The following is a 288,358-nucleotide window of genomic DNA, read 5'->3' as shown; positions in this document are numbered from 1 at the left end:
TGGTTTCCAGCTGTGTTGCAGCATTGCTTTCATAAAATAAAATGCATTTGCTAATGTGAGCACTTTCTGTCAACAGATCTATTAAATAATTATTTTATGATCCACATTCTTTAAAAAAGGAGCACTTGGAAAGGAAAGAACAATAAGAAGGAACTAGTAACAGTAACACATAATTTTCTTTTCAAGTACATGGTAATATTTTTTTACAATCAGTTGTTATGGTGCACCACTTTAATTACATAGACATTAAGATTTGAATAGACATTTCCCTTGTCTGCATTGTTGTTTTTACTGTAATATTTTTTTCTGCTTGAGCTATGTCATGTCTAGGTATAAGTTGCTGCTGTTTGCCAGGCATAGTGTTATTGAATTTGACTTTTGCTAATTTCTTAATGCTGCTTGCTTCGCAAATCTGCGTTTTTTTTCATTGCTGTTTATATTAACTGTGTTATGTGATGCTGCATTGCCTCATCCCTTGGTATATATATCTGAGCTCAGTAGATTTAAGTTAGCTTAAGAGGGGGTAGACTATATAAAAAAACTGACTATGGAGAATAGGTAAAGAATGCATTACGAAGTTATATGAAAAAGATTTGGGCCCCAATGAGTATTGTACAATCAGAAATAATTAGTTTGAAAGAAATATGAATAGAATACAGGAAGGAGGTATAAATAGGACTTTTGGGAATAATGATGAACGAAGGGAGATCTCCATGCAAAATACTGCAGTAAAACAAACCCTGTCCTTTCCTTTTGTGTTATCCCACTATATGTTTGTGTACCCTTGTGTATTTGTGGTTTTCCTGTCTTTATGTGTTGATGTGTTTATGTGCTGATGAGAGCTATGTTGTAGAATTTTTCTAATACTCTGTTATTTTCTTTGTAAAGATGCTTAGACATTATTTATTCTGTGTTGTTTTAATGCTCATGTGTGAAGTTGAATTTTTAAAAGTGATTCTGATCTTTTATTTTTGTACTCATGTCATAATTTCTGTAACACTGATGTATATGTTTATTTCTATTCTTTTGTAAAGCCTGTACTACAAATGTTATCTGTATTGTTATGTTTTTAATTATGTATTTTGTACCTTTGTCATTGTATTCTTATGTTATAAAATTGTAATTGACAGCAGTTCATCAAATTAAGTAACTTGTAAGTTCCATCTCACTGCACACATTTCTGTTGGTCATAGTATATGGACAATATGTGAGAAGTCGGGACTGATAGTGTTTGCACGTGTGTTGATAATTCAGCAAGGGACTGGATAACAGCATTGCTGGTTCTAAAGACAATTCCTAAAACTTTGTGCGTGCACAAGTGATGGTTTATGGACTTGCTATCTTCTCTGCAAGATTCTTCGATGGTGATTGTGCACCTGCACAGTCGCAGCAGATGGCTGCTGGCCATCTCTACAAGGACTACAGTGGGTCTACACCTTTGCTGCCTCACCAATACTCTCTACCAGGACTGCAGTGGGTCTGCTCTGTGATGACCTACCTACCAATCTTCTTCAAAACGTCGACTGACTCTGCTGTGGGTTTGCTCTGTTGTGGCACATTACCTGTCAGCATGTCAAGAGTCAGCACTGTCTTTCTGTTGGAAGGACAACACTACTTCTTCAAGACTGCATGGAAATCCACTACTTCCGTGTGCATTGCCTTTTACTGCTCAGACTTTGATAAAAGAAACGGCAGTTTTACTATGATGAACAATCTGGACTGTTTTTATGGACTGTGAGAAAATTTTAGCTTTTGACCAACATTGTATCAATAAGTGTGTGCATTTGATATCTTTCTTACTGTAACTATGAAAATTTTTTGTCAAATCTGTATTGGCCAGTGCCCAACACCATTTGTAAAAATTTTTGTGGGGAGCATGGGGGCTATGTAAGTAGGCTGTTTATGTTTTCTTTATGTAAGTTTGCTGTTTATGGTTTTCTTATTGGCAACGTTACGTAGCGCTCTCTGTATGAAAATCACTGGCTGTGCTGTGTGCAGTATGTGGCTAGTTTGCATTGTTGCCTGCCATTGTTGTCATGAACTGCTATAGCTGGATGTGAACAGCGCGTAGCGTTGCGCAGTTGGAGGTGAGCCGCCAGCAGTGGTGGATGTGGCGAGAGAGATGGCGGAGTTTTGAAAAATGTCATGAACTGCTGTATATATTATGAATCTTGAGGTAAATACATTGTTTGTTCTCTATTAGAATCTTTCATTTGCTAAGACTATCAGTAGTTAGTGCCTTCCGTAGTTTGTATCTTTTATTTAGCTGGCAGTAGTGGCACTCGCTGTATTGCAGTAGTTCGAGCAACGAAGATTTTTGTGAGGTAAGTGATTTGTGAAAGGTATAGTTTAATGTTTGTCAGGACCATTCTTTTGCAGGGATTTTTGATAGTCAGATTGCGTTGCGCTAAAATTATTGTGTGCCAGGTTAAGCACAGTCTTGTACAATTGTTCTAAGTGGACGTTTCATATGTATAATGTTTGTAAGGGGACGTTTCAGGACTTAATCGTATAAGGTGGATGTGTATGGACACGGAAAATGCGAACATACCTTGGAAGGATAAAACAAGTACTAATTAATAAGAATTGTAATATGGCCTCCAGCTCAATTTCAGAACACCGTCTTACAAGGTGAAATCAGTCTGTTCGTTCGAGGTATGTGCCGAATAAGAAAGATGAAGATAAACAGAGCATAGAGTGGAGAGACATCAAACCAACCTTCGTACTAAAGACTACGGCAAAAACCGTGTTAATGGCGTTACGGCGTCCTGGCCGTGAGCAGAGCCAGCAAGCAGCGGGGCCAGCTAGCTGTAGCACCTCTCCGCCGGATAGCGGCCGCCTTCCTCACCCTCAGCGGACCCTCCACCCCGCGTTCTGCGCCGTTTATCGCGGACCGGTATGGCATTAACGCCGACGCCGTAGTGCGCGCCTGCCCTGAAATGAAATAACGCGATAAAGAACCGCCGACGGCTCCCCCGAGAACCCCTGCCGTAAAAACTGACGCCGTGTACGACGCCGGGGCCTGCAAAGGCAGCGGGATTGGGAGAGGGAGGGAGGGGGAGGTGCTGACGCCACTGTGTGGCGCATCCCGCGGGAGCAGTCACCTCTCCACGCGAGGACTGCGGCTGCTGGTACCACATGTACTTCCCTTCGTTAATTCCAGCTTGTTCCGCCTGTTCCCAGCCCCACAATCAAGCCCCGGTGCTCCATCCCTAACGCCGAGGAAAACAAGATTACAGAAGTGGAATGCAAAGGACGCATCGCCGATTTAAAGTCTCATTCACCGGGTTCTACAGTTCTCCCTCTCCCTTGTGACGTTATTGTTTCCGTCTATGTTGAACGGCATCTGTACGTTGCAAACAGTCGTTATGAGCAATCGGACACAGAGGACTAGAATAAAATGCGTGTCATCAATTTTCTAACTAGTTTGATGAAGTCTGCACAAATTTTTCTCCTGGGCTAACTTCATCATCTTAGAGTAACGTTTGCGTCCTACATCCTATTTTTTTTGTTGGTCGTATTTCGACTTTTGTCTTACCCTTACAATTCTTATCCTCTGCAGTTCCCTCAAATACAGTGGAAGATATTCCTTTGTGTCTTAACAAATGTCTCATCATCCTGCTTCTCTACTTCTTGTCAATGTTTTCCTAATATTCCTCTCTTCGCTGATTCTGTGGTGAGCCTCCTCATTTGTTACAATCCCACCTAATTTTTAATATCCTTCAGTACGACCGCATCGCAAACACTTCTAATCTCTTCTGCTCTGGTTTTCACAAAGTCCAAGATCCACTTCCGTATAGTGCTGTGGCCCAAGCTACATTCTCAGAAATTTCATTCTCAAATTAAGTCTTATGTCCGATACAGGTAGTCTTCTTCTGAGCAGGAATGCCCGCTTCGGGTGTGCTAGTCTGCTTTTTATGTATAGTTTTGCTTCCAAGTTTGTAGAATTTCTTAAATTCGCTCTACATTTATGGTCAACAGTTCTGAAGTTAAGTTTATGAGCAATTTCATTTCTGCTACTCCTCGTCAGTGAATCTCATCTTTGATAGTGTCCGCCCAGATAGCTGAGTGCTTAGCACGACGGATTGTCGTCCTACGGGCGGCTGAGTCGGGGATTTTCTCCGCACAGGAATCGGGTGTTATGCTGGCTTCATCATCATTTCATCCGCATCCGGTGCGCAGGTCGCCCAATGTTGCGTCGAATGTGATAAGACCTGCACTAAGGCGGCCGGACCTGCCCCGCAAGGGGCCTCCCGGTCAATGACGCCAAGCGCTCATTTCCATTTCCATCTTTGGTAGTCTCTCACCCTGAATTTTAATCCCACTCCTGAAACTTTCTTTTATTTCAGTCCCTTTCCCTTCGATGTATACACTGTACAGCAGGTGCGAAAGGAGGAATATTCGTCTTACACTCTTAGTCTTCCATTATTATTTTTCCACTTTGGTTATTGTATGTATTTTTCTCTATCCATCTGTCCCTATAAATTATATATGGCACAGTGGTAAGACAATGCACTCTCATGCAAGAAGACGGTGTTTTAAAACTCCTGCCGGACTTCAGATATAGCTTTTCTGTGGCTTCCGTAAGTCACTTAAAGCAAATACCTAAATGATTCCTTTAATACGAAATGAACGAATTTCTCTTTTCTCATGCCCCAATGTGTTCTCTTACTTCGTCTCCAATATTTTATGTGAAACTGGATTGACGTGCGAAATACATTTTTCGAGTAATAAAAATTTTCCGCGTTGGATGCTGTAACGTTGATGAGAGCATCATTTTATTCTTTTTTGCTTCTCCCTATCACGTAGGTATAGTAACAGACGTTGAAAACAGGGACGCACTGCTAAGAACGTAATACGCAGCTTGAGCCAACATTGAAAAGTAACAGAAGTGCTCAGGAAATGATGCTCCAAACTGAAATCACTTTTTCGTATCGTAGTTTGGTATTTTCTGCTAAAAGTCACCGCGTCTGATAAAGTGACGTCAGGTGTTACTGTAAATGTCTTATTAACAAACATAGCATAGACTTTCAGTACGGTCACCCTTCTGTCGCTTCCAAAGCTACTTGGAAGACCTGTTTTCATCAGTCGCTTACCACTTTTAAGGGATTACAAACATATATCAACATTTATTGTACTGATATGTGGGCTTAGGCGGAGAGAGGTATGTTTGCATATCCAATAAACCTCACTGTCGTAATGCCAATGGCTGCAGATTTTCTGCTTTTCCCTTCACTAAGTGCGTCACTCCTTCCATTCTTTCTCATTTCCATATTGTTCGATTACGCCATCCCTGTCTTATGGTGGTTTGCATGAAAAGCTCTTCTGGTGTCGTAGCAGTGTCTCTTCGCAAATTACGTTCATTTTTTTTTCTAGTTACGTTGTATCATTAATTTAGAACCTAGTTCTTTTCATTTTCTCATGCGATTCGCAAATTGGCTACCTAAATTACAGTAGTTATTCTAGTGTCACGTATAGGCTGTTTGGCTTGTCGATCGCATTACTTTTTGTCCATTTATCCTCGATTCCCATAATGTTTTTCATTGCCCCCTACTGCCTCTTCAAGTTTTTCATTCCACACCCTTACATGATACCATTTACTGAGCGCCTTCTTGTTCTGCTTCTTCTTTTGCTTCCATAATAGCAGTATTCAAATGACATAACAAGCTTTAATTTCTGCTGATGTGCTTGTATATAATGTGGTACCGAGAGCTACGATGCCACAACATAGATGCGCTCTACTACGTTGGCACTACGACACCGACACAGCGCCCTCTGTGCAGCTCTACGAGCGCCGCTCCGGTTTGAGCCCATTTGATTCCGAGGATACGACCAATCAATACTGTTCTATTTTCATAGAGGGCATGCCACTACAGATTTTACCTTTGTACCTTCTAGCCGATTTTTGATTGATGTGCAGCTTCGTACCTACGTGCTTATCTTCAGTGCAAAGTTACGTATGTCATTGTTTAATATTCTCTATTAAATGGTCTGTTAAGTAAACGCAGTACCGAAGCATTTCACGTTTTCCTGCTCCTACTCGCTTCCTACATTCGGCATACCCTTCAGTTTACAGGAGCAGACCCACGCGCCGCCTACCAGATGGGATACAGAATATAAAATGGTGTGAACAAAGACTTTTGAGGCGTTATTTCAAGGTACTGGCTGAACATGGCCAGGTCAAACGTGGAAGTATCAGGGCTGTAGGCCGTGTTCACTGTAGGCAGCTCCCAGTCGTAAGAGAGGGTCACATCTGAAGAGCGCAGGCAGTATGGTGACGAAAAGAATCCCTGCAAGCCCGGTGTAGTGGTTGAGCAGCCGAGGCGGCAGGACACTCGGTCGTGTGAAACTTGCCAAAACTTTGTCGACAGATGGCTGTTATGTATTTGAAGTATTCATATCCTTTTAATTGAAGGCTTAATCTAGTCCAAGTCATCATGGGAAAGATAATTACAGATACCATCGCCGTTCTAAAAGAACTATATAAAAACTAGGACTAACTTTTCACATGGTGTAGGAATGGCAAGCCTCTTTAATATGTACGAACATAAGGTAATGGCTTCAACAAAGAGAAAGAGTCCGATTACAGGTTTAGTGAGCATGTTGAATTTGATGGATATTTTGAGGTAACTAAGAAGCGGTATTAAATTGGTTGAGCACGTAAAACCGCTATTAAGAAAGGCACACCGAACTCTTATAACTGGAGGAAACGTTCTGTGAAAATGGAGTGCAAATGAAATTACATAAAAGAGCCTAGTGAAACTAACTATAGAGAGTTCTTCAAATGGAGTCTTCATCAAATAAGAATGACAACAGATATCTAAGAAATTCGGAGACACTCTGGTAGGATCGTAACTGGGTCGTATGGTCCGTACCAAAGGGTGCAAGCCTATCTCCCTGTGCTCACTACAGTTTGCATCTGTACAGTTAGAGCGCGGAGGCGCTGTAATGTATGAGAAAGCCGCGCTCAGAGTCGTAGTTTTGGGGGGAGTGTTGTAGGAGGAGGGGGGGGGGGGTTGGTACTCAGTTTCTATTTGAGCTAAAACATGAGGCAAGAAGCTTTCGGTTTAGCCCAGACCAGTGGACATTTGTGTAGCCATTCTAAGATATGTCTTATTGTAGCTATGTTACAATATATTAGTGAAGGTGTGAACACGAACCGGAGCTGGCGACTAGGCAAATGGTTTGAATCAATTAATTTATTTTACAAAAGATGTTGGGTTGAAATTAATGCTAAGTTAATGATATCATTTCTAGGTGCACCGTTCGGATTTTACGTGCAAATACAGGCAAAAAACACGTTTTCCTGAGAGGTTTTCGAAGCGCCCCATTGAGATGCTTGTATGAGGCCGTTCAAACTTTGCACAAAGGTTGATGAAGGGATAAAGTCAAAACGAATTTGTTTTACTCCAACGATTTTAACCGTTGTCGAGGTGCGATGGCTTAAAATAGAACTAAATGTAGTACGTAAAATTCATTCTTAAGTGAAATGAATACGAAGAAAACGATTAAGTTGATTCCAGTGATTAAAAAATGCATTACTACTACAAAATTAAAAATGCTCTTTCACAAATCTAGCTTCATTGGAATTTTACGAGCACGATTTTCTTACAAGCACCGTTTTTGTTTCAGTCTTGTGCGACTCAGTTCGAATTCGGTAATGAGGTAGACAAATACATATAATTAATTGTCGTCCTGTTGTTTTGTGAACGCTTTATCCGTTGCAACGATCGGGTGTTGCCCGAGTCAGCAAAAATCTTTATCGGTTCCCAAGCTATGGCAGTCTAGTTTCAAACTTATGGTAGAGTAGAAGTTGGGAACCAGGGTGAAAAATGCTCCTGTTGTAGCACAAAAACCACTTAACCAGCGCAGAGAGCTCTCTTAGGTGCGAGGTGCTGACACACCTGCATCTCGCAGGTTATAGACAGAAGTCTCTGATCCTGTACGCAAAATCCAAAAGATTCGCCAGCCATAGTAAACAATATCTAATGTCATTTGGCTGAAGAGGACACATGTAATAGCTAAAAAAGTTTTTTCTGGGGGATGAAATTTCTGGGGGTTGATTTGTTCTTGATGGTATGACATCAAGAACCATGTTACGTTACTTAATACCATGGATTACATTAAATGACACGGGTACTAATGTCTTGATTTAAATTATTTTGAAAATGCAAGATAAGTCGGAAAACTAGATCCCTTCTCTTACTTCCCTAACTCTGCTCAGGCCATACCCGATTTTTTATTGTGCTCCGATATGGACATTTTCCATTCTGTTGATACTATAGTTGTGTCCACGTAAGAAGAACCCTCACGGCTACGAGCGCTTTTGCCACCTTTCAACTAAGAAGAGCTAGCGGCAACAGGTGAAAAAAATAGCTGTCTATGAAGCCGTGACGACAATTAGGTGTCACCATAGAGGCGTTTACAAAAAACCTTTACGTAGCTGGCTGAGGCAGACGCGCGGTGCGGCCGCTCCCAGTCAACTGTTACTGTTAGGTAGAGCCACTGAACAGTCACACGATTGAATCGTCCACCACAATGCTTCTGCTTTAATAACTGCCTTAGCTGCCTGTAATACGTTTCGTCATGCAAGCTCTGATCAAACATATGAATTCTAGCATGTACCGTAGTAATTAATAAAAAATAAATTCAATTAGATGAGAAACGTAATAGTATGTAATATAATTAGTAAAGTGACGAAGTTAAGACCGGATATTACACTGTCAGTTTTTACGCAAAAGAAGAAAAATCACACTTTGCATAACATTATTAAATTTCGTGCGGCAATGTTGAACAAAATGCTGCAGTGGTCGAACGGTCAGCAATTCTGCTTGTTAAACAAAAATCCCCGGCTTCGATTCCCAGTCATAGCACAAATTTTAATTTATTTCATCACCTTCCATCATTATCGTATTAAATATGTGTCAATTTCCTTGTTCAATTAACGAACTAAAATCAGAGCTTAATGTATTGAAGATTTTATCAAATAACTAGTGACATCTGGCAGTTAAATAACCTACTTTGAAACTAAACTGAAGTTCTAGGCCCGACTATATGTCATTGTAAAAGTTCATCAGTGACACTGCTTCACTGTCAGCTGTAGTTCATCATGAAATAAGCTCACACTCGCCCCAATATTTACACAGTCCATTTTTTTTCACAGTCCAATCTAGTCACTATCACAAATGATGTTGAAATGATGCGGACAACAGAAACACCCAGTCCCCGGGCGGAGAAAAATCCCCAACCTGGCCAGAAATTGAACCCGGGATCCCGTGATCAAGAGGTAGCAATGCTAGCCCCTAGACCACGAAGTGCGGACTTTGAAAGTGTTGAAATCGTGCTCAGCTGCTGCCTAAAACTACCCAGACTCGCCATCCACTGTCCAGGTGAACATAAGCGCTGCCTGAAATACACTGACGACGAAAAAGACAACGAGGTGCAGCAGTACCCCCTATTTAACATTTCAGACAGCAGAATACACTTGTCACAACTTTTTACACAATTACATTAAAAATGACTGTCATTGATACTACGCGGTTTTTGGTACAACTAAAGTTTTTTAATGAATACCTTCTCACCCTGGTCACTCTCCCACCTTTCAACGTACATATTACAGTAAATATAACTAAGAATACGACATGGTGCCATTCCGCACTGATTTTACAACAAGAAAATACAAGTGAATATATGTATACAGGGTGTTACAAAAAGGTACGGCTAAACTTTCAGGAAACATTCCCCACACACAAAGAAAGAAAATATGTTATGTGGACATGTGTTCGGAAACGCTTACTTTCCATGTTAGAGCTCATTTTATTACTTCTCTTCAAATAACATTAATCATGGAATGGAAACACACAGCAACAGAACGTACCAGCGTGACTTCAAACACCTTGTTACAGGAAATGTTCAAAATGTCCTCCGTTAGCGAGGATACATGCATCCTCCCTCCGTCGCATGGAATCCCTGATGCGTTGATGCAACCCTGGAGAATGGCGTATTGTATCACAGCCGTCCACAAGACGAGCACGAAGATTCTCTACATTTGGTACCGGGGTTGCGTAGACAAGAGCTTTCAAATGCCGCCATAAATGAAAGTCAAGTGGGTTGAGGTCAGGAGAGCGTGGAGGCCATGGAATTGGTCCGCCTCTACCAATCCATCGGTCACCGAGTCTGTTGTTGAGAAGCGTACGAACACTTCGACTGAAATGTGCATGAGCTCCAACGTGCATGGACAATATGTTGTGTCGTACTTGTAAAGGTACATGTTCTAGCAGCACAGGTAGAGTATCCCGTATGAAATCATGATAACGTGCTCCATTGACCGTAGGTGGAAGAACATGGGACCGCATCAAGATATCACCAACAATGTCTGCCCAAACGTTCACAGAAAATCTGTGTTGTTGACGTGATTGCACAATTGCGCGCGGATTCTCGTCAGCCCACACATGTTGATTGTGAAAATTTACACTTTGATCACGTTGGAATGAAGCCTCATCCGTAAAGAGAACATTTGCACTGAAATGAGGATTGACACATTGTTGGATGAACCATTCGCAGAAGTGTACCCGTGGAGGCCAATCAGCTGCTGATAGTGCCTGCACACGCTGTACATGGTACGGAAACAACTGGTTCTCCCGTATCACTCTCCATACACTGACGTGGTCAACGTTACCTTGTACAGCAGCAACTTCTCTGTCGCTGACATTAGGGTTATCGTTAACTGCACGAAGAATTGCCTCGTCCATTGCAGGTGTCCTCGTCGTTCTAGATCTTCCCCAGTCGCGACTCATAGGCTGGAATGTTCCGTACTTCCTAAGACGCCGATCAATTGCTTCGAACGTCTTCCTGTCGGGACACCTTCGTTCTGGAAATTTGTCTCGATACAAACGTAACACGCCACGGCTATTGCCCCTTACTAATCCATACATCAAATGGGCATCTCCCAACTCCGCATTGCATTGACTGCAAAACCACGTTCGTGACGAACACTAACCTGTTGATGCTACGTACTGATGTGCTTGATGCTAGTACTGTAGAGCAATGAGTCGCATGTCAACCCAAGCACCGAAGTCAACATTACCTTCCTTCAATTGGGCCAACTGGCGGCGAATCGAGGAAGTACAGTACATACTGACGAAACTAAAATGAGCTCTAACATGGAAATTAAGCGTTTCCGGACACATGTCCACATAACATTTTTTCTTTATTTTTGTATGAGGAATGTTTTTAGAGTCCAACTTCCGGCTTGTTTACATGATACTTGTGGTTTTTATCTCCACGCGCGTAATTTGAATTAAGAACGATTTATTTGGTGGCCTGTTCCAATTAAATGGTCTACTACTTAATTTGGGACAAAAATATCCATAATACCTAAACTCAAACACGTTTAGGACAATGGTAAAAGCATAGACTAACACTTGCTGAGTTAATGATACATGTAATTATGAAGTACATTTAGTTCTGGGAAGTTTGAGTGTTACTAACCTTAATCAAAATCAGTAGAGTTCCAGATAAACTATGTTAGTATGTTTTATCAGCACAGTTTATCTTCAGATTGATTTGGTGTTCATGAATGTGACTGTGTTGGTTTACCAGTGGTATTATTTAAATATTACAAATAATTAATCATAAAATCAATGTAACTTAGAGAGTAGAGTTCATACAACGTCGTGGAATGCTACTTTGAAGTCAAGACGTTGGGATGCACAGTATGATTTCGTCATTTACTACGCTTAGGCTTCAGTTTTAGAGCCATTCCACGTAACATGTGGAGTAAGCGACATCTTCGACTGTTGGCTATGCATGTGGAACCACCGCGAGCACCAGAACTGCCATCCTTTACCTGCGACCGCCCGCCTTTGTGCTCAGAGCTGGTTGCAATTACGAAGATCCACTTCTCCACTGTGCTATGCGCTCTGCTCCGCTCTCAGGTCAAGAGCCAGCGTAGCTTGTTAACTCACGAGTGTAACAGAAAATCTCGAGAAACTTAAATGGAAGTCCTCGTAAGATGACGGAATCCTTGAGGATAAATGTTGACTGAATTTAGAGAACCCGTATTTGAAGAAGACTACATGGCCATCAACACACATAGGCATGATGAGAAACACATATGGAAGATCAGGGCGTCTACGGAGGTATGTTTACACTCATTTTTCCCTAGTTCAATACGTGAATGTTACAGGAAAGAAAATAGATGAGACTGGTACAATAGAGGCCTGGATCCCAACATGTGCTGTAGTGTGGCTTGTGGAGTATACAGGACGTTAGATATATGGGTACAGACCTAATGATCACTGATGCCTTAATATGTACCAAGTTCAGTGTGTAGTTGTTTTTCCTCTGTGTCTAACAGTCTTCCCACAAACACAGCACTTAATTTACTAACTGATTTTTTCTGCATGGTCGTAACAGCACCGTGGACTACACCTGTCAGTATAGGCTGTCATTTTGCCTCCATGCATCCACATTTTCAATACCAGTCCTGCTACCCACGGGAAAATTAACCTTAATGGCTAGCTTTTGCTTCACACATTAACCAACCTAAAAACATACCATTCCTAACAAGTTTAATTGTTAGTTTGCAAGTGAAGTGAATACTGATGTAATGTCAGCATCACTGTAAATAGCCACATTTATACCCTTAACACCCTGTATATGTGGATATCTGCTGCACATATAAAACTTTAGAACAGCATGTGCCAGCACATGACTGGTATCATAAAATTTGTTGCATGAAACGGTAGAGAGACTACATTGTCTGCATAAGAAGAAAAAACTTTTTCTCAAGGTCTCACAGCTATAACATGCTTCAGTGGTTTGCCCCTGATTAATTCATACTCTTGGTGATATGTTATGTATTTAGAAGACCAAGGTCATAGTAAAAGTTTGTCTGTGATGTTGCTTAACTTTCCACTGAAGTTCATCATGAAATAAACTAACACTCATACCATGGTATTAGCCACCTCCTAAAGCGTACATCCTTCGAGAGTAGCTGCTCAAACGTTATCACTTGCAAAATTTCAAAGTGTGTAAATAACTCCCGGTCTGAGATTTCGATATTTTGTTAAATCGAAAGGCGGTGGTTTATTATCAAGCGCTTTTCATGCATTGTAAAATTTTACCATGTTCTGTCACTCATTGATTCACAGACAGGCAGTTATGAGTCACCTCTGACAGCCAAAAGCAATTAAGTGCTTGCTTATCTTATCACGAGGCCAGAACTTTGACTGGAAACGGCAGCTCAGATTGCCAGGTGGCAGGGTTCATTTGGGTTTAGTCATGCTTAGAAACACAAACTCACTCTCGTCTCGTTCTCTGCCGTGAGCATTACACTGCAGTAAGCGGCACTTAAGCCGTGTCTCCTGTGTTTTATATGGACGGATTGAAGTAGCAACCTTCGGAGTAATGCAGACACTGCTGTAAGCCGCGAGTATTTGTTGCATTTATACGATTGGCATCTACGATGATATTCAAATTGGGCATAAATTTGTATTTTTTGAGCTGATTTTTACATATGGAATTCACGTGGGTCTTTGGTATCATTTTCAATTACTTCAGAGCACCTCTTTCGTAGGCGTATATAATTTCGAGTGACTTCTCTGACTTGTACCTATCTTTTCAATCGATTTGCAACGTAATTTTTTTCGTATTACGGACATACGTTTTTCGTAAGGGATGTTAAATACACCTAATCGATGTCTGTTCAACTCCCAATCTAACCTGCTCGCAAATTACACCGATTTTTTAGTTTAACTTTGCGAATTCAACATCTTACGCATTTTTCCTGCAACTAACTATTCCACCATGGGTATTGGCCTCCGTATTTAAATCTTTAAACTTGTTTTCATGGGGAAATGTGTTTCACACACATGGGTTGTATTTACTCAGGGCTTACATTCGACCTGCATATCCCACTAGCATTTTTCATTCTGCAAGAAAGTTTCAGTAATCATAGTAAGTCGACGGCGACGCAGTTCTCCGAGATATCCTCCTGCTGTGACGACATAACTGCGTATTATCGCAGTTACCGCACCTTACTGTTTTCAGGTTTTTAGGAAATGTTGACAATAGATCATAAAATCATCCCCCCTCCTCCCGCTCCCCAACATAAACATACGTTGATCCAATAAGGAGCAATTTTCTGTACTTTGCAGATGTCTAGTATGTGGTTTGCCTAGTGTGTATTCAAAGGTGTTAGTTCAGAGAAACTTCCCTCCTTCTTGTGGCGCTTTCCGTAAGCTTCGCCATATTCAGTTGCTTTTTAAGACAGGTAACGTCATCAATGCAACTTATCTACCATCTGGGGTATATTTTGGGGTAAAAACTGTGATGCATCAACATTTGTACGTAGTTTCAAAACCGGTGGCAGCTTACAAATTCTTGATTGTCAGAAACACAGAACCTGTTGCCACGGTCGAAAGAAGGAACATAATGGTTTAATAACCCATGGATGACACAGCTACTGAAGGTTGAGCGTAAGCGTGGTTTGAGGGCAGATAGGGAAGAAAATCGGTAGTCAGCTTCAAGGGAAGCAACCCTGTAGCTAAATTTGGATAGCTGGATGGGGATTTGAACTGTGAGTGCAGTGTCGTTAACCAATGAGCCTCCTCGCTCGATTGTGCTGGATGGAACATAGAGAGCATGAGCGTATCTGTTAGTTGTGTTCCATCGGTCTATTGGAACTAAAATATTAAGAAAAAACATTCAGCTTGAAAGTTAACGCAGGTGGGGACTATTTAAATGATTGATTGTGTTGACATAATTTTAGTGTTCTAACAACATTTATTTTTCAAATGAACAAACAGACACAAATTACACTAAACAATTTATTGTTTAAATATCGTAAACAACTAACAGGTGGTTTAAGACTACACTGGAAAGGGGTCCTGGGTCGCAGAAGTGAGTCAAGCACTCTGGCCCTAAAAATGAGGATAACTCAATCTGAATTGATCTGACGCTGAGCAGACTCTGACTGATCAAATCTACTGTAGTTTCTCTACATAGTTGCAGCTGAGAGCAAATGGCGATTGAGATCTGTATGCCCTGACAATGCCGGAGTGGAAGTACGTTTGCTTCGTGTGGCGATGTAACTTGCATTAGGCGAGATGTGTGCAGCGGAGGTGAGACGTTGAGGCGGCATCTGTGAATCGATCGCGGCCATGAAAGAAATGCGAAAACCTCATGATCAAGTGACCAGGCAGACGGTTCAGAATTTACTCTCTACCAGAGCCCTGAAATCACAGTAGACTTCAGTGTGTGACACATCCGTTAGCTGGTCATACCTAGGACCAATTTGGCTCACTTATACGACAGAGCACACAAGGATTCCAAACGTCACTACTGGTAAACCAAAAACGAGAAAGTGTGCCCTCTGCAAATGAGCGGTCTCAGAGGTTTGAAGACACACTGTCGGTACAGTAAGAACTTCACCACAGGCTCCCTAGCCCAAGCTACTCGCAAGTGAAGTCAGTCTCAGAACAAGTCCCAAGTAATAACCACAATGCCAGAGCGTCGACCAAAAGATGCTTCCAGACCAAAGTCTCGCACCTGAGAGCTACACACCTCTCCAGAAAAACTTCCGTTTACCCACAAAATGCACAAACGACGCCGCCTTCACGCCATCTTGAGCCAATCACAGGGCTCTAGGGGCACTAAATCTCCCCTCCCACGCAACAGCCCCAACTAATGTCGAACCAGGGCAAGAGTTACGAAACCTGTGCCTCAGAAAAAAAAGAAACCGCCAGTTATTGGCTTTTTAATTTTTCGCAGGTGGATGATGATTTTTTTTCAAAGTTGTGTCACTTCTCATGGCCGGCCGGAGTGGCCGAGCGGTTAAAGGTTCTGCAGTCTGGAGCCGCACGACCGCTACTGTCGCAGGTTCGAATCCTGCCTCGGGCATGGATGTGTGTGCAGTCCTTAGGTTAGTTAGGTTTAAGTAGTTCTAAGTTCTAGGGGACTTATGACCACAGCAGTTGAGTCCCATAGTGCTCAGAGCCATTTGAACCATTTTTCACTTCTCATGGGAACAAGCGGACAGATACAATCTTAAAGATCTTCATCAAAATCGCCTATTCCTTGGAGCGTTTTAGTCCTAGCTGTGAGGTATAAGAAAGATTCCATCTCCAAACGTTTCTCTGATGCTGGATTTTCTTATAGAACCGACACGGCTATGGAAGTGGTTCACAGGTCTATTTGCAGTGTCGGCAAACATTTTCAATTTTTGTTACACATGGCTCTGCACAGAATGCCCGATTTATGACTCCACTGTGTACATGCATTCCTTCAGATGGTCGCCCCCTGGGCCAAGCTTTGGCTGGCGCCACGGCAGGTATCACAGCATTGTTCAACTGAAGACCTGTCTCGATGAGGGGCTGCCCTGTCTGCCCTATTCAGCTTTGGGCCTGTCTGGGCGTGTCTGGCAACTCCCAACATGCCGTTTCTATGACGTAAGAACGATAAAAATACCTAATGCTTTTAGCGCCCTTCCAGGCTCCATCAACATCTACTTAGGCTTTTAACTTACCAGAGTCATACTCAAGATGCATCAGGTTGTAATAAAATCTTTAATAATTGTCCGTATGTGGAAAATAGAGTAACATGTCCTCTCTCAAGCTTTTTTTAACAGGTATTGTTTATTCTGGTTTGGGTGCTGAATGGCAAGCTGCTCTTTTTTTTCAATTATTACTTGCTAATCTTGTCTCTCGTATTTTATGTTTGGATGTACCCTCTAAGGCAAAAAACGGTCTTGAGTCACACTGAAGGTAGTAGCTTTGTCTTCAGTGATGAGTCCCACTTCGAACCTAGCCCCGATCAGCAGCGAACACACGTCTGGAGACGCCATACACAGCGCGGGTTACCAACCAGATTATCGTCCCTAATACTGCACGACAACAAGGAACGACAGTGTGGGGTGCCATTTCTTTTCATAGCAGTATACCTATGGTTGTCGTCCGCAGCACCCTTACAGTATTGCAATACGTCGAAGATATTGTGTGCCCCGTCTTGTTACCCTTCGTGGCAAGCCATCCTGGGGTTACATTTCAGCCAGATAATGCCCCCCGCACAAAGGAAGAGTTCCTATTTCCTGTTTTCGTGCTTGCCAAACCCAATCATGTCCAACAAGCTCACCGGATCTCTACCAAATTGAGAAAGTTTGGAGCATTCCAGCAATCTTGGGACTTTTATGATCTAGGCACGGTACCCTTTGGAGGACATACAACAACTCTATCAATCAGTGCCAAACCGAATAACTACATGAAAAAGGGCCAGAGGAGGACCAATGCGTTACTAACATGCTCAGTTTGTGAAGATCTTTCTCTTGAATAAATCAGCCAAGTTTTCAGAAACTGTAATCACTTGTTTGTCCGTACAAGTAAGAGTACATCACATCTACCGATATGCAGTTCTATTCGGATAATTGCTTTGTGGTGTGCCGCATTTCTTGCCTTAGAGGGTGTCTATTTGTTGGCCTTTGATTTATCCTGGATTACATGTACATGACATCATGTAGTGTTCCAGATGACCTTTTTTTGTGTTCTGCCTTACGGCAGGTCTTGTCATGGGGGAAGCCTCGACAGAGAGGTCCACTACATGAGCGTCTAGGGAAGCTATTCCTGGGGTGGTTTCTGTGGTGTCACCGCCAGACACCACACTTGCTAGGTGGTAGTCTTTAAATCGGCCGCAGTCCATTAGTATACGTCGGACCCGCGTGTCGCCACTATCAGTGATTGCAGACCGAGCGCCGCCACACGGCAGGTCTAGAGAGACTTCCTAGCACTCGCCCCAGTTGTACAGCCGACTTTGCTAGCGATGGTTCACTGACAAAAGACGCTCTCATTTGCCGAGACGATAGTTAGCATAGCCTTCAGCTACGTCAATTGCTACGACCTAGCAAGGCGCCATTGCCAGTTACTATTGAGATTATGAATAATGTACAATCAAGAGCGATGTTCACCACTTATGGATTAAACTTAAGTATTCCAGCAGCTATGTACGTTTTTTGCTGAAGTCTAATTTCCTTGTCCTGTTTCAGACTTCACGCCAGCCTGCGTGAGCTAAAATGCGTGCCTTTCGGCTTCCTCTCTTCCCAACCCACAACATATGGCGATGAGGCCACACCACATTCGGAACTATACTGCCCTGATTTACTTGTGTAATGGCTTCGCCACCATCTCCAGATGTACTGTCCGAATTTTATCGCTTACAGAATCAGCAGACGCAGGCCTTACTGGATGCCCTTGGACAGCTCGTCCAGGGTCAACGTGCAATGCAAAACAATGCGGCAGCCGGCGCTCCACCGCTAACGCAGCCACAGCACGCAGTTGCACCTACTTTTCGTCCTTTTGATGCTGCACTGGAAAGCTGGACAGAGTGGTCATGCCAATTTGGATTCCATCTCGCCGCCTACAAAATTCAAGGTAACAAGCGGCAGCTTTTTTATTATCTTCTGTCGGGGTGACCACGTACCGTGTGATAGTCAAATTATTTTCCCAACGCGACGTAGCAACTCTGTCCTACGACGAAATTTTGTCTGCATTAGATGCATATTTCAAAGAATCAGTCAATGTAGTTGCGAAAAGGTATACCTTCTTTCGTACAAAACCTATGGCAGGTCAGACTAATAGGGAGTGGGTTGCAACCTTGCAAGGCCTTACTAGGAATTGTGCTTTTGAGTGTCAATGTGGACTCCCTTATTCAGATACTATGGTACGTGATGCAACTGCAAAGAATGTTTCTGATGTTCGTATAAGGGAACAGATTTTGAAACTCGTCAATCCCTCCCTTCCACAAGTGATGGACATATTGGATCGGCAGGACACACTTGACTTTGCTCAGGAATCATTTGAAACTTCGCCACTCGTGTGTCAAGTTAACCGGCCTGCTGGGTGAGCTGCACGGAACAGTAAACAGTCCTTGCACCCGGCCGCGCCAAAGCCGCCTGGCTCTCAGCCACGTGTACCGCGCCGGAAAGCAAATGCAGTGCCAAAATCATGACCGCAGTGTGCTACTAGACATTCGCGTGAGAATTGCCCATCACGCCAAGCTATTTGCTTTTTCTGTAATAAAAAAGGACATGTTCAAGGTGTTTGCCAGAAAAAGCTCAGATCGGAAGCTCAAAACCATTCCAGGCCCTTTGCTTCACGCCGGAATCGGAATCGAACCAAGGATACTCAGGCCCACGACACTTCGCCCATGGAAATTCATATAGTTCATGCCACTCCGCCCAGTGCCACTCTCTCTAACAGTGACTGTGTTCGGCCCACACATCGTGTGCATCGACATCGCCGGAACTCTAGCCAAGTCGCAAGTGATTTTGTACCAGTGTCACTTCACGATGCATGAGAAAGTCGCTCTTGTCATCAGCAGAGCAATAAACTTTTTGTGGACTTGGACATTAATGGCGAAGTGATACCATTCCAGCTCGATACCAGGGCTGCAGTTTCACTGCTCAATCAAGACACTTACAAACTTCTGGGCACACCTCCGTTGCGTGCCGTAAATGTTAAGCTAACTAGCTATTCCGGCCAGCATATCCCTGTGATAGGACAGTGCAGCCTTTCAGCTTCCTCTAGTATACCGGATTGGCTCTCTTGCCAACCCACAACAGTTTTCCGTTGCCTTCCACTGGTGATGATGAAATGATAATGAGGACAACACAACACCCAGCCCCTGACCGGAGAAAATCTCCGACCCAGCCGGGAATCGAACCCGGGTACTTGGCATGACAGACCGCAGCGCTGACCACGCAGCTATCGGGATGGAGTCAGATGAGATTGGCAGTTGAAACACAAATGAGAATCTGCTATAATGTTTCTCTGTTATCATTCAGCGCAAAATAACACTCTCCATACGACCAAAGTCAGTGTTAGCATCATACTCTTTATGAGAATAGCACACTGTCACCTGAAACCTGTGCTTGGGTGTTTACCGGCCTAACTCTCTGAAAACTCACCAGAACTGCACACTACTGCACAGTTTCAGCTCCTTTTACTACGGTGGCTTGCGACATTAAGATGATTATGTCAACTAAGCTGCACGTCAGATTCACGAAGCATTTTACAATTGAAACATAGTATGTGACTGTGAATAAGAAGTGTTTCTAATTTCCAATAACTGTTATTAATGCTGGTGGTAACTGATGAAAGGGAAATCAAACGAGAAAACTTGAAGTAAAAAACACGAAGAAATCTGATGAAGACAACACAAGCAACAAGACTGACATTAAAAGAGACGGCATTGTCAAACAGTTTATGTTGCAGCCAAAAGTGTCTGTTACGTTACATTAGAACGAATTTTTACCAAGCGAAATTTTACGTGTAGGATATGGCCTAAAACGGTCTTACCTCTGAATCAATCAGTTAGGTACCGTTCGAGTGAATGCAAGTATCTCTGATTTAAAAAAAGATCGTAAAGTTCAATAGATAGCAGTCAGTATTGCTGGTGTTTCTATGGTGTGAGGCGTATCTCGGAGCGTTGGTTTCTATTGACCGTGAAACACGAGTGAGTCGTGGTAAAAATTGCTGTTTTGAAGAGCGCGCCGCAGCGCGTTGTGTGAAGCAGTCGCCCTCCGTTTCTGGCGGTGGCGCCGCTGTGGCAGTCGCAGCTTTGGTGTCTCCCTGTGCTGGGAAAGGGGAAAGGTTGCCTGTTCACGTACATTTAAGGGGCTCTATGAGCTCGCCAGTTGGTCAGTCTGGGTGAGTCTGGAGTCAGTGTGGGGTCAGTCTCTCGCCCCAGCTTGCTAGTCTTTCTCTCGTCCGAATTTGTGGGGCAGTTAGTGTCTCTCTGTCGTCCGGAGTGTTAGTAGGTCATTCGTTCGGATCAACTTTTAACGCCGGATAAATGAGAGTCTTTCCCCTCCGCCAGTAAGAGAACTCAGCGAGTGGTCTCCCGGTAGGGGCTTAGTTCCTGCATCTGAGTCTGCGCGTTAGGCCGCCAGTCTGCTCGAGTTGCTCAGGCAATGGTCGTTGGCGGTTGGATCGATCGGTTGGTCGGTCGCACACTGAGACACAAGATAACTTGTCCGCCTTGAGCGTCGGCGCATGTGAGGTCGCCACGTGAGTCCAGCGGGCCGCGCCGCATAGCGAGGGGTAGTGGCTTCGCGGCCGACACGAGAGCAACAGGAGTCAACCCACAACATCGGTCTGGCCGATGCGAGCTGCGACGCCGTGAGACGGGAGATCGGCGCGCCTTCCTGCGTCCGTTGAAGCAGCTGGCAGCGGACGGTTCGGGAGAGCGATTTCGGGGTGCTGCGCCAGGTCTTCTCCAGAAATCGCAGCTTATTAGAAGCTAAGTGATTGGTGATATGTTGTTTCATTTACTTGTTAAATTCTAGTTGTTTTCTTGGTGCGGTCACCAGCAGCTTTGTTTTGGAGTTGTCCCACCATTCTTCTCCGTTTGCCCACCCGCGGGAAGGTGGTTATTTATGAATTGGGTGGTCCGTTTTTCCCTTGTGGAATAGGGGCGGGTCAGAGCAACCTGCGGTTCCGATTGTTCGGTAATCTCCCTATCAATCTGCCGTACGTTAGTAGCTGACTCTGTCATGTTTGTCGGATACGAATTTATTGCTTGGAGTGTAACGGCCTAATTCCTGAAATATGTTTTTTTCTTGCCTATCATCTTGAGAGGCGGTATATGTGTACTGTAGAGCATGTTAACTCGTTTGGCCAACGTTGTATAATTTCATTTCATGGGCTTTTATTTAAATGATCATTTTAGTACATAAAGTTGCCATCCTTCCACCGTAAGACTTTTCTTAGAAGTTAAAATCGAGTTGCACCTTCGGTGGCAAGTTATCTTTTAATTTTAGTGTTTTGTACCATTTCCATCCCTCCTACGGGGTGTATAGTTTGTGTGCTTGTGTGAATTGTTAAAAATTTTAGTTTAAAGTAATCTGGTGTGTTGCAGATTTGCACCAGTGTAGTCTTTCAGAGGTTGTTGTGAGCGGTCGTCACTACGGCCGTATCAAAAGGGAGCGGCAAGGTTCTCAGCGCGAAAGCTCATACACTCAAAAATTTGTTTCTTTCTGGCTCCGAATAAATTGTAACTTGATATATAGAGGGTGATTTCTGCTTGTAATTTTAAATGTTTCTTTAAAGAAAAAACGATTTTAGGAATAAAATTCCCATTTGTTAAAAGCAATTTATTATGATTTCATCAGTTACTCCATGGCAGCTACCACCACGCTCAAATAGTGTGATTAAATGTGTTAACGTTCTTGATGAATTGCAAGTAAATAAAATAAATTTTTAAAAATATTCTTTGAAAATAAATCCACGTTCGACGAGCGCCCAAACAGAGTAGGTGTTGACACATATATTCATGTGCATCTTCATATTTTCGCGGCGCAAAGACTGATCTATTAAATTTCGGGTGTGCGGCTGCATAAATTCGACTTCTTCTTCTAATATTTCGACTGAATACCGTCCAGTCATTTTATGAGTCAGCCGAGGTGACTGACGCTCCAGCACTTGCTCCGTCTTTTTAAACCCGTGGGCCGCCACCACTGCGCGTGCGCCCACAGATACACAAGGCGCCAGAGACGTTAATCGGCGGCGTAGAGGTATGGCATAGGCATGGATCTATGGCTACTCAGCCGATCCACACGGTGTTATCGATATAATACTGCGAGCTGCACCGTCGCGACGTCTTTGTGATTTTATTAGCGGAACTGCCGGAGTCAATGATTAGTCCAAGCTGAATCCGCTATCTCTATTAATTAAATTCGTCGACAGCCGAATTTCAATTGCTTTCTTCACTACTGAGTCCAGAAAGATGAAGTCGAGGCTAAAATTTCGGTATTATCGTACACCGTAGAGTGCCCAGTGTCAGTACAGTGCTCTGCCTCTGCTGATTTATTAGGTTGTAAGAGCCGGATGTATCTGTGGTGCTCTGTGCATCTCTCCTGTACAGTATGTGTCGCCTGAAGCACCTCTGAAGCACCAAATCATCTTTGACGGAACCCATGAGTGCTGATGTCTTTGGTGGGGGGCGAAAAATCACTTTCACATTATTCTTACTGAGGATTCGTCCTATTTTTGACTATAGGCTTCACACGTATGGCAGAAAATCCATTTATTTAAAACTTTCCTTGTCTTCTTCTGCAGTTGGTTTCATTTGTACCCTAGGTACCGTTAAAGATGATTTGGTGCTTCGGAAGCCTGGGGTTTACGAGATCCCCTGTGACTGCGGTCGTCCATATGTCAGACAGACGACATGTACAATCCAGGAGAGATGCACAGAGCACCGCAGGTTCATCCGGCTCTTACAACCCAATAAATTTGCAGTCGCAGAGCACTGTATTGACACTGGGCACTCTACGGTGTACGATAACATAGAAATTTTAGCCTCGACATCATCTTTCTGGACTCAGTAGTGAAGGAAGCAATTGAAATTCGGCTGCCGACGAATTTAATTAATAGAGATAGCGGCTTTAGCTTGGACTAATCATGGAATCCAGCTATTTCTGTAATAAAATCACAAAGACGTCGCGAAGTTGCAGCTCGCAGTGATGTATATGGGTAACACCGTGTGGATCGACTGCGCAGCCACAGATCTACTTCCATGCATACGTTATACCTTTATGCCGCCGATGAACGTCTCTGGCACCTTGTGTATCTGTGGCCGCATGCGCAGTGGTGCAGTCCACGGGTTTAAAAAGACGAAGCAAGTGCTGGAGCGTCAGTCACTTGGGCTCACACTGAAGATCTATATTCATGTTAATCATTTTCCCTTTTTTTGGGAGGTTGGGAGTAACTTTGGTATCTTTGTTTCGTGTACGTTATTTCAAACTAATGTGCCGTTGTACACACATAAAAAAAAGTTTTTCATCACCTCGGTTCCGAGAGTTCTGGAAGATGTACAGAAAATGGGAAGAGATCAACATAAACATCATTTCGGCCCTTTTTGTTGCTGATGAAAACCACATACTGCATTTTGTACCACTATACAGCGAGACCTTCAGGGGTGGTGGTTCAGATTGCTGTACACATCGGTACCTCTAATACCCAGTAGCCCGTCCTCTTGCGTTGATGCATGCCTATACTCGTCGTGGCATACTATCCACATCTTCATCAACGCAATGGTGATCCAGATTGTCCCACTCCTCAACGGCTATTCGGCGTTGATACCTCAGAGAAGTTAGTGGGTCACGTCGCCCATAAACCCTTTTCAATCTAACCCGGACATGTTCGATAGGGCTCCTGTCTGGAGAACATGCTGGTCACTCTAGTCGAGCGATGTCGTTATCCTGAAGGAAGACATTTATAAGATGTACTCGATGTGGGGACGAATTGTCGTCCACGAAGACGAATTCCTCGCTAATATGCTGCCGATTGGTTGCACTATCGGTCGGAGGACGGCATTCATGTGTATTATAGTCGTTACGGCGCCTTCCATGACCGCCAGCGGCGTACGTCGGCCCCACATAATGCCATCCCAAAACAGCAGGTAACCTCCACCTCGCTGCAGTCACTGGACAGTGCGTCTAAGGCGTTCAGCCTGACTGGGTTGCCTACGAACACGTCTCCGACGACTGTCTGGTGGAAGACATAAGCGACACTCATGGGCGAAGAGAACGTGATGGCAATCCTGAGCGATCCATTCGGTATATTGTTGGGCCCATCTGTACCGCGCTGTAAAGTGTCGTGGTTGCAAATGTGGACCTGCGATGGACGTCTGGAGTGAATTTGCGCATCATGCAGTCTATTGCGCACAGTTTGAGTCGTAACACGACGTCCTGTGGCTGCACGAAAAGCGTTATTCAACATGGTGGCATTGCTGTCAGGGTTCCTCCGAGCCTTAATCCGTAGATAGCGGTCATCCACTGCAGTAGTAGCCCTTGGGGGACCTGAGCGAGGCGTGTCATCGACAGTTAATGTCTCTCTGTATCTCCTACATGTCCGAACGACATCGCTTTGGTTCACTCCGAGACGTCTGGCACTTCCCTTGACGAGAGCCCTTCCTCGCATCAAGTAACAATGCGGACGCAATCGAACCGCGGAATTGACCGTCCAGGTATGGGTGAACAACAGACAACACGAGCCGTGCACCTCGTTCCTGTTGGAATGATTGGAAATGATCGGCTGTCGGATCTCCTCCATCTAATGGGAGCTGCTGATGCATAGTTGTTTACATCTTTGGTTGGATTTATTGACATCCTTGAACAGTCAAAGGGACTGTGTCTGTGATACAATACTCACAGTCAACATCTGTCTTCAGGAGTTCTGGGAACCGGGGTAATGCATAACTTTTTTTGATGTGCGTTTTATTACTTCCAGAGTATAATTAACTCCATCCCACCAATGTCAAGAGAATTGTCACAACTAGGTATTGGCATGAGTATCTCTATTTGCGTGTGCAAACACGCTCGTATTTTAGTGGAATAGTTTATAATTAATCATATAATACTCTACAAGTGATTTGAAGTCCAAGGCGCTCAAAGTGTACTCATGTCCAAAAACGATTAAATTACCTCTATTTTATTATAAGCAGCAAACTGTTACAACACAGTAATTTTTTGGTTTATTTTCAGGTTGTCGAAGGTGATTAGAATCTTTAAACAACTACAGGTAAAGAAACAGTATAATAAACATAATCGAAGTGAGTCAAGTCATTCACTGCATCTCTTTTCAGTATAGTTTTTCTGTGCGGTTTGAAATATAATTAGAATTATTTGTTTATTTTAGTATTTCATTAACTTAAACATACTTATTTTATATACAGTGTACATTTGATTTATTTCTTCGTACTTGTACAATAAAGTTACCTGGGTTGTTTGAAATACAATAGTTCAGCATAGTTACTCTGCTATAAAATGAAAGAATAGAACATTAAATACGTACTACTGTAAAGTTTCATGTAGTATAATTACTCACTTCCTTAGAAGAAGGAAAAATTATATTTACAAATATGAAACAACCCAACTAAGCTCTTCATGACAAAATATCCTCCAATGAAATTAAGCAGTTGCCTGACTGTAACTAACGGACGTAGCATTGAACGTGAAAGTGTGAAGTGTTTATCAAGCGACCGAAGTATGCGGACCACGTGTTCTGACGGAACTGGTGCAGGAAAACCTTAACCAGTTTAGGAACCCAGCCACGTTATAAGAGACGACGTTTTCCAACGCCTGACACGTTGCCTATCGTTTACACGCCTCCTGTTGGCAGGTTGCCGCATTAGCAGGCGCTGACTGTAGACGACTAATGTACGCTTTCAGGACGCTTCAAGCTACCGTCCTAAACTCTTTGAGTGGAGAAAACAAGCGTGATAGACAATACTAAATTGATACTTTAGATAATAGGGACTAATGGTCGGAAATGAATATATCAGATCTTCAGTGACGGTAATAGCTTCTATAAGAACGAAGTAACTGACTTTCAAAATATTACAAGGAACAGAGTATTACTAGGAACAAAACGTAACATTTAGAAAATATATGAGACAAAGATGTGAGGTCTCTCCTTGTACGCAGTGCTTATGTTCAAGAACCTATAAACCAAATCCGAGAAACAACAGAGGTGAGGATACAAATTAATAGACGCTGCGGTGTGTATCTGATGTCGTGGAGGGGTGGAGACAAAAGATGTTATGAGAATAGGCGAGAGAATTACTAAAATGGTGGTATATACTACTGGAGAAGAATATGAACCTCTAAGGACGAGCATCGGAAAAGAGGTGTTAGAAGCGATAGATGATTTTCTCTATTTGGAAGCAGGATCAGAAGGGACGGTACATGCAGGAAAGTAATCGTGAGGAGAATGGAGCAGTACAATACTGCATTTAATTACAGAAAGAACGTTAGTTTCGAAATAAGGAAACGAATCATTGAAGCATTAGTTTCGTGCGTGGCCCAATACGGGTGCGAAACTTGAACAGGAAAACCAGAGAGAACTTGATTAGAAGGTCGGGAGATTTGCTCCTACAGAAAAATGTTGAAGATCAGTGGCAGACATGGTTACTACTAGAGAGGCGTTGAGAGGAATACAGGAAACTAAATGACTCTGAATACACATCCAAAAACAAAGAGACAAACTCGAAGGACACACTTTAAGATACCGTAACGTCATTGGGAAAAGAGAAAAAGGACCTGTTGGGGGAAAGATTCTCCAGAGATGACCAAGCATGTCGTACATACGTCAGATTGTGAGTGATGCAGGGGAAGGAGTAGAAGAAAGACTTACGGGAGAATATGGGCTTGGTGCTAAGGATGACATAGGAGAAAGACTAATTCAGTTCTGCAATAAATTTAAATCGCGAATTATCTGATGGAGAATCATAAGAAGATGAGGTATACTTCGAAAAGACCGTGGGATAACGGAAAATTTCAGTTAGATTACGTCATGGGCAGGCAGACTGCGAAATCAAATACTGGATTATAAGGCGTACCGTGAAGTAGATCTCAGTTTAGTAATGATGAAGTTTAAGAGACTAGTCAGGAAGAATCAATGCGCAAACAAATGGGATATGGGAAAAATAAGGACTGAAGGGAGGAGCTTTGAGGTCTCTGAGGAAATAGATATTGAGATAAGGAATAGCTCAGTAGGCTGTTTGGTTGAAGAGGAAAGGCCATCTCTAGGAATAGCAATCACAGGAATTCGAAAGAAAAACATGGGTACAAAGAAAGTAGCTGCGAAGGAACATGGATAACAGAAAAAATACTTGAGTTTATAGACGAAAGCAAGAAGTACAAAAATATTCCGGGAAATTCAGGAATACAGAAACACAACTGAAGATGCTGCTATCTACCTTGGAGTGGATCACAGTTTAGTAATGATGAAGAGTAGACTCAAGTTTAAGGGATTAGTCAGGAACTATTAATGCCCAAAGAAGTGCGATATGGAAATACTAAGGACTGAAGGGAAAAGCTTGAAGGAAGTAGATACTGAAATAAGGAATAGGTCAGTAGGCAGTTTGGTTGAAGAGAAGTGGCCATCTCTAAGAAGGGCAGTCGCAGAAATTGGAAAGAAAAACATGGATCAAAGAAGGTAGCTGCGAAGTAACATGGATAACAGAAGAAATACTTCAGTTGGTGGACGAAAGAAAGAAGTACAAAAATGTTCCGGGAAATTCAGGAATACAGAAACACAAATCAAGCTGTGCTGGTGAGGCTCTTCCGTTAAAGAAAGCCAGCTGTCGACGTTATGGGAAAGTGGCGTAGACTGCTCGGAAATGCGTCACAGGCAAGAGTCTCTTAGTGGAGACAGAGTACAGGCGCCGTAAGGAGCAGAATCATAGGTGTCTAATCCCCTTGCTTCGTGGATCCGTACCATATCATATACCCCGCAGACGTCCACTTCCGGCAGTTTTCTTCATACACTGTGACCGCCAGCATCGCACTGGTCCTCCACTCGACGCAAGATCGTTTCCCATCGAAGTAACAATTCGATAATATCGTTGCCGAGAGCAATTAAAATTTATTTATATATTACGGACAGCCTGATTAGGGGGGGGGGGCGATCTGCAGACTGTGATATTTTAAGAAATACATCAGAGCTGAGATCGCGTTTAAATGTTTATTTTGAATTGATGACTTGTTTCTACAGCACTTTGCTGTCATCTTCGAGTCTGCATTGTGATATAGACACACATAGCATTTGAAAATGAAATACATAGGTGTAATAATTTATACATAGGTAACAAACCTCATCCTTTTCAGAATTATGTCATGTATTCTGACAGAATTGAAAATATAAGTAGTCTGGAAATGCAAGCTCTACCAGCAGATAGATCAAAACCAATCGGCATGTCATTAACGAAAAAATGTTTATAAACATGTTGCCATGCGACTTTCGCGTATTACGTGCGACCACACAATGCTATTCAGGAGCTGCACGGCGGCAGGCGTTGTGCAGGCCTACCTCTTATGTCCACTAGGTGGCAGCGTGGTAACAGATTGTAAATTCGTGGTAAGTTCTTATGGGACGAAACTGCTGAGGTCATCGGTCCTAGCCTTACACATTACTTAAATTAACTTAAACTAAATTACGCTAAGGACAACACACACACACACACACACACACACACATATGCCCGACGGAGGACTCCATCCTCCGACGAGGGGAGCCGCGCGAACCGTGGCAGACCGAGCGGCTACCCCATTACTGTTCGCATTTACATTAGATAAATTATGCAGTCTCTTATCAGAAATTTATACAGTAATTAAAGTAGTCCAAATCCTAACTGAAAGGAAATTACACATATTTTATAAAATTATACAGTAAGAATAGCTGTCAATATACAAGCTTTCATAAAGAAGCGTTATCGTCATTTAAGCAACACAATGCTCAACATTTTTGTTTATGATGTACATCTAACATTTATAGGACTTAAAAGCAGTGTAATAAAATTTTTATCAAGGTTTTTATTTTTATATATTTTAAAAATTTTTTAAGTTTATTTTCACTACACATCACAAATTCTGTATTAAAAGATTTAAAAAAATAAATGACTACTGTAGTATAAGGCAAGCAACATTCATTCTCATTACATCTTAGTTTTATTTCTAAAGCAACATTTTCTGCAATGTTTAGCCATTTATTTGTAAGGTATTTTAGTGCGACATGACCATCTTTTATTACGTTACCAGCCGGCCGTTGTGGCCGAGCAGTTCTAGGCGCTTTAGTCTGGAACCGCGCGACCGCTACGGTCGCAGGTTCGAATCCTGCCTCGGGCATGGATGTGTGTGATGTCCTTAGGTTAGTTAGGTTTAAGTAGTTCTAAGTTCTAGGGGACTGATGACCTCGGATCTTAAGTCCCATAGTGCTCAGAGCCATTTATTACGTTACATAGCGTAACATAAATTACAAACCACTTACGTAGTAACAAAATTTCAACACATGCAGTATACAATTATCCAATGAACAACCTCCAAGACTAAATGTCTACATCTCACGTAATATAAAGATGACATCATACAATCTGTAAAAAATTTTTTCCTAATATAACCTTATCCTAGGACTTTAAATGGCCCATATGATTGCTCATTTATTTGTATATTTTCTTTTAAAAATCCTTGGACTTCATAGATAAAAATCACTTTTAAGCACGAGACAGCTCAAATACGATACGATAATTTTCGTTGTCGCCTTTTAGTGGCGAAGATTTCAGGACCAATACAGACAGCAACTAGCTTACACTAGCTAATATAATAATAAAACAAATTTTTGTGTAGTGGATGAATTCCTTTGGATTATATTAATCTAAAACATCATGTCAACTAATGTCTTTGTGAAATTTACTAAATTTATTGTCAAATATCTGTAGGTGATAGTGTCACTGAAGGCAGTAACAATAATTCTAAGGCTAATTGTGTAGCATGAGTCCGCTGAGGTACAGGCGGAACTATAATTTTTAAGCTACACCTCTTCGAATAATCGTAACCCTCGTTACCTTAGGCCTAGGTGGGGTAGGAAGAGTTTTATGAATTATACATTTTGCTTATGACAGCCACATAAGGTTTCCTATAGTGATGTACAACTATGTAGTAAAAAGTACGATAAGTTAAAGGGACTAAGAACACCATACAAAATAAATTCCATGATCTCGAAAATTGTCGGCTGACGTCTACGTGAGAGACAGAGACTATTCATGAACCTAGGCGTCGAAAGAAGATTTTTGATATCATGAAAATGTCGTGTACCCATGTATTGGGTTGGCCCATAATTTTGTAGAATTTTTTTCGTAAGTTTAAAAAACACGACAGATACACATAACACACACTTTATCCATAAATAATATATCCTCCTTCACTATTTACAACAGTCTGCCAATGCAATGGAAACTTTCCGATTCCGCGACTTTAGAAAGCGAGTCGCGTTCGGAGGGCATTTTCATCAAGAAAGGAAGTTCCTTAAAGCCTATTCAATAGAACGCGGAAAAGGTGAAAATCTGAGGGCCCAAGGTCAGGTGGATATTGTGGGTGCGAAATGACTTCCCAACCCAACTCATGTATTATGTTTTTGGTCAGTCCAGCAGAAAGCGCGCGGGTTTTATCGTGGAGTAGCATTACTTCAAGCAGTTTTTCTGGTCGTGGTTCTCGGATTACGTCTGCAAGATGTCTCAGTTGTTGACAATAAAAGTCAGCAGTGATGGTCGCGTCTCTGGGAAGCAATTAGTAGTACTCCACGCCGTCGCTGTTCCGTCAGATGCATAACATTATCTTTCGTGGCGCGCGCAGATCTTCCGGGAGTTGCTGCTTTTTTTCGCCTTATGTTAGCATAAAACACCATTTCACGTCACCAGTGACTACAGAGGGTAGGAATGGACGGTGTTGTTCACGAGCCAATTGATGACGAGCAGCAGATGTTTTTGGTTTTAGCTTAGAGCATGCGGTACTCAACGCCCGATTTTTGAATTTTCCCCATTCCATGCCAATGTCGCACGACGGCGGAATGATCACTGATCTCCACATTTGTCAGCTCTTGAGTGCACTGACGTGGATCATTGTGGTTTAATGTGTTTAAACGACCTTCATTAAATCGCCCAAGATCTTCCTAAATGTGGGATCAGTAGTATAAAAACGATCCTGCTGAAAACGAGAAAACCATTTTCTTGCCGCGATCTGTCCAGTGATATTACCCCCATAAACGGTGCAAATGTTTCTGGCTGCCTCTGCTGATGTCACACCTCTACTAGACTCTAACAGATGAGTGTGTCGGAAATGTTCCGATTTCTCTACTTGACCCTCAACTTCCTAGCTTCCACACCTCCATTCACTATCTCCACATGAGCATATGCCGTTATGTAAAATAAAATAGCAACAGTGAACAGTACATAAAAAATGACAACCGATAAATAAAGCCATACTAACGGGAATACCAATGCTACGAACTTTCCATATTGTATGAGTTGAAATGTGTCTGTACGCTGATGTTACTACGCCAGTGGTTTGTAATTCTGTAACGGTAGGCAACGTAATAAAAAAAACTGTGATTTCACACTAAACTATCTTACAAATAAATGGGTGAACTGTCCCGAAAAGTTTGCTTTAGAAAGCAAAGTAAGATATCATGAGAATAAGTGTTGACTGCCTTATACTATAGTGGTCTTTTTTTTTAAAAAAAAATTAGTACAGATCTTGCGATGTGTAGTGATACAAGATTTTACAAATTTAAAAAACAAAAAGTTAATAAAAATATTGTAGGACTGCTTTTAAGTTCTATACATATTACATGTGCATTACAAATAAAATTTTTGAACAGTGGATTACTTAAATGACGATACTGCTCCTTTACAGAAGGCTGTGAAGTGACAGCAATTACTAGAGTATAATCTTATAAAGTATCTGTAATTTGTTATAATTTCAGATTTGGATTACTTTAATTACTGTACGAATTTCTGATAAGCGATTTGTATAATTTATCTAATGCAAATGCAAACAGTTACCAAACTGCCACGTAGCGGACACAAGAGGTAGCTTCCGTGTCACAGCGGCCAACTTTATACAGCTTCAAACGAGCATTTGTGGTCAGCGAAAGTTGCATGACAGCGTGATTGTAAATATTACTTCTGTTAATGACGTTCTGATTGGTTGTGATCTGTTGCGATCTATCGGCTTTCCGAGCTTTCATTACCCTATCTAAATTTTCAACGTTGTCAAAATATGTTTCAAACTTTTGTTACCTACACGAAGAATATTATACATACGTATTTCATTACTGTTGGTATATAAAAATGTTTACAAACGCAATGTGTGTCTATGTCATATTGCAGATCCGAAGATGACAGTAACAGCAAATGTTGAAAAGGTTATCAATTCAAAATGAACATTTACATGTGCCCGTGTCTCTGAAGTATTTCTTCAAAAATCACATAAAATTAGTTCGTTATGCTTCATAAACACACCTGACGAAACATGCGTAACCCCCAGCCCCCAACTGGTTTCAAGCTGATACCGTATAGTCCTATCTAGCGTTGACGGTGGCCTCAATTCCATGTGGAAGACATTCAGCTCTGCTCTATCAAGCTGGGGGCCCTCGTTGGTGATCAGGTTCCGTGGAGCTACCGAATTGCAGGGATGTTGATTGCTATCTTTTTACTGTCTGTGTCACATAGTACCACACATTCAGTGAAATCAACATCGTGTGGTTTAGAAGGGCCAGTCGAGATGCAATAGGATGCCTGAGCGTTCGTGTTCACGTTCACGGAGCCTCGGTGAGTGTGACACTATTGGTTATTTCTACAAAAGTAGGTAGTCAGTAATGTTATTCCTACCACAGGAATTAAAAGCTGACCATGACCGAGGTCTAATGGAACTTAACAGAACAAAGTTTCGTCGTCAGAAAGAACACTCATAGAAGTGAACAGTACTTGCACCTGCAGGAATCTGATCAATGTTATTGTGGCTGCAAAGTTAAACTGCGCTCTCTTAAATGAAAGATGGTCAGCGGCGTAATTAGACAAAATGATTCCAAGTGAATATACTGTTAATGAAGGAAACAACTGCTGTGTGTGACTGTACCTGGGCTGAAATCTATTTTTTAGGTTCTACCCGGAGCAACAGTAGAATCTAGCAAGTATGTGCAAAGTAGCTATTTACGGGCAACACAAAAGCTTAAAATATATGGCAACAATCTATCACCTACTAACGTGTATTGTCTGTACTACAGCAAGAACGATAATTTTCATTTCGCAGTACTACTCAATAAAGGAGGAGCAGAGCTAATTTGGACATGATGTGGATTTAATACTTTACTGATGAAATACAGTTATAGAGAAATGATTACCCAGTTGCTGTCATCACTAATGTGATAACTATTTCTTCTGAAGTGGAACTTATAAGTATTTGCATTTCGCAGAAGTGAAAAATTGGGGCCCTGAATCTGGGTCTCGATACGTTGTTACCAGTTATATTAACAACAATTTGAATGTCTGTAAGATGATTACTACCGTTCGTAAATATTTCCACTATAAGTATTATTGAATTACTATCTCAAAATTTGTTAGTGGGACCAGAAACTATTTTTTTTGTACTGATTTGATTGGTTTTAGTACAGACACTGCTGGCCAGAAGCAATAAAGATACACACTTCAATTACAATAAAAGCACTATTAGAAACTTGCAAATTTAAGAGTTATTGTGTTGGCCTTTAAACTATAATGCCCTGTAAATTCTTCTTATAATCACTACTCTACTCTGTTACTTTTAGTACCCAGGAAAGCTTCGGATAAGAATGGAAATTAAATACCGAAATTAGATCTTACTCGTTGCCCTCATTCTGTTGAATTATTTTAACTGTTCACTTTACTAAATACGAGAGCATATCACACAAAATACTAAAGAAACCTTTGAGAAAATTGTTGCTCCACTAAAGTTAATAAACACTTTTAAAAGAATAATGATTCTGTAGTTCATTAGCAATCGGCCACTCGGAATTATTGTATCAGTAGGGAGAGGAACCTGTCGAGATACATGGCTGGGAAATAAATCAGAGTTCTGAAAATAAAGACGTAATTATGCCACTTCTTTTTTGCACATCAAGCAAATACAATAGTAAACTTTACTTCAACTGAAAGTCGTGACTGTTGATCTTGTGCGACACAAGTAGGAAGTCATCGCACATGACCATATATCTTGATGTAAAACTGCTCTGTAAATTATCTTCTAAGCACTGGCATTATATTATTCAGAGAAAACCAATAGTAGTCATTAACTAATATCAAAATACATTCGTATCCGAGGCGTATTTAATCCAGTCTTGGTGTTACCCTTGCTTCCTTTAGCAGTCAACATACTAACTGCTTGAATGCTGGAGCCACGCGGTCTCAGCCGCTTGTGACGGTTCTCGCGGCTCCCACCGTCGGAGGTTCGAGCCCTCCCTCGGGTATGGGTGTGTGTGTGTGTTGTCCTTAGCATAAGTTAGTTTAAGTTACATTAAGTAGTGTGTAAGTCTACGAACCGATTATCTCGGCAGTTTGGTCCCATAAGAACTTACAACAAATTTCCAAAATTTTGAATGCTGGGCACTGACTACCTGCACCACAAAGACTTCTTTCGGCCTTTCACTGCAAACCACTTCTTACATTCTTGCCTCCGGTCTTTTGTTACCGAGGGACCTCCCACAGGGTATTACATCTCTATAAACCTACGTTCCCTAGTTTTACACACGCAACTTTAACGCATTACCGTTATAAGAGAACATACACAGACTGAAAAAATAGCAACGCCAAAAGAATAATGTAGCGTAAAGAAATTTCGGGATACATTTGTCTAGGTAACATATTTAAGTGATTAACATTGTAACATCACAGGTTAAATTATGCGTGAGATAAGCCATTGTAAATGTGAAATTTTGGCACATAAGTAACTCGTGTTACCGCCAGAATGATGAATTCAGGCAAGCAAACATCTGTGCATTGTGTTGCACAGGCGCCGGGTATCAGCTTGTGGGTTCGGGTTTCATGCCCGTTGCACATGGTCGATCAATACAGGGACGATTAATGCTGGTTGTGGAAGATGCTGGAATTATCGTTCGATGATGTCCCATATGTCTTCGATTGGAGACAGCTCTGGTAATAGAACCGGTCAAGGGACTTATCGACACTCTGTAGAGCATGTTGGGCTACAACAGCGGTATGTGCGCGAGATTTATCCACCCGAAATCCGTTCGTGAATGGCTGCACAACAGGCGAATCACCAGACTGACATCAGGGTGGGTGGGATAACGACGAGTGTGCTCCAACTGTCATACGAAATCACACTCCAGGCCATAACTCCAAGTGTTGTAGACCCAGTGCGTGTAGCACGCAGACAGGTTGGCTGGAGGCCCTCAACTGGCCTCCTTCCAACCAATACACAGGCATCACTGGTACCGAGGCAGCATTCAGCAGAAAACACAACCACCTCCACCCTGCCCTTCAGAGAGCTCTCGCTTGACACCACTGAAGTCGCAAATGGCAGTGGTTTATGGTCAGTGGAATGCAGAGGTACTGGGCGTCTGGCTCGGAGTTGTCCTTGAAGTAACCGATCTGTAACAGTTCGTTGTGTCAGTGTGGTGCCAACTGCTGCAGACGCGTTGCGAAGCGCCAGAACCGTACGCCGAACACGATGATCCTTCCTCTCGGTAGTGCTTTGTGGCCTTCCGGAACGCGGTCTTCTTGCGATCGTACACCACCGCTTGTAGCAATCATGTAAAGTGGCTATACTCCTGCCTTCTGCAATATGGAAGAAGGAACATCCAGCTTCTCGTAGCCGTGTTACACGACCTCTTTCATACTCAGTGGGGTGTTGATAATGGCGTCTTGGTCACCCTAAAGGCATTGTAGACTAAACTCAACTTACCACGTCCAGTCTCAAAATATAACTAACGATCGTTACAGTGTATTTAAAGTAAACCTGATTTGCATCCTTATACCTTCGCTACTAGCACCAGTCTTACGCGACTGGTGTGAAATTTGAACAGACATCCTCTTTCAGATGCAGAAACACGCGTACAAACTTGCGCCTACGTCGAACAACACCTCCAGGCCTCGTGAATTTTTTCAGTCAATGTAGATTCAACAGATACACACAACTATTATTTCTTGTTTTTAACAAGACATTAAGAACAATAATTTCCATACATGATGTGTTAGTAACACAGATATTACATTAAGGATAAGAAAATATATCTTACATGCAACGTGTTTCAAGCGGGCCCAAGTCATAGTACGAAAAACACCCCAAGACTACTTTAACTACTCCCTCATTAGATAGTGCGCTAAACACATCGTCTTTCTAAAATATCCGAAATTGTGGCTGTCGAGCGACAGTAATATTTTCTTTTTTCTCTTTTTGACAATTACATACTTGCAGCTTTATGTGCCCCTAAGATCAGTGGCGTTTCGCGAGGAATCCAACTCTAAATAAACTCTGCATACAGATCCATTTGCAGTGTTAGCTCGTAAATAGACTGGGATGGACCTACGTTCAATGACAGCAACAAATTGCTTCGGCGTAGCAACCTACTGTCTCGTCTCCGGGACCTGGTGTTTGGATACTTTTACAAGCACTGTTCTTACGCCGTGTCACATGGGAGCAAACAGGACGCAACTCTGTGTAGACACATTGGACAGTCTGCACTGATGCACAAACAAATTTTCCAACTGCATTCACGGTGTAGTAATTGACTCATTTTCTGCAATTTTATCATATCTGCAAATAAACCCAGCTTACACCACTGAGTCCGTACAAAAGGCTGGTACGTTCACATCAGTGTCATGACATAACGCACCTGATACCACTTATACACCACCTTCGGAGGTCCCAAGCGAACAGTGTTCTCTTTTAACGGGTGTTCAGTGAACTTACTACTGGATTACAAAAAATATCGAAAATAAATTTAGTTTGCTAAATCAGAACAGATATATAAAATAGAAAGCAAACCCTGCCACACAGAGACTACATTACCGGTTCCCCTCTTACCTATTAATTTTCGTGAGAAACTAAATAGCATATACGTTCACAGTTGAATCAAAATGGGACGTTCTGTTTCGTGGTGAGTGTGATCGCCGGATCTCACTGGCGTGAATTTTTTATTCCTTTAGATAATATTCAGTTAGTTGGTAGATGTCTAGCTGTCTGTCTTACTGTACATAAGACAAGATGGATTTTTGAGAGAGTGCTGTAAAATTTTATGTGGTGTTGCAATGCATATGTTGAAACTGGCGCAGGATATTTGAAAAAAAACTGCTGTATTTTGTAAGCTACACAAATTGTAGAACATGAAACAGAAACTAAACATTTGGCAAAAATTCTTAGGTAATGGAAGACGAACAATAATCGTTTTTTGAGGACGAAGCAGGCACACACATAAGTAAAACACGTTTAACAGTGTATTTATACTTTAACTGTCATGCCCTGCATAATAAACTTGTACAAATCAGCATTGCATTCCATAGGAACCAGTGGCTTTCATAGTATTCGAGTGATCCGTAAATCTCCTAGTAATGTAGTACATTTATGTTACGTGATCCTTTTATTTCATTCTTTGCCAGTGATGTTACAGCTGTGCTTGCTAGTAAGTATAACTTTTAAGTCCTTCTTACCTGAGGGAAATAATGGTGCTTTACTAGTGGCATTTGACAGGTATCGTATCAAAAGTAAGAACTAAAAAGGTAATTAATATAAAATGCAAAATTACAGCAGAAGAAGTGAGAGTCTTCTGGGATATTTCTCATAGCGTCACTGGCTGGTTTACTTGACACTGGGAAGGAATAGTAGGAAAGGAGAAGGGAAAAATAAATTTGTGTGTGATAACATCGTTATAAATGTGAAAGGATTTGTGTACTGCACTTAAGCAGGAAGGCAGGGCGCCGAAAGAAATGTCGACAAGGCAGTATCAGAGATTTCAAGAGACTAACTAGATTAAAAGGAAAGAAGCAATATAATTGGATTCCTCCACTGAATTCTTGAAGAAGACTGGCGTACGACGCTCTTAGGTTATCGAATTTTCATGTAGATAGGAATACTTAAAATGAAAGTTGTAAATGAAGGTCAGAAGTCGAAAGAACACTAGGTAAATCATCGACTGTGGGCTGTAAAAAACGACGTTAATGCTTATGGCTGGTAGCCTAGCTACCAGGCGCAGCTCGTAGTGGAGATTAGGGGCTTGTACACACAAGCTAACTCCGCTAATGACCATAGCAGTTTTGCGCCCTAAAACCACAACAAGCTAACTCACTTCTCGGTTTCCGGAATACGTATAATTTGCCGCGCTGAGAAAAGTTTTAAGAGTACTGAGGTCCCGCTTCCTTAGGGTCGGTTACTGGTGTTTTCTACGGGATAGTGTCTATACTGCACACACGTTCTTGAACAGTAAGATTTTCAACAGAAAAGAGTAATAGGCCACGTCAGGAACTAAAAACAACCGCAAAGTGTTTAAAGCAGATTTCGTTAGTGCCTAATGCGTCGATAGATGTGGTTTGCACAAAACTGTTACCAGCAGATCACGTTAACAGCACAAATTACCAGAAGGTGTTTGGAAAGTTCTGAGTTACCACCAGGAGTTTCTGGAAAAACTGACATCTGTTTATTCTGGAGGGCATTTAACCTGTCTTTTGAGATTCTTGATAACTATTCGCTCAATACGTTAGTCACCCTGTTAAAAGAGTATATTTGTGTGTTTGAGCACTGTAGATGGCAGAGAACTAGTACCGTACCAGGCGGAAATGTGAGCCTCCACTGTAGACGTAACTCATTGCAGACTAGTGACATACATGTGATAGACTGTTGTATGGAACAGTACAGTAATATGGGTGGACCTGGAGACGTGAGAAACTGTCATATAGGGATAATCGCGTTTGGAAATACCTGTGACGACATCAAAAAATGAAACTTCCCACTTTGTTGGTGTATCAACACGAATGTCCAGCAAGTCTACAAGGCATGCTATGCCATTCAACAAGGCGTATAATGAACGTAATAAGGTCGTAACTGATAGGAGATGGGAGACGAGTGGCATGCATTGTCATTGTCATTTGGTTTAACATTCATGTCTTCAGTGGGCTGAACAACACGGTATCGGACGGTTTTGCTACTGGACTGTTTTGCCACCCAGTGACTCTACATACATCGAAACGAAAGATAACAGAGAGGAGGCCGAAATGCTGGATTGGCTCTTCCGAAATTGTTTCACGCAGAAGATAATAATACGGTTCATCCTTTCGCACTAATGTAGAAATGGCTGACATTGACATAACCGATCGTGGAATAGAAAAGAGACTTCAATCGCATAGTATTGAAAAGGTATTAGGACCAGACGAGATACCTGTAAGATTCTAAAGTGACTATGCGAAAGAACTTGCTTCCATTCAAGCAGAATTTAATCGCAGCTCTTTCGAGTCACGAAAGGTATCTAGCGACTAGAAAAAAGCGAAGGTCATTGCTGTTTTCAACAAGGATCGTAGGAGAGAGGCACATTACTATACACCTACATCGTTGACGTGAAACTATCGTAGAAATATCGAACATGTTTTATGCTCAAGAATTATGACGCTCGTGGAGAACGAAAATATCCTTCACAAAAATGAACATCGTTTCCGCAAACAGAGATCTTGCGTAACTCAACTCGCTCTGTTCCTCCATGAGAGCCAAAGGTTGATGCCGTGTTCCTTGACTTCACGAGGGCGTTTGACACCATCCTACCCTGCGGTTTAGTGAAAAAGTATAATCTTACCAAGTACCGCACCACATTTGTGACTGGGTTCAAACCTCCTTGCACCTAGAATTAAACACATCGCTCTTAACATAACGAAATCGACAGATGTATATGCAATTTCCGGGGTACCCCAAGGTAGTGTGAAAGGACTGGTACTGTTTAGAATGTATATAAATGATCTATCAGTAGCATCGAGAGCACTTTAAGATGTTCGTAGATAATACGGTTGTCTATAATCAGGTGGTAACGCAAGTAGACATAATCAATTTGTAAAACGCCCAACAGAAGATTAATAAATGGTGGAGGTTCTGACAGTTGACTCTGAACGTAAATAAATTTGACATGCTGCGTATACATAGGAAAAGAAATCCAATGCTGTACAACTACTCTATTGATGATAAATTGCTTGAAACATCATCCACCGTAAAATATATAGAGCGACCCTCACTGCAATGATCACATAAAACAGTCGGAAAAGCAGATGGCAGACTGAGATAGTAGTGGAACAAAGAGTGCGTCACTCCATTCTCCCATTTTTCCAAATTTATTCAAGATGGCGGATCCAAGATGGCAGCGATAGATACTGCATCAACGCAATAATGTCATGGCGGGAAGTTCAAATTCTGGCGGGAAATAAGGTCAATTGGGCTACCGCCACTAACCTAACCTGCTTCTCTCCCCCTCCCCAACCCCCCAGAAAATGGCGGGAGGTTCAAATTCCAGCAGGACAATGCAACACACCATGGCTACCTCCACTAATCTAAGAAAATGGCGGAAAATTTGATCGTTACTTGCTACCTACACTAACCTAAGTCATCCGCCTGTGCTGGATAGAATCGATGTAAGTCTTTATTTTGCCTGCAGTCTTTATTTAAACAATTTGCGGCAGTACCTCCATCCAGTGTGTTTACCACAAGGTCTGAAATCCCACTAACCTAGTACACTCCCGCGACGTAATCCAAGATGGTGGTCTGGGGGGAAGGGGAGATGGTGGGAATCAATAGGAACCCTTAGTCCAGTCATTGGAGGGGATATAGAGCAAGCTCAGCAGCTCTGGGCCCTCAGCCAGCAGCATCAGCAGCAGAAGAAGAAGAAGAAGAAGAAGAACCATGAAGCGTCAACAGCAGTCGCAATCGAACACAGCCCAGCAGAACAGGAAAAAATGGAAAAGTAAGTATCCCATATTACATCATTCTCTGTGATTATTATTATTAATACTGTTATTATTATTGGTTGTTTTCGTGTCTTGGTCCATATGTAATGCTTCCTCGACTTTGTTCAGCAGTAGCCTTCGACGCATCCAAGCCCGCAGGGTCGAGCGCCAACATGCCGATCCCTGCCACTTACAGACCTGTAGCAACCTTGGCTGACATCTTGTCAAGACCTGTACCAACCTATGAACCTGTGGCAGGAACAACCTCCAGCATGTCTGCACCTGTAGCAACCATGTGGTATCCTGTGGCGCATATAGCCCACTAGCTGTAGCAGGATAAGTAGCTGTCATTATCGGCACTACTCATCAGTTTGTGTGACGAGGACACGTGATCTGCTCCCAGCACATCGAACGCTGCTGGTGGTCCCAAACAACAGCAAGATGGAGGACAGTACATACGACCCATCCCAGCAGAACATTCCTGTGCTAGTGCAGGCACAGAGTGCATATGCAGTGGATAAGAAGGCATCGAGCGGACCTGTGCTTTTCAGTTCTACAAACAATTTAACTCCCATTGGAACGAAACGTGTGAACATTGGTGTAGAAGCACATCATGTCTGGGGCTTGCATACGAGAAAAGAAATTGAAAATGTATCGAAGGGTGTTAAAGTGCCAATTTCCGAGTTCGACTGGGACAAAATATGTCGTACAGAGCGCTACATCAATCAGCAGATGACTACAGAGTATTATCCAACTCGTTCTCCCCCAGACATTCGCTTTACTGGTGTGACACTATCTATTACAACAGTGAATGATGACTGTGCACTGTGTGTGAAATCGGGTAACAACTATGTTTATATAAGGCACGCCTCAGTTATGAACTTATACGATCTGGATACTGCGCTACGTCTTGCTTCGGAGAGATTGAACCGTTGCTTGCTGAGCATAGACTCTGCATACAATGTTGTTGTAAAATTCCTACGTGTGCATAGTGTACACGTTGATGATTTGAAGCAGTATCTTTGTTTGTAGATGATCACTGAACGGAAACAGAAACCTGAGTAGTGTGAGGCATCCATTGGCTCGAGGGAGGTACGCGCGGAATTTATTGCATGTCAAAAACCTTTTTTGTGGAAATACTGTACAGGTTCGAAGAAGAAGATAAAGAAAGAGCCAGATGGTTTTCTTGAAATACTGCATCCTGTGTATGATACTTAAATAAATAAATAATGCATGTATATATAATCTCCAACAGTGTTGTGTTTCATACTTCTCTCATTATACACTCCTGGAAATGGAAAAAAGAACACATTGACACCGGTGTGTCAGACCCACCATACTTGCTCCGGACACTGCGAGAGGGCTGTACAAGCAATGATCACACGCACGGCACAGCGGACACACCAGGAACCGCGGTGTTGGCCGTCGAATGGCGCTAGCTGCGCAGCATTTGTGCACCGCCGCCGTCAGTGTCAGCCAGTTTGCCGTGGCATACGGAGCTCCATCGCAGTCTTTAACACTGGTAGCATGCCGCGACAGCGTGGACGTGAACCGTATGTGCAGTTGACGGACTTTGAGCGAGGGCGTATAGTGGGCATGCGGGAGGCCGGGTGGACGTACCGCCGAATTGCTCAACACGTGGGGCGTGAGGTCTCCACAGTACATCGATGTTGTCGCCAGTGGTCGGCGGAAGGTGCACGTGCCAGACGACCTGGGACCGGACCGCAGCGACGCACGGATGCACGCCAAGACCGTAGGATCCTACGCAGTGCCGTAGAGGACCGCACCGCCACTTCCCAGCAAATTAGGGACACTGTTGCTCCTGGGGTATCGGCGAGGACAATTCGCAACCGTCTCCATGAAGCTGGGCTACGGTCCCGCACACCGTTAGGCCGTCTTCCGCTCACGCCCCGACATCGTGCAGCCCGCCTCCAGTGGTGTCGCGACAGGCGTGAATGGAGGGACGAATGGAGACGTGTCGTCTTCAGCGATGAGAGTCGCTTCTGCCTTGGTGCCAATGATGGTCGTATGCGTGTTTGGCGCCGTGCAGGTGAGCGCCACAATCAGGACTGCATACGACCGAGGCACACAGGGCCAACACCCGGCATCATGGTGTGGGGAGCGATCTCCTACACTGGCCGTACACCACTGGTGATCGTCGAGGGGACACTGAATAGTGCACGGTACATCCAAACCGTCATCGAACCCATCGTTCTACCATTCCTAGACCGGCAAGGGAACTTGCTGTTCCAACAGGACAATGCACTTCCGTATGTATCCCGTGCCACCCAACGTGCTCTAGAAGGTGTAAGTCAACTACCCTGGCCAGCAAGATCTCCGGATCTGTCCCCTATTGAGCATGTTTGGGACTGGATGAAGCGTCGTCTCACGCGGTCTGCATGTCCAGCACGAACGCTGGTCCAACTGAGGCGCCAGGTGGAAATGGCATGGCAAGCCGTTCCACAGGACTACATCCAGCATCTCTACGATCGTCTCCATGGGAGAATAGCAGCCTGCATTGCTGCGAAAGGTGGATATACACTGTACTAGTGCCGACATTGTGCATGATCTGTTGCCTGTGTCTATGTGCCTGTGGTTCTGTCAGTGTGATCATGTGATGTATCTGACCCCAGGATTGTGTGAATAAAGTTTCCCCTTCCTGGGACAATGAATTCACGGTGTTCTTATTTCAATTTCCAGGAGTGTAGTTAAAATATTAAGCTTATTAATGTCCTAATTTTTTTCAGTGCTGCACTTATAATGATGCAGCAGCAGAGAATTACCCCAAACATCGCCTCGCCAGTTATTGACATAATGAATGATCTTGGTACTCTTCATAAGTAAAATATATATGTAGCTCATACCTCTTTGTAGCCAATATAGCTTGGTCGGTTAAGTGATGGAGTTATAGTGGCTACACATTCTATCACCAACCCTTCAAGTGTATCTTTCTATATATGTCAACTACTTGTCAGTACCTTACGTAGTTAGTATCATGGCAGGGTGGGTGAAACATCCGTATCGCAAGGACTTTGGCTCTGAGCACTATGCGACTTAACTTCTGAGGTCATCAGTTCCCCAGAACTTAGAACTACTTAAACCTGACTAACCTAAGGACATCACACACATCCATGCCCGAAGCAGGATTCGAACCTGCGCAAGGACTTCGTTGTCGGTGACTGGTCCTGTGAAGATGCAAAAGAAGGCCTGAAGAAGAAGAAGAAGAAGAAGAAGAAGGGAATTCTCCTTCCTGGTAATATACGAGCAATTTATGTAAGTCCATCTAATTGTGGCAAGACTAATGTCCTCATGACGCTGCTAACATATGTAGATGGAGTCCGATTTGAACATGTTTGTGTATTCTCAAAAACACTGTTTCAACTGAAGTATCAGCTATTACGGGAGATATTGCGCGGTGCAGATGGTGTTACATACACGACATTCAGTGAAAGCAATGATATCCCTCGTCCTGAAGAAGCAAAGCCAAACACTGTCTTCATATTTGATGATGTTGCTGTGGAAAAACAAGACCAAATTTGAAAATATTTCTGTTTCAGTCGTCATATGGGTGCTGGTGTATTTTATCTAACCCAAACATATTCCAGAATCCGGAAACATTTGGTTAGGGATGATGAAAACCTCGTTTTAGCCTTCAAACAAGACAATCTCATTTACCAGGCACATGTCAGAACTGACATGTCGTTCAGTGATTTTGTAAAGATATGTGCTGATTGCTGGAATCATTCACAGTACGGATTTCTCGTTATCGATAAAACAAGAAAACTGAGTGATGGTAGGTACAGGTGAAACTTTCAAGAGTTTGTGCATATATAGCACGGAAAGAGTTTCTCTCAACCCGGGAGTATAGGTGTACACAGACAGAACATTCGCCTGTATATCGATGCGAAAATTCAGGCTATTGTGCATAAAGTTGGAGGTATGCGCAGGGAACTAGAGCTGTATTACCAGACTCTTCTGAGAATGGTGAATGTGTTAAATGAGTTAGTTAATGAAGTCGGTAAGAAAGTAACTGACTTAATTGAAAATGTCGAGACTATTGAGGAGAAAATAAATGTAGAGTTCCTTATTGTTGAGAAGGGGGAGCAGCCAAATAGTGAGAGAAAGAAGAAGAGATGATATATGAAGCCTCACGCTGCGGAGATGTCTGATTAGTATACACCGAGATGTCAACGAAGCAGAAAGCGATTCAAGCGCGGAAAGCAGATCGTGAGAAATTTAGGTTGCTGAGGTTAGGGCATATGGATCGACAGAAAAACTAAGAAAGCCCTTTAAGTCGGTTACTGAATCTCTAAACTAAAACAAAAACACGCGATAGCAGTGGTGTTGCCATTGACGAATTCATTATCCATCACGCCCTTGGTCAGATAGTTAGAACATTCGGCGTTAGCAGGAAAAGACTGTACATGTTACGCATGCATCCCATAACTGTAACTGATGACAAAATACAGATTGGTGATATGCGGTTTGAGAGAAAACCTGGCTTAATGAATCCTATTTTCCTAAGACCTACCAAAAAACCTACAAATTATTCAGTTAATCATAGGGAAACATACCGTGAAATACAGCAAATGACTGATGTACATAAGATCGCGAAAAGCCTGAGCAACAAGAAATATAAAACCTTTATTAAACGAATACTTGATGTGGAAAACAACAACAACAACAGAAGCAACGGTGATGGTACTGACATTGAGAATAAAACAGTGAACAATCAAATCCCGCAGTGTATATATTATGACGACCCCAACGAGCTAATAGACTACGGATGCTCATGGCATCAGCTGCTGCATGTAAACAGCTCATTGGAATGAGGTTGTTTCTATAACCTTTGAGCTTAGAGAGAGAGGTATCGTCGAATAAGTATGGAGACAGAATTCGAGAAGCAAGCAAAACATACCCTCGTAGGCATGTTATGATGAAAGGTTTGGAACACTTACGGCAAGCTGATCTAGCAGATATGAGGGAATATTCAGATGAAAATAAAGGATTCAAATATATTTTAATGGTTACTGATATATACTTCAAATCTTCCTGGGCATTATCTGTCAAATCAAAAACAGGTAGAAATGTCGCAGATGTTTTTGAGCCTTTGCTACAGACAGGTACGAATCGATTCCCAGACAACCTCCAAACCGATCACGGCGGGAAGTTTTAAAATAGGTATTCAAGACTGTGGTGCAGTGGTACAAATCAACATACACTCATCTGAAGGCAAGTATCGTGGAGCGTCTAAACAAAACAATAACAGGTCGAATGTGGATGCGTTTTAGCCTTCGCGGCTAGTGCAAATGGACAGATGTCCTCCCAGAAATAATTCCTCAGTATAATCGAACAAACATACCACAATAAAAATGAGACCAATCGACGTCCGCGATAATGGACTCATGGATACGATATACTATCGCATTAAAATGCTGGATCCACGCAGACAGAAATTTAATGTAGGTGGTTCGGTACGTATCTCAAAACATAAGACGGCATTTGAGGAATCATACCTACCAAAGAAGAAATACTAAATTTAATTCATGAAAGGAGAAAATATAAAAATGCAGTAAATGAAGCAGGCAAAAAGGAATACAAACGTCTCAAAAATGATATCGACAGGAAGTGCAAAATGGCTAAGCAGGCATGGCTAGAGGACAAATGTAAAGATGTAAAGGCTTATCTCACTAGCGGTAAGATAGATACTGCCTACAGGAAAATTAAAGAGACCTTTGGAGAAAAGAGAACCAATTGTATGGATATCAAGAGCTCAGATGGAAACCCAGTTCTAAGCAAAGAAGGGAAAGCAGAAAGGTGGAAGGAGTATATAGAGGGACTATACAAGGGCGATGTACTTGAGGGCAAAGTTATAGAAAGGGAAGAGAATGTAAATGAAGATGAAATGGGAGATACGATACTGCGTGAAGAGTTTGATAGAGCACTGAAAGACCTGAGTCGAAACAAGGCCCTCGGAGTAGACAACATTCCATTAGAACTACTGACGGCCTTGGGAGAGCCAGTCCTAACAAAACTCTACCATCTGGTGTGCAAAATGTATGAGACAGGCGAAATACCCTCAGACCTCAAGAAGAATATAATAATTCCAATCCAAAAGAAAGCAGGCGTTGACAGATGTGAAAATTACGGAACTATCAGTTTAATAAGTCACGGCTTCAAAATACTAACACGTATTCTTTACAGAGGAATGGAAAAACTGGTAGAAGCCGACCTCGGGGAAGATCAGTTTGGATTCCGTAGAAATATGGGAACAAGTGAGGCAATACTGACCTTACGACTTATCTTAGAAGAAAGATTAAGGAAAGGCAAACCTACATTTCTAGCATTTGTAGACTTAGAGAAAGCTTTTGACAATGATGACTGGAACACACTCTTTCAAATTCTGAAGTTGGCAGGGGTAAAATACAGGGAGCGAATGGCTATTTACAGTTTGTACAGAAACCAGATGGCCGTTATAAGAGTCCAGGGGCATGAAAGGGAAGCAGTGGTTGGGAAGGGAGTGAGACAGGGTTGTAGCCTCTCCCCGATGTTATTCAATCTGTATATTGAGGAAGCAGTAAAGGAAACAAAAGAAAAATTCGGAGCAGGTATTAAAATCCATGGAGAAGAAATAAAAACTTTGAGGTTCGCCGATGACATTGTAATTCTGTCAGAGACAGCAAAGGACTTGGAAGAGCAGTTGAACGGAATGGACAGTGTCTTGAAAGGAGGATATAAGATGAACATCAACAAAAGCAAAGCGAGGATAATGGAATGTAGTCGAATTAAGTCGGGTGATGCTGAGGGAATTAGATTAGGAAATGAGACACTTAAAGTAGTGAAGGAGTTTTGCTATTTGGGGAGCAAAATAACTCATGATGGTCGATGTAGAGAGGATATAAAATGTAGACTGGCAATGGCAAGGAAAGCGTTTCTGAAGAAGAGAGAGATTTGTTAACATCGAGTATAGATTTAAGTGTCAGGAAGACGTTTCTGAAAGTATTCGTATGGACTGTAGCCATGTATGGAAGTGAAACATGGACGATAAACAGTTTGGACAAGAAAAGAATAGAAGCTTTCGAAATGTGGTGCTACAGAAGAATGTTGAAGATTAGATGGGTAGATCACATAACTAATGAGGAGGTATTGTATAGGATTGGGGAGAAGAGGAGTTTGTGGCACAACTTGACAAGAAGAAGGGATCTGTTGGTTGGACACGTTCTGAGGCATCGAGGGATCACCAATTTAGTATTGGAGGGCAGCGTGGAGGGTAAAAATCGTAGAGGGGGACCAAGAGATGAATACACTAAGCAGATTCAGAAAGATGTAGGCTGCAGCACGTACTGGGAGATGAAGAAGCTTGCACCGAATATAGTAGTATGGAGAGCTGCATCAAACCAGTTTCAGGACTGAAGACCACAACAACAACAACCTACCAGACTGGTCAACAGAGATATTTACGGTTTCAAAGGTGCAAAGAACGAATCCTAGAAATTATATATTGAAGGGTGGTATAGGTGAAGAAATTGCAGGCTGCTTCTACACCGAAGAGTTTCAGAAAACCTCAGAACCAGATGTGTTTCTCATGGAAAGAGTCATCAGACGTCAGGGAAATAAAGTACCAGTCAAATGGTTTGGTTTTCCTGCTGCTCAAGTCAGTTGGATTGATGCTAACATTTTGCTATGTAATGTGGGTGCACAGTCCACAACTACCACAGTAGTAAAACATGCATGCTAGGAGACGCATTAGAGGAGGCGGTGGTATTCTAGACAAATTGCCAGTGGAATTACACATCCCTTGGTTTAACTACTGTCGACATGGATAAAGCTTCATAAACGCTTGGCACGTGGTGATAAGGCGGTTAATCTGCTCGACGAAGCTTGTATGGAACATGAAATTGGATTCGCTGCAAATGAGGATCTATCAAGTCGTCACATTACAGATAGGATTTTAGCTGTTAAGGCTAAGGCGTTACGGATCAGAAAGGATGTTGGTATAGGTCAATGCATCACAGCATTTGCAGTTGATAAAACCATGCGAGGAAAAATTAAGTAGGGTGTAGGAGTGCTGAATTTCAAGTGAGTTATGAATGCTGCACGTTGTGATCTAAACAAGAAGAAGAAGGACAAGGGCGGGAAGCAGAGCTGTTTGAAGAACTATATCCCGACAGCGATTTATGCAGCTAAAACGCACTGAAGGAGGAAGGTGCAGGAAGAAGAAGAAGAGGATCGGTTAAAGCTCCTCGAATTCTGCCAATACCCAAGACATCTGGCGGTTTTCTTCCATTTCTCATCCCGGCCCTCTCCACGCTTTCGGCGGTAGGGTCCCCCGCTGATGGTACTGCAGCTATTGGTCGAACGGTCAAGAACGTGAAAAAATTCCCAAGTGCAGTTAGAAGAGCCAAGAACACAAGCGCATGATGGAAGACGCAGCCATCGGAAAAGGACTATACTTAAAACCATACAGGAAAGGGCTTGGTCCATTCATAAATAAAATAAAAGCAAATTAGCGATCCTACCAGATCTACCACTCACAAATTCTACATTCCAAGGTTCCATGGTGTGTTTATGCGGGATACATTACCGAAGACTATGTGGAAAACTGGTAAATGTGGCATTGTGAATATGGATGTTGCTGGAGGCCCCGACACCCACTGGGTATCACATGTTATGAAAAATGCGGATACCGTCTACTATTTCGACTTATTTAATGACCTGCAACCGCCAGAAGAATTACTTCGATACTTCACCCACAGAAGTCGTGTTCTACAATTATCGGCGCTATCACGACCTAAATACATACCTCTGTGGATATCTATGCATCATCTTTATCTTGACGTTTACAAAGAAGAGGCATGCTATATGAGGAAAAGCTTTAAACATCCATTTATCGGTTGAGGTTCAGATGCAATGTCATAAACTTTGATGTTAAAAGAATGAGCATCTGTACTGAATACAAATTGCTTCCCGCCAATTGATTTGACCATTGGTGAATGGAGTATTGTTTTGGTTGGCCTGGAGACATAAAACAGCATCCCAAATATCGCTAAGACTAACAACAAACTGCATTTGGATATTAATGGTGAAAAATGCATTGTGGAAATAGAACCAGGTGCATACGACATCAGTGATTTAAACGAAGTCTTAAAACAGTCTGGAAAATCTATAGAGCTACATGCAAAACATCAATCACTTAAATCTGAAATAAGGACGCGGTGGTCTAGCGGTTCTAGGCGCTCAGTCCGGAACCGCACGACTGCTACGTTCGCAGGTTCGAATCCTGCCTCGGGCATCGATGTGTGTGATGTCCTTAGGTTAGTTAGGTTTAAGTAGTTCTAAGTTCTAGGGGACTGATGACCACAGATGTTAAGTCCCATAGTGCTCAGGGCCATTTGAACCATTTATTTGAAATAAGGACAGTAAATGCAACGACTGACTTTAACCAGAAAGGTTCAATAGGGCGCCTCCTGGGTTTCACAAAAGTTCAGGTTTTGAAGAAGGATCCAAGTAAATTTTACAAGTCAGGTCATATTTGACATACTTCCTGTCGGCACAATCAGAGTCGGGTGTAAAATTGCAACGAACTCCTATCTCAACGACAGTCTGATTCATAATATTTACAGATTCTTCCCCTCAGTTGCAATGGGGCATAAGATTGTTTTAATGTTTTAATGTGTGTGAAATCTTATGGGACTTAACTGCTAAGGTCATCAGTCCCTAAGCTTACACACTACTTAATCTAAATTATCCTAAGGACGAACACACACACCCATGAACGAGGGAGGTCTCGAACCTCTGCCGGGACCAGCCGCACAGTCCATGACTTCAGCGTCTCAGACCGCTCGACTAATCCCCCGTGGCATAAGATTGTTGAGACCCCTGCCGACGCATTATACCTTCCAGTGACAGGTTGGACAGTGGACTATTTGGAGCTGCGTATTGTGGGCCAGAATAATCAACTTGTCGACTTTCGTCGTGAGGAAATCGTTGTACGATTACATCTAAGGCAGGATGGGCGTACGGTATAAAACAAGCGCACGCAGTCCACTGCACGTCACTTTGCTACCGAACCGGAAAGTGATAACATGTGCGAACTATGAGTTCTTTAAATCAGTTGGCTTGAAACCTCGCAAAGACGTCCTCACTCAATGTAATCAGACCAGTAGAATGATGAGAGAATTATACGTCAGGAATACTTCTCTCATAAAGCTTACGCTTCAACCACATTTGACAAGAACGATGAAATAAGGATTGTCATCCAGCACCAAGATGCACTGACGCTTTCATGCAAGAGTTGCATATATCTAGAGAGGTCATTCGAGAAAATCGATGGCAGCGATACAATGGGATCCAACCTTACATGTAACGCCATAGCATTCCTGTTCCAAAAGATACGCTATGAACTCAGAGGGTCTGAAGTCGAGTGTACACGCAATGTCGGCATAACATCAACCCTTAAAAAATACGTATCTTTATCACACACGGATTTGCATAGTTTATAAAATGTGGGGTGGTTCATAGACGATCTGGAGGATAGAACAGTTGCAGAGTACAAGCGATTTACTGCATGCATACCTCTAAAAATGCCTATGGGCTACTTTGAGGACATGACACATTATTATGAACACTAAACAAGAACTCATTCTGTTATGGAGTGCGACAACATACATTCAAGGAGCTCAAGAATAGAATGTGCTCACAATCTGCAAGATAATATGGAAAATGCGTCACATCGGTGTATCAGACGAGGAGCGTTTGAGGCTTTTAAATGACTTGAATTCCGGTACATTTCTATCACTGACATTTCGCTCGAGGGAGGTACCCAGTGTTACCGACTGTGAGCAGACAAACATTGGCTATTAAAACCTCCTCACAGCTGGAGACAACTAGAGTCATCATACTTGCGTTTTAGATAGAAGAGGTAATATAGCAAATGATTCCACCGTGTTCAACAGCTGCAAGTTAACTAATGCCAAAGTCTATCTGAATTCTGAATTCTACCCATACGACCATTTACACCTGCAGTGGAGTGAAAATATATACAGTCTAGCATATGACATGTATGTAAGTTTTCGTGCTTCTTACTATGAAATTGCTGAAGGAGAGGGAGGAGGGTGTCTGCTCAGTCCACGGAAGTTCAAGGGGCTTTCACCGATCATTGTAATAGACTGCTCGAGACAGAACGAGATAATTAAGGCTGGACCTATACATGTGCGAACTGAATTTGAATTTTTGACCAATTTCCCAGAACACACCTCCGCATATGCTCTATTTCTACATGACCGTGTGGTCAACTACTGCCCACTCACCGGTGTTGTGCAACGAGCTGTATAAATGAACAGGTGCTGCACCATACCTAGAGCATTTCACAACGGCATCTCAAGGTGTGAACATCATTGTAGATGCTAAGGTTTTCCATGATGGTGACTATAGACAGTTCATATTTAAAGATGTTGCATTGGCAGCATACACACAAGATGACATTCTCAGAAAACATTGCATCACCGAGGTCTTTCAAGTACGTGAAATGTGCTAAGACATGTAAGAGTGCAAAGTGGTGAACACATTTCTACCATGGAATTCACAGCGATGATCCTGGCATACCCTATAAAGCCATGGTGACAGTGCTTAAATTATTCGATCACACGGATACCATCATCTACATGAAAGGGAAGGAGAAGATCTCATGGATGCGTCAAATCTTTAAGTTTTCTGCTATTGAAGACCTGGAATTCTACGGGTATCCTCCTCTCCATCGACTCAAGAAGAAGAAGATGTGAGAAAATAGAGCTGCTGTGTCTGCTTATGAAAATGTAAAATTACTTTTATTTTAAGTTGGATAAGAAATAAATGAGTTACTTACCTCATAACCTCTGAGTTCTCTGTTCTTTTCTTTCAAACCTGTTTATTTTATTTATTTATTTATTTATTGTTCCGTGGGACCAAATTAAGGAGAAGTCTCCATGGTCATGGAACGAGTCAATACATGAAATTATAAGACGATTTTAGAAACAGATAAAATGAAATATAAAAAAACATATTCAGGGGACAAGTCGTAAGTTTAAATAAAGAAAATCAACAATGTAACACTGGAATTTGCTTAATTTTTTAGCTCTTCCAGGAGCTCCTCGACAGAATAGAAGGAGTGAGCCATGAGGAAACTCTTCAGTTTAGACTTAAAAGAGTTTGGGCTACTGCTAAGATTTTTGAGTTCTTGTGGTAGCTTATTGGAAATGGATGCAGCAGAATACTGCACTCATTTCTGCACAAGAGTCAAGGAAGTGCATTCCACATGCAGATTTGATTTCTGCCTAGTATTAACTGAGTGAAAGCTGCTAACTCTTGGGAATAGGCTAATATTGCTAACAACAAACGACATCAAAGAAAATATACACTGTGAGGGCAATGTCAGAATTCCCAGACTACTGAATAGGGGCCGACAAGAGGTTCTCGAACTTACACCACATATAGCTCGAACAGCCCGATTTTGAGCCAAAAATACCCTTTTTGAATCAGAAGAATTACCCCAAAAAATAATACCATACGACATAAGCGTATGAAAATATGCGAAGTAGACCACTTTTCGTGTTGAAGTGTCACATATTTCAGATACTGTTCTAATGGTAAATAAAGCAGCATTTAGTTTCTGAACAAGATCCTGGACATGGGCTTTCCACAACAGCATACTATCAATCCGAACGCCTAGGAACTCGAACTGTTCCGTCTCGCTTATAATATGCCCATTCTGTCTGATCAAAGTATCGGTTCTTGTTGAATTGTGAGTTAGAAACTGTAAAAACTGAGTCTTATTGTGATTTAGCCTCAAATTATTTTCCACAAGCCATGTACTTATTTCATGAACTACATTATTTGATACTGTTTCAGTATTACAAACAAGATGCTTCACTACCAAGCTGGTGTCATCAGCTAACAGAAATATTTTTGAATCACCTGTAACACTGGAAGGCATACCATTTATACACTCCTGGAAATTGAAATAAGAACACCGTGAATTCATTGTCCCAGGAAGGGGAAACTTTATTGACACATTCCTGGGGTCAGATACATCACATGATCACACTGACAGAACCACAGGCACATAGACACAGGCAACAGAGCATGTACAATGTCGGCACTAGTACAGTGTATATCCACCTTTCGCAGCAATGCAGGCTGCTATTCTCCCATGGAGACGATCGTAGAGATGCTGGATGTAGTCCTGTGGAACGGCTTGTCATGCCATTACCACCTGGCGCCTCAGTTGGACCAGCGTTCGTGCTGGACATGCAGACCGCGTGAGACGACGCTTCATCCAGTCCCAAACATGCTCAATGGGGGACAGATCCGGAGATCTTGCTGGCCAGGGTAGTTGACTTACACCTTCTAGAGCACGTTGGGTGGCACGGGATACATGCGGACGTGCATTGTCCTGTTGGAACAGCAAGTTCCCTCGCCGGTCTAGGAATGGTAGAACGATGGGTTCGATGACGGTTTGGATGTACCGTGCACTATTCAGTGTCCCCTCGACGATCACCAGTGGTGTACGGCCAGTGTAGGAGATCGCTCTCCACACCATGATGCCGGGTGTTGGCCCTGTGTGCCTCGGTCGTATGCAGTCCTGATTGTGGCGCTCACCTGCACGGCGCCAAACACGCATACGACCATCATTGGCACCAAGGCAGAAGCGACTCTCATCGCTGAAGACGACACGTCTCCATTCGTCCCTCCATTCACGCCTGTCGCGACACCACTGGAGGCGGGCTGCACGATGTTGGGGCGTGAGCGGAAGACGGCCTAACGGTGTGCGGGACCGTAGCCCAGCTTCATGGAGACGGTTGCGAATGGTCCTCGCCGATACCCCAGGAGCAACAGTGTCCCTAATTTGTTGGGAAGTGGCGGTGCGGTCCCCTACGGCACTGCGTAGGATCCTACGGTCTTGGCGTGCATCCGTGCGTCGCTGCGGTCCGGTCCCAGGTCGACGGGCACGTGCACCTTCCGCCGACCACTGGCGACAACATCGATGTACTGTGGAGACCTCACGCCCCACGTGTTGAGCAATTCGGCGGTACGTCCACCCGGCCTCCCGCATGCCCACTATACGCCCTCGCTCAAAGTCCGTCAACTGCACATACGGTTCACGTCCACGCTGTCGCGGCATGCTACCAGTGTTAAAGACTGCGATGGAGCTCCGTATGCCACGGCAAACTGGCTGACACTGACGGCGGCGGTGCACAAATGCTGCGCAGCTAGCGCCATTCGACGGCCAACACCGCGGTTCCTGGTGTGTCCGCTGTGCCGTGCCTGTGATCATTGCTTGTACAGCCCTCTCGCAGTGTCCGGAGCAAGTATGGTGGGTCTGACACACCGGTGTCAATGTGTTCTTTTTTCCATTTCCAGGAGTGTATGAATAAGAAACAGCAGTGGCCCGAGCACCGACCCTTGGGGAACGCCCCACTTAACAGTGCCCCATTGGGACTGATCATCACTACCACTCTCAATATTGCGGAGAATTACCTTCTGCTTTCTGTTCTTAAAGTAAGAGGCGAACCAATTGTAAGCTACTCCCCTTACTCCATAATGGTCCAACTTCTGCAGTAATATTTTGTGGTCAACACAGTCAAAAGCCTTGTTAAATCAAAGAAAACCTCTAGCGCTCGCAACCTTTTATTTAATCCGTCGAAAACCTGACATAGAAAAGGGAATATAGCATTTTCAGTTGTTAAACCATTTCTAAAACCAAACTGAACATTTGACAGCAAATTATGTGAATTTAAATGCCCAGTTACCTTGAATATACAACCCTCTCGATACCTTTAGCAAACACCGATGGCATAGAAATAGGTCTAGAATTGTCAACATTATCAATGTCTCCCTTTTTATAAAGTGGCTTCACTACTGAGTACTTTAATCGGTCAGGAAACCGACCACTCCTAAAGGAAAAGTTACAGATATGGCTAAGTATTGGGCTAACATACATAGAATAAAACTTCAGTATTCTGCTAGATACCCCGTCATATCCATGAGAGTTCTTGGTCTTTAGTGATTTAATTATTAACTCAATCTCCCTCTTGTCAGTATCATGAAGGAGCATTTCAGGTAACAGTCTCGGAACACTTTTTTCAAAGAGCGCTATATGATTCCTTTTGGGACTAGGTTTCTATTTAGTTCACCTGCTATATTCAGAAAGTGATTATTGAATACTGTACATATATGCGACTTATCAGTAACACGGACATTCCCACTACGCACTGATTCTATATCCTCAACCTGTCTCTGCAGACCAGCCACTTCCTTTACGACTGACCATATGGTTTTAATTTTATCCTGAGACTTAGCTATTCTATCTGCATACCACATACTTTTTGCCTTCCTAATAACATTTTTAAGCACCTTACAATATTTGTAATGGGCTGGTGCATTTAGAATTTGACTGTTTCCAACGTTTTGCCATTTTGTTCTACAAGATATTCTTATCCCTCTAGTCAGCCACCCAGGCTGCCTGTTTGTGCTAGTACCCTGTTTTCAACGTTCTAACGGAAAGAAACTTTCAAAGATCACGAGAAAAGTCTTGAGAAAAGCATTATATTTATCATCTACTGTATCAGCGCTATAAACATCTTGCCACTCTTGTTCCTTGATAACGTTTACAAAGCAAAGGGAACTTCACAGCAAACATAAACATAGCCAAAGCCTTGCAGACAAACAAAAATTACGCGAAGCGAAATGTAGTGTGAAGAGAGCTATGCGAGAGGCGTTCAATGAATTCGAAAGTAAAGTTCTATGTACTGACTTGGCATAAAATCCTAAGAAATTTTGGTCTTATGTCAAAGCGGTAGGTGGATCAAAACAAAATGTCCAGACACTCTGTGACCAAAATGGTACTGAAACAGAGGATGACAGACAAAAGGCCGAAATACTAAATGTCTTTTTCCAAAGTTGTTTCACAGAGGAAGATTGCACTGTAGTTCCTTCTCTAGATTGTCGCACAGATGACAAAATGGTAGATATCGAAATAGACGACAGAGGGATAGAGAAACAATTAAAATCGCTCAAAAGAGGAAAGGCCTCTGGACCTGATGGGATACCAGTTCAATTTTACACAGAGTACGCGAAGGAACTTGCCCCCCTTCTTGCAGCGGTGTACCGTAGGTCTCTAGAAGAGCGTAGCGTTCCAAAGGATTGGAAAAGGGCACAGGTCATCCCCGTTTTCAAGAAGGGACGTCGAACAGATGTGCAGAACTATAGACCTATATCTCTAACGTCGATCAGTTGTAGAATTTTGGAACACGTATTGTGTTCGAGTATAATGACTTTTCTGGAGACTAGAAATCTACTCTGTAGGAATCAGCATGGGTTTCGAAAAGGACGGTCATGTGAAACCCAGCTTGCGCTATTCGTCCACGAGACTCAGAGGGCCATAGACACGGGTTCACAGGTAGATGCCGTGTTTCTTGACTTCCGCAAGGCGTTCGATACAGTTCCCCACAGTCGTTTAATGAACAAAGTAAGAGCATATGGACTATCAGACCAATTGTGTGATTGGATTAAGGAGTTCCTAGATAACAGGACGCAGCATGTTATTCTCAATGGAGAGAAGTCTTCCGAAGTAAGAGTAATTTCAGGTGTGCCGCAGGGGAGTGTCATAGGACCGTTGCTATTCACAGTATACATAAATGACCTGGTGGATGACATCGGAAGTTCACTGAGGCTTTTTGCAGATGATGCTGTGGTGTATCGAGAGGTTGTAACAATGGAAAATTGTACTGAAATGCAGGAGGATCTGCAGCGAATTGACGCATGGTGCAGGGAATGGCAACTGAATCTCAATGTAGACAAGTGTAATGTGCTGCGAATACACAGAAAGATAGATCCTTTATCATTTAGCTACAAAATAGCAGGTCAGCAACTGGAAGCAGTTAATACCATAAATTATCTGGGAGTACGCATTAGGAGTGATTTAAAATGGAATAATCATATAATGTTGATTGTCGGTAAAGCAGATGCCAGACTGAGATTCATTGGAAGAATCCTAAGGAAATGCAATCCGAAAACAAAGGAAGTAGGTTACAGTACGCTTGTTCGCCCACTGCTTGAATACTGCTCAGCAGTGTGGGATCCGTACCAGATAGGGTTGATACAAGACATAGAGAAGATCCAACGGAGAGCAGCGCGCTTCGTTACAGGATCATTTAGTAATCGCGAAAGCGTTACGGAGATGATAGATAAACTCCAGTGGAAGACTCTGCAGGAGAGACGCTCAGTAGCTCGGTACGGGCTTTTGTCAAAGTTTCGAGAACATACCTTCACCGAAGAGTCAAGCAGTATATTGCTCCCTCCTACGTATATCTCGCGAAGAGACCATGAGGATAAAATCAGAGAGATTAGAGCCCACACAGAGGCATACCGACAATCCTTCTTTCCACGAACAATACGAGACTGGAATAGAAGGGAGAACCGATAGAGGTACTGAAGGTACCCTCCGCCACACACCGTCAGGTGGCTTGCGGAGTGTGGATGTAGATGTAGATGTAGATGTAGGTCTCTACAGCAACTGGATCGGCTTTCCTAAACAGCTGATGACTATATTTAACACGTGTTGCAGCACAAAAATCTTTTAGAATTAAAATTTGTGCATCATGATCTGAAAGGCCATCCACCTTTTTCCTAACAGAATGCCCTTCTAGTAATGAGGAATGAACAAAAATGTTGTCTATGGTTGTTATACTGTTCCCTTGCACTCTCGTTGGAAAGAATACGGTTTGCATAAGATTATATGAATTAAGGAGGTCTACCGGCATCCTCTTCCTTGCACAATCACTTATACAAGTAATATTGAAGTCACCACATATAACTAACTTTTTGTATTTATTATAAAGTGAACCAAGGACCTCCTCTAGCTTTAGCAAAAATGTTGTGAAATCGGAGTCTGGGGATCTATAAATAACAACAGTTAGAAGTTTAGCTCCATTAAATTTAACCACACCTGCACAACATTCAAACACCTTTTCAGTGCAGTACTTTGAAACATCAATTGACTCAAATGGGATGCCGTTTTTCACATACATGGCTACTCCCCCACACCGCAAAGAGCCCCTCGAAAAGCTGCCAGCCAACCTGTATCCTGGTAAAGGAAGCCTCTGAATTATCTCCTTATTTAAGAAGTGTTCAGATATACCAATAATTTCAGAGTCAACATCTATAAGCAGTTCACTAACTTCATCTCTAATACCCTGTATATTTTGATGAAATATACTAATTCACTCATTACTCGGATACCTAAACTTTGTCAAAAGTGGTTCCTTTGTCAGAGAGACTTCCCTTAAGCAGGAATACCTATCAGCTGACTTCAATCTAAAAAAGGTGCAGCTCCAACACCCACTACTGCAGGAATTTTCCCATGAGTGATCCCACCAACCCCACCTATGCTGTCACCTATAAACTTTGCCAACCTCCCCTTCCATACCTGTTGAGGTGCAGGCCATGTCTAGTCAAACCCGTCCTGCTGATAGACTCTACCGACACCACTGAAATGTGACCCATGCTTTCTGTCATCAGCGCACCCCCAAGTTTCATGTTATTACGCCTGACGGCTGTATTAAGATGAGGCCGATCGTGACGCTGAAACAGTTCCACGAAATGCACAGTCGTGTTGCCAGTCTGAGTGGCTATCTTTTCCAGGTCACCATCTATGTCATACTCCCCATCCCTATCAATACTATTACCAGCCCCACCCACAATCACTACCTGATCCTCTTTAGTAAAATCCCTAAATAACCCCCTATGTTATCAGTCACCTGAGCCAATCCTGCATTAGGCTTCACAATGCTGGTGACCTGTTCCCACTCTGACAGTGTAAATGTCTGTGGTTTTATTCAAGCAGAAAAGATATAATTTTACACAAGACTGCTATATGTGTTAGGAAGTCCTCCTGCTCCCATAACCCAATTCGTGCTGCACGAGAGGTGTAATTCCATGCAACAATTCTGAAATGCCCACTACACACGCTGGGCAGAACAGGTAATTAGGATTGTGGAAAGAGCCAAATAAGGTTTGGATCAATTTCACCTTCTAATTGCAATTTAATCACACATTTACAACTAAAGTGGCACATAGCTGAACCTTTACGAAATACAACTCTTTCATGGCTGAAGGCCTCCAAACAAGAAATCTTAATAAATCGACAAGATAAAAATCCAATTAAAATAGGAATAAAATAATTTAAAAAAACATGTATCACAGTTAGATGGAAAGAGCACTATTAAGTTTCAAAATTTTAGAACATATTATCATAGACTTTTAAAAGCAGAAGGCCCAATGTTTAAAAACAAGAAATCTTAAAAATCAACAAGATAAAAAGTGAAAATTAATTGAAACCCTCAGCTGCCGACAGGTGTGTTGATATACCTCAATGGGGACAGTTGAAAATGTGTGCCCTGACCGGAATCACCTGCTTACATGGCAGACGTCCTATACATCTGAGCCACAGAGAACACAGATAAATAGCGCAACTGCAGGGACTTATCCCTTGCACGCTCCCTGTGAGGCCCACATTCCCAACTGTCCACAGTCTACATATGTAATACATATGTAATACATATGTAATTCCCTCCTTTCCTTTACATATGTAATACATATGTAATTCCCTCCTTTCTCGTGCCCACTATTGTGACGATTCCCTTAAGAGTTCAGGCAACCTGTGCGCATTCGCACAGATGAAGGTCAATGGCTGGGTAGCCTTTAACTACATATGAAGATAGTATCCATTCTCGAAAGAACAGAAACCCTTGAGGACCGTGCAGCTTCTCTAGAATAAATGATAATTAATTGAAACCCTCAGACGCTGACAGGTGTTGCTGACATACCTCGATAGGGACAGTTGAAAATGTGCCCCCCGACTGGCAGCTGAGGGTTACCTATTGCCTCGCTTTCGTCTTTGGGCACCCATCGAAACTCCCTATTGGCAGTGACTGCTGCATGGCGGCCCTTATAAGTTATTTACGTCCAGGTACATTATGTAACTGGAATCAAGGGATGTGTTGAACCTGTCACCTATCCGCTCATTATTTGCCTTCACGTGTCTATGGACACATTGGTAAAGTCCCCCATGGATCACTTGCTCAAAGAAAAGAAGCATGTCAGCATTGGTCAGTACTTCAATGCTGCTTCCTGAGTATTGTGTCCAAGACAACCCAGGTGCCGTGTAATAAAAGGCAGGAGCCTGAGAATATATGGTCATGCATAGCCTCCATAATTTCTCGATAATGTCCGCAAGCAAGTACACCTCTGTGTCTTTGTAAAGCCTTGCATAATCTCCTTAAGTTGAAATATTGAACTCCTCCCAGACATTCACGGCCTGCTCATACTCTATCTAATATGTCACCACCTGTAAGGTTGCTGGAGAATGCAGTTATGTCGGGTAGTCTGCCTTCATTGTTTCGCCATACTATCCACATACTCATATGTGGAACCTCTTTCCTAGACACAAGTTGAAACTTTTCCTCATCGGGAAATGCCACTTGAGTGATATGCATATCCTCCCGTGGTAGAGTTTCAATGAGTTTCTAGAGTGGCACCTGCAAAAACGTAGCGTATCAAGGAAACAGCGTAATTCTTAGCGTCATTCGTTTGGAGAATGAAGTATTTCTCGACGCTCTCAGGTAGGACACTTGAAACGTCCCCTTTGAACAATTATACACGACTGTGCTTAAACTGACACACAATTTTCTTAGCGCAACGCAATCTGACTATCAAAGATCCCTGTAAAAGAATGGCCCTGAGTAACATTAAACTATACCTTTCAGAAATCACTTACCTCACAAAAATCTTCATTACTCGAACTACTGCAATACAGCGAGCGCCACTACTGCCAGCTAAATAAAAGATTCAAACTACAGAAGGCACTATCTACTGATAGGGATAGTTAGCAAATGAAAGATATTAATAGAGAACAAACAATGTATTTACCTTAATAGTCATAATATATATAGCAGTTCATGACAAATTACAAAACTCCGCCATCTCTCTCCCCACATCCACCACTGCTGGCGGCTCACCTCCAACTGCGCAACGCTACGCGCTGTTCACATCCAGCTGCCGCTGCCAAACACTACAATGGCAGACAACAATGCAAACTAGCCACAGACTGCACACAGCACAGCCAGTGATTTTCATATAGAGCGCTACGTAACGTTGCCAATAAGAAAACATAAACAGCCTACTTACACACTGACCTGATTCTTTTCCAAGCCGAAATCAGCCATGTGCTCAACTAGATAGTGAACGTCATACCCGCTTAAAATGTGAAAGAAAACGGGTATGTGCCTTGGTAGCTGGTACTTCAAATTGCATGCATTGTGAGCTGCACTAAGGAACTTCCCCGTGAGATGACAGTGATCTCTACTAGGAGTTTCTTCTTTTCTGTCTAACGCCAGCCCACACATATTACAATCAACCATGTTATTATACAAATCTTCATTGTCCTTCGATGTCATGGGCATGTTGTTGCTGTAAAGCTTATCAACCTCCTGAGAAAATTTTTCGAGCTCAGTGAGCAGCCAAATCGCAGGATTATCGCCAACATAAGATATGTAGCGGTTAAGACTGGAATCATGTGACGATACAATTTGGTTTGCCGCCTCATATGGTACGTGTTTTTCTGTAAAGGTGGTATGTGAGGCAGTAGGGTCACCTTCACAGAGGGCCACAGGAGCGAGGAGGTATTCAAAGTCGACGTACACTGCAAACAGGCATCACTCCTGGTGGTGAGCATTATTGAACTTTTTCGTCATAGGCATAATAACACATACCAGATCCTTGGGAGCGCAGTCTGCTAAATGCGCCGCTAAAAACTTGTCTGAGGAAAAGACATTGAGACAACTTAAGCAAATATGCTGTTACCATTATGATTACTCAATTGGGAAGAAAGGGGTCAGGACATGATAATTATCACCTTCAGAGAAGAGCAGCATGTTTACATGCAACTCACGCTCACAGGCAAATTTTGAGAAATAGATGGGGCCGACGACAACATGCTTGTCTTTCTCATCTAACTTGCTTTTCTTCTCCAGGCCATAAACATGAACTGATATTCTTGTATACTGCGCCTCAATTTTAGGTATGTCCTGGAACCTGATGGGGAAATCGATACCATCAAAGTTATAACACCCACGAATATTATCACCTACAAGGTATGTACTGGAATGTTCAGGATGATCCCTACGATTGTAATTTCTTTCTCAAGCTAGGACTGGCCATGCAAAACAAGTCTGATCGCTTCTACTTTCGACGTTAATGGATGCCCTCTTGTTAGATATATCTTTAGGGTCCTTGATATAGCTTGGCTCTCTATTTGCCGGATCGTAGGCATATGTATGAATGTCCAGGTCAAGTATACGGCTGAGTGTTTTAGCTGACCTTCTGACTTCCATCTCGGAAAACCGTGCCACTCAAGCTGGGTTTACGAAACCATTCACCGATTGACATGCTCCATGTTATCACACCAATTTTCCCCCAAAGATAATGAAGAGTCGTCTCTTCAACACCAGACTCAACTATGGGGGGGGGGGGGAGGATGATGCGATAATTCGACGCAAATCATTTATTGGTAGGATACCGTTGATCATTGACTACCTTGAGGAGGCCCTTAGGAAACCAACATGGTCACAATACCCTCCTGCCGGGTTCTCGATCCTCGTGAACGAGATTTGCTCCTCAAAAGTGTCTGCAATCACTGAGTACTCTAACTGTGGTATGATATCATTGACCTGATGTCTTTCACTAAAAGGACGGGAGAGAAAACTGCCATTAGGCACAGGATCATCTATATTGGTATTAATACTATTCTGAGTTCACCCCATTGATGATGGTGTTGTGGAGAGGCAAGTTGGTATGTGGTGAGGCACACATATCTTGCTTTTGTGCCGATTCCGGCAAGGCTCATACGATGATGATGATGATGATGATGATGATGATGCAGGAGGATGTTGCAATGGTACTGGCTCAGTGCGATTGGAATAGCGAGGCTGCAACAATGGTTCACGATGCCGTTGTAGACCCCACCCGGTAATGTTAGGAGCGATGGTTCGTTGCTCAGTCCATGGACGACAGAGTGGCGGTGCCAGGGCGGCGGCGGCAGCTTCCCGTGCCGCGAGTAGCAGCGCCCTTAATGGTGATACGTGCCTTAATGGGCGCCGCTTTGGTGCGGAACAAGGTTTAGCCGCCACTGGTATGCACGCCACACCACGTTTATATTGTTGAGACGCGACCGCTTGTGAAGAAGAGATAAAATAAATAATACCTATGTACACTGCTTACCCCTGCTGGCGCGGTGAAAAGAATTCTGACGATCGCAAGGCCATAAGCAGAGTCAGTAATTACCTTTCTCACTTTGGCTCCAGGGCATTAATACTTGAGGAGGCGACTCCACCATACCCTCAAAAAGTCATCATCTTCATCATCTAATAGGGCCAAATCAGAGCGCCATGTCTGTCATCGTCAGAATCTAGCAATTGGTCTGTCTCACCTACAACAACAACAACAACAAACAAGATCGAGATGGTGGTGTACTCAGTAGTGAAACAAAGCAGTAGGCTCTGCCAGAAATATCGACTATTAGATAATGTGTAATAGTGCAATTTAATACGACAGTATGCCATCTTAGGCAATTTATAACACTTAAAACACTTGATAATGGTACTTTGAAGCCGAAATCATGATTGTGGAAGTGTAAATGAACACTGTGAATAAACAACAGTCTAATGGCGGTACTGACTTTAAAGAAAATATGCTATGACTGTGGCTCCGCATTATGAAAAAATTACAATGAAAGTAAAACTCACATGGCAATTTTGGCTGTGAACCCAACACACGAGGCTGGACATGGAGTCTGCCATGGCCCAGCCCCCTCCTACCATTCCTCACACTCCAAGACAAAATTCTGGAGTTGTACTGTAACAAGAAAATGGAATTAATAAGGCGAATTTAACATACACACACGAAAATATTCACTCAAAATAGAAATTATAATCCTATCTCCAGAACTCTACGCCTCTTGCGCTACACTCTGAAGCATTGCTACAGCTACCTCTCTTCATCTTTTAGAGAGAAAAGAACAAGTACACACACAGAGATGATGGTGCGCACAAGAAGGCAAACAGCAGCGGTCTGAGGACAATGGAGATTGTTTGTGGGTATATATATGGACCGAGGCGACCTCTGAGAGAGCTTCATTAGAATGTTCAGCCAATGAGAAGCTTTTATGGAACGTCACTACTTCTGGAAGGGCTTGATGCGACTATTCTCTCTCTCTCTCTCTCTCTCTCTCTCTCTGTAAGAAGAATGCTTTTATCATTAACAGTGTTTTCCCAAGCGTGCACATACATGATGATGGCTTTTAGCGGTGAGAAGTTTACTGTTTCTGAGATGTATGTTGAAAGCAGGATGTTACGACTTCCAGGAAGGGTAACACGTGATGCCTCGTTAGGGCCACCAGGAAGAATGTAATCGGTGTTATTCTGGGCTATTTTCGTTAACAGATCCTGTTAGGACAGGAACTGCCATTCAGACAACTGAGACATCACGTAGGCTACAACAAAAGCGAGGGTTAACCATTTCTGTGAAAATTTACCGACTCCTATAAGGGGCTGATAAATAATGGACGGGCAGTTCCATTAGGATCATGAGGGAGAAAGCAATTGATGTTATTATAGGCTATTTTCGTTAACAGGTCCTGTTAGGACAATAATTTCCATTTAGGGAAGCTGAGACATCACGAAAGCTACAACAAAAGTGACAGTTAACTATTTCTCAGATGCTTTATGAATTCCGAGAAGGGACTGATAGGTAATGGATCGGCTACCGGTTAGGATCGCAAAGGAGTATGCAGTCGATGCTATTCTGTGAAGCATTGGAGCAGATTTCTATAGTGTGACCTGTGACATCAGTATCCTCAAGTAGAGAGGTTTCCCGCCAGCAGTGGTAAACATGCATATGCGGCACAGAGGGTAACTTGCCTCTTATTTACAGAGCATAGTGACATCAATATAGCATTGTGAACCTTCAGATGGTGAGTCACTACCCAAACATGTCGTAGCATCAGCCACAGTAAACACGTGTGCAGCTAGTCGCAGCTCATATGTCCCTGTAGGATCGCTAGCAACAATGCACCCTGTACTATTCTGACAAACATTGGAACAGATTTTTATAGTGTGACCTGTGACATCACTATCCATAGGTAGGTTTTGCGCCAGCAATGATAAACATGCGCACATGGCCCAGAGGGTGACTTGGCTCTCATTTACATAGACATGTGACATCAGTATAACACTCTAAGAACTGGTCATCAGTCTACTGACTGGTTTGATGCGGCCCGCCACGAATTCCTTTCCTGTGCTAACCTCTTCATCTCAGAGTAGCACTTGCAACCTACGTCCTCAATTATTTGCTTGACGTATTCCAATCTCTGTCTTCCTCCACAGTTTTTGCCCTCTACAGCTCCCTCTAGTACCATGGAAGTCATTCCCTCATGTCTTAGCAGATGTCCTATCACCCTGTCCCTTCTCCTTATCAGTGTTTTCCACATGTTCCTTTCCTCTCCGATTCTGCGTAGAACCTCCTCATTCCTTACCTTATCAGTCCACCTAATTTTCAACATTCGTCTATAGCACATCTCAAATGCTTCGATTCTCTTCTGTTCCGGTTTTCCCACAGTCCATGTTTCACTACCATACAATGCTGTACTCCAGACGTACATCCTCAGAAATTTCTTCCCCAAATTAAGGCCAGTATTTGATATTAGTAGACTTCTCTTGGCCAGAAATGCCTTTTTTGCCATAGCGAGTCTGCTTTTGATGTCCTCCTTGCTCCGTCCGTCATTGGTTATTTTACTGCCTAGGTAGCAAAATTCCTTAATTTCATTGACTTCGTGACCATCAATCCTGATGTTAAGTTTCTCGCTGTTCTCATTTCTCCTACTTCTCATTACCTTCGTCTTTCTCTGATTTACTCTCAAACCATACTGCGTACTCATTAGACTGCTCATTCCGTTTAGCAGATCATTTAATTCTTCTTCACTTTCTCTCAGGATAGCAATGTCATCAGCGAATCGTATCATTAATATACTTTCACCTTGTATTTTAATTCCACTCCTGAACCATTCTTTTATTTCCATCATTGCTTCCTCGATGTACAGATTGAAGAGTAGGGGCGAAAGGCTACAGCCTTGTCTTACACCCTTCTTAATACGAGCACTTCGGTCTTGATCGTCCACTGTTATTATTCCCTCTTGGTTGTTGTACATATTGTATATGACCCGTCTCTCCCTATAGCATACCCCTACTTTTTTTAGAATCTCGAACAGCTTGCACCATTTTATATTGTCGAACGCTTTTTCCAGGTCGACAAATCCTATCAAAGTGTCTTGATTATTCTGTAGCCTTGCTTCCATTATTAGCCGTAACGTCAGAATTGCCTCTCTCATCCCTTTACTTTTCCTAAAGCCAAACTGATCTTCACCTAGCGCATTCTCAATTTTCTTTTCCATTCTTCTGTATATTATTCTTGTAAGCAGCTTCGATGCATGAGCTGTTAAGCTGATTGTGCGATAATTCTCGCACTTGTCAGCTCTTGCCGTCTGCGGAATTGTGTGGATGATGCTTTTCCGAAAGTCAGATGGTATATCGCCAGACTCATATATTCTACACACCAACGTGAATAGTCGTTTTGTTGCCACTTCCCCCAATGATTTTAGAAATTCTGATGGAATGTTACCTATCCCTTCTGCCTTATTTGACCGTAAGTCCTCCAAAGCTCTTTTAAATTCCGATTCTAATACTGGAGCCCTTATCTCTTCTAAATCGACTCCTGTTTCTTCTTCTATCACACCAGACAAATTTTCACCCTCATAGAGGCTTTCAATGTATTCTTTCCACCTATCTGCTCTCTCCTCTGCATTTAACAGTGGAATTCCCGTTGCACTCTTAATGTTACCACCGTTGCTTTTAATGTCACCAAAGGTTGTTTTGACTTTACTGTATGCTGAGTCTGTCCTTCCGACAGTCATATCTTTTTCGATGTCTTCACATTTTTCCTGCAGCCATTTCGACTTAGCTTCCCTGCACTTCCTATTTATTTCATTCCTCAGCGACTTGTATTTCCGTATTCCTGATTTTCCCGGAACATGTTTGTACTTCCTCCTTTCATCAATCAACTGAAGTATTTCTTCTGTTACCCATGGTTTCTTCGCATCTACCTTCTTTGTACTTAAGTTTTCCTTCCCAGCTTCTGTGATCGCCCTTTTTAGAAATGTCCATTCCTCTTCAACTGTACTGCCTACTGCGCTATTCCTTATTGCTGTATCTATAGCGTTAGAGAACTTCAAACGTATCTCGTCATTCCTTAGTACTTCCGTATCCCACTTCTTTGTGTATTGATTCTTCCTGACTAATGTCTTGAACTTCAGCCTACTCTTCATCACTACTATATTGTGATCTGAGTCTATATCTGCTCCTGGGTACGCCTTACAATCCAGTATCTGATTTCGGAATATCTGTTTGAACAGGGTATTCGCTATTACTAGCTGAAACTTGTTACAGAACTCAATTAGTCTTTATCCTCTTTCATTCCTTGTCCCAAGCCCATATTCTCCTGTGACCTTTTCTTCTACTCCTTCCACTACAACTCCATTCCAGTCGCCCATGACTATTAGATTTTCGTCCCCCTTTACATACTGCATTACCCTTTCAATATCCTCATACACTTTCTCTATCTGTTCATCTTCAGCTTGCGACGTCGGCATGTATACCTGAACTATCGTTGTCGGTGTTGGTCTGCTGTCGATTCTGATTACAACAACCCAGTCACTGAACTGTTCACAGTAACACACCCTCTGCCCTACCTTCCTATTCATAACGAATCCTACACCTGTTATACCATTTTCTGCTGCTGTTGATATTACTCGATATTCATCTGACCAGAAATCATTGTCTTCCTTCCACTTCACTTCACTAACCCCTACTATATCTAGATTGAGCCTTTGCATTTCCCTTTTCAGATTTTCTAGTTTCCCTACCACGTTCAAGCTTCTGACATTCCACGCCCCGACTCCTAGAACGTTATCCTTTCGTAGATTATTCAATCTTTTTCTCATGGTAACCTCCCCCTTGACAGTCACCTCCCGGAGATCCAAATGGGGGACTACTCCGGAATCTTTTGCCAATGGAGAGATCATCATGACACTTCTTCAAATACAGGCCACATGTCCTGTGAGTACACGTTACGTGTCTTTAATGCAGTGGTTTCCATTGCCTTCTGCATCCTCATGTCGTTGATCATTGCTGATTCTTCCGCCTTTAGGGGAAATTTCCCACCCCTAGGACAAGAGAGTGCCCTGAACCTCTATCCGCTCCTCCGCCCTCTTTGACAAGGCCGTTGGCAGAATGAGGCTGACTTCTTATGCCGGAAGTCTTTGGCCGCCAATGCTGATTATTTATCAAAATTTAGGCAGTGGCGGGGATCGACCCAGGGACCGAAGACGTTTTTTGATTATGAATCAAAGACGCTACGCCTAGACCACAGGTCTAACTATATTCCCAAAAATAGATGCGACTTTCACCTGATTGCCGTAGACGGCAGCAGTTGGAGAGTGACGGTTCGCACTCCAGCGCTGGCTTACGTCCAGCAGTGGTTCATGGTGCGTCTGCGCATGCGTGCACTGGAGACTCTGATAGTTGCAGTTGATGATAGTTCGAAAAGCGTTTTTCACGTGCAATGAGTGTTTGTGCAGTGCATTATTTTCTGTTGTTTAAGAGTTGTTTGCGTATTTGCAGAGCCCTTTACATGCAATATTTTTTGAGAATTTGCAAGTCACAGGAGTGTACTGCATTACTGCGGTGATTTACAAGTAGTTTGCAGGTCTGTGTGCTGTGTAGCGTGACCCCAAGCATCTCAGGGCGAGTGTTTTGTATCAGTGTAATAAATGAACTATTGTGAAATCCATCTGTAATAAATTGTTCCAGAATAAATATGGTACGCACCTTCCTCTCGCCAGCAGCCCAGAACAGGCTGAGTCCTTATCCCACCATTTTCCCCTCCAGACCACCATCTTGCATTATGTCATGGGAAGCCTAACAGTGCCCTCTGGTGGCAGTAAGTGTACTATGTCAGTTGAGCTCCAGAACACATGGTGGACACTCTGAATGGAGCTGCAGTCTCAAATTGTTTAAATAAACACTGCATGCAAAATAAAGACTTGTCCATCCCATCCAGCACAGGCTAAGTCCTTTCCCACCAGTTCCTAGGAAGAGGTGGCGGACGGATGACTTAGGTTAGTGGAGGTAACCGTGGTGTTTTGCATTGTCCTGCTGTAATTTGAACTTCCTGCCATTTTCTGGCAGAGGAGAGGGGAGGGGGGTAGGGTATTAGGTTAGGGGAGGTAGCCCAATTGACCTATTTTCCCACCAAGATTTGTACTTTCTGCCATGATGTCATTGCAACATTGCCATATCTATCACTGCCATCTTGAATGAATTTGGCAACAATGGAGAGTGGGGCGACACTCTCTTATTCCACTACTTGAGCTGCAAAGAAAGAAGTTTAAGCAACCTAACTCGTCCACCGAGGAAGTGACTTACGATGTATTTCTGTGAGCGATTCTTGAGTAGTGTTATTAGACAGGACTGTTAGAAAAGTTAGAGAAAATCCAATGAACAGCGGCGCGTTTCGTCACGGGTTCGTTCAGTCGGCGTGAGAGCGTTACGGAGTTGCTCAACAGACTCAGAGACCGACGTTGTGCAACACGGAGAGTTTACTACTGAAATTTTGAGGGTAGTTTTCGGGAAGAGCCGGAAAACGTATTATTTCCTCCCACGCACATTTCGCGAAATGACAACGGTGAGAAAATTAAAGAAATTAGACCTAATACAGATGGTTACCGACAATTATTCTTCCTAGTAGCGATTAATGACTGGAACAGGGAAACGGGTATTTAGTCAGTGGTATCAGAAGTACCCTCCGCCACAATCGTCAGGTGGGTTGCGGAGTAGTGATGCAGATGTTAAAGTGATGCTAGGCGTCGAGTGCTATAGCGCAGTTAAGTAGCAGTGTGTGTGGAGGGTGTACTAGATCGTAAGTAGTTCTGTAATGCTTTGACAGCTCTTTTTGGACCATACTTGACGGGAACCAATCACGTTACACTGAACGTGATCCAGAATAGACCAGTCTTCCAAAAAGCCAAAGCTGTGGTCACAGGTCTGCATGCAAAAATTAATGATTTAATGAACAATGAGGCAACCTATCGCACCAATATTTCTGCTTTAAATCACCGTTTCTTAATTCCATAGAAATGTCTGGTACTATTGGGAACAGCGACTGTAACGTAACAGTCAACATTCCCACAATCTGGTATATCTACGGGAGCTCATCAACAATGAGTGACTTTAGCTGCCTGATGTAACGTGTGAAATCTCCTTCTCGTCGAATAACACCGTTATCGGGGCTAGAGGCTGTGTTAGACTGGAATGAAATTTTTCACTCTGCAGCGGAGTGTGCGCTGATATGAAACTTCCTGGCAGATTAAAACTGTGTGCCGGGCCGAGACTCGAACTCGGGAGGTGTGGTGGTTCGTAGCACGTTTGTTGGAATTACCAGTAGCCTTCCTACCAAAGACTATGCCATCATCAGTCATATCAACCACAATACTTCGAAGTTGTAGTGGAATCTTACTTTAAAGCTTCGACGATTGGTTCTATTTTAAACATAGATCACATGGAGGCCTATCTGAAAATCCTCAACATATAATTCTGTCCATCAGACTTAGGCACATCCCATGCTGGATTTCACGACGTACTCAGACTTCTGACGTAGAGGTCACAGGAGTTGCGATTTTTCCTTCTAATCAGATTGTTGCTACATCCTCCATGGCAGAGTTAGAATATTTCCTCGCCCACTGCAGTCGGAACTCAAGCTGTAAGGAAACTTCCACATGTTCTTGTAGCAGACCACCAGCATTCGCACCAAATTTCTCGTCACTGAGGACTTACTCAGTCACAGATCCCGCTTTACCATTTCAAGTGACAACGGACGGGCTTCTATTTGATGGAAAGGCGAAAACAACCTCACAGAAAGATATGACTTTATGAGCCTTCTCTGTACTTGAAACATTGTATCTATTAGGAGTACTACGACCCTCTTGAATTTACACATGAAACAGTGGCTGCACTTGCCTCCAGGTGTGGCGTTTCTGACACTGGTGTGCACCTGGACCAATAAAAGATGTTGACATTCCACTTGATGACTACACTAAACTTGTATTACAGGCCTTATTACAGGGCTCATCTCATTGGCGAAAACTTCAACAGAAAACAGCTGACTGCTTACCGGTAAATATCCCGCTCTCCCTGGAGAGGCAACAGTTGTGACCTGCGCACTGGATGCCCTACTACACGGCAGGGTGGTATGTAATGGGCCTACGCACCACTATCAAATATGAGTGCGAGTGGAACACGATGGACAACTAAACCAGTATAACTGTAGTTAGGACGGTATGCTGCTTTTGACAATGTTCTCCATAGTGTAAGGAGCGATGCGTGAATTGTCCAATGAATTCGAAAGCAAAGTTCTATCTATCGACTTGACATAAAATCCTAAAAAGTTTTGGTCTTGTGTAAAATCAGTAATCGGATCGAAGCCATTCGTCCAAAAACTCTGTAATCATAATGGTGTCGAAACGGAGGATGACAGAGAGAGTTATGAAATATCAAACATCCTTTTCTGAAACTGCTTCATTGAGGAAATTCGTACTGTAGTTCCACCTTTAAAAAATCGCACTAACATCAAAATGACAGATGTCGAAATAAATTACCACTGGATAGAAAAGCAACTAGAATTGGTCAACAGAGGAAAGGCCACTGGACCTGTCGGATACCAGTACGATTCTACATACAGTATATGAAAAATCCGCTTCTGTTCTGGGAACATTGTAGCGTACGTTTCAGCAGGAGCGAAGTGTTCCTAGTGATTGGAAAGAGGCGCAAGTCATTCGTGATAGCAATAAAGGATGTCCAGAAGTCACACAAAACAGTAGGCCTATATCTCTCAAGCTAACCACTTGCAGAGTTTTGGAACATGATTTTTAGTTTGACAAACCCGTGGTCTAACGGTAGCGGTTGTGATTGGTAATCAAAACGACCTCTGTCCTGCGTTCAAATGACTCTGAGCACTATGGGACTTAAACCTGAAGTCATCAGTGCCCTAGAACTTAGAACTACTTAAACCTAACTAACTTAAGGACATCACACATCCATGCCCGAGGCAGGATTCGAACCTGTGACAGTAGCGGTCGCGCGGTTCCAGTCTGTAGAGCCTAGAACCGCTCGGCCACACCGGCCGGCTGTCCGGCGTTCGAACACCACCAACGCTTATAGGGTGTGACCAAATTCCATCACTAATGTAATGATCGCAAGTTCTTTTTAGTGACGGATCACAAGCCTTTGCAGTCCTTGTTCCATACGTCACAGCTGGTTCCTACATGCACTCCTCAAAAACTGCAACAAAGAACCTTGTTGCTTTTGTAGTATCAGTATGAAATTGTGTGTAGACCTACAGCAAAGTCTGGCAATGCAAACGATCTGTCTCGTCTTCCGATTGGCCCAGACTTTGATTTTAACGCATCTGCTGCATCTTGTTGCTAAATGAATGCGCAGGACTCTGAATTGCTGGAACTTTTCGCATGCACTACAGAAAAATTGAACAGACCAAGGAAGCAGACCCAGATCTCAAGCTTCTGTTGCATTACATTTACATGTCTTGGCCAGACCTCAGTTGGGTGAAGACATCTTGCACGTCGGCATGTCCTTACAATTCAACATGTTGTGATTCTAGTTCAAAATGACAGTCGACAATATCGTGTGCTTATTCCCAAAGTGTTGCAAAAGGATGTGTTGCGGTTGCTCCACCAAGGACATGGGGGTATTGTTCACACTAAACAGTGCGACGGCACTGTACTTGGCAGGTCATGGACGCTCACATTGAACAGACGATGTCAAAATGTCATGCATGCACAGAAAACTAATCAACTGCGCCACAAACATTATCAGCTTGGACTAAGACTCAATTGCCATAGCAACGGGTGCATATTATCTTTTCAGGACCATTCTGGAGCATTCATGGGCTCATAACAGTAGACTCTTTTAGAAATTTCTCATTTGTGGTGCCTTTGGCTTCTGACACATCACGTAGCACCTTTCAAGCGTTGTCCTCCATATTTTGCATAAGGTTTGCCATATGTACAACGGACCACAGTTCCCTTCACATGATTTTCAACAGTATTGTGATGGAAATGGCATTCGTCATCTAACAACCGCTCCATTTCATCCCCACTGGAAAGGAGAAGCAGTACGCTTCCTTAGGACTTGTAAACAACAGATGGCAAAGCTTCGCACCATCTGCATATGGGAACAGGTGCTGCAACTCTTTCTCGCCTCTTTTCACTGCCAGCCATGAGACGGACCATCACCAGCGTAAGTTCTGCATAGCCGTCGTTGTCGAACGGTCCCAGTGGTTCGTAAGTATCGCTTTGCACCTCGCTATCTTGTTCTTTTGAGGGTTTATGGCAACCGTGGGCACTGGGAAAGAGGCGTGATTCAGGAACGCATTGGCTCTTTTGTGTACTTGATTATAGGTCTCAATGGTTTACAGCGCCGCCTCCAGAACCAAATTGGTGTCTGTCATATTTCTCGTGATTCTGCCGCTTTCCTTCCCCCCAGATTCATGGCCTCACGGGAACGCTCGGCCTCCGCAGGTGCCCGCCGGTGCCACGAGGGCACGCCAAGAGGAGTGGCGGACGATGCGCCCTCGCCCCCGTCGTCCCCATTCGCCGACCAAATGGACCTGAACTCGCCATCGCAGTCGCCGTCATCAGCCCACGATGCGCCTTCTGGCCTGGTCGTATGTCCTGGCAGCAGCTTTCTGGAGGATGTTCCTATTGCCTCGTAAGCCACATGGTGGGGCACAGTCGGGAGTACATCGTCCTCCACAGTCATGGCTCCCAGCTGATCTCTACGTCCAGTGTCTAGCCTCCCTCCCCATTGTCGTTCGCAGCCACCCTAAACGACAACACTGTGGGGGGGATAGTGCTGCCGTAAACTGTCACCGGCACACTGGTCGGCAAAGATCTAAAAAGAAGATCGATAATAAGAGCTGGATCAAGTGCGCCTATCAGGAGACAGGCCAAAGACCGACTCGCAAGCAACACGCTACCAACGCCCTCTCCACAAGTACGAGGGTGAGTCAAATGAAAACCTTAAATTTGTAATAACAAATCGAAATTTCGCGCCGTTATCCTGTAAGTTGGTAAGCCTGCTACAAACAGCGCGCAGAATGGCCTGTAGGTGGCAGCATAGTGCAGATGCACACATACCGTCGCAGTATCAGTATAAAGATGGCCGACCAACTTTCGACTTGCACCAGGGAAGAACAGCGTTCTGTTATTCCGTTTTTGGGTAGTGAAGGTGTGAAACCTATTGAAATTCATCGACCAATGAAGGTTCAGTACGTTGATGCATGTTTGTCACAGTAGCAAGTCTACGAATGGAGTAGGAAGTTCGCAAATGGTGTGTCTTCAGTGGAAGATGTTCCTCGTCCAGGTCAGGCACAACGAGTTTTGACTCCACAGAACATGGCAGCAGTTGAAGCCACAGTGAAGGAAAACCGCCGAGTGTCACTGAATGACATTGCAGCATGTTTACAGATTAGTCATGGGTCAGCACACCACATTGTGCATGATGTGCTCCAGTTTCTTAAGTGTCTGCAAGATGGGAGCCACGGCAACTGACTCCTGAAAAAAGAGAACGACGTGTTGATGCTTGTGAAGAACTTCTTCGGCGCTTTGAACGAAAAGGTGATGGCTTCCTTGCAAGAATCGTTACTGGGGACGAAACCTGGATTCGCTTCCACCAACCGGAAACGAAGAGAACGAGCAAGGAATCGCGCTATTCCTCATCACCAAAAACAAAGATGTTTGTAACAGAACCATCAGCAGGAAAGGTTATGCTGACTCTCTTTTGGGACCAAAAAGGCGTAATTTTGGAGCATTGCATGCCTGTCACCAGTGCATCATACAGAGACCTCCTAAAAAATCATCTGCGGCCTGCAATCAAATCAAAGCGACTTGGATTGCTGTCGGCAGGTGTACTTTTGCAACATGACAATGCAAAGCCCCACACTGCCCGTACACAGTTGCAACAATCACAGACCTGCATTTCGAGTGTCTTCCTCATCCACCACACTCACAAGACCTTGCCCCCGATTTCCTTATGTTTTGAGTACTGAAAGACGCAATGGGAAGAAAGAAGTTCAAAAAAATGTTCAAATGTGTGTGAAATCTTATGGGACTTAACTGCTAAGGTCATCAGTCCCTAAGCTTACACACTACTTAACCTAAATTATCCTAAGCACAAACACACACACCCATGCCCGAGGGAGGACTCGAACCTCCGCCGGGACCAGCTGCTCAGTCCATGGCTGCAGCGCCTTAAAAGAAGTTCCGTTCTGATGAAAGGTACGCCAGGAGGTGCATGAGTGGCTGTGCGGACTACCAAAAGAATTTTTTTCTAAAGGAATTTATGCACATGGTAAGCGATGGAGGACTCGCATTGAGCGTGGGGGAGATTATGTTGAAAAGTGATACAGCTTTGTACCAGTTCTGCACAATAAACATTATTTAAAAAAATATTTAAGGTTTTCATTTGACTCACCCTCGTATTTAGATCGCCTCCGCGGACCAGAGGGCTCAGTCTCAGTAACTAGCGCAATCACCCAGTCACTAGGTCAGTCACTAACACACCAATTCGCACTCCAATTTGGCGTCTGTCTTCACATAGTGGGACTTCACCAGCAGTGAGGCCAACGTGGACTGGTACAGAAGAGCCTGTACCACAACACGTGGGCCATATTAAAGATAAATAGCTTCCTGTTCTTAGAAATAAATAATCCTGTTAATACACGTATGCAGCTGTGTTGTAGAAAGAGGATACTGGTCACCAAACAGCATCCTCTCCCTTGATTCCTATGGTAAAAAGCTCTACAGTGTCGACGAGGACACAGCAGGTACTGCAATAAGGAAAGCTCAGCGAGCAAGTACTGTTCAGTTGAAGAGTGGACATCTGTAAAAGGGCAATCACGGAAGCTGCGAAGAAAAATATAGTTACAAAGAAGATAACTGCGAAAGAAGATAACTGACTTTGGGAAAAATATCATCCACGCAATTACGAAGACTGACAAAAATGATACACAGAAAATTGGAAAAGAAAATTTAGGATGTGCCAGATAATGATCAGTTTGGCTTTCTGAAAGGTAAGGGCACCAGAGAGGCAGTTCTGACTTTGCGGTTGATAATGGATGCAAGACCAATGAAAAGTCAAGAACTTTCATATCATCTGTCTACCTGGCAAAAGCGTTCATCAATGTCAAATGGAGTTCGAAATTCTGAGAAAAATAGGGTTCGGCTGTATGGAAAAAACGGGTAATATACAATATGTACAAGAATAAAGAGGGAATGATAAGAGTGGGAGGCCAAGAGCGACTTGCTCGGATTAATCTGGTGAATTGAATGAACAGTCTAATGAATACAGAATGTAGGACAGTAAACTGAAGAAAGAGAGAAGTAATGAGAGGTAGCAGAAATGATAACAGTGAGAAGACATCAGGATTGATAGTCGCGAAGTAGATGAAGTAAAGGAATTGTAGTACCTAATCAGCACTTAACCTCTTAGCAACATATAATCATGAGTTAATAATGAGCATCAAAACGGATACAGGGGCTAGTGAAGACAGGGTTGTTGCAGCGAGATTAAATCTTTTAACCCCAAATACTCCCAAAATACACGAAAAATATACCTATTCAAAAAAGCAGATAGAAACTCACTTGATGCCTTCGTGAGAGATCTCCACCTCCAAATTAACAATGTAAGTGTAGACCACATGTGGCTTGAATTAAGAGAAATAGTATCGGCAGCAATTAAATACTGCGTATAAGATCTATGCTAGAATAATAACCGGAAGACTAAGACCCATAATGGAGTGCCTGCTGTCAGAAGAACACAATGGATTCAGAAAGGGGAGAGCTGTACAGAGAAAATATTTATAATACAGCAAATTTTAGAAAAACATAAGGAATTCAATAAAGAAACACACATCCTTTTCGTCGTTTATGTAAAGGCTTTTGATAAAGTAAATAGACCGGTACTGTGTGAAACTTTAATAAGAAGGTAGTTCAAAAAATCTATGCTAATACGAGACTCGAAATAATTGCGGTTAATGAAGAAAATACAAAGGTTATTAATTTAGGAGTTTGAAAAAGTAGCAGCCTCTCTCCACTGCTTATAAATATGTTCAGTGACGACATTACACGGCAATGGAGAATGTAACTGAAGAACTATGAGTATAACTTCAACCAAGAAGATTACATGATGACTTTGTTATTCGCAAATGACCAAGAGTTAGTTTCGAATAATGAAGATGGACTGCAGAGAGCTGCCTACGATCTATACGAAACATGCCAGATATATAATATGTGAATATCAACTGAAAAAACACAAAGGAAAGATGAATCAGTTGTGCGGCTGATTGCTAGTGGTCCCAGGTCTCGGAGCGCGCAGCGGCAGATCCACCTAGGTGGCCGGTACGAGCGAGTCCAGGTACAAAGACTGGTAACATCGATGGAAATTTCAGTAGCTGGAATTTCGGCAGTTGTCGCTCGCACCGCTTTTGTACAGGAGACAATACTGCAGGAAATGCGGGATATCGGAAAAGCTATAAGTATTTCATACAGCTCTTTGAGAGTCTATAGCAAATCACATCAATTACTAAAGAAAATCCGAACGCATCGGCGATCTCAGACAAATGAGGTGCATTTCGTGACACAACAGTATTTCAATATCTTTAAAACTACAAAAGTTAATATTTCAGAGCAATAAACATTTTCACATTGTACCTCTGAACTAACAACTTTTAAACACGACGTGCGGTTTCAACATACGATATCTCAGATGATAGCATTGGACTATAGCTATTAGTGATTAAAGAAACGTAGATGTATCTACTTTGTTTATTGATTTACAACATTTTCTATATGTTTTCCATTATGCAAATGTTTGTCAGAACATAGTGTACTCCACAATTACCCGGAAGAGGAATAGAGCATGAGTGCCTCATATTTTGCGCTACTTGTGTATTTATTTAATTAACAGTTTACTATTGCAAGTAATTTTATTGAAATGTTGATCGCAAGTGCTATTAAAACACTACGCTAATTTAAAACTGGTCAATCGTATGTGTCAGTGGATACCACACTTGAAAAGTGGACCAAAAGATGCTTCTGTCAAGAAGGCATAAGTAATTATTTGAATAATAATTAATGACAATCTGTTGTCATTTACTGTGAATGCACTTACCCGACGGTACTGGCTTCTTTATTTATAGACAAACCTTCATTCATATTTATTGTGAATGGGTTGGGTGTGATGGAATGTTTACAATATTTCTTTATTTAAATATTGTTGTAATTTGTTAGTTAACTGCGGGAAAGTGGTTATGTTGGTCATATCATGACCGTAGAACTTAAAGACGATGTATTTTTGGTGGAGATGACCTTCAACCAACGGAGAAGCAGACAGTAGTGGAACACTACGGGAGCGAAGTAGAGACAGCGGCTTTTAGAGCGAAGAGCTCAAGGAAGCGATTCTCTCACTGTATGTCGAGTTCTTGAAGAAGGCAGACCTACCTGAGGTAACGTGCGTGATTTCGTCATACAGGTGTTTGATTATGGGCAGTGAACAGCCACTAAGAGACTTTAACTTTTGAGGACACTTTTATGTGATTTCTGGAACAAGACAGGCCTGTTGAGAGTAATGTGTACGATTCTGTCGTCTAGGTGATTATTCTGGGCAAAGAACGGCCGCTACCCTACTTCAACTTCTGAAGGGAAATTACATTTCGATAGGTCTGAAGGTGCTTCAGAGTACGACCCTAACTTTTTCTGCCTGGACTACAGAACTGAGGTTATACAGAGTATGAGTTACTATTCTTTGCACCGTGTGTGTTCATTTGTGAATCATTGTGTGTGAACTCTGACGTGTTTTGACAGGTGAATATTTCGTGTACTGTGATCACGAAATAGTTTTCGCATATCCTTAGTGACTGTTTAGTTTGGGTATTTTACTCCATTCTTGTAACGCTGTCAACTAACTTTACTATATTTGGCAAGAGTATTTTCTGTCTATATATTAAGTGAACATCGTAGGATCACTTCGCATTTGTTTGAGATGTTCAGTCCTGAATGAACATTATTAGTCATAACTCTCTGTCGTCTACATCAATTACAGACATTGGAATAGTACCCTTGTTACTATGTTATTCATTTAACTTTCATTTTGTATTTATGTGTATTTTATTAACGCAATTCTAGTCAGTGTATAGCCTATTTGACTACAGGATCACAGTTAGAGGTTATTAATTGCTGCGAATCACCTGCGGGTCATAAAAGTAGACGTGCGCGACTCCACTCTACGACAACATCGAGATATTCTTTCTTAACATAGCCGTGAATAGCCCAAGTACCAAAAGGACGAATAACCGGAGTCGGAGACGCAACTGGATTGCTCGTACAGAATGCCGTTAGGAAGAGCAACTCACCTAGCAGTAACCGTGAGATTCCGTCGCAATATCACGCAGCCAACCACGCTCTCTTACCATAGAAAATGTGACGGGACCTATCGAATCGCGGCAAAGCTCCATGTTCTTCTTTTAATCTTGAATCTTTTTTATTCCTGTGTCAATTGTATCTTGTATGAGTCCTATATTTGGGAGTAATATTGACGTATTAATGGAACGATGGTTTAGTAAGCTACCACTTTCGTGCTAGCACGAAATTTCCTGTGTCTGTATCAGCCTTGTCATCAGCCCTCCCTGCGATTAGTTTAATGTCGCTATCCCACTATAAATCAATCCCTACGTATACTTTCAGGTAAGACCGGAGCCGCAACTTCTCAATCGAGGACCTCCTCAGTTTGCTTTACAAGGGCTGAGTGCACCCCACTTGCCAACAGCGCTCGGCAGACAGGATGGTCACCCATCCAAATGCTAGACCAGCCCGACAGCGCTTAACTTCGATGATCTGACGGGAATCGGTGTTACCACTGCGTGGAGGCCGTTGGCCTTGTAATCGAACAATAATGGGTATCTGATTACTTTCACAGAATACGCTACATTTGTTTATGTTGATCGTCAGCTGTCAATCCCCGCTCCCAGAGTCGATCCTCTGTAGGCCTTCCTACACTTAGTTTCAGTTTTCTAGCGTTGCGACTTCTCGTATATAGATCACCAAGCCCGAACGGCCTCACGTGACTTCCGATGTTATCCGTAAGGTCATTTACACTGAAGAGGCAAAGAAACTGGTACATCTGCCTAATATCGTGTAGGGCTCCCGCGGGCACGCAAAAGTCCCGCAACACGACGTGGCATGGACTAGACTAGAGTCTGTAGTAATGCTGGAGGAAACTGACACCATGAATCCTGCAGGGCTGTCCATAAATCAGTAAGAGTACAATGGGGTGCAGATATGCTCAATAATGTTCATGTCTGGACAATTTGTTAGCCAGCGGAAGTTTTTAACATCAGAAGAGTGTTCCTCCAGCCACTCTGTAGCAATTAAGGACGTGTGAGGTGTCGCATTTTCCTCCTGGAACTGCCGAAGTCCGTCGGAATGCACAATGGGCATGAACAGATTCGGGTGATCAGACAGGATGCTTACGTACATTTCACCTGTCACAGTCTTATCTAGACGCATCAGGGGTCCCATATCACGCACCACAACATTACTGAACCTCCAACAGTTTGAACAGTCCCCTCCTGACATCCAGGGTAAATGGATTCATGAGGTTGTCTCCATACCCGTACACGTCCATCCGCTCAATAAAATTTGAAACGAAACTCGTCCGTCCGGGCAATATGTTTCCAGCCATCAACAGTCCAGTGTCGGCGTTTGCGGGCCCAGGCGAGGCGTAAAGCTCTGTGTCGTGTAGTCATCAAGGATACGGGATTGGGCTTTCGGCTCCAAAAGCCCATAGCGATGATGTTTCGTTGAATGGTTCGCACGCTGACACTTGTTGATGGCCCAGTAGTGAAATCTGCAGCAATTTGCTTGTGTCATGTTGAACGATTCTATTCAGTCTTCGTTGGTCCCGTTCTTGCGGTACCCTTTTCCTACCGCAGCGATGTCGGAGATTTGATGTTTTACCGGATTCCTGATGTCCACGGTACACTCGTGAAATGGTCGCACGGGGAAAATCGCTACCTCGAAGATGCTGTGTCCCAATGCTCGTGGGCCTACTATAACACCACGTTCAAACTTACTTAATTCTTGATAAGCCGCCATTGTAACAGCAGTAACCTAGGTAACAACTGCGCCAGACGCTTATTGTCTTATACAGGCGTTGCAGACCGCAGCGCAGTATCTGGCTGTTTACATGTCTCTGTATTTGAAAACGCGTGCCTATAACGATTTCTTTGGCACTTCAATGTTCTTCTACTGTAAACAATATACACTACTGGCCATTAAAATTGCTACACCAAGAAGAAATATAGATGATAAACGGGTATTCATTGGAAAAATATATTATACTAGAACTGACATCTGATTACATTTTCATGCAATTTAGGTGCATAGATCCTCAGAAATCTGTACCCAGAACAACCACCTCTGGCCGTAGTAACGGCCTTGACACGCCTGGGCATTGAGTCAGACAGAGTTTGGATGGCGTGTACAGGTACAGCTGCCCATGCAGCTTCAACACGATACCACAGTTAATCACGAATAGTGACTGGCGTATTGTGACGAGCCAGTTGCTCGGCCACCATTGACAAGACGTTTTCAATTTGTGAGAGATCTGGAGAATGTACTGACCAGGGCAGCAGACGAACATTTTCTGTATCCAGAAAGGCAACATGCGGTCGTGCACTATCCTGCTGAAATGTAGGGTTTCGCAGGGATCGAATGAAGGGTAGAGCCACGGGTCGTAACACATCTGAAATGTAACGTCCACTGTTCAAAGTGCCGTCAATGCGAACAAGAGGTGACCGAGACGTGCAACCAATGGCACCCCATACCAACACACCGGGTGATACGCCAGTATGGCGATGACGAATACACGCTTCGAATGTGCGTTCGCCGCGATATCGCCAAACACGGATTCGACCATCGTGATGCTGTAAACAGAACCTGGATTCATCTGAAAAAATGACGTTTGGCCATTCGTGCACCCGGGTTCGTCGTTGAGTACACCATCGCAGGCGCTCCTGTCTGTGATTCAGCGTCAACGGTAGCTGCAGCCATGGTCTCCGAGCTGATAGTCCATGCTGCTGCAAACGTCGTCGAACTGTTCGTGCAGATGGCTGTTGTCTTGCCAACGTCCCCATCTATTGACTCATGGATCGAGATGTGGCTGCACGATCCGTTACAGCCATGCAGATAAGATGCCTGTTATTTCGACTGCTAGTGATATGAGGCCTTTGGGATCCAGCACGGCGTTCCGTATTACCCTCCTGAACCCACCGATTCCATATTCTGCTAACAGTCGTTGGATCTCGACCAACGCGAGCAGCAATGTCGCGATACGATAAAACGGAATCGCGATAGGCTACAATCCGACCTGTATCAAAGTCGGAAACGTGATGGTACGCCTTTCTCCTCCTTACACGAGGCATCACAACGACGTTTCACCAGGCAACGCCGGTCGACTGCTGTTTGTGTATGAGAAATCGGTTGGAAACTTTGCTCATGTCAGCGAGTTGGAGGAGTCGCCAGCGGCGCCAACATTGTGTGAATGCTCTGAAAAGCTAACCATTTGCATATCACAGCATCTTCTTTCTGTCGGTTTAAATTCGGCTCTGTAGCACGTCATCTTCGTGGCGTAGCAATTTTAATGGGCAGTAGTGTATTCCTACCTTGGATTATGCCCGAAATTACTGTTACATCTGAAGGCATCTCTTTGTTAAGAATGACTTGCTATGTTATATTGGATAGAAAATCGTCAGTACTGACACCAATTTGGTATCATATTCTGTAGGGCCTTTTTTCTTCGTATTTTGTTTTCGTCAGATGGCAATTCGTAAGTATCGAACGCCTTATGGAAGTCAAAGAAGACGGTATCAAACTAACTGCGGGTATTTGCTGCTTTTTGGATCTCGTGGACAAAAATGGTCAGCTGGGGTTCCAACGACCGCCGTTTGCAGAAGCATTCCTAGAGAGGAGATTTCTGTTTTCTTGAATGGATATTATGCTTCAGCTAAAACGTGTACCAAATTTCTACACCGGACTGACATAAGCGCTGTAGAAACAAAAAATAGTAACTTGCGCATACTTCAAATCAATTAAACGCTTCGTCATTTGTTGCATCATTTCATTTCCTGTCTGCAGTTAATCAACAGTCACTTCATCAATTACGTACTCGACAGAGCGACCCGGAGACAGACAGGTGCTGCGGACTGCAGCGGAACGCGACGGGCGTCATCTGACGATGTAGTGGCGGCCGGCGAGCGGCGCAGTTGTGTAAACCGCCGCGTCGCGGACGGCAGGAATTATGCAGTAGGAGGCCACGTGTGGACGGGAACACGTGTCACGCGCTGTGAACACGGCGGCCCCGCCTTTGATGCCACCACCAGACACCTCCATATTTCATGTTCACCGGCGCAAAAATGTAAATGCAGTGTCCGGTGTGTGGGTCAGCCAGCACAGCGCGGCCCGGCCCGCCGGCCCCCTGCCGTCCCGTGCGGGGCAGACAGCTGGACTGGCAACACGCGGCGGCAGCGGGCGCAGCCAGCGTAGAGGCGGCGTGTACAGCCGCGGCACGCGCCGGCACCCTGGACTACTACTGAATGATCCGACATACGTCACTGCGACGTCACACAGCGACGTCCTTATGAAATGTGTCGCGTACTTCAATGCGAGATGCTATTAATAATTTCCACAACGAAATTCTGTCTCGAAATCTGGCAGAAAACCCAAAGAGATTCAGATCATACATAAAGCACACCAGTGGCAAGACACAATCAATAACTTCACTGCGCGACAACAACGGTGAAGTCACTGATGACATCATTATCATCGACCCGACGTCCAACTGGAGCATCAGTAGTATTAAGGATCATTCACAGATGGCTCTCAGAAAGGCAGCTGAGCTCCTTGCGCTGACTACGCCCTTATGCCTACTATCATTCGGCTCTGTTCACCAAGAAGCTCGTCTGCAGTGGTGGTCGAGCACATGCTGCCTTAAATCTGATTTACTGGAGTAGAACTGTCTTCTGTGACGAGTCCCGCTTCGAAATGAACTCCTATGACTAGCTAAGACATGTTGGTTGGTTGTTTGGGGAAGGAGACCTGACAGCGTGGTCATCGGTCTCATCGGATTAGGGAAGGAAGTCGGCCGTGCCCTTTCAGAGGAACCATCCCGGCATTTGCCTGGAGTGATTTAGGGAAATCACGGAAAACCTAAATCAGGATGGCCGGACGCGGGATTGAACCGTCGTCCTCTCGAATGCGAGTCCAGTGTCTAACCACTGCGCCACCTCGCTCGGTAAGACATGTCTAGGCAGGCATATGAAAGAACGCAAATGCCCCAAGATTGGCAAAGTTTTACAGAAGTTCGAAATATGGCGCGTACTTCAATGCGAGATGCTTTTAATAATTTCCAAAACGAAATTCTGTCTCGAAATGTGGCATAAAACCAAAAGACATTCTGGTCATACATACAGCACACCAGTGGCAAGACACAATCAATACCCTCACTGAGCGATAACAACGGTGAAGTCACTGATAACAGTGCCACTAAAGCAGAGTTATTAAACACGGTTTTCCGAAACTCCTTCACCAAAGAAGACGAAGTAAATATTCCTGAATTCCAATCAGGAACAACTGCCAAGATGAGAAACATAGAAGTGGATATCCTCGGTGTAACAAAGCAGCTTAAATCACTTAATAAAGGCTAAGCCTCCGGTCCAGATTGTATACCAGTCAGCTTCCTCAGAGTATGCTGATAAAATAGCTCCATATTTAGCAACAGGAAGATACGTACCTAAAGACTGGAAAATTGTTCAAGTCACAGCAATAGCCAGAAATGGAAGTAGGAGTAATCCGATGAATTACAGGCCTATATCTCTAAAGTCGATTTGCAGTAGGGTTTTAGAACATATACTGTATTCGAACATTGTCAAGTACCTCGACGAAAACGATTTATTGACACATAGTCAGCACAGTTTTAGAAAATATCGTTCTTGTGAAACACAACTAGCTCTTTATACTCAAGAAGTAATAAGAGCTATCGACAGGGGATGACAAATTGATTCCATATTTTTAGATTTCCAGAAGGTTTTCGACATCGTTCCTCACAAGCGACTTCTAACCAACCTGCGTGCCTACGGAGTATTGCCTCAGTTGTACGACTGGATTCGTGACTTCCTGTCAGACAGGTCACAGTTCGTAGTAATAGACGGAAAGTCATCGAGTAAAACTGAAGTAATATCTGGCTTTCCCCAAGGAATTGTTATAGGCCCTCTATTGTTCCTCATCTATATAAACAATCTGAGTAGCCGTCTTAAATTGTTTGCAGATGATGCTGTCATTTACAGTCTTGTAAAGTCATCAGATGACCAAAACGTCTTGCAAAATGATTTAGATAAGATATCTGTGTGGTGCGAAAAGTGGCAATTGACCCTGAATAAAGAAAAGTGCGAAGTTATTCACATGAATACTAAAAGAAATCAGATAAATTTCGATTACGCAATAAGTCACACAAATCTGAAGGCTGTAAATTCAACTAAATACTTAGGGATTAAAATTACAAATAACCTTAATTGAAACTATCAGACAGGTAATATTGTGGGCGGAGCAAACCAAAGACTGCGATTCATTGGCAGAACACTTAGAAGGTGCAACAGGTCTACTGAAGAGACTGCTTACACTACGCTTGTCCACCATATTCTGGAGTACTGCTGTGCAGTGTGGGATCTGTATCAGGTGGGAATGACGGATGACATAAAAAAAGTACAAAGAAGGGCAGCTCGTTTTGTATTATCGCGAAATAGGGGAAATAGTGTCACAGACATGATACGTCAATTGGAGTGGCAATCATTAAAACAAATGAGTTTTTCGTTGCGACGGGATCTTCTCACGCTTCCTACACCCGGGTTCCCGGGTTCGATTCCCGGCGGGGTCAGGGATTTTCTCTGCCTCGTGATGGCTGGGTGTTGTGTGCTGTCCTTAGGTTAGTTAGGTTTAAGTAGTTCTAAGTTCTAGGGGACTGACGACCATAGATGTTAAGTCCCATAGTGCTCAGAGCCATTTGAACCATTTTGGATCTTCTCATGAAATTTAAATCACCAGTTTTCTCCTTCGATTGCGAAAACATTCTGTTGCTACCCACCTACATTGGGAGAAATGATCATCACTATAAAACAAGAGAAATCAGGGCTCACACGGAAAAATTTAAGTGCTCGTCTTTCCCGCGTGCCGTTCGAGAGTGGAACGGTACAGAGACAGCATGAAGGTGGTTCATTGAACCCTCTGCCAGGCACTTTATTGTGAACAGCAGAGTAATCACATAGATGTAGATGTAGACGAGATCTTCTTGTATTACGGATTACCATTTACATCAGTCAGCATAATTTATTACCTGACTGATTAAAATACCCCAAAAAATAGCGAATAAGGGATAAATTTTATCTCTTGAAAAAGTAATGCACGAAAATCTAATTAAAAGTAAATGAAATAAATACTGTAATTTGGTAGGTAACATGAAAAATTAGAGTAATGTGGAATAGTGTGTTGAGATTATAGAAAACAGACCACAACTGTCAAAAAAACAAAGAGACTTAGACAATGCGTAATATGTAAATAATTCACAATTCAGCTCTGCAGTACAGTGAGGCAACTTAGCTTATTATACTTGGAGTAATCACAAATCGTTCACTGCACACCTGCAGAGAGCAAGCTAACCATTACATCCAGATATCCCCTTGTATATTTTTAGAAAAATTCTCTTTGCAAGTCTAGCCCTCGCTGCTACGTGTAGATATTGGCGTGCATTGGAGGAATGTTGGACATGGGTGGAAACTGTCAGGATGCCCCGTATTAAAACTCCGCCGTGGTCTTCAAGTGTTTTATTATTCCCAGCTACAGTGTCGCATTCCTCTCTGTCTGTGTTACAGGGTCCCGGCGGTGCCGCTACACAAGAGATATTCAGTATGCGGAACAGTGTATGGTACCAAGTAATTATACACTATGTAATCAAAAGTATCCGAACACCTGGCTGAAAATGACTTACAAGTTCGTGGCGCCCCCCATCGGTAATACTGGAATTCAATACAGTGTGGGCCCACCCTTAGCCTTGATGACAGCTTCCACTCTCGCAGGCACACGTTCATTAAGGTTGTAACCTCCCCACAAAAATTTTAAAAGAAATAGTCAATATTTAAAAAAAAATGGAACCAAAGCGTAACCTCTGTAGCAATTAAATTTAATGACAATAAAAGTGAGAATCGCAATCTGACTGAAAGTATAAGCTGTCACGAAAATGATGAAAAACAATTCAGTGCTAATGAAAATCTCAGTGATAATGAAAATTCAATTAAACCGAAATATCGGTCTTTGGCCCTGTGCAAAAATCAGAATTAAATTCTTACCTCATTGTAACTGCTAGTCAAATTTCTGCTCTTATTCTTGCGCACAGCTTGGAGGGAACTGCATTGCAAATAATAATATTCCTTTTTTTGTAATTCAACTGAACTTTTGTTTAAGGGAAGTGGAACGAAATCGTTAAAATAAATTTTTTTTTATAAAATTGCTTTTGAAATCAAAATTATTATTGGGGCACTTGTTGGAAATTAATTACAATAAATAAACTTTACATTATCTGATGATTACCTTAATTAACAATATACCTCATTCAGCATCTTGACCAGTGTTGCCGAGAGACTACATCACACAACCGCACTGGGCTGCTACTACTGACCGACCGCTCTGCACGACGACTACTAGCGTACTCCACGACGACTACCACTGAACTGCTCTCAACGACTACTGACTGAGTACTGCCCTCAACTAGACAGAGCTACAGACTCGCAACGACTGACCGACAGACTGAGAACCGCTCGCAACACTCGCGCGGTCAAGCGCATACTCTCTGGTCACAGATGCTACAATGCCTCGCCATCGCTGCTATGTTACATACGTGTTTCATAACCCTCCACTGGGGGGGCAAAAATTTGGCAGCGATGGTGAGTCATTTGGACTTGCCAAGCGCGGCAAAATTTTTCTTTAATTAACAAACTTCTACAACTTACAGAATATTTAGATGTAGTACATGAATTAAATGTTGTGCACACGCAGTAAGGACAAAATATATCAGACAAAGACAAAATGTGAGTACAAAACATAGTAGCAAATCAGAAAAATGTATATACAAATTATTTGACAGATAACAAAGTGCACAGGCACTGAAAAAATTCTTTAGCATATTCAGAACAAATAAACAGACTGGCAAAAAATATTATGTTGACAAGTGACATGAGTGCACATGCACTGCAGTTGAGAACATATCAGTAAATGATGAAATGTATATACAATTAGTAACAAATGACATAAGTGCATACGCATTGAAGTATTGAATATACAGAATAGTACAAATCATATTGAAAAATGAGAAAAGTGCACAGGCACTGGAGTTCAGTAGAAAACATATTAACACACAACATAAGTGCACATGCACTGCAGTTCAGAACATATCATTAAAATAAAATACTAAAAAATTGTATATACAATATAAAAGACAAGAGTGCACATACTGTACTTGAGAACAAATCGAAAAAATGTCTTAGGCATTTTTGCAATAAATAAACATAATAGCAAAATCATATCGACAAGTGACATAACTGTACTCGCACTGGAGTTCAGCGAATCAAAAAAAAAATGTATAACCCATGAACATAAATAATGTTAGCAAAAAAATGATTTTCACTATGTGACAAGAATTAGGATAGGAAAGGGAAGGATTGCATCATGGTTGTAGCACTTTAGATTGCACACAGCTGTTCTGAAAGTCCATATCTTTCCACAGATGTACAACACCAAGTGACACAATTTGCAGTTCTTTTCCCATCAGAATTCATCAGTGTAGCCAAGACACTGAACTCTCGTAGTAATATTTCATGTTCTCATTTTGGCAGTACATCAGGTACACCAAACAGTGGGACCATAATAATGTCTTCATCGCTCATGGTGGTGGACAGCATGTCGTGTCAACACCACGCTTTTACAAGGCACACCAACGTAGAAGTAGTGCAAACCCAAAGGTAGTGCTCCATGATCACTAGGATAGACAGGACAAATGGACATTGCAGTAATTCAGGGTAGTTAGCTCATGAGGTGAAGGACATTAAGTCACATAATATTGACAATTACAGTTTTCATTTGCGGCATTCATAGCCTAGTGATTGAACATTTCTGTACCAAGTATGTAGTATTACAGAAAAATGTTCATTAATTGTTTTACATAGAATCAGTATCCTTCTTTTTCTAGTTACAAAGCATTATTAAATAATCGCATTCTTTTCCAGTTACAAAGTATGGCATCGTTAATTAATTATTTGTTATTCCAATATAGTAATAATCATTAGCCTTTTCCTAATTACAAAGCATTATTAAACAATCACATTCTTTCCCAATTATAAAGCATAGTTAATCATTTGTCATTTCAATATAGTAAGAATCATATTCTTTTCCAGTTACAAAGTATGGCATAGTTAATTAATTATTTGTCATTCCAATAGTAATAATCATTAGCCTTTTCCTAATTACAAAGCATTATTAAACAGTCACATTCTTTTCCAGTTACAAAGTACAGCATAGTTAATTAATCATTTGTCATTTCAATATAGTAAGAATAATTAGCCTTTTCCTAATTACAAAGTATTATTAAACAGTCACACTCTTTTCCAGTTACAAAGTATCAACATTGAAAACAAGAGCTAATTAATGGCATAATTAATAACATAATTCATTGATTGACATTAATTATTGGCACTCAGTGGCCATCAAGTATTGAATAGAATAAAACAATGTTCATCATTCAGTATTATTCAGATCATTACGAAGTCATTATTAAAAATCAGCTAATTACAGTCATAGCATTAATAATCATGGGCATTATAAGTAGTCTCATTACAATAAACAGTGGCAGTTATTAGCCAGTTACAAAGCATTATTTTATATATATATTTTTTTGTATCATTACTGAAGTGACATACTATTCAGAGTTGATCAGTATTATTCAGAACTTTCTCAAACTGGTATCACTATTTTGGACTAGTAATACATTTTTTTTTTGGTTGGCAATGCATTGCGTTTGGTAATTATAAGAGAAAGCAAGAAGAGAAAAAAAGAAAAGAAAATTGGTAGTGGGTTGTTCCTGTAAATCAAAAATGTGTAGCGTCATTCGTCATGAGTCAGCTGTAGCAAGGTTATGTAACAAGGCAGTATATGTGATCACATTTATAAATGATAAACACAAATGGGTTCAAAAATATGCAAGTACTAGAACAGGTATAATAAGTAACAGGTTTAGTAAGTATCATGAAAAACTTCTTCCGGAAAAAATACAAAATGGATTATTGACCTGAAAGAAGAAACACACACTATGCTGAAAAGTAGTGAACTTCGAATTAACAAGTAGTGAAATGTGTATAAACATGTGTTCCATAGCTGTCCTTTCCAAAACTTTCCGTCATCCTACTATGCAATATAACACCTGCTGTCAAAACAAACTGCAACAAATACTTAAATAACTACATAGCATAAATACATAACTTCAACATTATCCTCATCTGTAAAGAAAAAACTTCATTATTCATAACAGCATATCCTTCATCATTATTCATCAGTATTCATTATCATCTGCAAAAATATCACTTCATTACTCATTATACAATTATTCCTTATCTCTAGCATATTTCATCACTAAAACTAAGACGTGTAGTTCAGTCTGACAGCCTGCATCAATCACCTTGTATTCTGAAAGAAAAAATTAGTTAAGACTGCTATTCTACGATAAGTATAGTATATTCTTGTTAATGCTTGTTAATCCTGATCCATTTACTCTTCCTCATAAAGTTATTGCATCTTCTATCGTTTATTCCGTAGGTGAAATTCCCATTTCTGTTTAATTTATTTTCTTTACACGTTATTTCTTTCTGAAAATGATGAACAAAGATTAATGTCTTGCATTCAAATCATAGACCCACTAAATAATTACTGATTAACGGTAACAGAATCAAGCATACAGCATAACATAACAGAAAACGTAATATGTCAAAAGCATAGACAGTGTTCAAAGACAAAATGTACACGGAATATCACAATGCAGCAGCAAAAAAAAAGAAAAAGAAAAACGTAAAATAGTCACGATGTTGAGACATCATAGGGCAAAAATGTCAAAGTCAACTGGTGTTTGCTATATCTTAACTAATTCACAGTGCATACAAACAAAACAGGAAAACAATCATACACACAAAAAATGGAAAATGTGCACGGTCTGACGTGTAACGACAAGAAAAGCGACCTGCTAACCTTACCTTGCCGGGCACTTGCCAAGAAAAAATACGACACTCATCAGTAGGTAATCATATAATTGCATAAGTGGTTATAAAATGTGTAAGTTCGTCTGGAAAAAATATGCACGGTCTGATGTGTAACGACAAGAAAAGCGACCTGCTAACCTTATCTTGCCGAGCACTTGCCAAGAAAAATACGACAGTCATCCGTAGGTAATCAGGTGAAATAATTGCATTAGTAAATGGCATCATAGCATGTTACATTATAAAGTGATTTCATTCAATAAACGGTTTAATGTTTGAGATATGGTGATTGCCTTTCGATTTTCTGGTTCTCAAAGTTTCGACGTGTACAACATTGTGGTGAGGGATGCTGCGAATCCGATATGGACCTGCGTATAGAAGTTCAAATTTACTGCACTTACCTTTTAATTTACTGGATAAATGGTGTGTACGTACTAATATTTTCTGTCCAACGTGAAAGTCGCGGCGTGTACAAACCTGTTTTTGCTGTCTTCTCCGGCGCTCTGCGGCACGTTTGATGTTGTTCAGTGCAATGTCGATTATTTCGTGGTGTCGTAAGCGACGAGATGTAGGAAAATTTATAAATTCTTTAATTTTGTTTGGTGGTTCAACGTTTTTCAGTATAACAGACGGAGATAGCATAGTGGATTCATTTGGAATGGAATTAATTACATCTTGGAATGAGAGTATGTGTGTATCCCAATCAATATGTCTTTTGTGGCAGTATATTCTACACAGTTTACCAATTTCTTTCATTAATCGTTCACAAGGGTTCGAAGAAGCATGATACTTGGATATATAGATCGGAGAAATGTTTCTGGCTCGTAACATGCGTGTCCATATGCTACTACGAAATTGAGATCCATTGTCAGAAATTACTTTCATCACATGCCCTACATGAAATAGAAAATGTTTTACGAATGCTTTCGAAACAGTTTTAGCAGTAGCTTTGCGTAACGGAGTGAAAGTAACAAATTTTGAAGTGAGCTCAACAGCGACAAAGATGTAGCAAAAACCTCTGTTAGTTCTCGGAATCGGACCAAAAATATCTACTGCGGCCATATGTCTTAATTTAACAGGTACAACCGGATATAAAGGAGGAATATGTGAAGTGGTGTCTGACTTAGCTTTCTGGCAAATTTTACATGACGCTAAAACTCGTCGTAAACGTTTCTCCATGTTGTTAAAATAACAGTTCTGTCTCAGTATAAGAAAACATTTTCGTGCTCCGTAATGTGCGTAACTTAAATGAGTGTACCAGATTAATTTGTTAACCAGTTCATCAGGGATGCATAATAACCAATTGTTGCTGTCTGGATGAGAACGGCGAAATAGAATGTTATTGCGTACAGTGTAGTGGTGTCTAATCGTAACATTATTCTTATCTTGCCAAAGGTGTTTAATTTCTTTCCACACGTTGTCTTTATTTTGTTCTTGTGCTATGTCCTGTAATGACGATGAAATAAAATTTTCAAATGCAACTTGCTGAATGTACATGACACTGAAATTTGTTTTGCAGAAGTTGGTTGCTACGTCTTGCTGATTGTTGCCGAGAGAACGCGATAGTGCGTCTGCTATAACATTTTGTGTGCCGGGAATGTGAACTATTGTAAAATTAAATTCCTGTAAATAAAGCTTCCATCTGCTTAATCTGTCGTGAGTGAATTTAGCCGAAAGTAAAAATTGTATCGCTCTGTGGTCTGTATAGACGGTGGTATGTCTTCCGTAAAGAAAATGTCTAAATCTCGTAAAAGCCCATACAACACATAATGTTTCCAGTTCTGTAACGGAGTAATTTCGTTCAGCAGATGACAAAATGCGGCTTGCAAATGCGATGTTTTTAATTACTATCGAACCATCTTCTTCAATTTCCTGGAAAATGTGTACGCCTAAAGCTGTGTTGGAACTGTCGGTGGCAATGGAAAAATCTCTGGTAAGATCTGGGTGCGATAAAAGTGGTGCATTCAACAAAGCGTATTTCAAATAACATTCTCGTGAACAAGATTCTGCGTGTCTAAGGTATTGCTTGCGTTACTGAAATATGCAACCTGTACTGTATTTAATCAAACTCTATCTGACGTGTTATTGAATGTACGCTGAAAATTGTGCTAATTAATTTTACGTATGTCGTGATAGTCATTTCCATACGGCGCATTGCGATAGAGGTTGAAATACTGTTTTTTTTTTTTTTGTACGTAGTTATTTCCTTACTGCCGTGCGTTACTATTTGTTGTAGCTGGGACTATACGTGCACGCGGCGAAACATTAAAGCTTGGTTGACCTTGTAGACTGCATTGTTGGTTACGTATGCTAAGCGGCTGACTTTCATGCTGTTGTGGTGAAAATTGTCTATTGTTACCAAAATGCGTTTACTGTTACTGATAATTTTATACATACTGATGATTAAGATTTTGTCAGTTATTAAAATTACGCTGGTAGTTCTGGAGTGCCTAATGAAAATTGTCACTTTCGGTATAACTTGTCAAATCCGGTTTTCTTTACATATTCTTAATTCTAAATAGAGCAATAGTTAAAGAGCGGTTTTGATAGATATAAATGATAGTAGAAGAGAAGGCAGCAGTGCAGGAAACTAAAGATGAAACAGCACTACTACAGCTCGGGGCCCTATGCTCGCTACGGCACATCTTCATTAAAGCGTAATGAATCCCCTGAGGTCAATTACGCACTGCAAATACTTTTCAGCTTCTGCCTTACAGGCAATGCCGGTAAAAATTCAGAAATAAATTGCTGTATCCATACTAATTCAAGTTTTTGCATTACACGAAATGTTGGTAAAAATTCAACAGCAAATTGTCGTATCCAGTTCAAAGCTAGTTTCTGCGTTACAGGTAATAGCGGTGAAAGTACAAAAATAAATCGACGTATCCATTTCAAATCGTGTATCTGTGCTCTGTCATTATTAAATTCCTTAGTTTTTCTTACGGATAAAAACTGCTCGTAATCAACGTTATCGTCTCTGAATTTGTGAACACGTTCAGGTTTGTGCGAGAATCTGTTTTTCTGTGTCAGTTCGGATTTCAAGTCGCGTAGCTTTTCGGATTTTAAGTCGCATAGTCTCTGTAAATTGCTCAAATCATACGCGCTGCGTAAGTCTGGCATATGTTCACTAAGTGGCGTCTGCTGTGTTGTGTTATTAACCGAAATACTTTTCATTTCTGTTACCTCTTGCTGTAAGCTTGACAATTTTCTACGCAACGTGTTGTTAGACGAGTCGATCTCATTAATTGTCTGCTGCAAATTTTGAAATTCAGGTGTTTGGTTAAATGAAATCGGTGTAGTATCGTCTGATTTATTGTCGTTACTACTTTCAATAGCATCAATACGACTGGCTAATTCATCATATTTTTCAGTCAGTATCTTTGCCTGATCATCGGTTTTAGAATCGGACGCATTAATCTGTTTTTGCAACTTACGCGTAGTTTCGCTCAGTTTTTTAACATCAGCTTTGATGACATCGCAATCCTGTGTTAGTTCTAATTGTTCGAATCTGTCTGTTACTGTTTGAATATCTACTGTGTGTGTATCTGTTTTTGATTTAAGATCAGAAATTTCATCCCGTAATTCCGCGTTCAACTGTTCTATGGTATTAATTTTGTCGTACACTGTAGTAATATTATTGTCTACATACGTCTTCGCTTTCGCGAACATTTTACGTTTGTCTTCTTGTCTTTGTGCAGTGATTGTTTCCATGACCTGACGTTTGACTTTATTTTGATCCTGAATAAATTTGCGGAAACGCGTATTACTGTTTTCTATGTGCTGATTAAAGCGCTCGTTAATCTGAGTGTTCTGCTGTTCGAATTTCGCGTCTATCTTTTCATCCATTGTGCGCGAAAGTTCTGCTGTCATTGCTTTAAACTCGTCGCGTAATTGTGTAGCCTTATCAGAGCATTGTTTAGCGACTCCGCTAATTTCGTCTCTGAGTGTTTCTGTTGCGGCAGTTTGCATTTCCCTTAATTCCTGCGCAACAGACTTAATTTCTTCGCTATTTTTTCGTGAACAAGCCTCAATTTCCACGCGCAACTGTTCCTTAGTGTCATGACACTGCGCGGCAACAGCTCTAATTTGTTCACTAAGCTGTCTGGAATTGTCGTCTAATTTTTCATTTAACCTGTCTTGTTTTTCGTTCTGTTGTTTGACCTGTTCACTAAGTTTGTCTTGTTTTTCGTTCTGTTGTTTGACCTGTTCACTAAGTTTGTCTTGTTTTTCGTTCTGTTGTTTGATCTGTTCACTAAGTTCTTTGTGATTTTTGTCTTGTCTTTCATTCTGTTGTTTGAAATCTTCCCTAAATTGTAGCAGTATTGCCAAAATTGGATCCGAGCCTAAATTAGCATTTCTATTATCTGTGCTGTTTAATGGTGGATCTGAAATTGTTTCGCTTTCTATAACCATTTGGTTATTCTGAGACTCACAAAAAGGTTTGCCAGTCAAATGTACACTGTTGGACACTATTTCGGAATTAAATAGATCAGTCGTACTTTCAGTACACTGTCCATTTTCATTAGAAAAATTTCTCGGTACGTTACTTGAATTTTCCAAATCGGGTATGTTAGGCTGGGCATCGCTCATTACAATAGAGCGTTCCGCATCATCGATTGTCGTCAAATCAACAGAAGACACAATCGAGTTCGTTCGTTCATCATTAAGACAAAAGTCATCATTAGTGGTTGGAATACACTGATTGTTAGTGAACGCAGGATTGTCATCATGACACTGCGTGTCACAAGTCCTATCGGTAAAGTCGTTTGTGCCGGTAATTTCGTTCGTAATACCTCGCGATACACTATTCACAGTCTTTCGCGGCATTTTTACAATATTCACAAATATTCACAAAACAATAAGCACAAATGCAAAAACAACACACAAATACAACAGAGCAACGAATTGCCGTTGACCTGTAGAAAGAAAGTCACAAGATTAGTAAAAGCGTAGCGCCAAATCCTAATTATGTCTAAGCAAATAAGAGCAGATTTCTGACTGTTGTTCAAAAGATTCTCAACGAAATACGATCCTGGACTGGGTGTCGCCAAGTGTAACCTCCCCACAAAAAATTTACAGGGACAATATTATATAGTAATGGAGCCAAGAAGCAATATCGTCCCCACAGAAATATTTAAATAAAATAATATAATAATAAATGGGAGCCAAGTGTAACCTCCCGCAATGAAATCTACTGACAATGACAATTAAACAAAAATTAGCAATCTGACCCAAGTATAAGCTCCTCACAAAAATAATGAAAAACAATTCAGTGCTAATGAAAATCTCAGTGATAATGAAAATTCAATTAAACCGAAATATCGGTCTTTGGCCCTGTGCAAAAATCAGAATTAAATTCTTACCTCATTGTAACTGCTAGTCAAATTTCTGCTCTTATTCTTGCGCACAGCTTGGAGGGAACTGCATTGCAAATAATAATATTCCTTTTTTTGTAATTCAACTGAACTTTTGTTTAAGGGAAGTGGAACGAAATCGTTAAAATAAATTTTTTTTTATAAAATTGCTTTTGAAATCAAAATTATTATTGGGGCACTTGTTGGAAATTAATTACAATAAATAAACTTTACATTATCTGATGATTACCTTAATTAACAATATACCTCATTCAGCATCTTGACCAGTGTTGCCGAGAGACTACATCACACAACCGCACTGGGCTGCTACTACTGACCGACCGCTCTGCACGACGACGACTAGCGTACTCCACGACGACTACCACTGAACTGCTCTCAACGACTACTGACTGAGTACTGCCCTCAACTAGACAGACCTACAGACTCGCAACGACTGACCGACAGACTGAGAACCGCTCGCAACACTCGCGCGGTCAAGCGCATACTCTCTGGTCACAGATGCTACAATGCCTCGCCATCGCTGCTATGTTACATACGTGTTTCAAGGTGTCTCGCGTAACTTCGGCCGTCGTAATTTAATATATTATTATTGTTATTATTATTATTTGATTGTTGCCGACTTACGTGGTGGGCCTTAATAAAAATGATATTTCATTTAAATTTTGATTTTACGATTAAATGCGTTCCTGAAGTTCTCCTTTTTAACAATATTAATTTCAAATTATTCGTTACGTTAATGAATGTTAGACTCGTTGAATCTTAAAACATGAGCATATAAGTTGTACAATGTATTAAACTTTTCATATTAATTTCCTCGGCTAGTCAGTTCACCTTAAAGCATAAGATCTCTAGTTATTAGTTACAATTGCGGCCCACACACGCGCGAGAGTTTTCTTACCTCCGTTAACCATTGTATTGTAGTCAGAGTCCTGGCTCTGGGTCTCGGCTATGGTACTGAAAATAAGAATCTTAAAGCTAAGTATTTTCTGCAACGTCGGGCGGCTGTGGAGAAAAATTAATATTATGCTAATAGCGGGCGAGTTTTCAGCTTCCGCTAATTTTTTTCATAAGTTAATATCGCCACGTAATGGCGTCGTTGGCTGCATCGGCCGCTGCAATAGTTGAGCTGTAAATTACTTGAATGCAGGTTAATTCAAGGAAGGCGGACATGAAATCGGGATCACCTCTTACAAATTAAAAGTGCACAATAATATTAAATCAGTATATTATATGCTTAACTCATACAAATATGCTTACATTTGTCAGCACACGCAAGATGTCCGTCGACACACCAGAAAAACAAGAGAAGAAGTAAGTGAAGACGACTAAAAAATTAACAAAAGAGTGTATCTTGTCACCTCTTTCGATCATTTTGTCATAAATTATTTCTTTGCATTTGAAACCTGGACAGAGAAATTCTTATGTTACGGCTACATGAAAAAAAAATCTCTTACAAATTATGAATGTCTTCTTTATAAATATTGTCTTTTCGTAATATGGCACTGGGGACGCTATATTGCCCCCCGAAATGTTTATGTCATAAAAAATGTTCATGTTTTTTGACATAAATATTTCCTCTTTCATGTCCACAGTGTCCACACGCAGATTTTTCTTTCACAGTTTACATATGTCACATCGTATATTTACACAGTAGTAATTACTGAGGTGTGTTGCACACAAGGTGTAATACAGATCAAGTTCAAGGTGTACAACCACGAGTTAGTCCGGAATATTTGAAGTCCCAGGGGTGTCAACTGTTCGCTCCCCATTTGGCGCGGCCGTAGGGAAACCTGGGGAAAACCTCCGCGGAGCGACAGACTAACTGCTTTGGTCACTTTCACTTAATTGTTTCTGGAATGTCATTGGAGTACAGGATGTGCATACAAATATTTTTGTTGCACTATGCAAAAAATGAGGTCATTATAACACTTGATTGCGGTGTCGTTGATGATCTACGCCGCGACGTTTGGCGACGGCGTCGGTTGGTGTGTTCGGTGCTCGGCGTTCGCGGCGGCTGCGGAGAGGTCAACGCCCGCCCGACGCCAGAGTGTGTCTCGCCGTCGCGGAACGTCAGAATCAGCTGATAGGCTGCACCGTTGGCGATGCGCTTCTGTCTCGCCCGGGCGTGGCGGAGTGGGATGATATTCGCCCCCCGCGCTTGTTGGCAGGAGTCAGCTCTGCTACGCATCTCCGACGTAGTACATGAAACATACACACAACCAACGTAATATTTGTTTCCCGCTGCAGATGGTTACGCTAGTGGGAAAGAAGAATTTATTAGTGCGGCAGTTGTTGTTAAGTTTTCGCCAGTTTCCGAGTGTCAAGCTAGCACTGTCTTGCAGAATACATGACATGGATCTTCTCCCGTGAATGAAGTTTTGTTGCGCCACTGTTTCCATTACACGTCAGTTTTTGTCTTGATACAATTATTTATGTTTTCGCCGCACTCGCAGGCACTGGTGAGTGTCCCAATACGAGCTTAGCACAAACATTCGCCGTTTCTGCGGTCGCTGTCTTGCAACAGTCCACGCATCGCATTCCAGTCTCGCATTATTGCGCTCACTGAAACTACAGTCTATGCCAAAAATAGACTGTGGGTTCACTTCACGTTAACAGTTCACATTTATAAGCAAATTCACAGTTTTTCGTGCGTAATATTGGCGTTTGGCGTCCTTACCGCTGTTGAACGTTCAATACTAGCACTTCACTGTCCGTATCACAGTTTCACCTTCACAGTTTTTCACACTGCTTAAAGTAACTGTTTCGATTAGTTCACAAACACTAATGTATTTCATCCAGCCTGAACTGGATTTTGGCTCGTGCTGGATTTTACCAGTCTCTCGCACTAATTATCTCTTTTCATTTTCCACTTAGAGTCGTACTTGCCTTCAGATTTTTTGACTATACAATTGTATTTCCGTCTCATCTGAGGTAAGTCCCCATGTCATGTCTGCCCACTCATTGCGTACTTGCCCTCCAGAGCCAGGCTCGACTTTACAAAACTTTGCCTCTCGCATTATTGTACACATTTTATAATCTAGGCCTAGCGTGCAAGTTCCTAGATTAACGTTAGATTTGTGACTTTTGTTTACACTACAAACTCGTGCAAATCTCTGCCTTAGCAGATGGCAATATATTTTAACAGTGCTTAGCGGTAGTCGCGTTTACTGATTTGCTTTGTACCTTGTCCACAACACATGAGGTACCTTGGGTGATGTACACCCTGCACTGATATTGTTAAGTAAATTATGCTTGAGCATATTTCAAGATCGGTATAGACATAAATACATGGAACAACATATACACTATAATATTGAATTTCATAAGTTGCGTTACTACTACAGTTCAAAAATATCCATGACACACTAATGAAAAATTCTTTCATCATTACATGCTGTTGAATTTTTTTTTAATATTTTTTAAAGCGTTTTTAAACATGAAATTTGTAAAATATTCTTAAATCTACGTTCATTTTTTTTCAAAATGCAATTGTTCAAAAATACTATTATTCCTTAACATCTACAAAATTGAATCGCACTAATCTTGTGTGCCTCATTGTCTTTAAATGTTACACTAAAATCTGAACATTTACTCACAAAAAATACACTATAAACTTAACCTATCATACACAAATGTAAACGTTGCTCTACTGAGCAAACTTCTTTAAGTCTTTGTATGGATAGAGTCCTTTAACCTCTCCCGATTCTACGTCACCCAACAAATAGCTACATCCATGTGGTATGTCTATGATTTTGTAGGGCCCGGCATACACCGGTTGCCATTTTTTATTCTTTTTCGCTAACAGAGATGACTTGGGATGAGTCCTTATTAGCACCAAGTCATCTGGTTGATACACTGTTACCTTCTTTATTTTTTTGTCATGCTTCTTCTTTCGGCGCTCCGCGCACCTCGTTAAGTTATTTAGTGTCTCAGCTATAATTTGTTCGTGAGGTACAACTTGTCGTGGTACAGTTGGTAATGGTGACAGCCAGCTGTCGGTTTCATTCTTCCCAAACATGACTTCTAATGGAGTATAACCGGTGGCTGAATGTGGCAATCTATTGTGGAGTTCCTGAAAAGTCGAAACGTATTCTGCCCACTTGGTGTGGCGATTCGGAATGTAAGTTCTCATGAACCTGTTCAACTCTTTAAAGGTACGCTCTACAAGACTGCTCTCCGGGTGAAATCGAGCTACAAAAATGTGTTTAACACCTTGCTCTTGTAGAAACGTTTTCCATTTGAGACCAGTAAAATAGGTGGCATTATCGGATAATATGATCTGTGGTTTGCCAACATTAACAAAATAATCTGTTCGTAATTTCTGAATGAGGGGTGTGGCCGTTGAAGCTTTTACAGGATACAATTTTAGAAATTTGGAAAAGGCATCATATACAGCAAATACATATTTCACACCACCTCTGCCAGTGGGTAGTGGCCCTAGAATGTCAACAGAAACTAGTCGTAATGGTTTGTTAGGAACAACAGGGTGCAATTCACTTACAGTGGGCGGATTTGTAGGTTTAGTCCTTTGACAAACTACACATGTCCTTACAACATTCTGAATTATTCTTTTCATATTCTTAAAATGACATTGTCTTGCAAGAAGTGCTCTACATTTTTCAATACCCACGTGTCCCCACGAAAGGTGCACGTGCCAGATTAAATCACTGATACATACTTCCGGTACACAGATACACCACCAGTCCTTGTTAACATCCTTCCGGTAATATAATACCCCATTTTGCACAGAATAATGGCTACCTATCTGATTTCCACCCGAAGATAGGAGTTCTTGTTTGGCTTTTCCCAAGGCGGGATCTTCGTCCTGTAAACTAGGCAGTCGCTTGCACGTCTGCAGGAACTTTTTTCGACAAGTAGGGTCTTTCATAACTAAAATTTTGTACTCTGTTGCCTGTTCTAGTATTGTTGTTAACTCAGGCAGACCTTGCGGCAACCGTGACAAGGCATCAGGCACTACGTTGTCACAACCTTTTATATACATTATTTGAAATTGATATTCCTGCAGAGCAAGCACCCACCTAGTCAACCTATCGTGCATTAACTTGCATGTCAGCAAAAAACTTAAGGCCTGATGATCACAGAAAATTTTTACATTTTTTCCGTACACATAGTATCTGAACTTCTTCATGGCCCATACTACTGCTAGTGTTTCGAGTTCGGTGACTGTATATGATCGTTCACAACTTGACAACACTCGGCTTGCGAAACCGATTATTCTTACGTTCTTGTTTCCACCATCCCCATCGATTTGAAATAAACACGCGCCTAGTCCCACAGTGGAGGCGTCTGTAGCAAGGCAAAATTCCTTTGACATGTCAGGATGTGACAGTAGATTAGCATTTAGAAGGGCTTGTCGTATTTGCTCAAATGACTGCTGGCACAGTTCATTCCATATCCAGGGTGTATTCTTTCTCAACAAGTTTAACAGGGTATTATCATTTAAAAGCTGGTCAGGTATGAATCGTCTGAAAAATGACACTAGACCCAGAAATGCCTTTAACTGCTTCTTGGTTCTAGGAGGAGGGAAGTTCTCAATTGCTGCCATTTTCTTCGGATCGGGCACAATACCTGTAGGTGATATTACATGACCAAGAAATTTTATTCTCTCCCTGCCAAATTTGGATTTTGCGAGGTTTGCTGTTACGCCTACCTCAGAAAATCTTTTTAGTACGCATCTCAGCGTGTCCATATGGCTTTCCCAATCGGGAGTAGCTATTAATAAGTCATCGACATACAACGTTACTCGGTCCAACAAATTAGGTCCTAATACTTTATCGAGTGCTGCAATGAAGACACCTGCACTAACATTTAATCCAAATGGTAAAACTTTAAATTGGTAACTTCTGCCGGCAAACACAAAGGCAGTGTACTTTCTTGATGATTCAGTTAGTGGGATTTGCCAATACGATGAACGCATATCGACAGAGGTCAGATATTTAACTCCATAAAACTTCTGTATCTGTTCATCCAGGTTTTCTGGTCGCGTTCTGACAGGTACAATTATTTTGTTAATATTGCGCGCATCAAGCACGAGACGTATACTGCCGTCCGCTTTCGCTACGGCCACGAGCGGACTGCTGTACGGGGATAGAGATGGTTCAATTATCCCCCAATCAAGCATTTTTCTTATTTCCTTCGTAACTGCCTCCTTCTTTGACCACGGGATGGTGTAGTTTGCGTGACAGAAAGTATCGTGAGGTACCACTTCGATGTCATAGGTGTAGCCCTCGATAACACCGGGTTTTTCCGAAAACACATTCTCATAATCTGTAAGTAGCTGAGTCAATTCGTTTTGTTGTGCTTCAGTCAAATGTTCTGACTCCCTAACTTTCATGGCTATCAGTTTCCTTTTTTCCTCTTTATCTTCAGTAATAAATTCTTCATAATATGCTTGTCTTGTACTTAAGTCAGAATATAAATTCATTACCTGCATTCCTTCGAATCTCGACTGAAAGTTCCGGCAATATTTACCGTGCACTTCCCGTGTCCTCAACAATGGCAAAATTACACGTCTGTCCTCATTCATAAGGCTTACTTCCCCGCACAAGAGGTCGATTTTTGCGTCCCTCTGGCGTAAAAATTCCATCCCCAGGATGCAAGCAACACCTAATCCCTTAACTACTAGGAACGAGCTTTTCATTGCTTCATTTCCTACCGTAAACTCGACTTGCACCTGGTGCTTTATGATATGAGATTGTGCACCTATTGCACCTGTAACACGACAATTCTTCACTGGCAATACTGGTATTCTATTATTTTGACTCAAGTACTTGTAAAAATTAGCACTCATGACATTGGTTGACGCACCGGTATCGACTATTATGTGTATTGGTGCTCCATACATATCTGCTTGCAATATAGCCTGCACAACACTTTTGTCGATTCGGTTGCATTTCTGCGGTATGTCTACAAGTTCCTTTTCTATTTTTGTTCCTTCATTGTATCTCAGCATACAAAGTTTATGGCTGTCATCCGTGAATGTGCCCTCACTACACCATCCTGCAGCCAACAACGGAGAGCGTATTGTGGCTGTCTTTAGTTTAACGGATGAGCATTAGTGGGTTGACAGTCGTCTGTCACATCCACTAACCTCACATTGTGGTTCTGGTTGTTGTTGTTGCTACTGTTGGGTTGGCCACCCTGCCTCCCCGATGGTGTATTTTGATATTGCGTATGGCCCTGGTTTTGCGGTGGTCGGTTGTAACTTCCTGACATGTTCTGTGACGGACCTGGGTTGGCGTTCCATTGTGGCGCTGTGTTTTGTTGCCACTGTGGTGTCGGTTCGTTACGACCACGCCACTGGTTTCGGTTATTCCGCCATTGCGGATTGCCGTTACCATTATATCCATTACTCATGCGTCCATCATGATGTCTCTTTCGATTTTGACGATTATAACCGTTGCCGTTATAACCATTGCCACTGTTTGTGCCTCGATTCTGTTGCCGGTGCTCTTCCCTATTCCCGTTACCATTTGGTACTAAGTTACCACCATTACTGTAGCTGCTATTGTAATCGGCTTTTTGTTGATTACAGCCTGCATGGTTCCACTTGTTTTCAGTTTTCATATCTTCGATCAATAAGTCAACAGAATCCACTATTTCCATGAATTGTTCTATATCGTATTCCGGCACATTGATGAAATATCTTTTAATTTCACTGGGTAACTTCATTTTTATTAATCTGATTATGTCACGATCGGACATTGGCTCGTCCCAGTACCTGGTTTTGTTTATATACTTTTCGAAATATTTGCGTAACGTTCCCATCTTAGGATTGTACATTTCTGGACTGTATAACTCCTTTCGTAGTCTTTCTTGGACGCTATCGGACCAGAATTTTTGCAAGAATGCACCTTCAAACTGTTGCATCGTTAGACATTTTTCGGACACGTCGGTGGCCCACAGTGCCGCGTCAACTTGAATAAAGGAGACCACGAACTGTATTCTTTGTCTTTCCGTCCATGTCCTGGGAAAAACATTCCTGAAGCTCTTAATAAATACAACAGGGTGGACATTTCGCTTTTCGCTATTGAAGGGTTGGAATGTCCTGTGTTTTATTACATTGTCCTCTTTTTTGCACGTCTGATTTCTACATTCTGGGACATTCATCACTTCGTGATGTGCGCTGCACGGTATCGCATGTTGTTCGTGCTCATAATTCGCATTAGGTTGCGGTTGCGCACTCGTACCCTGCCTACCGTCAGCGTTATTATAGTAATCAGTGCGCGGAGTCGGATTCATGATCTGTCCGCCACTGTTTACATTGCTTTCCAACGCAGACAGTCTTCGCGCGACCTCCTGTTGCCAATTTGGCAACTCCGTTGTCACACGGGACTTGATCTGTGCTAATTCGGCATGTAGTACGGCAGCGCTAGCGTCAATATTTACACTCGCGGCCGCAGTCGCTTGTTCTACAGCTGTTTTTACGTCGCTTTCAATCTTTGCAGATATCTCGCGATCCTTTACTTCTAGCCATTCATTTAATTCTTTTTCTACTTTTTGAGCTTGCACTTCCAAATATGCGTCAATACTTTTCCGTGCATCTATCTCCACATTATCCACGCGGTTGGTTAAAGTCTGGACATTATCTTCAAGCCTAGCCTGCGATATCTGTAATTTTTGCATTTCGCCGGCTAAGCTTTGCACAAGATCGGGTATTTCTTTGCACGCGTCCCGCATCTCGGCAAGTTCGCTTTGGATACTGTCTAGTTTGGCTTCACTGCGCTGCTCTTGCTCAATGAGCTTTTGCGTTAATTTTTTCTCCTGCTCATGCAGCATCTGAGCCAGTTTTTCGTCTCTTTGTTTTTCCCTCTGTTCTAACATTCTTTCTTTTTCCCTTTCTTTCTCTTCTCTTTGTTGCTCTTGCTCATAGAGCATCTGAGCCAGTTTCTGATCTCTTTCGCTATCTCTTTCTTCTAACCTGCGCAGAAATTCTGCAAATGGGTCTGCAATCGGTGAGCATACTGGTGTCCCGCTTAATCTAGCACTCGATTGGCCCCCCTGCCCAGGCAGTGGAGTTGTTACTCTATTCCCATTCTGCTGTGGAGCGTCATTCACCGTCCACAGATCCTCGCCCCCCGCTCCGGAAATTATGTTACCGGAGGCGGTGGCTTGGGATTCGTTTACTTTTTGCAAATGATCCTCACTTTCCATATTAACAGAATTCTGTTCTTTTGGTACGGATGCTTTAGGTTGTCCTATCTTACCCATACTAAATTCATTTTAAGCCACTGACAAATCTTTAACACTGATACACACAAGAATAATTATCCCCTCCAAAAATAAACATATAAATAAACAAAACACCGAAGGTATCTCATGTGCACATGGGTTCGATATTCCGCACAGAGCTACACAGGATGCTTGCACAATAGGCCTTACCTTACTTATTTTTCTTTCTCGCAATCCTTTTTCTTTTCTACTCTTTTTCCTCTCCAGATCTCCTCAGGGTGTGGTTTTGTTGTTGTACATGTAAAAGAATTCATACAAGCATTAATATTTTACAACAATTAGACACATACATAATTACATTCAGTACAATAGAATCATATTAATCGGGCCCCAAAGTTGCGGCGCCAATCTCGCGTAACTTCGGCCGTCGTAATTTAATATATTATTATGTTGTTGTTGTTGTGGACTTCAGTCCTGAGACTGGTTTGATGCAGCTCTCCATGCTACTCTATCCTGTGCAAGCTTCTTCATCTCCCAGTATCTACTGCAACCTACATCCTTCTGTATCTGCTTAGTGTATTCATCTCTTGGTCTCCCTCTACGATTTTTACCCTCCACACTGCCCTCCAATGCTAAATTTGTGATCCCTTGATGCCTCAAAACATGTCCTACCAACCGATCCCTTCTTCTAGTCAAGTTGTGCCACAAACTTCTCTTTTCCCCAATCCTATTCAATACCTCCTCATTAGTTACGTGATCTACCCACCTTATCTTCAGCATTCTTCTGTAGCACCACATTTCGAAAGCTTCTATTCTCTTCTTGTCCAAACTAGTTATCGTCCATGTTTCACTTCCATACATGGCTACACTCCATACAAATACTTTCAGAAACGACTTCCTGACACTTAAATCTATACTCGACGTTAACAAATTCCTCTTCTTGAGAAACGCTTTCCTTGCCATTGCCAGTCTACATTTTATATCCTCTCTACTTCGACCATCATCGGTTATTTTACTCCCTAAATAGCAAAACTCCTTTACTACTTTAAGTGTCTCATTTCCTAATCTAATTCCCTCAGCATCACCCGACTTAATTTGACTACATTCCATTATCCTCGTTTTGCTTTTGTTGATGTTCATCTTATATCCTCCTTTCAAGACACTGTCCATTCCGTTCAACTGCTCTTCCAAGTCCTTTGCTGTTTCCGACGGAATTACAATGTCATCGGCGAACCTCAACATTTTTACTTCTTCTCCATGAATTTTAATACCTACTCCGAAATTTTCTTTTGTTTCCTTTGCTGCTTGCTCAATATACAGATTGAATAACATCGGGGAGAGGCTACAACCCTGTCTTACTCCTTTCCCAACCACTGCTTCCCTTTCATGCCCCTCGACTCTTATAACTGCCATCTGGTTTCTGTACAAACTGTAAATAGCCTTATTTCGCTCCCCGTATTTTACCCCTGCCACCTTCAGAATTTGAAAGAGAGTATTCCAGTTAACATTGTCAAAAGCTTTCTCTAAGTCTACAAATGCTAGAAACGTAGGTTTGCCTTTTCTTAATCTTTCTTCTAAGATAAGTCGTAAAGTCAGTATTGCCTCACGTGTTCCAACATTTCTACGGAATCCAAACTGATCTTCCCCAAGGTCGGCTTCTACCAGTTTTTCCATTCGTCTGTAAAGAATTCGCGTTAGTATTTTGCAGCTGTGACTTATTAAACTGATAGTTCGGTAATTTTCACATCTGTCAACACCTGCTTTCTTTGGGATTGGAATCATTATAATCTTCTTGAAGTCTGAGGGTATTTCGCCTGTCTCATACATCGTGCTCACCAGATGGTAGAGTTTTGACATGACTGGCTCTCCCGAGGCCATCAGTAGTTCAAATGGAATGTTGTCTACTCCCGGGGCCTTGTTTCGACTCAGGTCTTTCAGTGCTCTGTCAAACTCTTCGCGCAGTATCTTATCTCCCATTTCGTCTTCATCTACATCCTCTTCGATTTCCATAATATTGTCCTCAAGTACATCGCCCTTGTATAAACCCTCTATATACTCCTTCCACCTTTCTGCCTTCCCTTCTTTGCTTAGAACTGGGTTGCCATCTGAGCTCTTGATATTCCTACAAGTGGTTCTCTTTTCTCCAAAGGTCTCTTTAATTTTCCTGTAGGCAGTATCTATCTTACCCCTAGTGAGACAAGCCTCTACATCCTTACATTTGTCCTCTAGCCATCCCTGCTTAGCCATTTTGCACTTCCTGTCGATATCATTTTTGAGACGTCTGTATTCCTTTTTGCCTGCTTCATTTACTGCATTTTTGTATTTTCTCCTTTCATCAATTAAATTCAGTATTTCTTCTGTTACCCAAGGATTTCTATTAGCCCTCGTCTTTTTACCTACTTGATTCTCTGCTGCCTTCACTACTTCATCCCTCAGAGCTACCCATTCTTCTTCTACTGTATTTCTTTCCCCCTTTCCTGTCAATTGTTCCCTTATGCTCTCCCTGAAACTCTGTACAACCTCTGGTTCTTTCAGTTTATCCAGGTCCCATCTCCTTAAATTCCTACCTTTTTGCAGTTTCTTCAGTTTCAATCTGCAGTTCATAACCAATAGATTGTGGTCAGAATCCACATCTGCCCAGGAAATGTCTTACAATTTAAAACCTGGTTCCTAAATCTCTGTCTTACCATTATATAATCTACTTGATACCTACTAGTATCTCCAGGATTCTTCCAGGTATACAACCTTCTTTTATGATTCTTGAACCAAGTGTTGGCTATGATTAAGTTATGCTCTGTGCAAAATTCTACAAGGCGTCTTCCTCTTTCATTCCTTCCCCCCAATCCATATTCACCTACTATGTTTCCTTCTCTCCCTTTTCCTACTGACGAATTCCAGTCACCCATGACTATTAAATTTTCGTCTTCCTTCACTACCTGAATAATTTCTTTTATCTCGTCATACATTTCATCTATTTCTTCATCATCTGAAGAGGTAGTTGGCACATAAACTTGTACTACTGTAGTAGGCATGGGCTTTGTGTCTATCTTGGCGACAATAATGCGTTCACTATGCTGTTTGTAGTAGCTAACCCGCACTCCTATTTTTTTATTCATTATTAAACCTCCTCCTGCATTACCCCTATTTGATTTTGTATTTATAACCCTGTAATCACCTGACCAAAAGTCTTGTTCCTCCTGCCACCGAACTTCACTAATTCCCACTATATCTAACTTTAACCTATCCATTTCCCTTTTTAAATTTTCCAACCTACCTGCCCGATTAAGGGATCTGACATTCCACGCTCCGATCCGTAGAACGCCAGTTTTCTTTCTCCTGATAACGACGTCCTCCTGAGTAGTCCCCGCCCGGAGATCCGAATGGGGGACTATTTTACCTCCGGAATATTTTACCCAAGAGGACGCCATCATCATTTAATCATACAGTAGAGCTGCATGTCCTCGGGAAAAATTACGGCTGTAGTTTCCCCTTGCTTTCAGCCGTTCGCAGTACCAGCACAGCAAGGCCGTTTTGGTTAATGTTACAAGGCCAGATCAGTCAATCATCCAGACTGTTGCCCCTGCAACTACTGAAAAGGCTGCTGCCCCACTTCAGGAACCACATGTTTGTCTGGCCTCTCAACAGATACCCCTCCGTTGTGGTTGCACCTACGGTACGGCCATCTGTATCGCTGAGGCACGCAAGCCTCCCCACCAGCGGCAAGGTCCATGGTTCATGGGGGGATATTATTATTGTTATTATTATAATAATAATATTATTATTGTTATTAGTATTATTTGATTGTTGCCGACTTACGTGGTGGGCCTTAATAAAAATGATATTTCATTTAAATTTTGATTTTACGATTAAATGCGTTCCTGAAGTTCTCCTTTTTAACAATATTAATTTCAAATTATTCGTTACGTTAATGAATGTTAGACTCGTTGAATCTTAAAACATGAGCATATAAGTTGTACAATGTATTAAACTTTTCATATTAATTTCCTCGGCTAGTCAGTTCACCTTAAAGCATAAGATCTCTAGTTATTAGTTACAATTGCGGCCCACACACGCGCGAGAGTTTTCTTACCTCCGTTAACCATTGTATTGTAGTCAGAGTCCTGGCTCTGGGTCTCGGCTATGGTACTGAAAATAAGAATCTTAAAGCTAAGTATTTTCTGCAACGTCGGGCGGCTGTGGAGAAAAATTAATATTATGCTAATAGCGGGCGAGTTTTCAGCTTCCGCTAATTTTTTTCATAAGTTAATATCGCCACGTAATGGCGTCGTTGGCTGCATCGGCCGCTGCAATAGTTGAGCTGTAAATTACTTGAATGCAGGTTAATTCAAGGAAGGCGGACATGAAATCGGGATCACCTCTTACAAATTAAAAGTGCACAATAATATTAAATCAGTATATTATATGCTTAACTCATACAAATATGCTTACATTTGTCAGCACACGCAAGATGTCCGTCGACACACCAGAAAAACAAGAGAAGAAGTAAGTGAAGACGACTAAAAAATTAACAAAAGAGTGTATCTTGTCACCTCTTTCGATCATTTTGTCATAAATTATTTCTTTGCATTTGAAACCTGGACAGAGAAATTCTTATGGTACGGCTACATGAAAAAAAATCTCTTACAAATTATGAATGTCTTCTTTATAAATATTGTCTTTTCGTAATATGGCACTGGGGACGCTATAGGTGCTGCAAGGTTTCATGGGGAATGGCAGCCCATTCTTCACGGAGTGCTGCACTGAGGAGAGGCATCGATGTCGGTTGATTGGGCCTGGCACGAAGTCTGCGTTCCAAAACACCCCAAAGGTGTTCTACTGGATTCAGGTCATGACTATGTGCAGGCCAGTCCATTACAGGGATGTTATTGTCATGTAAACACTCCGCCATAGGCCGTGCATTGTGAACAGTTACTCGATCGTGGTGAAAGATGCAATCGCCATCCCGAATTGCTCTTCGGCAGTGGGAAGCAAGAAGGGGCTTAAAACATTAATGTACGCCTGCGCTGTGATAGTGCCAGGCAAAACAACAACTGGTGCAAGCCCCCTCCATGACAAACTCGACCACACCATAACATCACCGCCTCCGAATTTTACTGTTGGCACTACACGCGCTGGGAGATGATCACCGGTCATTCGCCACAGCCACACCCCGCCATCTGATCGCCACATTATGTACCGTGATTCCTCACCCTATACAACGTTTATCCACTGTTCAATCGTCCAATGTTTTCGCTCCTTACACCAAGCGAGCCGTCGTTTGGTATTTATCGGCGTGATGTGTGACTTATGAGCAGCTGCTCAATCATGAAATCCAAGTTTTCTCACCTCCTGCCTAACTGTCATAGTACTTACAGTGCATCCTGATGCAGTTTGGAATTCCTGTATGATGGTGTGGATAGATGTCTGCTTATTTCACATTACGATTGTCTTCAACTGTAGGCGGTCTCTGTCAATCAACAGACGAGGTCGGCCTGTACGCTTTTGTGCTGTACGTGTCCCTTGACGTTTCCACTTTACTATCACATCGGGAACAGTGGACCTAGTGATGTTTAGGAGTGAGGAAATCTCGCATACAGACGTATGACAGAAGTGACACCCAATCACCTGACCATGTTCGAAGTCTGTGAGTTCCGCGGAGCGCCCCATTCTGCTCTCTCACGATGTCTAATGACTACTGAGGTCGCTAATATGGTGTGCCTGGCAGAAGGTGGCAGCATAATGCACCTAACATGAAAAACGTATGTTTATGGTGGTGTCCGGATACTTCTGTCACATAGTGTATACCATAATGGAAAAATTCATCAAAACGCTTGAGTCACACCTCGAATCAACTTGTAAGTTCTCGAAGAGTTTCCCTCTTTTTTTGTTGTTGGCAGGTTTCTGGCTTCTTGCATTGTAAGTTTCTGCTCTTAGAACCTATCTTGTATTTTGGACCGCTGACATACTCTTAGACAGACCTTTAATTGACTTTTATATTGCAATACTACCAGGTGCTGACGACAAGTGGGGGTGCTTAAGCCACAACCGATACGTGAGGATTTTCCGTAGTCCAGAAAAGGACAGCATGACTGAAGTGTTTTCCTCACTCTGAAAGGTTTACCCCATTCAAAGCCTCAAGGGCAGCAGAAGAGTCGCCTACGAGTCAAAAGCTGTTTGAAAAACTAATCTCTAGAAATTTCACAAACAAGACACAAACTTTTTTGAATAGCAAAGAAGAGGTTGATAGTCGGGTAGAGTAATATGATAACTCTTAGGAGGAGTGCAATACATTACCACGAGACAAAAGCGCCTAACAGAGGAGAGGCACATCGGAGTTCTATATTGCCGACTATTCAGTAATACACGAATTTTCTCTGTCTCTTTGCACGGTAATTAGAAGACGTAAATTTGGAAAACGGATTTAAGCGGGTTTCTTTGATAGGTGTGAGGAGTGTTGAAATGATTTCGAAAATTTTGAAGCACGTGCGTGCGTCGCATATTTAACAGGTCCACGAAACTTCTCGTTGGCACCAGAGGTAAAGAATTAAGTTGGTTTCATTTCGTTTCAAAAGTCATATTTTGTCGATGCGTGAGAAGAGCGAAGCCCGTGAAAAAATTAAAATGATCTCAATTTGTAGATAAAAAATGGATAAGAAGAACACTGCAGAACATATCCAGTAGCACTTGATTACTATGGAACAGAGACTTTGCGATTAGACGCTGTTATCTTCAAGAAACAGCAGACCCAAGCTGGAAAGTAATCTAATTCCAGGTTTGTAAAGTCGCAACGAGCTCCAAAGTCTATTATAGAGATAGCCTACAAAGAAAATTCTGCATAAAACCTCCGCGGATCCTATTTTCGAATACCGAGCGAGGTGAAGCAGTGGTTACCGTACTGGACTCGTCATCGGGAGGACGTCGGTTCAAATCCACATTCACTCATCCAGCTCCAGCTTTTCCATGATTTCCCTAAAACGCTCCAGGCAAATCCCGGGATGGTTCCCTTGAAAAGGCACGGCCAATTTCCTTCACCATCCCTGACACAGTCCGAGCCGTGCTCAACCTATAATGACCTCAATGTCATCGGGATGTTAAATCCCATCGGCCTTCCTTCCAGTTTCAAAATTTCTCAAATATCCAACCGAGGTATACTAAGAAAGGCATCACAGAAGGTCATAGGTTTCTCTGAGAAGGAGCGTCATGGAAATGTTGAAGTACTTCAACTGACAGGCGCATGAAGAGAGAGACGCTAATTATCCAGTACAAGCCTACTAACGAAGCTTCAAGAACCAAAGTGAAGAATCTAGAGATATTCTTAAGCCGTTTACGTGCTGCTTCAGCATAGATTGCGAAGACAAGATTACCTAACTGCCATGCACACCCTAGGGAATTAACGTCTTGATTGTCCCCACGCTCCATATGAGGGCACCATGATATATCAATACTGCTGCTACCGAACTGGTCTGTTGTCTCTGACTTGCACTTGCCATAATTCTACTTTAGAACTGACTTATCCAGTTTCACCTGGCACGTAGACTCCGTGTCATGGTGCAACTTGCCATTTTTCACATTAAGAAAAGAAAATCTCTAGCATCACAGTAGGTATTAAACCCAAGTCTCTTGGATTATAGCGTAGCGTGTACAGACTGAGCCACAATCTCACGACAGAAGTTGCCTTAAGATAGCGAAACAGTTATTTACAGTTGGGTGGAGTTTGTTCTTTCTTTTCCTAATACATATCTAAACACAGTAACGAGAATAAAGTTGTCGTGTTCTCGTTTGCAAAGGAAAAAGTGGCAGCAAAACTTTTCAGAATTGCAGTGAAAGTAGACATAATAAGATGCTACCTTAGCTACTTTGTCGTAATGTGTACCGCAGTGCAGGATCACAGCTAGTGTTTTAAAAGGAATAAAAGAAGCGGATACAGGTGACCTGTTGTAACAGAATCCTAAAATTTAAGGAACAGGACGAATTCTTCTACTCTTTCTATATCTGAAGAACGACGTCGTTCCCGCCAGTCAGTTAGTTTACATTTGTCTTTATAAAGTACTACTAACTAGTTTCGACGGTTGCTCATTTTAAAGTGCATCTTCAAACAATACATCTACATCTACATCCATACTGCGCAAGCCACCTGACGGTGTGTGGCGGAGGGTATCTTGACTGTATCGGTTCTCCCTTCTATTCCAGTCTCGTATTGTTCGTGGAAAGAAGGATTGTCGGTATGCTTCTGTGTGGGATCTGATCTCTCTGATTTTATCCTCATGGTCTCTTCGCGAGATATACGTAGGAGGGAGCAATATACTGCTTGACTCTCAGTGAAGGTATGTTCTCGAAACTTCAACAAAAGCCCGTACCGAGCTACTGAGCGTCTCTCCTGCAGAGTCTTCCACTGGAGTTTACCTATCATCTCCGTAACGCTTTCGCGATTACTAAATGATCCTGTAACGAAGCGCGCTGCTCTCCGTTGGATATTCTCTATCTCTTCTATCAACCCTATCTGGTACGGATCCCACACTGCTGAGCAGTATTCAAGCAGTGGGCGAACAAGCGTACTGTAACCTACTTCCTTTGTTTCCGGATTGCATTTCCTTAGGATTCTTCCAATCAATGAATGCACACCAGAACCAAACAAAAATCAAGAAATAGAATCCGCCAGCTGCACAAGATGCAGTGTTTTTTTAAAAAAATAGTGGTTTCTTACAATAGATGTCGTGACATAATTCTGGTGAGGAGTAATAACAATAACCACGTGACATGTGATCACGGAAACTACAGAGTAAAAATTTTTATTTCATCTACATCTACATCACCTACACGGATACTCTGCAAATCACACAGGCAGAGGGTTCATCGAACCACCTTCACAGTTCTCTATTATTTCAATCTCGTAAAGCGCGCTGAAAGAACGAAACCTAGATCTTTCCGTACGAGCTCTGATTTCCCTTATTTTATCATGGTGATCGTTTCTCCCTACGTAGGTTCGCAGCAAAAACATATTTCCGCATTCGGAGGAGAAAGTTGGTGATTGGAATTTCGTGAGGAGGTTCCTCCGCAACGAAAAACGCATTTGTTTTAATTATGTCCATCCTAAACCCTCTATCATTTCAGTGACACTCTCCCCCATATTTCGCGATAATACAGAAGGTGCTGCTCTACTTTGAACTTTTTCTATGTAGTCCGTCAATCCTATATTGTAAGGATCCCACATCGCGCAGCAGTATTTTAAAAGAGGACGGACAAGCGTAGTGTAGGCAGTCTCCTTAGTAGATCTGCTACATTTTCTAAATGTCCTGCCAATAAAACGTAGTCTTCGATTAGCCCTCCCCACAACATTTTCTATGTGTTCCTTCCAATTTAGTTGTTTGCAATCGTAATTCATAGGTATTTAGTTGACTTTACGGCCTTTACATTCGACTAGTTTATCGTGTAACCAAAGTTTAACGGATTCCCTTTAGCACTCATGTGGATGACCTCACACTTTTGGTTATTTATGGTCAATTACCAATTTTCGCAACATACAGATATCTCTTCTACATCGTTTTGCAATTTGTTTTGATCTAATGATGACTTTACTAGTCGATAAACGACAGCGTCATCTGCAAACAACCTCAGACGGCTGCTCAGATTGTCTCCCAAGTCGTTTATATAGATAAGGAACGTCAAAGGGCATATGACACTACTTTGGGGATCGCCAGAAATCACTTCTGTTTTACTCGATGAAGTTCCGTCACTTACTACGAACTGTGACCTGTCTGACAGGAAATCACGAATCCAGTCACACAACTGAGACGATATACCGTAAGCACGCAATTTCACTAAAAGCCACTTTTGTGGTACAGTGTCAAAAGCCTTCCGGGAATTCAGAAATACGGAATCAATCTGAAATTCCTTGTCAATAGCATTCAACACTTCGTGCGAGTAAAGAGCCAGTTGTGTTTCACACGACCGATGTTTTCAGATTCCGTGTTGACTGTGTGTCAGTAGACCGTCTTTTCAAGGTAATTCTTAATGTTCGAACACAATATATGTTCTAAAATCCTGCTGCATATCGACGTTAACGATATGGGCCTGTAATTTAGTGGATTACTCCTACTACCTTTCTTGAATATTGGTGTGACTGTGCAATTTTCCAGTCTCTGGGTATGGATCTTCCGTCGAGCGAACTGTTACATATGGTTGTTAAGTAGGGAGCTATTCTATCACCATATTCTGAAAGGAACGTAACTGGTATACAGTCTGGACCAGAAAACTTGCTTTTATTGACTGATTTATGTTCGTTCACCATTCCGAGGATATATACTTGCACATTACTCATATTGGCTGCTGTTCTTGATTCGAATTCTGGAATATTTACTTCGTATTCTTTTTTGAAGGCATTTCGGAAGGCTGTGTAACCCTGCTTTGTCAGCACTGTCTTCGACAGTATCTCCATTCCTATCGCGCAGAGAAGGCATTGATTCTGTCTTGCCGCTAGCACACTTCACATACGATCTCTTTTGATTTTCTGCTAGGTTTCGAGAGAAAGATTCGTTGTACTATTATAAGCATCTCGCATTGAAGTCCGCGCTAAATTTCGAGCTTTTGTAAAGGATCGCCAATCTTGGGGTATTGCGTCTGTTTAAATTTGGCATGTTCTTTCCGTTGTTTCTGCAACATTGTTCTGACTCGTTTTGCGTACCAAGGTGGATCAGTTCTGTCGTTTGTGAATTTATTTGGTATAAATCCCTCAATTGCTTCCGATACTATTTCTTCGAATTCAATCCACATCTTGTCTACTCTTATATTGTTAAGTTGGATGGAATCTAGATTGGCTCTCAGGAAGGCGTCAAGTGAATTTTTATCTGCTTTTGTGAATAGGTATATTTCTCGTTTATTTTTGTAGGATATGGGGCTTTCAATATTCAGTCTCGCTACGACTACCCTGTGTTCACCAACCCCTGGCTCCGTTTTGATGCTCGTTATTAACTCATGATTATTTATTGCTAACAAATCAAGTCTGTTTTCACATCCGTATACTATTTGCTTTGGCTCATAAACTAACTGCTCGAAATTATTTTCAGAGAATGCGATTAGAACAATGGCGGATGATGTTTCATGCGTACCTCCGGAATTAAACATGTATTTTCGCCAACATGTCGAGGGTAAATTAAAGTCACACCAACTGCAATTGTATAAGTCGGTTACGTGTTTGATATTAAATTCAAGTTTTATTTGAACCTTTCAGCAATTGTATCATCTGAACTGGTAAGTCGGTAAAAGGATCCAATTATTATATTATCCTTTTTGTCAACAATGACCTTGTAAGTAGGTTGTTTATGTTTCCTTATTGGCAACGTTACGTAGCGCTCTGTATGAAAATCACTGGCTGTGCTGTGTGCAGTCTGTGGCTAGTTTGCATTGTTGTCTGCCATTGTAGTGTTAGGCTGTTGGCTGTTAACAGCGCGTAGCGTTGCGCAGTTGGAGGTGAGCCGCCAGCAGTGGTGGATGTGGGGAGAGAAATGGCGGAGTTTTGAAATTTGTAAGACTGGATGTCATGAACTGCTATTTACATTATGATTTTTCAACACTATTAAGGTAAATACATTGTTTGTTCTCTATCAAAATCTTTCATTTGCTAACTATGCCTATCAGTAGTTAGTGCCTTCAGTAGTTTGAATCTTTTATTTAGCTGGCGGTAGTGGCGCTCGCTGTATTGCAGTAGTTCGAGTAACGAAGATTTTTGGTGAGGTAAGTGATTTGTGAAAGGTATAAGTTAATGTTAGTCAGGGCCATTCTATTGTAGGGATTTTTGAAAGTCAGATTGCGTTGCGCTAAAAATATTGTGTGTCAGTTTAAGGGCAGTCATGTATAATTTTTCTAAGGGGACGTTTCAACCTCTGCCCAAATTAGCTCACAGGAACTATGTACTTCAATTTCGTGACAAGATAAATTACTAACAGCAACAAACACGCCACCGCCAACTGTATTTGGACTATCCTTTCGGAACACAGTTACGTTCCTTGCAAAGATTTCGTCTGACCTTACCTCCGGCTTTAGCCAGCTTCAGTGTCTATAACGATCTGAACATCAGTGCTTCCTATTAGCGCTTGGAGCTCTGGTACTTTCCCAACAGAGCTACGACACTTTATAACTGTTAAGCGATGGTTCCTGTAACGTTCTTCCCTTATACGGCCTGCACGCTTTGTGAGTGATGCTCTTTTTGTGTTTTCCAGAGACCCTCTAAACTAAAACACCGCCCAGTCCACGCCATACAGCCCCTGCTACCCGTGTCGCAGCCTCCAACGTTCAGTGGCCTCCTGACCTATTCTGCAGAACCCGAAACCAACCACTCCATGACGCAACTCAAGGAATCTGCAGTCTCCACGATCGCAGAACCGTCTGAGCCTCTGATTCAGACCTTCCACTCGGCTCCGCACCAGAGGTCCGCAATCGCTCCTGTCGACTATGCTACAAATGATCAGCTCTACTTTTATCTCGCAAGCGATACTTGCACCCTTTACCACTTCTGTTAGCCGTTCGAAACGAGAAAGTATCTCTTCCGATCCAAAGCGAAACACATCATTGGTACCGACGTGAGCCGGCATCTGCAGTTGGCTGCACCCTGTGCTCTTCATGGCATCCAGGAGGACCCGTTTCACGTCTGGAATGACTCCACCCGACACGCACACAGGGTACACATTAGATTTCTTTCTTGTTGTTCCATTCCTTTAATCTCATATGGGTTGGGATGGGCTGCCAGCGCACAAATGTCCTTCTTTTCAGCCAAGAGGTTTAACGTGTACATAAATGCGAAACAATGTAATGAAATGATAGAATACTTAAAAACGCTCTTAAAATTTATAAAACATGTATCTTAGCAATGGTGTTTTAAAACTGAAACATTTAATTTATTGATTAAAAAAGTAAATGATAAAATAAGAATAATAAAAAGACCTCCAAAAGAAGTTGGTAACACATACTGTCTTCAATTTAAGTTCGCCTCTCTCTCTCTCTCTCTCTCTCTCTCTCTCTCTCTCTCTCTTTACCCCTCCCCCTCCCCCTCCCCCTACCCCTAGTCTGAGTGGTTACTTCTGCCATGCTGCGGGCCCGGATTCGACTCCCGGCAGGGACAGAGATTTCCTCCACTCGTGGACAGGATGTTTTTTGTCATCTTCATCGATATGCAACTAGCACAGAGTGGTGTCGACTGAAAAGACTTGCAGGTGAAGGCTCCCGGTCAGCGATGGTATACGATCATTTCATTTCCCAACATGAAGTCCTGCACTCTAACAACAAATTGAAGGATGAGCACTGGTGAAAATTTTTAGTTTGGGGTAACATTAGCTGTGCTTCACTGTCAAGTATTAAACTGACGGCAGCACAAGGTACTTCAGTATCATTATATCTGTGTTAATAGTTGTAGCCATCTTCACACAGAATAGAGATAAGTTTCACTCACATTACCATGCACAATGTAATCACCACAGCAAAACCCGGTAACATTTTTTGGAAACCTCGTTACGAACATATTTATACGTACTCACCACTTTCAAATTTACATATGTTTCAGTATTATATCTATATAGAGTACACACACAGCATCAGAATATGTGATATGTAGGTGGAGCCCCGAATTAATGTCCAAATCCGGTCACTCGAACTAGCACGTCGGATGGAACTGACCGTCCGAACTCCCTTCAGCTTTTTAAATCAAACTCCAGAAAATTTCAGTCAGGCTGGCCAAGCTTAACAAAACTCTTTCATAAGTGTAGGGATAGGAAGGTTTGTTTTGTTGACCGTTAGACGTTTGGTTCACCAAGGGTGGCATATTTATGATAGGTTTTGAAAACGCGTGCTTTACACGTAGACGACCAAGTTAACGACGTCGGCGGACGAGATACGCTCCCTCTTCTTCTTATACGAAAGAGGGATTGGTTGGGTTGGTTTTGGGGAAGGAGACCAGACAGCGAGGTCATCGGTCTCATTGGATTAGGGAAGGACGGGGAAGGAAGTTGGCCGTGTCCTTTTAAAGGAATCATCCCGGCATTTGCCTGGAGCGATTTAGGGAAATCACGGAAAACCTAAATCAGGGTGGCTGGACACGGGATTGAACCGTCGTCCTCCCGAATGCGAGTCCAGTGTCTTACCACTGCGCTACCTCGCTCTGTCATACGAAAGAGCCTTTCGTACTGAAATAGAGATAATGTTCCCTTAATGACTTGTTCCTAACTACAGCGCCCAGTTATGTGTTTACAAGGCAACTATTTTTATAACTGCGTTATCGTTCACACTTAGAGTAAAATAATACAGAAATAAAACATTTCATTTTATAGATCTCTAGCTGAATTTTGTACGTATAATGCTTGTGACTGAGATCTTCTGACCAGTTTGATGCGGCCCGGCAAGAATTCCTCTCCTGTGCGAATCTCATCATCTCAGTGTAGCACTTGCAAACTATGTCCTCAAATATTTGCTGAAAGTATTCCAATCTCTGTCTTCCTCTACAATTTTTGCCTTCCATAGCTTCCTCTAGTACCAAGCAAAGTCATTCCCTGATATTGTAACAGATGTCCTATCATCCTCCCCCTTCCCCTTCTCACTGTTTTCCACGTATTCCTTTCCTTTCCAGTTCTGCGCAGAACTTCCTCATTCCTTACCTTTTCAGTCCACTTAATTTTCAACATTCGTCTGTAGCACCACATCTCTTCCGCTCCTGTTTTCCCACGATCGCAGAACCGTCTGAGCCTCTGATTCAGACCTTCCACTCGGCTCTGCACCAGAGGTCCGTATGCAAATACCCAGAAATTACTTCTTCAAATGCAGGCCTATATTTGACACTAGGAGACTGCTCTTGGTCAGGAATGCCATTTTTGTCAGTGCTAGTTTGATTTTGATGTCCGCCTTGCACCGTCCACTATACTTGTTATTTTGCTGCCTATGCAGCAGAAATGATAACAGCAAGAAACTTAACATCAGGGTTGATGGTCACAAAGTTGATGATGTTAATGAATTCCGTTACCTTGACAGCAAAATAACCTATGACGGGTGGAGCATGGAGAACAACAAAAACAGACTAGTAATGGCAAAAAGGGCATTTCTAGCGAAGAGAATTCTACTAGTATCAAACATAGGCCTTAATCTGAGGAAGAAATTTCTGAGAAGTTACGTCTGGTGCATAGCATTGTATGATAGTGAAACATCGGCTGTGAGAAAACTGGAACAAAAGAGAATTATAGCACTTGAGATGTGGTGCTACAGGCGAATGTTGAAAATTGAGTGGACTGATAAGGTAAGGAATGAGGAGGTTCTGTGCAGAATGGGAGAGGAAAGGAATATGTGGGAAACGCGGTAACGGAGGATAGGACATCTGTTAAGACATCAGGGAATGACTTCCATGGTACTAGAGGGAGCTGCAGAAGGCAAAAACTGTTGAGGAAGACAGAGATAGGAATACATCCAGCCAATAAATGAGGACGTAGGTCGCAAGTGCTACTCTGAGATGAAGAGGTTGGCACAGGAGAGGAATTCGTGAATTCGTGGCAGGCCGCATCAAACCAGTCAGAGGACAGATGACCGCCCCCCCCCCTCCCAAAAAAAAAAAAATTAGTAGAATTCCTTAACTTCATCTACTTCGTGACCTTCAATTCTGACGTTAAGTTTCTCGCTTTTCTCATTCCTTTTCCTTCTCATTACTTTGGTCTTTATTCGATTTACTCACAATCCTGTACTCATTAGACTCTTTATTCCTTTCAACACGTTCTGCACTTCTTCTTTACTTTCACATATCAATAATATCAGCTAATCTTATCACTGCTAACCTTCCACCTTGAACTATAATTACGCTCCTGAACCTTCCTTTTATTTCAGTTGTTGCTTCTTCGATATAAACATTCAGCAAAGGGGTGAGAGACTTCATCTCCGTCTTACACCACTTTTAACCCAAGGATTTAGTTCTTGGTCATCCACTCTTAATATTCTCTCTTCAGTCATTTACATGTTTAATATTACCCGTCTCTCCCTATAGCTTATCCCTAGTTCTCTCAGAATTTTGAGCTTCTTGCGCATTTACATTGTCAAAAGCTTTTTCCAGGTCGACAGATCCTATAAACGTGTCTTGATTTTTCTTCATCCTTGCTTCCATTATCAACCGCAACGTCAGAACTGCCCATCTGATGCCTTTACTTCTCCTATAGTGACACTAATCATTATCTAACTCATCATCGATTCCCTTTTCCTTTCTTCTGTACATTATTGTTATCAGCAAAGCAGATGCATGATCTCTTAAGCTGATTGTGCGTTAATTCTCGCACTTGCCAGCTCTTGCAATCTTTGGAATTATTTGAGTGATATTTTTCCGAAAGTCGTCTGGTATGTCGCCAGACTTATACATTCTACACACCAACGTGAGTAGTCTTTTTGTTGCGTTTTGTTTATTTGGAAATGATGATGGAATTTTATCTGTCTCTTCTGGCTTAATCGATCTTAAGTCTTCCAAAGCTGTTTTAAATTCTGATTCCAATATTGGATCTAAATCGGCTCTGATAAGAACAACGCTAACACTGAACTGTTCATAGTAACACAGTCTCTGCCCTTCCTTCCCGTTGTATCATTTTCTGATGCTGTTGGTATTACCCTATACTTACTGACGTGAAATTCTTGTCTTCTTTCCATTTCACTTTAGTGGCCCCTGCTATATCTAGACTGAGCCTTTTCATTTTCCTTTTCAGATTTTCTTGCTTTCCTACCACGTGGAAGCTTCTGACATTTCACGCCTCGACTCGGAGAACATTCGTTGGCCATTCAGTCTTCTTCTCATGGTCACCTCCCCCTTGGCAGCCCCCTCCTGGAGATCCGATTGGGTGATTATTCTCGAATCTTTTGCTAAAGGAGAGATCATCATGATACTTTTTCAGTTACAGGCCACATGTCCTGTGATACACGTTACGTGTCTTTAAAGCCGTGGTTTACATTACCTTCTGGATCCTCAAGCCGTTGGTCATGCTGATTTTGCCGCCTTTAGGAGAAGTTTCCCACCTCAAGGATAAGAGCGTGCCCTGAACCTCCGTTCGCTCCTAGGCAATTAAATGAGAGACACCTACATAGTATTTCGTAGCACATAGGGTCTCGCCGTTGACGACATGACACGTTTCGGCATGGATTCCAAAAGACGCTGGAAGTGTTCTTCTACAAGTACATACTGAAAAAGTTACAACACACTGCATAAAAGTGGGCACCTTGTACCAATGTTAATTGTACATTTTCCTGTATCACTTACAAATGGAGCGAGGGGAAAACGACTGTTTATATGCCTCCGTACGAGACTTAATTTCTCTCATCGCGGCATCGCGAAATTTCCTTCGGTGGCAGTAGAATCGTTTTGCAGTCATCTGCAAATGCCGGTTCTCTAAACTTTCCCGACAGGGTTTCGGTAAAGGACCGCCATCTTCAATCCACTGATTCTCATTTGAGTTCAAATCGGATTTGGCGATACCAATGTTGTTTCCTTTCTAGGAAGTTTTTCGAAGAATGTCGATTTTAGTGCTGCTATATGCTGCCTACGTAGACTTATAAGTCTTTCTCCGTTTGGTTAGTTCTTTTATACGCAGGGAATTTTCCTACTACTGATCCTTGCTGACGTTCTTTGCCAATTTGTGCATTAAAGTCTCCCACTAGTAATTCTGTGTTTTTCTGCGGAATGTGTTTGACACAATTTGTCAAAAATTATCTGTGTGCTCTTTCTGTTTTCTGTTTTTCTCATTTATTCACGCATGTGTATTTAAAATTGTTAAAAGTTGGTTTGATGACTTGAATGTTGATATGGAAGGTCTTCTACTCTAATCCATTCGATTCTGTTATGGAGTTTTATATGTGTTTGTTTACAATGAAGCCTGTTCCAAATTAGGGTACGTTTTCCATAACTGTGTTTCCTGGTTTTTCCTTAAGTATCCTCTATCTATCTGAAACAAAAGGATGATCATCAGTAAACGTTGTTTCTTGTAGCGCTTTTACGAGGGTCAGTCAAAAAGTAATGCCTCCTATTTTTTTTTCTACGTTTAATTGTCAGGAAATTTAAATGCAATTACATAGGTTGAAAACCACAACATTGAGGATCATTTTGTCATTTTTCAATGTAATCTCCGCCCATCTCTACAGTTTTGGTCCATCTTTGAACAAGGGCATGTATCCCAGCACGGTAAAAATCACAGCTCTGCTTCCTAAGCCATTGACGCACGGATGTTTTGACGGCCTCCTCATCTTCAAAATGAATCCCACGATGAGCTTCTTTTAGTGGCCCGAACAGATGGAAGTCTGATGGTGCCAGGTCAGGTCTGTATGGGGGATGAGGCAAAACTTCCCATCCAATTTTGACAATCTCGTCAGAGGTGTGACGACTGGTGTGTGGTCTTGCATTGTCATGCAAAAGAAGAACATCTGCCATTGATTTTGTTGGGCGAACTCGCTGAAGACGTGCTTTAAGTTTGTTGAGGGTTGTGACGTATTGAACAGAATTTATTGTGCATCCCTGCTCCAAAAAATCAACCAGAATCACACCCTCTGTATCCCAGAAAACTGTTGCCATAACTTTCCCTGCCGATCGCACAGTTTTGAATTTTTTCTTCCTCGGCGAGCTTGTGTGACGCCACTCCATTGACTGCCTCTTTGATTCGGGTTCAAAAAAATGCACCCATGTTTCGTCCCCGGTCACAATTTTTTTCAGAAACTCATCTCCCTCCAAACGGAAGCGCTGCAAGTGTTGGGAGGCTATTGTTTTCCTTGCCTCTTTATTCTGATCGGTTAACATTCTTGGAACCCACCGTGCACAAACTTTTGAGTACCCCAATTGTTTAATAATCGTGATCACACTGCCTTTACTAAGAGAAATAATGCGACACACTTCATCTGCAGTCACCCGACGGTCACCACGAATGATGTCATCAACTTGCTGAATGTTGTGTGGAGTCACTGCACTCACCGGCCTGCCGCTCCGCTTTTCGTCAGTCAACGGTGTTTGCCCTTCAGCTTCCTTACAACGACGAACCCATCGTCTAACAGTGCTGACATCCACTGTCACAACACCATACACCTTCTTCAGTCTTTCATGAATGCGTATGGGCGTTTCACCTTCTGCATTCAAGAATTCAATCACACAACGCTGTCTCAAACGAACATCGATGTCGGCCATCTTACAAACTTCTGCTGTGGTGCCACCTGTTGACACAGAAAGTTACTACTGCAGTGGATTGCAGAAGAAGGTTTGAGGAATGGCGCCAAATTCAAATTTTTCACTTAACTTAATTTCTTTAAGTAGAAAAAAAATGGGAGGCATTACTTTTTGACCGACCCTCGTATCATTATACCTTCCTCCTTTAGAAAGTTTCTTAAAGTCTAAGTTTTCCTGCTTTTAAGAGTTGAATTTACATTAAAAGTGTCTAGGTAATTCATGTTTCCATGATTGATTTTATGGGTTTGAGGTTTAATACAGGTTTCAGAATTCTTCGACTCATTTTCTGCAATGTTGTAGGCCGCCAGAATCTGAATGCCTACTTTTCATTTTCTTGGAAACGGGAGACTGGCTGCACCCCGGGGTAAAATCTCTTACAAGGAGCAGTTCCATTGTTGATTCCTTATTGAGTTAGGGCAATGATTTACTAGCTCTCAGTAGTATGTTTCCACCGCACCACTGGTGAATAAACGTTAACCACATTGCCTCTTACTGCAAGTCAGACGCTTTGTAGATTATATTCATTGTGTTGCTTCTTCCACTAGTTTTGCCGTTTCTAGATCCATACTTTCTACCTTCGCTACCGTTTAAGTCTTCACTGTAACGCTAGGATAGAGCCCTCACAGGGAGCTATCACCTGGGGCAGGTGAGCCCTGGTTATTTAAGGGTTGTTACTCCTCCCCCTCCTCCTTCTTAATCACTAGCATGATGAGACCCAAGGCTTGGGACAGACATAGCGGAGTTCGATAGGCTATATATTTTTAATATTCAGTATACAATATATAATAATATATGTAATTTATAAAGGGGATACATTACTACAAAAATCTCATAAAGTAATTGGTCGATTTACTTCATATATACATATGAGGGTTGGAACTTAAGCAGTGGCAACTATTTATTTACAGCTCGTACAAAATAGATACGTGTTTCAAAGTTTTATTGACCTTCAAAGTAGTCACCAGCATTGTGTATAACCAGTTGCCAGCGATGTGGAAGTCTTAGGACCCTCTTATCAGTGACAGTTTTGTTGACAGTTCGAGGGGCGCGGTCTATTGACGGACGAAGCAGTTCTGAAGCGAATGTCGTGAAATGTTCCCTTCAGTTTAGAAATCGACTTGAACTCACGAGGGCTTAAGTCATGGGAGTGCAGAAGGTGGTATAGCACTTAGCAGTCCCATTAGTCAAACACATCAGTGTTGTCATGCAAAATGATGGTCAGGTCCTGCAGAAAGTGACATCACTTCTGTTACTAAGCTGGTCGTAAGATGTGTTCCAAATATGGCTAGCATAGAGACAGAAGTGGTGACACTTTCTGCAAGACCTGACCATCATTTTGCAGAACAATGCTCAAGCACGTACAGTGCAAGCTGTTACTGACTTGTTGGATAGATGGGGCTGTTAAGTGCTATACCACCTACTTCACTCCCCTGACTTCGCCCCTCGTGAGTTCAACTCGATTTCTAAACTGAAGAAAACATTTCACGGCATTCGCTTCAGAGCTGCTACAAATCCGTCGGCCAATAGACCGAGCCGCTCGAACTGTCAACAATACTGGTACTGATAAGAGTATCCTACGACTTCCACATCACTGGCAAAGGGTTATTCACAATGTTGGTGACTACTTTAAAGGTCAGTAAAATTTAGAAACACGTATCTGTTTTCTACGAGCTGTAAATAAATAGTTGCTCCTATTAATGTTCCAACCCTCATACATGTTCAGAAATTATATATATATATATATATATATATATATATATATATATATATGAATGGAGGTATATCACACATCTTTCGTGGTTAGTTAACAGGGACGAAAGGGTCTTTACAGGAGTAGACAAGAAATGCTAAGGTCGTTTCTTGGTCACACACTGCTTAAGCACGTGCCGTCTCTACCAAGCCAAAATATAGAATTAGTTTTGAAAATACCCTGGCAGAAAGTAAAAATTAAATAAGCAAGTTAGTAACGTTATCCATCTACTATCGTCTTAATAGCGCCTGTAAATTTCGAACTTACATCGTCAAGGTTTCAGTCGTTATGTAAAAATATTCATTTCGATATCAGCACACGACAAACGCATATATGTGGAAGTGACAGTGCGCTGCAGTGCGTTTCTAACTGTAAATTGCGAAATTGTGGTGGAGAATATTTAGAATTACAGAAGGAAATGTGCATATTTTTGTTGAACCCTTTAAAAAAGCTGAGAATTTTGCTTCTTTCTGTATACTACATTACACTGAAGTACCTTGTATGTCTTTGTTACAGAGTGTTCAAAGATGGCATTACAAGCTTCAAAGAACATTACAAATTGCGCAGATATTAGTTTCAACATATGGTTATTGCATATAAAAAAGATGTATTCGCATATTGTGTTCTGATGCAATATACTTACATTGATCCTGTGTAAGATCAGCGTGACTGTTTCATAAATCACTTTGTTTCATAATCTGTAACACTGTTGTTAATGTCTAGTTTCAGGCTTTACCAAGAATAGACGATATTGTTATCTCTTCGTGAATGCGGAACTAAAAATGTCGTTTAAAGAGGAGATTATGTGGTATAACTCTGCACCTATTAAAATGTTAATGAAGACTTCGACGCATAAGAGCGTAACACAACGTGTAGGGAGTACAAGACCGATTCATAGGTTCGTAGCGGTTTTGTTGTGCATGTTGATATTCCAGTTACTATGGGTATATTTATAGACTGTCATTTTTTATTTCTAGTTTTTGTGTTTATATATTGTCATTTTGTCATTATAAGATAATCAGTGGAGCTGTGTACAGTGGAAAAAGGAGTGCCAAATGGAGAAATCGCAGCATTTCCGACTGTTCTATTTGAATTAAGTGGAGATATCAGAGCAGCGAAGGCAGTCAGAAACATTTGCGCCGTGTATGAGAATAATGCCATTAGGCAGAGCACGACAAGAAAATAGTTTTCTCGTTTTAAGGAGGAGCGTTTTGTCATTAGTGACTCTCCACGTTCAGGAAGACATTCGTGTTAATCCATAACGATTCACGTCAGTGTAGTCGAGAACTCGCAAATGTGATTAAGTACGATCATTCCGCCATCGTGCGACATTTACATGCAATGGGGAAGGTTCAAAAATCTGGTGTTTTGGTACTGCATGCTTTAAGGCAAAGTCACAAAAATCTGCGAGTGACCGTATGTGCATCCCTGCTTGCTCGTCATCAGTTAGCTCATGACCAACACCGATAATTCCTATCCTGCTGTTGACAAGAAATGGTGTCTTTATAATAACATAATGAAAGGGAAGGAATGGCTGAGCAGCAGTTCCCCTTCTAAAGCCCTGCAAGCATCCACAAAATATAATTTTATGCATCTGGTGGAACGGCGATGGTGTGGTGTACTGCGAATTACTTCCGCTAAGTGTAACAATCGCTGCTGATATTGAATATCAACAAATGAAACGCCTTGCAGACGCAGTCCAAGAACAACGACCAGAAGACTGGAAGCCTGTATGAAGCATTAAAGAAAAAGGTTGGGTAGTCATCTCGCAACCACCTTATCCACCTGATCTTGCGCCCTCAGCTTTTCACCTTTCCCGCTCTTTGTCAACAAATAGTCAAGGAACTTCCTTGCCGGATGAAAATGTTCTTCGAACGTGATGACTACACTCTCGGAATCGTGAAGTGACCCCCGCGTTTTTTGGCTGTTGTAAATATGAAATAGTCTATGCTATGCATTTTTAGTGTTTATTGAACCTAAGGGAAAAGGCTTAGAGCATTGCACCAACCTAATAAGATCGCTCATGGTGATAAAACGTACTGTAAACCAGTAGCTTTGCCTGAGACACGCCGTGGGACGCGTGGACAAGCAGCTCGTCGTGGCCTACCGCCCCCCACTCCGCAGCCGCGCAGAGCACGTGACTGCACCGGTGGTGGGGGAGGCGCGGCGCGATGTGGCGAGGGTAGCGGCGCGACCGCCGCGCGGCAGTCTGCTCCCGGACACCACGCCACCAGCGTCCTCCCAACACGCAGCAGCAGCCCGGCTCCCGGCCATCAGCTGACGGCGGCCGGCCCTCGCGGCTCGGACTCCCTGACACTCCGGCGCTGTTGCGCTGCCTACATCTGTGCGGCAGTTTCTCCGACAGCAGTGGTACCTGGCACAACTTCCCCGCGGCCACGTCTCCTGGCGCGCTATGACGTTTCGCGCCGCCGGGCCGCGCGCTCCGGCAGCCTCCGGCGCTCAGCTGACGGCCAGCGCGGGCGCGGAGGCGGTGCCGCGGCGCTGCTAGGCGTCGGCCGCCCCCGCATGGCGTCGGCGGGGCTGTGGACGCTGGCCGCTCTGGCGGCGGCGGCACCTGGCTGGTGGTGGCCTTCCGCTTCCTGCCACCAGGGCGCCGCCTCCTGCACCGCCGCCTGTCTGCGCCAGGTGAGTCACCTCGCACTGCTAACAAAACAGGTGGAGTACGTTTGTATTTTATCGAAATTGTAGAATTTTCTCGTCGTAAACATTGCGTCTGTTCTTGGCAAAACCGAGACAGTGCTGTGAAGAGACCGCGCAAAAACAAAATTTGTCTGCATTCTCCTTACATTTTATTTTCCAATACAGGCTAATTTTTTGATTGTCGAGTGCTGTTTACTTCAAAATGTTTGGTTTCGGGCAATGTTGCCCATCTTCAGACCATATAGAACAACCTGTCGGAATGTATATCTTAGTGCATTGTCATATGTTTAACAGTATACGCCAGTGTACTGATATACTCAACAGTGTATGACAGTGAACTGTAACTACCACATATGATCAGAAAGTGGTCAGCATCGCCCAAAACCGATAATTTTGAAATAAACATTTATCGACACGCACAAAAGCAAGTATGTTCTGTGGAAATAAGTATCGCTTGTCTTAAATACGCCCAGTTTTGGTAACTCTTCATTTTCTGCCTTCACCGTATTATGAGCACAGTCAGTTATTTCAAACAATCAGCTGATTTCGATGATATGGCGTTTTCACGTGCTTACTCTTAACCTCAGGAGTTTTTACAACACCATTTATGTAAATAGTTGCTGACGTAGGAGACTCGAACGATAACAACATTCCATATTCGTCAGCTACTGTAGTTTCGTATGTATGTAAACATAGAAATTCATGATATATTAGTAATTTTTGAGAACATTTCTCGTGGAGAAACAGCAGTCTGGCTAAACATATTTTAAACATGGAATAAAAACAGTTCTGACCGCAATAAAACATTTATTCAGAATGGTTGCCGGTTTCTATCAGAATGTGTCCATCTTCAGACCATTTATATGATGATGGCGGGGGGTGGTGGTGAACGGAGTAGGTCCTATGACAACACGAACATCAACTGCTTTTGAGCAGCTGACGTTCTTGGAGTCATAACACCTGCTCCGTTCAACGCCACCGCTTGTCATGATGATATAAATAGTGTGATGATGGTCACATTCTGACCGAAACCGATTACCATTCTAAATAAACATTTTATTGCGGTCAAGACTGTTTATAATCCAAGTTTGAAGCATCGTGATACATTGTATGGAAGACTGCTTCCACAGGTTGGTGTTTCTGGTTCGAGCCTGCTACGCCAGCGGTTGCAGTTTTTAAAGACGGTGTAAAATTAGTGTTTGAGGATAACAGCAACCTCTTAAGAATGGCACATAGCAGACATCAGCTAACCATATGAAGTAAATGACTGTGATCCTAATACAGAAGAGATGGAAATATGTGAGTGACTTTGAATGAATTTATGAACGTGGCACCGTCTTCTCAATAGCGTCCTTACCTGACCATTCCACCTTCCGCAGTCACAGCTTTATCATCAGGTTTTCATTTCTGGTACAACGACGATTTTTACGATCTAAACATGTCTCTGTAAACGCTACATTGCCTCCTTAATTACAAATTGTGAAATTCTTGGGGAAATTACAGGTCTGCTCGAAATGACTATATCGATTACAAACGTCTATAAGTGTTTAATGCATAGCTCTACGTTTGTAAGAATTGTGACCGATGTAGAAATAGGCTAACAAACATTTACATAATTAAAATATGCGTTCTGAATGACACCCCCGATCACGCGGAATACATGAAAGCGATAAATCACTTCACGCCATACATACTGAAGCCTATGCAGAGTCAGAGCGAGAGTGTTGGAAATGTGTATTCTGAGTTCTGAAATTCTTCTCGTCAAAGAAGAAGCGCGCGCGCACACACACACACACACACACACACACACACACACACACACAAGGTCGAAAACGTAATGCTATAAATAGAAGTCCATGAGTGTGAGGCCCGGAGATTTAAACGTACGTAAGAAGGATACAGCGTTGTCAAGTCCAGTATGATCCGTCTAACGGTCTGCAAAGAGTTGATTTAAAACTGTGCTCCAGATTCCGATTCATTGCGCCTGCGTAACGATCAAAATTTAAAACTTTCTTTTAAATTTTCTGTAATTTTTGTTCATGTGTCACTGTGCGTTAATTACTTACAGACGTCTATAATCGCTATATACATTTAGAATTGTCCTACATATAGAACTGCAGAAGAATGTACGCACATTTTTGCTAGAACTCTTTTGTATACCTTTGAGTATTACTGGTTTCTGTTGTACACAAGTTCATATTGGAGTAATTTCCAGATGTTGTTTACAGAGCTTTCAAACATGACGCTACAAGTTTCAGTTATCATCACAAATTGCATAGATACTTCAGTACTGAAAAGATGATAAATAACATACATTTTATAGAATAAAATAAGCTTCAAACAATCTTTTTAACTTACATATTCTTCATATAAACAATAATATTGACCTTGTTAAAGGGGAAAATAATTATTAACATTACTGTTACAGATTACAAAACAAAAGTGAATAATTGAGCAAACATGCGCCCTTTATACATAAATAAGTACCAGTGTGTTGCGTAAAACACAATATACGATAAACATTTATTAATGTTAATATCTGCGCCATCCGTGAAGTTATTTCGGACTTGAAAACTGTGTAACTAAGATATGCAACTTACACCAATGTGGTGTCATATACGACAGATAAAAAAAACTTTCAGTTGTACTAAAAGTTTTCTTCTGTGATTCTATACATACTCCACTGCAGTTTTACAATTTACGGTTGAGAATACGGTATAACTCACATAGAGACCTGTTTGTGGCGTGTTGATATTGCAGTGATGGCTCTTACATTAAAAACTGAAACCTTGTGATTTCAAAATTTATGTGTGCTCTTAAGAAAATACTAGACAGATAGTATGATTAACTTGTCTGTTTTTCATTCCTGGGTGAGTATTTTTGAAACGATTTGTTTCTTTCGCTTGGTAAACACAACACCTACCTACGCTGTATGTGACCAAGAAACCGATTGCCTTAGTATTCCTTGAAACTGAGAAATCACGTACACTTCCAAATGGGAGGAAAACAGATAGAAAATAAAATAAACGAATAAATCAAGTTACGTATCGCACGCGACAGAACCGTTAAGTTGACAATACACGTTGATGGTTTGCTGGGCTACACTGGCAGCTCTCATTCTCTAGGTGTGCCGTTCTGTGATTAAAATAAAAACAAGTTATGTTTTCTGATTAACTATAAGAAAATCCAGCTCATGGGGAAGCTGCTGACAACTGGTCGTCTATGTAAACAAACGCATCTTGAACTCGTACGTAGATGAAATCTTCCGACATCGCACAAACATCGCTGATGAGATGATCACACGCGTATTAGCGGTCATGTGGAGCAATGTACGATAGAAAAAAAAGAAAAAATGCAAATTCTTATGTACCAAACTGCGCTTGCATCACTATACAAACGCATCCTCGCTCAATCAGTGTTGGAGTGTGTTTCATTAATCTGGTATCCTTATCAGGGCGAAATTTAGAGCATAGCTAGAAGAATGTTCATTTCTTTGAACATGTTTGTTTGGCACGAGAGCGTTACTGCAGTTACTCACTTAATTGGTATTTGATGAAACTTCAATTTACTTTGACTATCTTTTTTACGTTAACACTTAAAGCTATGCCGTGGAACTACAGCTGCTCATTTATCTGGATTGTAGAAATATACAAAAATCTAATGTTATTTATATGCTACTTTCTGGTTTAAGGGCTACAATGTACTTACGACATACTATAATAATAAAGACAAATAGTATTGACACTAAATAATGTTGAGAATTTTATAATCATTTTAAGACAGAGGGAATTGGTACGTTGCCTGTGAAGTTCGTAATCGGAGAAGAGCATAACTTGCACAGTGCAGTGTAACGAACACAGCTACGTGTTGCTCATCCGTCGCCTTCACAATGATACCAATGGGAGAGGCGCTGTATTCCGATATTTGTTGCTGGAAACCAGATCACGACATCTATAAATAATTAACGGAAACAACTGCTAATAGTACTGAGATCAGAATAATAATAATTATTACCGTGCACCTTCCGACTTCGAGACTATAGATTTCAGCTGATCGAGAATTTTGTCTTACCTTGAACAAGCTGCCTCAGCGATAAAATCTCAGATATGTTCTGTGAATAAAAGGTACAAATGAATGACACTTCAACTTCCAACCTAGTTCAGAGAACAGATAAATACAAAGGACGACGTCTCCAATTCACATCTCGAGTGCTTTCTATAGCGTTCAAGTTATTTCAGCCTGTAAACGAGTTTATAATACGGATGCTCCTATGACTGTTTAGCTTTCATGGTGAGATATGTTATTGTGCCGATATGATTACTTCTTTATCCAAACTAAACTTTTTATATCAGCTTTTGCGTCTTTAGTGTTGTATTTCATCCGTACACGTTCACCTTTGTCTTTATACTTAGTTCATACTTTCGCATCTCTAAAAAGAAACACCGTGAGCCAACATACGAAAAGCAGTAACTCAGAACAGAGCAGTTACTGCAAATTCCCAAGTGAGTCTTGATTTACAGAACAGTGAGAATGTTACGCATTACAATCCCTGAATCATTGTGTCCTTAATTTTGTATTTCAGATCGTCGATTTCTTCGCATTCATTTAATCTCTTTGCCCTCTTGGGAAGGTTCTGTAATATTTGGTCAGCTGCATGTCCTATAGGGCATTTAATTTTGTACTTCGTCTGTTTTTTTAACTGTTATCGTCTAATGCAACAAGCAATATCTCTGTAATGCTTGTAAGGCGAAGGTTTCAGAAATGTGTACCGCTGCATTTCATTAAAGTATATTGTTTGCTTCTTCGTTTATTCGTTTAGGGTACCACATTTTCATACTAATATGATACGGATGCTTACCAGTAAACCCGTAGGCAGTCTGCTGTATTCATTGTGGAATTCCCGCCAATGTGCTCGTGACAATGTCCAACGTGCTCTGTGACGAACGTTCAAACGTGAAAGGCAGATCAAGTTTGTGACTAAAACAATGAATAAAAATGTCAGCAAGACGAAAGACCAAATGAATAGAGACGTTTATCATCAAGGACACTGCAAGTTCGTGATTCGTTATTCTCTAAACTCTTTCATGACAACGTGCAGAGCCGAATGGTCATTTACCCAAGCTTCCGTGACAGGTTTTATGCTAACAGTAAGAGGCGAATTAAAGCGGAGAGTTTCATTCTTCGACTGGTTTATCCGCTCATTGCTGACGGTATCTAGGGAGGCACGCAGAAAGAATGAATGAATGAATTACGAGACGAAATATGGAGGTTAATGTTAAATTAATATTTTTCTTTAGCATCAACTTGTCTACCTCACGTTACTTGCGACATTGAGAGAATATGAGCAGATGGTGATAAACGAACCCGGAACGATCATTCTATCAAAGAAAGTTTTATAGGCTTCGAATGTATTTTTTTTTTCAATTTGATAGCTGGCGTATGTCTCTCTTCACTGGTATCAAAGGTAAAAACTGAGAGGACACTTACGACTCGTTTTGATAACCACTGTTACTTCCTAGACTCACAAGATAACCACACGGCAATCGAATTTTTGTAGTTTTTTTTTTTAATATTCATGGTACATGAAGTTTAGAACTCCAATATCAATATGTAAAAGCAGTTCGTTTCAACTATTCTCGAAACAGTTTCATTCGAATCAATCTTTTAAATAAAGGTGCATCTTCCACGACTTTAAAGTTGGAAAAGTATCGGCGGAGCAAGAGACTGGTAATCGCTGGATCGAGTCTCGTTTCGGTAATTAGTTTTTCGTTATTTTTCAGTTCAGTTCGAATACCAACCTCATTTCAGTATAAATTTCATCAGGTATGTGCTCATTAACACATAGAACTCCCATTTTTATAAAAATGCGCGTCCTTTTATTTCAAATTACATATCGCACACAATAATCCATTTTCCATTGCAGACGTTAAGACTTAATTGCCGATCTTTTATAAGAGATTGTTAATCAGGATTCTTTTAAATAATAGAGATTAGAAACTAATTTTTTCCGTCTCCATGAATTTTGAGCTACACGGAAAATCTCGTAGAAAATATACCTTCGTGTCAATATTTGATTCGAAAGTGAATCGAATTCCCGACCCCACGTGCCACTTAAGCATTCTATCACAGAGCCAAGTTGCTTGTCTAAAAGTAACAAAGCTGTAAAACATGGTCGGAAAACCTAAAAGTCGATTTTTTCGAGAATTTTTCAGGGTTGCTTGGAACTGGTTTGATACTGATATTAAGAGACCTCAACTTCGCGTAAAAAAAAAAAAAATGCCGTGTAGCCTCTTATGTCAGTATTGTGGAAGATAATACAGCTACTTCACCTAACCGTGTTTCAGTAGTGCTGCAGGTCAATGTATAGCCCGAAGTATGCAACAGGATCATATTTCTCTCTCTCTCTCTCTCTCTCTCTCTCTCTCTCTCACACACACACACACACACACACACACATACACATGTCACCTTCAATGATAGGGAAAATAATTATTAAGAACTGGAGGAACTAGAGTAGAGTCCATTTTTGCGCACTTGCGTTGACTAGAAGCGCAGAACGAAAGCAGCAACCGCGAGAATCCGTTTCTAATAGATTCTAATGGCTTGGCGTTCTACAGGTTGGGGGTATTTTCGCTAATAATAACCTGTCTTAAAACACAGAACTTTGTTTCTCTCTTTGTATGGAACGGTTTTCAGAGGTACAGCCAAATTTCCTAGGAAATGATTCGCCCTGTTTCTGTCGTCATGTACCCATCAAACTGGCGAATCAAACTGGTAGACTATTATGTGACAGTGCAACTATTACATATGCTTCATTTTTGTAATGTTTTTCATTTATATTTTTTCCATCAAAATTTAGCTGTTTTAGTTCTCTGTCACAATTATCGTAGCTAAAATTTCTGTCTAAACCATCAATTACCAATATTACGAATTGGTTTTGAAGTATTTGCAAGACCCATTTCCTGTTGTGTATGTTTCGTTATTGAGCTCTAATTGCTCCACCTTTATTGGAAAAACTGTAATGCAGACGATCACAGATTTTTGTAGTACAATAATGCTCGTAGCTTAACCTATATCTTTCAGAATATACTTTGGCGTTCTGATGGGAGATAAAAAGTACAATTCTTCTTAAATCTGTCGCTTAATGGAGATGAGATTTCTCGATAGATTGTAACTCGTTTTGTCACTGCCGCAGGTCATCAAATTCAGTAAAGTCACAATCGATCGCACTCAACACACTTCATCAACCGTGAAACGTTTTCTGGATTTAATTGCTAATTTCCACTCCAGATATCGGCTCAGTAGCCATGTCTTACTCAGTGCAGTATTAGAACAAACTGTGATTGTCTCAATTGTTTGCAGACATATTAGTGATGAGATATTCAAAAAATTACGACGTGTGACTACATCGAACCTCCATTCGCTCTGAAACGTCGCTTTCTCTTGAACGCAGTTGATTTTCGCGCGCTATTATAGTCAATGAGAAAATAAACCTGTGACTGCATCGGAAACGGCGCAATATTATATTTGTTGTAAGAAGTGGTAATAAATAGAAGAAATAAGGCGCTCTATGATTTTTTGTCAGAATTGCCGGGAATTCAACTTGATATCATAGCAGGCAAGAAAGGCTAGGTGCATATATTTCATAAGTCGGTGCATCAGAAGATTCATGTGGTATCGGCAAGTGCTGCTGCGAAACGTTAAATAAGATTCACGTAGTATCGGCAAGTGCTGCTGCGAAACGTTAAATGATGTACATCTCTCAACAGGTCCGAGTTTAGATGGCCATTGCTATCTGCGCCTGCCTCGCGGGTAGTCTAACAACGTAGGCGAAGTCCGTGACGGCGTTACCGACGCCCCGTCCTTCAGTGTCACACTCGTGTATTCTGCTCTCTATTTAAAAGAAATTTCCCACCATACTAGGAATTAATACAATAGCGACTTCTGGAAACTTTCACTGTTAAATGACAAATTAATAATGAATATTGTTTAGAAATGTTTATCGATTTTACATGTCCCAGGCCAAATAATTATGTAGTCGCAGCTGCATAACATTTTCAAGCGGCAGCGTGAAGTTATAACTCAGTTTGCTTTGCCATTAACACCCAGAATAATAAAGTAGCTTTTAACGGCGTACGAGTACCTGCCCAGAAAAGGATACCAAACGCAATTGTGCCTTCTTCGCTTCGAGTCATTGTGACACAAAAAGGAGCTTGTTCGTGTCTTTCTGCATAAATATCTCCTCCAGTTTCTCTGTAAATAAGTAATTAACCAGTCTTCTAATCTAGCCTTCAGCAAATTGCGGGATTTCCGGAAGCACTCTTTCTAGTGTTTTTCTGTATTTTACTCTCTTTCTGCGGCAATGAATTACAATATAAACTGTGACGACAATACAGTACGATACCATTAACATTTTCTTGAAGAACCATTCGTCATTTAGTTGTTACAAGTCAGGAAGAGCAGATGCAAATTTCTGTGCTAACCTTACCACAAGGTAGAAGCTTGCTGAATTATTCCAATCCAAGGAAGACGACTCATTGTTTCAGGCGCTCATTGTGATTCTTTCTACATTTCTTTTGTAGCAACTGAGTTGCAATATCCACGCATGTCCTGTGGGTGATACGCGTAGTAAAGCAGTGTATCAAATGAGCATTTCCTGTAAGGTTTTAAGAATATGCGAATATTCCGAGGCATTGTTGTACTTCGTCTTGGTGCATATTAATGGAAAAGCAAGTTGTGACATCTTCCTCTACAGTTTCTTTAAGATAATATTCACAGTATTCACAGGAATCGAAATCGTTGTCCATAGCTTTCCTCCTATCGTGCGTACCAATTACTTCTATGGAGACTGCTGTCTACTATAGTGCTCTGTAAAACATAAGGAAGAGGCAGATAACGTAACAACTACACCGTGGAAATGAATGAAAGTGCAGCAGCACGTTGCCAGAGGTCACCCAGGCGTGCACAGAAAGCTGGACGTCACATGACGCCAAATGGAACTGCCCCTGCAACACGTGACAGCGTGGCAGTTGAGAGAACGGGAAACAACAGTGTGTGTCAATCAACGAGCACGGTACCCTGTGGTGGACTTTTTCATTGAAAAGTGCCCAGAAATGATATTTCGATGACTTCACACTGGGGGGCAATCATCGGGAAACTTAAGAACGACTAAGTGCGACGAATGTAGCCCAGGAGATTGGTTCAAATGGCTCTGAGCACTATGGGACTTATCTTCTGAGGTCATGAGTCCCCTAGAGCTTAGAACTACTTAAATCTAACTAACCTAAGGAAATCACACACATCCATGCCCAAGGCAGGATTCGAAACTGCGACCGTAGCGGTCGTGCGGTTCCAGACTGAAGCCCCTAGAACCGCTCGGCCACTCCGGCCGGCGCCAGGAGTTTGATATCGCTCAGAGTATTCTTTCATTTGGGTGCTGAGCGATCCGAACCACAGGCACTGCTGTCCAAAGGAAGGAAGGCGGTCGACGACGGTCAGCTACAGCATCGGAAGACCATATTTCCGAATATTAGTTCAGTGCCGTAACAGTTGCACCGCCTCGTACGGCTGGTCACATAATTGTGCAATTTTCTTTGATTTACACACAAATATCTTAAGATAACTAAAAACGTGAAGCACAGGTTTGGTCTTCATCGCCGCACCCATTAAGGACATCCAGTGATGCAACTGATCTCTAAACGTTGTGCTCTTAATACATGTGCCTGCAGCAGCATTCCGTTCTGTTATCGTATCTGCCTCATATCACCGCCTATTTTTCTGTGCAGAGCAGGTGATCCTTCGATCTCCAGGTTGTGTGACGAGGCACGGAAGTCGAACACCTTGTCGCCTACTCTTGGCTTTACCGTCCTTCAACCATTTTCCATGGATGATCACGACAGTAGCACGCGAACAGCCAACCAGCTTCGTCGTTTCCGAGGTGTCCGTTCCGAGGCGTCGGCCACGAGAGTTTCCTCTTTGTCAAAGTCTACTTGTGGTCCGCCTCGTCGCTGCAATGATGCCACATTCGTCTCTGTTGCATTAATGTATCTCTATTCTGTTACTATACACTGACAGGAAGAAACTCGAAGCACCAAATAACATTTAATGTAGTGCGGTGTAACTGCCAGAACGTTGAATGTAAGCATTCAAACGTGCACGCACTGTGTTGCATAGGTGGCGGATGTCAGTTTGTGGGGTGGAATTTCATGCTTCTTGCACTTGGTCCGTCAGCAGAGGGACGATTAATGCCGTTTGTAGATAGCGCTGGCGGGAGTTATCGTCTGCTGATGTCCCATGTGTGCTCCACTGGAGACAGATCTGGTGAGTGAGCAGGCCGAGGCAACATGTCGACACTCTGTAGTTCGCATGTTCCTTTACAACAGTGGTATGTGGACGACCATTGTTCGTTGGAAAAAGTCCACTGGAATGCCGTTCATGAATGGCAGCACAACATGTCGAATCACCAGACTAACATACAAATTTGCAGTCAGGATGCATTGGATAACTCCAAGTGTTTGTCCAATGTGTCTAGCAGGCAGACAGGTTGACTGCAAACCCTAAATTTGCCTTTTTCTAACCAACACACGGCCATCATTGGCACCGAGGCATGACTAGCTTTCATCGGAAAACACAACAATCTCTAGCCATCGTCCAATGAGCTCTCGGTCGACACCACTGAAGTTCCCAAATTGCGCTGGTTTCGGCTAAGTCTCGGTGCTGTCCTTGAAGTAACCGATTTGTAACAGTTCGCTGTGTCACGGTGGCGCCAACTGCCGTTCGAATTGCTACTTCAGACACAGTTATGATGCAACAAAGCAATACGACGAACACCATGGTCTTCTCTCTTGCGAGTGCCAAGTGGCCGTAAGGAGTCCGGTCTTCTTGTAACAGTACATTCTCGTGACCACCGCTATCAGCAATCATAAAGTGGCTACATTCGTTCTAAGACTTTCTGCAATATCTCAGAAGCAATTCATCTTCTCGTTTCCCCATTAGATGACCTCATTAAAACTTAGTGAGGCGGTGGCCGAGCGATTCTAGGCGCTTCAGCCTGGAACCACGTGGCTGCTGCGGTCGCAGGTTCGGATCCTGCCTCGGTTGTGGATGTGTGTGTTGTCCTTAGGTTAGTTAGGTGTAAGCAGTGCTAAGTCTAGGGGACTGATGACCTTAGATGTTAAGTCCCATGGTGCTTAGAGCCATTTTGAAACTTAGTGAGGTGTTTGTGAAATGTCGATAATGGCGTCTTTATCGCCTTAAAGGCATTCTTGACTAATATCGGCTCACCGCGTTCAATCTCACCGATATCTAACGCTCGCCATTGTAACAGTATGTATTTAGCGAAAACCTGATTTGCATCCTCATAGTGGCGCTAATGGCACCAAATTCGAATAGACATCATCTTTCAGAAACACGCCTACCAACTTTCGTTTATGCTTTGGTGTTGTGATTTTTTTTTGCGAAGTGTACTTTCTATACCACCCCACAGCAATGTCCGGATGCGTTGAATATCCTGTTGGACGGTGGAGTATTTTGGCTTACCAGTGTGTCCTATAATATGTTTGACTTGCATAATCCTGGATGTTTAAAACAGATATCCGATAGCCTGAATCTTCTTGCCTATTATGGTTTGTGGCACCGTTCCATGCAATACTAACTTTCCCACTGGAAATCGCGTTTTACCTTTTTACCTCTGGTTTCCCATGTTTCTGGTTTCATGGCTGTTCACCTATGTTTACCCGAACACTACTGCCTTACCAGCAAAGTCATACTCTAGTATCTGGATGACTTCTCAAAAACTCAGCTTCCAAACTGACGTATTTGAGCTTTCTGGACTGTGGGGAGTACATCAGGTAAGAGGTATGGAACCGTGGCCGTCCGGAACTTTTTTTTGTTGTTGTTGTTTTTTTAAGGGCTCGAAATGCTTCGTACGAATTGTAGGAACATCAAACACATACATCGTGACGCTCTAACAGCGGACTGCTCAGAAAACCAATGGCACCAAGTAATCATAACGAACGCAGTAAATGGCAAAATTCAGGAACTCACTGTTACATTCATGACTCTGTACATTAAACATGTTTCTTTTTGTGTGGTATGAATAAGAAACGCCCATCCCCCTCAGATGACATCTGACGAAAAATAGAATAGGTGTTCACAGAACTCCCAACTCAAATACGAAGTTTGGATGTATTCTGGTCAAGAGAGGAAAAATACGAGAGATTTATCACTAAAACTAAATTATACTAATGACAGCATATCTGTTTTTGCATCAAATCAATTCCTTTTTTCAGGATTTAATGTTATGCTACTCACCATGGGGCACTACTTGTTTCACGAGTTGTCTGTTTGCCCTTGGTGGAGGAGGAGGAAGGGGGGGGGAGGGGGGAGACAATCTTGGTGAATGAGGTTGCTATATGGCTAAGTAATACTACAACGTCCGATATCGCATCGGAACGAAAACCAAACACCTTACCGATGATCCTCTGCTGTTACTTTTAATACGGCGTGGTGGATACCACACTGGTTTCTTGAATAAGCAGTCTCATACATGAAAACTGCAGAATCTCAGCAATTGAACCGACTTTAGCTCACTGCCAGTGGGACTCAAACAAAAGATATAAGACAATCATTTAACGAGACGAAAGAAACTAGCTGAGCGTCATACACGCATCGAGTTTCATTATACAGACAATTTGCTCAGCACATCGGCACGAAAAGCGCATTAAGTGCAAGAAATCTTAGGATTGGTATAAATACCAGATAATACAATTTATAGTATTTTACAATAACAGTGCCAGAGACTACACAGGGTGATCCCGTGACCTTGCTACAAACTCTGATGGATGATGGAGAGGGGTAAACGTATCAATTTGAGATCAGGCTCCCTGGTCCGTAGAGTACCGCTTCAAGAGTTATAAACGAAAATAGTTCTGATACCTCTGACAGTGGGTTACATGTACTAGTATTACTGTTGCTAAGACTGTAGGGTGGCTAACTTTCAGAAGTGGTGGTATGGACCAAAACAAAAAATAATATCTAATAAACGCTGGTTCAGAAGATTTTCTCTCTCTAGCTTATTTAATGATGAAGAAAAATAAGCTGAGACATTTTTAAATCAAAGTCTTTTTTCGGAAAGTCATGGCCATAATGAAATGTTTTTTCTCAAAGCACTGAATGTAATGTAATACGACGAAAGAGAGAAATCGTCAGTGACGTTGATCCTGATCCAAAATTTTAGGCAAAAGAAAATAATAACTGCTAATGATATCAGATAATTAAGTATTGGCTTAATACGTCAGGCCAGTGACCATTCGTATTGTCAGGCTAGACACATTAGGCTAGTGAAAAAAATTCTTACGTAAAAAATATATGCTGAGAACTGAAGGAAATGATCGGCAAGTCGATATCAGGGAAGCCCTGGTTAACAATACAACACGAATAACGGAAGAACTCGTAATGTGTTGGGTCATTATACCCTCAAACAGTTCGTCACCAACCCTTTCCTTACATCATAGGAAAAAAATCGAAATTCATAGAAAATTATGGTTATTATTATGGGAGTAAATCAGGTCTAATATTACTAAAAAGAATCCTACATAATTCATAATTACGACACATAAGACCACGGATGCTTACGTTACTACAGAAAGAAGATAAAAGGCACCTACGTATAGCGAGGATAAATGAAGCACAATATTTCGTTTGTTTTAAAGAAAAAGATAGAGTTCCTTCCTGTTTGGCGTCTTTAGCAAAAATCTCTGGTCGAACATCTTTACGAAAATTTTAGATATATGAAGTACTTCACAAATAAAAACAAAACATAAATTCATATAATATTACAACTATTGCATGCTTTCATTGGTACACACTTATTTTACTCTTTATACTGTTCGTACATTCATGGGGGTTTCATTAATGTATTTCGTAGCCAATGTATATCATGCTTCAGCTATTAAATCCATATTTTAAAAGCTATAAGCACATGTTCATTCTCTTTTGCTGCTACCTTTTTGGTTTACACACTTTTGGCGGAGGTGGTACGGACCAAACCATGACAAAATATCTAGTAAATATGGGCTCCAATACGCGTGCCTTAAGAGCTATAAGTACTTCTTCATCTTTGCTATTGCGAAACACATTTCTTCTGCTGAACACCTCTATTGAAACATCGGGGAATGATCTCCATGACATTAGAGCTAGCTGTATAGGGCCAAAGCATCAGTGGAAGACAGAAACTGGAATACATCCAACAAATTACTGACGACGTAGGGTGCAACAACTACTCTGAGATGAAGAGGTAGCGCAGGAGAGGAATTCGTGGCAGGCAGATTAAAACCAGTAAGAAGGTTGATGACTCGAAGAAACCACCTCTCAAAAATGTCTCAAAGTAGCCTGTCCTACAACCTTAGTAACAACAATACGGATACATGTATTCCACTGTCAGAGATTTCAGAACAATTTTCAGTTGTAACCATCACTTCGGCCAATTCCGGACCAAGGAACCTTACTTCAAGCTGTTACGTTTACCCTTTGTAACAACATCACGGAATCACATTGTATAAAACTTTCGTGGTGCTCTTTCAGTAACACCGTTGATATACAGCAAACAAGCACGTTCTCTGACAAGTGGAGGTGCACGCACGCGCACTCACACACGCACAGTCACATGCACACACACACACACACACACACACACACACACACACACACGGACACGCACACACACACACATATGCACAAAAACGCACATGAGCTTACGTTGCGTGCCACGCACTGCACTTTCTTTTTCTTAGGCCCTTTTTCCGTAAAGCTACGTGACGTCAAGGTATCATCATTATGGCAGTCAATTTCTTCGCCGAATTATGCTCGGAACAATTTATGCGGCCATTATGATCACTTAGCAGATAAGTGAGGGCTGCACTGCCATATAGGCTTCGCATATTATCTGTACTGCTCTGCCATTAAATTGCGTATGAATAAAACATAGCTATCGAGACCCTTTGCTTCGCTTCCCAACCGAAAGAAAAAACGCGGATTTAAAATGTAAATTCCGTCATGTACTTGGAACTTAGTTTCTATCCGATCAGCATATGATAGCTATCGAGAAACAAACAAAAGAAAGGAAGTTCATTAGACACTCGGTTGCAGTGCAAGTGTTCTCGTGTAGGCTTGCGTGCGTTATTTGTAGCATGTTGCCGTGCAGCCGTGTTTACATACCGTTTTAATACCGCGACCACCTGTCGTCAGCCATTATACACTTTTTATTAGAGACAAAACTCGTTTAACGGAATAATCAACACCAGACTTCTTGATACTTCGGTGTCCAACTGGGTTGCGAAAAGTGCTCTCTGACTTACAGACACATGTCATAATGAAATGACGAATGTTGGCCTACTGACACTGTAAACGATAGAAAAATACAGTTTCTGGGAATATTCAGCGTCAACAGTAGTAGCACAACGAAGTGCGGTTGGCTGGGAAATCCTAAGTAATAAATTCGAACACGACGAGTATTCCTTAAACGGTTGCAGCTACAAGACTGCATGGGTAACAGAAATCAATAAAATTACAAAATCTTCGATTTAAGATAATTATCATTTATTGTTCCGTCTTAGGTTTTAATCAGATTACATGTTTAGATCACTCTAGAGCGTCGTTATCAGTTAGAAAGTGGCCTCATTGTGGGCCTCCATATGGCCTGCTGGTGGAGTAGTTGTCAGCATTTCAGCAATCCATCTTGTCTACTCGGAACCACATATCAAAGTTCTGTATTCTGATATATGGTTCGGAGTAGAAAAGACGGGTTGCTGACGCAACTTCTTAGATCTCATAATGTTCCAGACTGATCGAAATGTGCAACTGAGACGGAACATGAAATTATAATTATTTTAATTATGGAAACAGTTACTGAATCTCTCAAGACAATTATATCGACAGTAGTGAAAACCGTCGAAATTGCACAGATTTTTTTAATTCGAAAGCTGACCAGTTTTGGATCTTTGTAGTCCATTATCAGACCACCCGTTTAAGTCCTACTGTAACACCATAATGTATACGCTGGTCACATTGCGTATTTGCGTGACAGAGTACAAGATATAAAATAGTATCATGCACGTAGCCACTCATACAAGCAATGTGGCCAGCGAACACACAATGGTGTTATGCTAAGACTTATGTGGATAATTTGACTATGGTCTACAAAGGTCCGAAACTGGTCACCGTTTGAACAAAAAGAAGCTCATGTGCAATTCTGACTGTTTTGTAATTTGTTTTAGTCACACTAAGTTGTTGCCTTGTGCCATCCAGCATACTGGACGTACAATATACAGATAAAAGAAATGCTGTCCGCATCCAAAGTGCATCCACAAGTCCCTTATTCGCATGCGGAAATATTTTGTCAGCGTCTGCCTCCACGGACATTAAAATTTTGTAAATCACTTTAAACAGCTCAGTACGCCGAAGCCCTAGCGGTAAACTTGAAGTTTCGTCCGCTGAAACCAGACCAAGTGCGAGATATCGACAGGGCTACGAAAAAGCAAACGAATTAAGGTGATTTACGAGATTATAATACACTCCTGGAAATTGAAATAAGAACACCGTGAATTCATTGTCCCAGGAAGGGGAAACTTTATTGACACATTCCTGGGGTCAGATACATCACATGATCACACTGACAGAACAACAGGCACATAGACACAGGCAACAGAGCATGCACAATGTCGGCACTAGTACAGTGTATATCCACCTTTCGCAGCAATGCAGGCTGCTATTCTCCCATGGAGACGATCGTAGAGATGCTGGATGTAGTCCTGTGGAACGGCTTGCCATGCCATTTCCACCTGGCGCCTCAGTTGGACCAGCGTTCGTGCTGGACGTGCAGACCGCGTGAGACGACGCTTCATCCAGTCCCAAACATGCTCAATGGGGGACAGATCCGGAGATCTTGCTGGCCAGGGTAGTTGACTTACACCTTCTAGAGCACGTTGGGTGGCACGGGATACATGCGGACGTGCATTGTCCTGTTGGAACAGCAAGTTCCCTTGCCGGTCTAGGAATGGTAGAACGATGGGTTCGGTGACGGCTTGGATGTATCGTGCACTATTCAGTGTCCCCTCGACGATCACCAGTGGTGTACGGCCAGTGTAGGAGATCGCTCCCCACACCATGATGCCGGGTGTTGGCCCTGTGTGCCTCGGTCGTATGCAGTCCTGATTGTGGCGCTCACCTGCACGGCGCCAAACACGCATACGACCATCATTGGCACCAAGGCAGAAGCGACTCTCATCGCTGAAGATGACACGTCTCCATTCGTCCCTCCATTCACGCCTGTCGCGACACCTCTGGGGGCGGGCTGCACGATGTTGGGGCGTGAGCGGAAGACGGCCTAACGGTGTGCGGGACCGTAGCCCAGCTTCATGGAGACGGTTGCGAATGGCCCTCGCCGATACCCCAGGAGCAACAGTGTCCCTAATTTGCTGGGAAGTGGCGGTGCGGTCCCCTACGGCACTGCGTAGGATCCTACGGTCTTGGCGTGCATCCGTGCGTCGCTGCGGTCCGGTCCCAGGTCGACGGGCACGTGCACCTTCCGCCGACCACTGGCGACAACATCGATGTACTGTGGAGACCTCACACCCCACGTGTTGAGCAATTCGGCGGTACGTCCACCCGGCCTCCCGCATGCCCACTATACGCCCTCGCTCAAAGTCCGTCAACTGCACATACGGTTCACGTCCACGCTGTCGCGGCATGCTACCAGTGTTAAAGACTGCGATGGAGCTCCGTATGCCACGGCAAACTGGCTGACACTGACGGCGGCGGTGCACAAATGCTGCGCAGCTACCGCCATTCGACGGCCAACACCGTGGTTCCTGGTGTGTCCGCTGTGCCGTGCGTGTGATCATTGCTTGTACAGCCCTCTCGCAGTGTCCGGAGCAAGTATGGTGGGTCTGACACACCGGTGTCAATGTGTTCTTTTTTCCATTTCCAGGAGTGTATCTTCGGATCATTTTCCTTAAGTTTACTCATTTACCTTTGTAACCTCCTTGGAAGCACTGCCTACACTGAAGCATCATATAATCATGTTCACACACTAAAGTTCCCAATGTAAGTAAACTTGCACTGTGTTCCTGTAAACGCATTGCCTGACAAAAAAGGAAGACGTGACCGAATGTTAATGTAACTACTACAAGTACGCAACATCAGCGGGTATATACCTCGCAAATGATTATAGTTTCAATTCTCTGCGGCAGGTACAAAGGTCACCAGAGTGAGTTAGTCTTCGTGTTTAGCGTTGTTACCAGATGTAAACGGCGGGAACAGCGTCAGGTGTTGAGTGATCACTATGAAGAACACGGGGATGCCGCTCACACGTGTGAGAAGGCATTATCAGAGCCTGACAGAAACGAGCCTTATTGTGGGCCTCCATACGGCCGGCTGGTCGAGTCGTGTGACGTCAGATTTCTGGGGAACACGTATGTAACAGGGACGTGACACTGGGTCTTGTGGGAATGTGAGGGCAGGTATACTTGTCATATTAACAGACATCCTACGTCCTCAGCTCTCATGCGACAGCATCTTGGTGTCATTTTTCAAACGAACTATGCTCGTCCACACATGTGTCATGTATGGGTCTTCCCGGAGATAGAAAAATCGGCAGGTCTGTCCCTGATACAGCGTGTGGGACCCGCTCCAACGTCAATCCGTCCCGTTGCCATTGCCATCAACGTACACCAGTTTTTTGGAATCTTGCCTTACGAAAGGACACAATGGCTTTATGAGACCCTTTCCAGCCGCGTTAGAGCGGGCATCCGGGCCAAAGGGAGCAACAGGTCGTTCTGATAAATGGGCTCATGCCACAAATATTTTTGTAAATTTTTCTCGATATTGTAATCATTGAATTAACATCAAATACCCTTGCAATCTGTGGTTTCACTTTGATTCCGCCTCTTATGTAGAGGCTTCATTTTCATACCCCGACAAAAAAACAACTGCAACACCGAGAAGAAATTGTGTGACGTTACTGAAACATAGTGGGCCTATTTCTACATCTGAAAGGTATTGTCAGTTCAAATTTTTGCGACCGAAGCGTAAGATTGGCGCTAGTAGCGCCACTATGAGCATGCAAATAAGGTATACTCTAAACGCATACTGTAACGGTCATGAGCATTAGACACCTTTGAGACAGGATGTGGTGAGTTGGTACTGTCAAGAATGCCTTTAAGGCGACAAAGACGCCATTATCAACACCCCACTGAGTTTGAACGAGGTCATGTAATAGGGCTACGATAAGCTGCGTGATGTTTCCGCTATTTTGCTGAAAGATTTGGCAGGGATGTGCCCACTGTACATGACTGGTGGCAGCGGTTATCTACATCTACATACATACCCTGCAAGCCACCGTACGGTGCGCGACCGAGGGTACCCTTTATCACAAATAGTTGTTTCCTCTCTTGCTCCACTCGCAGACAGAACAAGGGAAAAACGACAGTCCTTATGCCTCCGTATGAGCCCTTATTTCTGGTATATTATCTTCGTGGTCGCTACGCGAAATGTATGTTGGCGACAGTACGATCGTTCTGCAGTCAACTTCAAATGTCGGTTCTCTAAATTTTTTCACTCGTGTTCTTCGAAGTGAATGTCTTCTTCCCTCCAGGGATTCTCACTTGATCTCCGTAAGCATCACTTAACACTTGGATGCTGACCGAACCTACCGGTAACCAATCTATCAGCTCGCCTCTGAATTGCTTCGATGTCTTCTTTCGATCCGACGTGGTGCGGATTCCAAACACTCGAGCGGTATTCAAGAATAGGTCGCACTAGAGTCCTATGTGCGGTCTCCTTTCAGATGAACCACACATTCCCAAAATTCTCGCAATGAACCGAAGCCGACCACCACTCGCCTTCCCTACCACAACACTCACACGCTCGTTCCATTTCATATCGCTTCGTAACGTTACGCCCAGATATTTAAACACTACAAATGATATATCCGAACAATACGCGCTTGTTTATCCTATTCATCCGCATTAACTTTAATTTTTCTACAGTAGGAGCCAGTTGCTATTCATCGCAGCAACCATAAATTTTGTCCAGGTCATCTTGAATTAACCTATAGACACCTGCAGATGCCTTCCTGTACACCACACCACCATCAGCAGATTGCTGCCCACCCTGTCCGCCCGATTATTTATGCATGTAGAAAACAGCAACGATTCTATCACACTTCCCTGGTGCACTCCTGATGTTAGCCCCGTCTCCGATAAACACTCACCGATGAGGACAACATACTGGGTTCTATTACTTAAGAAGTCTTCGAGCCAGTCACATATCTTGGAGGCTATTCCATATGCATATACCTTCATTACCAGAATTTACGGTCGCAAGAAGACAGCGCTCCGGATGGCCACTTGCTACTACTGAGAGGGAAACCCGTCGTGTTCGGAGCATGGCTCTACTGCGTCGTACCGCATCTACAACAGGAATATGAGCAGCAGTCGGCTTCACAGTGATACAACGAACTGGTACAAATGGATTACTTCAAGGACAGTTCCGAGCCAGACGCCCTGTAGCATGCATTCCACTGACCCAAACCACCACCGTTTGAGACTTCACTGAGGTCAAGAGAGAGCTCACTCGTGGGCAGGATGGTGCTCTGCTCAAAGCTGGTTCTGCCTCGCTGCCAGTGATGGCCGTGCGTTGGCTAGGAGGAGGCAATCAATATGTCTGCGTGCTGGACGCACTGGACTTACACCTAGATTTATGGTCTGCGGTACGATTTAGAATGACAGCAGGAGAATTCTCGTGGTTATCTCACGCACCCTGACAGCAGATTTGTACGCCAGTCTGGTGGTTCGACTTGTTGTGCTGCAATACATAAACAGCACTCTAGGGAGTAATGTCCAACAGGATAACGCTCGCCCACATGTCTCTGTTGCACACCAATATGCACGGCAGAGTGTCGAGATGTGGCCGCGGTCTGCTCGAACACCAGATCCGTCTCAAACCTGGCACATATGCGATTTCATTAGACAACAACTCCAGCGTTAACTGTCCCTGTATTGACTGAACAAGTGGAACAAGCATGGAACTCCATCAGACAAACTAAGAAAAAAATGGTTCAAATGGCTCTGAGCACTATGAGACTTAACTTCTAAGGTCATCAGTCCCCTAGAACTTAGAACTACTTAAACCTAACTAACCTAAGGACATCACACACATCCATGCCCGAGGCAGGATTCGAACCTGCGACCTTAGCGGTCGCGCGGTTCCAGACTGTAGCGCCTTTAACCGCTTGGCCACCCCGGCCGGCACAAACTAACACCCGGCACCTATACGACACAATGCTCACACGATTGTATGTTTCCATTAACTTTCAGGCGGTTACACCGATATCAACGTAACAGTATTTCACGTTTACAATGGCTTATCTCGTGTTCACATTAACCTCTGATCTTGTAATATTAATCACCTAAATATGCTACCTAGGCAAATGTATTCTCGAAATTTCATTACTTTACTCTAATTTCTTTTGGTGTCGCGATCTTTTCCCTCATTGTGTATATAGAATGACGCCGCTAACTATTTGACCTCAAATCATTTAAAACCCGTTGAAGACATTTATAATCAGTTTTCTATCAAGGTGAACTCTGACCGGTGATCATGAAACAAGCAATAACTAGTTAATAACTGGGATACAGGCGTCAGCTTTGATTTCTTTGTTCGTAATCTTCGGTTTTATTTATGTTGTACGTTTTCTTATTGCAAAACTTTACCGTGTGCAAATAACATAGAATATCTAAAGTAACTGAAGAAACAATTTGATTTTAATATAGATAATAAAATTTATCCTCAAAATTGAAATAATTTGGTTACTAACACACATTCCTTCGCGAGCACCAGATGTTGTCACTGATAGCTGGCCGTTTGCTAAGCATTGTGGCACGTATAAAAGTAAGTACTTTCACCTTAATGCCGACTGAGTCAATTTAACCCGATATAGCATTTTCTTTGGTACGAAACATTGTGCCTTAATCCAGCGACGCTGTTTTCCTTGGAGAGTAATGTATACTTCATGTTAGCCGGCAATTCAACGACAGCAACAGCACAAAAATGTCCACAAGTTCGATGTATTTTTATTCTTCATTTTTTATCTCGCCAAGACCTCGTCTGCCCAAAAAGACATTGTTCGGCTAAAAGAACACAAATTAATAGAAAAAATAAAAAAGAAAGATAATCCATGTACCTTGGTTACTAAGCAAGTTAGAAGAACACAGTGCCGTTTGTTTCATGACCACTTTGTCGATGTTCATCTGAGTGAAAACTTATTAAAAATTCGTTTAACTTTAACAATTTTGGCGCCTGTTCCAGCTTTAGCATGAACGAACCACCATGTCTCGAGCCTCTACCTCCAGGATAAACTCCTAGAGACGGCCCTACAATAGCGACCTGGTAGCGCTTCTGCTCACCATTAGTAAGTGACATCTCACTGAAAATTGTACTCCTGAGTGCAATAAAATTATAAAATTGGAACTTTCATTGCCGGAAATATCACAATAAACAAATAAACACCATCTGGAGCTTTACTTCCTTTGTTGAAGACTATCGGTTTTTAATTGCGCTTCAGATCACCTTCAGATCTGGCACCGCAAAGTCCAATGGTATGGTAAACGGTCAGTCCAGTAGGCCCATTGTAATGAAAAGTTCGATGCGACAAGGGTGCCCGATGTCTACGTCACTCTTTGCAATAGCAATCGAGCCATTGCTTTTTCGCCTGAGCTACAACCTACAAGGATTCACTACACGCGGCCGTAGGATTGTCTGCAGGGCATATGCCGATGATGTTGCATTTATTGTCAAAGACAAGGACGAGATAGAGAAAGCACTCGACATAATAAACAAATATTAACAAGTATCTGGTGCGAAACTGAATACAAATAAGTCTGGCATAATGAATATTGGAAGCGGATTAGGAGTGCCCATTCATGGGCCAATAAAGGAAATTGTCACCATGACATGTCTCGGGGTGGAGTATACAAGGAATATTCGGCAGACCATCGCAGTTAATTACAGAAGAATCCTCAACACCATCCGTGCTTGTATACGTCAGCACAATCTCCGTACTCTTGATGAGATACAAAGAGTGGCTCTCGTCAACATCTATTTATCCTCTAAATTAAATTACGTGGCGCAAGCCCTGCCAATGCCGAGGGAAGTGGCGAACAGGATTTTGGCTGCTTTTGGCCACTTCGTCAGCCACGGCCACATCTTCAAAGTCAAGTACCAAACATTGACTCTATCGATTGAGAACGGAGGATTGAATCTCACAGACGTGTACAATAAAGCACAAGCATTGTACGTCTGTAAAACATATAAACTGTGGAAGCGGTCAGTCGACAGTGTCACCGCATTCTTGTTAAATGAAATAGCGCCGGCCAGCCAGGACGCCCCAATAGACGTTCACCACATTCCAAATGAACTTTACCACCTAAAACATTTCTTCGTAGAATATAGGTACATTGGACTGGGAACACCCGAGAAAGATGTCATCAAAGTCAAGAAAATATACGAAAACTTAATGAACTTTCAGACCAAGAACATCATAGAACAAAAATACGTCGGTCACTCTTGGCATGATATCTGGAGGAACATACACCACCCGTATTTACCAACAAAAGTGCTGTCATTGTGGTACTACTTTGTGAATAGGAAATTTCCAACGAACTCCAGACTACATTCCATTCACCTGGCTGATTCCCCGTTGTGTACCACTTGCAACCTGATTGATACAGATGAACATCAATTTGTCTGTGGAAATGCGAATAATATATGGTTGTCAATTAGAAAAAAATTAGCAACTATGCAGAGAAAACCGCCGTATTTGATAACGCCAGCGTGCCTTTTATACCCGGAAGAAGAGCTATACCCCACCTGGAAGAAAAAAGCTGTCAGCTGGTTGAAGGGACACGCGGTATTTTACCTGCTGTCCAGTAAAGAAAGGAGCGAAGGAGATTTTTGGACGTACATTTCCGACCAGCATCACAAGCTACTGCGCATGAATAATTATTATGATACATACGCCAACTTCCTCAGAAGAACAGTCATGTGAACTCCATTTTCGATTATGCGATTCAGAACATGAAGAAACGAGAGACAATTTGATCTTTGAAAAACAAATACGATCAAGTGACGAACATCACTATCTGGTTTAGACTTGGATTTTTTTCTAAAATGCCAAGGAACTTGTAATTAATTTTAATTTGTTTTATTACTTTTAAATGTCAGTTGAAAATTGTGTAAAAATAATGGTGCAAAACTAACGTGAATTTTATTTTCCTGATCTGAAGATGATCTGCAGCGCAGACTGAACCTGGTAGTCACTAATAATACAAGTTGTGATCTATAGGGTGATTGTCTACTTGCTATCACAAGAGAGAAAAAAAATGGTTCAAATGGCTCTGAGCACTATGGGACTTAACTTCTGAGGTCATCTGTCCCCTAGAACTTACAACTATTTAAACCTAACTAACCTAACATCCATGCCCGAGGCAGGATTCGAACCTGCGACCGTAGCGGTCGCGTGGTTCCAGGCTGTAGCGCCTACAACCGCTTGGCCACCACGGCCGGCCACAAGAGAGATCTCGATTACTAACAGATAGCGTTAGCTAGGAAATGTCGGATTTATTCAGAGTTCCCAGGCTATTAAGCTAGTGTCGAATGTAATTTCTAGGTAAGTCCAATGCTCGTTTCTCTTTTGTGGTGGACATTTTCAGAGTTTTTTTTTTTAGTTCTCTGCACATAGCGACTGCCAAAAGAAGGAATCTGACATCCAAATAGAGCGGAGCGGAAAGATCCCATAAATCGGCATTTTTTAGGATCAGTTTCCAGCCCTCGAAAAGACCGACAATTAATATAAGAAGTATAAATGACAGGTTCAAGGCTGAGGCACAGCAACAAGTGTGATATACTGGAAAAATTACCTAGTTTGGAAGCAGTTATCTTAGGTAGTCACGGAAAGGGTGTGCTGGCTGAAGAAAATGAAAGGGTCGGCCCATCTGAGAATACAAGGTGAGGCTAGTAACAACCCAGCAGCAGGGCAGTAATCGCCCCGCCAGAGTCTCCTAAAAGATATGTTAACGATATGCACGAGTTACATATGCCTATGATACAATTAATTATAGACATCTCTAAATCGCGCGTATTTTTAAATTTCGAAGCACATTCACGTAGGAATTCAGGACTCATTCTCCCTTCCACTTCCCCCACCTACTTTCTCTCTCTCTCTCTCTCTCTCTCTCTCTCTCTCTCTCTCTCTCTCTCACACACACACACACACACACACACACACACTTTAAATAGATCCCTACCCCTCCATAGTTGAAGTTGTGCATGGCTGTGTATACTTAGCTCCGAAACCATTGTATGTGATCGGGGCTAATGGTACTGGTGAACTATCGTTTCATATTATCAAGGCCGTGCTGTTAACGGAGAGTACCGAATTTCATCGTTGGAAGATCCGAATAGAAGAAATTCGATAAAACATTATCGTAAAACTATCCACGTCTTATTTAGTCCACTAAACACAACAACCGTCACATGACAACCCATGAAAACGCGCCCTCACACAGTTATTATCAACGTAGAAATATAAAATGTAAACTAGGCAATAAAATTTTAAATTCCTTCTTTTCGGACGATATGTTCTGAGTGGAGTAATACATACGCACCTTCACTGCAATTATCTAAGCTGGTTAAATATCTGTTAAGTTTGTTCTGTGTCAGTCTATATATACCAAATTCCAGTACTCAGTCAGAAAAAAAATGGCTCGGGAAACCATCACATAATACCGTAAGGCATTTTGTGCTGTTAAACACAGGTGGGTTTCCGTTTCTGGAATGCGCCACGTAATCGCACACACACGTCTCCGTTACATAAAATTCACACTATATTTAACGTAAAAAGCAAGCCAGTGCTCCGGATCCAAAAGAACGATGGACGTACGTACTCGTATTTCCTCTCGTCCAGTCTCGGGGCGCGCGTCGCGTCCGTTCGCCGACACATGATTTCCGTGTACAGCGGAGCTCGCTAGCGCGGAGAGTTTCCGAAACGCTCGGGGACGCGCCTGGCAGCTGTTGCCGGCGCTAAAGGGTCGACATCATGCTCCGTCCTGTCCCCATAACGGTTTTCATCCTCATATCTCCAACAACTCCAGTTGAACAAGAAGCGATTCTCTTCACGAGGTCACTATTTGCTTCCGTGTTTGCGTGTTAAATAAAAATATATTGATTCCGTCCAGAACGAAATGCAATTTCTTGTTTTCATCATTGTATCCAAACGTGTTTCGGAGATGAAGCGCATTACTCATTTGATCTCTCCTTATTCTGTTTAACGGCACATTTGGTTGTTCATATTGCTGTCAGTCTTGCATGAAAATACCTAGTAAAATACTTCTCCAACGTATTTCTCTGTTCTTTGGGCCTGCTGGTTTTCCAATTACCACAGCTTCATAAACTGTGTCGCTGCTCTCTTTTCACGCCCTTATCACTGAAAAAGGCCATCTCGCATTTACTCAGCGACTGTTGTCTGAAAGTTCTGCATTCTAATGGAGTCCGTCCGAGTCACACAGGTCGTAACACTACCCGATATGGAGTTATACTTTTGTGTCAGATAGTAAGTACTGCCATGAACTTACACCATTGCACCTGTGCTATGTTGACTCTGGTTCGTGCGTCATCAGTAGTGTCATCATCGCTATGCTTACGGGATGCCTGATAGGGGAAACACACTATCTCCTTTTGTCTGATAACGCAATAGTTTGAAACTAGAGGTGATTTCCAAATATTTGGTCTGTGGGGACCAAGGAATTAACGTTTAAGGCACAGACACAGATGAGATTAAATCATCCTATCCTCTAATAACTGCGAGTCGGATTAACGACTACCTTTACCCATGGGATCTGTGAACGAAACGCCGGCCACTGTGACCGAGCGGTTCTAGGCGCTTCAGCCCAGAACCGCGCCGCTGCTACGGTCGCGGGTTCGAATCCTGCCTCGGGCATGGTTGTGTGCGCTGTCCTTAGGTTAGATAGTTTTAAGTAGTTCTAAGTCTAAGGGACTGATGACCTCAGATGTTAAGTACCATAGTGCTTAGAGCCATTTGAACCATTTGTGAACGAAACACATATTCACAGCCTGACTAACCATTTTTACGTTTTGCACTTCACTTGGCATACTCCATGAGTTACACGCTGTAGGTGTCACATTTACGACGTTTTTGTATACAGGGTGTTTCAAAGCTCTTGCATCATAAGTCTAGCGGTGATGCATCACGTAATGGGGAACAACTTTTGTTAGAAGCAAAATGATACCTTACATTTCCTGGTGACGCTAGACCTCTTTTTATTATTGTTTTTTCCCTTGGAGGAACAGAACTATCAGTGTCCATTTACTAGATTTGCCATATCTGCGTACTGTCTAATCCACGATTTTGAACAGGAAAACCTTACGAATGGGTGTCTCGAAGCGGAAAAGGTATTTTAGGGACAACGCCTAGTGGGCCGGAATGTGTCAATGAACATTTTGTCTCTAACAAAAGTATTTCCCTTAGGACGTAATCTATGACAGCTAGACGTTTGATTTAAAGACTTTAAAACTCTCTGCATACATCCAGATACGCCATTACCAGATCTTGTTTATAGTGCCCTTCTTAAATAATTCCACGTTTCCTGTCTTAGAAAGCATAAATATTCTCTTTGATATTGTCAAACAGACATTGATTTACTGCATTTTGTACTGATGCCTTTCAAACTAAAGGACGGGGTTGTAAAGCTTTTTAGCTTACAATTGTAAATAGCACTTCAAATGAAAGAACAACTCAAACCGTTTGGTTTGTATACTTTTGTTTGTATACCTTTGCTCTAAATGCTGCAAACTACGGTATACGTGCCAATGTTATAAACAAAAAGTTGGTGTATGGCGATCAACATTATCCAGATCATGTCCTCTTCAGTGCTGAATCGATATTTCACATAATGTGTGAATTTTGGGGGGAGGGGGGGGGGGAAGGGGAAGGAGGGAGGCAACAAATCCCAACGAGATAGTAGAGCTGCAACGAGGCTCCACTAAACTGAATTTTTCCTGCGTCGTATCCAACCAAGCGATTAGTTTATGAGCCTTCCCTTGTCGGAGGAGCAGTTGCAATGTGTTTCTTATCTTTCCGCACTAGCACTATTAATCTTGCCTCAACTGGAAGAAGCTGAACCATAGACCTGTATCTGGCAGCGTGATTGCACGCCGCCTTAAAGGCATGACTCAGCATGCGACTGGTTACACGACGTCCTACCCGACCGCTTTGCTGGCTGCAAGGGGCAGTATCACACAGCTTGTTTCACGTGGCCTCCACGTTCAAGCTATCTGTCACTGTGTGATTCTTACGCCTGGTGTTTCATTAAAGATCACGTGTATGTGCCTCCGCTATCAGGTGATCCACTCGACTTAAGAAACAGGATTGAAGCACTAATTGCCACAACAACAAAAAATGTTCGAATGTGTGTGAAATCTTATGGGACTTAACTGCTAAGGTCGTCAGTCCCTAAGCTTACACACTACTTAACCTAAATTATCCTAAGGACAAACACACACACACACACACACGCCCGAGAGAGGACTCGAACCTCCGCCGGGACCAGCCGCACAGTGCATGACTGCAGCGCCCTAGTCCGCTCGCTAGTTGCAACGATTACTCCAGACATTTATATCAAGGTTTGGGAAGGACTTACCTATCGACTCAATGCGTGCTGCGTAACGAGAAGTGTTCACAATGAACACTTGGTTCAAATGGCTCTGAGCACTATGGGACTCAACTGCTGTGGTCATAAGTCCCCTAGAACTTAGAACTACTTAAACCTAACTAACCTAAGGACATCACACACATCCATGCCCGAAGCAGGATTCGAACCTGCGACCGTAGCGGTCGTGCGGTTCCAGACTGTAGTGCCTTTAACCGCTCGGCCACTCCGGCCGGCAATGAACACTTGTAAGAAAAACTTATTGACTTGATGTTACATTTGCTGTATCATCAATAATTGTAAGCTGAATATAATAGATGCTATAAAGCCTTAAAACACGCTGTATTCGGTTATTAAACTGTATTTCATATCTTATATGCTTAACATTTCGATATGCAGCATGGTAAGCCACATCGATGGATTGGTTAGAAGAAGTCTCGTCATGGGCACATTTTCTTTCTCTCTCTCTCTCTCTCTCTCTCTCTCTCTCTTGTGCTCCACAAAGAACTTCAGAAAATTTACAAGCTTGCGGACGAATTTTGTACGAATTTGTGAACAGGTGGTCGGACCCGAACAGATGTGCCAACTTGTGACTGCTACACGTGACTTGTGGGTCACGCCCAGTCAACAACGTGCCGCGACCCGATCCACGCTGCGAACAATGTGTTCAGAGTTTTGTAGCACCATTCCGGATTTAACTATTGTCGAGCCTTCGTTATTTGTGACTCGTAAAGTGCTAATGGCTAGGAGTGTCTCATATTTCGAATACGTGTCGCCGTGTTTGTGACGCATTGTAGCGCGCACGTAAAGGAGCGTGGAAACACGCGAGCGTGACCCCGCGGGCCAGGGGCAGGTTCATTTCGACAACAATGCCGGCTAATAACGTGTGCCGGCGAGATATTTCTTGTAGCCGGGAGTGCGGTGGGCGCGCCCGCTCGCCTCATCTGCATAGAATGAGGCGCTCCGGAGGTCGGCCCGGACTGCGCGGCTCCTGCCAGGTGGAGCCCGGCGGGCGGCGGAACTGCGCGGGCAAGGACGCTGCGTCCACTGCGCTCCCAAGGCCAATGCCAGGTCAGAGGCAAGAAGCTCTTGGGGTGGGATTAAAGAACTGTAAGGCCAGATCTCATCATCGAAATGCACCCAACTCTTGTTATGAAATATGCAGGGTGATCCAAAAGTCCGTCAACATCTCAAAATGCTCTAATTCACGGATTATTGTAGGTAGAGAGGTAGACTTGACACATGTGCCTGAAGTGACTGAGGCGTGCTGCGATGTCGATAGATCGCGCCGTGCGAGCTGAGTACTTCCCTTGCCAGTCCGAGGGTCTTTAGTCTATTTCTGTGGTAGGAAGGAAGGAGGGGGTCAAAATTGGCGAGAATCGTACAAACGTCATTTGCCCTTCGGACAACAGACGACAGTGTAATGAGCATCCCAGGCGCAGATAAACAACTAAAAGTTTTGAAAGCAAATAAATCACGAGGTCCTGTTGAACTCTAGTTCAATTTTACAAAGAGTACTCCACGGCTTTGGACACTTACCTAGCTTGCATAAATCGTTAATATCCCGCCCGGCGCTAACTCCCAACAAATGGAAAAATTCGCAGGTAAAAGAATGGACGCGAAAAATTGTAAATTAATAACCCCAACTTCTGTTTGTTGCAGAATCCTTGAACATATTCCCAGTTAGAATAAAATAAACTTTCTTGAGATTGAGAAGCTTATGTGTGCGAATCAGCATGATTTTAGAAAGCATCGCTCAGCTTGCGCTTTTCTCACATGGTATACTGAGACCTATAGATGAAGAACAACAGGCGGATTCCATATTTCTACATTTCCGGAAAGCTTTTGACACGGTGCCCCTTGCAGACTGTTAACGAAGGTACGAGTTGTTTAACAACTCGAAGAGTTGTTAAACAATAGAACACAGTATGTTGTCCTCGACTGCGAGTGTTCATCAGAGACAAGACTATCATCAGGTGTGACCCAGAGATCTGTGATAGGAGCGCTGTTGTTCTCTGTATACATAAATGATTTGGCGGACTCGGTGGGCAGCAATCTGCGGTTGTTTGCTGACGATGCTGTGGTGTGCAGTAAGGTTTCGAAGATGAGTGACTGTAGAAGGATACTAGACGACTTAGAAAAATTTTTAGTTAGTGTAATGAATGGCAGATAGCCCTATATGTGGGAAAATGTAAGTTACTGTGGATAAGTAGGAAGATCAAACCTGTAATGTTCAGATACAGTATTAGCAGTGTCCTGCTTGACACAGTCCAGTTGTCTAAATATTCGGGCATAACGTTGCAACGTTATATGAGGTGGAACGAGCATGTGGAAATTGTGGTAGGGAATGCGAATGCGCCGGACGGGGTGGCCGAGCGGTTCTCGGCGATACAGTCTGGAACCGCGCGACAGCTACCGTCGCAAGTTCGAATCCTGCCTCGGGCATGGGTGTGTGTGATGTCCTTAGGTAAGTTAGGTTTAAGTAGTTCTAAGTTTTAGGGGACTGACGACCTCATAAGTCCCATAGTGCTTAGAGCCATTTGAACCATTTGAAGGCGAATGGTCGACTTCCGTCTATTGGGAGAATTTTAGGAAACAGTAGTTCACCTGTAAGGGAGACGGCATACAGGATGCTGGTGCGACCTATTCTTGAGTACTGCTCGCGGGTTTGGGACCCGTGGCAGGTCGGATTGAAGAAGACAACGAAGCAATTCAGAGGAAAGCTGCTAGATTTGTTGCCAGTAGGTGATGACGATGATGGTGATGATGATGTATGGTTTGTGGGGCGTTCAACTGCGTGGTTATTAGCGCCCGAACAAATTCCCAACCTTTGCTCCGTCCAATCTTGCCACTTTCATTAATGATGATGAAATGATGAGGACAACACATTATCACCCAGTTATCTGGAGGCAGGTGGAATCCCTGACCCCGCCGGGAATCTAACCCGGGACCCCGTACTCGGGAAGCGAGAACGCGACCGCGAGACCACGAGCTGCGAACTGTTGCCGGTAGGTACCAGCAACATGTAAGTGTTGGTGTTACGGAGCTGCTTCGGGAACTCAAATGGGAATCCCAGGAGGGAACGCGACTTTCTTTTCGAGAGACACTATTGAGAAAATTTAGAGAACCAGCATTGAAGCTGACTACCGAACGATTCTGTAGCCGCCAACAAACATTGCGCTTTAAGGATCAAGAAGATACGATACGAGAAATTACGGTTCATACGGGCGCATACAGACACTGGTTTTTCCCTCGCTGTGTTTGCTAGTGGAACAGGAAAGGAAATGACAAGTTGTAGCACAGGGTGGCTTGCGGAGTATCTATGTAGATGTAGATGTAGTGTTGGCAGTGGTGTCCGGAGGAGCGTACGTGCTTCTTGGGTAACGATTGGGCAGTATTGCCGGTGCGCGGATTTTTTCATGCGAGCGTCGTGAGTCGGTGTTTACAGTACAGGACTTTGCCGTTACGTGCTTGGCGAAGCTACGCCAGTCCTGGTTGAGCTAGTTCGCGTCGTTTTGGGGTTCCTCCTGCAAAAGTCCGTGACATTCGGTGAAGCCTAGGGACCGAACACCAAGATTACCAAGTCGCTAGAAACGCTTCCAACGTGGTATTTTGCCAGGCACTGAGTTTTCCGGTGGTGGACAGAACCACATTTTAGGAGGAGTAGGCGTTCGCGTCTTACAGTTTTTAAAGAAATAGACAACATTTCTACTATTACCAAGGATTTCGTAGGCACCCAAGTCATCTTGCATGGTCCATCGGTGTTTTGCGGTGGAGTTTTGAACTTCACTCTCGCTGAGAAGGATACGAATGAACACGGTAACGGCTAGGTCACCGTTGCTCTTGTACGTGGACCAAAAGTCGATAAAGTAAAAGGGCTAGATAATGTCAATTCACGTGATGTTATTACATGTCGGCTATGCCTTTGGTTCTCAGCATCAGGAATCGTCGTAAAATAAATGAATCGGAATCTGTCTCAGTGTGAGTGAAAGCTGTTGACAACTGTAAAAAGATCGCTCTCGTTGGTAATCTGACTCATTATTATAGAAATGTCCCTCAGAACGTAATACTGCTCCCACAGGTGTGCGTCCGTGGCGTGCTGCATGTTTCGAGCAGCCATTCGCCTGGATGATGGCATATCCGAACACGGAAATCAACCTGGTTTAACAAGAAACGTGATTCATCCGACAGGCGTACGATTCCTTCGATCCGCGGTCCATTCTCAATGATCCCATGCTCACTGTAATCATAACTGACGACATTGTTTGGCCAACATGGGAATCCTTCCCCCTCTTTCACTTAAATAATAATAATAACACTTCCATAGACTCGAAAACTAGATTTGCAAGAAAGATTTCTGGGACCACGATACACACTAGATCGACACAGACTGCAAAACATTGATATAATAGAAACATTATCAAACATCGAAACTGACATCAGAAAAAAAACGAATGGAGCTCTATGAACACCTAGACCGATTACCTGGAAACAGACTAGCTAAACGTCTATTGGACTATGTGACATCCTTTAAAGCATTAATACCTTTGGTAAGTGAAGTTAAGAAGGATCTGACAAAAGCAAAAATCGATGTAACAAGAATATCAGATAGGGATACAATCAGATAGGGATACAATCAGAAGCAAAATTGATAATTGGAAGTTTACTCCAGAAATGGAACTAAAACCATACCGACGAAATTGGACTGAAGAAAGATAGAAGGCCTTCGGTGATAAAATGAAGAAATATTGGGGAAATACGAAGGACCATAAGAAAGATTGAAAATCACCTGCTTATCGTTCTCTAATGGGGACATTCGCGAATAATAATAATAATAATAATAATAATAACATAATAAAAATAATGTTAAAAACCAATTATTTCTCTCTGTTTCATTCTCATAAGTGGTCTCAACAATCTGCATTTTAATCCCATTTCTTCGTAATAACTTAATGCGACTTTCCCAACCGTCTTGTTGCATCAGGTTACAGTGTTACTGTCACTAATTCGTGCTCTTCCTTCCTTAACCTGAGTCGAGAGCCACACTCAGATATTTGTGCACTGACGGTCCATATCTGGTTCCTAGTTGGGGTATAATACGCGAATACTGTAGTGACAAATACTCGATGAGTTCCTGTACAACAGTTTCGCTGCGCTTGGTGAGAAAAAGTTTTCAAGTGAGTGACATGCTAGGCAAATGCATTTTGGCTAACGTCAGGGAAAGATTTCCAAGCTGGTCGCAAAACTTGATCGACGTTTCTCATATTTATGACGGTTGTCATCGTAATATTGAGATTTTATCTGTCCCAATTCTAAATGCTAATAATTTTCTTGCATAGATATATTTGTGCCATGTTCGCTTCAACACCACATACTTCGCAAGAGGCCAAGGGAATCTCATGATTGTACAGGGTGACTCAAAAGACCGGTAAGGTGGAGATATAAGAACTTGACACACGTTCTTCGAATGATATGAGGTCCTATTGAAACAAAAACATAACCATCAGATGGCGCTTCATATGATACAAAAGTAATAATTAACATAACAACCAATTTTTAGCATAGACGATATTCTTTATAATTAATGCTAAAGATGTCGGTCGTCATTCGTCAGCATTACCTATACCACGGCATAACATATCAGTAGGAATGGTGAGAAATTGCCATCGGATGTTGCCTTTTAGCATCGTTAATAAGACTGGACGACCATGTAAAACTGGCTACTTGAGGTAAACCCACAATCAATAATCATACGGATTGAGGTCTGCGGACCTGGGAGGTCAAGCACAATTGAAGTGGCAGTTCAGCACGCTATCCTGACCAACTATCTGCACAAGAGATCTTCCACAAGTGCAGCAATTTGGGGTGGAGTGTCATCTTTCGTAAAAGTCGTTCCTTTCAGCGGGTGTTTTATCAACTGGGCTAGGGATAATGCGATTCTATAACATGTCGGTGTACCGAACAGCCATCATGCTCACAGTTTGAAAAGCGGAGCCCCTTATTTCCTCGAAGAAAAAGGGCCCGATCAAGATTGATATGCTAAATCCACACCACATCGTGAGTTTCACGTCATGCAATGGAGTTTCTACGTCTGCTCTAGTAATTTCGGTAGCTTAAATTCTGCAGTTGTGGGTGTTCTCATGCGGCGTCAATGACGTGTTGCTGTTCAGAGCCATAGTTTCACCAGTTTTTGCACTCGCTTTTGGTTTCCATAAAACACCGTGTCGCTGGAGCAGGCAACAAGGGCGTTTACCTAGTCCGAGTACATAAACAGTCGGGTCCTAAAGGGAGGGCTGGGGAAAGTCATTGAACATTATTTTTTATTAAGTAACTCTTCCAAAATTTTACTAACCCATTGTTTATGAGGGACAATTATTGTTACAACACTTTCGTTGTGTAATAAGAGCACTGAAGCATTTTCCATCAGTTGTGGTAACATGTATTGGCCTTCTTACTCTTATAGTTTGCTGTCATATCCCTTCTTTCGGCTGGGTAGGCACGTGCATGGACTCGGACGGCGCGAATAGTGGCTGGCTGTGAGGTCTTTGACAACAGCTTTCCTTGCAGCTTCCAACAGAGGTTTCTCCACACATGGGAGGACAGGCACCTCACGTATGCACGGAATCATGGTAGTTCCCCTGGACCACGCATGAGGACACTAGGGGTGTGCACTGGTGCATGAAATGCCTTTAGCCCACACGCTTCCATAGAGAAAGGAGCTGTCAGTACTCGATGCTTTGCCTGGTGCCCAGTGGTATTGCCTGGCAGATGGAGTCTGACCTCAGCAGTGTTCAAATGTACTCGCTCAGTGCTCTGTCTGGCGGCTCCCAGACTACAAACATGCCTGCGGGCGACCCAAAATGGAGGTTAATATACAGCACTTCACTACATTCCTTAGTGCTCACAGTGGGAGTAGGGCTGTGGATATGAGCTCTACTCAAGTGCAGAAGCCCTGTCTCCCATAGTCTGATTAAGTAGAGGATATGCAAATTGAACTGTACTCTCTAGTAGCTCAGCACAGACTGAGTCTTTTTCTCACCAATTTCCAAATGGCTGACAGGAGGGGGAGAGGTGTGGGAGGAGAGAGGAGGGCTGGGTGATTTCCCAAGAGAGATAAAAAAAAGAGACTCTGAATTGACCTCGGGAGTGGATGGCAAAAAAGTATTCTTTTTATTAGAGGAGTGAGAGGAGGACGGAAAAGGTTGGGGGGGGGGGGGTTCCCAGGACAGCTTATCACTAGGTGTTCACAAGCCAATTAGCATAGCAATAAAAATCCCCAGGGAGTCATAAATCAATTAGGATAATAAGGAGTTAAGGTCATAAATCAATCAGCTGCCACAATTTAATTAATTAGGATATCAGTTCAACATCAGAAGCCGTCTTTATAACACTACTTAGAGAAATACAAATCACTTACTCACGAAATAAATAGAAAGTGCACAGAAGCCAAGGCGAAGAGGAAGAATGAAAAATGTGAAGAAATCGAAAAGAAATGATTATTAAAAGAACTGACTCAGCGTATAGGAAAGTCTAAACAACCTTTGATGAAATTAAAAGCAAGGACGGTAACTTCAAGAGCACAACGGGAATTCCACTGTTAAATGAAGAGGACAGAACAGACAGATGTAAAGAGTCCATCACAGGCCTCTACGTGAGGGAATACTTGTCCTATGACGTCATAGAAGATGAGACAGGAGTCGATATAGAACAGACAGGGAAACCAGTGTGAGAATCGGAATTTAAAAGAGCTTTGAAAGACTTCAGATCGAATACGGCGGAAGCCAAACATAACATTCCATCAGAGTTTCTAAAATCATTGGGGAACCGCAACTCACGTTGGTGTGTAGAATGTGTGAGTCTGGCGATATATCATCTGACTTACACAAAATATCATCCACGTAATACCGAAGACCGTAAAAGCTGAGAAGTGCGACAATTATCACAAAAACAGCCTAACAGCTAATGAGTCCAAGTAGTTAAATAGAATACTATACAGAAAAATGGAAAAGAAAATTGAGATGTGATACCTGACGATCACTTTGGCTCTGGAAAGTGAAAGACATCAGGTAAGCAGTTCTGACGTTGCGGTTGATAATGCAAGCAACGCTAAAGAAAAATCAAGACACGTTCACAGGATTTGTCGACCTGGGGGAAGCATTCAACAATATAAAATGGCGCAAGATTTTCACAATTTGGAGGAAAATAGGGATGAGCTCTAGGGAAAGACGGATAATATACAATATGTACAAGAGCCAAGAGGTACCAATAAGTCTGGATTATCAAGAACGAAGATCTCGGATTGAAAAGGATGCAAGACAGGAAAACAGTTCAAGCAATACATCATACAAGTACTGGCGAAAATGAAGGAAAGGTTCAAGAGTGGAACGGAAATGCAACGTGGAATGTTATCAGTGACAATGTTCGCTGATGACGATAGTGTATTTCATGAAAGTGATGAAGAATTACAGGAATTGTTACCGAGCGAAGTGGCGCGGTGGTTAGCACATTGGACTCGCATTATGGAGGCCGATGGTTCAAACCCGTTTCTGGCCATCCAGATATAGGTCTTCCGTGATTTCACAAAATCGCTCCTGGCAAATGCCGGGATGGTTCCTTTGAAACGGCATGACCGCTTTCTTTCCTCTTCCTTGAAGAATCCGAGCTTGTTCTCTGTCTCAAATGCATACGATGTCGACGGGACGTTAAGCTCTATCTTCCTTCCTTACTTCCTTACGGTATGTGCTGAATGGAATGAACAGTCTGATGAGTAAAAAATTTCGACTGAGAGTAAATCGATGAAAGACGATTTTAATGAGAAGTATCACAAATGAGAATAGCGAGGAACTTAACATCAAGATTGGTGATCACGAAGTAGATGAAGTTAATGAATTCGGCTACCTAGGCAGTAAGGTAACCCATTAAGGACGGAGCCAGAAGGACATAAAAGGAAGACTCGTACTGGCAAAAACGACATTCCTCGCCAAGAGAAGTCTACTAGTTTGAAGTATAGACCATAATTTGAGGAAGAAACGCTGAGAATTTACGTGTGGAGCACAAAATCGACGCATGAGTGGTGGTGCTACGGAAGTATGTATAAAATTACGTGGACCGATAAGGTAAACAATGAGGAAGATCTCTGCAGAATCGGCGAGGAAAGTAATACATGGAAAACTGACAAGATGAAGGAATATGTTGATAGGGCATGCGTTATGTCATCAAGATATAACTTCCATTGTACTAGAGAGGGCTATAGAGAGTAAAAACTGTAGAGGAAGACAGAGATTGGAAAACAGCCAACAAAAAATTGAGGACATAGGATGCAAGTGCTACTCTGAGATAAAGAGATTAATAGAGGAAAGGAATTAGTCGAGGTCGCGTCAAACCTGTTAGAAAGCCGATGACCCAAAAAAGAAAAAAAAAAAACCGATGCTCAAAATAATGTGTGTAGATTGGATAATTGGTGAAGAGGCTCTAAATCGTATTGAGAGAAGTGAAGTATGTAGCACAACATCAGTAAAAGAAATGATCCTTTGGTAGGAGATATTTTGATTCATCAAGGAATAATGGACTTGATAATGGATGTAGGTGTAGGTTTAAAAATTGTAGACAGAAGTAAAGGCTGTTTTCGCTATAGCACAATCGCATTAACGTATTAAAAGTACGGGAAATTGGAATGTCAGTGGTGTTTGGTCGCAGCATTCTAATGAAGGTCGTTTAAGATGTATCGTACTTGGAAAAGTTTTCACACCGACACTTGCTCGGGGCATTCACCATGCGTAGTGGCTAGGAATGATATTGTTATGTTTGCTTACAGTGTGCGTGTGTGTTCCTTGAGTGCTTTGAAACTTGCTAGTCACTTACTGTGCGACAGTCGAAGCAGCAGGTTGTGAGTGGGCAATGGAATTTACCAATGCAGAAAAAACCGACAGCTCTTGGTGTATAGAGTGTAGGAAGAATGTAGTTCGTTCTTGTACGGTGTATACAGCAAGGTTTCCTAGTAGCTGTGAACCATCTCGGAATTATTCGCCAACGACTTGAACCAGCTACGTGAAGGTGGTAGTGTAACACCTAGACAACATAACAGAAGCGAACGAGTGATGACAGAGGAGAAGGAAATTAATGCTCTGGTTGCTGCTGCAATTTATCCACACGTTACCTCCCACGCAACTGCACGAGGAACTGTCAGGAGTCAGGCAAGTGTCTACGAATTCTCCATCGACATACGATCCATCTCTCTATTAAGATCTGCATGGAAACGAATACGAGAATCGTGTCTACTTCTATATATGAACATTAAGAAACGATACTCCTGATGCGTAATAAATCTTGTTTACCAATGAAACCACATTTACCAATCACACCCAGCTAAACCGCCGAATCATGCACTATTGGTCTGTTAAAAATATCCTCGTTGGCTCCTTCATGTGGAACGTCAGCGTCCATGGAATGTCAACTTGTGGTGTGGGACAGTGAACAGCCAGCTCATAGGCCCATTCTTTATAGATGGAACACTGACCGTACACAAGTATTGCAGGCTCCTAAGAGACCATCTTCCACGGGTACTATAAGACGTTCCTGTGAAGAGTAGGAGGAACCTGTGGTACCAACATGATGGCAGTCCAGCCCATAGTGCAAATACACTAGTGGCCATTAAAATTGGTACACCACGATGATGACGTGCTACAGACGACAGGAAGAAGATGCTGTGATATGCAAATGATTAGCTTTTCAGAGCATTCACACAAGGTTGGTGCCGGTGGCGACACCTACAACGTGCTGACATGAGGGAAGTTTACAACCGATTTCTCATACACAAACAGCAGCTGACCGGCGTTGCCTGGTGAAACATTGTTGTGATGCCTCGTGTAAAGAGGAGAAATGCGTACCATGACGTTTCCGACTTTGATAAAGGTCGGATTGTAGCCTATCGCTATTGCGGTTTATCGTATCGCGACATTGCTGCTCGCGTTGGTCGAGATCCAATGACTGTTAGCAGAATATGGAATCGGTGGGTTAAGGAGTGTAATACGAAACGCCGTGCAGTATCCCAGCGGCCTCGTATCACCAGCAGTCGAAATGACAGGCATCTTATCCGCATGGCTGTAACGGATCGTGCAGCCACGTCTCGATCATTGAGTCAACAGATGGGGACGGTTGCAATGGTCATCTGCACGAATAGTTCGACGACGTTTGCAGCAGCATGGACTATCAGCTCGGAAACCATGCCTGCGGTTACCCTTGACGCTGCATCAGAGACAGGAGCGCCTGCGATGGTGTACTCAACGACAAACCTGGGTGTACGAATGGCTAAACGTCACTTTTTCGGATGAATCCAGGTTCTGTTTACAGCATCATGATGGACGCATCCATGTTTGGCGACATCGCAGTGAACACACATTGGAAGCGTGTAGTCGTCATCGCCATACTGGCGTATCACCCGGCGTGATGGAATGGGGTGTCATTGGTTACACGTCTCGGTCATCTCTTGTTCGCATTGACGGCACTTTGAACAGTGGACGTTACATTTCAGATGTGTTACGTCCTGTGGTTCTATCCATCATTCGATCCCTGCGAAACCCTAGATTTCAGCAGGAAAATGCACGACCGCATGTTGCAGGTCCTGTACGGGTCTTTCTGGATACAGAAAATGTTCGACTGCTGTCCTGGCCAGCACATTCTCCAGATCTCTCACCAACTGAAAACATCTGGTCAATGGTGGCCGAGCAACTGGCTCGTCACAATACGCCAGTCACTACTCTTGATGAACTGTGGTATTGTGTTGAAGCTGCATGGGCAGCTGTACCTGTACACGCTATCCAAGCTGTGTTTGACACAATGGCCAGGCGTATCAAGGCCGTTATTACGGCCAGAAGTGGTTGTCCTGGGTATTGACTTCTCAGGATCTATGCACCCAAACTGCGTGAAAATGTAATCACATGTCAGTTCTAGTATAATACATTTGTCCAATGAATACTCGTTTATCATCTGCATTTCTTGTTTGTGTAGTAATTTTAATGGCCAGTAGTGCAATACTACAACAAGTCTTCACGAATTGTTTGCAAATCGTTGGGGTGGACGCTGAGCACCCTTACCTTGGCTGGCTCGTTCCCTGGAAACAGTAGACTTTCGTCTGTGGGGAAAACGGAAAGACGCTGTCGGCATGGACATACCCACTAGACCCGATTATTTGCTACGTCGGATCACCGCAGCCTGCTAGGATATTTCCATTGAAATTCTTGTATGCGTGAACCAGTCGTTCCATACCACACTGGAAGCTAGTATTGCTACTGCCGGCGGTCACTTTGAACTCAGCCTGCGATGGTCAGCTGTCTTGTTACTGGACAGAATCCACATTAGTAGTGTATGTACTTATGCTGCTCTTTAGTGTGTGCTGGCACAGGTATTGCACAAGTGTCGGTGTGGGAACTTCCCAGAATACGATAACTCTGACACTTTTCACATTAGAACCCCGCAACAAACACCACAGACATTCTGATTTACCCTACTTTTAGTTTGTTAATGTCAATAGATATTGTTCCATTTAAAAATATGCAAAAAATAGACTTTATATATATCTTTACAATCTGATGATTGGCTAAAAATACGAGCCTCTGACTACCAATCCATTTTGCGAAAACCGCGCAACAATAGCCCTTCCCGTCCCCGCAATATTTGTGGTGCGAGCTTTAGGTATTCACCCTGTATAAGGAAGAAGTCGCCAACATAAATAACTGTTATACAACAGAATATAACATGATTTATTTGTAAATTACTTCCCTGCGTCGTCTTAGTTACATATTCGTAATTACCTTTGGGTAAATAGATACAAACTGACAACACACTTGCACCTGGAGGAATGCCGGCCGTGATCTGGATTAATAAAATCAGGTATTATTCAAAATGTAACACACTGGGCATTAAAAGAGGAAAAGATCTATTTCAGTTCGATTACTCTATAGCCGACATATCAGTGGAAACAGTAGCTACGATAAAAAACACAGGAGTAACCAGCTGGAGCGACTTATAAGTAGAGATACATTGTGAGAATGTTAAGAAAACAAACATTGGGGAGCCAAAAGTCATACGATAGCGATATGCACACATGTGAGTGTACAAATGTGTGTACAAATGAGTGTACAAATGTGAAAAGGCAGTGTATAGGCGGAGCTGTCACTTGTACATGTGTGATTCATGTGAAAAAGTATCCTACGTAATTACGGCCACACGACGGGATTTAACAGATTTTGATGGTTCAAATGGCTCTAAGCACTATGGTACTTAACATCTGAGGTCATCAACCCCTTAGACTTAGAACTACTTAAACCTAACTAACGTAAGAACATCACACACATCCATGCCCGAGGCAGGATTCGAACCGACGACCGTAGCAGGCGTGCGGTTCGGGACTGAAGCGCCTAGAACAACTCGGCCACAACGGTCAGCCATAAACAGATTTTGAACGCGGAATGGTAGTTTCAGCTGGACGCTTGGGACAGTCCATTTCGGAAGTCGTTAGGAAATTCAGTATTCCGTGATCCACAGTGTGAATAGTGTGTCGAGAATACCAAATTTCAGGTATCGCCTCTCACGACGGACAACGCAGTGGCCGACGGCCTTCACTTAACGACCGGGAGCGGCGGCATTTGCATAGACTTGTTGGTGCTAGCAGACAAGGAACAGTGAGTGAAATAACCGCAGAAATCAATGTGGGTTGTACGATAAACGTATCCGTTAGGACATTGGAACGAAATTTGGCGTTAATAGACTATGGCAGCATATGACCGACGCGACTGCCTTTGCTAACAACACGGTGTCGCCCGCGGCTCCTCTCCTCGGCTCGTAGTCATATCTGTGGCCCTGGTTGACTGCAAAACGATGGCCTAGTCAGACGAATCTCGATTCCACTTGGTAAGAGCTGATGGTAGGGTACGAGTGGGCGCAGACCCCACGGAGCCATGGACAGACGTTGTCAACGAGGCACTGTGTAAACTGGTAGTGGCTCCGTAACGGTGTATGCTGTGTTTACACAGAACGCACTGGGTCCTCTGGTCCAAGTGAACCGATTATCGACCGGTAACGGTTATGTTCGACGGCTTACCGACCATTTTCACCCATTCATGGTGTTCCACAAGGAGGGAACTTGTATTGTTGGCAATGCTCCATGTCAGCGGACAACAATTGCTTGCGATTCGTTTGAAGAACATTCTGGACATTTGGATCGAATGAACTGGCCATCCAAATCGCCCGACATGAATCCCACCGACAAAATCGAGAGGTCAGTTGGTGCACTAAATCCCGCACTGAAAACATTTTCGCTATTATGGGCGGCTGTAGACACAGCATGGCTCAGTATTTCTGCAGGGGACATCCAACGACTTGCCGAGTCTCTACCACGTCGAGTTGCTGCACTGCGCCTGTCAAAAGAAAATTCAAGGCGAATTAGGAGGTGCCCCATGACTTGTCACCTCAGTAACATTCATCCAAGAAAGAAGTGATCTACAAAACGCCCATTCGATGCATTCATTAGTATTGTTCATCAGCCTGGGATCCTTACCAAGTAACATTAGCAGAAGAGACAGAGTAGATCAAAACAACCGCGATGTGTTTCCTCACGGAATCGTTTCCTTGGCACAAGAGTTCTACGGAGACGCTTAACAACCTCTAATGGCACCCACCACAAGAGGGTACACCACAGAGAGGTTAATGGTTGAAACTTCGAGAGCGTACGTTCTATGAAGAGACAGGCCAAATATTATTTCCTCCATACGACTCTTCACATACCCTAGTTTCAAAATGTTCCTAATATTATGCAGATCTATGCAACACTTTTCTTTCGTTTGTTATTCCATTGTGCCCACTGAGAAGTCCAGCGCCCAGAATTTTTCTTACTAATTACGTAAATGTTGATACTCCTGACGAAGAAATGCTAAGAAATATGAAAGCAGAACGTCGAATGTTTATGTGGCAATTGTGATAGAAAACAATAAAAGAGTTTCCAAGCGGTGTTGTTTGTCAACATGTAGAAAAATATCAGCTTCGAATCACGTAACAATACCTCCAATGAATCCTTGCGGTTGTTGAGACGGAATGGGGTGAAATTTGATAATTTTTTAGTCTTATTTACGGATGCAAATCCATACATGGAAAAAACAGCTGACTCTCTGTAAGGTTCCCACACGTGATGCACGTTCAAATGGTTCAAATGGTTCTGAGCACTATGGGACTTAATATCTAAGGTCATAAGTCCCCTAGAACTTAGAACTACTTAAACCTAACTAACCGAAGGATATCACACACATCCACGCCCGAGGCAGGATTCGAACCTGCGACCGCAGCAGTAGCACGATTCCAGACTGAAGCGCCTAGAACCGCTCGGCCACACTGGCCGGCTGATACACATCACTTGTATAGTACAAGACTGTCATCATGTGATGCTGAAAGGTGCTTCTATCTGTATTGTGCATTGTTCAGAGACAATCGACATCGGTTTGTGATAATAAGCTCGGAGAAAGTTCTCGTAAATCGTTGCAACAGCGAGTTATACCAATCCACCACTACGCCAGCGTGATTGGTGAGTGAGTTTTTAACATAAGTGTTTACAGTCTTGTAATATTGAAAGAAAATATTTTGCATTTTTATGCAAATTTTTTACATTTTTCGTATATACAACATTAAAACTTTTAAAGCTTTTTCGATGTAAAAGTCCCTTCCCTAATGATAATACATATTATAAGACAGCATGGAGTAATTTAGCTACACGGTAAGGAATGGAGTCATAGAGAGCAAAAATTATTTGGGAAGACAGAGGTTAGTCGTTGTACGACAAATGGGGATGTTGGGTCTGCTACTCTCAGAGGAAGAAATTGGCACACGTGAGGAAATCGTGATGGTATACATCAAACTCATTAGAATCATATACCAGAAAAAAATGAAACATAAGTTATCCATTGAATTTGTGCGCCACTGTAACACTTTTGCCCATGTCGTAGCACCTAGTGACATATCGAACATTCATTTTTGCGCAGGTGACTGCAGTGGCATCAAAACACAAAAGGTTAATCCCGGCTGGTAGCGAAAAGACTTCCATTCATCTGTTTCAGTACCATAATCTACCACCGAATTAGTTTCGTGCTACAGAATTACTAGCCGTGGACATGTTTCATTTCACGTTCCAAAAGGAACACTTGTTTCACTTCATTTCGTTTGAGAAAATTAGACATCAGACTCTGAAACGCCCTGCGATTAATGAGCAATCCCGCAGCAGTGACTGGTCACAGCGTTTCAATTCCCCTGGGTAATTACAAGTGAACTCACGGCCACATTAGAACTTTTTTCGCGCCGCCTGCCAAGTATTCGCAATTGTGACGAATTATGCGCCCGACCCCAGGATGAGCTCAGCTACTCAGCGGCTGCAGGGTGAACGCCTCGGAGCAGGGCCCCTCAAGCGTTGCGCTGCTCGCCAATCAGCGCCTTGCACTTGCCAAGTGTCTGCGGCCTCAGACCCTCCCCTCCACCTCCCCGCCACTCCTCAGTCCCCTCCCCCCTCCACGAACGGCCATAGCTAATTGGCGCCCAACGGCCGTCCTTGAGCCAATAACAGGAGCGGTCTGCAGCTGCCTGTTGCACAAGCGACTCCAGGGCTCCGGTAATATTTCAATCAACTGTCTTCATACTGTCAACCGCCTACCCAGCGGTCACAGACGCGCCGGCGTCGGGGAATTCCACCGACGACCGACATCGGTCGAAGACAGTGTTCTTTTCAAATCCCATCTTTCCAAAACTGTGCGCCACTACAACTCCCAAACGCACAGATTTTACATGACGCTCGATATAACTGATATCTGTTTTCTTCGATCTTATCTGGGGACGTTCTCACAAGCAGAACATGGACTGTGAGAAATTTTTAAGTTTACCACAAGGAAGAAGAAGTCTCCGACATCCTGCGGTTGAGAACTATAATAACAGGGATATGTCTCGGAATCTATAACCGGCATTCCTCCCAGAATCGTGGAAACGTCATGCTAACGCGTGCAGATATCTGGGCGAGACAAATTTTGTGATAACTAGGTCACAAAAACAGCATATTAAACCCGTTTTCGAATTAGAAGGCTACTGGTATGTTCAGCCTTGGGGTATAACGATTCTAAATACCGCCATGTATAGCAAATTCTCACTTCTTTGTACAGCTGTGATTTTTGCAAGGACGCCTTCAACTTGCGCAAGACATTGAGATCTTTTCAGTTTAATGTTTCCGTAGCCTGCATTTTGAACGCTGTAGCTGCCCTGTGCAAAAAGTACTGCCACAATTTTCGAATTTAAAGCTGAAAAAATGTACAGATCAAGAAAAAAGACTCGTAACTTTTTGCAGACACATAATACGGAAAGAGATGCAGTAGAGTGTATGTCATACACATCTGTGCGGTAAATGATTTGCAGACGATTAATAAGATTTTGTTTACAAATATTTGAAAGTAGGAATGTGCAAAACCACTTCCAACTAATTCTTGAGTATTGGTTGTGCGTTAGTAATTCTTACCAAGCACATTAGTGGACGAGATAGAGGATATTCAGCCAAGAGCTATGCAGTTCTTTACGGGTTCCCTCAACCAGCGGAAGAACATCGCAGAAGTACCGAATACTTTCTACTGGGGCCACTGTTAGGATGGCCTTGCGCATCACTTAAATACGTGGGCTCTACTTATAACAGTGTACTTTACAACACGAATGTGCCAACTTAATGCATCCTCCACAAACATGTCTTCGAATAAACTGGCTTAAATTCAGCTGTACCGGTAGTTTATTCTGCTGCGCACCATATACTCGAAAGAAATGAGGAAGTGGGAGTGGCTTGGTGTGGGGGATGGGGGGGGGGAGGAGGTGGGACGACTGATGCACAAAAGTAAAAAGTAGATGGCTAGCAAAGTATGAACACGTCTAGAAATTCTAATGTTTTAAGAGAAGGAAAGAAACTCACGCATCTGAATGGGGTGAAGCAAGTTAGAAAATCAATGGTCAAGTTGTGAATGATGGTTCTAAATAACAAAATTACACAGGTTATAGAGGATCCTATGTCGAGTAATTTGATATAAGGTACTTATAGTTGGAAAAGGATGTTTAGTTGCTTATTAATACAAATAACTTCCACTTTTTAGCAAGTATTTAAGCTCAGTAGAGGCTACACCACCTACTAATATGGGTGTTTCTGCATTGGTCGCTACCTCGTACTTCAGAACCTGGAAATCTAACCATTTTATGTATTCCACATACATTGATACGGCAATAAATCTTGAGTGAATTGGAAACCTCTAAAAGAGTGTACTAATTTTTTTAAGCAATGTATGTACGTACTGCATAGTTCATGTATTTGATTACAGCCAAGTGACGGCTCGATCATAATTCAGCGTAATCGATAGTGTGATGCGTCTTATAGTTCATAGAAACATGTGAAAACTTACTTCCAGATACTTCACAAAACTAAAACTCAAACTTCTTGAACAACGAAGAGTTAGTGTGCTATATTCCCATGCGACAGCAGTGTCTTTACAAATGAACAATGCCGGTTTTCTGTGTACCCCAAGCACTCCATAGTAACTGATTTGCTTCAGTTCGCGGTTAATTCGGAATAGGACCGCCTCTTCAAATCCAACGACGAGGCTATTGGTTATTAAGGTTCTTACGGATAATATCAAAGTAAGATTTTTCACAATTCTGTTGCAACCACGTCCTCCGGTGAACAATAGGAGACATAGTGTACAACAGCAGCGGCAATGTATCTCGAATACGCACGATGTATTGTGCACCATTCGAAGGAGGTGCCATAAAAGGTGTCTATTAGCAAATCGTGTACATATCCAGCCCACAAGCTGATAGAAAATGGTTCCTGTTGTTGTTGCGTGGTATACATTTCGATAAATTTAAGTTAGAATGAAAAGCCAAGGTCGCAATAATATTCGTTTATAAACAAGTGTCGGCTTATGTTAAAGCTATCTTCAGAATTTTTCGTCTCCTATTGCTGGTGTTGGCGGCTCCTCTGTTGTCTCGTGATACCACCGAGCCGCCAGGTTACTGTTTCTCCATATACTATGTTATCTAAATTTACGAGATTTTGGTATCTCCAGGTATCGTGATTAAAACAGGCTTCCTTTGTGAACCATAACAACTGCAGCAAGTTCACCACTGCAAAGTTGCGCTGGGTAATTAATTGATAAGAATTAACTGCGATTTCAGAGTCATTTGATCCCATTGCTTAACAATGTTGTTTATATTGAGGATGTAATTTCTTCTCCACCAGTACTATCTGCACTATCTTCTGCGGAGTGTACATTTCGCAGACAAGTTTGAGGGTGCAGATTCTCCCATATTGCCTCTTCGAATACTACTATGCGCACAGGTCTTTCTCGAGAACTTTAACCAGCGCTCTGTAGCTTGAACTAGCGTCTTTCTTCTGAACTGGTGACTGACATGGAACCTTCAGATCCAATGACGGCGACCTATTTCTCACGATTATAATGACACGTGGAATATTCATTTCCGATCAGTGGTTGCTTACAACAAAACGTACAGCTTACAATCCTCTGTGGTCACTGTGAATCTGGTTGTAATGGTTCGGGATGCCATATGTTCAACTAAATGCGAAAAGTATGTGGGGAGATAAAGTGCATCGCAGGTAACGCATTCAGTCACAAAAATTAGTGTTTTATTAAATCACACATGCAAGTCACCGACCTTCAGACGAAAATAATTTAACTCATTATTTTCATCTGTACTTGAGCGAGGTGAGGCGAAATGTTTGTTCCTGTTGTGAGGCGGCAGTTATATTGGCTAGGTATGACGTAGCAAACAGAAATTTACATCCTTAAAAATATGTTGAAACCAGCGAACAGGCAGGTTCCCCTCGTCACAGCTATTTTAGTAACTTCAAAGACATTTAAAATTTAGTACCTACTGTTTGCCAATTTTTTTATGCAGTCCGATCTCTGACACAACATAATGTACGTTATTTTTGGTCGCCTTATAGTATGCTGCACGCGTGAAGTGTTTGAAGTGTAGAAACAACTGTGAGCCTTGATTGACGGCATGTGCAATTACGGAGAGGATAAATTAACATTTTGTGGCAGTGCAGCGTTAAACATGGTCTTCCTGGATCTGTTGGTAAGTTTTTCACTGCTTTTCATTGCTTGTCTTCATAGTTTCGGTTGTAGGATTCACGATTTTTGAAATTTAACTTCTAAGCTTTACCAGAGGCACCCTCATAGAATGTCATCTCGCTTAAGAGATGACATTCTCTTAATCCGAGATAGACAGTGTGATTAATGAAATGCGACATTTTTGTGACAGAAGGCGTTATGAGTCGTGCTTCCTGTGTAGCGATTATTGTCATCAGAATGAGATTTTCACTCTGCAGCGGAGTGTGCGCTGATATGAAACTTCCTGGCAGATTAAAACTGTGTGCCCGACCGAGACTCGAACTCGGGACCTTTGCCTTTCGCGGGCAAGTGCTCTACCAACTGAGCTACCGAAGCACGACTCACGCCCGGTACCCACAGCTTTACTTCTGCCAGTACCTCGTCTCCTACCTTCCAAACTTTACAGAAGCTCTCCTGCGAACGTTGCAGAACTAGCACTCCTGAAAGAAAGGATATTGCGGAGACATGGCTTAGCCACAGCCTGGGGGATGTTTCCAGAATGAGATTTTCACTCTGCAGCGGAGTGTGCGCTGATATGAAACTTCCTGGCAGATTAAAACTGTGTGCCCGACCGAGACTCGAACTCGGGACCTTTGCCTTTCGCGGGCAAGTGCTCTACCATGTCATGTTCACAACTGCAAAATATGTATAAAATTTGGATAAAGCACATGGTCTCTGTAGAAGAGTTCTGTTTTAGATTTCTCGTTTTTCTGTTGACACTTGTATAGCGTTAGAGGATTTCCGCAGTAAGCTTCTTAACTTGCTGTATCTGGCATCAACAGTGAGCTGGGTCTGGATGGCAGGCCTCTAGCTAGTCCCACGGTGCTGATGACTGGCGTACGAGGGTTGTGTGCCTTCAGGGGGAGGTGCCCTGCAGTCGATAATTGAAGCAATTTGTGTCGCAGGATCTGCCGGCCAGCGAGTTATGGACGCAGGGGTTGCAGCCGATGGGGTGCTGACCCTCCTCCAATTTGTGTGGGACGGTGCGCGCACTTCCACCGCCCGTGTGCACTCCACTCGTTGACTTAGTCGTAATCCTTTACGGTTCACTGATAATATGGCTTTAGCTATTGTCGCTGCCTTGGTGTACCCTTATCGTTCACATGTACGGTACGGTGTAACATGCACACTGTCGAGAAAGTAAAATATAACTGATAAATTCTCTACCAGATCCGCAGGCGAGGAAGCTAACTTAGATTGTACGATCTGAAAGTAGCACGAAGGGCCCCGAGGTGGGGACTTAACGCTCTCCAGTGTATAGGTAGCGAGGGAAGGAGGAATGGTGCCTCACTTTGTCTTATGAATGAATTAAATTCCGGGGAGTCCGCGAGATGGAAGTGAAAATGAAGTTATATGGCTCATGATAGTTGCAAGGAAATGGAATTTCATGTTCATGTGAGTCGACATTGTTTTCCAGTGTGAAAATGTTTCCGATACACGTGACATGTTATATCTGTAAACTAGTATAATGAATACAAGATGCCAATGTCTCTCACTTTGGTACTCTTATACGACAGTATGGCTGTATATTCCATAATGACGCGCAGTTACTTGATTTACGGCAGTGCCGAATTGACAGATAACGGGATGTGAGGGAGAACGATTTGTGGAGTGCATGTGAGGGTAATATCACGGTAGTGGTCAAACAATATATTTCGTTAAGCAATTACTTGTGGAAATTGCGTACTAAGTGACTTTGGGGTATCCAGGAGGTCACTGAGTGTGATTGAGAATAATATAATGTTAACTGTGGATCAGTCGTTTGTTATTCTGGTCAACGCTATAGCAAAATCTTCAAAATGAGCCCATTTAAATTCAGCGTAAAGGCGGTAACGACGTAGCTGAGCGCCCATATTCGATGGAAAATTTGTGCCGTGTTTAGTACGTGTGTGGCGTGTTCAGTACGTGTCTGGCCGCTGCAAGATTTCTTGCCGCGAATTTTTCCTCTGAGTGCACAGTGACTGAATACGTGTCTATTCGCCCGTAGCCCCAGTGAACTCTAATGAGGTGATGTCCGTAGATCTTGCATGCAAAAGTACAGGTCCTCTTCTGCTGATCTACCGATTGTCGAAAGTATGAGTTCACCCGTACAACCGGCCACTGTGGCCGAGCGGTTCTTGGGGCTTCAGTCCAGAACCGCGCTCCTGCTATGGTCGCAGGTTCGAATCCTGCCTCGGGCATGGATGTGTGTGATGTCCTTCGGTTAGTTAGGTTTAAATAGTTCTAAGTCTAGGGGACTGACGACCTCAGATGTTAAGTACCATAGTGCTTAGAGCCATTTGAACCATTTTGAACATCCCGTACAACCTGACCCCGAAAAATGCACTGAGGCCCCAACACGCTGGAACCACGTCCTCCGATTACGTCGGCAGTTGCTCTTGAAAGCCAATCAGTATGTTGGCCACTAGAGCAGAGGAGGCTACACGCCCAAACATTGAGTCGATGTCCGCAGCTCGTGGTCGTGCGGTAGCGTTCTCGCTTCCCACGCCCGGGTTCCCGGGTTCGATTCCCGGCGGGGTCAGGGATTTTCTCTGCCTCGTGATGACTGGGTGTTGTGTGCTGTCCTTAGGTTAGTTAGGTTTAAGTAGTTCTAAGTTCTAGGGGACTGATGACCATAGATGTTAAGTCCCATAGTGCTCAGAGCCATTTGAATAAGTGTATCATGCAACCGCTTTATATGTTACCTCTAAATTATCTCTGATAACCTCACTTAACTGTTCCATGTGGGTTTTAATCCGCCTATAAGGACGAGTTATAACTATTGTACATGCCTTTCGGAGTAACTTGAAATGCATCTGTAAAGAGGATAACTTCAAGAAGCTCAGGATCTCGGTGAGGCTGTTGCAGATACCAAAGTACAAATGCAAGCTGAAGTGGATGTCGTCGTCCCAAGACCTATACTCTGGTGAGACGCAAATGTTGAAGCAGGTGTTCAAGAAATACATTCCACACTATTCACTGATTAACACCAAAAGCAGCAGCAACTATTGGCCTGTACACCTTTGCCCAGTTGAAAGCGGCCAGTAGTAAATGAGAGATGATGTGGACGCCTTCACAGTGGGAAATGCTCGAGGTATATTCGCTGAGAACTACGACGATAGCCTTCAGCTACATCATAAACAAAGTGCATGTCTCGCAGTTTACTGCATGTTTAGCTATCTCTGTCACGTCTCGCGACGGTCAAGCAGGCGCTACAGCGACACACATTTTTCACTGGCAAAAGGCGAACATCAGGAACTCATAACACAGCACACACAACTCAAATCAACTTTGGCATAACGATCTTTGAAGTAGGTACTCTTTGTGAGACCTGAGTTTCTCCCTGGATAAACAGTTTCCAATTACGGCCGGGTGACGCCGTCGGCAGCCGCCGATATTTCTACAGTCCTGTTATTTTCAAGGAGAAACTGCTAGTCTGTCCAGAATAATTTCCGACAGTAATTATGAATAAAAGGTGGAAGAGGAATCGCGAAAAGGGTAAGTAGGATATTAGGCAATAGAACATCAGCAAAGTATGTAAGCCGAAAAGTAACACGAAAAAATACAATCAAATAGAAAGATACTAGAAGGTATCAGATAGATTATATAATGGTAAGACAGAGATTTAGGAACCAGATTTTAAATTGTAAGACATTTCCAGGGGCAGATGTGGACTCTGACCACAATCTATTGGTTATGAACTGTAGATTAAAAGTGAAGAAACTGCAAAAAGGTGGGAATTTAAGAAGATGGGACCTGGATAATCTGACTGAACCAGAGGTTGCACAGAGTTTCAGGGAGAGCGTAAGGGAACAAATGGCAGGAATGGGGGAAAGAAGTACAGTAGAAGAAGAATGGGTAGCTTTGAGGGATGAAGTAGTGAACGCAGCAGAGGATCAAGTAGGTAAAAAGACGAGGGCTAGTAGAAATCCTTGGGTTACAGAAGAAATATTGAATTTAATTGATGAAAGGAGAAAATATAAAAATGCAGTAAATGAAGCAGGCAAAAAGGAATACAAACGTCTCAAAAATGATATCGACACGGGTTCCCGGGTTCAATTGTCGGCGGGGTCAGGGATTTTCCCTGCCTCGTGATGACTGGGTGTTGTGTGATGTCCTTAGGTTAGTTAGGTTTAAGTAGTTCTAAGTTCTAGGGGACTGATGACCATAGATGTTAAGTCCCATAGTGCTCAGAGACATTTGAACCATTTGAGATCGACAGGAAGTGCAAAATGGCTAAGCAGGGATGGCTAGAGGATAAATGTAAGGATGTAGAGGCTTATCTCACTAGGGGTAAGATAGATACTGCCTACAGGAAAATTAAGGAGACCTTTGGAGAAAAGAGAACCACTTGTATGAATATCAAGAGCTCAGATGGAAACCCAGTTCTAAGCAAAGAAGAGAAAGCAGAAATGTGGAAGGAGTATATAGAGGGTCTATACAAGGGCGATGTACTTGAGGACAATATTATGGAAATGGAAGAGGATGTAGATGAAGATGAAATGGGAGATACGATACTGCGTGAAGAGTTCGACAGAGCACTGAAAGACCTGAGTCGAAACACGGCCCCCGGAGTAGACAACACCCCATTAGAACTACTGACGGCCTTGGGAGAGCCAGTCCTGACAAAACTCTACCATCTGGTGAGCAAGATGTATGAAACAGGCGAAATACCCTGACTTCAAGAAGAATATAACAATTCCAATCCCAAGGAAAGCAGGTGTTGACAGATGTGAAAATTACCGAACTATCAGTTTAATAAGTCAGAGCTGCAAAATACTAACGCGAATTCTTTACAGAAGAATGGAAAAACTAGTATAAGCCGACCTTGGGGAAGATTAGTTTGGATTCCGTAGAAATACTGGAACACGTGAGGCAATACTGACCCTACGGCTTATCTTAGAAGCTACATTAAGGAAAGGCAAACCTACATTTCTAGCATTTGTAGACTTAGAGGAAGCTTTTGACAATGTTGACTGGAATACACTCTTTCAAATTTTGAAGGTGGCAGGGGTAAAATACAGGGAGCGAATGGCTATCTACAGTTTGTACAAAAACCAGATGGCAGTTACTAGAGTCGAGGGATATGAAAGGGAAGCAGTGGTTGGGAAGAGAGTGAGACAGGGTTGTAGCCTATCCCCTATGTTATTCAATCTTTATATTGAGCAAGCAGTGAAGGAAACAAAAGAAAAATTTGGTGTAAGTATTGAAATCCATGGAGAAGAAATAAAAATTTTGAGGTTCGCTGATGACATTGTAATTCTGTCAGAGACAGCAAAGGACTTGGAAGAGCAGTTGAACGGAATGGATGGTGCCTTGAAGGGAGGTTATAAGATGAGCATCAACAAAAGCAAAACGAGGATAATGGAATGTAGGTGAATTAAGTCGGGTGATGTTGAGGGTATTAGATTAGGAAATGAGACACTTAAAGTAGTAAAGGAGTTTTGCTATTTGGGGAGCAAAATAACTGATGATGGTCGAAGTTGAGAGGATATAAAATGTAGACTGGCAATGGCAAGGAAAGCGTTTGTGAAGAAGAGAAATTTGTTAACATCGAGTATAGATTTAAGTGTTAGGAAGTCGTTTCTGAAAGTATTTGTATGAAGTGTAGCCATGTATGGAAGTGAAACATGGACGATAAATAGTTTAGACAAGAAGAGAATAGAAACTTTCGAAATGTGGTGCTACAGAAGAATGCTGAAGATTAGATGGGCAGATCACATAACTAATGAGGAGGTGTTGAATAGGATTGGGGAGAAGAGGAGTTTGTTGCACAACTTGACTAAAAGAATGGATCGGTTGGTAGGACATGTTCTGAGACATCAAGGGATCACCAATTTAGTATTGGAGGGCAGCGTGGAGGGTAAAAATCGTAGAAGGAGGCCAAGAGATGAATACACGAAGCAGATTCAGAAGGATGTAGGTTGCAGTAGGTACTGGGAGATGAAGAAGCTTGCACAGGATAGAGTAGCATGGAGAGCTGCATCAAACCAGTCTCAGGACTGAAGACCACAACAACAACAACAAACACAACGAAATTAGGAAAAAAGACTAATGATCTATGAGTACATCCAAAGAATGAGTCATAACAAACTAATAAGAGAAATCATTCATCATTACGAAAAATTAAAAAGCGAATTAACAGTTTTTACCTTTCTGTAAAATAATAAAGTAGAAACGGGTACAAATGAGCAAGAAATTTAAGACAGGACTAAACTAAGAAGTGGGAAAGTTTCCAAGACAAAACATTTCCTTAAAGACGAGGCCGAAAATAGACAGCAAAGGTGCGGAAAGAGAAAGTGGACAGATGAAGTGTCGTAGAAAGTGTGAATATAACGTGATGGCTTCAACCTGGTCCTTAGCTCGCATGTGACGGAAGAAGATGAATTGGGGGAAAAATTTACGTGCAGCAGGAGAGACAATGCTATCCCTCTACTTGAAATAGTCTCAAGCGTTATTCTTTTGGGAATGGAGAAAGCGTTGAAAGCACCTACGAATTTTTTAAATTCTGCTTTTGTTCCCAAATATTGTCCAAGATAGGTTATAGAGTTTCTTGTATGTGACTTTCGACACAGGCAATGCTTCAAGTGCACGAGAAAGTATGGCCCGATCACTGCCGATGCTGTAACTATGGGTCCACTCCTGGGTGGACGAAGGCAGAACAACGTGGTTGGTGGACGCTGAATGGACACTGCAGGCCCGCGGAGAGCGGTAGTGATGAGGCCTGCGGACAGGCGCTGGAGGGAAGTGTCGTTCTAAACCCAAGCCTACGCTCACATGTTTTGTAAATATTACGTGGAATCCGTCCGCGCCCACACTTGCATGGTGACCGTTCAAAAAGATTCACTGTCACCTCTGTTTTGGTTAGTATCTGAATGAATTCGACTGAAAAAGCAACAGGAGTAGCGATTTATTTTCGCCTGGCTTTTTAACCATTTGTAACTTCCAGAGATGCGTCATGAGTGGTGAATGCTGAGTAAAACCTTTATTTCTCTTGTTGCCTTGTTAAAATTTGCTTGATTTGCCAAAACGCAGCAGTGTTTACACGATGCCACATCACTAATATGTTGTGCAGACGCAAGTGCGAGAGAGTTCTGAGACTGCAGTTTACTAAGTGAGGAACTGAATAATAGTAAGGTATTTAGTACAAAAATATATGTGTAATGGCTTCATTTATGCTTTACCACAAGCCACAACATTTTTCGTTTCACCAGCTATCCATGGCCATTAAAAAATATATATTCTTTCATCAGAAATTTCAGTAGTTGGTGGAGCAATACGGTAGATAATGAAGCTTAGCGTAATAACCGTATGACAAAATACTCTCCTTTTTGCACGCTATCATTTGTCAAAATCTCGTTTAGATGTCTCAGACCATTTATGAAACATGAAAAATGTTGTAGATATTTCATTCTGGCTTTATCGCTGGCGCAAATAAATTTTCTCGAGGTTGGTGACAGATAGAGACCTTAACTTGAGTCTAATGAGAAATTCTTTATTTAGCTAAATTTCATGCACAGCAACAAATTATGTAATATGCACCAACGCAAAATTATAGCGAACCCTATTTGTCATGGCAAACTTTTTCGAATTTTTTGCAATGTCTTACTTAAATGGAAATATCGCAATAACTATGACCATTAATGAAATGATGAGCACGTCATCATGAAGCTGACATACAAAATTATAAGTGACCCAAAAATTAAATTTTTCCTTACCGAACAATTTCTGTAAAATCGTTTGAAAAAACTGCAGGGCGTGCACCACGATTGTGTCATCGTAGCACTTCGCCGACCGGCGGAAAGTGGCGAAACTTTGTCGGCTTCCCCCTCCGAACAAACGAATGAATTAGACAAGCGCTTCGGACAAAAATTGCTCACAGCGCATCGGCCACCGCACCTTGTACGGACACAACTCCTTGCTCTCCCTCTCTGCCCCCCCCCCCCCCCCCAATCACTCCTAACGCTCTCTAAAGACCTTTAGTCCATTCATTTCAGGGACACCTCCGTGAAATGTTGTTTCGATCTGCCCGCTGCTGATCTTTGATATTTTCATCTACAGTCGTATGACGAAGGGAACCCACATCCAGTGGGCGCGCGCGGTTTCACTGTCGGGGAGGAAGTCGTGTAGCCAGCTGGGAGCGAGACGAGAGAGGGAAGAGGCACGACGCGGGACGTACAAAGCAAAAGCTTATCCGCCGCCCACGCTTATTGTCAGCCGTGACGCCGCCGCGGCGCGACTCCGCATTGTCACCTCGCTTCCACGCCCCCAACACACGCTGGCAATCTCACTGGTCACGCTTTTCCATTCTGCTGCTGGCCGTATCGCAGTCTGTATGCGTAGGTTGAACATAATACAGCGTGCTGCATTTGTAGAAGTTAGCTTTGCTGTCATGGCACGCACTACTATTTCTGTACATGGAAGGAGCACCTATGTGCATATTTTTCCACCAGTTGTAAGCAGCATACTCTAACATTTCACCATATTTACCCACACCGCAGCAATCGTTTGTAGCAAGAACGTGTCTTAATGAAATGGGCTTATCAGCAATTCGATGATTTCCGATTGCATGTCAATTAATCGTATTTTCCCTGACGTAGCAGCCTGTCTGTACAGATTCGTCGGTTCATAAAAAACATGATATATAATGATTTGGTTTTTACTTTTAGGGTCAGTGTTCCGACTAGTTTGCGACCGTCTCGAAATCCTGCACTCAATATCCTCAATTACATTTTGCTGCATACATTCCAATCTCTAACTCAACCAATAACCGTTACTCTGTACACCTACCTCAAGCACTAGCTAAGCTATTCTCTAATGCCTTAGCTCCCCTCCTTCTAATCACTGCTTTCGGTATATTTCTTTCCTCGCCGATTCTGCCGAGAACCTCTTCGTTCCTCACCAGTTTTTCAACATTCTGTATCACCACGCCTCAGACGATTCAGTTCTCTTCTGTTGCAGTTTTCTCACTGTTTATGTTTCACTACCATACAATGATGTGCCTCAAATTTACATTCTCAGAAATTTCTTCTGCAGATTAAGGCCTATGTGTATTTTTAGCTGTCTTTTCTGGTTCATCCTATAGATTGTCAGTTAAAAAAAAAAAGGATTTGTATAATGTTTTCCCGAAACTATCTGCTTAGCTTTTTATTGCATGTCACACATGGACCGTCCTACAGAAACCACTGCCTTTCCTCCACAAGTAAGTTTTTGGTTACCCTTCTGATCTGCATCCAAGCCTCTGAGGCATAAGTGTTAATAATATCAATAAATCTTTAGTCACTTTAGTTACCTCTCATATTTTCCCACACCAAAGCCATGTAGTAACCAGTAGTGAGGACCTGGCGATGCCTTGGAGTTGGCTTGGAAAAATATTGAGGGATTTACATAACATGGTCCGATAACAGACCAGGCTTGATTTTTGTTAGAATATTTTACTGTGGCTAATGGTAAGTGACAAGCCCATTGCAACCTACTCGTAACTGGCGACACAGTGTTCCTTCCCAATCCAAATGAGGCTCGTAAAAAAAGCAGCGTGTAGCTCAGATCGACGAAAATCATTGAGTACTAGGAAGAAATGAGGCAGGCTTCAGTAGTTGTCTGAGGGCTCCGTATCAGGAGGCCTAACTCACGTTTTGTAATTGTTATTGACACTTTCCCGTGTCATTTTATGATATGGAGGTACTAGCTACTTGTGGACTACATGAAACAATGAGCTGGCTTATATGGGCGAAAGAAAAAGAGATTAGGTCTCACAGCCAAAAAAGGGCAAGCATTTGTCATTTTATAGTCTGTTAACAGTTTGGTTGTTAAGCACATACATGCCTTACGGCCTTCAAATCTTCAAAGTCATCTATATCAACGCCATCTGTGCACCATCCCGAGTTGTGACCAACTGGCCATTGCATACGACAGTACGGTAAACCAAAAGCTGACTCAGTATGTGTTCGACATAGTCGATACCAAGAATTGTCAATAACCACCAAAAAAGCGTAAGTGACTACCATTCAGTATCACGTCAAAATCTATTTATTCGATGGTAATCGAGCTTATAATTACCATTGAAATAAATTTCTGCACCCCATGTATCTACAAATAAAGTTACAATTTCGTTGGGAATTGTCCACAGTATTACATTTAATCTTTCAAATATTGTCCTTCCTACTCAAAGAAGGATCTGTTCGATGGCTCTGCCGTTTACCTCACCAGTGATAAGCTTTTCATGACTATCTTAACATTTCCTCCCATTCGATGATGCCTTATCTCTACACGATGATCATTCTTAGTAATCCGGAATATAAACTAACATCAGAAGTACCTGTGACGCCAGTATTTCCTCGTATGATTTATCAAACAATCATGTCGTTTCAGTAACAGTTGAGTCAGGTGCAGTTAGATGGCAACTCGTATCACTTAAGAACTCGCGGTTGGTACGCATGAATACGAATTGATATTCGCCAGTAGGCTGAGTTGCCTCTGAGACATAGTGTCAACAGCATTTTGAGCACACTCAAAGTAGTTTGCACCCGCCAGTGTTTTCAAACTTCGATCTCCTGTGTTGCAACAACTAAGATAAGTGTCATGTAAAGAAAGAGTTCGAAGTCTTTCTGACGCGGATAGAATTTAAGCGGCAGTGCAGATGGACAAGACTGGGAAAGAAAATCGATCGTATCCTTATTCTGAAGCTAATAAAACATTTGACTGAGATGTTGAGGGTAAACTACGTTGGTTACTTTAGCTGACCTAGGGTTTGAGTCTCGCACATTCACAGTAGGCCTACGTACAAAACGAGATGGAGCAGCTATTGAGACAGTGAACTCTCTAAATACACGTCCACATAAAGTGATTGACATTTACATGAAATACTCAAATCACAGCAAGTGAATGCTTCGTAAGGGGAAATGAAACGCCCTATCCCGACAGTGTTAAATTTAGTGACTAGGTATCTCTGTATTTCAGGAACCACTGAAGCCATTGACATGAAACTTTTACAGGACATTAAACTGTATGTTTTGAGTCTACTTAACTATAATAATTGCATTTCAGCCACAATATTCGAAAATACAATTTTTTAATAAAACGGTTAAAATTTTATGCACTTTTTTGTACGATATTCTAAATAATTTTAATTTTACATAATATTATGCTCTTTTAATTCAGTAGACTCATGATATGTATATTATTACTCCAGGAAAATTTGAATTCTCTACTCGAAGTGGTTTCCGAGATTTATGGAAAAATGCAACAAAAATGTAAATTATCAGGAACTGCTTGTAAGGTTTCAAAAGAGTGTAACTCACTTAACATACGCAAAATTTTATTTTTAGTCACTCAGAAGCACCCTGCACCGTACTGTTTATCATCCTCCTGATCATTTTCCACGTTTTTTTCTTCTTTCCTTCTTCCTGGACTCCTTAGTGGCCAACTGTGCTGCATACTCTGCTTTATAAATGCGAACCTTATCCATCCGTTCAAGTTATCTGATGCGGTTTGCTCCAGGATTAATTCCCGTAAGTTTTAGCGATTTCACGCTACCAAGGTTGCCATCATTAAAGGCAATAACAGCATCACTGACCCCCCCACCTTAGTGTCTTCATTCCAACAAAAACATTTTTTGGTAAGCGACTCTCTATAAGACTATTGAACGACTTATTGGGATTTTGAGTCTGACCATGCTGACACTTATTCAGTAATTCAGGATTTGCCAGGTCTCTGTAAATAGTTTTTATGATATCCATGACTGCTGCTGGGATGGAATGTTTATGGTTGTATGAACTGTTTCAGTACTGGGCATTGCGTTAATTGCACCATGAATCAGATCCAGGGTGGCAAAGGTGGTGTACTGGTTTTTCATCAGTTGACAGTCTGTGGAGGAAGGTAGCCCATACTGCCAACTTCATTTTCAAAAAATCCTCAGTATTATTTCTAATGGCCATCCCACAATTCTGCTATAGTCCATCAATCATTTTGCCTGTCATTTTTCCCCAGAAAAACGTTAGCACCTCGACATACAACGCGTGTTTATGCTATGAAACGATACGATACTGTTTTCGACACTGCTGCGAAAACACACATGTAATTTAACCTTTATAACACAGCAATCCACAGCCTTATATAAAAAAATTACTGATTTTATTAGATCTTGAAGTAATGCACATAAAAAAATTTTAACGTTTTCAACCGGTGTGGATTATATTTACAAAAAAGAAATAAAATACTTCCAGTGTGAGTTTATAAAAGATATACACATCATTTTGTTTGGAAAACTGCAAATTTTATAATGAGTTAAAAATCCGAAAATGTGAAAACAAATTTTGTTTTAATTAAATTTGACACGCCCGGTTTCAGTGACCAATGGCTTGTGTTCTGCCTCTAAAGACATTGTTCTTTACGGGAGGTTAAGTAAGCCCTAATCTTCCTTCCTTGCTCAAAGTTCGAGCCCGTCGCCATAGCCGCCGCACCAGCTTATCACAGAAGGGGCTTTCTATATAACGTAAGTTTAAACGTAATCTGCTCCGTTGCTAGCTTTCTCTGGCGCTGTGGGGCTGAGCTTCAGTTTCTGCACGAATGAGCGCGAAGCGACGTTGACTGTAACGCGTGTCGTCCTCTTTGAACTATAAATACGCATCCGAAAGGAGACTGGAAGGCACAGCAAACACGAGCTGCTGTCAGCAACAAGCAAAACCTATCTCGAACAAAACACTGCTTCATTACTTGCACCTCTGCCAATAACCCAATAGTGACTGGTCACCTTTAGCTAGTACTGGCCATCACAAGATGTTGTCTTTGTCCGTTCAGTTCGTTAGGTGCACTGAAATTAAATTTGTATGTTAATGAGTTCAACCTTTGAACATGTGCTTTCCTCTGTTTGTCACTGTCGTATTCATGGACCAGGTCAATTTTTTTCAGTGCGACATTGAACTTCCGTTTCCTAAATTAAACATGAAGAACTCCTTTTTTATAAACCATGCTGGTTCTAGTTTCCTTTGCAAATAGTCTGCTGTCACGTCGCACTGTGCATCATGGCTTTTAGCAACTTACTATACTTGCCTAACAAATCTGCTACAAATTTACGAAGTTAAATGGGTATACCATGGTAGAAATTTTTTTAGGTTCTTCTTTTATTGGTGTAAAATGTTACTTAGAAGGTCTATTTTTCAGATTAATTGATATAAAGTGTGCCGGAAATGTTAAAATACGTTAAAACCGCGGTTTACTGTTCGCAGGATCGTGAATCTGACCGCTTGAATGCGACCGATGTAATACTATAATAGTTGCCGCGAAGTGGGGGTCCTGCTAGTTTGGGATAGTATCACAAAAAATTAAATGATTGTGTGCCATTGTTGGCCGGGAGGCCGCCCAGTGCAAGTCTTCTTTCAGTGGAGGCCACATTGGGCGACTTGTGTGCCGGTGATGAGGATGAAATGATGATGAGGACAACACAACAACCAGTCCACGAACGGAGAAAATCTCCAACCCGGTAGGGAGTCGAACCCGAGCCCGCTACACAGGAGACAAGCACGTTACCACTCAGCTGAGCAGGTGGACGAATAGCATCACATGGGCCATTGGTATCGACTGAAGCACTTTCCTCAACACGATTTCTTTTTCGTAACATGATTCGTTTATAGTAAACAATCTGGAAGCTCATGCTTGTCTCGCGTCTGCGTAACTTGTCATTTCGATAGTTTTTATACAAATTAAACCGAGATTGCTTGGAAATGACAAACACAAGGATTTATACAGATAGAAAAGGTTTGAAAAGTAATCCCAGTCTTGTAAAAAAACGCTTCGATTGATAAGCGGAATCCAGTTGATCGATATAATTTCGTCAAAATGAGAGTATTTCGACATCGGCGAGGAAAAGGCCAACAGTATGTTGCTTTCATTGCCAACTGAGGATTTTATTCAGTTTCAGTATTAAAAAACACTACTTCAAACTTTAAAAGCTTGAATTTTCAAGCCGGCCGGGGTGGCCGAGCGGTTCTAGGCGCTACGGTCTGGAACCGCGCGACCGCTACGGTCGCAGGTTCGAATCCTGCCTCGGGCATGGAAATGTGTGATGATGTCCTTAGGTTAGTTAGGTTTAAGTAGTTCTAAGTTCTAGGGGACTGATGACCTCAGCAGTTAAGTCCCATAGTGCTCAGAGCCATTTGAACCATTTTTTTGTATTTTCAAAACAACTCTGATGAAACTGGTGGGAGCTATACCTCAATGAAATACAAATACAATTACATTATCCTTTTTGTAACTTGTGAGTCGATATTTTTCTGTGCAGTACGAAGGATTTTTGCTATATGTTTTAATACCGACTTTTGGTTCATTTTTTATAACGACTTTTAGCCAAAAAAATTGACATGGGATTCAGAGTGCTCCTATTTTCTGAAATATCTCTTTTTTTATTTTAAAATCCCAACGTACTACGTTAGACAGTATCATCAGTTTCAAAGCAGTGTTTCAAATTTTGCTCTCGATTGCAAACTGAAGCGTTCAGAACTCCCACTAACCGTCCTCGCAGTCCGAGAAGGCCTTTCGTCGATGTCGTTTCTTACTTAAAACTTTACATAATACAATCTGTAGGCTGTGGAATAAAGGTCTAAAGTCTGTTTTGCTATTTATTTGTTATTTCATTGAAAAAAATCATGAATATTGCTTCCAAAATGGAGCGTCACCCCGATCTGCCTCCTTAAGAGATCAAAAGTGACAGTTACTCTTTTTTAGAAAAATGTTGGTGTCTAGAAGTCGAGAGGCTTTCTCCGTTGTTGGCGGAAAAAAATAAATAAATAAGTAAAAAGTTTGTACTACTAGTAGTATTTACTTATTTTGGTTCTAAATTATCATTCACAAAATGATATGGTATCGCCTCCGTAGCTGCGTGGTCAGTGTGTTGCTAACCGAGGACTGTGTATTGTCCTCACGTTCGTATTGTCATAACTGATATTCCACTATTGAGATGGTTGTATGGGAACGCCTGAAAGACATTAAATTAAAAAAAAGTTGTGCGAGATTTAAGAATGCCGTGTCAGGAAAGAGTGCATATTTGGGACTCTAGCACCGCACTCTTGTGTGTGTGATTCATTTGCCCCACTCTGAGGCGCAGGATAGGCGCCGATATGAGGCAGACCTGACGACAGTACAATACCAGAGCAGATAAGTTGTATCGGAGCACACTGCACAGCGCAAATTGTTCAACATCGCAACAGGCGACCGCCTATGTGATCTCAGATTGGCCCAACGATATCGTCACGTACGATTGCAGGGGCACTCAATAATCGAGACTGGACTTTCGATTAGTGGAAACATGTGGTCTGTTCTGATGAACTACATATCTTGATACACCAGCGTGGATGGTCGTGTCCGGATAAAACGCCATCCAACCAATTACTTGCTCAAGAGATGCACTTACCCAAGGGCGCAGGCCTCTGGGGACAGTTTTATGATATGAGGGACATTCAACTTGGTATCTATGGAACCTGTGGTAGTAATCGAAGGCACCGTGACAGCTGCGAATTCCCTGAACGTTATTGTGGACCATCTCCATCCCTCCATGCGTGATGTCTCACCCGACAGCGACTGAAGTCTCCAGCAGGATAACTGTCCCCGTCACAAGAACGGAGTTGTGCTACGATGGAGTAGTGCTACGATGGAAATGTGCTACGATGGCTTGGGGAGCTTTATTGTGAAGTTTGTGCCTTGGCAACCAAATTTTCCTGATCTATACCCGATGGAACACATCTGTAACGCTATCGAGCGCCAGCTACGTGTTCACATACTGTCGACCTATAAATTATTGGAACTGCATGACTTGTGCGTAGATAATTGGTGCCACATGGCAAGGAATTGTGGCTGCTATGCCACCGCAAAGTCGCTGCTCTATTATGTTCTGAGAGAGGACCAACACGATATTGTTCATCGTTCTTTGGCACAACACTGTCTTTTAGATCTCAGGAAATGTTGAAAGAAATTGAAGGAACGTATAGTTCCATTTTCCTCTGGAACTCAACCTCAGGCCACTGTATCATCTGTCAGACTATTTCGACAATCTTTTAGCTATTTTTGCATTCTGGAAGAGTGGGGAATGGTTATCCTGAAATAAGAATTACATACTCTCTCCTCTGCGCCATTAAGAAAATAACATGTTGGCTTCTCGAGACTTGGTTACATTCACGGTTTTTATGACTGTGGTACAAACAGGAACTACATTACATAAAATATATGTTGTAACGATAGTTAACATGATCTGATTTAATGTAGATTTATAATGATCCTCCGAACAGTGGCACAAGCAATCATTTTAATCCACAAATTCATAAAATAATATACATATGATGTACATACATTTACATGTATGTAAAAGTAAATTTAAGGCAAAGTATTTTTGGGTTATTTCAGTAACACAATGTGCGAGTCTATTTTGGTAGCATGTTACAGTTGAACATTGGCAACAAATATACAGACATCTGTGTCTCAGAATTCGTGTAGCTGTTGCTTTTATTCCTTGAATCATTTTCTTGATGATGTCTGACCATGCTTCATACAACGCGAATAAATTGCCAGTGGTTTCCATCTCCTCCCCCTGACCTGCCTGATGCCGCTCCCCGCAAATCCGTCCTTTGTTGGCTGTATTGCCATCTCTGCCTTCCCCTGCTGTTTTTATCTCATACAACTCCCTTTAATACCCAGTACCATTGAAGTTACTTCCTGTTGTCCTACCACGTGCACTATCATAGTGTCCCGTCTTCTTGTCAATGTTTTCCATATGTTCCTTTATTTGCCAATTTTACATAGGCCTCCTCATGTCCACAGAATTTTGAACATCCTGCAGCACAGCATCAAAAATGCATGAGAAGAGGGCTACCGTGATATAGTTCCGCAAATGACGTGGAGAATCAAGAAGTTGTCGAATCATTGTGTACGTCATGTGCAGCAGTGTTCTTTGAAGATATACAGAATCGTGCTCACCAGTGCGAGTAGTCCATTGCTATTGCAGGTCTTGCGTATTTAAGTAAATTAGGTTTGTAGCATTAATATGTGTGAGATAAAAACTATTCCTTGTCAAGGCGTTTTCTAGTAAACAAAGGGAAGTCTTGAAAAGCAAAACATTGAAAGAAAAACACTTCCCAATGTGCTGCAAAATTATATTTATTTGATCACGAACTGAATTTCGGCTTCACAGGCCATGTTCAAGAGTGACAACTGAATGTCGCAAACATATATTAACATGAAGTGCGACTTAAGCAGATATTATTTGTACAAACGATACAGAAATTTTGTATTATCTGTACAAGAAATACCTGTGCAGATCACAAATCATGTTTTGTTTGAGTTTCCGACATTCAGTTGTCAGATATTATTTGTAAAGGTGATAAAAAAGACAAGTAAACACTGTATTATTTCTTTATCATCTATACAATTAATATCTGTGTAAGTCGTGCATCATGTTTATCTATGTTTTCAGAAATCAGTTGTCACCTGCCTGAGAAGCAAAATGGTTCAAATGGCTCTTAGCACTATGGGACTCAACATCTTAGGTCATCAGTCCCCTAGAACTTAGAACTACTTAAACCTAACTAACCTAAGGACATCACACACATCCATGCCCGAGGCACGATTCGAATCTGCGACCGTAGCAGTCCCGCGGTTCCGGATTGCAGCGCCAGAACCGCACGGCCACCGCGGCCGGCGCCTGAGAAGCATGAATTCGGTTCGTGACCCAATAAATTTCATTTTGTAGAACATTGGGGTGCGTTTCCCATTCTAATATTATTATCATGTTAGTCTAAGCACCGACGGAAAATTGACTTAATGTTAAAAGGAAGTCATTTTCCGAACTTCTCTCTTACCGTTTTTAATGTTGTCTTCAGTATGAAGATTGGTGTGATGCAACTCTCCATGTTAGTCTATTCTTTGTAAGCGTCCATGTTTAACTTCCGTAAAAGGGGGCAGTCCAGACAAATATGTGCAGGAAAAATTTCCTAACGTTTAAATTTGTATTTTATGTCAACAAATTTAACTTTTTCAGAAAATGTTTTCCTTCAACGTGTAGTTTGCATTTCAACTCCTCTCAAGTTCGGCCAGTGTCAGTCATTTTGCTGCCCAAATAGCAAAACTAACCCATTACGTTAGGTGTCCAGATTCCTTATCTAATTTCACCTGTATATTATTCAGTTCGACTACATTCCGTTATCCTTGTTTCACATTTTTCTTAAATCCTTCGTGAAACCTCTTTTCAAGGCACTATCCATTCCGTTCACGTACGCTTCTAAGTCGTTTGTCGTCTCTTACAGAATGACATTATCATCGGCAAGGGTCAAAGATTTCAGTATCTGTTCGCGAGCTTTAATATCATTTCCTGGTTTCCTCTTGTTTTCCTCCGCCGTTTGCTTAATGTACAGGTTTGATGACATGAGGGGGGAGGCTACAACCATGTCTCATTCCTTTTCCAATTTCGTATTCTTTGACTGTTACAAGAGCAATCCAGTTTCAGTACAAGTTGTAGGTAGCATTCCACTCTCCGTATTCAGTTTGTGTGTTCCAGTCAACATTGCTAAGGTTTCCCTAAGTATGGAAATGATTATAAACGTACTTCTGCCTTTTTGGATTTCTCCAAGACGTGGCTATAACCGTTTCTTTCACTCTTCTGTAAAAATGAGTGTCAGTATTCCTCAACGATGACTTACTATGGAACTCTGATAAGGTCTTAAGTGCAGATAAATGTGGGACAACTGAATTATATTGTAATATTTTTTTAAAATTTCAGTCTACTGTCGAATTGTGTTTAAGATGATTACTGGTATTGGTCTGCTTGTCACTATATTCAGGTCTGTTAAAAGAAATAAAAGAGACGCTAAGTTGGATCTTACATAACTAAGGTGAAACATAAATACGAATTACATAACAGTACAAAAACGCAGAATAGCCCGTCGGTCTTACATCTTGTGTGCAGCCTTCTTAAGTCAACAATGTCGTACAGGTAGTACAATGAGTAGAATTGTTAAGGAGTGTGGACAAGCATAGTAGGACGTGTCGACCTCTATATTTTCTCATCGTGATGAAAATGTCATTAAGTTAAAAAACAACAGATACAAAAATAAAGTTATTTTCCTTCGGTATATGTGGACGCTGTCATATCTCGAATATACACTGAAGTGATACATGTCGTGGGATACCTCCCAATATCGTGTCGGACGCTCTTTTGCAGAGCGTAGTGCAGCATCTCAACATCAAGTCGTTGTTAAGTCCCCTGCAGAAATACTGACCCATGTTGCATCTGAAGCCGTCCATAATAGCGAGTGTGTTGCTGGTGCAAGATTTTGTGCGCTAAGTGGTCTCTGGCTTATATTCCACAAATGTTTAATGGGATTTATGTCAGGCGATCTGTGTGACTAAATCACGCACTCGAATTATTCACAACGCTCTTCAAACGCTGTCCCGGTGACGTGGCGCATCGTCATCCACAAAAATTACGACGTTGTTTAGGAACATGAAGCCTATGAATGGCAGCCGATGAAGTAGTTCAGTTGGACGAGAGGACCCAGTAAACACAGCCCTCACTATTATGGAGCCACCACAAGCTTCCACTGTGCCTTGTGGACAACTTGGGACCATGGCTTCGTGGGGTCTGTTCCACACTCGAACCTTACTATCAGCCCCTACCAACTGAAATCGGGACTCTCCTGAACAGACCACCGTCTTCTAATCGACTGAGGTCTAACCGATATGATCACGAGTCCAGGAGAGCCGCCACAGCAAAGGCACTCACGTCAGCCGCCTGCTGCCATTACCCATTAACGCAAAATTTCGGATATGTTCATCGTACGTCCTACTTTGATTTCTGCGGTTATTACACGCAGTATTGCTTGTCTGTTAGCACTGATAACTACATGCAAATGTCTCTGATCCCAGTGGTTGAGTGACGTCCGCCGTCCACTGCGTTGTCCGTGGTGAGTAGTAATGCCTGAAACTTAGTATTGTCGGCACATTCTTTACACTGTTGATCTCGGCATGTTGAATTCCCTAACGATTTCCCAAAAGGAATGTTCCGTGCGTCTAGGTCCAACTATCATTCTACGTTCAAAGTATTCTCTCCGTGCGGCAGTAATCAAGTCGTAAACCAATTCACATGAATCACAGCTCCGCCAATGCAGTGACCTTTTATACCTCTTGTACGCGATTCTACCGCCATCTGTATATGTGCATACTGTCATCCCATGACTTTGTCAATTCACTATATGTTCTTCATTCTTGCATATGTCTAGGGGGCCTTCGAGACTCGCGGATATGAAATGGCGCAGTTCAACTCTGCTGGTGAGCTGGTTCCGTTGTGCCGAGCCGGTCCCATCGGCCGTTGTAAACATCGTAGTGACGTAACTGTTTCAGCGTGTATACACTGTCAGATCACAAAAAGCCGTGTTTGTCGGACTCCGTCCGTGAGGCGAACGAAATGATGTAGGCAGTAAATATTTAAAAGAACAGCCGCCAGGATACTGCGCCAACAACATGCATGCGAAAGTAAATAATGCGAGTCTGTTGTCAGTAATGCTGTTTTCGTAGAAGTGAAGATAAAGATTTGAGGAGACCCGGACGTTTGCTATTTAAAAACTTCAGTGACGGCTTTATAGTGTAGCTAGGAGCTGTCCGCAGATTTATCCAAATTCTTTGAAAATGTTATTGACTGTTCTGCATTACACGCTAGGATATCAGAATTACCATGTACAATTTTCTCAATGCCACAATATAAATAATACCAGCGGACAGATGTCCAGAAATGGTTGGTTTATGTGCATTACTTGATTACAAGAAGTCGAGCTCAGCCGCTCACCGGAAAAGTTGTAATCGGCCTTACATACATTTCGTCCAATTTGAAATTAAAAACTCACACCAACAGCAGACTTCCGTAATTATTCTCCTTCACTGAAAAGCTGAGACTGAACCATTTTTAAAAAAGGCAGCAGTCTGCAGTGTGAATAATGAAAAAAGAGAAATAAAAAAGAGACGCTTCAGATAACCAACACTGCCGTCTAGAACAAAAGAATATTCTTGCACTTATGTCTTTCTCTCTTTACAGCTTAACACGATCTTTTTTGCAGTCCGTCTCTCGTCAGCACTTCATTTTATACGAAATCCTTTTCATATCCATCCCCAAACAAATTTATCATTATTCAGGAAATGTCGAAAACAATTCATAGGTCTCGAAGCACAGAATATTAATCATAATCCTGTTGTTACGTATTTAAGACCAAGAACACCTTTATTAATTATTACACTGCTGGACCTCATTTTATAAAAAACCTCACTGGTCCTTTTTACGTTTTTTCACTACGAGTTATCACTCTAGTCGACAGCCTATGGTTTCTCTCCTTCAACTACTCATTATTCACACCAGGACACACCACTTTCTATCACTAATCGTCTCTTGCCTACGCGTGTATTACAAATACGGTTGTGCGGCATGGAATAAAACTCCTACTCCACTTTTTCTACAAAACTTTAAAAAAATTTACATACATAAGACTTTATTTGGATGCTCAAAAGAAGTTATCAGCTTTTCCGAGCGGACAAAAACTCGCAGCTTACCAGGAGAACTTCCTCGTCATACTTGTGAAAATACCCATATTACCTTACGATAGCGATATGTCTCTATAATGCAATAAAAGTAGTGACCAAGTCTTCTTATGGGGAAAACAGGCACGAGCCACTTCCCTAGGCCGGCAGTATTAATCTTCATGGTATTTAGATACCATTTATGAACAAACCATTAAAGACTGAACCTTGAAACTTGTAAAGAAGATTTCTAGTAATTATTGCTTTAATCTAGCGCAATTCAGGCATATTGAAGTTGTAGAGTTATACTAACATTAGTTTAAAAATAGGTTAAAATATAAAAATATTAATCTTCTTTTTGAGCCTAGATAGATATACACTTACAAAGCCAAATGTGCGTCTCTCTGTTCGTTTGTTGTCTTGGAACAAATGCAGGAAATTTCAAGTCCCTACGACACACAGTTCTGGAAATAATGGTATCTATGGAACAAAAATGCAGTTTTGAGAAAACTTGATTTGAAGCTTTACATGTGTATTATTTGCAGATTTTCATAACAGTTCTTAAAATTAATATTTTCAAGCATCATATTCAGCATTACCTGAAACGTACCCATATTTTCTTCTTTAATTCTTGGCTCTTCTTTGCCCTCTCTCCTCTTTTGTGCAATGCAGTGCAGTTGTCTGCTTTATGAATTGCTGAAGAATCATATTTCGTAACGCCAGTCTTGTGTTTGCACCTGAATTTACTTCTGTACTCCAGTACTTCAGCTTTTCTTGATATGCCACCATTAAAACATAAAGCATCTCATACACCAAATTTTAAAGTTTCGTACCTACAAACACCGATTTTGGTAGATGATTTCAAACAAACGATTCCAAACTTACATTGAGATAATGCGTTTTTTCATGTAAGCACTTCATCAGCAGACCATCGTTAGAAAGGTCACTCAGATACAGCTTTCACTGTGTTCAGAACTGCTAGTGATAACAACGAGTGTTAATGCTCATAACTTTCGCCAGAACATAACGGCAACTTTCAGGACCGCTTGGACAAAGACTGTGTTGTGGGTCTTCATCAGTTGATAACTTATCGGGAAAAAAATTAATGATTCAGGTCTTCCCGTACTTTCTAAAACATTGCAACTCCTTGTTATGACTGCTCGACAATAATTCGGCAGTTTTTCTGTTTCAGAATTTATGAGAAGTCCTTTTCCTCCAAGTTTTTTTCCATCTTAGCACTTGTTTCCTGCCTTTTCCCTTAGAAGCTTTTTCACCCTCGAGCCAAGCCTTTTCTAAACATGCCCTACGAATTCTAGAATTTCAGGGCTATATGGCTTCTGTTCACAATTTGTATCAAAGAAGTTGGTGCCACCATGACAAAGACATGACGCCTCTAGCATTAGCAGAGCGCTGAAAAGTTTTCGTACACCAGTCAGCTCCATTTGGTCCATTAAAGTTTTTTCAAAGACGTGTCTTGTTCCTGGGGCGTTTTGAAAAGCAAAGCCAAATTTACTCATCACTTCAACATGTAAAACTTCTCCAGTGTCAAAATATATGATAGAAACGATGCCATTGAAGATGTCTGCCGTGATCCATTAATACAAGTCGTTAATCTTGTAGACTTTTCTTCGGTGTTTTCATTTATCGCTTTCTGAGGTGCTTGTTTCATTGGTAAGTTACACACACCACTGACAGCTGAACCACTGATTTTATTATAAATTGAAAATCGCAAGGGAGGCTGTCCTGATTTCCTCTGAATCTTGTCTTTGACTAAAACTTGTTTTTCCTCTCGGAATTTTACTTGCACAAACTGCATCAGTTCATGTGTGCTAATAAACAAAAGAAACAATGTTCATCACGTATCGACATACGGCTTTGAATTATCACCTTGGTTAGAGGCTCGGAAACCACTGAAATATAAATGAAAGATGCCAACATCTCATGGAGACATCACGAAACCATATGCCTGAAAACTTACAGTAACACGGTAATGGGTGCGCAGTTGATGTGCAACGTATTGTAAGACTGTCAGTATACCGGAAAATAATCGTCAGGAAACTGGATAGCAAAAAGAGAAATTTCGAATTTTTCAGCCTATTTAGCGCGCGTCTCCCCTTAAAATGATGGTGTTGTTGTGGTCATCAGTCCTGAGACTGGTTTGATGCAGCTCTCCATGCTACTCCATCCTGTGAAAGCTTCTTCATCTCCCAGTACTTACTGCAACCTACATCCTTCTGAATCTGCTTTTTGTGTTCAAAGAAATGGTTCAAATGGCTCTGAGCACTATCCGACGTAACTTCTGAGGTCATCAGTCGGCCGGCCAGTGTGGCCACGCGGTTACAGGCGCTTCAGTCTGGAACCGCGCGACCGCTACGGTCGCAGGTTCGAATCCTGCCTCTGGCATGGTTGTGTGTGATGTCCTTAGGTTAGTTAGGTTTAAGTAGTTCTAAGTTCTAGGGGACTGATGACCTCAGATGTTAAGTCCCATAGTGCTCAGAGCCATTTGAACCATTTTTTTCATCAGTCGCCTAGAACTTAAAACCAATTAAACCTAACTAACGTAAGGACATCACACACATCCATGCCCGAGGTAGGATTCGAACCTGCGACCGTAGCGGTCGCTCGGTTCCAGACTGTAGCGCCTAGAACCGCACGGCGACTTCGGTCGGCGTAGTGTATTCATCTCTTGGTCACCCTCTACGATTTTTACCCTCCACACTGCCCTCCATAGCTAAGTTTGTGAACTCTTGATGCCTCAGAACATGTCCTACCAACCGGTCCCTTCTTCTTGTCAAGTTCTGCCACAAACTCCTCTTCTCCCAAATCCTATTCAACACCTCCTCATTAGTTATGTGATCTACTCATCTAATCTTCAGCATTCTTCTGTAGCACCCCATTTCGAAAGATTCTGTTGTCTTCTTGTCTAAACTATTAATCGTCCATGTTTCACTTCCATACATGGCTACACTCCATACAAATACTTTCAGAAACGACTTCCTAACACTTAAATCTATATTCATTGTTAACAAATTCCTCTTCTTCAAAAACGCTTTCCTTGCCATTGCCAGTCTACATTTTATATCCTCTCTACTTCGACCATCATCAGTTATTTTGCTCCCCAAATAGTAAAACTCCTTTACTACTTTAAGTGTCTCATTTCCTAATCTAATACCCTCAACACCACCCGACTTAATTCACCTACATTCCATTATCCTCGTTTTGCTTTTGTTGATGTTCATCTTATAACCTCCCTTCGAGGCACCATCCATTCCGTTCAACTGCTCTTCCAAGTCTTTTGCTGTCTCTGACAGAATTACAATGTCATCGGCGAACCTTAAAGTTTTTATTTCTTCTCCATGGATTTCAATACTTACACCAAATTTTTCTTTTGTTTCCTTCACTGCTTGCTCAATATAAAGATTGAATAACATCGGGGATAGGCTACAACCCTGTCTCACACCCTTCCCAACCACTGCTTCCCTTTCATGCCCCTCAACTCTTATAATTTCCATCTGGTGTCTGTACAAATTGTAAATAGCCTTTCGCTTCCTGTATTTTACCCCTGCCACCTTTAGAATTTGAAAGAGAGTATTCCAGTCAACATTGTCAAAAGCTTTCTCTAAGTCTACAAATGCTAGAAACGTAGGTTTGCCGTTCCTTAATCTTTCTTCTAAAATAAATCGTATGGTAGATCGATAATATTCACACCTGTCAGCATCTGCCTGCATTTGACTACTGCTGCTCTGGAATACTGCCCTCTCACGATCTCCCAAACCGAGAGTTATCTAGAGCTCTTGGTGAACAGACCCTCATCACATTGAGGCAGCTCGGCGCACCCGTTGGTTCCCTAGCTCTTTTTCTAACTTTTTGTTCGGATGGGGGACCGCAGCCCCCGTTTACTTTTGTCCTGCACCAGCGGCAGTACAGCAGCTGCCGACCCCCCGCCGGCCCTAAGCGCCGCGATCGAATTTCACAGCAGATTTCCCCGAACGCCTCGCCTCAAAGGGCCGGCTTTCATCTGTTTCGCGGCGTGTGTTTGCCGTAAGCGCCTAACGACGGCGTCCCGCCTCGCTCCTCAGGTTGTGCGGGATTTAGCGGGCGGGGCCAGCTCCTCGCGCTACAAAGCCGCCGCCGCCGCCTTGGGGGAGCCGCGCCGCGGCGCGGGCCTGGCCCTGATCAGCCGTCCTCCTGGCACACCGTCTCTTTCCCAGGGGGCGCGCCAAGGCTGGGTCCGGAGCTGCGGGCGTCCGTCGGCGCAGCGTGCCAAACTACAAGGGACCGCACTGCGCCACAATGCACTCCTTCCTCTGTCTGTCTTCTCCGCTCAACGTGTGGCGCATTACGATGGGTCCGGTTCCGTCGCGTCCCTGCCGAAGGGTCAAAGAAGAGGGTTGCTGGTTTACGCCCTTCCATATCCAGCTTTCTCCGTCCTGGAAGCTCAAATGGTGGCTTCGCCTACATCTGTGAACAAAAGAAAAGGCAGCGATTGTGGCGTGGGCGGTGGCCTTCCCCGGAAGAATTCTACGAATGCCCCGTAGACACACCATGCTTCGCTACATGTCTGTTTATTACGCCACAGTCGTTTTGGGTTCTTGATGAACATCCGATGGGAAAAAAAGTAATAGACACCGTACCTGACCAGTCCAGTAACAGCGCTGCTCACTGTTACCAATAGGAGAATAGTCGTACGAACTTCGAAATGGCAGATGTTGAGATACCCGGTCACAGAAATGAAAAGCAGCTACAATTGCTTGGTAGCGGAAAGGAGTCAGGACCAGATGAGATACCTATAAGATTTTATAAAGATTATGCGAAAAAACTTTCTCCCATTCCAGCAATAATTTATCGTAGACCGCTTGAGCAACGAAAGGTACCTAACCACTGTGATACGCCCACTAAACCCGCAGCGCAGAACAGGTGATTAGGATTGTGGAAACGGCCAAATAAGATGGCGGTCATTTTCACTTCAAAATTGTAATTTACTGTCATTTAATAACACATTTAAACCAAAAGGCACATAGCCCGACCTTTACAACAACGAGTTTCAAAATCCAATTCTTTCACGGCTGAAGGCCTCCAAACAAGAAATCTTAAAATTCAGCAAGATAAATTTCGAGTGACTGAGGACACGCAGTTGAAATTGCAAATAAATTAATTAAAATATACATGTATATATCACAGCTAGGCTGAAAGTATCAAGGCAAAAGTGGATAGAACAAACATGAACAAGGTGCAGTACCAACGGCTGAAGGCCACAATTAAATTTCAAAATTTTAAAATGTATTACCGTAATCGTTTAGGGCAGAAGGCTGCAATGTTTTCGCATAAGAGGAAATTTTAAGAATAAGGCTTTTAAGCGGCTGAAGGCCAACAGTTGATTTTGAAAATTTTCCAAAATAGCTTATACCTTTAAGTTTGAAGTGGCCAAAGGCACACTAAATGAAAAGGCAACAAAATGACAAAAACTAAATTTAAGAATAAGGCTTTAAGCGGCTGAAGGCTCACAATTAATTTTCCAAAAATTCAAAATACCTTAAACATTTCAGTTTTAAGTGGCTCACAACGCACGAAATAAAAAGATAGCAAAACAACAGTAACTTTCAGCAAAATATCCACTTGGCAGAATTCAAACTTACTTATAAGGGGTGAGGGCCATTGATTTAGATAAAACACAATAATTATTTTCCCTTTAAAGCATTGGTTATAATAGATTACCAACAGACCAATAAACACCCATGAAAACGACAGTATAGACAACGGCATTTGTACGCCTCCAGGGGGTGTGGTGTGTCAAATGTGAAAACCACACACCGTGTCGGACAAAAGGTGAGGATAGGACACTGCCTGAAATTACTTTAGTGGCCAGGGCAGGTAACCGGAACACTAACGGCCACAAAGCAGAAAATTCCACTGGTACACTTAAATTTGAAATAAGGTAATATAGTTAACTCCACCAAAAAAGAACACTGCCTGAATTTAGGTCAGTGGGCAGGGCAATTAACCAGAACACTAATGGCCACAAGGCAGAAAATTCCGCTGGTGCACTTGAATTTTAGTGAACCAATATAATGAATTCCACCGCACAGCGGCTCAATTTCACGACTACAAAAACTCGGTGCTGCTCACAGGAAAAGCTCTCCAACAGCAAACCACCGAAACGAACAACACAACACGAACGGACGTGGCTTGTGTACTTAGGACACAACTCAACTTTGACGTCCTTGGTCGGTGAGCCTCCAAGCTAGTAGCGATTGGACAGCTCCACACACGCTTCGACACTGCGCAGGTACCGCAAGCAGACCCAGCGGACTGCACCGCACAGAGATATCCTCCCTGGTCCACATCAGCCGACCGACTACCCGCACATCCCCTAGACGGAAACTATATACGCAAGACCAAAGATAGTACACGGTGCAAATATCGATACACAGCGGTGCTGCCACACGTAGAAAAAGGAAGAACCACGGCATAACCGCAACAACGGCGGGAAACCAAACACAGGTAGACAGCCAAGTTCAAGGAAACACATAGTTCGGAGTGGGCAAGGCTCACACTGGAAAAAGCGCAGGTCACTACTGTTTTTATGAAAGGACGTGAGACCGATCCACACAACTGCAGACTTACATCGTTGACGTCAGTCTGTTGTAGAATTATGCAAAATGTTTTATGCTCAAAAATATGACGTTTTTGGAAAATGAACATTTGTTCCATAAAAATCAACATGCATTTCGCAAACAGAAATCCTGCGAAACTCAGCTCGCTCTGTTCCTCCATGAGATCCACAGCGCAGTGGACAATGGTGCTCACTTTGACGTCGGGTTCCTTGATTTCAGTAAAGCGTTTGACACCGTCCCGCAATTCCATTTAACGAAATAAAAATACGAGCTAACGGAGTATCCGAACAGACTTGCGATTGGATTCAAGACTTTCTTGCTGAGAGAACTCAACACGTTGCTCTTAATGGAACAAAATCGACAGGTATAATGGTAATATTCGGATACCACAGGGATGTGTGAAAGGACCGTTGCCGTTTAAAGTATATATAAAAGCTCTAGTAGAAAGCGTCGGATGCTCTTTAAGGCTATTCGCAGATGATGCTGTTGCCTACACCAAAGTAGCAGCGCCAGAAGGTAGTAAGAATTTGCAGAACGGCCTGCAGAAAACTGATGAATAGTGAAGGCTCTGGCAGTTGACCCTGAACGTAAATAAATGTAGCATACCGCGCATATATAGGAAAAGAAATCCACTACTGTGGTGTTACACTGTTGATGAAAAACAGCTGGAGGCAGAGTCTGCCGTAAAATATCTAGGCGTAACTATCCGTTCCGACGTTAAGTGGAATGACCACATAAAACAGATAGTGGGAAAAGGAGGTATCAGTCTCAGATTCATCGGGAGAATCTCAAGGAAAAGTAAGTCATCCACGAAAGAGGTGGCTTATAAGGCATTTGTTCGCCCGATTCTTGAGTATTGTTCATCTACCTTTGACCCCTATCATGTAGTACTGGTAGAGGACGTAGAGAAGGTCCTACGAAGAGCGGCGCGTTTCGTTACGGGATCGTTTAGCTGGCGAAAGCGCGTTCTGGAGATACTAAACAATCTCCACTGGCAGACGTTACAAGAGAGGCGTTGTGCATCACGGAGAGTTTTACTATTGAAATTTCTGGACAGCACTTTTCAGAAGTCGGACAACATATTACTTCCCCCACATACATGTCGCGTATTGCCCATGGTAAGAAAATTCGAGAAATTAGAGCCAATACAATCATTCTTTCCTCGCACTTCGCGAGTGAAACGGGATTGGAGGGATCAGAAAGTGGTAGCGAAAGTACCTTCCGCCACACACCATTAGGTGGCTTGCGGAGTATGATGTAGATGAGCTCCACAAATACTATGTTGTTCACTAAGTAAGAACCCTCCAGCTGATAAACCAATGACTTTGAAGCGTTTCGGACAAAACATATCTTCACACTGTTATAACTATCTTGATGATCAGATGTATAAAGACAGTATGTAACAAGAAAAGGTGTCATGGCATTATATAACTTTTTATGTATGAGACTGGCTGGCAGATTTCTTCCCTGACGTTAGTTCTGGTTCAGTCCCACAAAAAATGAAACAATTAAAAATCATGGTAATACTCAAGCCTGGCAAGGCACCAGACCAGCCTAAGACCTACCGCCCAGTCGCCCTATTCAGCACTATTTATAAGTCCTTTGAAAGAATTCTATACAATCGGATTAGTGCAGTAATTTTTCAGGACCTTCATCTTGAGCAAGCTAGATTTCTTCCAGGACGGAGCTGCGCTGATCAAGTCTCATGTTTAACAACATTTATTGAAGCAGTATACCAAATGAGGCACAAAACCAGGAAACATCAGTTGCTTTAGTCGATCTAAGTTCAGCGCATGACACAGTTTGGAGGCACGGACTGCTTTATGAATTATTGCAACTTGTCCCATACAAACAGAAAATAAAATTATTGACAACAAATTAACAGGAAGGACATTTGCTGTATCTACAGAAAAGATACTAGTTGCCAAAAACTATCGTAATGGCTTACCGCCGGTATCCGTCCTTGTTCCTCTCAAGTATTATATATATATATATATATATATATATATATATAAATACAAAAACAAAATAAATACTTAAGTATATATAGATAATACTTGAGAGGAACAAGGACGGATACCGGCGGTAAGCCATTATTCGATAGTTTTTGGCAGCTAGTATCTTTTTCTGTAGTTTTATATATATATATATATATATATATATATATATATCCCTCCAACACAGTCGCGAAATTTTGGCTATACAGACTACTGCGCAGAAGCTACCCAACACAAAACTTTTGAAGGAACTGAGGAAATCCTAACTTCTGATCTACATATCTTAAGCCACTATTTCCGCCAATGGAGGTTACAACTGAAGACAAATAAAACTGTAGCTTCATGTTTCCATCTGCCTAATAGATTGGACATAGAGTCCTGAGTCTATTTTGAAGGATATAATCTTCGTCATAGTATGCATCCAAAAACCTTAAGATCATGTTAGATAGAACACTTTCTTTTAAGAAGCACTTGACGCGGGCATCTGCTAAGCTCAAAACCAGACACAACATTCTGCATGAACTCTACGACATCCGTTGCGGATCGACAGTAAACACTCACCAGGTATCATCACTCTGTTTGGTATACTCAGCAGCAGGGTACTGTGTGCCTGTCTGCCTTAATAGTCCACACGTAGAACAGGTAGACGTACAACTTAACTGGGCCATGCGTATTGTTAGTGGGTCAATACGATCTACACCCACATACTGGCTACCTATTTAGAGCCACCTCCTGATATCAGACGGAAGAGGGCGCTACTGCGTGAATACCAGAAAACTGCTAATAACACCGGCCTTACAATAATGGACGACGTATTCCCTGCGAGCGAAAAAGACTAAGATCAAGACATCCCACTCTCATCACAACCAGGACTCTCGTGGAAACTGAAATCAATGGGAACTCTGCTGGCAACAAAACTGTTCCTAACAATACCTAAAGCTGTCTTGTGTCCAGAAGAAGCCCCCTGGATTCGACCAGCCTTGGTCAAATTGGACTGTCTTGAACCACATCCGAACGGGCCATGGACGATATGCTGACACACTCTAAAAGTGGGGCAAATCTTCATCACCATCGTGTTACTGTTGTGCGGACAGTTTGACACTAAAAAGCAGCATACTTTACTAAACAGGATTTTATCACTTGTGTTTACTTTCTATTTTTTTTTCATCCAAAACACAAACTTTATTTCTTAATTATACAAGTACATAAGTATGTAGAACTACAAGAAGCTTTATATGAGGGCATTTAACATTAAGTTAATTAAACACGTTTCGATCTTAGAATATGTAAGATATCTGGAACTGTGGTTCGTTATTTAGTAAAACAAATGTAGTTAAGTACTTACAAATCTGTTAAACGTCGACAATGGCTGACTTTATCAATTGGTCAAAAAATACTTTTATACATCTGTTGAACCCAATATTGAAATAACTTAAGCGGCTTGTCTGTGCAGATAAGGTTATTGCCCTTAGGGTAACATTTACTGAGAGTCTTGCAAATTCCTGTGGCGGACAAAAAAGTCACTGAATCAGCTGCTACAATCTACGTCCCTCAGTTCAAGTTGAAGTTAATAAGGAGGTACATCAGCAGGCAAAAGGGAGAACGTCTAACACATGAACAGAAATCAGTCTTTACTTGTGCAAAGTCTTGGAATCTCTTTGAGAACTCATGATGAAATGTTTAAATTACTGAAAAGTAGTAATTCGTGTTTGATCCACATACCATTGCCCTGGCTTCTGGAAAATCTTTCATGTCATGACCTTTAAGCTAATTTTTCCGTAGGTGTAATTTTTAATTGATAGCGTCAGTCTTCTCCGCTGTATCTATTGCTAAACGATTCGTTGCGTTAACTGAATGAATTCAAATAATTTGACGATGGCGACACGTCTGATCGCCGAAATATTGTGCCCGTTGGACACTATGGACCGGCAGTAAACCCGTGGACTGTTCGAGCGAGAAACACAGCGGGAGAAACTGAAGAATCACATAATTTGTGATTTAGATTATTAAAAAATTTGTCACTAGCGTGGTAGCGCTTAATTCAGTTTGCTCCGCATTATCTTTACCCGGCATTCACAGCCCTCCGTCATAACGCCAGTGCATCAAATCGCATCTGTGGCTGGTGTTGTAATGACGTTCCAATGAGTGTTCTTCCAGCTCAGAGCTGTCTCATATTAAGCATTTGCGTCGTCGCCACACCACACGAAACGTAAAGCAGTTTCAATTCCACATTGGATGATGTAGCTTCTCTTTCTGTTTTTGAAAGAGTGCGTAGACGGCTTAATATTCCTAATGCATAACATAAACGTAATTTAACACAACTAGTACTGCCTTCAAATTGACTGGCGTGTGACAAGACGACCGCCTAGTTCTAGCGACGTCTGGTGCAGCCTTGCTTTTTCTTCCCCTTCCTCCCCTCACCCCGCAACACACAGAGTACCTACTAATTTCTGCGTCAGCAATGGTTTGAAAGGCGCCCTGCCGGTCTTTGTGGCCGAGCGGTTCTAGGCGCTTCAGTCCGGAATCGCGCTGATGCTACGGTCGCAGGTTCGAATCCTGCCTTGGGCATGGATGTGTGTGATGTCGTTAGGTTAGTTAGGTTTAAGTAGTTCTAGGTCTAGGGGACTGATGACCTCAGACGTTAAGTCCCATAGTGTTTAGCGGCATTTGAACCAAAGGCGACCCGTGGAAGGGTGGCGTCACATTCGCAAACCGCCAATAACTACTCCTTGTGACATGTATTGTATGTATGTATTAAATAGGGGACCTAGAAACGACGGAGAGGCTTCGTCCGTCCGTAGCCCTCAATGATTCACAATCCACAACAGGCTACAGCAGTCCACCCATCCCGTCGCCGCCCCGCATCGAACCCAGGATTATTGGGCGGTTCGGCCCCCAGTGGACTCCCCCGGGAACGTCTCATACCAGACGAGTGTAACCACAAATGTTTGCGTGGTAGAATAATGATGGTGTACGCGTACGTGGTAACTGCGTTTGCGCAGCAATCACCGACACAGTGTAACTGAGGCGGAATAAGGGGAACCAGCTCACATTCGCCGAGGTAGATTGGAAACCGCCTTGGAAACCATCCACAGGTTGGCTGGCACACCGGACCCTCACACTAATCCACCGGTGGATTCGTGCAGGGGACCGCCACGCCATTCCGCCCGGGAAGCATCGCGTTAGACTGCGCGCCTAGCCGGAAGGGCGTCCTAGTGACATAGTAGGATACAGACAGTCTGGACTCGCTACTCGGTAAACTGTTGACAGACAAAATGTACCGCTCTTTGATGGTGGTGATGGAGGTGATGATGGTGATTTTGATGCTGCTGATGGTTATAACAGTGATGATAGAATTATCTGGGTACATGACGCAGAGGACTTTCGAGTCCACGCTAAAATCTTGGCAGCAGAAGAGTTGGTTGGAATGAGTCAGAGTGTTGAACACTGTTAAACAAAGTTCTGTTTTGCAGTCATTTTAAAGCAAGATTTACAGTGCGTTACAGTGTTTATAATGGTGAAATTCTTTTCCTTCAATTGACAACTCTGTTTGTGACCGTTCAACAGCAGCAAAAGATGTTCGTTGGCTGACTTCCATTTGTAACAAAGGCACAAGTGTTGAATTTGTTAGTCCTTCAAAGACAAACATCAAAAACAAGCATAAACATCGTGTGTTAATACAGCGAAGGTAAACTACTCCCTTTATTAGAAGGTTATAAATATCTGTGATTATGCTATTTGGTGGTCTATGCGTTTCAGTTTTGTCTAAAGGAGATATATCTATACATAATGTTTGATTAATTGACCGCTACTTATTTTAGATGGATTCAGAATCCGCTAGTGAAGCATAAGTACATATGATGTTGCTGTAGAGGTTAGTGTGTGGTTCATCTGTGAATGTATCTCTGTCATAACGATGTGTAGTCCAGTGTTTACGTGTCGACTGCCAAAAGACTATCTTCACTTATGTGCGGTAAACGGTACGCAGAAGGCTCGGTATCTTGTTTATGTGTCATCTTCATCCGAAAAGCGTTCAATGATGAGATACACCCCGTGGCTGCAGAAATAGCAGACCGCTGTCGAGAATGGGTCACGTTCCTAATGCGTCACAGTGTAAAACAGCAAATATCGGTCGCTGTCGTGAGTATAAATAGTACATGGGCTCATACAGCTTAGCATTCATGCGTTCAAAGCTGTGGCTATAAATTGCTTTCACAGCTAGTGAGCAACAGGATAAGGATATACATATTACGACGTGGATACCGGCGTCCGAATCTAACATCCGTAATCTGTGAACAGACTTTCAGAGCAATTCGTCGGATGAATCATCCAACTATGTCAACCTTATCACCCCGGCAGTCTTCGCCAAATGCCGTTTTGCAGTTGTGGTAGGGGAGTTCGGAAAGCCTAAGTTCAGCGAATTTTATCAAACCAGAAACTCTCATCAGTTGCTTAGTATCTACGCGAGCTTGTATTCCTTTGGTGCTTTTTGACTCTTATCTATCGAACTCTAATCGTTGAAGCGCCGTGGCTAGGAGGTGGGGAAAGTAAATATATATGGGGAAAGTACAGGGTTATTACAAATGATTGAAGCGATTTCACAACTCTACAATAACTTTATTATTTGAGATATTTTCACAATGCTTTGCACACACATACAAAAACTCAAAAAGTTTTTTTAGGCATTCACAAATGTTCGATATGTGCCCCTTTAGTGATTCGGCAGACATCAAGCCGATAATCAAGTTCCCCCCACACTCGGCGCAGCATGTCCCCATCGAGTTCGAAAGCATCGCTGATGCGAGCTCGCAGTTCTGGCACGTTTCTTGGTAGAGGAGGTTTAAACACTAAATCTTTCACATAACCCCACAGAAAGAAATCGCATGGGGTTAAGTCTGGAGAGCGTGGAGGCCATGACATGAATTGCTGATCGTGATCTCCACCACGACCAATCCATCGGTTTTCCAATCTCCTGTTTAAGAAATGCCGAACATCATGATGGAAGTGCGGTGGAGCACCATCCTGTTGAAAGATGAAGTCGGCGCTGTCGGTCTCCAGTTGTGGCATGAGCCAATTTTCCAACATATCCAGATACACGTGTCCTGCAACGTTTTTTTCGCAGAAGAAAAAGAGGCCGTAAACTTTAAACCGTGAGATTGCACAAAACACGTTAACTTTTGGTGAATTGCGAATTTGCTGCACGAATGCGTGAGGATTATCTACCACCCAGATTCGCACATTGTGTCTGTTCACTTCACCATTAAGAAAAAATGTTGCTTCATCACTGAAAACAAGTTTCGCACTGAACGCATCCTCTTCCATGAGCTGTTGCAACCGCGCCAAAAATTCAAAGCGTTTGACTTTGTCATCGGGTGTCAGGGCTTGTAGCAATTGTAAACGGTAAGGCTTCTGCTTTAGCCTTTTCCGTAAGATTTTCCAAACCGTCGGCTGTGGTACGTTTAGCTCCCTGCTTGCTTTATTCGTCGACTTCCGCGGGCTACGTGTGAAACTTGCCCGCACGCGTTCAACCGTTTCTTCGCTCACTGCAGGCCGACCCGTTGATTTCCCCTTACAGAGGCATCCAGAAGCTTTAAACTGCGCGTACCATCGGCGAATGGAGTTAGCAATTGGTGGATCTTTGTTGAACTTCGTCCTGAAGTGTCTTTGCACTGTTATGACTGACTGATGTGAGTGCATTTCAAGCACGACATACGCTTTCTCGGCTCCTGTCGCCATTTTGTCTCACTGCGTTCTCGAGCGCTCTGGCGGCAGAAACTTGAAGTGCGGCTTCATCCGAACAAAACTTTATGCGTTTTTCTACGTATCTGTAGTGTGTCGTGACCATATGTCAATGAATGGAGCTACAGTGAATTTATGAAATCGATTCAATCATTTGTAATAGCCCTGTATATATATTGCATTAAGAGAGAAAATGTAAAATTATGAAAGGGGTCAAAAATTGTGATTTTTTCATACCAGATAGAGCATTCCTGAAGGCACAAAAAACCGCAGATAACGTAAACGAAGGTAGCCAGGCATCACCAGTCAGCACAGGTTCCATTCTTATTCCGTGGAACTTGAAAGTGAAGTAAATGTTGAACTACTCCATGTATATTCACGAAACTCTGAAACCTCTCTGGTGCAAATGTGCAAAAGAAGACCATCTGAACCGAAAAGAAGTGTGGGAGCAAGAGTGAAGTGATCGAATATCTGCTCAGACGCAGAATATTCTTTGGCGATTTTCAAAGGCAAATAATCCAGTGGAGTACCGAAAAGAACGGCATACAGCAGGGCAGCTTACTGCATAGCTTTTCTATACATGTGCCAATAACCAGCCACTCCCGGAAGGCACTCAAAGTTTTATATATACACTTATAGTAAAGTTAACACCATCAGAAAGAAAGTGTCAGAAGCTACTACCACTAGCGAAACCAATTCCAACCCAACCCCTGGAAAATGCAAACCCGTATTTTTCACCTGAAGTATTTACAGGTGTCAGATACACTATGTTATTGATCACACCATGGAAGTATTCGTGTTGCAAACGACTGTGCCAGTGTAAAAGTTCTGTAACCGCTATACAAAATACGTTAGAGCAGGTGCAAGAGCACTTATTTCTTGTAACTCTAGCTATACATTCATTTTGAATAGGCTGAAAAATTTATTCCGTAGCTGACAGTCACATGTAGTAACAAGCATTTTTCCAGAGATGTCTGCAGCCGCCTTCCTGCGGTATTGGCTGTCAACATTAACAATGTGTTCCAGTACGGCAGCTGCTAAGTCCAGGCAAACTCTGCCGAAAAGCTATGTTGAATATAGCTGATTGCTCATTGTAGACTGAGCTCGATGACGACTGACAACTGTTGCATGTGGACCAAGGGCTCTTAACTGTAGACTTGGGCCACGGGATACACCGCTACGCGCATCGTCACATCGACTAGCAAAAGTGGCTGCCGTAGTTGGAGATAACATATTCGTTGCACGTTGGTTCTCTGGGCGGGATGACGTCACAGTTGCCTCCCACCACGATCGTTGCAAAGTAGTCCAGCTGCTGCAGGCACTCTCTGTGAATAATCACTGAAGCTCATGTGGCTCCTAGTCCTGCTGCATTGCGTACTACACCGAAGACTATTGCGATGGATGGGAGGCATACGTAACAGAGGTAGTAGTATGGGACATGTGAGGATGTTATACCACCAGACCAATGTGTAACCACAAAATATCATGTTGTGACAATAGATCGAGTATTAAATTAAAGGAAATACTGCTTGAACATGAAGCATGACTTGGTTGCAAGAAACAACATAATGCACAAAATATCTGGTGCGTACAGTGCAGAAGAACTTGTTGTTATTAGTTGTGAAGTACGTATGTCCTTTGCGGTATAACTTCCGCAATCCCAAACAAGTAAGTCTAACACTCAGCGAATCATTCTGCATCATCACAAGATGTTGGAGACCAAAACTGGCTGACAAGGTGGATTGCCCTGCCAGCATCACTCCCTCTAACGTGATATGCGAAGCGGCACCGCCGGCTCCTGTGGTCGAGCGGTTCTAGGCGCTTCAGTCCAGGGTTACTGTCGCAGGTTCGAATCCTGCCTCGGGCATGGATGTGTGTGATGTCCTTAGGTTAGTTAGGTTTAAGTTGTTCTAAGTTCTAGGGAACTGATGACCTCAGATGTTAAGTTTCATAGTGCTTAGAGCCATTTGAAGCAGCACCCAAGAAGGAAAAAAAATAATTCGTTTACATCTACGCCCCTCCTCCTTTATAGGTATCAACCAGCCCGCTACTGACTTAAATAAAGGAGAAATTTCCTGTTCACTGCAGAAAATTTTCGCTAACACGCCATAGCAAAATCAGGACAAAAATGTGGCATGAATAAAAAATGAGAACTTTTGTGAGCAATGAATTGCCCATGAACATTATGGTCTTAAATAACAAAGTCTACGTTATACCCAGCCATTAGAGATTCGCCTTGAAGAAAGTCCCCCACTAGACTTAACCTAACCTGTGTTGCTCCTGCACATATTCTAAAATAGTCTGCCCTCCATACCGACAGGGGCAGTACTGGACTCGCATTGGGAATACTGCAGATAGTATGCCCGTCCGACGATCTAGATTTACATTTTGCATTGAAGATAGCATATTAATATATAATATACCATACATTTTGCAAAAAAGAGGTAGAGGTACCTGTTAAAGAAACTATGCACATGTGAACTTTGCAAAATCAGGAGCGCCGATTGTTAATTCTACACTCTTACAAATCATATCGACCGCTCTCACAGTACAATTTCACCGTCAATACTCGTATTTTTCGTCTCACCTCACCATTTCATCTACTTAACACGTCGATCTTAATCTCCATCTCCATCTGTCATCTACATCTGTACTCTTCAGACCATTGTAAAGTGCATGTCGGAGGTTATTTCTCATCCCACCATTTTTAGAGGTGGCGGGTGTTTCTGTTGTTGGGGAGAAGTGACGAATTAAACCGGATCTAACAGTTTCGTTTCAGTACCTAACTATTCTCGAACACAGGAGGGTTCCTTTAAAAGATCACGGTTGCCTTTCTACACCATCGTTATCCAAATGGCCTGGTGTGTCTCCGGTGTCTCCATTCATCACGTAAAGTGAGCCGTGTGGCGCTGGCGGCAGTTGGAGACGGGTAGCTGGCCGCGTCGCGCGCCGCTGTAATTGACGGCCAGCTACAGAAATCTGCTCGCGCCGCCTCGACCTCCCTCGTAATCGCTTAAAATAGACTCCGTGCCCGCTGCATGTCGAAAGGCACACCAGGACGCGCGTTCCTCCGCTAAATGAGTGTCGCTGTGGCTTTGGGGCAGCAGCAGTGACCTAACGTGGACAGGGCTAGCCTGCCCCCCTTTTCATCTATCCTGTTCGCGGTTTACCCATTATTAGAACATGAACTCCAATTTCTTCGTAAGCTGATAAGTATTTGATACATTGTTACATCAGTTACAAACGTTTGGAGTCAAAATAATGTAGCTGGTGCAGGATCCTACACTAGTACAACTGGTAATCATAAAATTTTCACTGTCGCCGCGAGGAAATTAGATTAAGTAATTAACTTTCTTTTTGCTAACGAGTACATGTCTACAGTCTCGAAACACATTGAAAGCCCCACAACACAGTACCGTAGCACGCGGCTAGTGCATAAATGGCGCGATTCCTTGTTAGGTAGGAGTCTTTTTCTTCTTTTTCCTGCCCTCCGTACCGTGTCTTCACAGGGTCGGCATGTTAATTATTGAATCTGGAAATGTTCGTAATAGAGGGTGACCCGAATGCACTCCCTGTCACCATCGATCCCAGAGGCTGCTCCCCCTTCGGGACATACAGGGGTTGGACAAAAGTTTGGAAACACCAGAATCACTACACATTACCATGAGTAATACGGTCTAGTAAACGCTTTGCCATTCAAAAAACGTTCCAAACGTCCCGGGATGGATAAATACAAGTGTTGAAAGAACCTAAAGGTATACCATACTTTATGCAAAATAGTGGCAAGTTCAAGTAACGACGATGGAGTTCGATAGCACCCTTCACGCCAAAGACAGCCACAAAGGCTAAATAATACCGAGTTCTGGTGACAGTGGTAACCAGGGGATGTGCGACAAGTCATCCCCGCGTTCATAAAACGATGCAATCTGCGTGAACAAGGGGCCCTGTCGTCTCGAAATGCGACATCACTACTGGAGAACAAACATTGTAGCATATGTAGAGGCTGATGGTCCAGAATGGTCTCATAACCCTTGATAGTATCGCTGCTTTGCAGAGAAACGACTGGGCCCATGGAATAATACGATATGGATACCCAAATCACTGCCGAACGCTCACCATATAAACTGTCCGCCCCGATAGCTGAGTGGTCAGCGTGACGGATTGCCGTCCTACGGGCGCGGGCTCGCGTTCCGGCTGGGTCGGACATTTTCTCCGCTCAGGGACTGGCTATTGTGTTGTCTTCATCATCATTTCATGCCCAATCCACGCAGGTCGCCCAATGTGGCGTCCAATGTAATAAGACCTGCACCAATGTGGCAGGACCTGCCCCGCAAGGGGCCTCCCGGCCAATGACGCCGAACGCTCATTTCCATCTCCATACCATCTAAACTTGGCCAGAAGTTGGAAACAGCGTTAAATAAGAATCATCCGACAAATTGACTTTCTCCATTACTCCATAGTCTAGATCTTACTACTTCAGCACCACGTTTTCCTCTTACTGATATTTGTATCAGTGGTGAATGGTTTTGTAATTCCAGTTCGCCCTGTACTTTCCTGCTTAAGGAACTCCGTTCGTGTTCTTTTGGTGCTGACAGCTTCTGAGGCTGCGACTTTCAGTCCTACAGTGACTTTTGCAGCTGTCATCCTCCTACTTCTTGTCACAGTCCTCTCCAGTGACCGTTTGAGACGATAAATCAACACATACTTTTGTCTGCATTGTGGCGTAGCGGATAAAGCTTTCCCACTTTCTCTGCATGCGATATAAATCTTCGATACGGTGTCTCTCGAAGCACTAAACACTTTGGTTACTTTGGACATGGAAGCACCGATCACACTAGCAGAAACAATATGCCCACGTCCGATCTCATGCACACACAACTACACAGGACACTGTTCTGGCCACGACTGAGACCTGCACCGTTTTGTGTACATTGTTCAAGTGGTGTTCGTGGTCAAATACTACAGCGCAAACTGCGATCTTGGCTAGCATCAGCACTGATGTTCAAGCACGCATTTCTCGCGACGTTTCTATATCTTCATCCAACTCCTATTGTGTTCTGCCATGTGGGAATGTGCGAACGTTTTGTAAATGTTCGGAGATCACGTGACAGAGGCGAGAAGTGGGTACCAGCACGGTATTCAAGTAGTCAGATGTGGGAAACCGACTAGAAACTACGTCCAGGCCGGCCGCTACTCCAACCGTCGTCGTTTACCGCTAGGTGGATTTGATCATTCATCGACGTCTCTCCCCAAAACCCAGAAACAGCGTGCTAACGCGCGCGGCTATCTGAGCGGTCCCTTGATAAATGGTAGTATTGTAGGGTAATTCGTTTCCTACCTTTGAATAACTCTGCGATAACCCGTGCTGCGTCTGTAGAAATGTACGACAGCGGAGAGGCTGCCCTGACATGTCCAGTGTGGTCAAACAAGTCTGAATGACGAAGAACGAAGTAGCACTCTACCCGTCTGTGAATAAGTGGGAATCGCATGGGAAGGATTCAAAATGACCGACGTATCGCAACCGACGTAAGGAGGAAAAGCTGAATATCAGTTATGGGTCGGATTCCTATATTTTGTAGCACGTTCTGCACATTACAAAAATCGCTGTCCCGTATTTCCCCTTCAAAAAATATGCCAAACCGGGAAACTAATGAAAATGTTACTTGAGAAACATAAGCACTCTGCATTTTGTGCCTCAAAAGCATTGTTCATTCAAGACTTTAAATACTGATATATGATTGTTGGCTGTTTGCTTAAAATATTAAGTTTTGGAGCTTCTACCATCCACTTTGACGGTAAAGGTCTGAGAATCCTCTATACATCGTCTTCAGCTAGGCTTCTCTATCTTTTCCAGTCCATTCAGTAATTAGTTCATTAGTTTCGCGTACGTTAACACACTTTCCGCCACGCTGCAAGACTTCTCCTGCCAGTCTTCCACAAACGTCTTTCTGTGCCAGTCCTGAGTTTTCACTTTGCCCTTAGTCTTATCTTACAATCTAGATTATTATTCTTATTATTAATACCGTTATTATTAATAATATTATTTTCTTGTCGTATGGGTCCACAGCTTCTGTAATTTTCTGAAAAGACATAATCTTGCTCTCAGAATTTTATTTTACGATTGCAATTTCGGCATTAAGCCACTTTCAAGTATCTACAAAACATAATACAACATAATCAGAACAGTTTACAGTAGGATTAACTGCAGGTACAACCAGTTTTGTAGTTTTTTAATATTCATATACTGTGCTTCCAAGATTTTGATATACAGGCGGAGATATATCTCAAAATCTTGTAAGTACTGTATATGAATGTCAAAAAACCTAGAAAATTAGTTGTACCGGCGGTTGACACCACTGTAAATTGTTCTGATTATGTTGTATTATGTTATGTAGATGCTTTAAAATGGCTTAATTCCGAAATTTCAATTGCAAAATAAAATTGTAACAGCTGAAACCAAGATATAATCGTTGAAAAAATTATTAATATTGTTATTATGATTACTATGCTTATCCCACATTCAAGAAACAGAGCTCTGAACTAAAATCTAAGAAAGACAATGGCAAATGAACTAGAGCTAACAGTAGTATTTCATCTTATCCTTGCAGTTCAGACAAATTCGATGTTTGATTACGTGTGGAGGTAAAGCAGCACGTTAAGCAAATACAATTTGGTCACATACTTTTCCTAATGTTTTCTTCGACTGCCTATGTCGCTTTCTGGTACCCATATGCTCTTGTACTCAAGCGCTGATGTCTTTACTTGTAATACAACTTCACAATACCACCTACCAACTCAGGTGCGAATGAAAAAAAGTATTTTCCTCTTCAAAGCTCCGAAAAAATTGTAAATTCGGCTTGGCGGCTGTAGCGTAAAGCCTGCAAAGCAAACAACTTCTCTTGAATTCAATTTAACTCTGCTAACAAGTCGCCGCACGATATTTTGAGAGTGAACGAGTGACCTGAGTACGGTTGGGATGCCAAATGACGTAATGCGGAGGGGAAAACAATATTGTAGCTGTTCTGAATTGAATTAGAAAATTACCCTATTTCGGTCTCTACATTCATCCCAGAACATATGATACTAGTCCGTGATGACAGTTTTTAAATTACGTTTGTGGACATAATTAAAACGCGACAGGTCAATCTGACGAAGGAGAAACTCCTTAACTAATCTTGCTGACTCAGAGAGCAATGTAAGTGTACTGTCAGAACAAAGAAATGAATACCGCTACAGTTGCAGAGGAAGGTCTGTAGTCCAAGTTTGTATACTCTGATGCGAACTCCAACAGCAAGGCGAAATTTAGCCGTGTGTGGAATGAGAGATCAAAACGAACATTTTAATTTGTTTAAATGTTTGTACTAGTAATTATTGGGATTCGTTTTCAATTCCGTAAATACGTAAAATAATGACAGGAACTTGTTTCATACACAAATTTGACTGAGAATGGCGAAAATGACTACTCACTGTGCATCTAGCGTCTTCTCGCCAGAAGGCAGACTGTCAGAATTACTTAAGGTCAAGAAAAATCTGAGCCTTTTACTTTTCACAAATATGGTAATACTGTTTCAGTTCAATACCATTCTTCCATTTTTATAAGCTTTTACGCAAAGAAAAACTTCGCATATCTTACTACCACAAAGAAAATGCCTTTAAAAAAAATTAAACTCACTTTAAACTGCTGTGTGTACGGCAGCAAAAAAGTACCGCAGTGAAATCACTCACTTTCAGAGGTTTTCTTTGTAAATAAATTGTTTGACTGCTTCGTCCGCTCATAAGTAAAATGCTTTAAAGTGCCTGGTTTTAATGGCTGGAAGTGCCACTATCTCTCGTCTGCACGCTTCTGTGTTTATTGCTTTAAACTAAGTGTAATTTACATTATTGCCACCCTCAGTATTTCGTGTTTCTCAGCGTGGAAAAGGCGAGATACGGGAGCGTCCCTGAAAAGAAAGCACAGTGTATTGTTGACTGTCGCTACAGACGTCGCGAACCCATTACCTTTAGTAAGCTACGTTGCCTTGTGGCAAATGGCCGGCATTTCAACTGTGTTCGCTTCGTTTGTTGCAGTGCTGGCAGAACTGCGGTCCTCTGCAAGCGAACCGATCGCTGTGGGGCACACTCTGCGCTGCAGACCCCGCATGTGTGAGTAGCCAAATGATTTACGGCATCTTATAACTATGTGGTCATGTGGATATTCGCGGATATATTAGTGGACATGTGAAGTAATTAATACTTTGTAGATAAAAGATCACATCGAAGAGGACGTCCGCATGTATATCTGCGAATGTCCACAGCTATTACTGTGTGGTTGAAATTAAGCGATAATGTTAACATTACGATATGACTTCTCTATTTAAATTCAAACGATGGATAGTAATAAATATTATTATTTTAAGTAACTATTATTAACCATTCTAGACGGAGTGCTGGTATGTCGCGCTAGAAATGGCAAAATTATTTGGCGGAAAGACTGGGCAGTAATCTACGGTTGTTTGCTGATGCTGCCGTGGTGTACGCTAAGGTGTCGAAGCTGAGTGACTGTTGGAAGATACAAGACGGCTTAGACCAAATTTCCATTTGGAGTAATGAATGACAGCTAGCCCTAAATCTGGAAAAATGTAAGCTACTGTGGATGTGTAGAAAGATCAAACCTATAATGTTCGGGCACAGTATCACTAGTGTCCTGCTTGACACAGTGAAGTCGTTTAAATATGTGGGTATAATGTTGCAAAGCGATATGAGGTGGAACGAGCATGTGGAAAATGTGGTAGGGAAGGCGAATGGTCGACTTCCGTTTGTTGGAAGAATTCTAGGAAAGAGTGGTTCACCGGTAAAGGAGACCGCATGTAGCATGGTGCCTCCTGCTCTTGAGTACGGCTCGAGTGTTTGAGATCCATACCAGAACGGATTGGAGGAAGACATCGAAGTAGTTCAGAGTTGGGCTGCTAGATTTGCTACCGTTAAGTTCTAGAACACGTAACTGTTACGGAGATGCTTCGAGAATTCAATTGGGAATCCCAGGAACCAAGGAGACGTCCCTCTTCGAGAAACACTACTGTGAAAATTTAGAGAACTGGCATCTAAAGCTGGCTTCCGAACGAATCTACTCCCCAACATACATTGCGAGTAAGGACCGCGAAGATAAGATAAGAGAAATTAGGGCTCATGTGGAGGCATATAGACATTCGTTTTTCCCTCACTCCATTTGCGAGTGGAACAGGAAAGCAAGTGGCTGGTATTGGGACAGGGTACCCTCAGCCACGCATAGTACGGTGGCTTGCGGAGTATCTTTGTAGATGTAGAACAACAGTGTCCTCAAGAGGGTAGGTACTTTGTTGATATCTGCAAAGGTTTAAGATAGCAACAAGCCCTTCTTCGAGTTTTTCGCAAAATTACATGTACATTCTGGTTTCGTCGTACCAGCAGATGGCTTACATCTGAGTCATTCCTGTTTTGATTTGCATTAACAGCTACCACTCATGCCACAAACTGGCATGAATGGTACTCGTAGAACAATCCTTCGTTTGGAATATTCACGCCGTGCTCTGACTCCTGTTGGAGTTTCACTTACGTATAAATCCGCATTGCACAAAAAAAAAAAAAAAAAAAAAAAAAAAAAAAAAAAAAAAAGCATCTCTCAACATTTCTCTTAAAAATAATTACAGGTACACATTGTAACGGTTGTTACATTAAGAAGCGTACCATTATCTAATAATGTGTTGAATTAACTTAATTTGATAAACCAACTATAATGAAAACGTTTTCAATATGTGACGACAACTGGTATCGACATCATTCAACTTACCAATATGACACCAGTAGTTTCGCAGAACAATTGACAAAATCTCGTTAAGTAATCATGAAATGAAACTATAGCTTATGGTAGATATCAAGAATATGACAGGCTAACTGATATTGAAATGTGGTCGTGACAGGCCTGTGCGTTCTAAACCGGTGGAGTGTAAGATATGAGTTCCGGTTTCAGCATCTGTTAATTTAGACCAGGCGTACGTCTACCGTCAGAGCCACGGCGTGCCGACCGGGTTAATGTGATTCATCAGATATTAATGTCCATATATGTGAATGCGCACGAGACACTTGCGGATGAGAGAAGTTATTCCCTTGTTTGTGTTTAACTCTACTTATTGCGTTTGTCGCATATTTCTGATGCTAGTGCTGCGAATGACGAGGAGGGAGTACTCTTCAACAGAAGAGCTCCTGTGGCACTTTAACGTGCTCAACAATAGTTTTCTATTGTAAGTTTTGAACTAGGCCCCCAAGCAGTTTACCGTCGTTTCCACCTGATTACGCGATTTATTGTTACTCATCGATATAGCGCTTTGATGTTCTGCATTGCATTTTGCGATAGCTCTTACATTATGTGAATGAGAAAGACGGTGGTCTGCATCTGCAAACCATTCAGTCTAGGTAACAATAACAAAATGTGAATATCAGATATCGTTTGGGAAGTACAGAGTACGAAATGTAATGCATGAAATGCAGCAAGTGATACATTTGCCACCATCACCCAGCATCTAACAATATAACAAACTATTTTCCGATGAAATGGCTGTGTGTGTTGGCATATAGCGTCTCCCACGTGATCAGTACTTCAGTAAAACTAAGCAACCATTCCTCTCGAATTTTAGCAGAATTGTTTGAAGATCAGGATCGTGTGAGTGCCAGCGTAGGCCCTCACCTTCTGACAATCCCCTGAGGATCATTTGGACGCCATCACGCAAGCCAGCTCTAGGCAAACTCCATGACTGGAGGCGAGTGTTGAGCGCCCATTGATCAGGAGGGCTCCTTAATGCTAGCCATATTTTGTGGTAAGTTCTATGGGACGAAACTGCTCAGGTCATCAGTTCCTAGGCTTACACACTACTTAATCTAACTTAACCTAACAGACGTCAAGGAAAACACATCCATGCCCGAGGGAGGATTCGAACCTCCGACCGGGACAGCCGCCCGAACCGTGGCAAGGTATTTACCATATCAAGACGCATCACCGCCATCAGGGCGAAAGGGATTGCTGCATGCTATTATAGGTATGTGTCTGTAGTGTAAACCGGAGATCGATTATTATTAACACAATATGTTAGTGTAACACAACAATGCAGCAACTAAAAACAGGCCCCAGATATGCAGACGTCCAACACGAAAAAAAAAGGGGAGATCTTCAAATTAAATCTTGTCTCTTTTGTTTCTCAGGAAAGCACTGCCATGCACCTTGAAGGGAAACTGGACGAAAATGGGGCAGCAATTAGTCGAGACGTTGGTTAGGGAACAATCCCGGCTTACATCTCGAGTGACTGATGATAATTCCAAAAGTTCACTTCCATAAAGTACATCCAAAAAGGAACGAAAAGGAGGGTGTAAAACGAAAACCTCTGAAAGAATCCGGGTTCCCGGGTTCGATTCCCGGCGGGGTCAGGAATTTTCCCTGCCTCGTGATGACTGGGTGTTGTGTGATGTAAGTTCTAGTGCTCAGAGCCATTTGAACCAATCTGAAAGAATCATACTGTTATTGCCTCCGGAAGGAGATGCGTTCTCCAAATTGCCACTTGTTATTCTCAATGGAGAGAAGTCTTCCGAAGTAAGAGTGATTTCAGGTGTGCCGCAGGGGAGTGTCTTAGGACCGTTGCTGTTCACAATATACATAAATGACCTGGTGGATGACATCGGAAGTTCACTGAGGCTTTTTGCAGATGATGCTGTGGTGTACCGAGAGGTTGTAACAATGGAAAATTGTACTGACATGCAGGAGGATCTGCAGCGAATTGACGCATGGTGCAGGGAATGGCAATTGAATCTCAATGTAGATAAGTGTAATGTGCTGCGAATGTACAGAAAGATAGATCCTTTATCATTTAGCTACAAAATAGGTCAGCAACTGGAAGCAGTTAATACCATAAATTATCTGGGAGTACGCATTAGGAGTGATTTAAAATGGAATGATCATATAATGTTAATCGTCGGTAAAGCAGATGCCAGACTGAGATTCATTGGAAGAATCCTAAGGAAATGCAATCCGAAAACAAAGGAAGTAGGTTACAGTACGCTTGTTCGCCCACTGCTTGAATACTGCTCAGCAGTGTGGGATCCGTACCAGATAGGGTTGATAAAAGAGATAGAGAAGATCCAACGGAGAGCAGCGCGCTTCGTTACAGGATCATTTAGTAATCGCGAAAGCGTTACGGAGATGATAGATAAACTCCAGTGGAAGACTCTGCAGGAGAGACGCTCAGTAGCTCGGTACGGGCTTTTATTGAAGTTTCGAGAACATACCTTCACCGAAGAGTCAAGCAGTATATTGCTCCCTCCTACGTATATCTCGCGAAGAGACCATGAGGATAAAATCAGAGAGATTAGAGCCCACACAGAGGCATACCGACAATCCTTCTTTCCACGAACAATACGAGACTGGAATAGAAGGGAGAACCGATAGAGGTACTGAAGGTACCCTCCGCCACACACCGTCAGGTGGCTTGCGGAGTATGGATGTAGATGTAGATGTAGACGGACACAGGCACCATCCTCATGACGAAAGAACGAGCTCGCGCATGCGTCGACCGTCCACCAGCAATTAGACGTGCTGGAAACAGCGAAATGGAAGATTAGAAAAAAGAGAAAAGTCGTTCACTGCGTTTCCTACAGCGGAAGGAGAGCTGGGAAAGAAAATCCGTGGAAGAATGGCTCATGCATTTCCGGTGTAGGGTCAAGGCGTGGCACTAGCGATGCAGGGAAAGGCGGATGTCCCTTGGCCGATGACGCGCGATCTGGAGCGCCACACCGCATTACTAAAACTATTGTCCAGCTGGTGGATGTCTTCATTATTCAAGACCGTCGAGTCACTAGTAGCAGCTATTGCCGAAGAGGTCGTACTGACCGCCAGAATTGTTCACGTCATCATTAAGGAGAGACTGAAATATAGCTTAGTGCAGACAACCTTGTAGTTGGGGCAACCGCAGCTATGAGTAGTCATTTTGGGTATTAATAACCGCTTTAGCTCTATTTAGTCCTTCACTACTGAATCACTGCCAGTTTCGTGGCACTAAAAGCCGCATCTCCAGGCGACTATCTGCATAAAAATTAAGCCAGAAGGGCCAACAACACTGAGACAGACACTGGTATGGTATATTATCTCAAGATTTTAAAAATTTGTTAAAAAGTATTAAAAACGTTTACATGAGAATATCAAAACGTTGGTACTCACACGACTAAAACATCAGAGCGGAAAACCTCGGAATATTTTTATCCAACATTCGTCGTCTGGCCCATCAAGCAATGAGGACGATGAAAAACGAGATTTTGTAATATTGTATGACAGAAAAAATTAACAACTGAATATATCTTTACAATTTCGCACCTCTTAAGCTGTTTGTTGATATTCTTTCAGATGAAATTGAAAAATTCGGTCGATTTTGGGAAAAAAGGACTCTAGCAGGATTATAACACGGTACCTCCAGCTCGGTAGCCGTGAACCATCACTGCAGCGCTACGCTGACTTGCTCTAAATATATATGTAATGTTACAGCTATGCAAACCACCCAATGAACTTCAATATCGATTTACTCAAAAACAAGGCCCATCGCTAAAAAACCAGATAGCCAAGTACTCAGGGTATGTGCCTCTACAACATAACTGAAGCTCATCAAAATCCGTGATTTACAGTATGGAGGCTCCCCTTGTAAGTGGTGTCCAATTAAAAGGCTTGCACTCGGCCACTGAGACTCTCAAAATTATTATTATCGTTGGAGAGAGGCAAAATACACTGAAGACTTATATGGAGCCCAGTGAAGGAATCCATGATCTCAAAATTAAATACATCGAAAACTAACGTTAATGGAGAAGTGCAACAGATGGTATGTTCGTTGCAAAATCTGTATGATTTTTGTACAAAGGTTATATAGAAGTTTCGAAATCGTTCGAAAAGCTGCTAACAGATGGCGTTGCGATACGCAGTGCCATAAATTCAGCGGCGCGGCTCAGAGCGATCAGTTCCACCGCGGAAACGCGAAAGCAGGTTGAAATCATGTACTCCATTGAATAATTTCTCTTTCTGGTACTGTAATACCACTGGTGAGGCAATAGTCCTAGGGCAACAAGATACAGTTTTCAAACACGATTTAATGTTCCAGAATGGCCAGATGCGAAAACCATTAGCAAGTTCTTCATCACATTCCAAGGTACAGCTAGCGAGGCAGATGATCTAGCGAGTATTGTTAGCCCCAGACAACTGTAGCTACCTCTTAAAGTATTGATAGGCTTCTGAAATTATTCAGAAAAATCCTAGATTATCCGTCCAGAGAACCGCAGCAGATATTGGTTTGAAGCGTTCCGGCCGCAGAAAATACTTTGAGTCTAGGCATGTTTCCCTTCTAAATTCAAAGCCATTAGGCAATACTCTCTACGGGTTGTGCGACAGAGTGCTGATTTTTCGAACAGGCTTCTTATAGTGATTGATAATGAAGGATTAAATGCTGGCTGCATCTCGCTCCGAAAACACCCATTTGCTTGAAGTGAAACCACTGTGTTGTCCCAAAGTTCCTTTGGGCTGAGATATACAGTAGATGCATTATAGGGCCTTTCTTCGAGCGAGAAACCATCACCATTAATCGTTACGTAGCAATTTTGGAACAATCTGTCGCCACACAGCTAGCGCTAGGGGAACGCCCAGGTACCGAGTATTCTATGCGGGATGGAACCAGACCGAAGTGCAACGAACAGATGTTACGCATTCTTGATGAATACTTCGGGAGCAGTCAATGCTTTGGATTATTGTAGATTTACTGGCGCAGACGAATTGGTGTCCATATTGGCAGATATGGTTTGTGACGACTTTTTGTGGGACTCACTGAAAGGTACTGTCTACCAGAACCATCCTACCACGCTGGACGAATCGACGATGTGTGTGACATCGGAATCCATTTTCGTTGAGACGCTACAGTATGTGATGGAAAATTTCATTGTTCTTCTGCGCCACCTCTCTAATACGAGTGGTGGAAATTTCGAAAGAACTGCGTTGTGATTGCAAAGACTACTTGCAAAGGGCGAGTTTAATTATGCACGCTGATACTATATGAGCTGCTCAGTATACAGCGCCACCAGTTTAGCAGCTTTTCAAACTATTTTGAAACTTCTATATAACTTCAGTATAAAATTTATACAGCTTTTACAATAAACATAGCATTTGTTGCACTCGTCTATCGGCTTCGACATATTTAATTTTTAAATCAAGGACACGCAGCTGTAGAACATTACGTACATTCCAGTTGCGGTCAGGTATCAGTAGTACGTCCTTAAATTGAAATAAGGTGTGGCACATTCTCTGAACTGTTAATGAAAATTTGCAGTCCATTACGATGCATTTGCTAGTGAGAACTTGACTTTGCTCCGAAAATGAACATAAACGTCTTTGGAATGAACTGTACTGTGGAGACGATATCTGCAAATATTGACGAAAGGTAATACTGCACTGGGATCAGACAATATTCTCCACCGTTTCGCTGCTGGCCGATGGAAGACAAAGTGTGTTACTAAGCATAGGTATTAAGGTATGGTACAATCGTATAAGCATCACTGTAGCCTACTTAAGTCTGGAAGAACTAAGCCACTATAAAAGATGGGAAGGCTCAAGATAAAGTAATGATAGAGAGACGAATAATGCCTCTATCCTGTTTGTGTGGAAAGCTAAGGGCAGGAGGATTAAACTAAACCTGATATGGAGAGTTGAAAATCACGACATTCTTCTATAGGGTATACACAGACAGGCCAACAATTAGGAATAAGCGATTCTCACTACGGGAAATTAGATGTTTGCTAGTTTTTTATACGGATCCTCTCAAAAATTGTGACCGTGTCCTTCTGTCACGTGTATGCGAGCCCGAGAAATTGGTTGGAAAATGGTTTGTCACTGAACAACCTATTTCTAATCATACACCGGGACGATGCGTAACACAACCATACACTGATGTCCTTGCCTTTGTAGGGCTGCTGACGTTTTGCTACACACTCTTGATAAATGTCAGTATAAATGGATTAGAAGCTATATGAGTGCACTGACGTCAACTTCTATAAATGGCCTTCCAGTGGAAGCCAGCGAACGAGGAGCCGCTTTATCGCAGGCGACACCCTACAGGGAGCACAGTTTTAAGAATCAGATGCGCTACGCCAGAATTAGAGAACTATTCGGCCAAATGTTTGCAGCGTCACATACTGAGTTGTCTTGTGCTTGTAGTAGGCCCACAAACCTGTCCTTATTTGCTCCAACTTTGAACATGGCTGACGTTTGCAGCAACCGTATAAACAAATTTGAAAAACATGTAAAAATCTGCCAACCGGTTGCATAGATTTTCTATATACCTTGACCAGGTTTCGTCACCTCTAAGGGTGATTTCATCAGAAGGTAAGGTAGTTACATGAAGAACATATTGTCAAAGATGTGCAGTGATTTAAGAGCTAAGTTGCTCAAGTCATACATTAAAATATAAAACATAATGTTCTTCAAAAGTGAAACATTAAAACATAAGTAACACCGGTGTGGTGTGAGGAGAGTCCTCACATCAGACCGGTGTGTACTTATCAGTACAATATTATGCTTTAAATGGCACACAACCATATAAAGTGTAAGTGCATATCGCTAAGTGGCCCTGAGAAACGGTACTCTTTTGTGAAGAAATAGTACCGGTACTCGTCTTTTGCACTATGCATCCGATATCGCCTTATATCTTCTTTACTTCGACAGTTTTGCTTAATCTGTTGTTCCAGATGGAAAAAAGTTTATCATTAAATTTACTACTTGTAATTGTGACATTTATCAGATTGTTGTTGTTATTCGTACTGATTGCTAGTGATTTATTCAGTTTGTCTTCAATACGAATTCCTTTATACATACCAAACCTTTTGCGTCTACCGTACCTTCCACCAGATCATCACTTTCCATCACGACAATGTACCAGCACAAACCTAAGCAGTTGTGGTCGCAAAATTAATAGAAATAGGATTCCAACTCATTTCACATCCCCCCAATTCTCCAGACTTTGCTCCCTCGGACTACTAATTGTTCCCCAATTTGAAGAAATGACTGGTGGGACAAAGATTTTATTCAAACGAGGACGTGATTGCAGCAACTAGTAACTATTTTGCAGACTTGGACAATTCCTATTATTCGGAAGGGATCAACAAATTAGAACAGCATTGGACGAATTGTATATATCTGACAGGAGACTATGTCGAAAAATAAAAAAAAGGTATACCATAAACACGTAAGTAGATTTTTATTTTGCACGGACTCTGCAAACGCCCCTCGTAGACTGCAGCATTATTTAGAGGAAATAAATTCTTTGCTGCTCTTGTATGAATATATGAGGGTTGGAACTTTAATAGTGGCAACTATTTATGTACAACTCGTATAAAATAGATACGTGATCCAAAGTTTTACTGACCTTCAAAGTAGTCACCAGTATTGTGTACAACCCGTTGCCAGCGATGTGGAAGTCGTAAGATACTTTTAGCAGTGCCATTTGTGCTGACATTTCGAGCAGCGTAGTCTATTGCCTGACGAATTTGTAGCAATTCTGGAGCAAATGCCGTGAAGTGTTTCCTGCAGTTTAGAAATCGAGTTGATCTCAGGTGGACGTAAGTCAGGGGAGAGCAGTAGGTGGTATAGCACTTATCAGCCCCACTAGTCAAACAAATCAATAACAGCTTGCACTGTACGTGCTTGAGCATTTTCCTGCACTATGGGACTTAACTTCTGAGGTCATCAGTCTCCTTTAATTCAGAACTACTTAAACCTAACTAACCTAAGGACATCACACACATCCATGCCCGAGGCAGGATTCGAACTTGCGAACGTAGCGGTCTCGCGGTTCCAGACTGTAGCGCCGAGAACCGCACGGCCACTCAGGCCGGCTGTATGGAGAAGTAGAGATAGATGATACATTTCCGACTTATGGTTACGTTGAAGGCTTTCCCAGTTTTGGAATCCTGAAGAAGCACACACGTGGCTGCCGATTTGCTCTGGAAGAAGAGATACACGCCTGGGCACTATCATTGTTCCGTAGGCAACAGTTAACCTCTGTCCGTGAATGTACAGACCGTTTTGTCTCGCAGTGACATAAACAGTTACAACAGTTACTTCTGAAATAATGAACAGTTTACGTATTTTTTTCTGTCTGTCTCGTTTTCATTTGACTGCTCCTTGTACAGTCTTATTAGTCATCTTCAGCGGTACAGACGGACCTAAATAGCTTATCGAAAACAGTCATCCTGACATTTTTTGTTGTTTACTTACAATGAACTAATAATACCAAGTGAGTCACCAGTCATTTTAACATGTATTTCTATTTATTTTTGTGCAACAGCTAGTGCTAATGTATACTAATAGCTGTAACACTGCGTAGATATAAGGTGTAAACGTCAATGTCGCCGAATTTGAACGAAGAAACAGCAATGAGAAACAAATGAGGTACGAAAATTTACTTGACATTGTTCGGCCCATTTACAGCCGAATCTAGATAAGGAAAACAAATAAGCAACAATATAATAAAATAACTGGTTGTGGTGATTACTTATACACCCAAAATAGCGTATAAATGTTAAGTATTTGTAAAAAACTTATTGAGGGGAAGCAGCAGCTAACAAGTCTCTGTTCCGATGGCTTTTTGCAGTTGATCCTTCCATAGGTAGAATGCCCCGGCTGTTTTTCGTACGAAGCAGTTGGTTGACAGGAATCTATTGCCACTATCACTTGTACGAGAGGTGTTAAATAAGTAAAGAAACACTTTTTTTCTCTGCCAATATCGGTTGAAAAATGCGGAATTGGTTGTGGGACTATTATGAAGACGACGAACGATTCGCCGCCATTGTTGACTGTTGGCCAGTGCTAAACAGAAACATATAAATCACAGCAGGTTTGTCAGTAACGTCGATAAAGTGCTGGCTGCGTGGTCTGGACCTGCAACGACTAAAATAATTAGAATTCGTTGGTAAAAAATAATATACATTGTACTTAACTGGGTGTATAGGATTCTTCTTGGCTGCATACATATTATTATAAACAGATAGCTATTGACGCTACAGTAAGGCCATACGTTACTAAGCGCATTGCTATGAACGCTATGCTACTGTACTACTTGGCGTCCCGAACAAGACTGGACGAGATCTCGCTACAAACATGATACAAGCCACAGAGCGGCGCTGGTCACGACTCGCGGGTCCAACGATACTAATGCGGACCGCTGTCGATAACTGCAGCTCCTAACAAGTGTGGTATCATATTTCCACTTCAGCTCCTATGGTTTCATGAAGTTCGGACAGGTGACGGGGCTACACGTTCCTTTAAAAATGATGTCTATAAGGGCTCTATTGCGGTTCTTTGGTGGAAAATCAGAGCACGGCAGATATTCTTAGGCCCTTCCAGGATGTCTACGCAGACCTGGGAGTGAGTAAGAGCACGGCGAATCGTCGGGCGAGGCGTCTGTTCGATCTCTCCTGTGTCGGCTGAGTCCTGTTGGAACGTGCGGACACTCTCATTCGAAGTGACTGACGCACCTCAGTCAAACATATCGCTGCACGATTGGACGTCTCTGCTGGTGGTATTGACGCACTCGTTCGACATTTGAGGTACTCAAAGGTGTTTGCCCGCTGGTTCCTCACCGCCTAACAGAAGACCATAAAGAGCAACGAAGGACGATATGTTTTGGCCCAATGAAGGATGCACTCCGCGGAAAACAGTACTTGGAGGAAGGGGGGGTTACAGATGTAGCGCCAGCCGCTGTGGCCGAGTGGTTCTAGACCCTTCAGTCATGAACCGCGCTGTTGCTATGGTCGCAGGTTTGAATCCTGCCTTGGGCATGGATGGGTGTGATGTCCTTAGCTTAGTTAGGTTTAAGTAGTTCTAAGTAAAGGGGACTGATGACCTCAGATGTCAAGTCCCATAGTGCTTAGAGCCATTTGAACCATCAATTGAACAGATGTAGCAAGACGATGACCAGTGCAGTGGTATCTTGAGGGCATACAGGCCCTCCCAGAAAGTTGGCTTAAGGATGTCGCATTGAATGGAGATTGTGTCGAAAAATAGGGTTTTGAAACCAAAAGAGTGAGGGATAATACGGTGTACTGGAATTTTGAATAAAATCATCTTGCTTTCTTTAAAAACTGTATGAATGCAGAGTCACGCGGCGATAACATTGAATAAAATGTTCTCGGGTTTCCAACCGCGTGAATTGCTTAAAACTACATGAGCTTTCGGCCAAGCACTCCTTGGCCATAGTCAATGTTATGACTGCCAGTGGGCTCTTGGTGCGGCCTTTTATACGCTAGCTGCCGGCTGTGACGTCACTGGTGCCCGTGACATTGCCATATATGGGCATGTTTTGAGTCGGTGTTCGATGTGCCCTCTTCAACCGCGCGATCGCTGGATCCCATGCAGCGCTGAGCTGCAAGCCACCGTCTCTATTCAGGGTGTTTGCGGTAATTTTTATTTCAATAGCTTCCTTTATTAAACTGTCCCAGAAGACGTTAGTGCGGGCCACGACAGAGGTATCCTCAAATTTTATGTGGTGACCGTTTTCTAACGCATGACGCCATAATTATGGAGTTCGAGGACTATGATACGAAGACCTGTGCGCTACTGAACGAAGATACTTATCGGAAGTTCCCACGCGACCCGACATCAAAAATAGTAAGAAAAACATCAGAACTTCTTAAGCGATCTTCAGTGGAAGACAGTGTGGTTAAGAATCTTCCCCCACAGGTGCCTAGACCACCTGCTGCTTATGGTTTACCGAAGATACACAAGGACGGAACGCCATTTCGCTTTATTGTGTCCACAATAGGTTCTCCAACATACAAGCTGGCGAAGTACTTGGCCAAGCTCCTCGCTCCACATGTGGGACACTGCGAACGTCATATAAGAAACTCAGCAGAATTTACTAGCAGAATCGTCTACGCCTTAATGAGGACGATATTATGGTCAGTTTTGATGTAGTGGCTCTGTTTACGAAGGTGCCTATCAAAGACGCTTTGGGCCTAATTTCCCAGTACTTTGTGACGTGGTAGAGCTATTTAGACACACTCTTACGTCCTCCTATTTCGTGTACAACGGCCAGTATTACCATCAGACGGACGGCGTAGTAATGGGTAGCCCGTTGGCTCCAGCTGTTGCAAACATCTTCATGGAGAATTTTGAGGATATTGCCATAGATACTGCGCCATTGAAGCCGAAGTGTTTATTTCGATACGTTGACGACGCGTTCGTCATGTGGCCACACGGACGGGAGAAATTAGACGAGTGTTTGGAACATCTCAATGGCATCAACAGTAATATCCAGTTCACCATGGAGGTGGAAAAAGATAATGCATTGCACTTCCTCGACGTCCTTCCCCACCGTAAACGACATGGGTGCCTTGGCCACAGCGTCTACAGAAAACCACCCACACAGACCTGTACCTGCACGCCACCAGCCATCATCATCCAGCACAGAAGCGCACAGTATTACAAACATTGGTGCATCGTGCAAGAGTAATATCAGATGACGACAGCCTGCCCCACGAACTGAGCCACCTACGCAGGGTTTTCAGGAATAACGGCTACAGTGCCCATCAAGTGAAAGAAGTGATTTCTGGGAAATATCAGAATAAGACCACCGAAGAAGAGCAGGATAAGAAAGTTGCTTTGCTGCCATTCTGTGGCTCTGTGTCTTGCAAGATAAGCCGCCTGATAAAATGACACAAGATCAAATCCATATTCAGGCCTCCAACGAAAATCCGTCAATTACTGAGACCAGTTAAAGGCGCAGTAGGTGTCAGAACACCTGGAGTCTACGAAATACATTGTGAGTGTGGCCAGAAGTACATCGGAGAAACAGTGCGTACTGTGGAACAACGCGGGAAAGAACATGAGAGGTATTATCGCCTACGCTATCCAGAGAAATCTGCGTTAGGTGAGCATGCATTAGAAAACGGTCACCACATAAAATTTGACGATACCTCTGTCGTGGCTCGCACTAACGGCTTCTGGGACAGTTTAATAAAGGAAGCTATTGAAATAAAATTTACCGCAAGCAACCTGAATAGAGACGGTGGCTTGCAGCACAGCGCTGCACGGGATCCAGCGATCGGGCGGTTGAAGAGGGCACAACGAAAGCCGACTCAAAACATGCCCATACAGGGTGTTACAAGAAGGTACGGCCAAACTTTCAGGAAACATTCCTCACACACAAAGAAAGAAAATATGTTATGTGGACATGTGTCTGGAAACGCTTACTTTCCATGTTAGAGCTCATTTTATTACTTCTCTTCAAATCACATTAATCATGGAATGGAAACACACACCAACAGAACGTACCAGCGTGACTTTAAACACTTTGTTACAGGAAATATTCAAAATGTCCTCCGTTAGCGAGGATACATGCGTCCACCCTCCGTCGCATGGAATCCCAGATGCGCTGATACAGCCCTGGAGAATGGCGTATTGTACCACATCCGTCCACAATACGAGCACGAAGAGTCTCTACATTTAGTACCGGGGTTGCGTAGACAAGAGCTTTCAAATGCCCACATAAATGAAAGTCAAGAGGGTTGAGGTCAGGAGAGCGTGGAGGCCATAGAATTGGTCCACCTCTACCAATCCATCGGTCACCGAATCTGTTGATGAGAAGCGTACGAACACATCGACTGAAATGTTGTGTCGTACTTGTAAAGGCACATGTTCTAGCAGCACAGGTAGAGTATCCCGTATGAAATCATGATAACGTGCTCCATTGAGCGTAGGAAGAACATGGGGCCCAATCAAGACATCACCAGCAATGCCTGCCCAAACGTTCACAGAAAATCTGTGTTGATGACGTTATTGCACAATTGCGTGCGGATTCTCGTCAGCCCACACATGTTGATTGTGGAAATTTACAATTTGATCACGTTGGAATGAAGCCTCATCCGTAAAGAGAACATTTGCGCTAAAATGACGATTGACACATTGTTGGATGAACCATTCGCAGAAGTGTACCCGTGGAGGCCTATCAGCTGCTGATAGTGCCTGCACACGCTGTACATGGTACGGAAACAACTGGTTCTCCCGTAGCACTCTCCATACAGTGACGTGGTCAACGTTACCTTGTACAGCAGCAACTTCTCTGACGCTGACAGGGTTATCGTCAACTGCACGAAGAATTGCCTCGTCCATTGCAGGTGTCCTCGTTGTGCTAGGTCTTCCCCAGTCGCGAGTCATAGGCTGGAATGTTCCGTGCTCCCTAAGACGCCGATCAATTGCTTCGAACGTCTTCCTGTCGGGACACCTTCGTTCTGGAAATTTGTCTCGATACAAACGTAGCGCGCCACGGCTATTTCCCCGTGCTAATCCATACATCAAATGGGCATCTGCGGACTCCGCATTTGTAAACAATGCACTGGCTGCAAAACAAGGTTCGTGATGAATGCTACGATGCTGTTGATGCTACGTACTGATGTGCTTGATGCTAGTACTGTAGAGCAATGAGTCGCATGTCAACACAAGCACCGAAGTCAACATTACCTTCCTTCAAATGGGTCAACTGGTGGTGAATCGAGGAAGTACGTACATACTTACGAAACTAAAATGAGCTCTAACATGGAAATTAAGCGTTTCCGGCCACATGTCCACAGAACATATTTTCTTTATTTGTGTATAAGGAATGTTTCCTGAAAGTTTGGCCGTACCTTTTTGTAACACCCTGTATATGGCAATGTCGCGGGTACCAGTGACGTCACAGCCAGCAGCTAGTGTGTATAAGGGCGCACCAACAGCCCACTGGCAGTCATAACACTTGACAATGGCCAAGGAGAGCTTGGCCGAAAGCTCGTGTAGTTTTAAGCAATTCACGCTGTAGGAAACCCGAGAACATTTTATTTATTGTTGCATTACTTATCGAATGCGCCTCGTACACTTGTCCTTATAAACACGGAAGTGATGGAAGGGTAGGTAGCACATCCGCTGTACGTTCTCGGAGATTAGACTGAGAGTGTTGAGGAGTACGCGAGCGGCGGGCACGCGGGCACAGAGGGGGGCGTGTTTACGACTGGCGGCGCGGCTCTCGAGCCGTTAAACGAGTGGCCAGCCGAGCGCCGCCGCGGACGCACCAACACGTGTCGCCTCGGACGGACGCGCCGCGACTGCGACGCCCAACACAGGGCGTCTTTGATGGCGGCCGGAGCACGTGCCCTCACAAAATAACAGCGCTGGCCGGCCGGCCCGCGCGGCGCACCCAGAAAATTACTGGGGCGATGAAAACAGAGGGGGCGGGCCAGCGCGGCCGCCTCGTCTCAATACGCCCCCTGTGTCCGTCCCCGTCGCTGCTGCTCGATTACCATCGCTAACGACCGGGTATGAGCGGAACAGTCCCGCCACAGCCGCAGTCGTGTCCTCGTGGTCGCCCCCGACAGTTTATAAACGCCGCTCGCGGCCTTTGCGAAATCTGCAGTGCTTTGTGACGGACTCATGAGACACTAAACACAGTGGGAAGTGTTACACAATGAACACACTGACCGATCGCTACCGAACCGATACGCCACTATTTCCGTGCTTTTGGAACATGTTGATTAGCGTTTCATCGTTATGCGAGCTTAATATCGGTGTTTTCAAAACATACAAAAAGATATTCGTACGGATCTTAACGCTTGTTTTGGGTGGAGTGGGGTTTGGATTGGACGTCTGCAAGTATGTGCTTGTTTCAAATATCCCTTTATTAGCAATCATATACTACGATATGAAAGAGAAATTCTTAGTTAAAATGGGTACAGTAATATGACAATTAACAGAAATATGTTGTTGTGGTCTTCAGTCCAGAGACTGCTTTGATGCAGCTCTCCATGCTACTCTACTCTGCGCAAGGCTCTTCATCTCCGAGTAACTACTGCAACCTACATCCTTCTGAATCAGCTTACTGCATTCACCTCGTGGTCTCCCTATACGATTTTTACCCTCCACGCCTCCCTCCAGAACTAAACTGGTGATCCCTTGATGCCTCACAGTGTGTCCTACCAACCGATTCCTTCTTCTAGTCAAGTTGTGCTACAAATTCCTCTTCTCCAGAATTTTATTCATTACCATCTTACTAGTTACGTGGTCTACCGATATAATCTTCAGCATTCTTCTGCAGAACCACGTTTCGAAAACTTCTATTCTTTTCTTGTCTAAACTATTTATCGTTCATGTTCCAGTTCCATACATAGCTACAGTCCATAAAAATATTATCAGACAGATCTTCCTGATCCTTAAACCTATACTCGATGTTAACAAATTTCTCTTCTTCAGAAAGAGTTTTCTTGCCGTAACCAAACTACATTTCATATCCTCTGTACTTCGACCATCATCAGTTATTTTTGCTTCCCAGATATCAAAACTCATCTACTACTTTAAGTGTCTCATTTCGTAGTCTAATTCCCATACCATCACCTAATTTAATTCGTCTACATTCCATTATCCTCGTTTTGTTTTTGTTGATGTTCAGCTTATATCCTCCTTTCAAATTTGGAAATTTGTGATAAGGTCTTGTGGGACCATACTACTGAGGTCATCGGTCCCTAAGCTTACACACTACTTAATCTAACTTAAACTAACTTACGCTAAGGACGGCACACACACACACACATACACACACACACATACACACACACACACACACACACACACACACCGATGTCCGAGGGAGAATTCGAACCACACGGACCGTGACAAGACGCCTCATAGCGCTCGTCTATCCAGCGCAGCCCTTCTATCAAAACACTGTCCATTGCGTTCAACTGCTCTTCCAGGTACTTCGCCGCTTCTGACAGAATTACAGCGTCGCCGGCAACCCTCAAAGTTTTTATGCAGCTTTCACTGTCCTATACAGCTCCATAGTTATGGACAAGCTTTATATTGTTTTCCATGTTGCTGCTTCTTCAGCAGGCATTTCATCCCTAGGACGCATCACCCTACTTAAGGAATAACGGGGTAATATCCTTTGGTGGTGTGCAACAGATTCCACTCTAAGATATTACGTGCTACAAGGATACTGATCTGTGTGTAAATCGGTCGTAGGCCTCATACGCGCAAAACGACCATCTTCTCGGTGAAGACTCCACTTGTCACTGATGAGAAATGCGCGCAGCTACTCGCTCTAGACGTAGTCGACGCGCCACCCCTGAGAAGAGCTGCTTGTTGCAGGCTGGGACGTGTCGCCAGCTGTGTAGGAATGCCGCAACATCCCCGCCGCCTCCAACGCGCGGCGCCTCCGCCCCCAGCGCGGAATGGCTAACACGGCTGCTGGCGGTTGTGGCGCAGCCCGGAGGCAGTGTCCGCCCACGCATGCCCTCCAGCGCTCCGTCGCAGCGCAGCAGCGCCAAGCTCTGGCCGACCCTCGTGGAGGTCAGTGGATTCAGACGGAACGCCTGAGTGACCTGTTCAGTGCACCTGCGCCGGTAACCTTGTCGTCCACTGCGATAACGCAGATGCACACAACTGGCCATTAAAATTGCTACACCAAGAAGAGATTCAAATGATAAACGGGTATTCATTGGACAAATATGTTATACTAGAAATGACATGTGATTACATTTTCAAGCAATGTGGGTGCATAGATCCTGAGAAATCAGTACCCAGAACAACAACCTCTGGCCGTAATAACAGCCTTGATACGCCTAGATATTGAGTCAAACAAAGCTTGGATAGCGTGTACAGGCACAGCTGCCCACGCAGCTTAAACACGATACCACAGTTCATCAAGAGTAATGACTGGCGTATTGTGACGAGCCAGTTGCTCGGCCACCATTGACCAGGCGTTTTGAATTGGTGAGAGATCTGGAGAATGTGCTGCCCAGGATAGCAGTCGAACATTTTCTGTATCCTCAGAGGCCCGTACAGGACCTGCAACATGCAGTCGTGCTTTATACTGCTGAAATGTAGGGTTTCGCAGGGATCGAATGAAGGGTAGAGCCACGGGTAGTAACACATCTGAAATATAACGTCCACTGTTCAAAGTGCCGTCAATGCCAACAAGAGGTGACCGAGACGAGTAACCAGTGGCACCCCATACCATCACGCCGGGTGATACGCCAGTATGGCTGCGACTAACACACGCTTCCAATGTGCGTTCACCACGATGTCGCCAAACACGGATGCGACCATCCTGATCCCGTGAACAGAACCTGGATTCATCCGAAAAGTCGATGTTTTGCCATTCGTGCACCCAGGTTCGTCGTTGAGTACACCATCGCAGGTACTCCGGTCTGTGATGCAACGTCAAGGGTAACCGCAGCCATGGTCTCCGAGCTGATAGTCCATGCTGCTGCAAACGTTGTCGAACTGTTCGTGCAGATGGCTGTTGTCTTGCAAACGTCCCCATCTGTTGACTCAGGGATCGAGACGTGGCTGCACGATCCGTTACAACCTTGCGGATAAGATGCCTTTGTCTCGACGGCTAGTGATACGAGGCCGTTGGGATCCAGCACGGCGTTCCGTACTACCCTCCTGAACCCACCGATTCCATTTTCTGCTAACAGTCACTGGATCTCGACGAACTCGAGCAGTAGTGTCGCGATACGATAAACCGCAATCGCGATCGGCTACAATCCGACCTTTATCAAAGTCGGAAAAGTGTTGGTACGCATTTCTCCTGCGTACACGTAGCATCACAACAACGTTTCACCACGTTCCACCAGGCAACGCCGGTCAACTGCTGTTTGTGTATGAGAAATCGGTTGGAAACTTTCCTCATGTTAGCACGTTGTAGGTGTCGCCACCGGCGGCAACCTTGTGTGAATGCTGTGAAAAGGTAATCATTTGCATATCACAGCATCTTCTTCCTGTCGGTTAAATTTCGCGTCTGTAGCACGTCATCTTCGTTGTGTAGCAATTTTAATGGCCAGTAGTGTAATTCGTCCAGAGACCGCAGTGAATCATGCCCATACAGAACAATGAAAGAGATCTTGATTAGATTCATACTTTTCGAATGCTTATCCAGTCCTTCTACAAGCCATAGCTATTGCAATAATAACTGTATTACTACCAGACAAATAAGCGCCACTGTAGCAGAAAGTGACATTTCTAGGAAAAGAAGTGTGCGTGCTTATCGTGCCTCACTGAAGCACAGATATGCCCTACACACAGCTGAGAGTGTTTACTTCTGTAAAGGGCAATTAAATGTTTCCGTTCGAAGGAAGTACTGTCCAGAATCGATATACCAGTCAGGCATAACTGTTTGTCAGGAGGTGTATTTTCCAGTAAAGAATTGAGGCAATTATCTCATCGGCGCACCATGTTTAATATACCAGTTTGATAAAACTCTGTGCTCTACTGCACATCCGCGTCCGACAGGAATCGTCGACCCTTCAAGGCCCTTTTTAAGGGACCGAAGACGTGGTATTCACATATGGAGTGATCAGGACTTTAGGACGTGTGCTTGAGTGTCTGCCATTTGAGTCTGCCAACTGACTCTGGCCTCCGTCTTGTGTCGAATCGCAACCAGCCCACAGTTCCACAAAGGTGGTTTTCAGCAGACATGCTGCCCCCATACACACCTTTCTCCGACGGATGTCTGTCCTTCGACAATCAAGAATAGAATAACAGCACGATGGTCTCGTATGGACACATTTGGTAACAACGCCGCTATAGTTCACGTTTCCACATTTACCGCACACACGCCCGAAAGAATGCCACACAAACCCCTCCCCACATGTCCGTGATTATGCACCGCATCGAAATCGCGCTACGTTGCATATACGCCATCCAACGTCCTCAAACCGGAACTTTTTGATCGCCCATTATACTTATCTAACAGAGGAATAAAACGTCACGCCCTGGCTCACATACCCGAAGTGATCTACCCAACATACATGTACTCATGAAACAACATTTGAGATGACCTACAGTATTAATACATGGAATGTCGTGATAGAAAATTCCAGAGATAGCAGGGGACGTTATTACACTATCAGCCATTAAAATTGCTACACCACGACGATGACGTGCAACAGACCCGAAATTTAACCGACAGGAAGAAGATGCTGTGATATGCAAATGATTAGCGTTTCAGAGCATTCACACAAGGTTGGCGCCGGCGGCGACACCTACAACGTGCAGACATGAGGGAAGTTTCCAACCGATTTCTCATACACAAACAGCTGCTGACCGGCGTTGCCTAGTGAAACATTGTTGTGATGCCTCGTGTAAAGAGGAGAAATGCGTACCATCACGTTTCCGACTTTGATAAAGGTCAGATTGTAGCCTTTCGCGATTGCGGTTTATCGTATCGTGACATTGCTGCCTGCGTCGGTCGACATCCAATGACTGTTAGCAGAACATGGAATCGGTGGGTTCATGAGAGTAATGCGGAACGCCGTGCTGGATTCCAGCGGCCTCGTATCACTAGCTGTCGAGATGACAGGCATCTTATCTCAATGGCTGTAACGAATCGTGCAGCCACGTCTCGATCCCTGAGTCAACAGCAAGACAACAACCATCTGCACGAACAGTTCGACGACGTTTGCAGCAGCATGGACTATCAGCTCGGAGACCAGGGTTGCGTTTACCGTTGACGCTGCATCACAGACAGGAGCGCCTGCGATGGTGTACTCAACGACAAACGTGGATGCACGAATGGCAAAACGTCATTTTTTCGCATGAATCCAGGTTCTGTTTGCAGCATCATGATGGTCGAATCCGTGTTTGGCGACATCGCGGTGAACGCACATTAAAAGCGTGTATTAGTCGCCGCCATACTGGCGTATCACCCGGCGTGATGGTATGGGGTGCCACTGGTTACTCGTCTCGGTCACCTCTTGTTCGCATTGACGGCACTTTCAACAGTGGCCGTTACATTTCAGATGTGTTACGACCCGTGGCTCTACCCTTTATTCGATCCCTACGAAACCCTACACGCCAGCAGGATAATGCACGACCGCATGTTGCAGGTCTTGTACGGGCCTTTATGGATACAGAAAATGTTCGATTGCGGCCCTGGCCAGCACATTCTTCAGATCTTTCACCAATTGAAAACGTCGGGTCAATGCTGGCCGAGCCACTGGCTCGTCACAATACGACAGTCACTACTCTTGATGAACTGTGGTATCGTGCTGCAGCTGCATGGACAGCTGTATCTGTACACGCCATCGAAGCTCTGACTCAATACCCAGGCGTATCAAGGCCGTTATTACGGCCAGAGGTGGTTGTTCTGGCTACTGATTTCTCAGGATCTAAGCACCCAAATTGCGTGAAAATGTAATCACATGTCAGTTCTAGTATAATAAATTTGTCCAATGAATACCCGTTTATCATCTGTATTTCTTCTTGGTGTAGCAATTTTAATGCCCAGTAGTGTATTAGCTTACGTGACCAAGAACTCAAGTCTAGCAATGATTACTGAGGTAAAATCTGCAGAAAGTCGTGCATCTATTGGAATTACAAAGCAGCGAGGAAACAGGTAGGGAAAAGAAAAAAGAAGGACCCCGAGAAACAAGGATGTCTTAGTATTTCGTCGAGCAAGTTAAGACACACTTACAGGAGCCACGATCGGTAATTAATTACAAACAGACAACACAGTTCGTTCATGCAGTGACCTGAATTTCTCTCGGTAATCAGTTGAGAGGATAAGGACAACTGCCGAAGACAAAGGAGCCACGAAATACGTACTAGCTTCACAATGTGCTTGGCTCTTGATTAACTTTAATAGCTGCAAGTTCTTTTCCGTAGAAAAATAGCATTTACAGTCTCCTGTTAAAACGAGAACTTTCCGGCGTTTGAGTAACGACAATGAAACTTCCTGGCAGAGTAAAACTGTGTGCGGGCAAGGGCTCTACCAACTGAGCTACCCAAGCACGACTCACGTCCCGTTCTCACAGCTTTAATTCCGCCAGTACCTCGTCTCCTACCTTCCAAACTTCACAGAAGCTCTCCCGCGAACCTCAGTCCGGCACACAGTTTTAATCTGCCAGGAAGTTTCATATCAGCGGACACTCCGCTGTAGAGTGAAAATTTCATTCTAACGACATTGAAAGTTTTTGTCACCAAGGGCTATGGGTACAACGCAGCCGGCACAGGCACCTCCGTCTAACGAGCTGGGCAGGCCCTTCTTTCACGACGACGACGAGCAGAGTGGTCGTTCTAGCAAAGCGCTTACCTCAGTTTCCGACAGCAGGTGTTGATGTCGTGTTACCGGCTGTCGTCCTCACACAGGACGAAGCAGCTAAGGATGGGCGCTGACGTGTGCTCGAAGTCAAACCTCACGAAACACAGCGCCTGCCTCACATCTAGTAGATGCGATTTGCAACTGCAGCGCTCTCTAGCGGCAGTTGTCGGCTGTATCTGGCTCGCAAACCACACAGTTTGCCTACAAAATAAACCCACGTGAAACTCCTACATTAGCTCAATTACCCCTTCTACTACCAGGATTTTTTTTTTGTATCGCTGAGGACCACTGGGGTCATACAGACCCCTAGTAATTAACAGCGAGGTCGTGCGGTAGCGTTCTCGAATCCCACGCCCGGGAACCCGGGTTCGATTCCCGGTGGGGTCAGGGATTTTCTCTGCCTCGTGATGACTGGGTGTTGTGTGATGTCCTTAGGTTAGTTAGGTTTAAGTAGTTCTAAGTTCTAGGTGACTGATGACCATAGATGTATAGTCCCATAGTGCTCAAAGCCATTTGAACCATTTTGAATTAACAGGGAACATACAGGGAGAACAATAATAAAACCGACCAAGAAATTGCCGGAAAGGATTCCATACTGTAATTGGTGGAAACAGGCCCTATTAACATGTCTCCGGAAATCCATTGTTGCCAAGGTAGATGGCGCTGACGCATGAAAGTTCCTATGGCCAAATACTGTGTGTTCCTTGTGCGTTACAGACTATGTAATTGACGCAGCTCACTGTAAGCAACAGAATGATCCAGTGTTCATGTCGGGAACAAGCCGAGATGGTGTTGGCGTATGGCCAAGTATACGGAAACGGTGTACAGGTAGCACGGCTATACTAAAATAAGTACCCTGCCGCCGCCAACCATATTACACAACATTTCAAACACTTTTTGGGCGTTTGTGTGATCATGGGTCCTTTCAGACAGACTAACGTGCAGGTAGGCGGTGGACTGTGCGTACACCAGATTTGGAGGACCGAGTTTTGCAGGATATTGCTAGGAAAGCTAGTACAACCTGCAGACATGTGGCCCGCCGACGTGGTGTAAGCCAAAGTACGATTACGTGCCTCCTGTATGACAATGCACGATGCGACGTGTGAACGCGTGCATTGCATCCCATGGAGGCCACTTTGAACCTCTGCTGTGACGTGGGTGCAATGTAACTATGTACTTTACACTGTGTTCAGAACGATTTTTTTGTCGTTGAACCCACGCCGTCCATTTCCGGACACGTGTTCAGAGGACCTTTTTTCCTCCACTTCCAGTCAGGAATCAGTCACTGCAGTTTGTCGCCTATATTAATGTTTATTCTGCATAGAGAGTATTGTAAAGAACAAACATGGTAACGCACAGTACAGTTGGTTATTGTAACAGCACTCCGTCTTCAGACCACGAGTGGCCTACCGGGACCATCCGACCGCCGTGTCATCCTCCGTGGAGGATGCGGATAGGAGGGGCGTGGGGTCAGCATACCGCTCTCCCGGCTTATTGTAACAGCAGTGATTCTATTTTCATAAATATTACGGTCAAGAAACAAAAATAAATTTATATTTATTAATATTTAATAATATGGTACTCAGTGCAAAAAAAACCATGAATAAATTTTAATTTGTTGTAAGTATAAAAATGAACGAAACATTATTCGATACAATTGACTGAGAGGGATGAAGTCGTATATGTTGAAAATAGTAGATTTGAAAGCAAGTGAGACATATATTTCCAATGCACTTATCGTGTCATATTGACTCCAGCGATACTAGGAGGTTTAAAACACAAAATTATTCCCTTGTTCATATGCTAGTCATGTGCTCATGTCCATAGTATACATAAATAAAAACTTCAGTATCGATGAACACGTTATTCGACAGAAAGGAAACTTCCAAGAACATGAGATAACGAAACTTAATAAAATCAGACTCACTAAAGAGAGATAGTGATATTATCTTTACATGACACTGAATATTGTAGAAGCTGTTCCATTAATTTAAGGAGGAAGCACCACAATCTTTTAAAAATCAGGAATATGAAGAAAAGAAATTAGGATACAGCGAAACACGAGCCCACTACCCTTTGTTTCATAACTCGTTGCCTCCATCAAATACACTAAGTTTAACAAGAAAGAATATTTTATTTTATGTTACAATCTTCTGAAAGCTTTAATCGCCGATAGATTATTAGTTGACATTTAATTATAACAGCCGGCCGCTGTGGTCGAGCGGTTCTAGGTGCTACAGTCTGGAATCGCGCTGCTGCTACGGTCGCAGGTTCGAATCCTGCCTCGGGCATGGATGTAAGTGATGTCCTTAGGTTAGGTGGGCCTAAGTAGTTCTAGGTCTAGGGGACTGACGACCTCAGATGTGAAGTCCCATAGTCCTCAGAGCCATTTCAACCAATTACAGCAAATCCTGTCAACAACCTGTCTTTTTGATGAATCTTCAATGTACCGTTTGCTTAAAACGTAGTAGTCTCATAACACGCGAGTTATGACACGAAAATAAAAAAAAATGAAAATTTTTCAGCTCCCCCCACCCCTCACATATGGCGTTTCCCGGCATTTTATTACAACAAATCGTACCAATAATGACAAGTGCTTAGATACGGCGTATGTAGATAGGGTGTAACTTAAAACATACAATCCACAAAAAATGGGCTTCAGCTGAAAACAGCGAATGCGTTATGGCGTCTTGCATGTTCTACTTGTGACGTAGAGAGAGTTCTTTCATCTTTTTTGTTCGATATTTCATAACACGTTGCCGAAATGGCTTCTTAACGTAAATTAACAGGAAGTGACGTCAGAAAACTCGTAGTGCTCTACGTCACAGATAACACGTCCAGTGGGGGGACGACTTGAAGCAATGTGAAGTCGCAACGTGTGTAAGCTCAAGGCTCAAAAAAGTGCCTATTCTATAAATAGCGACTCAGGCAAAGAGCCGTTTCATATTTGCACTTCGACGTATTAAAGTTCAAACGATCCTCTCCCCCGTGGCTCAGAGCATCCGTAGCGGCCCAAAAAGCAGACGCCTGGCCGCAGCCAGAATACAGACAGTCTTGGTGACGTGGGGCGCGCGAGAGAAATAAGGAACCCACTGTAACGATGGTTAATCAGAAACGTTTACTAGTGGAAGCAGACTAATTTTCTGCACTGCTGCACGCGTAAAATCAGTCCAAATAAAGGTCGCCGGCCTCGCTTTGACACATGAGACAGGGAAAAAGCTTTCTAAAGGAAAAATCCCATATATATATTTCTTTTCTTACAAACAATCGATTTCGACAGGCTTTGTTGTCATCTTCAGGTCTTGACAAATTTATGTTATTAAATGACCTGAATATGGCAGCAAAGCCGGCCGCTGCGGCCGAGCGGTTATAGGCGCTTCAGTCCGGAACCACGCTGCTGTTACGGTCGCAGGTTAGAATCCTCCCTCGGGCATGGATATGTGTCGTGTCCTTAGGTTTAAGTCTAGGGGACTGGTGAACTCAGATGTTAAGTCCCTTAGTGCTTAGAGCCATTTGAACCATTTTTTTTTTTTTTTGTGGCAGCAAAGTCTGTCGAAAGCGGCTGTTTGTAAATAAAGAAATATTTATGCGATCTTGGCTTTAGAAAGATTTTACCAAGGAAAACAGATTGCTCCTTCTAATATCTTATAGCGAGAAATTTCAACCGTCAGACAGGATTAAGGTTCTCATTCCCTACGTTAACCATCGGAGATCCGACCACTGGACTGGAGTAACACGTCTACACCACTATCAGTTCATAATTTGCCTCCAAAGAAAAAGAAAAAAAAATGGTTCAAATGGCTCTGAGCACTATGGGACTTAACTGCTGTGGTCATCAGTCCCCTAGAACTTAGAACTACTTAAACCTAACTAACCTAAGGACATCACACACATCCATGCCCGAGGCAGGATTCGAACCTGCGACCGTAGCGGTAGCGCGGATCCAGACTGTAGCGCCTAGAACCGCTCGGCCACTCTGGCCGGCAATTTGCCTCCAGGTGACTCCTAACATATTCCGCCGATAGTCTTAACAGCAGAAAAACAATAATATCATCTAATGTGACAGTAAAGGCCGACGGCCTTGCCGCAGTGGTGACTACGGTGCCCGTCAGATCAACAAAGTTAAGCGCTGCCGCGATTGGTTAGCACTTGGATGGGTGATCCTCCAGTCTACTGATCGCTGTTGGCAAACAGTGTGCACTCAGCCCTTGTGAGGCCAACTGAGGAAACACTTGACTGAGAAGTACCGGCCCCCCTCTCGTAAAGTGACAATGGCCGGGAGAGCGGTGTGCTGACCGTATGCCTCTCCATATTCGCATCCGGTGACGCCTATCGGCTTACGACGACACGGCGGTCGGTCAGTATCATCGGTGTTTCCTGTTCGGATGGACTTTAGTTTAGTTTTTAGATTTGGCAGCACCAGAGATGGCTACTAAAGAAAATCAGACATCTACAAAAAGATAACACATTCACGATTTTGTTTACGTGATGTAATCGAATAACTGAGTTATACCTAGCTTTGAATGCTGTGGCTTCTTCTCTTATGCTGAGATATACATAATGACACAGATGTTCTTGATATAAGCAAATACGCTGATAACCTAGACCTCGAGCGCCCGTAAGCTCCATAAACGAATAATCTTGAAGGCTTGTATATCATGAGGGTCTCTGAATATTAGTAACGTTAAGTAGCGTCGTGCTAGAACTATGTATTGTCCACTATGCAGTCTTCCGAACTAAAGTGGATAAAGCTTAGATACACAGAGCATGGGGGTGAAGCTCTGAAGTGTGACTGCTTACAAAATACGCGCAGGTCAATCAGAAAAATGGTTCAAATTGTTCTAATCACTATGGGACTTAACATCTGAGGTCATCAGTCCCCTAGAACTTAGAACTACTTAAACCTAACTAACCTAAGGACTTCATACACATCCATGCCAGAGGCAGGAATCGAACCTGCGACCGTAGCGGTAGCGCGGTTCCCGACTGAAGCGCCTAGAACCGCTCGGCCACAGTGACCAATCAGAGTTGCAGGCACTGAAACCATGTCAGTTTCAATGTTATATTGCAATGCCTGTGCTATTCGAATGCATGCATGTCCGAAGGATCATTGCATCATAATTCAGAATAACAGATGCACTGCAATATCATGTTTATCCGCCGACACCGGACAAGCGACTTTCACATAAAGCGTCCCCCCCGAATGGGAATATACTTAATGTATGTACGAGTATAGGTTGTAGACACATCGCTGACGACATACGGAAGTTTGGGTATGGCAGTGAATCGTGCTCGGATAGCCAAATGGTAAAGCGACCGCTCGGGATAAGCGGGAAGTCCGCTAATCGCCATCTGGAACATATTTTCGACAGTACAATTCCCAATATAGCTGCATCGAATGACTCCACCTTGAGCCCATAGCACAACCGAATCAGATAAAATATGCATTGACTGAAAGTGGACAGGCTTTCTAGCGTGGATTGTCAACATCTAACTTTCGGGAATTGTACACAGTTCATTACAATCGCACGGAGAAGATTATCAAATTGGTTAAAACAGTCTTGGTTGCAATTTTATTTTTTTTATTTTTCAACGACGCGTTTCGCCTTATTTAGGCATCTTTAGGTTATCTAAATAGAAAACAGAGAACAACTACACTTATTTAAGAATCGCGATCGCGTTGTGCAGACTTGGATAACCTGTAAGCATCTATAAACAGATCACCTATTGAAAGAGCAAATACCTTCATTTGGTATTTCTTAAGAATCCTTTAGTCAGTGTAGCCAAAGGGCATCCTAGAATATATCAGGCCAACATCTCCTTCGTTAAACTCAGTAAAAACTAGAAATATAAAATAGTAAAATCATTACCTTTTCTAGATGGACGCGAGAGGTACCAAGATCTGCATAACGCGTTCCCGCTCACAGGAGCGAGTAACAGAGTAAGATAGGGGCTCAGGTAGCAAGCATAATTCGCCACAGCGTCGTGTGCCAGTACTGAAGACCAATACAGAATCACCTCAAGAGGTGGCGCTGCGACGCAGCAGTGATTGAAAATGAGAGCTCGTAAACTGGATATACATACCCACTAAAACTTGATAAATGTAATGCACATAAAACATTTATAAGATGGAACTTCTAGGGGCAAAATTTTGATGAAGTAAAATATAAATGCAGGCGGTAAATTTAAAATGAGAAAACAAGGTGTATAATACAACACACAGATGCAGTACATAAACACATTTTTCGTATCATATGCCACTAGAACGAAACATTAAAAACTCAGAACCGTAATTTCAAATAAAGAGGCCGCCCATATAACACTCAATATGCGTCATTCGGAGCTAGAAAGTCTAGCAGGAAATTTTTTTTTATAAAATACAAGTAAAATCATTAGGCTTAAGAAACACACACCAACGTGGAAGACGGACGTTATGCGAGTAAACCCCCCCCCCCCCTTGAACTTGAATTCCTTTATGATGATTGTTTATGTTTTTTCTGAGCCCAAATTTACTTCATGTGTTCACTGTTGTTTCTTTCGCTCCGCTGTCTATTTGCATCCTGGTCTCTTCTGTGTTGTGGTGTCAAATTTATGTTTTTTGATGATGTTCCTGAATTGAGTTCCATTTTCTGCATCGTTTACTGTTACGTGTGCTTGTCTGAGGTCCTCTTCAACTTCTTTTATCCATTTTGTTTTTCCTCTGCCTGAGTTGATGATTTTTAAAATTCGCTTCGAAATTCTGTTTTCATTCATCCTGTGGATATGTCCGTAGAACTGCATTCTTCTTTTCCTTATTGTATCCATAATCTTGTCTGTGTATTTATGTAATTCTGATGTTGGTCTCTTCTTCCAGATTCCTTGCTCTTATATCGGGTAAAAAATTATCCTGAGGATTTTCCTTTCTTGTTTCTCTATTTCTTTGATTTTAGTTTGCCCACCTATTTGTGTTGTTTCAGATGCATACAGTGTCTCCGGAAGTACGACAGTGTAGTAGTGCGTCAATTTTGTGTTAATGGATATGGACTTTTTGTTATAATAATTCTACGTGAGTTTATATGCTTTCTGTAGTTTTTTTATTCTTTCCTCATTCGCCTTTAGGTTGGTCCCTGATGGCTGGATGATTTCTCCCAGGTAGTTAAAATGTGGTACTTGTACGATTTTCCCATGTGTTGTGACAATTTGTCTTGTGGTACTCTTTCTATGTACTGGGTTTTCTCATACGAGATTTGCAGGCCAGTTCTTTGTGCAATTTCGTGTAACTTCACTATGGTGTTAGTGGCTTCTTCTCTATTATTTGTGGGGATTGCAAGGTCATCTGCAAAAACTAAACACTTGACATTGAATCTATTATCTTTTCTAATGCCCATTTGTGTACCATTCTTTTTATTTTGTTTTTTGTGAGGAGTGTGTGTTTTAAAGGTGACTGAAAAGCTTTGTCATCTAATCGACGCCGGCCACGGCTCGTAAACTTGACGAGTGGCTGGCGCCTGTGATTGCAGTAGCGCTGTGAGGCGGCCGTCACGGTCTGACCGTGCGCTCCCTGTCACAGGTTGAGGCGCCTCCGCCGTCCAGTCCGGACGAAGCCGGGGTGGTGCTGGTGGACCCCGGCGGGTCCGGAGGAGTCCCTGGCGTCGACCACCTGCCAGACCCAGCTGTTGTCTTCCGTGGCCGCGGCGCCAGCTACGAGGTCACGGTCAGTGCTTCAAAGTCCCTGATCTCTTCATGTTCGATACTATCCATGACAGTTCTTGTATAACGGACAGAATCACGAACTAAACGACTGGTAGTCAGCCGGATTTCTATCGCCCACAGCAGGCGTTCCAGCCCTCAGGGTGGGCGGAAGGCGGTAGGCATTTTGAAAACATTTCCATTACGGTCTTATAGAATTTTAGCACGAAGTACTGAGTAATTATTACTGCATGCTTTAACTTGCTGTAACTTGGCTTTTATAAAGTAAATTTACTTTCCTACTACAAAAATCACCATTCCCGTGGAATCAGTAGGCGGTTAGAAAATTTTACAAGTATTAATCACACGAAAGTCAGCTTTAGGTAAAAGAGGTTGACTGCCCCCTGAACTAAACCACATTTTAAACCATATTTTATTTGCTCGGCCGCTTTATCTCCAATACGAGGATTTTATGAAAGACACGTCCTGACGAAACTGACTTCATATCTGATAACGTCAACTCCAGGGACCAAGGTACTCATTCGATTCCATCAGTTTCTATGAAACAGGCAACCATTACCGTTCCTGCGAGATATGTTCCTGGAATGTACAATTCAGTGTCCTAAAAGAAGTGCTCAACACCATACGGGGCATTTCAGAATCTTTGAATCAAACGGCTAGAGGTGAGAGATCACTTCAACAGGAACAGCTTCTGCGACAGACAAAAATGTCCGCTGATGCTTCACGGCGACGCGAGTCGTAGTCGTCTTTTAGTATCCACCGGCCCTGGGAGCAAACTAGCGGTGTCTACTAACCACGTGCGTTGCATAGTACCTACCCCAGTTAATTTAACAGTTTTTTCAACAATGAAACCTTCAGAGTGAGTGTATCTAAGTGGAGAAAAATATTTTAATATCTAATCTGGAAAATTAATTTTGATGCACCTACCTCCTTTCATACAGACTAGATGCGCAGGCACACCGGTGAGTGTCTATTCCCGGGCACCTGTGAAACAGGCATGGGAAAACCGATACTGGTACAATAGTTCCGAATAACCGGTATTTTTAGGTATTGTTTAGCTCTCGGTTGTAACTAATGTTTTTTGTTTTTCTACTAGTAATCGGGTACAAAACCTAATTATCAATTAGCCATAGCAGCTATGCTAAAATTTTTGGTTTTTAAATAAATGTCTTTTTAAAAGGAATTTCATTCGTAAGATTTTCTTTACTTTGAAATATTGCATTGCTACAGAAAATGCGAAAGGCGATCAGTGCTATTTTAATAAATTACAGCATGGTGCATCATCCCTAGCCTGAAAATATTTCTGAAGTGCAGTATCTATGAAGTACAATGGTCCACTTGCGTTAAAAGATTAAAAACGCAGGGAGCCACGTCAAATATACAGCAACATACAAAAAGAAGCATTTTATTCATAGCTTACAATAAAAAGAGACAGTAGCTTAGCTGCTCCATATGTGTACCTAATATGCCTTTATCTTCCGCAGAAAACGGACAAATTAACATGAGAAATAGAGTTTCTCCTCTTCAGTTTCTCACCCTTTGGCAGTAACTATTAGTAATGTAACATGACCCGTGGTCTGTGGGTGCCGGCTCGATAGCTCAGCGTGTTCGGTCAGAGAGCTGGGTGGCCTCTGTAATAATAATAAAAAAAAACTGAGTGAAAGGATCAATAAAGAACTTCAACGGATATCATGTGACCCCGCTACGACAAAATACAACGAACAAAATGAAAAAAACAAGGTGGGGTAGCGTCTTTGATTAGTAATCGAAACATCAACGACCCAGTGTTAAATTTTGATTAATAATCAACATTGGCGGCCGAAGACTTCCGGATTAAGAAGTCGCCCTCATTCTGTCAACGGCCCTCTCAAAGAGAGTGCGAAAGCGGACAGAGCTCCAGAGCACTCTCTTGTCTTATGGGTGGGAAACTGCCCATAAAGGCCGAAGAATCAGCAATGATCAACGGCGTGAGGATGTGTAAGGCAATGGAAAGCGTTGCATTAAAGACACATAACATGTATCATCAGGACATGTAGCTTGTAATTGAAAAGTGCCACGATGATATCTCCATTGGCAAAATAATCCGAAAAAGCCCCCCATTCGGATCTCCGGGAGGTGGTTACCAACTGGGAGGTGACCTTGAGAAACAGACTGAATAATCAACGAAAGGATAACGTTCTACGAGTCGAGGTGTGGAATGTCAGAAGCTTGAACGTGGTAGGAAAACTAGAAAATTGTAAGAGAGAAATGGAAAGGCTCAATCTAGATATAGTAGGTGTCATTGAAGTGAAATGGAAAGAAGTCAAGGATTTCTGGTTGGATGAGTGTAGGTTTATAACATCAGCAGCAGGATATGGTATAACGGGAAATACTGTGAACAGTTCAGTGATAGGGTTTTTCTTATCAGAATCGACAGCAAACCAACATCAACAACAATAGTTCAGGTATACATGCCGACGTCGCAAGCTAAAGATGAAGAGACAGAGAAAGTATATGAGGACGTTGAAAGGGTGATACAGTACGTAAAGAGAGATAAAAACCTAATAGTCACGAGGGACTGGAATGCTGCTGTAGGGAAAGGAGTAGAAGAAAAGGTTACAGGAGAATATGAGCTTGGGACAAGGAATGAGAGAGGAGAAAGAGTAACTGAGTTCCGTAATAAATTTCAGCTAGTAATAGCAAATCAAGAATCATAAGAGGAGGACGTATGCTTGGAAAAGCCTGGGTGATACGGGAAGATTACAGGCAGATTACATCATGCTTAGACAGAGATTCCGAAATCAGATACTTCGTTGTAAGGCGTACCCAGGAGCAGATATAGACTCAGATGACAGTATAGTAGTGATGAACAGTAGGCTGCAGCTTAAGAGATTAGTCGGGAAGAATCAATACGCAAAGAAGTGGAATACACAAGCACTAAGAAATGACGAGATAAGCTTGAAGTTCTCTAAGGCTATAGATACAGGAATAGGGATCAACTCAGTAGGCAGTACAGTGCAAGTCCCTCATACACATTGGAAAGAAAAACATAGTACAAAGAAGGGAAATGGGAAGAAACCATGGGTAACAGGAGAGATATTTCAGTTGATCGATGAAGAGAGGAAGGGGGGGGGGGGGAGGGGAAGTGGCAACAAAACGACTATTCAAGTTGGTGTCTAGAATATATGAGTCTGGCGACATACCATTTGACTTTCGGTAAAATATCATCCACACAATCCCGAAGGCTGCAAGAGCTGACAAGTGCGAGAATAATCGCACAATCAGGTTAACAGCTCATTAATCCAAGTTGCTGACAATAATAATATACAGAAGAATGGAAAACAAAATTGAGGACGTGATGACGATCAGTTTGGCTCTACAAAAGGTAAAGGCAATTCTGACGTTGCGGTTGATAATGGAAGCAAGAGTAAAGAAAAATCAAGACACATTCATAGGATTTGTCGAACTGGAAAAAGCGTTCGACAATGTAAAAGGGAGCAAGATGTTCAAAATTCGGAGAAGAGCAGGGGTAAGCTATAGGGAGAGAAGGCTGTTGGCAGAATGAGGGTGACTTCTTAATCCGGAAGTCTTCGGCCGCCAATGTTGATTATTAATCAAAATGTTGAAGAGAAAAGAGGGAGTAATTAGAAAGGACAACCAAGAACGAAATACTGGGATTAAAAATGGTGGAAGATAGCGGTGTAGTCTTTCCCCTCAACTGCTCAATCTGTACATCGAAGAAGCAATGATGGAAATAAAAGGAAGGTTCAGGAGTCGAATTAAAATTCACTGTGAAAGGCTATCCGTAATACGATTAGCTGATGAAATTGCTATCCCGAGGAAGAATTTGAGGAAGAAATTTCTAGAATGTACGTCTGGAGTACAGCTTTGTATGGTTGCGAAACATGGGCTGTGAGGAAACCGGAACACAAGAGAATTGAAGTGTTTGAGATGTGGTGCTACACACGAATGTTGAAAATTAGGTGGGCTAATAAGGAATGAGGAGGTTCTGCGCAGAATCTAAGAGGAAAGGAATATGTGGAAGACACTGATAAAGAGAAGGGACAGGATGATAGGACATCTCTTAAGACATGTAGGAATGACTTCCACGGTACTAGAGGGAGCTGTAGAGGTCAAAAACTGTAGAGAAAGACAGAGATTGGAATACATCCAGCAAATAATTGAGGACGTAGGTTGCAAGTGCTACTCTGAAATGGCGCATCAAACCAGTCGGAAGATTGATGACCTAAGAAACAAAAAAGATTCGTAATGTCCAAAGTAGTATGACCTTCTATTACAATATTTATCAGCAGATATCAAAATAGAAAGCAATAACAGAATACAGGTGACTTTTGTACTATTCAACTACTTACCACTTTTCGAGAAAAGCAGCTAAAAGTGAACTTACTAATTTTTTCCTTCATTTGCTTATTTAGTTTATACGCTGGTGTCCAAAATTATACAACAAACGGAAACTTTTCAGGGTTGCGTTTATGTTGCCAGAAAGCAGAAACAATGTAAAGAATACAGAACGTAAGCGAATACCACATGCATAACGGCAGACAAAAATATTCTTCGTTTTTTCCAACTTAAGGGTTTTGGACACAATTCAATTCTGACAACTGGTTAACGTGCTGAGTAAGAAGTGTGATCACCTCTGGCAGCAATACAGGCATGAGAATGACGGGGCATCCTGTGAATGATGTCATCAGCCTCATTTTGAGGCAATAACACCCTCCTGCAGAGCTGCACACATGACTTGGAAAGTGCTCGATGGAAGCTGGCGTGATGCAGCCCTTGCCCCCCCCCCCCCCCCCCCCCGTGCATCCCAGATATGCTCAATGCGATACAAATCGGGAGAACCTACAGGCCACGCAATGAGTGAAATATCTTCAGTTTCCTAGAAAACATCAACCTACCGTGCTCAATGAGTTCGAACATTATCGTCCATCAGTGCGAAGTTAGGTTCCTCAGCGACTCGCAACAACTGCACATTAGGCCCCAAAATCTCGTCATGGTACGTGACAGCAGCTAAGCCCGGCCGATTCACAAGTACAATTTCGGGAAGAGGTGTTCGTGTGGTTAATGTAATCTCTGCCCGCACCATTAGAGATCCTCCTCGATATCGGTCTCTTTTTACAGTGTTTGGGTCTCGAAATCGAGTTCCACGTTCCCTCCAGGTGCGAGTCCGTCGAGAATCACTCCCCAGACCAAATCGGGATTCATCTGTGAAAAGAACATTGGGACACTCTTCGACCGTCCAGGTGCCACGTTGACGACTGCACTCTAGACCTTCCCTTCCGTGAAGGCGCGTCAGAGGCACACATACAGCAGGGCTCCGACAATGAAGGCCACTCTGCCGAAGCCTACTGTACGCAGTTTTCCTCGACACAACACGTCCAGTGGATGCCGCGGGGCCAGATCCAGTTGGCGTGCAGTACTAAGGCGGTATCGTCGTGTTCTGACGTCACAAATGGTCGGCCCTCCACTGGTCTTCGGTATAGATTTTCGATCTCCATAAACCGTCGGAACAACAGAACGATTCACATTAAGCCGTCGGGCCACATCAGTTTGCGGCTGTCCTGCTTCCTCTCTTCCTCTGTCTCTCCACCGCAGAGAGGCTGTCAGGCGTCTTCTCTGTGCCATACTGCACAGCCTGTGTCTGTACACAGCAGTTGTGGGTGAGGCACTACCCGAGAAACACTACTCCATTTGATAGGTTCCCCGACGTCATCGGTGGCGTAGTTGTCCGTTGACCGGAATGCAACTTTCTGTGCAAAACATGATCGGATGGGTCTGTGTTGACTGTTTATATGATTATACTAGGGAGACCAAGAGATGAATACACTAAGCAGATTCAGAAGGATGTAGGTTGCAGTAGATACTGGGAGATGAAGAAGCTTGCACAGGATAGAGTAGTATGGAGAGCTGCATCAAACCAGTCTCAGGACTGAAGACCACAACAACAACAACACTGTTCATTAGACACAGAACGGGGAAACAGCGGTTTGTTGCTTTAATTTTGGACACCAGTGTGTATTAATAACTTATATAATTCGATTCTGTGTATCTTGAAAATGAGGGAGTCAAAGTTCTTCAGTCTTTGTTCTATTTCTACGTTTATTACAAGAAATAACAGGAATAAAGAACCGAAAAACCGGTCATTTCAGAAACCAATTATTTCGAGCCATTTTAACAGTGAGGCTGAAGTGGCTTTAAAGAAAAAGAAAAAAGTCAATTTCTTCAGCAATAACCGCAATTCCTATTCTGTGGGGCACAACCAAAACGTAACGACGCCATAATGACGCCTAGGGTCTCCGGGGAGCGTCAGTGAACATTTTGTCTGTAGAAAGATTGTTCCTCATACGTTATCTATCACCCCTAAACTTTCGATTTAGGAGGAATGTCACACACTTGAAGAGTCATAGCATCAACTAATCAGAACAGGAAAAATGTATTATGGGTAAATTTACCACAAAAAATTCGGCCGAAAGATGGATAGTGTAATTTCCAACGAATCAAAATATATTTAAAGCAAAGATTTCCACTATTTTGCTGTACTTAATATGACAGTAGTGATATTTCAGGTCTGATACGTTGCCAGCACTGGGTTTTGTTTCTGTATTCTGACAACGCTTTGCTACTCTCAAACAAACGAAGCTGTACATTTGAGGTTTGCAAGGCGTTGTCAGAAAGCAATATGTTTAAGCAACAAACCCAGTGATGACAACGGATCAAACGTGAAATTTCGCAATACCGCTGCCATATTAAGTACAACAAAATAGCGGAAACCTTTAAGCTAAATATATTCTGATTCGTTTCATATTTCATTATCCATCTTTCGGCGAAATATTCTGTATTAAACTTGCCCAAAATACAATTTTGCCCTTCAGATTGGTTGCTCCCATGACTCCTCTAGTTGAGGACGATTGGTGTGCTCCCATGACTAGTGAAGCGCACAAGTGTTCAGTGACTACGTCTGCGTTCAAGGTGTATATTGACATCATTCCTCACATTGGTATAATTTTCATTCCTGCTATGTGATTTCCGAGTTTCGTTTGCGACATTAGATTTTTTGATAACGTTTAAGTCTTTGAACCCTACTTTATTTTTTTGGCTTCATTTTAACTTGTAGACGCACATCTTAGTGTGCTTTCGTCATGTTTACTAGTCATTAATCCAGTACCTTTAAAAAAGATGTCGCCACCGTATGACGATAGTACTCTGAACTTACTTTTCTAGATCTTTCGCTTTGAATACCGTAACTGTAGTGTTCAACCAAACGTCTCAGGTACAAGTGTAATTGACGCTACTCATAAAGACTTAAGTGTTGCTCCAAGTCACAATAATTCTTGCAGACTTTACATTAACACAAGAACGTTTTTTAGATTGTCATAATAGTACTTACTGAATTAAATTCTGTCTCACTAGAAAAAACTGTCATAGATCCATTCGTAGATATGCGCCAAAATGAGTAGAAATATAGTATAGAGAATAGCCCACTCTTTCAGCATCATAATATGGTTGTTCTGTTAGAATAGCAGCCACGATCAACGTGATAAACATTTCCAGTAAGCTGTAAATGAGTGTCGGTTCCTGTTTATAGTACTCGGAAGTAGATTACTAGATTCAGTCTATACTCCCACTGCAAAGATATATGCCTTTGTAAGCTAATGCAAAACACGGAGATTAGCACCATTTAACTTTTTTCGAAGTAAATAATACTAAGAAAGCCTCATGTTTTGACTGGATGCTGCTTGAAGATGTAGTAAGTATTAGAGACGCAAATTTCGAAAAAGCTTCTCTGGATGCTCAAACCTCGATCTGGAAGAGCTAAAGTACCGTAATGCTGAATGTATATGAGTCACAGTATTATTGTGAAAAAGAACGTTTGTCTATGGAACACCACCATTGTGACTCCATTTCACTAGCCTAGTGAAGGAATTCGCTACGAGAGTCGAGGGCCGAGATTCAGATTGCTGGTGTGGATTCAGAATCTCTGTGGTGGAATTAAACACTTCCAGAAAAGGATATGGAAGAAAGGAAGAAGAATGAATAGCATTTAACGGTTCGGCGCGGACAATGGATGAAGGCTTTCGGAATATACAGGGTAATTTTTTGCACCGTTTGCAAACTCCAGGGATTGATCGATGAGAGGGTACGAACAAAAAATTTCTAATGAACTTAATTCCGGAAATGCATGGTTTCCGGGCTATAAACCATTTATACAATCATACTTTGTTACAGAGACAGCGGTCTAATGAGTGCTGTACCATGTAGCCACAGTTACTTTACGCATGTTTTCCATCTAGAGGGTGGTAGTGTTCCTCATACGACATGCCCTAACGCCCTCTCCTGCCATAGCAACTGGTAATGTTGGGTCCGATTCACTTCTGACTCACCTTTTGCCAGCCGTTGTGGCCGAGCGGTTCTAGGCGCTTCAGTCCGGAGCCACGCTGCTGCTACGGTCGCAGGTTCGAATCCTGCCTTGGGAACTGATGTGTGTGATGTCCTTAGCTTAGTTAGGTTCAAGTAGTTCTAAGTCTAGGGGACTGGTAAGTCCCATAGTCCTCAGAGCCATTTGAACCATTTTTTGACTCACCTTTTAGTGGATGTGGTACAGCAATGCACACAGTGGTTCCGTATTTGAATCAAGAGCTTGCCGTCGTGGGGTTTACTTACGGAAAGACAAATGGCAACGGACGACGAGCAGCAAGGTTGTATCAGGAGACCTGGCCACGACGCCAACAATGTTTGCAACAGTGTTTCGTCGTTTGTCTGAGAGAGGGTCGTTTCAGGAAGCAGGAAATCATGAAGGACGTACGAAATCTTCGGGCACCAGACTGGGAGGAAAATGTGATTAACACTGTGGAAGGCGACCGCCGTGGTAGTGTCGGGCGGTTGGCTCACCAGTACAGGACAAGCCAGATGACCGTGTGGAACTTTCTCATGACAACTGTTACATCTTTATCACTTACAGCGTGTGCAGGGCTTACTAGCAACAAACTTTTCTCATCAGGAGTTGTTTTTTCACTAGTTTCTTCAACAGGCAACCACGATTCCGGGATTTGTGTCACCCATCTTATTCAGAGATACCCTTTAAGCGGAGTGGTATCTTCAACTTCCATAACAGTCACTTGTGCGATAGTACACCGAACCTCATGGTATTGTGACAGCGAATTATCACTATCGGTGGCGCCGGAATATGTGGTCCGGAATGATTGGCGAAAGTATTTTGGGACCAGTCTTCCTTCCACGTCACCTAACAGGCCGGAACTACCGGCGTTTCTTCCCTGCTGCAAGAAGTGCCATTGATGATTTGGAGGATTATATGGCTGCTAAGTGACGGTGCTCCAGCCCACTTCGCCTTTAACATCCAGACGCATCTCATTCGTGTCTTCCCTGGTAGATGGATCAGACGTGGGGGTCGCGTTGCATTGGCCTCCTCGTTCACCGGATCTCAGTCTTCAGGATCAAAATTATACAAGCAGTGAAAAATCTTTAACTGAATATTTCGAGGCAAAGAACCAACCGAGGAAAATGAGTATCTATGATTCTACGACGTCTTGAAAGAGCATCGCGCGAAGCACATTTTAGTAAACTGTTTATGTTTTAGAACCAAAACTGGCCGACACATAATGCTGTTGTTACTACATACATCAGTATATAATCGTCAGATGCTTATCTCCCTTTGGAGTTCTCGTAGAAGGAGATAACTATAACAAAGTGCAAACGTCTGTTGACTGCATGACGCAGCATATAGCAATGTCAGAAAGTCTAGCAAATGTACAGAGGCATTTCTCGCAACTCGCGTCACTGTAATTGGAAGAAATCTATCACCAGGGACGGAAAAGTACCTGAAACTAGGTCTTTCGCGCTGCAGCGAGCTGTATGAGGTTCTGGATAAGTATTTCACACAGTATAATTTCAGAAAGTGTGTGTCACTTGGGACAAAAATCTTCTACAAGCACCCAGCAATATGCCAGTGAAACACACACTTCTAAGAATATGGCATGTAACGTGATAGTGGAGCACCAATTACAGTTCAGTCATAAGCAGAAGTGTACAAACAATGAGGTCAAATAATCTGTCTTAAACCATTATCCAAAGCAGTATTGCAATGGTTCCATCCAAAAGTATATGTTGTCTGCGGGTGAGCCCCCTGTCAAGGGTGATTGTGTATACCACAGTGGTGTGTCTGTAATAAAAAAAAATTCCACATCAGGTAGGATTTACCGTCAATGTATGGGCTGTAGTTGTACTCCTTTTCAATGGTCCATGCTACGTGATGTGCTACATATATTGCAGGATGCAGATATTTTAGTCCTTTGGTGGACGTTGTTTTAATACGAGCGTCAGCTTTCCACTTCCGCATTAATGTACGTGAGCACCTGGACAACACGTATTTCCAAGGCTAGAGTGATTACCAGTTATCTCTCCTAGGATAATGCGTTTATCGTTACATGCGTCTTCTGCTCTAACGCAGGCAGAGTTACAACTGGCACTCAACTGCTATAAAACTGCTTGTGATTACTTTCGTCTTACCACGAACGCGGAGAAAGTGAAGGTACTCGCAGAGCCTTGGATTAACCCTCACTGAATTCAGTATCTCCATTCTAGACACAGCAATGGAAATGTCTGATCACTTTTTCTGTCTTAAGAAGCATCCTGCCTATACGGCGTACTTAAAGGATTGGAGACGATCATGCAGCATTAGGATTGTAAATACGCAGAGACTTCAAGAATAAAAACCTAAAGCTGCATACCAAACTCATGGCGTACAGAGATGTTGCCACATCCACCCTCGTATATGGCTGTGAAACTTGGACACACTATTGCCGCGATGTCAGAAAACTTGTGCGCTTTCACCAACGAAGAATGAGATACGTCTTGAACATTAAGCGGAAGGAGCATGTGACCAACAATGCGGTTTTCGAGAAAGCGCATCTAAACAAAATAGAGGCAACCATTACCTCTCATCAGCTGGGATAGTTAGGCCATGATCGTCACGTGATTGATACAAGGCTTCTCCGCCAAATCCTTTATGGTGAAGTTTGGTTCGTCGCATGAAGTATACGAAGCTGCCCCGCCAGTCCTTTACGTTGAATCTGCTCTAGCAAGAAACCTCATGAAGCCGCTCTCAAGCACTTTAAGGACCAGCTAAAACCCATCCTGAGGACAACTGGTACAAATAAATAAGAAATGAAGAAGCCAAGCGACAAGCAAAAAATCTTGGATCCCGCTCTCCTCTAACCATTCAGTGCGATTTGTGTGGACGTATGTTTTATACGAGGATTGGCTGTTCAGCCACCGGATACTCATCCACAAATTCAGTTGAAATGTTCTTTCTGTACAGAAAGAAGTTGTGTATACTAGAAATCGAGTTGCAGTAGACGAAGACTGTTAAATGGGTAATTCGTATTGCTCTTGATACAAAATATCTTCTGAACTGAATGAATACTGTTCTGAAAAGAGAAGATATCAAAAAAGGAAAACAAAGATAACGAAGTGCAATCGAATTAAACCAATCTATGCTGAAGGATTTAGGTTAAAAGGTGAGAGACCAACAGTAGTGAGTGAGATTTGTCATTTCGGTAAGGAAATTACAGATGATGGCCGAAGTAGGGAGGGTACAAAATACCAACTGGCAATAGCACGAAATGTGTTTTTGGAAAGGATAACTATGTTAACATAGAATGTAAATTTAAGAAGTCTTTCTTGATGGTATTTGTCTGCGGAGAAAACTTGTACGGAACTGGGACGTGAGCGACAGAACAAATGGTTCAAATGGCTCTGAGCACTATGCAACTTAACTTCGGAGGTCATCAGTCGCCTAGAACATAGAACTAATTAAACCTAACTAACCTAAGGACATCACACACATCCATGCCCGAGGCAGGATTCGAACCTGTGACCGTAGCGGTCGCTCGGCTCCAGACTGTAGCGCCTAGAACCGCACGGCCACTCCGGCCGGCGCGACAGAACAGTTCAGATAAGAAGAAAATAGAAGTTTTCGAAATGTGATGCCACAAGAGAATGCCGAAGACTGCATCGGTACTTCAGATAACTAATGAAGAGGCAGTCACTCGAGTTCTGATGAAAAGAAGGAATAGATAGACAGGAAACAGTCTGAGGCATTGAAAAATATCCAGTTCGAACGTGAGGGGGGGGGACACAAGTGAATAAACTGAGGAGGGAGACGAAGGATGGAACATAGTAAGCATCCTCAAATACTTGCAGGTTCCAGTGGTTATTCAGAGATGAAGAAGCTTGCACAGTACTGACAGTTGTTGAAGAGTTGCATCAAACGAGTCTTCGGACTGATGACAACAATACCAGCAACTGCTCTTCACTCGTATTTTGAAGTCAGTCGTCTCTGTTTGACGTGATGTGTCTTCTGTGCAAAGGAAGACCTGCACACAGTATACAGAACAGCAGACACTAACCATCGATGGATGCTGACGGTAGGACCTCTTCGTTAACTGTTCAGCGTGCTACATTACATCATAGCTATGCGAGGGACATTCGTACTTTCTAGTGCCCTAAGCCTTATTCACACCTCGTGTACCATTGCCATGTTGCTGAGTCGACTTATTGTCTGTGGCACCGATCGAGGTAGCGCAGTGGCTAGCACACTGGACTCGCATTCGGGAAGCCGACGGTTCAAACCCATATCCAGACAACATCCATATTTAAGTTTTCCGTGATATCCCCAAGTAGCTCCCGGCAAATGCTGAGATGGTTTCTTTGAAAGGGCACGGCCTATTTCCTTTCATGTCGCTGACGCCATCCGAGCATGTGCTACGCCTCTGATGACCTCGATTTCGACGGGACGTTGAAATCAATATTCATACCTGTTGACTGTGTCCTACATCAACCGCACGTACAATACTGTGGCAGCAATACGCCATTATGGCTTCTGGTGTCTCATTAGGACAAACATCATTCAGAAACGCCGGTCAATCGATTCACTTCGAATTCCAAAACTTGACCTCTGCAAGACATCGTGATTACTTACGCAATTTTTTTTCCAACAGTAACTCAACATCCTCAATTATTCGTTCGATAGATTCCATATATCTCTGTCTTCTGCTACAGCTTTTAGCCTTCACCTCCCTCAAGACGTATCAACCCGTACTTTTTCTTATACATGTTTTCCATGTGTTCCTCTCCTCACTGATTCTGCAGTGTACGCTTGAAGTCCACGTAAACTTCAACATCCCTCTTTAGCACACCTTCTCAAATGCTTCGATTTTCTTCTAGTCCCGTTTTGCCACGGTCCAGGACTCACTTCCAAACAACGCAGTGTCCCAATCGCATGTTCTCAGAAATTTCTTTCTCAAATTAAGGCCGATGTTTGACATTAGTTGACTTTTTGCCCAGGAATTACCTCATACTGCTGTTATAAAAGATATCCAATGCTCACGGCCATTTACTAATCTTTAAGTAAACAACCAATGCACATTGTGCAGCTTAGTACTTCCAATCATCACTTGTAAAGCCTTATTTTCAATGTACCATATGTTGCACATAACATGCGACTTGCCTTCTTAATTGCTCAGATTTTACTCAACAGCGATGTTCATTTCCTATTACGGATTTGCCAGGCTTGCAGAAGTACTTGACTGTCTTGTCAGTCACGCTGTTCTGAAACAACTCAGCTGCTATGTTTTGTGACAGTGATATTTTACCTATCTGTGTGTTTCCATTTTTTTCAGTATGGTGACGTCTGGTCTGTAGGCGTAGCGTCAGTAACGCAGCAAGGCGTGCTAGTCTTCGCAGAGCTGTCATGGCGGGCCCCGGAGGACGACATGGCAGCGGCTTGGCGGGGCGGGGGATCCCCGCTGTACCTGGTTACGTGGGAAGTAGACGGAGGGGGAATCACCGGCAACCTCTACACGGACTCCTCCTGCGTCACGCTCTCTCTCTGGGCAGACACTGTCTTCCACGTACAGGTTAGTTCTCTGAACAATTTTCGTCTGTACCAATGAATGAGCCACTTTTCTCAAGCATCTGTCATTGGAAAAGCAAAACATCAGCAAAACATATACTATTTCACAAGTAGTGTAAACAAGCCATTTAGCAAATGTCTGTACCTTACACACTGCTCTCAGTTTATGTCTGATGTCGAATTCTGCAAGACTACCAGTATCAAACTATAGTTGATAAACATCCGAATATAGATTCTACTGCTTTTCAAAGGCGAAGTGATGCTGAGAAAAGCTTTTTTTTTCTTTCTGTACTTCGTAGTACGGATAAATGTGATGCCGACTTCCAACTCATTACAAACAAAACGCTCTATATGAGTAGAAGAAAATATTTGTTAGATTTAATATTAATAAAAAAATATTTATTTAAATTGACATAGAGCAGTAATCAATTCAGAGTAACTGCGTATTGAGGGGTTGTTCAAGATGCTACAGCTAAGTCTGAGAAAGACACACTGACTGGAAGGACAAACATACCCACACTATGAATAACAAAACTCGCTGCGGTGTGAAAAGAAATCATTTAATCTGTTCGTGACTTCACAATACTTTTCAAACATGAATATGAGAATATCATGATGGTAAATTACACGTAGATTCAGAAATAAAAACTCAATTAATGAAGGCAGAACATTATTTTAAAACAATAGAAGACAATAAAGAAAATGAAAAACCTTGAAGTACACGTAGCTTTTTTAACTGAAAAATTATCAACAGAACTGAATCTGGAAAAAAAAGAAATGCAGTGCTTTAAGTAAGCTTACGCCTGTTGTCGCTGTATTATTTGGTTTATTATTTCAGGTAAGGAATTAAGTACTTTTCAACACAAAGGCACACAGCCTGCATAAGTGTCCAAGGAAAGTCTTTCCATACTTCTTGTGCCTGCGTACCACTTTACATTTTTAGAAATTTGGAGGTGCCACAATAGCTTGTTCACTTACTAGCGAATGCTGGAGCTGACGAAAGAGCAGAGGTGGGGCGGGGGTTAGAGGGAGGGGGCGGGAGGGGGGGGGGGTGCGGAAGTTGGAGGAGATTCTGCAAAGGTGAGGAACAGGAAGGGGGAAGTAATTTTCGCCAGTTTTGCTCAGTGCTAAAACAAACATACGGTTTTTTTTGGCTTGCCAATCTACTATGTATGGTAGAAATGTGACACCCACAAGTGATAAGACAGCATGGAACCACTTTTCTGCAGAGTCGTTCATGTTGAATTCTGGTACTTACTTGTAGCAAATAATATAAAACTAAATTAAGCTGGTTCTGATAAAAATATTCAGTGAGTTAGAGAGGAACGACTTTTAAGATATTTATTTAACTTTTACGTTACACATAATAAAATCAACATGGAGTTTAGCAAGTGAAAGTCGCGAAATCAAACAAAAAATCAGAATCAAATTTAGTGAGTATATCAGACATCAAAATCAGTACTGATCAGTTTTAAAATGTAGATCCCCAATATGGGCAACACCAAAACATTATCAATCATTTCGGGCAAAGGCGGGAGCGGCAAATGAAGGGAGTGATGAGGAAGGTACAACGCGGCAATCCTGTGTTCTGTGTACAGTCCGAAACGAAGACTATGTGGTAAATCGATTTTCGTTAACATTACACATGTGCTACTTTTATCGGTTTCCTATTATCTCACTTTAAAAATAAAATAACATAAGACCATAATTTCAGTTACATATGTGTATGTTTTATTGATTTGCACACGTAGCACCAGAATATTCTTGCCGCTAACTGCTGATGGTTAAATATTCACAAGCTTTCGGTTGCGTACTTTTCGACCATTTTCTTGACTGTCATGTCGTCCTTATTTACGCATAATCCCCCCTGCTGCCCGTTCCAGTGCCATGCAAGACTTTTTTGGGACCCAGCCAAATATTCAAGAGAGAGAGGCTCATTCGATACACATTTCGTGCTGGTTGAAGACTGTGAGACACCAATTGGGCGCACACTTTGCGAATTTCCATCTGTTCTTAACGACGACGTGAACATTTTCAGCGCTCGATCTGCGACAGTGACTGCTACCCAAACACACTGGTGTGTTGTGTTTTCTGATGAAAGCTGGTTCTGCTTCGGTGCCAGTGAGGGGCTTGTGTTGTTTAGAAGGAGGCCAGTTGACGAGGCGCAACCAACCTGTCTGCGTGACAGACGCACTCTACCTACGCCCCAAGTTATGCTCTGCGGTGGAATTTCGAATGACAGCAGTAGCACTCTCGTGATTGACCCTGTTTGACAGAAAAACAGGTCTAATCATCAGATTAAAGTATAGATTCCACCTGTTTTTCTGTCAATCACGATCAGCATTCCACGGGATGTTTTCCAAACACGTAACGGTCGTCCACAAGCCGCTGTTGTAACTCAACATGCTCTACAGAGGGTCGACATGTTGTCGTGTCTGCTCGATATCCAGATCTGTCTGAAATCTAGCACATATGGGACATCATTGGACAATAACTCTTGCGTCGTCCACAGCCAGCATTAACCGTACCTGTATTGCGGTAAATACAGGAGTGGGACTCCGTTACACAAACTGACATCTGGCCTCTGTACAACACAATTTATGCTCGTTTGCATGTTTGCGTTTAACATTCTGGAGGTTACACCGATTATTGATGTAGCACCATTTCACATTTTCAATGGCTTATCTTGTGCTTACATTAACGTGTGATGTTGCAATGTTAATAAATTAGGTATGTTACCTAGACAAATGTATTTCCGAAATTTCATTACCCTACATTAATTATTTTTTGGTATTACAGTTTATATTTCCATCAGAGTATTTGGAAAAGAGTGACGGTAATATACTAAATTATCCTAGTTGCTGAAGTACATAGTACATATATATACTACTGGCCATTAAAATTGCTACACCACGAAGATGACATGCTACAGACGGGAAATTTAACCGACAGGAAGAAGATGCTGTGATATGCAAATGATTAGCTTTTCAGAGTATATATATATATATATATACTACTGGCCATTAAAATTGCTACACCACGAAGATGACGTGCTACAGACGGGAAATTTAACCGACACGAAGATGATGCTGTGATATGCAAATGATTAGCTTTTCAGAGTATTCACACTAGGTTGGCGCCGGTGGCGACACCTACAACGTGCTGACATGTCGAAAGTTTCCAACCGATTTCACATACACAAACAGCAGCTGACCGGCGTTGCCTGGTGAAACGTTGTTGTGATGCCTCGAATAAGGAGCAGAAATGCGTACCATCACGTTTCCGACTTTGATAAACGTCGGTTTGTAGCCTATCGCGATTGCGGTTTATCGTATCGAGACATTACTGCTCGTGTTGGTCGAGATTCAATGACTGTTAGCAGAATATGGAATCGGTGAGTTCAGGAGGGTAATACGGAACGCCGTGCTAGACTCCAACGGCCTCGTACCACTAGCAGTCAGGATGACAGGCATCTTATCCGCATGGCTGTAACGGATCGTGCAGCCACGTCTCGACCCCTGAGTCAACAGATGGGGACGTTTGCAAGACAACAACCATCGGCACGAACAGTTCAACGACGTTTGCAGCAGCATGAACTATCAGCTCGGAGACCATGGTTGCGGTTACCCTTGACGCTGCATCACAAGACAGAAGCACCTGCGATGGTGTACTCAAGGACGAACCTGGGTGCACGAATGACAAGACGTCATTTTTTCGGATGAATCCAGGGTCTGTTTACAACATCAAGATGGTCGCATCTGTGTTTGGCGACATCGCGGTGAACGCACATTGGAAGCGTGTACCCGTCATCGCCATACTGGCGTATCACCCGGCATGATGGTATGGGGTGCCACTGGTTACACGTCTCGGTCACCTCTTGTTCGCATTGACGGCACTTTGAACAGTGGACGTTACATTTCAGATGTGTTACGACCCGTGGCTCTACCCTTCATTCGATCCCTGCCAAACCCTGCAATTCAGCAGGATAATGCACGACCGCATGTTGCAGGTCCTGTACGGGCCTTTCTGGATACTGAAAATGTTCGACTGCTGCTCTGGCCAACACTTTCTCCAGATCTCTCACCAACTGAAAACGTCTGGTTAATGGTGGCCTAGCAACTGCCTCGTTACAATACGCCATTCACTACTCTTGATGAACTGTGCTATCGTGTTGAAGCTGCGTGGACAGCTGTACCTGTACACGCCTACCAAGCTCTGTTTGACTCAATGCCCAGGCGTATCAAGGCTATTATTACAGCCAGAGGTGGTTGTTCTGCGTACTGATTTCTCAGGGCCTATGCACCCAAATGGGGTGAAAATGTAATCACCGGTTAGTTCTATTATAATATATTCGTCCAATTAATACCCGTTTATCATATGCATTTCTTCTTGGTGTAGTAATTTTAATGGCCGGTAGTGTAGATAGCCATTATAGTGGGGTCCACTCTTCCTAAGGGGATCACAAATCACTGTCGCGAGATACGGCCTCCGTATGCAGCACGAGACACCTTTACCAGTGGTATTTCTAATTTGAGGAGTGGTTATTCATTTTCGCAACAGGAACTGATCTCTGTACAATAGCTGTAAGCGGATCACTGTTACAGGTGGAGCTGGTGCGTCATTCGGTGGCCATCAGCCGCAGCGGGCGCCTGCGCATCGACACGGCGGGTCACCGTAGCGAGGCGGCTGGAGACGGCGGAGGCGCCGGAGAGGGTGACGCCGACGCAGACGCGCCCCTGGTGGAGCGGCTGCGGCCGCGCGACGCGTGGTTCGTGCCGGTGCTGCCCAACGCCGCCGTCGCCGCAGCCTTCTTCGCTGTGGCGTGCTGGCGCGTCAGGAGACGGCACCGCCGGGCGGCGGCAGCCAAAGCCGCTGCCGTCAGCAGCCCACAGTATGGCACGGAGACTGTGAAGCCTGCCGGTGCGTTACTTTCACCTGTTTTAGTGCAAAGTACACGTCTTTCACTGTGTGTTGATATCAGTACGCTTACTACGCGTTGACACTCTTCATCTGCTGTATTGCCTGCTCACTCACTGCCCTCTGTCTTATCTACCTTTAGCTGGAGCACTACTATCCGAACAGCGTAGCAGAAATATTCGTTCTCAACAAGGGAAAATCCTCTGTGTATCACTACATAAGATATCTATTTTTTCAATATCATTCTGTACATCAAGAATCCGTACTTGGAACGATCTTCCCCAAAAAAATCAGCGAAACTGCATTTCTTTCCAAATCGAAAAGGTAACTAATGGTCGACCTTCTGCGATAACGGCCATCTCTTCGGCATAACTGTTTGCATTCCAGTCTAGTCAATCCCCTTCCCCACCTTTCCCTTCTCTCTGGCCTTTTCTCTACCCCTTCTCTACTGATCTCTCTACTGAAACAGTCTGTTTGTTTAATAGGCGTTGAACGCAAGTTTTATGAAACGTGGCGCTTATAATCCCTACTTATAAAACTCTTATCTTGACCTCAAATAAACACATAAATATTTTTGGTCAGGGCGAGAGTTTTATTATAAGTCTGCGCTTTGTTAAGACTTGTAATCACTGTAATTATTTTTTTCTCTTCCGTCATTACCCTTTTCCACTTCTGATGATTTCAACGCGGCTTCAAAAGTGCTAAACTAAGTATTACTATTGTTTTTTTAATGCCTGCTACTATTATTATTTATGTAATATATAAGTAGGCAGTAGAGGACAAAGTGAAGCGCCCGCTTGATGTGGAATTTTCTTAGTCGCCACTCTTGCTGGCGTCTTCGTACCTGTGGTAAGGAGAGAGGGCTACAATGCGGTGCGGCAACTGTCGTCGTGTTAAGGCCAGACAGGAGCAGAAATGATTAGCGAACAGATTAACACGCTAAACAGCAAATTTACTCATAGTTCTCCAAGACAACGATGACTGAATATAAATAACGCAGCAAGAAACAGAGACTCATTGCCAACAAGTATGACACATAAAGGTGTCGTAGCAGAGTGGCTTCAAGCGCAAGTGAGCTGAGTTACTGCTGCCGGCCGTGCTATATTGTGGCAGCAGAGGGCACCGCGAGATTAGAGCAACTGGAGGCGTGGCACAACGGGCGTGCTCCATAGGACCTGCCAGATCCCACGTGACTGCTATCGGCATTGGACGTAACCGTGCAGTTCAGCTGCCAATTGTGATGCACCTGTAGGGTAGTACCGCTACGTGATACCACAGGCGTACTTCTTTCAACTTCCATTATTCTGACCAGGTTGTTCCTATCTTGAATTTCTTGACCTCTTGGCTCACTTTCAACAGGAGTACTTTGTGGTTCAATATTGGTGTATCTTGTCTAGCTGAGACTGTTGAGCCGCGATTATTTAGGTCATTTCTGGCTTCGGTGTTCCACTTCACGGTCTTAACAGTTTCTGCATTCTCGAACGTCTGTTTATCTTGTTCGGTGTCCGGAACGCCATGCCCATTATATTTCAATCCAATTGTTTTGTATGCATTGTAATGTGTTAGACATCCGCTCAGTCACTTCTCCACTGCCACAATCTCCAGTCTTCATCTGTCTCATTAGACCCTACGATTTTTCTGATCGTTCTTCTCTCTAATTTCTTGATATTTTCTAGTGCACTTTTCCAGCCCACAACCACGGTTTCGATATGTATAGGATTTCCCGTCTGATAGTGTTATGATGTCTCATTTTTACATTAGGTGTTAGGATGATTTAGTAGATGCTCTACTCATCTTTCAAGTTCTCTGTTCTTTAACTTCTTTATCTATTTCGCTCGCCTGTATCATCTCCCTGACCACTAGAAATTGCGAACGCTCCTGATCTCATATTATTATTATCATTGTTATCATCACACAATTGTTGGGCCTTCTGTGGCCAGTTATTGTTTTTCTCGAACGTTTTCGCCTCTGAACCTTCGGCTGACTGTTTTTAACGATCTTTCTGACGTTTAGCCAGCACAGATGACTGTCATTGTGAAAGGTTCTCCCTTCAGTGATGCCCGCCACCACTGCAGTCCACCAACAGTTACGGAAGGTGAACCTCTGACGATGTTAGTCACTCTTACTGGTAAAACGTCAGCAAATTGTTCAACAAACGTCGGCCGATGGTCCCGAGACCAAAACCAACAGTAATTATTACATAACAATACTACTACTAATAATAATATAATTATAATAATTATTATTGTTATAACTGTAACTATTTTATTCACTTTTATTGCTGTACGAATGTACGATTTCGTGAAAATATACCTGTCTCAAGCTTCTAGCAGCGTCAAGTACTTTTGAACCTACGAGCTTTCGGCCATTGTCACGAGGCAACTGCTAACTGATTGTTATTGCCGCCCTTTTAGAGTCGTGTAAAAGCACAACGTAACTGTTAACCAGACAATTATTTCGTACATTTACATTTTAGTTCTTATTACTATGACATTTCTGTATGACGGGAGCACTTTTGCTGAGACGTTTTAAATCATGGCGTGATCACATGCATTCCATGTAAATTTTTATTCTGATGTAAATTGTTCCAGTGCAATTGAAACCATGATCAACTGCAAAAATTTATGCAATCGAAGTGGCTGTGTATACGTTTCGTAATTGCATAGGGGTGTGGTATTATGAATCTTTGGAAGGACGTACAATGTATAAGGTCGAAGTGCCTGAGGGTGGAGATTTATAGTTAGCGCTTTAAAAGCTCCGAAGTTATCATTATTCTGGTTGTTGGGTCCTTTAGTATCAATCGAATCTTCATGCCATTGTTGGCTTATTCCATAACGACGGATGCAATGCCCTTTCCCGCTGGCATGACTACGAAGAGAAAATCGTTGCGGAACTCGTGTAAGTCATTACTCTCAGCTCTTGTCATGTTCGAGGCTTGGATTCTGAGAGGACGCGGCGAATTTCTTCTAGTTTCACTGTGAGACTTGCGAACCACTTATTCCACATCACTTATTTTCCCATCGACAGGGACACAACATGGCGATGGTGCAACTTTAAATCCCTTCTTAAAAGCTGACATGCCACCCGCGTCGATGTTTCTCGTCATCATATTGAAAACGGCGCGGTTTTGTAGTCTTACCTCCTGCTCCGCGCTGTTGCTGTGAAAGCTGGCTGAATTTTCTGTTCTGCCTACCCATGGTTCATCTCTGTGCCGAGATATGTTCTGCCCCCGTGGCGACGTCGATGCAGTCCTAATCCAAACCTAATAGTGACTCAGTGAGGCCAGGTGGGCGGCCATTAGATCGCTTACATGCTTTGTTATAGTGGATCGTCTTTCGTACCAGAGAGCGAAGTTGACGAAATATTCTCCTGGCCGCAGAAATTTGGAACGGAGGCAAAATGTAGAATCGTTTTCCCTTCATAGCAGTGTAGTAGGAAGGCTAGAGGGCTCAATAAATTAACCTTCTTAAACGCAGGGCTTCCCCAGGCGTTTAATGCTGTGGACGATACTATGACAGACGGTGTAGAGCAAGTTAAATATTTTCGCTTACGGTTTCTTGAGAAATCAGAGGTAGTGGAACATGCTCTAGAAAACGGACACAACATTACATTCGACGAGACATTCGTTACTGTTTGTGTGAATTTCTAAGGGACCAAACCGGTGAGGTCATCGGTCCCTAGACCTACACACTACTCAAACTGTCTTGGTCTAAGAACAACACACACACCCATGCCCAGGGAGGACTCGAACCTCCAGCGGGAGGGGCCCCGCCTCTAACCGCGCGACCGCTCCTCGCGGCACATCCGTTATAAGACAGACCCAAAGCTTGTGGGATAGCGCAATGAAAGAAGCGACTGGGATAAAAATTTCTGATAATACCATCACTACGGACGGCCTGCAGTCAAATGCCGGATGAAGTGGGTGCAGCAAGCGCTCAATGAAAACCTTAGTATATATGGCGGTGGAGCGCACACGGGACCCACGAGGAATACTGGCTCCACAGGAACTTGTGACGTCACACTAGTCTCCTTCCCGACATACATAGTGAACGCTCGGCTCCATGCACAGGTCCGGGGAATCAATATGTCAATGGACTGGTATCCATTAAAGGACTTAACTTTATTGTGTGTTATCGAGAGCTTGCATGCATTTAAATCTGCAATTAAGAATTATTAAACTCATCTGAAATAATAACTCACTCCCCGTCGGAGTTGGCCACTGGCACTTTTAAGATCTTTAGTATAACGTGCTGTGACGCACACCATGGAGCCTGTACAACTCGATGTCCTCGAGCGAGCACCGGTGACGTCACTGAAGGCAGCACCGAGGCCCATGAGGAAGAGAGGCCGTGGCTCGTACGTGGCGCGTACGTCACAGCACGTGACACTGCAGGTTTTACGAGTGCCAGCAGCCCTCTCCGGCGGGGAGCGAGTAACTATTTCATACGAGTTTAATAATTCTAATGTGCGCCTTTAAATGCCTGAAAGTTCTCGATAGTGGACGACAAAATGTAAACCTTCTGAACTAAATACTTCTTAAACAAATGCAGAGAGCTCGAGAGCTTTGTGTGGAGCCAAGCGTTCCCGAAGTGTGGCGGTCAACCCTACTAGTGTAACGTTACAAATTCGTTGGAGGCCCTGTATGTCTTGTTGCCCCGAGGCAGCTCGGCTATATAAGGACTGCAGCAGCAGTCTGACGACAGACACCACTTCACAATGGGAGATAGGTACTCGTCCGAAAACTCGCCGATTCGAAATCTCTTAACGTGGCTGAAATACAGAGAGACTTTTATCAGTTTATTGTTCGTGTCTGTAATTATAACTGCCCTCACAAAAATATCTTAAATGTACGCAAGTGAAACGCAACTATGCCTAGAAATAAAGAATGTTGTGTTATATTCTTTGTAGTTCCACGACGTAAGAGGGATTCTGAAGACCGTAAGTTGCTCAGACTAAATATATGGACAAATAGTTAGTGAAAGAGCACTTTTGTCGTCCTACTAATCTCTTGCAGTCTGCAATAAGAGACAAATTCAGACTGTCTTCGTTAACATAATTATTTAATCTTTCTCTGGCAATCGTTAGTGAAAGATAGGACTATTTTCTTCGAAGAGTTAAAACGTAAACCGACATTTATCAGGCTGCATGTTTATTTCGTTCACTATTGTCACATCTAGCTGGTAAACGAGCCACCCACGAAATGCAACTTGCCAAAAAATACCTACTCAATGGGAACTGTGTATGTGGAACGTCTTAAAGCATGTGTCTCACCGAAAGACTCTCCACCCAGCAACCTCTTCGATCCCTTTTTTACATTCCGCGCACCAATTGGGACTCTAAGCTAAACACATGTGCCACGCTAAAATTTCTTCTCCAGGTGCGACAGATGCTCAGCGCTCCTGCCCCTGCGCCGACTCATACTGCACTGTCGTTCTCATTCCTTTCAAATCAGCCCCCCCCCCCCCCCTCCCGCTCCCTCACTTTCTCTCCTGTCCCCGACAAAGTTTGGAACGCTGGTAGTCCTGGAACAGCGGCCCTTACTGTCCGCCATTACATGCTAATGCGATCAGGTTCTATATGTTAAGCTGTTGTATCTAGTGATACAATGAATTACACGTTTTAATAACATTCAAATAAAAATAAATCAGTAATAACTGTAAGCTCACCCTCTCATTATCGGTCTTCTGAAAGTAGAAAGAAACCGACCTGTTGTAATTACTTCTCACTCGCGTATTCCAAGCGTAATTGGCGCCTGTCTTCTTGTTCCTGTTTTTCGCTTAAAGGAATCAAAAGAGGGCAGCAGTAGTAGGAAGTCGTCATGTTTAGCGCGAACTTCAGATATTGAATGTGTACGATTACCTACCATGCACAGTTGCCTAGCTGTCCCTTACATCCTTCAAAAGTCGGAGTTCCTGACCAAATCAATTTCAGTTTCAACGAATAAACAAATACAGCCGAGGGGAGGGCACATGGTTGACTCGGTTTACTTGAACAATCGTAATACGATGTAATACATAAACGAAAGAAATCGCATACAAATACCTCATTCCAACAATTCTTCAAATAGAAAAGATTCGAAGATGAGCTTCGGGATTCGTCACGGTTTCGTTCGCTCAGCGTGAAATTACTACTTTTTGCAACAAACGTCTCGCTTAGCCACCACTGTAAATTCAGGCTCATACCGAGTGATTTCGTCTTGGTCACCACAGCCTCGATAAATTTAAAGGACATCGTTCCCGTATGGCTATTATTTAAGGTTACTACTTAGTGGCAGTAGGTAGTTTCGATCTTTGTGCTCCTTCTCAGTTGCTCAGTAGGTACTGTTGTGTTTACAATTAAGAGCCTTGAAGAATAGATATCGCTCTCACAGAGAAGATTACCTAGTTTTTCTTCAGGCGCACCATTTGTAAACGGGATAGGAGGAAGGGAAATGATAACAGTGCACGTAGTACTGTTAGCCACTCGCAGAGTGGCTTGCAGAGTACAGTTGTTGTTGATGTGGTCTACATCAATACTCAGATTTCAAAATGAACACGAATTTCTTCAGTTTTGCAATGTCTGTAGTAGATTTACTCCCGTTCAGCTGGCTGATGATTGCATGACTTCAATCTTGTTCCAGGAGCAAAGCGGTTGCAGCCAATGGGGCCAGATGACTTGTGCGTCTGAAGTCAGCAGAAGAGCGTGCACAGGATCAGTGCATAGTCACCTCGTGATACTCATCCTCATCTAGTCACTGTTGTAAACCAGTAGTCCTAGCTTTTTACACTTACATACTCCTTTGTTACTTATAAATAAGGTGTTACTCTATCCCCGTGAGCAGCTAAAAGCATATGGACTGCTGTGCTCTTTGTCAGTAAGATAACTCTGGCGTTATGTATACATCCCTACGTATGTTGCACACGCTACGTGGTAGCACCGCGTCAGGGTGCAACTCAACTTGTGCAGCGGACATCTGCAGTAACCTGGCCAAACTACTGAAGTGGTGACGTTGGCGGAAAACTGCATAAGATAAAACAAGTGTTCGTTTTACTGCGAGTAACTGAATGAATTATGATGAGAAATTATATTTATCGACTGTACTGTCATATGCAAATGAAGCAACCACTTCTAAGGCTATTGAATTCACGATCAAATGGGCAAGTAGGTGGTAGTGAATTCCACTGTCACAATATGTTGATGATCGCCAGTGACGTAACTTGCTGCTTAGTATGAAAGTCAGTGAACAGCACTTAAAATTCGTGCACTGTCCGAAACTAAAGAGATAATGTGTCTTGAGCAAGTGGGTTGAAACAGGAAAAGAGGCATCCAAATGACAGGATTTGTTTTTAGTAGGTTGGCGTACGCAGTCAATCGGGACCTTGTTCGAGCATCAAAATCGTCCAGTGAATTGTTCAACTTATGGTAGAAAGCAGCTGCACTAAAAAATAGACATCTGATGGAAATTATTCTCTGAAGTCCAGACCTCACAAGCTCTGTGGCTTTCTCACCAGAAATAAATTCCCTGTAAACTATGCCACAAAACGTTGCAATTAATACCGTGTCGAAAATACCTGAATTTGTCAGGATCATTATATGAAAGTTCTGATTTCTAGAAAACAGTCACTACCTTCGAAGCTTCAGAGAAACAGCAGGCCTTTTCTTAATATTTTACAGTTGTTCCAGGGAAGCCTAGGCTGCTGAAGGGAGTAGGTGACGCTGTTTCAGTTTATAGATTTTTATGTGACTGTTTCCTCTTTTCGATGTGGTTCAATGATATATTTGCTGTTTATGCGTAGTTGTTATTACCAAGCACTGCATTCTTCAGTCGTAAGAATTCAGTAAGCTACTGCCGGTGTGGATTATTAAGTATAACGAGAGTATGCAGCTCTCTACAGTTCGCTTTGAGACACCCTTTGAAACAAGTTTCCACGAGAACAAACTGTTGTATTTTACCGCCTGCGTTGGAGAGACAGTTACAAGTGAAATGAATGGCTTGTATATATAAGTCACAAAATAGTAAACAGAAACAAGAAACTATTTTTGGACAGGGAATATTTAAGGAGAGGTGGACCCTTTCTATTTACACTTTGAAGTATTAGCTGAAAGCAGCTTTTAAAGTGAAAATTGACAGTATTCATACTATCTGTAACATTTTTACTTAATCCCAAATTTAGAAAAATACGCTAAATGTTCAAGTACCAAGGAAATTTCCTATAAACTGAAGATCTTAAGACATTTTTTCACGGTGATTTTGGGTGTAACCAAACGTACTTTACAACTTCAATTTTCTTACAGAATCGGAACTAAGTAATGTGTACCCATGTATAACTAGCTGAAGTGCCAAACATACAAAAAGATTTTTGTTGGGCGATTGCATTATGTGCTCCTTTGTGGTACGGGCAATTATACTGAATGTAACATGTTTGTACCTACAGTGACAATGGTTTTGTCAAATCTTAGTTCGAATGCTGTGACATATTAAAGTAAACAATCTTTGACACATGTTGTAGTGAGAGAACTGAAAGGCAGCATTGTTGTTCAGTACTTGAATTGCCCATGTCAACACATCCTGTTACATTATGGTATCCTTAGGAACCATTTATAAACTGACCTATTTGATAGTAATAAGACCAAAGTATTAAAATGTAAGCTCCTTCCAAAATTCTTATAATTAGGACAATCATAGGAATCCCATTTCATATCACTAATGATAGCTTTTTCTAAGATAGTCTTTGAAATATTTATGTTCAGCTGTCATAAACTAAAAGTTATTCCTATTCTCACACAAAGTATGAAATTGGATTTCAGGATTGTGGTATGTTACATTAACAGTTAAGAGGCAAGGGCCAAGATATGGATTTCATGAAGAAAAGCACGGTAATAGAGATACTTTACAGTAACAAAACAGTTTAAGCTGATTGTGATGTCAACAGTTCCATGTTTCAGTGATGTGTATATTATTTTTGTATGAAATATTCCCTAACTAACCGCTTTACTTGTTTGAAGACTGTACGAAATAAATAATAAGATACCTTCAAATTTGTATTGCATTATTTATTATTCAATAATTCCTGGCCAAATAACAACGTTCCGTGGGAAGCTCCAAAGCCATTTCTGCTTTACTATAAATATAAAACAAACATTATCAAATGTTTCTTCAATGATTGAGTCCTACTCCACCCACTACCAAATTCACTATTTAAAGTCGTCAGGAATGTTATTAGAGAATTAAGGTTTCTTATCTTACTCAGAAGCCATAAAATAGCCTGGTCACCTCCTTTTATATTTTTAAATAATGACAATAGATGGAATAAGTTCAGTCATTGGGCTAAGAATAGCATTGGGAATGAACATTTTGAATAATGAACTGAACGACAAGAATGGTTCATTTGGGGGGGAGGAGACCGAACTGCAAGGTCATCGGTCTCATTGCATCAGGGAAGGATGGAGAAGGAAGTTTGCCGTGCCCTCTCAAAGGAACCATCCCGACATTTGCCTGAAGCGATTTAGGGAAATCACGGAAAACCTAAATCAGGATGGCCAGACGCGGGACTGAACCGTTGTCCTCCAGAATGCGAGTCCAGTGTGCTAGCCACTGCGCCACCTCACTCGGTCATGAATTTATAATATATCCTGATATATACATTTACACGTAACAACTTTTGAACAAAATTAATGGACCATTAAAATACTCGGTGTAAACGATATTTGGAGTAAGAATGTAGTCCTTGTGTACTTTTTTCAGTTTCTTTAAGAGATACAAAATTGTTAGTTGTTTTAGGTATCGTTGAAAAGGCTACGTACAACTGTCTGTGAGTGAAGACGGGATTTCGTAAATACAATCCTGCTCTTTGAAATGTTTGTCATTGTGACTTGTTTATAGTGATCCAAATGCAATTTTAATAGTCAACTGTCTTTTTGTCAACCGAAAACGCATGATTGGATCGGATGATGGACATGGCCACAGTTATTGTCTATGATATTACTGTGTGCAAATTATCCATTTAAAAAGTACTTTAAACCAAATAAAGTGGTAAATGTAATAAGATAATGTGAAAAGGGAGTCTCTTATTCGTGATTAATCAATTACCTGCGTAAAATATAGGTAAGTAGGTAGGTATCCATGATGCTCTTTTGCCTATGACAGTAAGAGTCTCTTATGTTAATCTTTTCTATAAATGGTAAGTTTTAGCATATAATCGGTACACAATGTCAAAAGCCAGTTAAAAACATTTCTGACGGAACATCATTCATCCCTGCATGATTAGTTTCCGTTGAGAAATGGGATGTTGACTTAAGAAATAATACATATCATTGGTGGCTTGACGTAACTTTTGGCCCATAGTGTGTGATGGAGAAAGGTCAGGGTCATTAAGACACAGAATGACGACTCACAACATTTATGTATTAAACACATACAATCTGTTAATTAAAAGATTAAGAAATAAAGCTTATATGCAATGGGAGAGAGCAAAATAATTTACACAAACACGATAATGCAATGAGTTGCACTGGTAGCTGCTTAGATGGAGGGTGCGCTCAAAGAACACGAGCGTTCAGTACTATTTAAATGTAATTCTGTCTCAGTTACTGATTACATAAGAACATGAATGTGGTCAAGGAAAAAAAACAAGCACAAACAGCGTTGGCCAAGACAGAAAATCATAATTTTTTTCGTAGTAAGTTGCACGTGTGACTGTTAACTTCAATCCAGCCTCACTCCACTTATAGATATTATAATCAAGTCCCAACTCAGAGTTAACTCTTCAGAGTATATCAACAAATAGGCAAACCCTAAACTGAAGAAAATTATTATATCCAGGAGAGTATGCCTTAAAACAAAACTCATTCAGATCAGTGCCTAACATTTAATGAACATATGAATAAAATAACTTAAAATTACAATACATTGTATTGAATTCTCTTACATTCAAAAACTCTAAAGGCTGCTCGTACATATAAAGTAACTTACGGTATCGAACTACTAATCACTACCAGACACTGCCTAAAATACGATAGTCCCTAGGTAAAAAGTTTTACGTCATACTCCCTGGCCACCACTGTGGTCCAAAATAATGAACTAAAGGAATACAGCAGCCACCACTTCACGATAGCACGTCTTACAATTGGGCCATACAACATTAACGCCCAACACCCGAAGTTCCCAAACACAAGCTCCAATGCTTAGCTAGTTATGACATTAACAGCCACTACCAAATTGGAAGACCCCACTGCGAACTCTGAACAAATTTACTTATGTAAATCGATCCACCAGAAATCGGAAAAGAAACCTCGAACAGCCGATATGAAATTCATAATCCTGGAGAATAAATACATTCAAACACGGTCTACATTAAACAAAACACTTTAGGTAACAAAGGAGACGTACCGCTTGTATTTAATGTTCCCTGGCATCATTCACAAAAGATTTTCGCTCATGTAATTCAGTTGTACTTACATAGTATTCAAAGATATCTTAAATAATTACAGATCATACAGTGCTGGGCGGTACTCTGGATTCAGGTAATCTGGATTCAACGTGGTGCAGGAAACGTGGACAAGAGCGAGCGCGCAAATACGGCACACCTACCGTAGCATCGTCAGCTGACCGCAGTCGGCAGTTCACAAGCACTCCGGCACTTACAAGGGAACCTCCCCATCGCACCCCCCTCAGATTTAGTTATAAGTTGGCACAGTGGATAGGCCTTGAAAAACTGAACACAGATCAATCGAGAAAACAGGAAGAAGTTGTGTGGAACTACGAAAAAAAATAAGCAAAATATACAAACTGAGTAATCCATGAGCAAGATAGGCAACATCAAGGATAAATTGAGATAAGGAGCGCCGTGGTCCCGTGGTTAGCGTGAGCAGCTGCGGAACGAGAAGTCCCAGGTTCAAGTCTTCCCTCGAGCGAAAAGTTTACCATTTTTATTTTCGCGAAGTTATGATCTGTCCGTTCGTTCATTGACGTCTCTGTACACTGTAATAAGTTTAGTGTCTGTGTTTTGCGACCTCACCGCAAAAACGCGCGATTAGTAGACGAAAGGACTTGCCTCTCCAATGGGAACCGAAAATATCTTATCGCAGGGTCATCGGTCAACCGATTCCTCCACAGGAAAACACGTCTGATATATTCTATACGACACTGGTGACGGCATGTGCGTCACATGACAGGAATATGTTGTCGACCCACCTAACTTGCACACTTGGCGAATGGGTAAAAAGATTCATCTACCTTGCCCGATTTACGTTTTCTTGTGGATGTGATAATCACGCCCAAAAAAGTGATGAAAACATAAGTGTGTGTCACATAAACTGCAACAAATGAATGCAACAGTTGCACAGTCGCACAGTTTTCCCTGTGCTCTGTCAAAACATTTGTTTTTAACGTTTTCAAATTTTTCGGTGTGTAGACCGTCAAATCCTGCATATGTCCAAGCAAATCTGAACAAGTCCTGGAATTTTGGTGAGCGAAGTTGATTATGTGTGAGTGCCTTAACATTGATAATTGTCTGAAAATAAAAAATTAAACTTTTCACCCGAGGGAAGACTTGAACCTCGAAGGACCTCTCATTCCACAGCTGCTCACGCTAACCACGGGACCACGGCGCTCCTTAGCCCACAGTGTCCTTGATGTTGCCTATCTTATACATGGACTACTCAGTTTGTATATTTTGCTTATTTTTTCATAGTTCCACACAACTTCCTCCATTTTTCTCGATTGATGTGTGTTCAGTTTTTCAAGGCCTATCCACTGTGCCAACTTATAACTAAATCTGAGGGGGGTGCGATGGGGAGGTTCCCTTGTTAGAACGTGCTGCTCTCCCCGCGTCGCTGCAGGCATAGCAATTGCTTGCAGGTGGCGCCACCACACAGAGCCACAGATGCTTATGACAAGTAGTGTGTGTCACTAAAGCCGCACAAAGCACACATCCCCTTTTTCACTTTACGAATTAATTTATTGCTTAGTTGCTTCGCTGGCTAGTGAATTAACTGTTTATGGCATTAGTTCAGTTTAATGTGGCAGCTCATATTCTAAGTGCCAACCATTACAGGACCTGGAGATTTTAAATTTTGTGCACCTATACTCAGTAAACAATGTTATAAAAAGATGATTGCACTTTGTAGCTACAATCTTCTTAAAATCCTCTTTTCTCATTACATAAGCAATACGGTTCACATACACACACTATTTCTGTCCAGGGGACGGAAAGGCTTCTTCCAGTAAGAATTTAAAAATAATTTCGAACCTTTTATTTAGACTAATGTTATCGGGAGGTTACAAGCTAATGCTGAAACTGGAAATTTTCTACAAGAAATTCTCTTTCGGTAACGACTTTGTAATAGTTCCAGTTCGTTGAGATGTGCTAGGAAGAAATCAATTTCTTCGACAGTCCACGTTGATATCGTGACTGGACAGTAAGAGACGAAAAAAAAAAAATAGTTCACCACTGACTACTTCTGTCGAACTGATCTCCGTTATTTCCGTCAGACATACACTAAAACTTCACTCCTCTAGTCAGGGAAAACTTGAGGAAACTGGACCTGCATTTATGGGCGGTGGCTGATATCTACCTCATGGGTCAGTTTTTGTCATACTGGAGGCCTAATTCGTCTCGTCGTCATAGCTGATAACAGTAACGATAGGAAAAAATGATTCATGTTAAGAGTAGGAAGGACAGCATAGCTCTAATTAAAATAGCATCGACTACAAACTCAAATAAATGCATTATTTCATAGGGATGCCTAAGAAAACAGGTGCGCCAACATTAAGGACGAAAGTAAGTAGGCATGAAGTGTCACTGAAATCTGGGTTCCCAAGAGAGAACTGATCAGGTTGTGGACAGGGGCCAAGATCAGTTACTGTTAGTTACACAAGAACACACAACTTTATTACTCGAAAATCAGTGCTCAGTTTTCTCTTTAAAACAACAAGGATCAATTCACGGCTGAGGACTCAAGTAACTTCTTAATAGTGAAGTTTAAGTAATTCCTTTTAAAACACAAGGATTTGGAGAAACGGCTGAAGGCCTTACTTAAGTAAAATTAAAATATCTTCTCGGCTAAAGGCCCAAATAATATTTCAGATCAGCAAAGGAAATTCTTCAAAAGGCAAGCATTTACAAATCTCTGCTAAAAGCCACATTAAGGAAAATTTAAATTAATTCCTCAGCTGAAAACCCAATAATTTTTCCACATAATTAAAGGCAGCATTTAGAGATAAGCATTTACACTGTACGATAGAAAACAATCTTAAGAAAACTTGAAATATCCTGCCAGATGAAGGCTAAAATAAATATTCAAAATAATTAAAGGCAAACCTTAAGATAAGCATTTACACAGTATGGCTGAAGGCCATTTTAAGAATTCAGGATAATTAAAGAGAAACCCTACAGACAGGAATTTACACATTATGGCTGAAAGCCACAAATTTTAAAACAAACACGGCTGAAGGCCTAAATAGAGAGCAAACAAGAATTTTAAATAAAACATGGCTAAAGGCCTAATCTTAAAATATTTCACATACAGTTTGGCTGAAGGCCAATATTCTGAACATTAAAACACACAAAATTAATACACAGTTGAAGGCCTCGCACAGTACTTGCGACTAAAGAAAACCATAATCACAAACAACAGAATAGTGCTGCTCAGATGTGTTCCAACGGTCGGCCTGGGGAGGAAACTCTAACAACAGTTTAGGTGAGACAGG

The 288,358-nt window shown here is 42.6% G+C and overlaps 1 protein-coding gene across 1 annotated transcript; it reads left to right on the top strand.

Moving 5' to 3' along the window:
• The first annotated feature begins 84,989 nt into the window (after positions 1-84,989).
• LOC126095579 (uncharacterized) lies at positions 84,990-282,687 on the top strand. The gene is made up of 8 exons (XM_049910355.1): positions 84,990-85,191; positions 130,467-131,131; positions 224,053-224,127; positions 242,177-242,377; positions 254,683-254,826; positions 268,520-268,756; positions 273,357-273,672; positions 280,289-282,687. The coding sequence occupies exons 1-8, from the start codon at positions 84,990-84,992 to the stop codon at positions 280,333-280,335; spliced, it is 1,887 nt and encodes a 628-aa protein (XP_049766312.1). The 3' UTR covers positions 280,336-282,687.
• The last annotated feature ends 5,671 nt before the right edge of the window (positions 282,688-288,358 follow it).

Source organism: Schistocerca cancellata, chromosome 8 (assembly GCF_023864275.1).
Source record: "Schistocerca cancellata isolate TAMUIC-IGC-003103 chromosome 8, iqSchCanc2.1, whole genome shotgun sequence".
Classification (NCBI taxonomy): Eukaryota; Metazoa; Arthropoda; class Insecta; order Orthoptera; family Acrididae; genus Schistocerca; species Schistocerca cancellata.
The sequence above is the reverse complement of the archived record's forward strand: the minus strand, read 5'-3'. Positions and strand labels throughout refer to the sequence as shown.

What these genes read in the sequence shown, in the direction of transcription:
- LOC126095579 (XM_049910355.1), top strand. Translation starts at nt 84,990, where the DNA reads ATGCCACCACCAGACACCTCCATATTTCATGTTCACCGGCGCAAAAAT. An exon ending in CCGCCGCCTGTCTGCGCCAG is followed by an intron (nt 131,132 to 224,052) that starts GTGAGTCACCTC and finishes CGTTTGTTGCAG; the next exon opens with TGCTGGCAGAACTGCGGTCC. An exon ending in GGAGACTGTGAAGCCTGCCG is followed by an intron (nt 273,673 to 280,288) that starts GTGCGTTACTTT and finishes ATCTTGTTCCAG; the next exon opens with GAGCAAAGCGGTTGCAGCCA.